The sequence below is a fragment of the Crinia signifera genome, chromosome 3 (assembly GCF_055691185.1).
Source record: "Crinia signifera chromosome 3, ASM5569118v1, whole genome shotgun sequence".
Classification (NCBI taxonomy): Eukaryota; Metazoa; Chordata; class Amphibia; order Anura; family Myobatrachidae; genus Crinia; species Crinia signifera.
The window spans coordinates 255,768,518-256,043,517 of record NC_139219.1 but is presented as its reverse complement, the minus strand read 5'-3'; the positions used below and the strand labels follow the sequence as shown (position 1 = coordinate 256,043,517).

At 47.0% G+C, this 275,000-nt stretch overlaps 1 protein-coding gene and 3 long non-coding RNA genes across 5 annotated transcripts in view; 3 read left to right on the top strand and 1 right to left on the bottom strand.

Annotated features, from left to right (window-relative positions):
- Positions 1-8,513, top strand: part of LOC146062710 (uncharacterized) — a 55,810-nt gene extending 47,297 nt beyond the window's left edge. Inside the window, exon 3 of the long non-coding RNA XR_014471481.1 lies at positions 8,407-8,513. This is a non-coding gene — a long non-coding RNA (uncharacterized LOC146062710). The remainder of the gene's footprint in view (positions 1-8,406) is intronic.
- A 42,295-nt stretch (positions 8,514-50,808) lies between these two features.
- On the top strand, positions 50,809-107,248 carry LOC146062709 (uncharacterized). The gene is made up of 3 exons (XR_014471480.1): positions 50,809-50,971; positions 78,713-78,841; positions 107,055-107,248. It is a non-coding gene; the product is annotated as an uncharacterized LOC146062709 (long non-coding RNA).
- Positions 107,249-124,944: 17,696 nt separating this feature from the next.
- LOC146062708 (uncharacterized) lies at positions 124,945-204,540 on the top strand. The gene is made up of 4 exons (XR_014471479.1): positions 124,945-125,501; positions 131,241-131,359; positions 203,141-203,402; positions 204,290-204,540. It is a non-coding gene; the product is annotated as an uncharacterized LOC146062708 (long non-coding RNA).
- On the bottom strand, positions 169,933-182,322 carry STRIT1 (small transmembrane regulator of ion transport 1). 2 transcript variants are annotated; one of them, XM_083174760.1, is made up of 3 exons: positions 182,136-182,322; positions 175,580-175,688; positions 169,933-170,140 (listed from the first exon to the last, which is right to left on the bottom strand). In XM_083174760.1, exons 1-2 carry the CDS (start codon positions 182,161-182,163, stop codon positions 175,585-175,587), a joined length of 132 nt encoding a protein of 43 aa, XP_083030886.1. In that variant the 5' UTR covers positions 182,164-182,322; the 3' UTR covers positions 169,933-170,140; positions 175,580-175,584. The 2 variants fall into 2 exon arrangements, with proteins under 2 accessions (XP_083030886.1, XP_083030885.1); XM_083174759.1 differs by having other exon boundaries at positions 175,580-175,691; positions 182,136-182,313.
- Positions 204,541-275,000: the final 70,460 nt, after the last annotated feature.

The window sequence follows — 275,000 nt, the reverse complement described above, 5'->3', positions numbered from 1 at the left end:
CCCGCCTCCTTGAACAGCCTGCGCGCACAGCCAGTGACTGAGGTGTAGGCTGCTTGCACAATCCGACAACTGCTCTGTAGCTAGGGTGCCGACGGCTCGGCGCAGCAGGGAGGGAACGAGCGGGGGAGTGCTGCAGATCGAGAGGGGGGGGGGGGGGAGCCGGGCAGCTCTCTGCCCGGATGTCAATTCGGAGTGCCTGGTTGGTGGCGGCTGGCTGGTCCATGATAGGTGCCTCACGGGGCTAGTGATAAATCTGGCACTGAATGTGATACCCATAGCAATTAAATACTTAGTTTTCATTTTCTAATCTGCACTAGAACAAATTTGAAGAAAAAAAATTATTTTAAGACTAAACTTTTCCCATGTTAATTTGATAGGAAACTTATATCACTGCTTCTACCATGGCATAATGCGTAAGGGGCTTTGCTGTGGTGGTGTGCTGGGCATTCCCATGGAGAATTTCCGGGTGACATAGGCACAGGGGGCGAGCAGCTGACATCACCGGATTTGTCAAAATATCTAATGCCCCCAATCCATCAATATCACCCTTCAACCCAAATACCTCCCAATATGACCCTCTCCAGGAGGAACACCATGCTCTGCTCATGCACTTCCCCTCCCCCCACTCTTTGGTAACGATATTGACATCTTCCGGACATGCAGTCAGTCCACCTTGGCAACGAGAAATTTTAGTCCCCCTTGGCAATGAGAAATTCCAGTCCCCCTTGGCATCGAGCAAGAAGCCCCATTTGTAAAGATGCTAGAGGAGGCAGCGACGGCCTCCTCTAGCATCCTTACAAACGGTCTGCTGTAAGGAGGCGACCATTTTGTAATAGACATTTGACTCAATTAGCCAGGCGCCGGGACGCAGATTAGTAGATATGCGTTCCTGACTCCCGGCCGAATACAGGCGCGGCGGGGGAGGCAGGGTAAGAACGGGAAGGCAGCGTTAAATTTAGGGGGGAGGGGGGGATTATCCAGCGGGGAGGCGCAAAAATTGGCGCTACGCCCCTGTGCCTGGACATCACATTATCAATGGCTATACCACACACAGCCTGGCAGCCATTGATAATGATGATGATTACCATGTGATCAAGCACCTTGAGTCCTGTTGGAGTAAGTGCGCTATATAAATTAAACTTACTTACTTACTTACTATGTATGGCTGTGGGTGGTAAAAATGTAGTACCACCCACAGCAATACATGGTAATCCTCATCAATGGCTGCCAGGCTGTTTACTGTACTAGCATTATATAGCATCAATTTCTGGGGGTACATTGTGTATTGCAATAACATGATTTTCTTCCTTTCAAATCAAGGGGTAATGTTGGCTTATCAAAATATATTTTGGGGTAAAAGGTAAAAAAACTTCCCTGACCCCTGTTCTAGAAGATGCTAAATAAATAAGGAGTAGAATCTGATTGGTTGCTATGGGCAACATTACATCTTCAATAGAACTCCCATCTTAGTTAACTGAGATACATCATTAGGTCTACACAAGTTAGGTTGACCTCTAAAGGTCGGCAGCCACTAGGTCGACACCTCTTTTGGTCATGGTGCATTAGGTCGATATGAGTTTTTCAGTTTTTTTTTTTCAAAAACAGGTGGTTTTTCATTCTTAACTATTGAAGTGGGCATAGAGTGGGAATCTAATAGTGTGCTCGAAGCATGGCAAGCGAACGTGGTACATTGGGAATGGTCTCCATGTCGACTTACTATGACAATGACAACAAAAAACTGTCAACCTTATGCAGGTTGACCTTTACCATGTTGACCAGTGCTTGTGTTAACCTTTTGTCAACCTGAAATAGGTGTCAACCTAGTGCCTGTCACCTTTAGTGGTCGACCTAATGTATGTCAACCTAGCTTGTGTAGACCTAATGACCCATGCCCATTACATTTGCCCCTTCGACTTCGTAGGACTGCATATCTATTATTTACATGGGTAATTAAGAGCCCCATACCCTTGTGCTAGAAAATGGTTATGGGTCAATTTTGAAAATTAGATGAGCTGGGACCAATGCTGTGTGGGTGTGGCCTGTACCATGTAGGTGTGACCAGTGTTGTGTGGGTGTGGCCTGTACCATGCAGGTGTGACTTGTGATGTGTGGGTGTGGCCTGTGCTATGTAGGTGTGACCAGTGCTATGTGGGTGTGGCCTGTACCATGTTGGTGTGACCAGTGCTGTGTAGGTGTGGTCTGTACCATGTAGGTGTGACCAGTGCTGTGTGGGTGTGGCCTGTACCATGTAGGCGTGATCAGTGCCTTTAGAACCTACTGTATACATAAGAAGTAGAACATGTTTTTATTTTATTTGACAAAGTTGCATTGCTCCGGATGTTTGCTCTCAATAGTTGGTGGTAGCAAGTCTCATGGGTATGCGTTTCCCATGTGATTCAATGGTGGAACGCATTTGCTGATGTACAGCAAGAGAAATCTGAAAGTATCTGGTGTATGTACAGTACAGTATTTCACGACTATTTAGTTTTATATGTATACACGGGACACAATGAAAGTATAAAGAAAAGAGGAGAAATTCACATAAAGGCCCTTATTCTAGTTCACTCTTTCTGACAAAATCCTTCTTAGGTGGACAAAACCATGTGCACTGCAGGTGGGGCAGATGTTACTTGTGCAGAGAGAATTAGATTTGGGTGGGGTTTTACTTCAAAATGACCTCTATATTGCAGTGCAAAAATAAAGCAGCCAGTATTTACCCTGCTTAGAAAAAAAATAACTCACCCAAATCTAATTCTCTCTGCACATTTTAAATCTGCCCCCCCCCCCCCCCCCTGCAGTGCACATGGGAGGTTATTCTGGTTGGTGCGTAAATTTCCGAATTCTTTCGGAGCGGACCGCACGCCACGCTGTGCGGACATCGTACGAAGAAACGCCCACAGGTCCTCCGCATTTGGACGGACTCACACTTTAAGAACAGGGCGTGTTTACAGACGACATCCAAACCTTGCGTGTGCGGTGGACACACACATATTCTGCACGGTCTTACAGCGTCTGCACGGTCTTACAGCGTCAGAACGGACGAGAACCTGCCCGTACACACCGATGTTATTGGTGAATGTAAAAGTGACATGGATATTTATATTAGTGATAGCAAGTTCTGTCCATTGCTTGCAGTGTAAATGTGTGTAAAAAATGCAGCCGTGCTTTGAGCATATATGTGTGTGTTTTGTAATGGTCCATTTAAGCTGCAATGGTTCCAATTGAAGCAATGACAAGAGTGTAATTAATGAGTAGAGGAGTGGATTGTATTGTGTTCAGCTGACATTGGTTCAGGTACGGCCGTACTAATTGGGCGTTCCGAATGCCTAGCGCATGACCGAGTGGTGTCCGCAAAGCAATACTTGCTTATGGAGACCGCATATTTTCTGCCTTTTGGTTCGTTTGCAGTCGGTGTTCTGTCCGAATGCACGCCTACCAGAATTAGTGCACTCCCTCGTGTACGCCCATGTTTACGCCCAGTTTAGCCCACTTTGAAACTACGCCCCTGTGTAGTTCCGAATGACGCCCATATTACGCCCATATTTCACGAGTGAATGCGGTGCACTTTTCTGTATGGTATTAGTGAGAACGAGTACGGAGACCTTGCGTGGCACATGCGCATAGCGTTGCCCACGCATGCGCAGACGGCTAAAAAACGCCATCCGAAAGAATTCGGAAATGTACGTATCGACCAGAATAAGGCCCATGGTTTTGTCCATCTAAGAAGGATTTTGTCGGAAAGAGTGAACTAGAATAAGGCCCAAAGAAACCACTACTTGTTTTGAAAGAAATATTCTAGACTGAGTTCGGTACGATTTAAAGTCACTACACACTAAATATACAGTACCTTGATATGTGTTAACCTCCCCCCATCTTGGTGAATGAGGTACGCCTGTCACGAGATAAAGCTAATGCACTTTGGTGATCTTAAGTATTTAATGAAAATTTTAATGAATTTTTTTTTTACACATTAAATTTTTATTAAGAGAAATGTCGTCCAAACAGACAGTTTTTTAAGGGGGGGGGGGGAGTGAGGGGTACAGAAAAAAGAGAAAGGAGGGGCAGGGGGGAGGGAGATAAATGATACAGTATTGCCAACATAGTTTTAAAAGTTTACACATGAAAATACACTCTCAAAGATATGGGCAAATGTCACATCAAAAAACAACCCATGCCAGTATTTGAACCAATAAAGATGCTGTCCAACACAGGAGCAATAAGGTATATTACATGATTACATGAACCACTACCGCTTGGTCCTGGAGATGGATCTAAGAGACAAGGATAGACAAGTCCAGGGCATCGCTAACCAGATTGGAACGGCCCACCTCATCACAGTAAGAGGACCAGCCAAACCACTTCATATGTATTGAGTTTGGGGCACTGGAATAACTAGCCCCTGTGGTTTCGAACATGTAGTGTTTATGTACCTTCTTGAGGATGGAGTCTATATTTGGGGTTGCGTCCGACTTCCATAGCTTAGCTATGACAGCTTTTGTCGCAATCAACACATGTACAACAATGTATTTGTCAGCTGTAGACAGTGAATTAGGGAAAATGTGGAGCAATGCTAGGGCCGGATCTAATGAAATAGGACGTTTTAATATGGAGCTTAACCTCAGAAACAACTCCCCCCAGAGAGGCCGTAGCTCAGGGCATTCCCAGAATATGTGTAAAATATTTCCCACGTGTCCAAACTTCCTCCAACATAAATTTGAAACAGTCGGCGAGATCTTATGGAGCCTATCTGGGGTGAAATAAGCCCTGTGAATAAGTTTAAAAAACATCTCAGAATGGTGTAAACAAAGAGAAATCTTAAAGCAAGACTCAAATATAACATCCCATTCCTCCTCTGAGAGTGACTTGTTCAGATCCCTTTCCCAACTCAACTGGGGAGCGGTTTTAGCGCTATCCTGGAGGGAGAGAAGGTAAGAATACCACCTAGAAATTCCTCCTCTATGGGAGGGAGCACTTACTAAACATTTGAGGCTAGGTGGGAAATAGGGAGGTTTGACTGGGGTGTGTAAGTGTGATTGGAGCCAACTTCTGAGTTGTAAGTAAATGAAGAAGTCTCTCTTTGAAAAGGTGAAGCTCCAGTATTCTGCAGGTCGGAGAAGGATCGCAATTGTCCGTCTGTGTATAAATCTCCCAATGAGGATACGCTCAGATTGATCCACTTGCCCAGTTGGGGGATAGGAATTAGTGCCTTAAGGGCCTTGAGTGATAAAGGGGCGGCTGGGAAGGTAGCCTTTCCTGTAGAGTCAACTAGTTTGTGCCAGACCTCTAGTGAAGATTGGATAGATTTGCACCTACAGATGGAGCCAGGCTCCCTCTTGCTGGCGAATCGACAGACTGTCTCCGCTGGCGATCCGCCAGCAGCCCGGCGTCCATCTGACTGAGATGCATGTGCGTCTCACGCGCGTCTCAGTTTCCGGGCGACGGGAACCCTGTCCGTCTCCGCTTCAGGGAGACGGACAGGGTTAGGGGAGGCGGTGGGGGGGGGGGGTGCGGGGAGGCGGTGGGGACCCCGGGTGACCGCCGGCAAGCCAGCGGGGACCCGGGGAAAGCGCCGTCGGAAGTGGACGCGCGCGCATCTCGTGTGCACGCATCCTCTTTCGCAGAGCATATGGCGGCTGGCGGGGGATGGCGGCTGGCGATTCTGCCGCCATCCCCTGCGAAGAAAACCCCGGCTCCATCTGTAGATGCATATCCACGTGAAATGGAAGGAGGGAGCCATAGAAGGTCAGCTAAAGGGACAGGATGTGAGTAGGAACTCTCCAAGGTCACCCAGGGCTTTTGGGCCACAGATGCAGTCCAGTCTCTAATCTGATTTAGAACACAAGCAGCTAAATAGAGATCTAAATCTGGAAAGGCCACTCCCCCAGACCTCTTAGGCCTGACCAGCGTCTTCTTAGCTATCTTAGGCCTAGCTCCCCTCCAGATATATTTAGCTAGGAGCTGATTGAATTTTTGAAGGGTAGACCTGGGGGGAGCCTTGGGACAGCTCTAAAGAGATACATTAATTTTGGTAATAACACCATTTTGGCCGCAGCGATTCTCCCAAGCCAAGAGACGTCATGTAACATCCAGTCCCCGATTAAATTCGAAAACGCCTTCAACAAGGGATTATAGTTACAGTCAATAACATGCTTTCCAGAAGCTAGATGTAAATATTTTAAGGAGCTAGACTGCCATGAATAATTATATGTTTTTCTCAGCTCAGCGACCGCATCAGGAGGAAGGCCCAGTGGGAGAGCCTCCGTCTTGTTAGTATTAAGTCTATAGAAAGAGACCTCTGAATACTCTTGTAAAACCTTATGCAAAGCAGGCAGAGAATGGATGGGGTCCAGAATGCATAATAGGACATCGTCGGCAAACAGGCTGATTTTATGAGAGAGATCACCAATTGAAGGGCCTAGGATTAAATCATCACATCTTATACACTCTGCCAAGGGCTCAATGGCCAATGCAAAAATTAAGGGGGAAAGGGGGCACCCTTGACGATTGCCATTGGTAATTTGGAAGCTCACAGAAGAACAGCCATTAGAGAAAACCCTGGCGGAGGGACAAGTGTAGAGGGCCAGAATAGAATCTAATATCCAGCCTTGAAAGCCGAATCTCTCTAAGGCCATTTTCATAAAGCCCCAATGGAGTCTATCGAAGGCCTTCTCTGCATCTAAGGAGAGGACTAGGAGAGGGTCTTTCTTTGCTAAGCAGTGTTCCATGACGTCAATCACCCTGCGTGTGTTATCAGGGGCCTGTCTGTTTAACACAAAACCTACATGATCATTTTTAATGAGGGATGGGAGTAATGGGCCTATTCGATTAGCGACCATTTTAGCATACAGTTTTAAGTCAGTATTAAGTAGCACTATGGGTCTGTAATTTTGGACAGAAGAAGGGGACTTGCCAGGTTTGGGGATTGTAACGATGCGAGATTCAAGCATCTCAGGGGGGAGACACTTAGTGTCAGAGGCCTCATTAAAGAGCTTTACAAGCATCGGGGTCAGCTGATTTTTAAATGTCTTAGAAAAGTTTGATGGGAAACCATCAGGACCCGGGGCTTTGTCAGAAGGAAGAGAATCAATGGCACACTGGACCTCCTCAGGAGTACAGGGAGCATTGAGAGATAGGCAAGTCTCCCCAGAGAGCGACGGGAGGGAGATCTTATCAAAGAAGTCCCTCATCCCCCCGACACTGGGCTGAGGCGTAGAGGGATCATCCTTCAAATGATAAAGCTTAGAGTAATATAATGAAAAAACATTAGCGATCTCCTCCGGATCGCCGACCTTCGAGCCATGCTCCGAGTGGATCATGTGGATCCTCTCCCTAGCTCTCTTGCCTCTCAACTTTCTGGCCAACATTCTTCCTGCCCGGTCACTGAGGAGATAAAACGTCTGATTCAATCTAGCGATGTTACGATGTACAATAGAGAGATAATGTCTATTAACTTTGTCTCTAGTATCGTTTAATTGTTTAAAAAGCGATCTATCGGAAGGGTCAGCCTTATGGGAAGCCTCCAAGGAGGCAAGAGATACTTCTGCTCTTTCTAAGGAACATTTCCGGTCCCTTTTGAGTTTGGAGGCTATCTGAATCGCTGATCCACGCACTACTGCTTTAAGAGCACACCAATAGTTGGAGGTGGAAGTGTCCTCAGGTGGGTTCTCTAGAATATAGTGTTCTAGGGATTTCTGTATTGCCTGTCGAGACTCAAGATGAGTGAGGCTTTGGATACCCAGCCTCCACGGACCAGGGCTTATCTTCCTATTAGCGATGTCCCATTTCAAGAAGAGCGGAGCGTGGTCTGACCACGTCCGAGGGAGGATCTTAACTAAATGAAAGGAGTTAATGGACCATCTGACTGAAATGGCAAGGTCAATTCTCGTTTATGTACCATGAGAATAGGAATAGAAGGTGTAATCCCGCATTGTTGGGTTTTTAACCCGTCACAAATCGTAAAGGTCAAATTCTGCAAAAAGCTGGCGAATACCTCTAGTGGGGGGGTATGAGGATGGTGGCGGGATGTAGCATGTGGTCTCGAGCTGTCTATTGAAGGGTCTGGGACTAAATTGAAATCTCCTAATTAAATTAAAGCCCCTTTAGCTAGTTGCTGGGTCTTAGAGAGAAGCCTCCTGCAAAAAGCAACCTGCTTAGAGTTAGGGGCATAGCTAGAAACTATAGTCACCTCCTTACTGTCCAGATGACCTGTCAAGATTAAGTACCTACCCTCAGGGTCTGAATATTGTGTGGAAAGGGAAAATGGACAGTGCTGTGAAATCAGGATTGCAACCCCAGCTTTCTTATTTGGGCCGTTGGCAGTGTAGCAGTGTGGGAAGTATTTATCATGAAACCTTGGGGGGGCAGACGCTAAAACACTTCTTTTTTACACGCACTTAATATCCACAGAGATCACATCTTCACCAGCAACAACAGAGATCTTCACCTGTAGCAACACAGACTTCCACCCAGAGAAGAGAGAATAGAGAAGAGCCTGAAAAAGAAAACGCTACGGGCTTGTACAAATCCATATTTACCGTGAGTCTGGGCACGCCCATTTTTTTCCAGCACTAAGCATATCTTACATCTTGGAGCTGGAGGACAAGGAATAAGATATACTGCAATAACACTATAACCTGGAGGAAATATTATACTACTGCACCCCAAAATTGGAATTTGGAATTGGAACCCCCATTTTTTTGAATTGTCAGTAGATCAGGGTTGCCTACTTCTCTAGTCTCCTCTCCATGAGAAGCCAGCAGAGAAGACTTTCAGCAGCACTTTGGGGGGTGGGGCTTGAGCATTATGTCATCAAGCCCCCACCCTCAAGACATAATCCGTTTCACAGATCTCCATGGAGGGGGAGGAGCTAAAATTACTTGATTATGGCATTTTAGCCCCGTCCCCTCCTCTGAGACCCATGGATTGTGGTATTTAAATGCCATGGTCGAGGGGAGGGAGCCGTGATCGGGGTGGAGCAGGGTTCCCCCAGAATCCAGGAGTGTTGTCCACCATTCCGGGAGGCCAGGAGAGGGACCCGATTTTCGGGAACCTCCCGGCCATTCCGGTATGCTAGGCAACCCTGATGTATATCAGATGATGGGCTTAACAGACGATCATGTGACTAGGCGTACCATGGCAGAGAAACATACCCACCAGTGGCATAGATATCAGAGGAGTTTGGCTGCACTTTGATATTTGTTACAATAGCAACACCCAGGCAGTGGTGGTCAGCACATCTGTGTATTATTATTCTTTAGGACATGAAAGTGGCCTTACTAGGTTATAAGATATAAAATAAAACACACATACACAGGAGGATTCGGTTTCTGATAAAACTAGTAACAGACAGTTTTAATAATTATTATGGATAGGCCTTTGTTAGGCTGAAAAAAATCATTTGTTGTTTTGCTATAGATGATGCCGGATAAGCCTTGATAAAAATCAATCATTATACCAAAACATCTGATTTGGTCATAGAATGTGACACTATTATGGAATATATATCCTGTTTTAAGTTTAACTGCCTGAAGAATTCATGGATGCCCTGTTAAACAACATACAGTATACAGGTATAGCTCCAGGGGCGGATTGGCCCACCGGGAAACCGGGCCGTTTCCCGCTGAGCCGGCACCTTTTATGTCAGAATGGGCCGCCTAACCTACCTAACTGGGCTGCCGCGGCGTCTCCGTGCTGGGCTGTGGCACTGTGCCCTAAATGAAGATGGCTGCATGTGCTTCCCTCCGGCTCCCTCCTCCCTGCTGCTGCGGCTGCAATGAGCTGCAGCCAGGGGGAGCACCTCTCAGACTGATGACGTCAGCCTGAGAGGGGAGAGAGACGAGGAGCAGCAGGCAGCAGCGCTGTGGCCGGGCTTCAGCTTCCAGAATTATGTGAGTCACACTGTGGGCTCTGGGGACACTGGTTGGCAACCTTGTTAGGGAATGGAGTCGGGGGTAAGGGGAGAGAGAGAGACTCACTCCTGTCACTGTGTGAGGGACATGGGGAATAAATCTCCCTGCATGTGCCAGTTTTACAGTGTAGGCTGTGCTGAAGGGGATTCTGTGTATGTGACATTCCTGCACATGAGGGGGAAGGGGGTCTGTGACTGACTGCTGTCTGCATAAGGGCAGACAGACTCACTGTGACAACCCAGATCCCCCTCCAACTCAGCTCCCCCATATCACACCTCGCAACTTTTGTAGTTGGGAGGTTGGGACGTTCGCGCGGCGAAGCCGCGTGCGCTCCCGAAAAGGGGGCGCGGCCTCGAGAAAAGGGGGCGTGGCCTCACGGGGTGACGTGAACTCCGGCCCGCCCCCGTTTTCGCCGCTCGTCGGCGCTGAATAGATGCTGTGCGCATGCGCACAGCGTCTATTCTCGGCAAGCTGGGGGGGCTCCCAACTGTCCCCCCCACCGCGGGACAATGGCGGCCCCTGGCGGGACGCGGGAACGTTCCCGAATATCGGGACGTTCCCGCGGAAATCGTGACAGTTGGGAGGTATGCCCATAGGCAGACATGTGACATTCAGATCCCCCCCCCCCCCATGTCTGTCTATAGGGGCTGTGCTGGAGGGGTATGTGACATGTCTGCCTAGGGGGGGAGGATGTGCTGGAGGGCCTAGGGCATGTGAATATGTGACAAGTCTGCCTATTTGTGGGAGGGACTGGGGGCTGTGCTGGAGGGGGATCTGATTACGTGACATGTCTGCCTATGGGGGTGGGGGATGTACTCAGGCCTGGCAACAGGGAGGGTGAAAGGGTACAGCTGACCCGGGCCCCAGCGTTCTCAGGGGCCCCAAAGCATGGCTGCAGCGATGATGCACTCAGCCACCTACACAGCACCCTACTCAGCCGACCGCCCACTCAACCCTCCTGCCGCGCAAGTTCCTTCACCCACCACCCAACCACACTGTGGGCGTTACATGTATAGGTGTCATTACTACTGCGGGCATTATGTGTATAAGTATTGTTACTACTGTGGGCATTATGGGCATTATGGGCCTTATTCTAGTTCACTCTTTCTTACAAAATCCTTCTTAGATGGACAAAACCATGTGCACTGCAGGTGGGGCAGATGTAACTTGTGCGGTACCTGTGTATTTTGGCGGCGCCCATCGCATCGCATACCATAACGCATGCGATGGTATGCGATGCAACGCAATTTCGTTGGATAGTGTGCGATGGCATACAATTTTCAAATTGTATGCCATTGTACATGGCATACAATGCCATACGATGCGATGCGATGCAATGCGCTTAAACATTGTATAAGCACCCTAATGGGTGCTTACAATGTTAAATGCACCCCCACGCCACCCCCCCACTATAAACGTGAACCCGAAACGTGGCGAGCGGCGGCGGTACGCGTCCTACGACCTTTTCATACCCCCACTATCCACGTTGGCGTGTAGTTGAGAATAGAATAGTGTGGCGAGCGGACGCGGATACCTGTGAAGCCCGCGAAGGGACGCGTTTACCTGTGAAGGTACCCGGTTCATGTTTATAGTGGGGGGGTGGCGTGGGGGTGCATTTAACATTGTAAGCACCCAATAGGGTGCTCAAAAGCACCCTTTAGGGTGCTTATACGATTTTTCATCGCATAGGGGGTCAAACTCGCGTCGCATCGCATGCCATCCGGTACATGGCATGCGATGCGACGCGTTCATCGTGCGATGCTGAAATCGGGCGCCGCCAAAATACACAAGTACCACTTGTGCAGAGAGAATTAGATTTGGGTGGGGTTTTACTTCAAAGTGAGATCTATATTGCAGTGTAAAAATAAAGCAGTCAGTATTTACCCTGCACAGAAACAAAATAACTCACCCAAATCTAATTATCATTGCACATTTTACATCTACCCCCCTGCAGTGCACATGGTTTTGTCCATCTAAGAAGGATTTTGTCAGAATAACCCCCTATGTGTATAAGTGTTGTTACTACTGTGGGCATTACGTGTACAAGCGTTGTTACTACTGCTGCCGTTATGTGTATAAGTGTTGTTACTACTGTGGGCATTACATGTATAGGTGTCATTACTACTGCGGGCATTATGTGTATAAGTATTGTTACTACTGTGGGCATTATGTGTATAAGTGTTGTTACTACTGCAGGCATGACGTTTACAAGCGTTGTTACTACTGCTGCCGTTATGTGTATAAGTATCGTTACTACTGCGGGCATTACGTGTACAAGCGTTGTTACTACTGCTGCCGTTACGTGTATAAGTATCGTTACTACAGCGGGCATTATGTGTATAAGCGTTGTCACTACTGCTGGCGTTATGTGTATAAGTATCGTTACTACTGTGGGCATTACATGTATAAGCCACGTAATATAAGCGTTGGTTGCATTACCATGCAACCAACGCCACTCTGCGTCTCCCCTCCCTGCATCCTCCACCACTCTGCAACTCCCCTCCCTGCATCCTCTGTCACACTGCGTTCCCCCTTCTACACTGCATCCTGTGCCCCCCCCATTAGGGCTGCTTCAAGATATTTCCCGGGCTGGTTTTAATTCCCTATCCGCCCCTGATGGGGGCCTTAAAGTTAATGATGAGGGTACCATTATAGAGAGTGTGACTCGCTGCACCTTGCATATTCTATATCTTTACATATCAGAATCAGAACCACTTTATTGGCCATGTATACTCTTGTATACTAGGTTTTTTTTTGTGGATACAGTGCAGCTTCTAGCATGGTACAAGAGGGATAACAGGACATACATACATTGCATCAGTTGCGCATACAAATGACAAGTCAAATGTTATGATTTGTAACCACAGGAGAGTCCGCAGCTAATAGCCAAACACCTTCTTTTGTGGCCTCCACACGGGGAGAGTAACGTTCTGAGCGATGCTAGATTGCTAAAAATGCTCAGATTGCTCAGCGCATATCGGTGCACAGGGATGTGCCACTGAGCAATCTGTCAGGGCCAGTGTTCTCCGTGTTCCTGTCCCTGGTGATAGCAACGCGCAGGGCCACACATCGCTATTGCTATACCCCTACACATGGAGCGATTTAGGGGCATTTTCTAAGCAATCTATTGACATTGCTTAGAAAATGCCCTGGGATCTCTTTGTGTGTAGGCCGTATTACAAGATATGTACAGTGTTATAATTACCACTCAGGTTGACACTGCTGTAGTGTTGTGTAAGGTTTGATGTAATATATAATAAGCTGTGTATTACAGATTGAATATCACTTATCCAAATATCCGTTATCCAAATTATTCCGAAAACCAAAGTCTCCAAAATGTACTTATTTTTTGTTGCTAAAAACCTACTGGGGACATCTATAACTGGCACTACTGGGGACATGATATGTAACTAGCACTACTGGGGACATGATATGTAACTGGCACTACTGGGGACATCTATAACTGGCACTACTGGGGACATGATATGTAACTGGCACTACTGGGGACATGATATGTAACTGGCACTACTGGGGACATCTATAACTGGCACTACTGGGGACATGATATGTAACTGGCACTACTGGGGACATGATATGTAACTAGCACTACTGGGGACATGATATGTAACTGGCACTAATGGGGACATGATATGTAACTGGCACTACAGGGGACATGATATGTAACTGACACTACTGGGGACATGATATGTAACTGGCACTACCGGGGACATGATATGTAACTGGCACTACTGGGGACATCTATAACTGGCACTACTGGGGACATGATATGTAACTAGCACTACTGGGGACATGATATGTATCTGGCACTAATGGGGACATGATATTTAACTGGCACTACTGGGGACATGATATGTAACTGACACTACTGGGGACATGATATGTAACTGGCACTACTGGGGACATGATATGTAACTGGCACTACTGGGGACATGATATGTAACTGGCACTAATGGGGACATGATATGTAACTGGCACTACTGGGGACATGATATGTAACTGGCACTACCGGGGACATGATATGTAACTGGCACTACTGGGGACATCTATAACTGGCACTACTGGGCACATGATATGTAACTGGCACTAATGGGGACATGATATGTAACTGGCACTACTGGGGACATGATATGTAACTGACACTACTGGGGACATGATATGTAACTGGCACTACCGGGGACATGATATGTAACTGGCACTAAATACTGTATGTGCAAGAAAATGATTTGCTTGGTCTTCAAATTTAGGGCCTTATTCTAGTTCACTCTTTATGACAAAATCCTTCTTAGATGGACAAAACCATGTGAACTGCAGGTGGGGCAGATGTAACAGGTGCAGGGAGAATTAGATTTGGGTGAGTTATTTAGTTTCTGTGCAGAGTAAATACTGGCTGCTTTATTTTTACACTGCAATATAGATCTCACTTTGAAGTAAAACCCCACCTAAATCTAATTCTCTCTGCACAAGTAACATCTACCCCACCTGCAGTGCACATGGTTTTGTCCATCTAAGAAGGAATTTGTCAGAAAGAGTGAACTAGAATAAGGCCCTTAGTGTCTAATGCCGGCCACACATCAGACCAACTTTTCTCCAACCATCCAACTAGTTGGTTGGATGGAATAAAAACCTGGTACTGGATAGGAGCAAATGTAATTTGTAATGAAGTCCTTTGTTTCTGTAGTTGGACCTATTTGATTTAAACGATTTCACTGAATGATATTGTCCATTCTCATGAGTTTGTAAGATAATTGCTTATTGTCATTTGCCCCCATACAGTACCGGATTTTCAATCCAACCAACTAGTTGGATGGTTGGAGGAAAGTTGGTCTGATGTGTGGCCAGCATAAGATTGCACACAAACTTTGTTTGATGTTTTAAGCCTTGTTTCATGCACAAATAAAATATTTGTTTGTATTTCATGTTTGATGTGTTTATACAAAATAAATGCAAGATAACGCAAGATACCTTATTCAAATATAAAAAAATGTCCAAAATATTGAATAATCCGTTATCCAAAATCCTTCTGGTCCTGAGCATTTCGGATAAGGAATACTGAACCAGTATCGGCTGATGCATAAATGCCTCTACTATGCTGTCACTATTAAGCCAAATCAAAAAAATTCTGCTTAGTGAATGCATTGGGAAGAAAATTTTGTAACCATGAACCAAAAAAGCTTTTCTGCCAGAGTTTGTTATTATAGGTATATACTGTAAGTATAGATCGGCATTATAATACACCCACCCAGCATTTTGATCACTGTGAAGTTGCCCCTACAGAGAGACATCTCAGCGTAGGCACAACTTTCCAATTAAGCAATTGGTAGTTTCCAATCAACTTATTTAAGATGGAATGTACGACCTACCAACCAGCTCCTATCTGGTATTTTTTAAACACAGCCTGTAACATGGCAGTTAGGAGCTGATGGGCTGGTGGTTTATTGCTCTACATTTTATCACTTTTCAAGCATAGTACATCTGGCCCTTAGTCTGTAATTATTCATCGTCCAAAGCTCAACCTTCTACAGCATTGGGATTAGGGTGGCCTCTCCTGGGATCGAGATCGGCAAAATCCTGGGATTTGGCCCAAAAATGTCTGGGATTTCAATCTGCGCGTGTGCAATATAATGCAGTGTAGTGTCTGAGCAACACTGTTTCCAACTGGTGTGTGGCCTGCGTCCCGCTCCCAACCACCTGCCCATGTAAGTAAATTGGCGGGGCTGGCAGTGTGAGGGGGGGGCAGGGCATGCTTTTTTAGAGATGCCAATCCCAGGAATCCTGGGATCTGGAGAATCCCGGGATAGAATATTTTTCAATCCCGGAATTGAAAATATGCCCAGGGATTGGCATCACTAATTCCAGTGCATTCCTCGATGCCAATAAAACGCTTTTTTCAGCAATAAAAGACGCCTGGCATTAGTAGAGTTGAATAGGATCTGCCGGCTCACTCGCTCCACACATTACAGTATCTACACAGTACAGTACATCGCGTATTGAGGCTAAATGTACGAGTTACATTTTGAAAATCATTTTCAGTTATTGTACAAAAAAAAACTTCAATGGTCAAAAAAAAGTTTGCAAAGATGCTCAATAAGTCAGCTTTTTAACTTATCAACTAAAACCAAGTTTTGGTAAAAACAAGTTTTGCTTTCTGTAACTTGCACCTGATTGGCAACACAATCGATCGATGGCACTGCCTAACAGAAGTCTATGGGTTTCTCTTTGCAATGTTTCCCTTGGAAGGATCCAATAGGATCTCTCCCAGTGTCCCCTGTTGCTCAGGCATGTACTGGCCTACAGTTGCACATGCTCAAAAGCACTTCTGGGCAGGGCCAGATTAAGGGGGGACTCAGGGGGTGGTTGGCATGTATTTTTTTTTTTACTTTTTTTTAGCTAAAGATTTTGTGCATAGGAGTGGGGTAGTGCTGCAGCTTCACCTACTGTTTCTGCCAATGTGACAATGATTAATGGTGCTGAGCAGCGGGAGCCAAGGCACACTGATTGCACAAATGTGAGTCCCATGAGACTTTGCCCAAAAGGTCAGAGGCTAAGAGGCTTGTGCTGAGCACTGCTTGGTGGAGCTCATCATATGTTTCTCAGGCCCATGGAGGACAGTAGCAGCAGCAGTGGCGGTCTCATCGTAGGAGGGTTTATTCAGAGGCAGCGCTGAGACTGTCAGGGCACCTACAGAGTAAGGTACAGAAGGAGAGCTGTCCTTTGCTTAAACCTTCATGCATACAGAGTTACTAAATGCTGTGATCAGTGACAGGATGCATTACCAGTTCCATCGTAACATAAAAGCACACAGTTTGGTAACCACTGCTGTAATGCAACACAAATGGGCAGTAATACAGTACACATCTCCAGCTACAGTGGGCATCATCCTGTTGCAAATATACTCATGACCTAGCCATTGCCAATTTCCCAGACACTATATTTCCCCCATCCAACAGGGGATCTTGTGAGCTAGGCTGCCCCCACACAAGTACCTCAATTTCCTGTAGCGCGATGCAAGGGCCTGAGCAGACCCCTGCGCTGCCGGCTCCGACACCCGGGTCCGGCGCAGCATCACCACCCGTGGGTGGGGACCTGCAGCGGCCCCCAGGCACTGGGGAGCCTTCAGCCGCCACCGGACGCCGGAGACCACAGCGCACTGTGAGTATTACGCTCCCCGCCGGGAGCATGTGCGATAGCGCAGCGAGGTGCACAGAACGGCTGTTACAGCCAGCGAGATGTGACCGCCGGCTGTGCTGACAAGCGGTTGGCCGGCTTGCCGCCCATCCTGCTGTACCACCAGGGATCCTAGTCTGTGGACAGCAGTGCCGATATGCGGGGCCGCCCGGCGAGCACCGGATCCCCGCCATTTTACCGGCGGTGCAGGTGGATATTTTCCCTGGGGGTCATTTGTTAGCAGGGGGAGGTGGCTCCCCCACATCAGCACCTCCCCAGGGGACAGTAGGCAGGGAACTGTGCTTGGCACACAGCCCATCCCGTCCTCATCGGCAGTGGGTGTAGCCCCCCCAGCATTGGATGCTCAGGGGGATGGTTCATTGCCCGCAGATAGACACAGGTCTTTAGTTAAAAAACCTGCGCCACTCCAGCCCCTCCTCATGCATGATTCGGATGATGAGGAGGAAGAGGATCAGGATGACGATTATTTGGAGGAGGCCGTCGATGACGCCATTGACGTCGCCATTGACGTCGCCATTGACGTAGGGGATGCCTGCGTTAGAGAGGACCCCCCGTCTCGTCTCGATGTGTCCGGCCTGATTACAGTGGTTAAGACGGACCTTCTAATAGACGACCACGCTGATCCGCATGTAGAGTCGGGCCCTATATTTAAGTGCCCTAAACGCTCCTTGGATTTGTTTCCCAAGTCGGATAACCTTGACAAGGTCATTAGAGAGGATTGGGAGGTTACCAATAGGCGGTTTGTTATTCACAAATGTTTCTCCTCCCTCTATCCTCTCCCCCAGGAGGATAGGACCCCCAGGGAGACGTCCTCCAGGGTAGACGCTCATGTGGCAAAACTGGTAAAAGCCTTTCTGTTGCCAATTCCTACAGCATCTCTTAAGAACCAAGCGGACCGGAAGTTGGAAAACTTCCTGAAGCTTATTTACATCACGGCTGGGGCAGCAGGCAGGCCTAACTAAATGACGGCTGGGGCAGCATATGGGCCTAACTAAATGATCTGCTGTCTTGGCGGCAGGGGTGTCTGAGGGGGCCCCAGCAGAAACTCTAATGCCTACTATAGAGTAGATAAATCAGGCTGCCCTCTACTTTGCCGAGGCAGCTCTTGATTCTGCTTCTCTCTCCTCTAGGGTGTCAGCTTCAGCAGTGGCCACCCACAGATCCATATGGTTGCGTTCCTGGAAGGCTGACACTGACTCTAAGAAGGCTTTGGAGGCTCTTCCCTTCGACGGTTCCCTCTTATTCGGTCCTGAACTGGATAAAATGGTTGCTACGGTGGCAGCTTCAAAAACTGCCTTCCTACCATCCACCCCGGCTACACAGCCCCGGCCTGCTTTTCAATCCTTTCATTTCCAGGGCCGTAGTAGGGGACAGGCCTTCTCCTCCAGATCTTCCCAGGGGGGCAGATCCTCCCGTCCTAGAGGCAAGCGTTCCTGGGCCACCAGACACCCCGACCCCAAGCCTGCGGACAAGCCCTCCGCATGACGGAGAACGGCTGTTACAGCCGGCGAGATGTGACCGCCGGTTGTGCTGACAATCGGTTGGCCGGCTCGCCGCCCGTCCTGCTGTACCACCAGGGATCCTAGTCTGTGGGCAGCAGTGCCGGTATGCGGGGCCGCCCGGCGAGCACCGGATCCCCGCCATTTTACCGGCGGTGCAGGTGGATATTTTCCCTGGGGGTCATTTGTTAGCAGGGGGAGGTGGCTCCCCCACATTAGCCCCTCTCCAGGGGACAGTAGGCAGGGAACTGTGCTTGGCACACAGAGAGTTCCCGCCACTGAAATACCTTCCTGTCTGCCTGGCTGCATGTGAGGAGGGACACGGAGAAGCTCCATTGCCATCCGGGGTTCCACTCCTTCACTGCCAGAAGGCTTGGGCAAGTCCCCCCTGTACCTCTCCTGCATGACACAGGTCACAGTTACTGAGTGCTCCAGCCAGCCATAGCTGTTGCAAGAGCCTAGTGCCATTTACCTTCATTGCATTGTATGCCTATTTATGCTTGCTGTATTCTGTGTACTTATTAACCCAATAACTGCTGCAGTGTATTTGGTGTCATATTGTACTTAGCCCTCCTGTATTTCCAGTAATTGTGCCCAACAAGGGCGGGTCAAAAGAGGGGGGAGGCCCCAGCATTGCTGTCATGCACGGCCTGTAATGCGGGCCTATCTCCCCTGGACTATGTACAGGATGGTTTATGTGCAAGCTGCTACAATGCGTAGGTGCTGCCCACGCCTACGGCCTCCTCTCAGGAACCTGCTTGGGCCTCATCCCTTGTGCAAATGATGGCGCAGCTAGTGGATAAGGTCTCAGCTGCACTGTCCCAGCAGCCCATCCCGTCCTCATCGGCAGTGGGTGTAGCCCCCCCAGCATTGGATGCTCAGGGGGATGGTTCATTGCCCGCAGATAGACACAGGTCTTTAGTTAAAAAACCTGCGCCACTCCGGCCCCTCCTCATGCATGATTCGGATGATGAGGAGGAAGAGGATCAGGATGACGATTATTTGGAGGAGGCCGTCGATGACGCCATTGACGTCGCCATTGACGTCGCCATTGACGTAGGGGATGCCTGCGTTAGAGAGGACCCCCCGTCTCATCTCGATGTGCCAGGCCTGATTACAGCGGTTAAGACGGTCCTTCTAATAGACGACCACGCTGATCTGCATGTAGAGTCGGGCCCTATATTTAAGCGCCCGTTTCTCCTCCCTCTATCCTCTCCCCCAGGAGGATAGGACCCCCAGGGAGACGGCGTCCAGGGTAGACGCTCATGTGGCAAAACTGGTAAAAGCCTTTCTGTTGCCAATTCCTACAGCATCTCTTAAGGACCAAGCGGACCGGAAGTTGGAAAACTTCCTGAAGCTTATTTACACCACGGCTGGGGCAGCAGGCAGGCCTGCCCTGGCGTCAGCCTGGGTGGCTATGGGCCTAACTAAATGATCTGCTGTCTTGGTGGCAGGGGTGTCTGAGGGGGCCCCAGCAGAAACTCTACTGCCTACTATAGAGTAGATACATCAGGCTGCCCTCTACTTAGGCGAGGCAGCTCTTGATTCCGGTTCTCTCTCCTCTAGGGTGTCAGCTTCAGCAGTGGCCACCCACAGATCCATATGGCTGCGTTCCTGGAAGGCTGACACTGACTCTAAGAAGGCTTTGGAGGCTCTTCCCTTCGACTGTTCCCTCTTATTCGGTCCTGAACTGGATAAAATGGTTGCTACGGTGACAGCTTCAAAAACTGCCTTTCTACCATCCACCCCGGCTACACGGCCCCGGCCTGCTTTTTAATCCTTTCGTTTCCAGGGCCGTGGCCTTCTCCTCCAGATCTTCCCAGGGGGGCAGATCCTCCCGTCCTAGAGGCAAGCGTCCCTGGGCCACCAGACGCCCCGACCCCAAGCCTGCGGACAAGCCCTCCGCATTACGGGGTCGGCTCCTCTCTCCTCGACAAGTGTCCATGCATACTTGCATGAAGATACTAGGTTCCATGGTGTCGGCCTTCGACATGGCGGAATATGCCCAGTTCCACTCCCGCCCCCTTCAGAAGGAGATCCTCTCCAAGTGGTCGGGATCATACCTTTCTCAGGTGATAACCGTCTCTCTCTCTCTCATGGTGGCTCCTGGACCAGAACCTCACGATGGGACGGCCATTCTGGATCCACCAATGGACCCTCCTCACTACGGATCCCAGTCTCCACAGTTGGGGTGCGGTCACTTGCCAGAGGTCGTTCCAAGGCCTTTGGTCTACCTCGGATGCCAAGCTTCAAATCAATGTCGTCGAACTGAGGGCGGTCTTCCAAGCTCTTTGCCTGGCGGAACCCTGGCTGAGGGGTCGTCCGATGCAGGTCCAGTTGGACAATGCGACCACGGTGGCTTATATCAACCACCAGGGTGGCACTCACAGCTGGGCTGCAATGGTGGAAGCATCCCGCATCTTTCAGTGGGCGGAAAAGAAGATTCTGGCTCTTTCAGCGGTCTTTATCCCAGGAGTCCAGAATTGGTAAGCGGACTTCCTAAGCCGTCAAACATTGAATGCCGGCGAATGGTGCCTCCATCAGGAGGTGTTTCAGATGCTGGTACGACGATGGGGTTTACCCGAGGTGGACTTGATGGCCTCTCAACACAACCACAAGGTCCCTCTTTACGGATCCAGGGCTCGCGACCCAGCCGCCATCTTGATGGACGCCCTGTCCGCCCCGTGGCCATTCAGGCTGATGTACGCCTTCCCGCCATTCTCCCTCCTCCTGCGAGTGGTTTGCAAACTGAAGGCAGAGGGGGGCACATTGATCCTTGTGGCTCCGCATTGGATCAGACGAGTCTGGTTCTCAGATCTTCAGGCTCTGTCATTGTTCCCCCCCCCCCCGATTCACCTTCCATTGCACCCGGACCTTCTCTCTCAGGGTCCAGATCTGAGGCACCTGGCTTTGATGGGGTGGCTATTGAGACCTCTCTGTTGAGAGCCAGGGGGTTTAATGCAAGAGTAATCTCCACCATGCTTAGAGCAAGGAAGGCTTCCTCGGCGAGGGCTTACCATCGTGTTTGGCGGGCCTACTTTGTTTGGTGTAGAACTCGCCACTTCAATCCTAGGACTTACCGCCTGACTCGGATTCTATCTTTCTTACAGAAGGGCCTGGAGGCTGGATTGCGCTTATCTACCTTGAAGTTTCAAGTCTCGGCTTTGTCCATCTTGTTTCACCGCAGATTAGCACTTTTGCCGGATGTCCACACATTCCTGCAGGGTGTTTTGCATATACAGCCTACCTTTGTCACCCACTTGCTCCTTGGGACCTTTCCCTTGTGTTATCTGCGCCTCCGAAACCACCATTTGAGCCTTTGCGGTCCGTGGACCTGTGTTGACTCAACTGGAAAACGGTTTTCTTATTGGCAATAGCATCGGCCCAGAGGGTGTCGGATCTGTCTGCTCTGTCATGCAAGTCCCCTTTCCTGGTTTTGCACGCTGACCGGGTGGTTCTTCGCACCGTATTAAAGAGGTGTCAGAGGCCCCGCTCCCTAACTCTGTTGCCTTGGCCTAGCGTCCACGGATATGTGCAGAACTAGGCTTCGCCGGTACCCGTCCCGGCTGTAGGGGCGAATTAAGTCCGCCCAGACTCCGTTACAGGCAGAACTTTTAATGGGACAACGTATCCGTGGAGACGGACCAAGAGCAAGAGGACAGAACACGGACAGTAGCGGGCCACTGATCCCCCTATGGGCTGAAGAGCCAATCGTGGCCCCAGGAGGTGACAGTACCTTGGGTAGTACAGATGTAACAATACACCAGGATGTCGAGAGGTAAACAGGTGTAACAATACACAAGGATATAATTAATAATAGCAGCGAGACAATATACAGAGGTATAGGTGTAACAATACACAGGGATGTAATAAGCGACAATGGTGTAACAATATGCAGTGAAGTAATAAGCAACAATGAAAACTCCAATAATGAACTGGTGGATTAATTCCCCAATTTATCTGAGAGATGTTATACGGTAGGGAAGTTGGGACACCGCAGCACTGACAGGCAGGGAACCTCTGAACAAGGACATTGGAATGCAGGGGTGAAACCTTTGGGCCAGCAGCACCAAACAGGCTTAGACAGGCAAGGGTAACCACCGGGGACCGGGAACACTCTGAACACGCTGGTCAGAACTATAACCGGCAACTATCCAGCTTCCCCGGAAGGTTTAAAAAGGAGTCCCGGCTAATGAGTGACCGGCTGGCTCATCTAATCATCCAGGACAGCTGGGCGCTGCACACCCTTCTGCTCGCAGCTGCCTGGCGTCCTCCGTCGCCTAGGCAACCGCTGCGGCAGAGAAAGCAGCGAGGGAGCGCCGCGTCCCGGGCGCTTAGTAACGCCGGGCGGAAGTTCAGGGCTGACGTCACTGTGTCGTCCCGGCTGCTTAACAACCGCCGGGAGGCACAGTCTAGAGGCCGCCGGGCGGGGACGGGAGACGCTCGCGCGGCCTCTGACAGTACCCCCCCCCCTTGAGGAGGGGTCACCGAACCCTTGGCACCGGGTTTCCATGGAAACTGTTTAAAGAAAGCAGCCTTTAACCTGGGAGCATGTAAAGACTTCTCAGAAACCCAGGATCTTTCCTCATCCCCAAACCCTTTCCAATGAACTAAAACTATAACTCGCTCGACCAGGAATTCCTTACGTCCCTGGAAAAGGATTGGTTTAGTGGTCTGAGCAAGCGGATACTTGGAAAGAAGTGACACCGGCTTTAAAAGAGAACAATGAAAGACATTATTGATTCTCAACGATCTGGGTAAACGTAACCTAAAAGCTACGGGGTTGATCTGTTCAATGATCAGGAAGGGCCCAATGAATTTAGGTCCCAGCTTGGCACATCTTTGGCGAAGTTTGATACATTGAGTGGATAACCACACCTTCTGGCCAACCCTGAAGTGACATGGGCTTCTGTGTTTATCAAAGAAGGTCTTAGACCATAATGAGGACTGCCTGAGTGCTTGATGAACCTTCCTCCAGGAACTTCTAAGCTGAGAGACCACAGTGGAAGAGGACAAGGAGGAGTCAACGGGCACTTCAAAAGAAATGCACTTAGGGTGGAATCCAAAATTGCAAAGAAATGGAGATTTTCTAGAAGCTGAATGATAGGGGTTGTTATAGCAGAATTCCGCCAGTGGTAGTAGTTCAGCCCAATTACTTTGACATTTTTAAACAAAGCACCATAAATATTGGGTACTTGTGTAGTTTCACGGCGCCACGCTGCGCGCTCGCCACGCTTTTTAAAATCAACTCCATGCCAACATGCTGAATCGATCAACCGTAACGCAGACTATGATATAATGAGAAGAAAGAGGCAATTCTACGATAAAATCCATAGAGATATGGGACCATGGTCTATCAGGAATAGATTAGGGTAGGAGTTGGCCCATCGCGACCTTCAGGAGGATTTATGTCGGGCACAGATGACACAAGAGGAAACGAACCGAGAGATATCTTGCCTCATAGTAGGCCACCAAACCGCTCTGGACAACTGCTTCAGTGTCTTGGTAACTCCAGGGTACCCAGAGATCCTACTGGACTGATTCCTGCAGCCTTTCAGGGACGAAAAGACGGTCTTGTGGCGTTTCCTTGGGTGCCAACGACTGCGAGGCAAGCAGGCGAGTGGCCAGATCCTGAGTCCATCCTGCTATGATGACCTATGCAGGGATGATAGGCACATCCTTAACATTGGTACTTTGCACCGGCTGGAAGCTACGGGAGAGTGCATCGGCCTTGGTGTTCTTGGGGCCCGATCTGAAAGTAATGACAAAATTGAATCGAGTGAAGAATAAGGCCCAACGAGCCTGTCTGGGATTGAGGCATCTGGCAGACTCGATGTATACAAAATTCTTGTGTAACCACAGTGACAACATGCTTTGCCCCCTCCAGCCAATGACGCCACTCTTCAAAGGCCCACGTTATGGCCAGCAGTTCCCTATTGCCCACATCATAATTCCTTTCGGCAGGGGAAAATTTGCGAGAGAAATATGCACATGGGTGAAGTCTCATATCCTGTACGTCCTTTTCAGAGAGGACCGCTCCAGCCCCGACATCAGAAGCATCGACCTCGACTAAGAAAGGAACCCTAGGATCCGGATGGTGCAGAACAGAAGGCTTCTTTCAACTTGTCAAAGGCTTTGATGGCCTGCAGAGACCAATCTTGAGGATCAGCACCCTTTCGAGTCAATTCTACAATAGGAGCGACTAAATCAGAGAAGGAACGAATAAACTTGCGATAATAATTGGAAAATCCCAAAATTCTCTGGACTGCTTTCAGACTGGTGGGATGAGCCCAAGAAAGGATGGCCTGAACCTTACTAGAGATCCCTTTGGGAGAGATGACATAGCCGAGGAATGAGATCTGCTTCACCTCAAACTCACATTTCTCCATTTTAGCGTCCAAATTATTTTCACGAAGTTTCTGGAGGACCATCCTAACATGCTTTCGGTGTTCAGAAAGAGACTTTGAAAAAATCAAAATATTATCCAGGTATACCACTGCGAATACCCTGAGGAATGGTCGGAGGACTTCGTTAATAAAGTCCTGAAAGACGGTAGGGGCATTAGCTAGCCCAAACGGCATCACCAAATATTCGTAGTGACCAGTATGTGTATTGAATGCCTTCTTCCACTCGTCACCCTGGTGAATTCTAATTAAATTACACGCCCCTCTTAAGTCGATCTTGGAGAACACTGCAGCTTTTTGGATTTGATCGAACAGGACCGAAATGAGGGGTAAGGGATAAGAATTTTTCACAGTGATTTTGTTCAAAGCTCTGTAATCAATCCACAAAGAAAAATCCCGCCCCTACCGGCGACTTAGAGGGACGACTAAAGCCTTTTTTAAGGTTTTCTTGAATATATTGATCCATGGCCTGGGTCTCGGGTACGGAAAGAGCATAAAGACGTCCTTTAGGTAAGGTAGCATTGGAAACCATGTCTATGGTGCAATCAAAAGGGCGATGAGGCGGCAGGGTAAAGAAGACTAGACGGGGTGAGAAATGCGAAGAGGTAATGATAAAGAATTTTTTGACCAAAAAGACCCCCAGTGAATAATCTCTCCTGAGGCCCAGTTGATACCGGGATTGTGTTTCTTCAACCAGGGCAAGCCCAGGACCACCGGAGCCATGGGACAATGAAAAAGAAAGAAAGAAACCTCCTCCGAATGAAGTGCTCCAACAGATAATCTGAGGAGAGGGGTGTACGTGTTGATACTACCATTGGAGAGTGGAAGACCATCCAAACCACAAACAGAAATGGAGTTATCCAAGGGTATAGGAATAATCTTTAATGTGCTGGCCAGGCCAATGTCCATGAAATTGAAGGCTGCCCCGCTATCCAAAAAGGCAGTAACCCCAATATCTCTATCCCCAAAAGAGACAAGAGCTTGGATTAGGATAGAGTCTAAGGGAGAGAAGCTGGATAGGCCTAAGTGAATCTCCCTACCATCACTTAGACCCGGTATTTTACTAGCTTCATCGGGCAAGCCATGACGCCATGACCCTGACCTCCACAGTAGAGGCACAAGCCCTTGGCTCTTTTCCGGTTCTTTTCTGATGCTGAAAGGCGCGTAGCACCAATTTGCATGGGTTCTTCACCCATATCCTTACAGTTTTCCCCGGAAGCATTAGTGGATGGTACTGTACTCCAGAATCTCTCTCTCTCTGGCGTTCCCAACACCGTCTATCCACTCTAATTGCAAGCTGTATGAGATCATTAAGGGAGTCCGGGGTTGGATACTGGACCAGAGCATCCTTTATACAATCTGATAAGCCCAGCCGGAACTGACTGCGAAGCGCCGGGTCATTCCAGCCAGAGTCAATGGCCCACCTCCTGAATTGCGTGCAGTAGGCCTCCGCGGTGCCTCGGCCTTGCCGCAGTGAACGCAAGTTAGCCTCGGCAGACGTAGCTCGGTCCGGGTCATCATACAACAACCCCATGGCCGCAAAAAAAGAATTGACTGAGGAGAGAGCCTCGGCACCAGCTGGGAGACCGAACGCCCAGGTCTGGGTATCGCCTTGGAGAAGGGAGATAATAATCCCCACACGTTGGGACTCGGCGCCAGAAGAAGAAGGCCGAAGTCTGAAATAAAGCTTACAGGCCTCCCGAAAATTAAAGAATTGGGCAAGGTCTCTAGAAAAATGGTCCGGAAGGTTTACTTTAGGCTCAGGTATCCTGGACGAGGATAAGGCACCATGAACCCGTTCCTCTTCAGAAATGACCCGGAGAGTACGCTCCTGGTTCTTTTGGTCAGACTGTGCATCTGCCCGGCGAGAGGATCCATAGTAGTCTACCAGTCAAATAGTCTCTTTTTGGCCAGTTATAATGTTAAGGAGTTGTCAGTGGCCCCACTCCCTAACTCTGTTGCCTTGGCCTAGCGTCCATGGATATGTGCAGAACTAGGCTTCACCTGTACATGTCCCGGCTGTAAGGGTGAATTAAGTCCGCCCAGACTACGTTACAGGCAGGACTTATAATGGGACAACGTATCCGTGGAGACGGACCAAGAGCAAGAGGACAGACTACCTAAACACGGACAGTAGTGGGCCACTGATCCCCCTATGGGCTGAAGAGCCAATCGTGGCCCCAGGAGGTGACAGTACCTTGGGTAGTACAGATGTAACAATACACCAGGATGTCGAGAGGTAAACAGGTGTAACAATACACAAGGATATAATTAATAATAGCAGCAAGACAATATACAGAGGTATAGGTGTAACAATACACAGGGATGTAATAAGCAACTATGGTGTAACAATACACAGGAATGGAATAAGCGACAATGGTGTAACAATACACAGTGAAGTAATAAGCAACAATGAAAATGCCAATAATGAACTGGTGGATTAATCCCAAATTTATCTGAGAGATATCATGGGGGAAATTTACCAAAATGGATTCGGAGAAAAAAGGTGTATTCGTAGGGAGAAATACACCTTTTTTTTACGAATTTGTATTTTCGGGATTTACAATCCCAAAACTACAAAAATTCGTAGTCCTAAAGATGGAACATTCGTATTTGTATTTACAAATACGAATGTCTACACCATCGATAGAATACGACAGAAATCACCATTCAAAAGAATGGTGGTTTCTGATTTACTAAGCAGCCGTACTGATAATACGGCTGCTTAGTGGTGTAAAACACCCACGCAAATACGACAGGAAAATAGAACACCATTTTCATGTCGTATTTGCCGACTTTCTCGGCTCCTGATTGGCCCGCTAGGCGGCCAATAGAATTCAGTCTGAGGAGAGGCGCCGAATATGAAACTTCAGCATCTCTCCTCAGCGCGATGCAGAGACAGCGCAGACAGCGGGGACCGGCGACAGCATGAAGATTACCTGGACTACGTCGGATCAAGAGAAGACTTCTTCAGCGCAGGAACAGGTGAGTAGGATTTCCTTCCACAGCTCCAACATGGATTTCTTCGGACCCGGACACCGCCATGGACCTGGAGGACGACACGGACCGTCGACATGGACCTGGAGGACGACGCAGACAGCCGACATGGACGACACAGGACATCAGGACCAGGGCTACCTACGGGATCAAGAAAGGTAAGTATCAGTATGTATGTGTTATGTATGTATTAAACTTTTATTTTTCACGTGTGTCAGTGTGTTTATTTAACTCTTTCTTTTACTGTGGCACTACAAGACCCAGCGGGCCCTTTAATGCCCCGCAGGCTGGGACTTGTGGTTCTCCAAGTCCCAGCTTGCGGGGGAGGCTTGCTGGGACTCATAGTTCACCAGTAAAAGACAATGGTTTTTATTCTATTTTTTACACCAAGATCAGCCCGGTGACCACAGCCCAGGGTCACCGGGGACAGCACCAGGCTTCAGCCTGGTCAGGTAAGTCCTGGAGGGGGGGGACCCCTTTATTGGGGGGGTCCCCACTCCCCCAGGGCCCCTGGCCAGGCTGACTGGTCGGTAGGGTTAATGCTTTGGCCGGGGGGGACTTGCATAAAAAGTCTCCCCCCGGCTGTGGCATTAGCCTGCCGGCTGGTTTTGCCTGGGGCTGGTTCTTAAAATACGGGGGACCCCTAGTCATTTTGTCCCCCGTATTTTGGGAACCAGCCCCAGAGCAGGAGCCTGGGGCTGGTTGTTAAAAATCAGGGAGCCCCTATTTGTCGGGTTCCCTGATTTTTAATTACCGGCTCCAGGCTCTGTCAGCCTGGTGCTGGTTATGGCTGTGGGGGGGACCCCACGCCGGTTTTTTTTTTTATTTATTTATTTTTCTATTTTTTTTTACACCTTGCAGCCTGCACGGATCTGACTGATCCGTGCAGACTGCTAGAAATAATTCGTATTAGCGGCCGTATATACGGCCGCTAATACGAATTCCTACGACATTGGTGGGTTACAAAGCAGTCGTATATGACTGCTTTGTAAATCCCCCTCCGGAACACGACTTTGCATACGACTTAAACAGTCGTATGCAGTCGTAGGGAAAATACCAATACGAAAAACTAGGTTTTTCATATTGGTAAATTTCCCCCTATACGGCAGGAAAGTTGGGACACCGCAGCACTGACAGGCAGGTTTTCTATGCAGTGGTGCAAGTAGAGATTTTTTCTTAGTGATACTGATAGCAGGTGCTTAATGCCCGCTATAGTGCTGCTGCTTAATGCCCCCTGTAGTGCTGCTGCTTAATGCCCCCTGTAGTGCTGCTGCTTAATGCCCCCTGTAGTGCTGCTGCTTAATGCCCCTGTAGTGCTGCTGCTTAATGCCCCCTATAGTGCTGCTGCTTAATGCCCCCAGGAGTGCTGTTGCTGTGTAATGCCCCCTGTATTGCTGCTGTTCTTAATGCCCCCTATAGTGCTGCTGCTGCTGCTTAATACCCCCTGTAGTGGTGGTGCTGCTGCTGCTTAATGCCCCCTGTCATTGTGGTGCTGATGCTGCTTAATACCCCTGGTCGTGGTGGTGCTGCTGCTGCTTAATGCCCCCTGTCATGGTGGTGGTATAACTGTTTATTGCCCCATGTAGTGCAGAGACTCACCCCTGTAGTACAGGTCCAGCCTCCGCTCCCACCACTATAAGTATGAGAGTGTATTGCAGCGCCGCAAGGCTTCCCTCACCTGTCGGCGGCTCTCAGTCATTTCAAATGTGGAGCGGTAACTGGTGAGCCAATCAGAGCTTGCGGGCCGTAGCCAATCACCACGGCTGCCATGTGGCATTTGAAATGGCCGACAGCTACCTGAGGGGGTGGGGGAAGCCTGCAGCACTGCGAGCGATCCTCTCTCACTCACAGATGCAGTGGCAGAGGCGCCGGGGGGATGGGGACGCCGGAGGGTTGAGAGGGGCAAACCTCTCAGCACGATGAGCAGTGGAAGGGAACACAATACTGCACAAATAAGGGCAGGGCGCATTTAGAAGTTAGAAAAATGGCCAGTGTGTTCAAAATGAGAAGCGCTACCCGCTGGCAGCTCGGATATTTCCAAGACACTGCAGAGACCTGGCGCCAACTCACTACACAGCGCCGCAGGAAACCCTCTCACCGTGGCTTCTAGACAGCGCCGCAGGTACACCCGCGCCGCATGGACCCCCCTGCCCGCACCCTGCTGCACCCATAAGGAGGTGGGAGCTGGGGGCGTAACAATAGCGCCCGCAGTCCCCCCGACACCCACACTTAGTCAGCGCCTCCCCGCCGTCGCCGGGGCTGCGGTGCTATAGATACACCACTGCGTAAGGAGCAGTATGTTAACCATTTATGTGTACTGTAAGTGGTAGTATGTGTGTGGTGTGTGTTAGGGGCAGTATGTTTGGCATTTGTGTGTGTAAGGGGCAGTATGTCTGTGTAAGGAGCAGTATGTTCTGCATTTGTGTGTGTAAGGGGTACACACACATGCTGCAAGCAGTGTCCCTTACACACATGCACACTTTCATTTTTATCTCAGAATTTGTTCAAATCTCTTTTTCCAGACACACCTAGCCACCAAGAGGACACAGTGGTCCAGGCGCTCAGCAGTCCACGCCTCCAGGAGAGCAATATGGTCCAGGCACTAAGCAGTCCAAGCTTCCAGGAGTACAGTGTGGTCCAGGTGCTCAGCAGTCTATGTATAAAGGAGGACACTGTGGTCCAGGTGCTCAGCAGTCCATGCCTCCAGGACAGAGGCGTAACTAGTCACTTGTGGGCCCCATAGCAAAATTTTAAAAGGGGCCCCCCAGCGTCTAGAAATCCATCCCAGTCTCTGTATTCTGTGACTGTATTCTCTGTGTCCTGTGACTTCCCCTTCTCTCGGGACTATGTAAAAACCGGACCGGACTACACTCCGGACCGCCGGACAGGACATCACAATCTGCAGTCCGGAGCTTGTAGGGTCCGGTCCGGGGGGGGTCTTGTCCGGAGGGGTCCCTGTGATAGATATCACCAGGGACATGGGGGAGGGGAGATTACAGCCTCCCTGTGTGGTCCGGACCGTCCGGTTTTTGCTACATGCCCGGACCATACAGGGAGGCTTTATTCTCCCCCTGCTCCTCTCCCTGGTAACAGGTGTGACAGGCAGCCCCCCCGGACAGGACACCCCCCGGACCGGAGGCTTCAAGCTCCAAAATGCAGAGTTTGAGGTCTGGTCCGGCGGTCCGGGGGTTTTGTCCTGGTCCGGTTTTCACCCATACCCCCTTCTCTCTGACTGTCTCTCTCTGAAGTGAATCCACTGGATCTCTCTGTGTCTGTACAATCCACACCTGCAGTCACTGTGTGTTGTGAATCCCTCAGCTCTCTAACTGTCTCTATCTAATCCCCAGGAGCAGTCTTTGTGTGGTTTGACTCCCAGGCTCTCTGGCTGTCTCTCTGTCCCATCCTCAGTCTCTGTTTCCCAACTTGCCTCTGTCATCTCTCTCTCTCTGACAGTCTCTCTGTCCCATCACTCCCCCAGCTCTCTGTTTCTTCCAGCAACAGTCTCTGTGTCCAGTCTCCCCTATCACTCTCTGACTGTCTCTCCATTCCTTCCCTCCCCAAGCTCTCTCTAATGTCTGTTAGCAACAGTCTCTGTCTTAACTCCCCAATCTATATCTCTGTCCTACACTCCCCAGTTTTCTGACTGCTCTGTCCTATCCCCATTCTCTCTATTAAGGCTGCCCTGGCTCTCTCTTTCCTATCCTATAACCAGTCTCTAGTCACTATAGTGTTTCTGTACTGTCTATCAGTGTGCCTCTAGTCTCTCCAAGCTCCTGTATCTGCTGCTCACCTCCGTTCCGTTGCCAGCACACGCACGCAGAGATGACACTTCCTGATTTATGCTGCGTGCATGCTGCTGTCTCCGTCCTGGCTCTGTTAATCCGCTGGGTCCTAGTGCCAGCAGATAGTTTACTTTTTATGTAGAAAGACCCAGCTAGGCAGTGCAGCGTGACTGGGTGCAGGGAGAGCAGCGGGCCCTGGAAACAGCTCGGGCCCCATAGCAGCTGCACCCCCTGCACCCACGGTAGTTACGCCACTGCTCCAGGAGAACACTGTAGTCCAAGCAATCAGCACTTCAAGCCTACAGGAGGACAATGTGGTCCAGGTGCCCAGCAGTCCACGCCTCCAGTAGAACACTGTGGTCCAAGCAATCAGTACTTCAAGCCTACAGGAGGACATTGTGGTCTAGGCACTCAGCAGTCCATGCATTCAGTAGGACACTGTAGTGCAGGTGCCTAGCAGTCCATGCCTCCAGGAGGACACCGTGGTCCAGGCGCTCAGCAGTCCATGCCTCCAGGAGGACACTGTGGTCCAGATGCCCAGCAGTCCACACCTCCAGGAGGACACCATGCCTAAGACAGAAGACGATGCCTCGGCTACCAAAAATCATTCTGACATTGAGGTGAGGATCTGCGCTGTGTATGTCAACCCCTTTAATTTAAATTGAGTCACTTAAGGTTGCCCCCATCACCACTGTCATTACTTCCTCTGCCCATAAGCTACTGAATGGATAGCCCTTTTCCACAATAACCATGGCGGCTGAGGCGTGAGGTAATGGGCGTGAGGTGGAGAGGAGGCAGGTCTTACCAGCTTCAGTATGCTCCCCTGCTGCCGAACTCTGGCCTCCCCTGCTCTGCTGCTCCCAGGCTCAGCTGCTGCCCGGCCTCCCCTGCTCTGCTGCTCCCAGGCTCAGCTGCTGCCCGGCCTCCCCTGCTGCTCCCCGGCCTTCCGTGCTCTGCTGCTCCCAGGCCTCCCCTGCTCTGCTGACCCTAGGCCTCCCCTGCTTTGCTGCTCCCCGGCCTCCCCTGCTCTGCTGCTCCCCGGCCTCCCCTGCTCTGCTGCTCCCAGGCCTCCCCTGCTCTGCTACTCCTTGGCCTCCCCTGCTCTGCTGCTCCCCGCCCTCCCCTGCTCTGCTGCTCCCCGCCCTCCCCTGCTCTGCTGCTCCCCGCCCTCCCCTGCTGTGCTGCTCCCCTTCTTCTGGGCTTTGCTGCTCTCTGGCCTCCCCTGCTCTGCTGCTCCCATGGTCTCCTGCTCCCAGGCTCATCTGCTCGCCGGCCTCCCGTGCTCTGTTGCTCCCCGGTCTCCCCTGCTATGCTGCTCCTCGGCCTCCCTGCTGTGCTGCTCCCACAGCCAGCAGTGAGTGCGCAGAGGAATTGACCCCCCCTATAATTTCACAGTGAGAGGCGGTCACATTAGAGTGTATCACAGAAGTGATTGGCTGAGAGAACCTGGGGATTGGTCATTGTTACCTCTGTTGCCAGAGGCCATTGTGTTGGCAGAAAGCCGCTGACTGTCACCTACACACAGCGAGTTGTCTTCTACATGTCTCAGTTATTGTGCTGCTTCCTATTGGTTGATGGGCTGTACCTGTTTGTGAGTTGGGTCCTCTATAAGGGAGGGTAATATATACGGAATGCTCCGCTCCCCTATCCCTAGTGGTAATCTGTGCCATAGTGAGTACTTGCCCCTAAATCGTGGCTGCATGGCATTGTTACAGAAAAGCAGCAGATGATGTAAAGACATGGTATCGCGCACCCTGCAGAGAGGGTTATCCTATGGGGTCCTCACCATCCAGCCCCATACCCTTATTAAAGATGGCAGTAAGCACGCCAGTTCCAAATTGCCCATAAACCTGAGGCTTGTGTGGACGTGATCATAGGCGTGCGCACAGGGGGTGCCAGGGGTGCACAGGCACCTCCTAATTATGGGCACCCCCCTCACAGATGCAGCCAGAGCCGACATCGGGGAGCAAGCGCAGGCCGGCTGCAGTGTGTGACAGACGTGGCCGAGGCTGCTGCAGGAGGATACTACAGTACTACATACAGTACTGTATTATCTAGTGACGCCCCTGGCTGCCTCTAGGGGGAGCTGACGTGCACAGCTTCGCTGCCTGGGTGAGGACTAGGGACGGAGGAGTGAGGAGGGACGGAGGAGTGAGGATTTCCTGCCTGCTGATAGAAATTTGCTGCAGGTGTGCTCAACTTATCGGTGCTGTAACAGGGGGATTTGTATATTATCTGGGCAGTCTATGGCTTTGTTTTATGGGGGGGGGGGTGTATAAAAAGTTATTTTTATATTTGTCTTTAATCATGCTGCCTGCTTTTTATTATGTCAAAAAGGTGTGTGTGTATGTATCAGCTTTTTGTATGTATACTGCATGTGTGTCTGCATAGAGGGGCTGTGTATACTGTATGTATGCTGTGTGGGTGTGTGGGAGGGGGCTCTGTGTATACTACAATACATCTGTGTGTGTGTGTGTGTGTGTGTGTGTGTGTGTATGTATGTGTGTGCATGCTGTGCCTGTATGTATAATGTGTGTGTGCATGTGCATGCATAGAGGGGGTGTATGTGTGTATATGTGTGAGCATACTGTAGGGGGCTGTGTATATGTATACAATGTGTGTGGGGGCTCTGTATGTATATACCTGTGTGTGCATAGGGGGCATGTGTGATGGGCATTATTGTGTGTGGCATTATGTCTAATGGGCATTACAGTGTGTGGAATTATGTTTAATAATAAGCAATGATGAACATGCCCAGTAGGCGGTGATGGACACGCCCAGTAGGCGGTGATGGACACGCCCCTCCTATGGTGCACCCCCTAAGAAAATGGGCTGCGCACGCCTATGGACGTGATATCATGTTGGTGCCTGATCTGCAACATTGGCCCTGATCTGACATTGGGTGTGGTTACTGTACATCAGTTCTGGCTGAGCTTTCTCCTGTCCAATGGGATCGCTCGCTTGCGCCAGAATCCCCGCATGGAATTGTAGCCATCATTGGTCAGGTTGTTATGAGGCGGCAGTAAGTTCCATCATTTTATGGGCAGGATCTCGGCAAGAAATTAATTACACCATAAAGTAGCACAATTTAATTTATTTCACACATGGTGCCTCTGATTCACAATACACCACATAGTAGTGTCCCTTATACACAATGCCCACATAAGTAGTGTCCCTTAAACGTAATGCCAACAGTGCTGCCACTTAAAACACCCACAGTAGTATTGCCCATTATACATAACTACCACTAGTGTTAGTTAGTGCAGATGGGCATATAATGGGCAAAAAGAGGGGGACAGATCGGGAGAGAGGGGTAGATGCTAGGGAGAGAGAGAGAGAGAGGGGGTATAGATGTGGGGACATAGGTGTGCGCACATTGAGTGTTAGGGGTGCACAGGCACCCCCTAATGCTGTGCACACATTAATGAACACCTCCCTGCCATTAGCGATACCTTTTACCAACGACTTTTTCTGTTTAGAACTGTATTCCATTAAAAGACGCGCCCATCAATCAATTATGTGTTTTGCATTGTTAATTGTACTAGACCATTGTCATATCACTACATACCTGCATCATCCATATATGTTTGTGACTTTATTTGCATGTACTGTTACACAGAGCTGAACTAGGCAGGAGATTATGGTGTGGCAGAGAGACGTTTTACATTGTAGCGAGTGCCAATAGATGATGGTAGACATGCCAGTTTGGCAGTGTTCGATACACCCAATGAGCAGTGTTAGCTATGCCCAATAGGTGATGCTACGCACACCCCTTTGATGGTGCACCCCCTAATAAAATGTTCTACGCACGCCTATGTGTGGGGAGATGGGGTACAGATGCTGGGCAGGGAGAGGGGGGCAGATACTGCACAGGAGGGGGGACAGATGCTGGGCAGGGAAAGGGGCAGATACTGGGCAGGGAGAGGGATGACAGATGATGGGCAGGGAGAGGGGGCAGATACTGGGCAAGGAGAGGGATGACATGTTGGGCAGGGAGAGGGTGGCAGATACTGAGCGGGAGGGGGGGACAGATGTTGGGCAGGAAAAGGAGAGCAGATACTGGGAAGGGAGATATGTGACAGATGCTGGGCAGGGAGAGGGTGCAGTTTCTGGGCAGGGAGAGGGGGCAGATACTGGGCAGGGAGAGGTGGGACAGATGCTGGGCAGGGAGAGGGGGACAGATGCTGAGCAGGGAGAGGGGGCAGATACTGGGCAGGGAGGGGGACAGATACTGGGCAGGGATAGGGGGGCAGATACTGGGCAGGGATAGGTGGGCAGATACTGGGCAGGAGGGGGGACAGGTGCTGAGCAGGGAGAGGAAGGCAGATACTGGGCAGGGATAGGGGGGCAGATACTGGGCAGGAGGGGGACAGGTGCTGAGCAGGGAGAGGAAGGCAGATACTGGGCAGGGATAGGGGGCAGATACTGGGCAGGAGGGGGGACAGGTGCTGATCAGGGAGAGGGGGAGATACTGGTCAGGGAGGGTGGAGAGATGCTGGGCAGGGAGATGGGGGCAGTGGCGTAACTACTGTAAGGCAGCCCCAGCAGCCGCTTGGGGGAGCAAGAAGCAGTGGGGTCTGTTTGGGCGCTGGCACCCGCTCGACGCACTGACATGCTGCTGCCTGCCGCTGCCCACTGCCTGAGCACTGGAGGCGAGTCAGCCACAGTGCGGGTGCGGCAATGGCAGAGATGACAAATCCCCCCACTGATTAAATTTACTGTACACAGCCGGCTATTGGCTACTGTGTAGAGGATGGGCAGGCGGATGGGCATGCTAGGGTGGCCTGGGATGTGTCAGAGTCAAGGGAAGTATCAGTGTATGCTGGTCTCTCTTCCTCTCTCCTGCTTTAGCTTCTACGTTATGTGATGACATCACACGCTGGGGAAACACGCCGGAGAGGAGCCGTGGGGGGGGGGGGGGGGGGCGCCAAAAACTTTTTGGCAGGGGGGAGCAGAATTTATAGTTACGCCACTGGATGGGGGGGACAGATACTGGGCAGGGATGGGGAGACAATGCTGGGCATTGAGAGGGGGACAAATGCTGGGCAGGGAGAGGGCGGGGGTACTGGCTAGGGAGAGGGGGACAGATGCTGGGTAAGGAGGGGGTAGAACAGATGAGGAGAGAGAGAGGCTGCAGAGAGGCAGGAGCTACAGGGGCAGAGGAGGCAAGGTGCTGGGTGCAGTAACTTACAGAGGAAGCCATGTGCTCAGCTGTGGAATCCTCGGTGTTCCAGGGGTCAGTGGTGAATGGTAGGCTCCACTAGGGATGGCCATCGATGATTCAAAATCATTGATGGTTCATGGCCGATATTGAATACTTTTGTCATCGATGGGAGAGAACTAGATGGTTTCCCTCCATCGATGGAACAGCAAAACGATGTTTTGATTTTTTTCAAAGTGCTGGGACACGGAACATAGCTCTGCTCCCGACACCCGCAAAGCTCTGCTTCCCGTGATTTGATTGGCCCACAGGCCAATCAATCAAACACAATGGATGACCATCGATATGTAAAAATATCGATGTTCATCCATTGCATAGTTTAGCACTATCGATGAGTAGTTGATGGCAATGGCAACGATGGCCATCCCTAGGCTCCACCAATCAGGGGCTCTCTTCTAATCAGTATGTGTCGAGATCCTCCAATCCCTGCTCTGCACATGCAGTTCTTGACCCTGATGCAGAGATCAGGGGGAGGGGCTCAGCACCACAGTGAGGAAGGAAGGTGCAGACCAGGACTAATGTGTGAAATTGGTGATGCAGTCTGTGAGAAGCAAGACTGGGGTATTTAGAAACACTGCAAACAAAAGTACAGTATACAACTGATAAATATGGAATTGCAAATTATGTTCCTACGTTTTCCCTGTAGCAAATACTAAACTCACTGCAGCAACACCACCTTTGGAGGAACGCCACCTCCTAACAGACCCAGTTTCATATTGGCAAAGGAGAGGAAGAGACCCCCCACTTCCCATTTACTGGATATTACAATTCTATAAACAAAAGGACTTCCCCAGTACTGGTGGACCACAAAGGAAGGGTGATTATCCATACACTCATGTCCAATGCACTGATTGATTAACGATTTGCAGTAATTTTAATCATTTTATATCATTATCGCTTCATTGTTTATATTGGTTTTTGATTTTTTTATGCATTTCATATATTAAATTGTAAATTTTTATGTCATACACTGTTTCTTTATATTTAGCGCAGTTTATACTTCCTGTACCTTTCTGCAGACCAGGACTTCCCCTGGTGGTGCTGCTGTCCTCCGGAGTGTCCCGACCCACTGCTGCACTTATCCCTCTCTCCCCTCTGCTGCCAGCGCTGCTGCCTGGCTGTCACACACTGTGACAGGCGCAGCAGCAGCAGCGCACATCCCATTCTGTGCAGTGGCAGACTCAGTAGAGTCGCAGAGCAGGGAAGCGCCTATGGAACACAGCGCCTCCTTGCTTTGCAGGCTCTGGTGAGCGGGTAGCGCCGGCCCTGCGGGTATCTCCGACTCTACAGGGGTGAATATTACCCCATTTATCGGGTGTGGCCGCATTACACCCCACAGCAGGTCATATATGATGGGCCCATCCAGCACAGATTACACAGCCCAAATCTGCTTCAAAGCTGAAATACCTTTTACTCACTAAGCATAATGGGCGCGACCGCACGGGGGGGAACGATTTTTTGCGACTGTGCATGTGCATAGTAATTTATGCACATGTGCAGCGGCTGTGTGCGAGTGGCCACGGTGAATAGATTTTTCACCTGGTGCTCGCACAAAACAGTGCGGGCAGGGGGCGGCGGGCCGGGGGATTCGCCCATGGGAACGCCCAGCGTTTCATGGGCATTTCCATGAAAATGCTGTGTGTTCCCATGGTAATTCCCCGATGGTGTGGGGGTCGGGCAGCGGATGTCAGGGCGCCCGTAGATCTAAAACACCACAGAGGTGCTTCAGATCTGCGCGCTGGCAAATTCATACGATGGTCATCAACCATGAAATTATTTTGTCCCTGCACGCAAGGCTGCGAATGGATGTTTATGCAAAACATCCATTCACATGCCTGCAGGGGATCGTGGCGTGCAATGGGGCGGTGTGCCAAAGACAGCGAGATTTGCAGCCTTTGCGAGTCAACCAGAATAACCTCCAATATGTGAGCTGCAAGTAGCAATAGTAAGTGACCAGACCGTGTAATGATGACATCACTGTTTATTGGTGGTAATAAAAAGGCAATTCCAGCCAGATGTAAATCACAAATTTGTTTTTCCGTTCCAAAGACCGCAGTACCGGTGAGCAGCCGCGCCAGGAGCAGTGTAGCAATCAGCAGGAGGCCGTGATGGTGGCGGCAGGTTCAGGATGATTTGGTGAGTCCTATATCTGAATGACCCCCACGGGGTGTGTGTGAGACTGTATGTATGTATATATACATATGCATACATATGCATACATATATATACATATGCATACATATATATACATATGCATACATATGCATACATATATATATACATATACATACATATGCATACATATACATACATATACATACATATACATATATATGCATACATATACATACATATATATACATATACATACATATGCATACATATACATACATATATATACATATACATACATATGCATACATATACATACATATGCATACATATATATACATATACATACATATGCATACATATATATATACATATACATACATATGCATACATATATATACATATGCATACATATATATACATATGCATACATATGCATACATATATATACATACATACAGACGCACATATCTGCTGGCTGTATCTCCTGGCTGTATCTGCAATTCTAAAGAATGAAGATTTACTGTATTTAACATCACATGCCAAGATACAGTCACTATAATGCATTTACACAATGGGGGGGGGGGGTAACAGGATGAGGGTAGCAGAGTAACAGGATGAGAGGGTTGCCACGTCTCCAGGATTTCATGGATTCTCCCTAAATCGGTGGCAACCCTCCTGGATGTTTTTGCAGTCTCCCGGATTCTAGGATTCTGGGATTCTCCCGGAATCCGGGTGACTTTGAAAGCCTCCACAGTGCCAGAAAAGTCACAGGGCATGTGACTTGTGAGTTGCTGTCCGCTGCACAACTACCTCTACCTCCAGAAATATTTAAACTGGGTCGCAGGAGAGGAGATGATGGAGGAGCACTGTGCAGCCAACAGCTTAGGATGCTGCAGCAGTGCTTCCTCCCAAACTGAGCCCCGGAGGAGAGATAAGCCGGCTGCTACTGTGTATCAGACACAGGGCAGTGCCGTCTGTGCTGTCAGCTGAGGAAATGGTGAGGCCAGTGTGAAGGGGGGGATTTGTGTGTGTGGACGGTCAGTGTTTGGGGCAGATTTGCATGTTAGAGAAGTGAGGGGGTGGGGGAGGTTGCTGTGAAGTTGTTGTCACTGGTGTCAGGGTGAGGGGAGGATGTATGAGGTATCTGTATAGGAGTTGTCAGTAGGGGAAATGTGTTATTAAATGTAACAATAGAGACTTTAATACATGTCTGTATTAGAGGCCACACCCACTTTTCTGAAGAGGTCATGCCCGTTTTACAAAGCCACGCCCTCTTTCCTGGGAGCGCACGCGCACATGAAGGTGTGTGTGTGTGTGTGTGCATGTGGGGGGGGGGGGGATCTCCAGGAATTGAAGATGCCTGAAGTGGCAACCCTGAGGATGAGGGTTGCGGAGGCAGCCATTTTCCAAGTGTCACTTCTCAGTACTAGCAGCAGCAGCCGGGAGAACCGGGACCAGGCGCACACGGTCGGATGCGGCAGGAGGTAACCCCCCTGCCGCTGCACAGCACCCCCCGCACCCCGGCTCCCCTACACACTGACTGGCAGCATAGGTAACGGCTGAGGTAACGGCCGCACGGGGGTGGCGGGGGGGCGCCCCCCTTCATTTTCAGCGGGGGGGATCGGCGCGCAGAATTATTAGTTACGCCACTGCATATACACCATCGTTGTTACCGTCTTTTTGATACCAACCTGTGCACTGGTCGACACCCCACTCCCCCTTTCCCTACAACAGTAACATTGGAAGGATCTGGTGTAGTACTGGGAAGTAATCTGACGCTACAGACCGCGGCTCTCGCTGTGTAATTATCATTCTGACTACATGACATTAATGTAAAGTTCCCAACAGGCCAGACCACCGTAACTATCCTAGAGACAATGTGGGGACGTCCCTGACATTACTGTGGTGCTGTGGTTATGAGAGCCAGGAACCCGCTTGCCTGTACTGCAGCCAGTACCCCTGTGACGCTCCTGTGTACTTACCTTATAAGGTACGCGTTCTGCACCAGAAACAGGTGAAGAATCTGCAATGGGATAAAATGAGCGTTTCTATACATCACCTGCCAACATACAATCACTACGAGGCAGTATCAGGGATCACTGACCCCCATTTATACCACCTGGTATAGGTTACATTAATATCTGGTAATGTCCCCGTCTCCACCGCCCCCATGTAATATAGCCCTTACTATAGGGTAATGCTGGAATGAGAAGGGATTACCGTCCCGATTCAGACCTGGGCCACCCTGCCAACTGCAAACACCCCCTTCCCGCACCAATGTACACATGATCGCTGCCAGTCACGGGAGGAGAAGACCCTTCACAATCACTCACCATGGAATGGTTTTCCCAACTGTTCGCAGCGCTGAGTAAGCTAGGCGTTACTTGGCGCTGCAATGGTGATGGGGACAATGAGGCCGCTGCTGACATCAGGGGCTCTCTTCTAATCAGTATGTGTCGAGATCCTCCAATCCCTGCTCTGCACATGCAGTTCTTGACCCTGATGCAGAGATCAGGGGGAGGGGCTCAGCACCACAGTGAGGAAGGAAGGTGCAGACCAGGACTAATGTGTGAAATTGGTGATGCAGTCTGTGAGAAGCAAGACTGGGGTATTTAGAAACACTGCAAACAAAAGTACAGTATACAACTGATAAATATGGAATTGCAAATTATGTTCCTATGTTTTCCCTGTAGCAAATACTAAACTCACTGCAGCAACACCACCTTTGGAGGAACGCCACCTCCTAACAGACCCAGTTTCATATTGGCAAAGGAGAGGAAGAGACCCCCCACTTCCCATTTACTGGATATTACAATTCTATAAACAAAAGGACTTCCCCAGTACTGGTGGACCACAAAGGAAGGGTGATTATCCATACACTCATGTCCAATGCACTGATTGATTAACGATTTGCAGTAATTTTAATCATTTTATATCATTATCGCTTCATTGTTTATATTGGTTTTTGATTTTTTTATGCATTTCATATATTAAATTGTAAATTTTTATGTCATACACTGTTTCTTTATATTTAGCGCAGTTTATACTTCCTGTACCTTTCTGCAGACCAGGACTTCCCCTGGTGGTGCTGCTGTCCTCCGGAGTGTCCCGACCCACTGCTGCACTTATCCCTCTCTCCCCTCTGCTGCCAGCGCTGCTGCCTGGCTGTCACACACTGTGACAGGCGCAGCAGCAGCAGCGCACATCCCATTCTGTGCAGTGGCAGACTCAGTAGAGTCGCAGAGCAGGGAAGCGCCTATGGAACACAGCGCCTCCTTGCTTTGCAGGCTCTGGTGAGCGGGTAGCGCCGGCCCTGCGGGTATCTCCGACTCTACAGGGGTGAATATTACCCCATTTATCGGGTGTGGCCGCATTACACCCCACAGCAGGTCATATATGATGGGCCCATCCAGCACAGATTACACAGCCCAAATCTGCTTCAAAGCTGAAATACCTTTTACTCACTAAGCATAATGGGCGCGACCGCACGGGGGGGAACGATTTTTTGCGACTGTGCATGTGCATAGTAATTTATGCACATGTGCAGCGGCTGTGTGCGAGTGGCCACGGTGAATAGATTATTCACCTGGTGCTCGCACAAAACAGTGCGGGCAGGGGGCGGCGGGCCGGGGGATTCGCCCATGGGAACGCCCAGCGTTTCATGGGCATTTCCATGAAAATGCTGTGTGTTCCCATGGTAATTCCCCGATGGTGTGGGGGTCGGGCAGCGGATGTCAGGGCGCCCGTAGATCTAAAACACCACAGAGGTGCTTCAGATCTGCGCGCTGGCAAATTCATACGATGGTCATCAACCATGAAATAATTTTGTCCCTGCACGCAAGGCTGCGAATGGATGTTTATGCAAAACATCCATTCACATGCCTGCAGGGGATCGTGGCGTGCGATGGGGCGGTGTGCCAAAGACAGCGAGATTTGCAGCCTTTGCGAGTCAACCAGAATAACCTCCAATATGTGAGCTGCAAGTAGCAATAGTAAGTGACCAGACCGTGTAATGATGACATCACTGTTTATTGGTGGTAATAAAAAGGCAATTCCAGCCAGATGTAAATCACAAATTTGTTTTTCCGTTCCAAAGACCGCAGTACCGGTGAGCAGCCGCGCCAGGAGCAGTGTAGCAATCAGCAGGAGGCCGTGATGGTGGCGGCAGGTTCAGGATGATTTGGTGAGTCCTATATCTGAATGACCCCCACGGGGTGTGTGTGAGACTGTATGTATGTATATATACATATGCATACATATGCATACATATATATACATATGCATACATATATATACATATGCATACATATGCATACATATATATATACATATACATACATATGCATACATATACATACATATACATACATATGCATACATATACATATATATGCATACATATACATACATATATATACATATACATACATATGCATACATATACATACATATATATACATATACATACATATGCATACATATACATACATATGCATACATATATATACATATACATACATATGCATACATATATATATACATATACATACATATGCATACATATATATACATATGCATACATATATATACATATGCATACATATGCATACATATATATACATACATACAGACGCACATATCTGCTGGCTGTATCTCCTGGCTGTATCTGCAATTCTAAAGAATGAAGATTTACTGTATTTAACATCACATGCCAAGATACAGTCACTATAATGCATTTACACAATGGGGGGGGGGGGGGGTAACAGGATGAGGGTAGCAGAGTAACAGGATGAGAGGGTTGCCACGTCTCCAGGATTTAATGGATTCTCCCTAAATCGGTGGCAACCCTCCAGGATGTTTTTGCAGTCTCCCGGATTCTAGGATTCTGGGATTCTCCCGGAATCCGGGTGACTTTGAAAGCCTCCACAGTGCCAGAAAAGTCACAGGGCATGTGACTTGTGAGTTGCTGTCCGCTGCACAACTCCCTCTACCTCCAGAAATATTTAAACTGGGTCGCAGGAGAGGAGATGATGGAGGAGCACTGTGCAGCCAACAGCTTAGGATGCTGCAGCAGTGCTTCCTCCCAAACTGAGCCCCGGAGGAGAGATAAGCCGGCTGCTACTGTGTATCAGACACAGGGCAGTGCCGTCTGTGCTGTCAGCTGAGGAAATGGTGAGGCCAGTGTGAAGGGGGGATTTGTGTGTGTGGACGGTCAGTGTTTGGGGCAGATTTGCATGTTAGAGAAGTGAGGGGGTGGGGGAGGTTGCTGTGAAGTTGTTGTCACTGGTGTCAGGGTGAGGGGAGGATGTATGAGGTATCTGTATAGGAGTTGTCAGTAGGGGAAATGTGTTATTAAATGTAACAATAGAGACTTTAATACATGTCTGTATTAGAGGCCACACCCACTTTTCTGAAGAGGTCATGCCCGTTTTACAAAGCCACGCCCTCTTTCCTGGGAGCGCACGCGCACATGAAGGTGTGTGTGTGTGTGCATGTGGGGGGGGGGGGGGATCTCCAGGAATTGAAGATGCCTGAAGTGGCAACCCTGAGGATGAGGGTTGCGGAGGCAGCCATTTTCCAAGTGTCACTTCTCAGTACTAGCAGCAGCAGCCGGGAGAACCGGGACCAGGCGCACACGGTCGGATGCGGCAGGAGGTAACCCCCCTGCCGCTGCACAGCACCCCCCGCACCCCGGCTCCCCTACACACTGACTGGCAGCATAGGTAACGGCTGAGGTAACGGCCGCACGGGGGTGGCGGGGGGGCGCCCCCCTTCATTTTCAGCGGGGGGGAGGGGCGCGCAGAATTATTAGTTACGCCACTGCATATACACCATCGTTGTTACCGTCTTTTTGATACCAACCTGTGCACTGGTCGACACCCCACTCCCCCTTTCCCTACAACAGTAACATTGGAAGGATCTGGTGTAGTACTGGGAAGTAATCTGACGCTACAGACCGCGGCTCTCGCTGTGTAATTATCATTCTGACTACATGACATTAATGTAAAGTTCCCAACAGGCCAGACCACCGTAACTATCCTAGAGACAATGTGGGGACGTCCCTGACATTACTGTGGTGCTGTGGTTATGAGAGCCAGGAACCCGCTTGCCTGTACTGCAGCCAGTACCCCTGTGACGCTCCTGTGTACTTACCTTATAAGGTACGCGTTCTGCACCAGAAACAGGTGAAGAATCTGCAATGGGATAAAATGAGCGTTTCTATACATCACCTGCCAACATACAATCACTACGAGGCAGTATCAGGGATCACTGACCCCCATTTATACCACCTGGTATAGGTTACATTAATATCTGGTAATGTCCCCGTCTCCACCGCCCCCATGTAATATAGCCCTTACTATAGGGTAATGCTGGAATGAGAAGGGATTACCGTCCCGATTCAGACCTGGGCCACCCTGCCAACCGCAAACACCCCCTTCCCGCACCAATGTACACATGATCGCTGCCAGTCACGGGAGGAGAAGACCCTTCACAATCACTCACCATGGAATGGTTTTCCCAACTGTTCGCAGCGCTGAGTAAGCTAGGCGTTACTTGGCGCTGCAATGGTGATGGGGACAATGAGGCCGCTGCTGACATCAGCGGGCCCTCACTACCGCCAGAAACACGCCAGCGTTAGTCCCCTCGCCTGTCAATCAACTTTCGTATAAATAACAATAGCTAGCCAATCACTCACTGGCTGTAATCAAAAGGACCGCTGTTTGCATGCGCAGTCATATGATAATTGCCCGATCAGGTCTTACTCACGGCCAATATCCGGTTACTACTCACTTGGTGACTTGCTTCCTCCACCATTTCTGGGTGAACCTCGCTGGTTTACTAACAAAGAACAGAGATTATATTATAGGACTGTGCAATGGAAAAGACTGTATATGCCATGGGCTGTATATACAGGGTACACGTGACTAATACCTGGTGCGGGTGTTACTGGGTGAAAGCCGGGCACATACTGATGTGTATGACGGTCCCCCCTCTATGTCATTATACTACCATGGGCTGTATATACAGGGTACACGTGACTAATGCCTGGTGCGGGTGTTACTGGGTGTAGGCCGGGCACATACTGATGTGAATGACGGCCCCCTCTATGTCATTATACTACCATGGGCTGTATATACAGGGGTACACGTGACTAATACCTGGTGTGGGTGTTACTGGGTGTAAGCCGGGCACATACTGATGTGTATGATGGTCCCCCCTCTATGTCCTTATACTACCATGGGCTGTATATACAGGGTACACGTGACTAATGCCTGGTGCGGGTGTTACTGGGTGTAAGCCGTGCACATACTGATGTGTATGACGGTCCCCCCTTCAACTCCTTGCTCTCCCCCCCTCCTCCAGCTCTTCCGTCCTCCATCGTAGCCGCTGATTTTGCTACCTACTTTTCAACCAAAATCTCCTCTCTCAGGACTGCCATCACTGCTGCCATGACCTCACCCTCTCCCTCCTCCCCTCCTACATCTCCACTCCCCTCCTTCCAACCCCTGTCCTCATTTTACCCCACCACTGCTGCTGAAGTCCACTCTATCCTTCAATCCGCTTCTCCCTCCACCTGCCCGCTTGATCCTATCCCCTCCAATATTATCCGTCGTCTCAGTCCATCAGTCTGCTCTCACCTGGCTCACCTCTTTAATCTTTCCCTATCCTCTGGGATCTTCCCTTCCTCCTTCAAACACGCTCTTGTCTCCCCAATTCTCAAAAAAACAAATCTGGACCCCAACTCTCCATCCAACTACAGGCCCATCTCCCTCCTCCCTTTTGCCTCCAAACTCCTAGAACGTCTGACCTATAATCGTCTCCTAAGCCACCTTACTGCTAACTCCATTCTAGACCCCCTCCAATCCGGGTTCCGCCCTTTACATTCCACTGAAACTGCCCTGACCAAAGTCACTAACGATCTACTATCGGCTAAATCCAAAGGCCTCTTCTCTATCCTCATCCAGCTTGATCTGTCGGCTGCCTTTGACACTGTTGACCACCCTCTTCTGCTCAACACCCTCCGCTCCTTTGGCATCACTGGCACGGTCTTCTCCTGGTTCACCTCATACCTCTCCGATCGCTCCTTCTCCGTCTCCACTCCGAGCTCCTCCTCTCCTACTACCCCCCAGCCAGTCGGTGTTCCCCAAGGGTCAGTCCTTGGCCCTCTCCTCTTCTCCCTCTACACCACCTCTCTGGGCACTCTCATCAGCTCCTATGGTTTTCATTACCACCTTTATGCTGATGATACCCTAATCTATCTCTCCTCCCCCGACTTATCCCCATCACTTCTGTCCAAGGTCTCCGAATGCCTCACGGCCATCTCAGCCTGGATGACCCAACGCTTCCTGAAACTAAACATGGCTAAAACTGAACTTCTAATCTTCCATCCCCCGAACATCCCCTCTTCTCCCACTATCTCCATCAGCATTGGTGAAACCGAGATCACGTCCACCGACCAAACGCGCTGCCTCGGTGTCATCATTGACTCCTCCCTCTCTTTCACCCCCCACATTCGTGCTCTCTCACAGTCTTGCCGCTTTCACCTACGCAACATCTCACGCATCAGACCATTCCTCTCCACTGACGCGGCCAAAATTCTCATTCACTCTCTTGTCATCTCCCGCCTTGACTACTGCAACATCCTTCTCTCTGGGCTACCTCTCACCCGCCTCGCACCTCTCCAATCCATTCTTAACGCTGCTGCTAGGCTCATCTTCCTCTCCCGCCGCTCTACCTCTGCCTCCCCCCTCTGTTTATCTCTTCACTGGCTCCCCATTCCTTTCCGAGTTCTCTTTAAACTCCTCACCACCACCTACAAGGCTCTCTCCTCCTCCACAGCTCCCTACCTCTCTTCACTGATCTCTATCCACACTCCCTCCCGTCCTCTTCGCTCCATCGCTGACCGCCGACTGACCTCTCACCTAATCACCTCCTCCCACTCCCGTGTCCAAGATTTCTCTCGCGCTGCCCCCCTGCACTGGAACAACCTCCCGCCACCCATCAGGCTATCTGATTCCCTTACCTCCTTCAAGCGCTCCCTCAAAACCCACTTTTTTCGACTAGCCTATCCCTCCTCCTAACCTCTTTTGATCCTCCTATCCTGCCTCCGTTCCCCTCCGTTCCTACTTATCCTATTGTACTTCGTTCGTCCACCCACCTATTTTTAGTATGTTAACTCTTATGAGCAGGGCCCTCCTTCCTCACGTACTCACCCTACCTCATTACCTCACCTGTGCTCCTGTCCTGTTCTTCCCTTCCTCTACTTCATCTTCGGTCTCCTTGACTATTTTGACACCTACTTCTGAACTGATGCTGATTTTAGTTCTACCAGCTATACCCCTATTTATACTGTATCTTTCTACACACCCTGTACGTTACCTTGTAATTTTTTTTTTTTTTGCTATGTACGGCGCTGCGGACACTTTGTGGCGCCTTATAAATAAACGTACTACTACTACTACTACTATGTCATTATACTACCATGGGCTGTATATACAGGGTACACGTGACTAATACCTGGTGCGGGTGTTACTGGGTGTAAGCCGGGCACATACTGATGTGTATGACGTCCCCCTTCTATGTCCTTATACTACCATGGGCTGTATATACAGGGTACACGTGACTAATACCTGGTGCGGGTGTTACTGGGTGTAAGCTGGGCACATACTGATGTGTATGATGGTCCCCCCTCTATGTCATTATACTACCATGGGCTGTCTATACAGGGGTACACGTGACTTATACCTGGTGCGGGTGTTACTGGGTATAAGCTGGGCACATGCTGATGTGTATGACGGCCCCCTCTATGTCATTATACTACCATGGGCTGTATATACAGGGGTACACGTGACTAATACCTGGTGCGGGTGTTACTGGGTGTAAGCCGGGCACATACTGATGTGTATGACGGTCCCCCTCTATGTCCTTATACTACCATGGGCTGTATATACAGGGGTACACGTGACTAATACCTGGTGCGGGTGTTACTGGGTGTAAGCCGGGCACATACTGATGTGTATGACGTCCCCCTTCTATGTCCTTATACTACCATGGGCTGTATATACAGGGTACACGTGACTAATACCTGGTGTGGGTGTTACTGGGTGTAAGCCGGGCACATACTGATGTGTATGACGGTCCCCCCTCTATGTCATTATACTACCATGGGCTGTATATACAGGGGTACACGTGACTAATACCTGGTGCGGGTGTTACTGGGTGTAAGCTGGGCACATACTGATGTGTATGATGGTCCCCCCCTTTATGTCATTATACTACCATGAGCTGTCTATACAGGGGTACACGTGACTAATACCTGGTGTGGGTGTTACTGGGTGTAAGCCGGGCACATACTGATGTGTATGATGGTCCCCCCTCTATGTCCTTATACTACCATGGGCTGTATATACAGGGGTACACGTGACTAATACCTGGTGCGGGTGTTACTGGGTGTAAGCTGGGCACATACTGATGTGTATGACGGCCCCCTCTATGTCCTTATACTACCATGGGCTGTATATACAGGGGTACACGTGACTTATACCTGGTGCGGGTGTTACTGGGTATAAGCTGGGCACATACTGATGTGTATGACGGTCTCTATGTCCCTATACTACCATGGGCTGTATATACAGGGTACACATGACTAATACCTGGTGCAGGTGTTACTGGGTGTAAGCTGGGCACATACTGATGTGTATGACGGCCCCCTCTATGTCCTTATACTACCATGGGCTGTATATACAGGGTACACGTGACTAATGCCTGGTGCGGGTGTTACTGGGTGTAAGCCGGGCACATACTGATGTGTATGACGGCCCCCTCTATGTCATTATACTACCATGGGCTGTATATACAGGGTACACGTGACTAATGCCTGGTGCGGGTGTTACTGGGTGTAAGCCGGGCACATACTGATGTGTATGACGGCCCCCTCTATGTCCTTATACTACCATGGGCTGTATATACAGGGTACACGTGACTAATGCCTGGTGCGGGTGTTACTGGGTGTAAGCCGGGCACATACTGTTTTGTATGACGGTCCCCCCTCTATGTCCTTATACTACCATGGGCTGTATATACAGGGTACACATGACTAATACCTGGTGTGGGTGTTACTGGGTGTAAGCTGGGCACATACTGATGTGTATGACGGCCCCCTCTATGTCCTTATACTACCATGGGCTGTATATACAGGGGTACACATGACTAATACCTGGTGCGGGTGTTACTGGGCACATGTTAGAGAAAGATAACAGCTACTTACGCAGATGACATGTTGGGACTGCTGTTGGGGTAGAATAATAATAATAATTAGAGGTGATACACAAAGCTCAGCAGCACATTAGTGTGATCCACACAACGTGACACTACCGCACTATACACAATATACACATGAGAGTTTCTCTACAGGTCTGACCCTGAAATGTACAGTAAAACCAGTTGTGTTTCTGTTACATGATCAGAACCAAGATCAGCAGAGAATCAGCAGCTGGTAAATGCTGCTGCTTAGTAATTCTATTCCATGGTCTGACCTCTGCCTGTGTGCTAGATCTAGGCACCGATTCAGAAGGTCCGAATTCGCACCCTTGGCCAATGTTTGAGTCTGCGCATTGTCATGCAGGCCCTGGCTGCGAGCAGCTTTAGATAACTTTTTCTTTCTTGACAGGCAGGGGGCGTCCCTGGGTGGACCCACAAAAACCCACGTCGATGGGTGGACCTACAAAAACGGTGGGCGCACCCATAGAAATGCTGGGCGGAGCCCATGCCGCTGCCTACTCGGGGCAGGTGGATGACATCACCGCCTTCAAATCAGCCATCACCGTTCTACTAAAAAGTAAGTCCTGGCTACTTCTTATAGTGAACAGAGGGGAAATCATTTGATGGTGAGAAACCATCGAATAGTTTTACCTCTGTGCGAGCAGATGTGTAAGCGTAGATCAGTATTGCAGTAAAAATAAAGCAGGCTGTATTTACCCTGCACAGAAACAAAATAACTCTGTATACTGCCATGGAATGTCAGTATATACTGCTGTACACCCGGGATTGTAGTGACACGTCCAATGGCCCCATTCTGTTCTCTCTGTACACCTCCTCTCTGGGTGCACTCATTAACTCCTTTGGCTTCCAATATCACCTCTATGCAGATGACACCCAAATCTACCTCTCCTCTCCTGATCTGTCCCCCACTGTTTTCTCTCAAGTTTCCAACTGCCTCGCTGCCATCTCTACCTGGATGTCTGAGCGATTTCTGAAGCTGAATATGGACAAAACCGAACTTATTATCTTTCCCCCACCCAGAGCTATGGCCCCTACTAATATCTCTATCACTGTTAACAACACCATCATCTCCCCTGTTCCCCAACTCCGCTGCCTGGGTGTCACTCTTGACTCCTCCCTCTCCTTTGCACCCCACATCCAAGCCCTGGCCCATTCTTGCCGGTTCCAGTTACGCAACATTGCTCGCATCAGGCCCTTTCTCTCACAGAGTGCAACTAAGCTGATCATCCACTCATTAGTCATCTCACGGCTTGACTACTGTAATGCTCTTCTCATTGGCCTCGCTCAATCCCAACTAGCTCCTCTCCAATCTGTCCTCAATGCTGCAGCCAGGCTTATCTTCCTCTCCCGCCGCTCTAACTCTGCTACTCCCCTTCAACAAAATCTGCACTGGCTTCCATTCCCCTACAGAATCCTCTTCAAACACCTCACACTCACATACAGGGCCATCTCTAATTCCATTGCTCCATATATCTCTAACCTCATCTCCATTCATACACCCTCCCGCCCTCTACGGTCAGCTGACGACTGTCGTCTCTCCTCCACCCTGATCACTGCTTCCCATGCTAGAGTACAGGACTTTGCCCGTGCTGCACCCCTTCAGTGGAACGCACTCCCTCGCTCCATTAGACTCTCCCCGACCTTGCAAAGCTTCAAACGTGCACTGAAAACTCACCTATTCATCAAAGCGTACCCTTCCACTGCATAAACCAGCTGGTTCTCCGACCCCTTGCCTGTTTACATCCTGCTATCTAACCACCACCCCCTCGCTTGCACCTCTTGTAATCTGTCTGTCTCCCCTTCCTACTAGATTGTAAGCTCCTCCGAGTAGGGCCCTCTTCCCTCCTGTTGTCAAAGCCCACTTCTCTTCACATTTCACTCACAGCTCTCCTTTACTCCAACACTCAGTGACCATCTTCATACTCATCTCCATCATTGGCCTCAAGCCTCTAGTTGTATGTTGATTGGGTCCTCACTACTTACATTTAAGCTGTAATGTGTATTGAACTATGGCGCTCTTTATTTGTACTGTATTTTTGTTATTTATTCAATGTTATGCCAAGTTTTGTCTCCCTGTATTGTTCCTTTGTACGGCGCTGCGAAACACTTGTGGCGCCTTATAAATAAAATTATAATAATAATAATAATAAATGGGATGCATGTATCTTATCTGCGCTCCATAATACAGTCAATCAGATACCTACTCATCATAGGTCCAGTTATTGATCATCACCGTCCTATAACAGATCCAGAACAGAAAAGAAGTGACAGTTAGCAGCTGATCCCTGCAATACTTATAATTATTATTGTATATTATGTAAGTACGTTTCTGTATATTATGTAAGTACGGCTAGGAATGGATTATGTGATGATTGGATTATCGGAGAACCGCGCATGCACAAGCCCTCCATGCGGCCACAGCTGGTGATGGCCCGCAATCGCAGGCTGTACGCTGGTTGATTAAAAGCCATTCTGCGTGTGTGTGCGTTACCCTAGCGTTATTTGGGAGTGACACACATAAAAGCAGACGGGCCCGGCCGCCGGGTTACTATTGGCTTACACCGCACTGCACACGGAGGGGGAAATACATTTGATGGTGTGGGGCTGACTCTTCCCACAGGTATGAATCAGCCCCACACGATGACAAGTGATGCAAAGCCCCCAACGACGTCATGTGGAGGCCCTGTTCTACCAGACTAATATTGTGCAAGTAATAAAATGATATAATTACCTCACTTCTGCCTCCTTCCCTGGTGACACCTCTGAGGAGTAAAATGAGGATATTACATGGTTTATTGTCTAAAACTACAACAATTTGTATATAATAAAAGGTAATTAGTAACATCTGAGGACGTACCTGGTATGGGCACCAGCATCTGCTGCAGAGGGGAAAAAGAAGATTATTAGACAATATAACCCATTAAATGTGTGTCATACATGTCACCATTCCTGGTTGTGTATATAGGGAAGCATTTGGGGGAGTGACAGGACAGCAGAGAACGCAGAAGGGATCGGAGATTCCTGCTGGGGTCCCTCCTACATACATTTAGGGGATACGTAATATATTGCATAATAAATGGCCACATAGAGAGAGACATAGATATAAGAAATGTAAATAACTTACAAAAGGCTTCGGGCATCTATAGCCAATCACCCAGTTTAATTTGGGGACTTTTTGAGGAAATTCCCTAGAAACAGAATATACAGAGTATTATAGGGACTGGAATTGATGGGCCATCTGACAGCACTCAGTTATACAGATGAGGAGTAATAACAACACTCACACTTTGTGCTTCATAACACTCCACATGAAATATCGGTACTCCATCTCCTGCAGAGGGAATGAGAAATAGTTTACCATTGATTTTAACCTTAAACCTGCCCAGAGATCTACCGTAACCCAAGGGGGTCATTCTAATAGACTGGGTAACCTGCGAAGCTCACAGGTTACCGAGTCCCTGTGACACCGTCCCACGTATCCCTGTGACACCGTCGCCACCATATCCCCTCGCATATGCCTGCAGCAGTACAAATCATTAGACGGTCAGGTGTTACCTGCCTTTGCAAATATAAGTCAGTTGATACTGACTTATATTTGCGAGCACCTGGACGAAGAGAGGGCAGGCGGCTGATTTAGCATTTAGGCCTAAATAAGAATGACAATGTTTGGAGACAATAGAAAAAAGTTTGGGGCAGGAAAAGATCCACAAATACAAGAAATTAGGGAGCTCAAGGAAAACATACCTCCATTTTGCAACTCGTACTGAGAAGTGAGGGTTCCAAGGCAATCTCTCAGAACTCTGCGTGTGTGATGTCATGATGTGTCTGTGACATCATCCCCAGCTGTGATCACCTGCTGCAGGAGCTTTCTTACAGTGTGATCCTTATATGCAGTGGAGGGGGAGGGGGGGTAATATAAAAGATCAGTTGGTAGAAAAAGTAATAAAATAGTTCTCATGGTTTTTTCAGGTTTGTTGTCATATCTTTGTATTTGTTTGGGATCTAGGGAGAAAAATCCCAGTTTCCCAGACATCTCTATGTGGTCTCCCCACGTGTGTGGTGATCCCTGGTGACTCGCCGCAGATTATATCACATGTATTTTATATGTAAGTTCCCGTGTGACACACATAAGCTGGCCAAACAGCTACAGATTTATTGTCTGATCTGGCTGGCTGGAACAAAAGCCTGGTAGTGGATAACAGCAGATGACAGTTGACCATTTGCTGTGAGATGCTGGAAAACTGACAAACTGTCACTCAGATATTACCAGGTGTTTGTTCCAACCAGCCAGATATGACAATCAATCTGTAGGTGTATGGCCATCTTAAGCCAGTCAGCTCCTAACTGTCATGTTACAGGCTGGGTTGGAAAATTGACAGCAGCTGAATGGCTGCTGCATTATCACTTCTCCAGACTTATGTCCTATTGGCTTGTCCCACTGCTTACACTCCTACCAGCGCTCCCTCGCTTTTGTTATTAGCATTACACCACCTTCCTATAAGCTCTTTTCACATGTGTCCCTTGTGCATTGTTTATATAGGCATGCAGGCATACCTCCAACTGTTTCGCTTTTTGTGGGACCGTCCTGTTTTTTTTAGATGTTCCCGCCTCCTGCCCGTGGCAAGTATAGGCCACACCCCCAAAATGCTGGCTGCACACAACGTCCCACTTGCCTTAGGTCTAATGTTGGGAGGTATGATGTATGTATGTATGTATGTATGCATGTATGTCTGTATGTATGTAATAGTGGACAAACAGCTTTATACAATGGGAGAGAGATTGTTTGACATTCCCATAGAACAGGGGTGGCCAATTAATTTCTGTCGGGGGCCGTATGAAAAATCTGAAGTGTGTCGGAGGGCCGAACCAATGATAACTTGAACTTCTCGCTGCAGTTGTCAGGTCTGCATTTATTTTCTACAAATCCGGATGAGTGCTGCCTCACTATCTTTGGATACTCCCCAGGTGCCGGACCACGCACTTTTATTATATATATATATATATATATATATATATATATATATATACACACACATGTAACACTGTGTGTGGGTATCTATATATTTATATATATATATATATATATTCATACATACACACATCTATACATTATAGATGTGTGTGTGTGTGTGTATATATATATATATATATATATATATATATATATACACACACACACACACATCTATAATGTATAGATGTGTATATGTATGAATATATATATATATATATATATATTTAAAACTAATGCAGAGAAAATAGCCTGCTCCTTACTTTGCTTTAATAAAATGTATCAGTGGCATCTGAGATAGGGGGGAAGCCAGGAAAGAGGCAAGTAGCTGAGAGGGGAAGCCAGGAAAGAGGCAAGTAACTGAGAGGGGAAGCCAGGAAAGAGGCAAGTAGCTGAGAGGGGAAGGCAGGAGAGAGGCGAGTTAACATTTACCGCCTCAGAGATGTGGAATCCGGACTGCGCCTGCCCTGCACAGTGCACAACATTATTGTGGTGTGGGAGGGGACGCGGTCACACGGTGGGCATAGCAACCAATGGCAGCAAAGCGTCTGTCGCGTCACCGCATCCCCTCCCACGCTCCCAGTAATGCTGTGCGCGACAAGCACAGGCCGCCATTGACAGCAGTGGCGCCGGAACAGATCTCTCCCGGTCCCCTCTGCAATTTAAATGACAAGCGGCTATTCATAGTTGGGCCGCTTGTCATGGTACTGAATGTCAGTGCGGCGGGCCGGACATAAGCGTCTCGCGGGCCGCATCTGGCCCGCGGGCCGCCCGTTGCCCACCTCTGCCATAGAATAAGTTTTGCACATAGCTTGTATCACACATAGGGAGGAACATGAAAGAATCTGGGGTACAATGTGGGGGTGCATTGATTCCCATCCCACGGATCCTCAGAAGCTGGTTGGTGGGCAAATATTTCTTGGCCAATTGATATACCAAGAACCTCTGTTATTAATTGATTGATTAATAATATGGAGTGTGCATCTGCACCACATGTTTTTCTTTGCAGAACTACAAGTCCCAGCATGATAGCACCTCATGTATATTGGGTGTGCATTCTAAGATCCCCCCCATAATGTAATAAATCCTACCTACTTGTTTCCTGACGTCTACGACCATCTATTGATAAAGAAACCTCTTATATGAACGCGAGAGCGAATTCTCATGTAAGTTGAATTCATGTTGGCATTTCCTGCACTGTGAAGTTTACCTTAAAGAAACCGTTACGGGCATACCTGAATTGAAGTGCACTGTAAGTTCACTTCTAATCTATACCCAGAAGAGTCACAGGCAGAGAATAGAGATGCTACATTACAGATAATTTTTTATGTATTATCTCCAAAGCGCTGGTTAATTGCAAATCTTTTTTGCTAAGTTGTAAGTGTGTTGTAAGTTTATATACTATATGTTGTTAGGAGCTGTGAAAACCTTGCAGGCCATATAAATAAACGTTCCCTGAAAACTCTTCAGGCAAGCTTATCAAATTCCAGAACCAGTCACGGAACCTTGCATTCTGGTGGAATCGATGCAATAAAGAATACAGTATCTATCCTTATGTATCAATGCCTATTTCCCTATAGATTGTAAGCTTGCGAGCAGGGCCCTCCTACATTTTGACTGTCTGTAAATACCCTATTTGTTGTATCACTGTCTCTTTTGTAAAGCGCAACATAATATGCTGCACTATATAAAGATGCACTAGAAACACAAAAACACACTAGAAAGTTAATGGCAACTGCTGAGCAAATAATTGGCGTTCTCTATCTTCAGTTCTTCTCTCAGCTCATCAACAGAATCACTTTCAGCTATCACTTTAGGTCACTTTCAGCTATCACTTCATCTGGCAGACTTTATAGTCTGATGGATTCAACTCCTCATAATCAATGTCTACTCCTCTATTTCCTTGGGCCAAGTGATCTGCAGTTGCCCGAATTGGGGCTCCACTGCCCCCAGCAATCAATACAAATAGCAATAGAAATGTCTGTAAACAGAGCATCTTCAATACCCATCTTCTTCCTCTTCTTACCGTATAGCATAATGTGATCAGGGGCGAATTTAGGGCTCAGGTCGCCCCTAGGTACAAAATTTTTGGCCGCCCCCTAGATACAACGTGCTAGCTAGAACCCCTTAGACACACTGTCCATTACACATTGTGACATACACCCAGGGGCATAACTAACTATTTAGTGCACCTCCGCCGCACGTTTATTCGGCGCCCCCACCCCCGCACACACCTACCCTGCCCCCCCTTCTTACCCGCGGTCTGCGTCTCGCCCGGCTCTCTGTCGGGACCTGCCTGACCGTCACGGTCCCGGACGGCTCCTGCTGCTACAATGAAAACTCACTCTTAGAAAATGGCTGCCCCCATACTGCAGACAGAAAACTGTCTGCAGTATGGGGGCAGGCATTTTCTAATTGTCAGTTTTCATTGCAGCAGGAGCCGGCCGGGACCGTGACGGTCAGGCAGGTCCCGACAGAGAGCCGGGCGAGACGCAGACCACGGGTAACTATAGCCCCGCAGCCCCCCGGCGGCGCCCCCAATTTCTCTGCGCCCCCCCTCCCGCCACCGCGGGGGCTGCGGAGCTATAGTTACTCCACTGCATACACCATAATGCCCATTACGCATTGTGCCATAAACCATAATGCCTATTAAACATTGTGCCATACACCGTGATGCCCATTACACATTGTGACATACATCGAAATGCCAATTATACATTGTCCACACACCGTAATGCCCATTACACATTGTGCACTACACCTTAATGCCCATTACATATTGGGCCACACATAACTGCCGCTGGATCAAAGCTCTGGGGGTGGGTACTGAAAATAAGGGGGGGTTAAACTGGGAGTAGGTGTTAGCACCTAGAAAGCCAGTTTAGATTTAGAATGTGGGGCCGGGGGCTAGCTTTAGGCGGTGGCACATTGGTGGGGACAGTTAGGCTGCAGATAAGGCAGAGTTGGGAGGGGGGGTGCATCCATCGGGATTCTGGCATTAGTATTCTAATTGCCTACATCCTGACTGCTGGTGGACCGTATTTATTGGATATACATACATACATACACACCAAAAAAATAAATAAATACATACATAAAATACATACATATATATATATATATATATATATACATACACACACAGTATATATATATATATATATATATATATATATACACACACACACAGTATATATATATATATATATATATGTGTGTATATACACACAGTATATATATATATATATATATATATATATATATACATACATATGACCCAGAGCCTGCCAAAAATGATAATCGATTGAAGAGCCGTCTGCCTACTTATTTTGAAGTACAGTAGAAGGTCAGCCCAGCAGCTACTTTATGTGTTCAGTCTCCGTCGTTGAGTCTGCCTCTCCAGACAGCAGCACACGCTGCCCGGATCCCGCCTCCTTGAACAGCCTGCGCGCACAGCCAGTGACTGAGGTGTAGGCTGCTTGCACAATCCGACAACTGCTCTGTAGCTAGGGTGCCGACGGCTTGGCGCAGCCGGGAGGGAACGAGCGGGGGAGTGCTGCAGATCGAGGGGGGGGGGTGCCTGGTTGGTGGGGGCTGGCTGGTCCATGATAGGTGCCTCACGGGGCTAGTGATAAATCCGGCACTGAATGTGATACCCATAGCAATTAAATACTTAGTTTTCATTTTCTAATCTGCACTAGAACAAATTTGAAGAAAAAAAATTATTTTGAGACTAAACTTTTCCCATGTTAATTTGATAGGAAACTTATATCACTGCTTCTACCATGGCATAATGCGTAAGGGGCTTTGCTGTGGTGGTGTGCTGGGCATTCCCATGGAGAATTTCCGGGTGACATAGGCACAGGGGGCGAGCAGCTGACATCACCGGATTTGTCAAAATATCTAATTCCCCCAATCCATCAATATCACCCTTCAACCCAAATACCTCCCAATATGACCCTCTCCAGGAGGAACACCATGCTCTGCTCATGCACTTCCCCTCCCCCCACTCTTTGGTAACGATATTGACATCTTCCGGACATGCAGTCAGTCCACCTTGGCAACGAGAAATTTTAGTCCCCCTTGGCAATGAGAAATTCCAGTCCCCCTTGGCATCGAGCAAGAAGCCCCATTTGTAAAGATGCTAGAGGAGGCAGCGACGGCCTCCTCTAGCATCCTTACAAACGGTCTGCTGTAAGGAGGCGACCATTTTGTAATAGACATTTGACTCAATTAGCCAGGCGCCGGGACGCAGATTAGTAGATATGCGTTCCTGACTCCCGGCCGAATACAGGCGCGGCGGGGGAGGCAGGGTAAGAACGGGAAGGCAGCGTTAAATTTAGGGGGGAGGGGGGGATTATCCAGCGGAGAGGCGCAAAAATTGGCGCTACGCCCCTGTGCCTGGACATCACATTATCAATGGCTATACCACACACAGCCTGGCAGCCATTGATAATGATGATGATTACCATGTGATCAAGCACCTTGAGTCCTGTTGGAGAAAGTGCGCTATATAAATTAAACTTACTTACTTACTTACTATGTATGGCTGTGGGTGGTAAAAATTTAGTACCACCCACAGCAATACATGGTAATCCTCATCAATGGCTGCCAGGCTGTGTACTGTACTAGCATTATATAGCATCAATTTCTGGGGGTACATTGTGTATTGCAATAACATGATTTTCTTCCTTTCAAATCAAGGGGTAATGTTGGCTTATCAAAATATATTTTGGGGTAAAAGGTAAAAAAACTTCCCTGACCCCTGTTCTAGAAGATGCTAAATAAATAAGGAGTAGAATCTGATTGGTTGCTATGGGCAACATTACATCTTCAATAGAACTCCCATCTTAGTTAACTGAGATACATCATTAGGTCTACACAAGTTAGGTTGACCTCTAAAGGTCGGCAGCCACTAGGTCGACACCTCTTTTGGTCATGGTGCATTAGGTCGATATGAGTTTTTCAGTTTTTTTTTTCAAAAACAGGTGGTTTTTCATTCTTAACTATTGAAGTGGGCATAGAGTGGGAATCTAATAGTGTGCCCGAAGCATGGCAAGCGAACGTGGTACATTGGGAATGGTCTCCATGTCGACTTACTATGACAATGACAACAAAAAACTGTCAACCTTATGCAGGTTGACCTTTACCATGTTGACCCAGTGCTTGTGTTAACCTTTTGTCAACCTGAAATAGGTGTCAACCTAGTGCCTGTCACCTTTAGTGGTCGACCTAATGTATGTCAACCTAGCTTGTGTAGACCTAAAGACCCATGCCCATTACATTTGCCACTTCGACTTCGTAGGACTGCATATCTATTATTTACATGGGTAATTAAGAGCCCCATACCCTTGTGCTAGAAAATGGTTATGGGTCAATTTTGAAAATTAGATGAGCTGGGACCAATGCTGTGTGGGTGTGGCCTGTACCATGTAGGTGTGTATCACAAAGGAAGAAAAAAAGGGTGACTCTTTTTGTTGGGGCACTACTTAATATAATTCTTTCAAAATTTACTGACTTCACCTTTTTGTCATATACAATGGGGAGAGACTATTACAAGGAAAAGATTTATAGTTTTTTTCTTTTTTGGATGCAGTGATAGTGTACGTGAATATATAACAATTTTCAATTGTATTCTTTATCACAAATTCACAAATTAATGTGAATGTATCAGCCTTGATCACTTCATGGTCTCAATAAAGGGATATCATCCCGTGAGGCATCAGATGGCCTGGCTGATTTTTTGATGAAGTGACAATACTGAAATTTAATATAAGTGCAAATATAATAATGTGTAATCAATTATTGATTATCGTGAATTAAAAAATATAATAAAAACGGCGAAATATCTGTTTGTCAGGTGCTTTGTCACAGAGGGATTACCACAGCATATAGTTCTGTGATGTATAAAGGTAAATACCTAAAATTTAATGGTGCTTTAATTTATGAGGGTTTAGCCAGGGAAGGATATCAATAGATAGAAATTTTAGCTGATTTCCCTTAGTCTCCAATCTTGCCTACTTTCTGGCCGTGTGTCTCAGGGACAGTGAACGGACCAGATGAGGAATGGATTATGTGGAGACCTGTGGTTGGATCAGTGAAGGAAGAAGATAAGGGATATAGGGATCTGCTGTTGGAAACCGGATCCAGTTTCACCCCTGATAGTTCAACCAGTGCAGAGGATCACCCTGTCACCGGGACCAATGAGAGTCCCTTAGGTAAAGGAGATATCGTACACCTAGTTATTACCAATATTATACACCATATAATGTGCCCTTCACTTATGCACGAAAATTAATTATATGTATTTATTTCTTAGTAGGCATATTGCATCCTAGCCACAGGTATGTTGGAGTCAATCGCTACAATGTATATGCTCTGGCATCAAAGATCAGCCTATCTATGCATTGTATCCATCACACAATAAATTGGGTAGTTCTGCGACTTGTCTCTATTAATAATGCATCCTCCATTTAAACAATGAATTTTTCCTCTCAATAGATATATTATATCACAGCCACATATATAATGGAGTCAGTTGCTACAAAATATCTGCTCTGGCATAGGAGTCAGTTGCTACAATTCATCTGCTCTGGCATATGAGACCAATCCATTAATACATTGTATCCAGCATATCATGAGCTGGATTAATTTCAGCAACTTAGCTCCAGCGATAGTAAGAAAAAATCAAAGCTATAATGCATCTGCTCTGGCATAAAAGACCAATCCACCAATACATTGTATCCAACACATCACAAGCTGGATTTGATTTCAGCAACTTAACTCAAACGATAATAGGAGAAATCAAAGCAAAAGAAAATCAAAGTAAAAAAGAATTTTTGATACTTAGACATATTCGCTGGATCATCCTTCTTGCACCAGATTTCCCATCTGTGACATAAAGCCCCGATACTGGACGCGCGTTTCGCCTGGAGGCTTGTTCACCAGTACATCATAATGGCTGAATAGCGTGTACTTATACTACCACTCTTTCGCGGGTATTTACACCTCCCGTTTAATTGGCTCTTTGCCTCTATCCCAGCGGCTATTCTATTTGCCGCTTTAAATGTCACTCAATATAGAAATAGATTCTATTGGGCTGCGGTCTCGTCTGCAGCTGAGACGCACAGCCACTCCCCCTCTGTGTATATTGCGTCTCCGTCGGTACTATGACAACGGATGGCGTCCCCGCGTAATCAGCTATCATTCAGACACGTGAGTGCGTCATCAGCTGATACGCATAGCCTTTCCTCATCCATGTGTATCCCGTCTCCGTCAGTATCCTGGCAACGGACGGCGTCCCTGCATAGTGGGCTGTCGTTCAGACACGTAAGTGCTCTGACGTGTTTGTTCCTCCCCTATCAAGCAGGTTTCATTCATGGCTAATGTTTTACTATCGGGCATTGTACATAGTTCTTTCATTGTGACAAGTGTTTACATATTCGCGCTACTTAAAGTTATGTAGAGGGCAACCTAATAATAGATATAGTTGCCTGGAAAACGATCTAACTCAGTTGGTTCAAAAATAGAAGGGGACTTACTACAGTGTGTTCTCCCAGCCTCTACCTTTTGCGGATATAATTATGTCATTCAAATAGTCTATAATACCCTGTTCGGACTGATTTCTAAGTCAGAACTGTTTATATCCAGTGCTAATTTATATCATATTAACAAGAGCACATTACATGATTATCTCATTATATAATTGCACTCTATAGTAATGATAATTATAATGGATTTAATTTAATTAAATATTTGACCAGTATCGAAACAATATATCCAGAAAAATTATTTCATACAGAAATATATTGAAATTAAGAAAGTAAAAAAATTTTTTATATGAGGGTAAAGAAATGTGAATCAACGTGAATTCAATATGAAAAATAGTATAAAAAAAGGGGGTGAAGTGTAAAATAAATAAAGATAAAAATAGAGAGATAGTCTATCCATATTCAATCCGACCTATAACGGATTTATTACAAAAAAAGTGTTTTTGATATACAACCATTAACCCCTTCCCGACATTTGACGTACATTTACGTCATGGTCGGGAAGTACTTCCCGACACATGGCGTAAATGTACGTCATGGCATTTAACTGTCACCGCGTCTATAGACGCGGTGACAGTTTCAACATGTCTGCTGTCCCTGACAGCAGACATGTCCGTGCATGCCCAGGGGGGGCTGCGATGCCGCCCCCCCGTCGGCGATCGCTGTGATTGGCTGTTCAGTGTGAACAGCCAATTACAGCGTTTTCCTGCGTCACCGGCGAATAACGTTCGCCGGTGACACGGGATCAGAGGTGATTGGTGCTGTAAAGTACAGCACCAATCACCGCGGGGTGTGAGGGTGACACTGGTGTCACCCCACCGCACCCCGCCCGCCCCCAAAGGCCGTGATTGGTTCGTCGGACCGACGGACCAATCACAGCCAAGGAGGGGGATTTAAACTAACGGTGACTGCACTGCAGACGCCATTCCGGTCTGGAATAGCGTGCAGTGCGGTCACCGTACCTCCCTGCCGCCATACTGACCAGAACCTTGCTCCATAGCTTGCTCCATACTTACCTGATCGCTGCTTCATCACTGCTTCCTGGATCCTGTTACTACTTGTGCCTTCCTGTGAAATTGTGCTGCTGCAGTGTACTAGCTAGATAGATAGAGAGATAGAGAGATAGATAGAGAGATAGAGAGATAGAGAGATAGAGAGAGATAGAGAGAGATAGAGAGAGATAGAGAGAGAGATAGTGTCAGAGAGTGCTGATCGCTGCTTCATCACTGCTTCCTGGATCCTGTTGCTACTTGTGCCTTCCTGTGAAATTGTGCTGCTGCAGTGTACTAGCTAGATAGAGAGATAGATAGAGAGATAGAGAGAGATAGAGAGAGAGAGATAGATAGAGAGGCCTAGTGACAGAGTGCTATATTTTGTGCTGCTGCAGTGTGATAGTTATAGAGAGATAGAGAGAGATAGAGAGAGATAGTGTCAGAGAGTGCTATATTTTGTGCTGCTGCAGTGTGATATAGTTATAGATAGAGAGAGATAGAGAGAGAGAGATAGATAGAGAGGCCTAGTGACAGAGTGCTATATTTTGTGCTGCTGCAGTGTGATAGTTATAGAGAGATAGAGAGAGAGAGATAGAGAGAGATAGTGACAGATTGTGCTATATATTTTTGATATAACTGACTGCTGCCCCCTCCTTTTGTGCTGATCAGTATAAATTAACTGATCAGCAACTTTTTGGGGGCGCAGGTTTTTTTTTATATATAGATATACCTGTCAGTGCTGCTGCTGCAGTGTCATAGAGTGATAGATAGTGAGAGATAGAGAGATAGAGAGAGATAGTGACAGAGAGTGATAGAGAGTGCTAAATTTTTTGTCTGCTGCCCCCGCCTTTTGTGCTGATCACTATATCTGAGGTGATCAGCAACTTTTTTGGGGGTACAGAGGTTTTTTTTTTTTTATATATACCTGTCAGTTGCACCAAAGGTTGTGCACCTGCTGCACCTCACTGGTAATCAGTGTCGCATCACTGATCACCTTTTTTTTTTTTTGTGTGTGTGCTGTGGGGTCTTTTTTTAATTTTTTTTTTACACACACTGTGATTTTGTGGGTGTCCTGTGGCCGCTGTGCGCTGATCAGTGACGTACATCACTGATCATCTTTTTCGGTACAGGGTTGATCTATATTTTTTTTTTTTTGATCAAATTCCTGTTGCCTTTGAGCGCTGTTCAGTGACAGACGTTACTGACCAACATCTGTGCTCAATTTTTGGCGCAGGACCTTTTTTTTTTTTAACCCCTTACATTTTTTATTTTTAACCCCTTCATTTTTTTTTTTTTTTATTGGTATAAAGTATTTTTTTTTTTTCTGCACCACATACACACTACACACTACATACCCCCCGGATTGAAATAAAGTTTGTACCCCCCCCTACACTATACACGTGTTGAAACATTTCACTACCAGTAACACAAAAATAAAAATGGCATCCCAAATGTCCTCCCAAATGTCCTCCCAAATGTCCTCCCAGTCATCCAGGAGAATGTATTCAGCGGAGGAGGCATATGCCCTGCTTGCTTCTGACTCTGACACAGCCAGTGATGCAAGCGGGGAATTTGAAGGATTCGCCTTAAGCTCCTCTTCCTCCTCTGGTGATGAGGGACCCCCTCAAAGACGCCCCCGTAGAGCAGCTGAGACCCCCCCCCCAATAATTGATCTCGTATGGACCCCACCACCAGACAATTTTGAGCCCCAGGTTCCTGAGTTTTTGGCCATGCCAGGAATCCAATTTGATTCCACAGGTCTCAGAGAAATTGACTTTTTCAAATTATTTTTCTCTGATGATTTTATAAATTTAATGGTGGACCAAACTAATTTATATGCCCAGCAGTTTATTGCTCAAAACCCCACGTCATCATTTGCTAGGTGGACCCCTGTAGATGCAGTAGAGATGATGACGTTTTGGGGTCTGGTGTTTCATATGGGCATAGTAAAAAAGCCAGAAATTAGGCAATATTGGAGTACAGATGTTCTGTACAGTACTCCATTTTACCGTATGGCCATGCCCCGGACTCGATTTGAGACAATTCTTAAATTTATACATTACACCGATAATGCACAGTGCCCACCCAGAGATGATCCCACCTTTGACCGGCTATTCAAAGTCAGGCCGGTCATTGATCATTTCAGTGCCAAATTTGAAGAGGTGTACATCCCTGAAAAATTTATTTGTATCGACGAGTCCCTTATACATTTTAAAGGAAGGGTTAAATTCCGCCAGTACCTTCCCAGTAAGAGGGCAAGGTATGGCATAAAAATGTACAAACTGTGTGAAAGCACCTCAGGGTACACCCACAGGTTTAGGGTTTATGAAGGGAAGGATTCAAGAATTGAACCGCCAGAATGCCCCCCCTCCCTCATAGGTGTTAGTGGGAAAATTGTCTGGGATTTAGTGCACCCCTTCCTGGATAAAGGTTATCACCTCTATGTGGATAACTTTTACACCAGCATCCCCCTGTTTAAGGCCCTTGGTTCAAGAGGTACAGCAGCTTGCGGTACTGTGCGCAAGAACCAAAGAGGCCTCCCAAAAACGCACATTGCCCAAGTAATGAGAAGGGGTGAAAGCAGGGGAATATGCACCGAAAATATGTTGTTGGTCAAATATAAGGACAAGAGGGATGTCCTTATACTGACAACAATTCACGGAGACAGTACCACCTCCGTCCCTGTACGAGGTACCAGTACCCACACCTCCAAACCTAATTGTATCCTGGATTACAATAGGTACATGGGCGGAGTGGATCTTTCAGATCAGGTACTGAAGCCGTACAGTGCCCTGCGGAAAACAAAAATCTGGTACAAGAAGGTGGCCGTGTATATCATCCAGATGGCACTGTATAACGCTTACGTGCTATTCCGTTCTACCGGCCAGAGGGGGACATTTATGCACTTTCAAGAGGAAGTCATAAAGGGCCTAATATTTGGGAACCAGCAGGCAGAGGGCCCCAGTACTTCTAGTACTGGCCCCCGTATTGTACCAGGGCAGCATTTTCCTGATGAAATCCCCTCCACTGGAAAAAAGGGCAGGACACAAAAAAGGTGCAAAGTTTGCTATAAAAAGGGAATAAGAAAGCAAACTATTTTCCAGTGTGACACTTGCCCCGACAAACCCGGCCTATGTATAAAGGAGTGTTTTAAAATATACCACACATCTATGGAATATTAGGTTCATAATTTCACCGTGCTTCGGGGGTCTTGCTAATGCCACATAGCACCCACCATTCATTCCACCAGAATCTGAGCCGCAAAATCCAAAAATCACTCCTTCCCTTCTGAGTCCTGCCATGCACCCAACTGGTATTTTTTGGTCACATGTGAGGCATTGCCGTACTCGGGAGAAATTGGGGCACATATTTTGGGGTGCTTTGTCTCCTTCATTCCTTGTGAAAATGAAAAATTTTGAGCCAGAACTGCATTTTTGTGTAAAAAAATGTAATTTTTCATGTTCACTGCCCACTTGTATCAAAATTGGTGAAACCCCTGGGGGTTTGAAATGTACACTATACCCCTAGATGAATTCCCTGAGGGGTGTAGTTTGCAAAATGGGGTCACTTGTGGGGGGGTTCCACTGTATTGGTGCTTTGGGGGTCTTGCTAATGCGACATAGCACCCACCATCATTCCACCAGAATTTGTGCTGCAAAATCCAAATATCACTCCTTCCCTTCTGAGTCCTGCCACTTTTTGGTCACACATGAGGCATTGCCGTACTCGGGAGAAATTGGGGCACAGATTTTGGGGTGCTTTGTCTCCTTCATTCCTTCTGAAAATGAAAAATTTTGAGCCAGAACTGCATTTTTGTGTAAAAAAATGTAATTTTTCATTTTCACTGCCCACTTGTATCAAAATTGGTGAAACCCCTGGGGGTTTTAAATGTACACTATACCCCTAGATGAATTCCCTGAGGGGTGTAGTTTGCAAAATGGGGTGACTTGTGGGGGGGTTCCACTGTATTGGTGCAACATAGCACCCACCATTCATTCCACCAGAATATGTGCTGCAAAATCCAAAAATCACTCCTTCCCTTCTGAGTCCTGCCATGCACCCAACTGGTATTTTTTGGTCACATGTGAGGCATTGCCGTACTCGGGAGAAATTGGGGCACAGATTTTGGGGTGCTTTTTCTCCTTCATACCTTCTGAAAATGAAAAATTTTGAGCCAGAACTGCATTTTTGTGTAAAAAAATGTAATTTTTCATTTTCACTGCCCACTTGTATCAAAATTGGTGAAACCCCTGGGGGTTTGAAATGTACACTATACCCCTAGATGAATTCCCTGAGGGGTGTAGTTTGCAAAATGGGGTCACTTGTGGGGGGGTTCCACTGTATTGGTGCTTGGGGGGTCTTGCTAATGCGACATAGCACCCACCAAAATTCCACCAGAATCTGAGCTGCAAAATCCAAAAATCACTCCTTCCCTTTTGAGTCCTGCCATGCACCCAACTGGTATTTTTTGGTCACATGTGAGGCATTGCCGTACTCGGGAGAAATTGGGGCACATATTTTGGGGTGCTTTTTCTCCTTCATACCTTCTGAAAATGAAAAATTTTGAGCCAGAACTGCATTTTTGTGTAAAAAAATGTAATTTTTCATGTTCACTGCCCACTTGTATCAAAATTGGTGAAACCCCTGGGGGTTTGAAATGTACACTATACCCCTAGATGAATTCCCTGAGGGGTGTAGTTTTCAAAATGGGGTGACTTGTGGGGGGGTTCCACTGTATTGGTGCTTGGGGGGTCTTGCTAATGCGACATAGCACCCACCAAAATTCCACCAGAATCTGAGCCGCAAAATCCAAAAATCACTCCTTCCGTTCTGAGTCCTGCCATGCACCCAACTGGTATTTTTTGGTCACATGTGAGGCATTGCCGTACTCGGGAGAAATTGGGGCACATATTTTGGGGTGCTTTTTCTCCTTCATACCTTCTGAAAATGAAAAATTTTGAGCCAGAACTGCATTTTTGTGTAAAAAAATGTAATTTTTCATTTTCACTGCCCACTTGTATCAAAATTGGTGAAACCCCTGGGGGTTTGAAATGTACACTATACCCCTAGATGAATTCCCTGAGGGGTGTAGTTTTCAAAATGGGGTGACTTGTGGGGGGGTTCCACTGTATTGGTGCTTGGGGGGTCTTGCTAATGCGACATAGCACCCACCAAAATTCCACCAGAATCTGAGCTGCAAAATCCAAAAATCACTCCTTCCCTTTTGAGTCCTGCCATGCACCCAACTGGTATTTTTTGGTCACATGTGAGGCATTGCCGTACTCGGGAGAAATTGGGGCACAGATTTTGGGGTGCTTTTTCTCCTTCATACCTTCTGAAAATGAAAAATTTTGAGCCAGAACTGCATTTTTGTGTAAAAAATGTAATTTTTCATGTTCACTGCCCACTTGTATCAAAATTGGTGAAACCCCTGGGGGTTTGAAATGTACACTATACCCCTAGATGAATTCCCTGAGGGGTGTAGTTTTCAAAATGGGGTGACTTGTGGGGGGGTTCCACTGTATTGGTGCTTGGGGGGTCTTGCTAATGCGACATAGCACCCACCAAAATTCCACCAGAATCTGAGCCGCAAAATCCAAAAATCACTCCTTCCGTTCTGAGTCCTGCCATGCACCCAACTGGTATTTTTTGGTCACATGTGAGGCATTGCCGTACTCGGGAGAAATTGGGGCACATATTTTGGGGTGCTTTTTCTCCTTCATACCTTCTGAAAATGAAAAATTTTGAGCCAGAACTGCATTTTTGTGTAAAAAAATGTAATTTTTCATTTTCACTGCCCACTTGTATCAAAATTGGTGAAACCCCTGGGGGTTTGAAATGTACACTATACCCCTAGATGAATTCCCTGAGGGGTGTACTTTGCAAAATGGGGTGACTTGTGGGGGGGTTCCACTGTATTGGTGCAACATAGCACCCACCATTCATTCCACCAGAATCTGTGCTGCAAAATCCAAAAATCACTCCTTCCCTTCTGAGTCCTGCCATGCACCCAACTGGTATTTTTTGGTCACATGTGAGGCATTGCCGTACTCGGGAGAAATTGGGGCACAGATTTTGGGGTGCTTTTTCTCCTTCATACCTTCTGAAAATGAAAAATTTTGAGCCAGAACTGCATTTTTGTGTAAAAAAATGTAATTTTTCATTTTCACTGCCCACTTGTATCAAAATTGGTGAAACCCCTGGGGGTTTGAAATGTACACTATACCCCTAGATGAATTCCCTGAGGGGTGTAGTTTTCAAAATGGGGTGACTTGTGGGGGGGTTCCACTGTATTGGTGCTTGGGGGGTCTTGCTAATGCGACATAGCACCCACCAAAATTCCACCAGAATCTGAGCTGCAAAATCCAAAAATCACTCCTTCCCTTCTGAGTCCTGCCATGCACCCAACTGGTATTTTTTGGTCACATGTGAGGCATTGCCGTACTCGGGAGAAATTGGGGCACAGATTTTGGGGTGCTTTGTCTCCTTCATACCTTCTGAAAATGACAAATTTGGAGCCAGAACTGCATTTTTGTGTAAAAAAAATAATTTTTCATTTTCACTGCCCAGTTGTACCACAATTGGTGAAACCCCTGGGGGTTTGAAATGTACACTATACCCCTAGATGAATTCCCTGAGGGGTGTAGTTTGCAAAATGGGGTCACTTGTGGGGGGGTTCCTAACTTTTAGCATCTTATGGTGCCTTGAAACCTACATGGTGCCTAAAAAATAATCTCATAAAAAGGAGGCTCCAAAATCAAGTAGGTGCTCCTTCTATTATGAAGCCTGTGGTTTGGTCACCGTGCACACTAGGGCCACATATAGGATATTTATGAAAACAAAAGAATTGGGGGAATCAATTTTTAGTCACATTTCTCTAGTAAAATGTACTGTGTTCCTTATAAAAATGTATTAAAATTGCAAATCTGCAAAAAAAAAGAAATTTTGAAATTTCACCTGCACTTTGTTTTAATTCCTGTGAAACACCTAAAGGGTTAACAAACTTCCAAAATGCTGTTTTGAATACTGTGAGGGGTGCAGTTTTTGAAATGGCATCATTTATGGGGGTGTCTCACATACAAGTCCCTCAAAGTCACATCAGAACTGAACTGGTCCCTAAAAAAATCAGTGTTTGAAATTTTCTTGAAAATTTGAGAATTTGCTATTCATATTGTAAGCCTCCTAGTGTCCCAAAAAATTAAAAGGAAGTTGAAATAATGATGTCAACATAAAGTAGACATATGGCCTATGTTAGTTATTCACTATTTTGAGTGGTAAGATTATTTGTCTCACAAGCAGAAAATTTAACATTTTGCAAATCGCTAAATTTTCCATTTTTTCACGATATTTTGGTATTTTTCACAAAAAAACACAGACTGTATCGACCCAAATTTACCACTAATTTGAAGTACAATGTGTCACGAGAAAACAATCTCAAAATCACTGGGATAAGTAAAAGCAAAAAAAAGTTATACCCACTTAAGTGAGACATGTCAGATTTGAAAAAAAGGGCTCTGTCAGGAACGCAAAAACTGGCTCTGTCAGGAAGGGGTTAAGAATGTGTTGAGAATTGGAGTGTGAAGCGTAGATGTGTGGAATTTTAATGTTCCACTAATCTGAGCCTCCTAGTGATAGTGCATATCTCTATAACAAGATAGGTGATATAAATATTTTTAAAGAAATTATTCGGTGAAAAGAGGGTGCTTGGAGGTATAAAAAGTACCCCTCTAGTGATTTGTTATAAGTTTGCCTACTGATCAGATTTTTTATGTTTGATAATTATCCATCCATTATTATATTTTTAACAGCTTATACAATGTGAACTTTGATATATTGTCAGTTGTTAACAGAGGTATTTACAGGAATACTTGATAGTTTATGTATTCATTTAGTCCTGACGGTGAGAGGGCATCTAGTTTAAATGTCCACTCACTTTCTCGCTGTAAGAGGTTCTTCTGGAGATCTCCCCCTCTAATTCCCAGTTTTATTCGCTCCAGGCCTATAACCTGAGTTCCTTTGAATGAGTTTTTGTGATGGCGGTGATAATGGCGTGCCACTGATGTCAATTTCTTAAATTTAGCTATGTCAGATATGGAATTCCGTACTGTCCCCACGTGTTCTAATATTCTTTGTTTCAGAGCTCTGGTTGTCATACCTACATATTTCATTTTGCAGGGGCATATAATACAATATATAACCCCTGTTGAGTTGCAATTAATGAATTGTTGGATTTGAATCTTGTTGCCATATTTGTCTTCCACTTCTCCACATTTATGCATATATTCACATGCTTTACAGCTCCCACAAGCAAAGGATCCCTGTGCAATATCTGGTTTTTGAGTTTTTTTGTAGTGGCTATGGACTAATTCGTCCCGTAGATTTTTAGAACGGCGCCAACTCATGGCTACTCTGGGGTCAAGTACTTTGGAAAGGTCCTCATCTAGTAGTAGGACTGGCCAGTGTTGTTGGATGATTTGTTGTATATTCCTCCATTCTCTGCAGTAATTTCCTACAAATCTGATTTTATTGGTGTCTTCCTTAGTCTTCTTTTTCGATACCATGTAGGTGTGACCAGTGTTGTGTGGGTGTGGCCTGTACCATGCAGGTGTGACTTGTGATGTGTGGGTGTGGCCTGTGCTATGTAGGTGTGACCAGTGCTGTGTGGGTGTGGCCTGTACCATGTTGGTGTGACCAGTGCTGTGTAGGTGTGGTCTGTACCATGTAGGTGTGACCAGTGCTGTGTGGGTGTGGCCTGTACCATGTAGGCGTGATCAGTGCCTTTAGAACCTACTGTATACATAAGAAGTAGAACATGTTTTTATTTTATTTGACAAAGTTGCATTGCTCCGGATGTTTGCTCTCAATAGTTGGTGGTAGCAAGTCTCATGGGTATGCGTTTCCCATGTGATTCAATGGTGGAACGCATTTGCTGATGTACAGCAAGAGAAATCTGAAAGTATCTGGTGTATGTACAGTACAGTATTTCACGACTATTTAGTTTTATATGTATACACGGGACACAATGAAAGTATAAAGAAAAGAGGAGAAATTCACTTAAAGGCCCTTATTCTAGTTCACTCTTTCTGACAAAATCCTTCCTAGGTGGACAAAACCATGTGCACTGCAGGTGGGGCAGATGTTACTTGTGCAGAGAGAATTAGATTTGGGTGGGGTTTTACTTCAAAATGACCTCTATATTGCAGTGCAAAAATAAAGCAGCCAGTATTTACCCTGCACAGAAAAAAAAATAACTCACCCAAATCTAATTCTCTCTGCACATTTTAAATCTGCCCCCCCCCCCCCCTGCAGTGCACATGGGAGGTTATTCTGGTTGGTGCGTAAATTTCCGAATTCTTTCGGAGCGGACCGCACGCCACGCTGTGCGGACATCGTACGAAGAAACGCCCACAGGTCCTCCGCATTTGGACGGACTCACACTTTAAGAACAGGGCGTGTTTATGGACGACATCCAAACCTTGCGTGTGCGGTGGACACACACTTATTCTGCACGGTCTTACAGCGTCTGCACGGTCTTACAGCGTCAGAACGGACGAGAACCTGCCCGTACACACCGATGTTATTGGTGAATGTAAAAGTGACATGGATATTTATATTAGTGATAGCAAGTTCTGTCCATTGCTTGCAGTGTAAATGTGTGTAAAAAATGCAGCCGTGCTTTGAGCATATATGTGTGTGTTTTGTAATAGTCCATTTAAGCTGCAATGGTTCCAATTGAAGCAATAACAAGAGTGTAATTAATGAGTAATGAGTAGAGGAGTGGATTGTATTGTGTTCAGCTGACATTGGTTCAGGTGCGGCCGTACTAATTGGGCGTTCCGAATGCCTAGCGCATGACCGAGTGGTGTCCGCAAAGCAATACTTGCTTATGGAGACCGGATATTTTCTGCCTTTTGGTTCGTTTGCAGTCGGTGTTCTGTCCGAATGCACGCCTACCAGAATTAGTGCACTCCCTCGTGTACGCCCATGTTTACGCCCAGTTTAGCCCACTTTGAAACTACGCCCCTGTGTAGTTCCGAATGACGCCCATATTACGCCCATATTTCACGAGTGAATGCGGTGCACTTTTCTGTATGGTATTAGTGAGAACGAGTACGGAGACCTTGCGTGGCACATGCGCATAGCGTTGCCCACGCATGCGCAGACGGCTAAAAAACGCCATCCGAAAGAATTTGGAAATTTACGTATCGACCAGAATAAGGCCCATGGTTTTGTCCATCTAAGAAGGATTTTGTCAGAAAGAGTGAACTAGAATAAGGCCCAAAGAAACCACTACTTGTTTTGAAAGAAATATTCTAGACTGAGTTCGGTACGATTTAAAGTCACTACACACTAAATATACAGTACCTTGATATGTGTTAACCTCCCCCCATCTTGGTGAATGAGGTACCCCTGTCACGAGATAAAGCTAATGCACTTTGGTGATCTTAAGTATTTAATGAAAATTAATCATCATGCTAAAACACTTATTTTTTTTTTTTTTACACATTAAATTTTTACCAATAAAGATGCTGTCCAACACAGGAGCAATAAGGTATATTACATGATTACATGAACCACTACCGCTTGGTCCTGGAGATGGATCTAAGAGACAAGGATAGACAAGTCCAGGGCATCGCTAACCAGATTGGAACGGCCCACCTCATCACAGTAAGAGGACCAGCCAAACCACTTCATATGTATTGAGTTTGGGGCACTGGAATAACTAGCCCCTGTGGTTTCGAACATGTAGTGTTTATGTACCTTCTTGAGGATGGAGTCTATATTTGGGGTTGCGTCCGACTTCCATAGCTTAGCTATGACAGCTTTTGTCGCAATCAACACATGTACAACAATGTATTTGTCAGCTGTAGACAGTGAATTAGGGAAAATGTGGAGCAATGCTAGGGCCGGATCTAATGAAATAGGACGTTTTAATATTGAGCTTAACCTCAGAAACAACTCCCCCCAGAGAGGCCGTAGCTCAGGGCATTCCCAGAATATGTGTAAAATATTTCCCACGTGTCCACACTTCCTCCAACATAAATTTGAAACAGTCGGCGAGATCTTATGGAGCCTATCTGGGGTGAAATAAGCCCTGTGAATAAGTTTGAAAAACATCTCAGAATGGTGTAAACAACGAGAAATCTTAAAGCAAGACTCAAATATAACATCCCATTCCTCCTCTGAGAGTGACTTGTTCAGATCCCTTTCCCAACTCAACTGGGGAGCAGTTTTAGCGCTATACTGGAGGGAGAGAAGGTAAGAATACCACCTAGAAATTCCTCCTCTATGGGAGGGAGCACTTACTAAACATTTGAGGCTAGGTGGGAAATAGGGAGGTTTGACTGGGGTGTGTAAGTGTGATTGGAGCCAACTTCTGAGTTGTAAGTAAATGAAGAAGTCTCTCTTTGAAAAGGTGAAGCTCCAGTATTCTGCAGGTCGGAGAAGGATCGCCATTGTCCGTCTGTGTATAAATCTCCCAATGAGGATACGCTCAGATTGATCCACTTGCCCAGTTGGGGGATAGGAATTAGTGCCTTAAGGGCCTTGAGTGATAAAGGGGCGGCTGGGAAGGTAGCCTTTCCTGTAGAGTCAACTAGTTTGTGCCAGACTTCTAGTGAAGATTGGATAGATTTGCACCTACAGATGGAGCCTTGCTCCCTCTTGCTGGCGAATCGACAGACTGTCTCCACTGGCGATCCGCCAGCAGCCCGGCGTCCATCTGACTGAGATGCATGTGCGTCTCACGCGCGTCTCAGTTTCCGGGCGGCGGGGCGACGGGAACCCTGTCTGTCTCCGCTTCAGGGAGACGGACAGGGTTAGGGGAGGCGTGGGCGGGGGGGGGTGCGGGGAGGCGGTGGGGACCCCGGGTGACCGCCGGTAAGCCAGCGGGGACCCGGGGAAAGCGCCGTCGGAAGTGGACGCGCGCGCATCTCGTGTGCACGCATCCTCTTTCGCAGAGCATATGGCGGCTGGCGGGGGATGGCGGCTGGCGATTCTGCCGCCATCCCCTGCGAAGATAACCCCGGCTCCATCTGTAGATGCATATCCACGTGAAATGGAAGGAGGGAGCCATAGAAGGTCAGCTAAAGGGACAGGATGTGAGTAGGAACTCTCCAATGTCACCCAGGGCTTTTGGGCCACAGATGCAGTCCAGTCTCTAATCTGATTTAGAACACAAGCAGCTAAATAGAGATCTAAATCTGGAAAGGCCACTCCCCCAGACCTCTTAGGCCTGACCAGCGTCTTCTTAGCTATCTTAGGCCTAGCTCCCCTCCAGATATATTTAGCTAGGAGCTGATTGAATTTTTGAAGGGTAGACCTGGGGGGAGCCTTGGGACAGCTCTAAAGAGATACATTAATTTTGGTAATAACACCATTTTGGCCGCAGCGATTCTCCCAAGCCAAGAGACGTCATGTAACATCCAGTCCCCGATTAAATTCGAAAACGCCTTCAACAAGGGATTATAGTTACAGTCAATAACATGCTTTCCAGAAGCTAGATGTAAATATTTTAAGGAGCTAGACTGCCATGAATAATTATATGTTTTTCTCAGCTCAGCGACCGCATCAGGAGGAAGGCCCAGTGGGAGAGCCTCCGTCTTGTTAGTATTAAGTCTATAGAAAGAGACCTCTGAATACTCTTGTAAAACCTTATGCAAAGCAGGCAGAGAATGGATGGGGTCCAGAATGCATAATAGGACATCGTCGGCAAACAGGCTGATTTTATGAGAGAGATCACCAATTGAAGGGCCTAGGATTAAATCATCACATTTTATACACTCTGCCAAGGGCTCAATGGCCAATGCAAAAATTAAGGGGGAAAGGGGGCACCCTTGACGATTGCCATTGGTAATTTGGAAGCTCACAGAAGAACAGCCATTAGAGAAAACCCTGGCGGAGGGACAAGTGTAGAGGGCCAGAATAGAATCTAATATCCAGCCTTGAAAGCCGAATCTCTCTAAGGCCATTTTCATAAAGCCCCAATGGAGTCTATCGAAGGCCTTCTCTGCATCTAAGGAGAGGACTAGGAGAGGGTCTTTCTTTGCTAAGCAGTGTTCCATGACGTCAATCACCCTGTGTGTGTTATCAGGGGCCTGTCTGTTTAACACAAAACCTACTTGATCATTTTTAATGAGGGATGGGAGTAATGGGCCTATTCAATTAGCGACCATTTTAGCATACAGTTTTAAGTCAATATTAAGTAGCACTATGGGTCTGTAATTTTGGACAGAAGAAGGGGACTTGCCAGGTTTGGGGATTGTAACGATGCAAGATTCAAGCATCTCAGGGGGGAGACACTTAGTGTCAGAGGCCTCATTAAAGAGCTTTACAAGCATCGGGGTCAGCTGATTTTTAAATGTCTTATAAAAGTTTGATGGGAAACCATCAGGACCCGGGGCTTTGTCAGAAGGAAGAGAATCAATGGCACACTGGACCTCCTCAGGAGTACAGGGAGCATTGAGAGATAGGCAAGTCTCCCCAGAGAGCGACGGGAGGGAGATCTTATGAAAGAAGTCCCTCATCCCCCCGACACTGGGCTGAGGCGTAGAGGGATCATCCTTCAAATGATAAAGCTTAGAGTAATATAATGAAAAAACATTAACTATCTCCTCCGGATCGCCGACCTTCGAGCCATGCTCCGAGTGGATCATGTGGATCCTCTCCCTAGCTCTCTTGCCTCTCAACTTTCTGGCCAACATTCTTCCTGCCCGGTCACTGAGGAGATAAAACGTCTGATTCAATCTAGCGATGTTACGATGTACAATAGAGAGATAATGTCTATTAACTTTGTCTCTAGTATCGTTTAATTGTTTAAAAAGCGATCTATCGGAAGGGTCAGCCTTATGGGAAGCCTCCAAGGAGGCAAGAGATACTTCTGCTCTTTCTAAGGAACATTTCCGGTCCCTTTTGAGTTTGGAGGCTATCTGAATCGCTGATCCACGCACTACTGCTTTAAGAGCACACCAATAGTTGGAGGTGGAAGTGTCCTCAGGTGGGTTCTCTAGAATATAGTGTTCTAGGGATTTCTGTATTGCCTGTCGAGACTCAAGATGAGTGAGACTTTGGATACCCAGCCTCCACGGACCAGGGCTTATCTTCCTATTAGCGATGTCCCATTTCAAGTAGAGCGGAGCGTGGTCTGACCACGTCCGAGGGAGGATCTTAACTAAATGAAAGGAGTTAATGGACCATCTGACTGAAATGGCAAGGTCAATTCTCGTTTATGTACCATGAGAATGGGAATAGAAGGTGTAATCCCGCATTGTTGGGTTTTTAACCCGTCACAAATCGTAAAAGTCAAATTCTGCAAAAAACTGGCTAATACCTCTAAGGGGGGGTATGAGGATGGTGGCGGGATGTAGCATGTGGTCTCGAGCTGTCTATTGAAGGGTCTGGGACTAAATTGAAATCTCCTAATTAAATTAAAGCCCCTTTAGCTAGTTGCTGGGTCTTAGAGAGAAGCCTCCTGCAAAAAGCAACCTGCTTAGAGTTAGGGGCATAGCTAGAAACTATAGTCACCTCCTTACTGTCCAGATGACCTGTCAAGATTAAGTACCTACCCTCAGGGTCTGAATATTGTGTGGAAAGGGAAAATGGACAGTGCTGCGAAATCAGGATTGCAACCCCAGCTTTCTTATTTGGGCCGTTGGCAGTGTAGCAGTGTGGGAAGTATTTATCATGAAACCTTGGGGGGGCAGACGCTAAAACACTTCTTTTTTACACGCACTTAATATCCACAGAGATCACATCTTCACCAGCAACAACAGAGATCTTCACCTGTAGCAACACAGACTTCCACCCAGAGAAGAGAGAATAGAGAAGAGCCTGAAAAAGAAAACGCTACGGGCTTGTACAAATCCATATTTACCGTGAGTCTGGGCATGCCCATTTTTTTCCAGCACTAAGCATATCTTACATCTTGGAGCTGGAGGACCAGGAATAAGATATACTGCAATAACACTATAACCTGGAGGAAATATTATACTACTGCACCCCAAAATTGGAATTTGGAATTGGAACCCCCATTTTTTTGAATTGTCAGTAGATCAGGGTTGCCTACTTCTCTAGTCTCCTCTCCATGAGAAGCCAGCAGAGAAGACTTTCAGCAGCACTTTGGGGGGTGGGGCTTGAGCATTATGTCATCAAGCCCCCACCCTCAAGACATAATCCGTTTCACAGATCTCCATGGAGGGGGAGGAGCTAAAATTACTTGATTATGGCATTTTAGCCCCGTCCCCTCCTCTGAGACCCATGGATTGTGGTATTTAAATGCCATGGTCGAGGGGAGGGAGCCGTGATCGGGGTGGAACCTCCCGGCCATTCCGGTATGCTAGGCAACCCTGATGTATATCAGATGATGGGCTTAACAGACGATCATGTGACTAGGCGTACCATGGCAGAGAAACATACCCACCAGTGGCATAGATATCAGAGGAGTTTGGCTGCACTTTGATATTTGTTACAATAGCAACACCCAGGCAGTGGTGGTCAGCACATCTGTGTATTATTATTCTTTAGGACATGAAAGTGGCCTTACTAGGTTATAAAATAAAACACACATACACAGGAGGATTCGGTTTCTGATAAAACTAGTAAAAGACAGTTTTAATAATTATTATGGATAGGCCTTTGTTAGGCTGAAAAAAATCATTTGTTGTTTTGCTATAGATGATGCCGGATAAGCCTTGATAAAGATCAATCATTATACCAAAACATCTGATTTGGTCATAGAATGTGACACTATTATGGAATATATATCCTGTTTTAAGTTTAACTGCCTGAAGAATTCATGGATGCCCTGTTAAACAACATATATAGCTCCAGGGGCGGATTGGCCCACCGGGAAACCGTGCCGTTTCCCGCTGAGCCGGCACCTTTTATGTCAGAATGGGCCGCCTATCCTACCTAACTGGGCTGCCGCGGCGTCTCCGTGCTGGGCTGCGGCACTGTGCCCTAAATGAAGATGGCTGCATGTGCTTCCCTCCGGCTCCCTCCTCCCTGCTGCTGCGGCTGCAATGAGCTGCAGCCAGGGGGAGCACCTCTCAGACTGATGACGTCAGCCTGAGAGGGGAGAGAGACGAGGAGCAGCAGGCAGCAGCGCTGTGGCCGGGCTTCAGCTTCCAGAATTATGTGAGTCACACTGTGGGCTCTGGGGACACTGGTTGGCAACCTTGTTAGGGAATGGAGTCGGGGGTAAGGGGGGAGAGAGAGAGACTCACTCCTGTCACTGTGTGAGGGACATGGGGAATAAATCTCCCTGCATGTGCCAGTTTTACAGTGTAGGCTGTGCTGAAGGGGATTCTGTGTATGTGACATTCCTGCACATGAGGGGGAAGGGGGTCTGTGACTGACTGCTGTCTGCATTAGGGCAGACAGACTCACTGTGACAACCCAGATCCCCCTCCAACTCAGCTCCCCCATATCACACCTCGCAACTTTTGTAGTTGGGAGGTCGGGATGTTCGCGCGGCGAAGCCGCGTGCGCTCCCGAAAAGGGGGCGCGGCCTCGAGAAAAGGGGGCGTGGCCTCACGGGGTGATGCGAACTCCGGCCCGCCCCCGTTTTCGCCGCTCGTCGGCACTGAATAGATGCTGTGCGCATGCGCACAGCGTCTATTCTCTGCAAGCTGGGGGGGCTCCCAACTGTCCCCCCCACCGCGGGACAATGGCGGCCCCGGGCGGGACCCGGGAACGTTCCCGAATATCGGGACGTTCCCGCGGAAATCGTGACAGTTGGGAGGTATGCCCATAGGCAGACATGTGACATTCAGATCCCCCCCCCCCCCCATGTCTGTCTATAGGGGCTGTGCTGGAGGGGTATGTGACATGTCTGCCTAGGGGGGGAGGATGTGCTGGAGGGCCTAGGGCATGTGAATATGTGACAAGTCTGCCTATTTGTGGGAGGGACTGGGGGCTGTGCTGGAGGGGGATCTGATTATGTGACATGTCTGCCTATGGGGGTGGGGGATGTACTCAGGCCTGGCAACATGGAGGGTGAAAGGGTACAGCTGACCCGGGCCCCAGCGTTCTCAGGGGCCCCAAAGCATGGCTGCAGCGATGATGCACTCAGCCACCTACACAGCACCCTACTCAGCCGACCGCCCACTCAACCCTCCTGCCGTGCAAGTTCCTTCACCCACCACCCAGCCACACTGTGGGCGTTACATGTATAGGTGTCATTACTACTGCGGGCATTATGTATATAAGTATTGTTACTACTGCGGGCATTATGTGTATAAGTATTGTTACTACTGTGGGCATTATGGGCATTATGGGCCTTATTCTAGTTCACTCTTTCTGACAAAATCCTTCTTAGATTGACAAAACCATGTGCACTGCAGGTGGGGCAGATGTAACTTGTGCGGTACTTGTGTATTTTGGCGGCGCTCATCGCATCGCATACCATAACGCATGCGATGGTATGCGATGCGATTTCGTTGGATAGTGTGCGATGGCATACAATTTTCAAATTGTATGCCATTGTACATGGCATACAATGCCATACGATGCGATGCGATGATGCAATGCGCTTAAACATTGTATAAGCACCCTAATGGGTGCTTATACAATGTTAAGCACACCCCCACGCCACCCCCCCCACTATAAACGTGAACCCGAAACGTGGCGAACGGCGGCGGTACGCGTCCAACGACCTTTTCATACCCCCACTATCCACGTTGGCGTGGAGTTGAGAATAGAATAGTGTGGCGAGCGCAGCGAGCCCCGCGAGGGGACGCGGATACCTGTGAAGCCCGCGAAGGGACGCGTTTACCTGTGAAGGTACCCGGTTCATGTTTATAGTGGGGGGGTGGCGTGGGGGTGCATTTAACATTGTAAGCACCCATTAGGGTGCTCAAAAGCACCCTTTAGGGTGCTTATACGATTTTTCATCGCATAGGGGGTCAAATTCGCATCGCATCGCATGCCATCCGGTACATGGCATGCGATGCGACGCGTTCATCGTGCAATGCTGAAATCGGGCGCCGCCAAAAGTACCACTTGTGCAGAGAGAATTAGATTTGGGTGGGGTTTTACTTCAAAGTGAGATCTATATTGCAGTGTAAAAATAAAGCAGTCAGTATTTACCCTGCACAGAAACAAAATAACTCACCCAAATCTAATTATCATTGCACATTTTACATCTACCCCCCTGCAGTGCACATGGTTTTGTCCATCTAAGAAGGATTTTGTCAGAATAACCCCCTATGTGTATAAGTGTTGTTACTACTGTGGGCATTACGTGTACAAGCGTTGTTACTACTGCTGTCGTTATGTGTATAAGTGTTGTTACTACTGTGGGCGTTACATGTATAAACGTCGATACTACTGTGGGCATTACATGTATAGGTGTCATTACTACTGCGGGCATTATGTGTATAAGTGTTGTTACTACCAGGGGCGTAACTATAGCACCGCAGCGGTGCTATAGTTACCCCCCCCCCCCCCCCAATCCCCCGCAGACTTACGTATCTTGCTGGTCCCGGCGGCTCCGTTCTTCTGATGAGGACCACAACAAAATGGCCGCCCCCATATAGCAAACAGTTCTCTGAAACTGTCTGCTGTATGGGGCGGCCATTTTGTGGTGGTCCTCAGCAGATGAACGGACGGAGCCACCGGGACCAGCGCGATAGGTAAGACTGCGGGGGAGGGGAGGGGGTTAGCATAGGCGACGGGGCGACGGGGGGGGGGTTGCTCGACGGGGCGGCGGCGGGGGGTGGGTATGGGCGCCCCCCCCCCCTAACGGCGTGGGGGCGCCCAAAATGTAGCTACGCCACTGGTTACTACTGTGGGGATTACGTGTACAAGCGTTGTTACTACTGCTGCTGTTATGTGTATAAGTGTTGTTACTACTGTGGGCATTACATGTATAGGTGTCATTACTACTGCGGGCATTATGTGTATAAGTATTGTTACTACTGTGGGCATTATGTGTATAAGTGTTGTTACTACTGCAGGCATGACGTTTACAAGCGTTGTTACTACTGCTGCCGTTATGTGTATAAGTATCGTTACTACTGCAGGCATTACGTGTACAAGCGTTGTTACCATAGGCGAATCTAGGGGGTGGTCCGGGGGTGCACAGGACCACCCATTAGCCCATTTTGTAGCTGAGGGATGGGGCTTTCCAACGAGCCCAGCCCCGTGTCTCTAGCCCCCTGGGAACCAGAGATACGGCCAAGCAAACCTGGAACGTTTTCCCTATAGGATAACATGGGACCCGCTAATTCCAACCCACACCCAGTTCAACGGCTGCCAGTTCCCCCTTCGGTATCACTGAAGCTCGACGTTGATCTCAGTCTAACCCAAATCGCTGGTCCTTCAATCTGATACCAGGCTGGATCCATACGGGTTAATTGGTTCCAGGGATATTGAGGTTAAACCGTTTTTTTTTTCATTTCTTAAATGTAATTTCATGACTGTTTATGTTTTTTGAGGGCAGATTTCTCTGGAACCAAACAGCCCAGTTTCACGGGACCAAAATCATTCGAAGCCAACTCAAAAGTTCTTCAATATGATACTGGTCTCATGTAAATGGGTCAGTTGGTTCCGAAGATATAGCTGGTTGGTTAAAGGGGGGTAGGGAGAGGGGAGTGGTTGTCTCTCCCCCTCACACCAGAAAATGCAGGGACTAGGCTGGTGTATAAGGGGTCAGCCTGGGAATGTCCCTGCATGATCCTGGGACCATATTCCCGGGTAAATCCCTGCATTTTCTGTTGTGAAAGGGGTATTATTTCAAACAGCCGTGACCTGCAGTGCTCTGAATACAGCCGGGCAGCCCCCTGCTCTCTGCCCAGCTGTCAATGGCTGACACCCCTGCAGCTTCCGCACCAATTCTTCTCCCCGTTTTCACCTCAGCCCGCCCCCCCCCCTTTAATCACGTGGTGCCGGCGCCCGGCGTGCTCCCCCCGATGTCATGCACAACAACAGCGTGCACAATATTTCAAAGGGGACACCAGGAGGCGTGCTCTGCGCTGCGCTCTGCTCCTCTCCCCATAGAAGGAGCTGCACCGCTCTCCATCTCTCCCTGCAGCAGCAGCAAAGGCTCATATAAAAATTTGCAGTAAGTGGCACTTTTGGGGGCATTGCTTAAGGGATGCTACAAGTGGCGGTATGTGGGGGCATTACGCATAATCTGTGGCTTAATGTGTAAGGGGCATTACGGTGTGCAGCATCATGTGTAAGCGGCATTATGTGTGCAGCATCATGTGTAAGGGACATTATGTGTGCAGCATCATGTGTAATGGGTACTATGGTGCGCGGCATCATGTGTAATGGGTACTATGGTGTGCAGCATCATGTGTAATGGGTACTATGGTGCGCGGCCTCATGTGTAATGGGTACTATGGTGTGCAGCATCATGTGTAATGGGTACTATGGTGTGCGGCATCATGTGTAATGGGTACTATGGTGCGCGGCCTCATGTGTAATGGGTACTATGGTGTGCAGCATCATGTGTAATGGGTACTATGGTGTGCGGCCTCATGTGTAATGGGTACTATGGTGTGCGGCATCATGTGTAATGAGTACTATGGTGCGCAGCATCATGTGTAATGGGTACTATGGTGTGCGGCATCATGTGTAATGGGTACTATGGTGTGCTGCATCATGTGTAAGGGGCATTATGGTGTGCAGCATCATGTGGAAGGGACATTATGTGTGCAGCATCATGTGTAAGGGACATTATGTGTGCAGCATCATGTGTAAGGGGTACTATGGTGTGCGGCATCATGTGTAATGGTTACAATGGTGTGCGGCATCATGTGTAATGGGTACTATGGTGTGCAGCATCATGTGTAATGGGTACTATGGTGTGCGGCATCATGTGTAATGGGTACTATGATGTGCGGCATCATGTGTAATGGGTACTATGGTGCCATCAAGCAAGAACCCCCTAGCAATGAGCACGTAGGTAAGCAGCACTTACGTGGCAAATATGTAATGGGCATTCTGGTTTGTTATATAGTATGTAATGGGCATCATGATGTGTGGCACAATGTGTAATGGGCATCATAATGTGTGGCACAATGTGTAATTGGCATTACGGCGTGTGGCTTTATGTGTAATGGGTATTACGGAGTTTGCTAAAATGTGTAATGGGCATTACTGTGTATGGTCTAAAGTGTAATACCACACCCCTTTTTGTGATGCCACGCCTCCTTCCCATGAGGCCACGCCCCCTTTTTGCCGCGCGGCTACGCCGCGCAAAGGTCCCCCTGCTATTATGTCTGGATCTGGGACCACCCATTACCATAATTCTAGATTCGCCTATGGTTGTTACTACTGCTGCCGTTATGTGTATAAGTATCGTTACTACAGCGGGCATTATGTGTATAAGCGTTGTCACTACTGCTGGCGTTATGTGTATAAGTATCGTTACTACTGCGGGCATTACATGTATAAGCCACGTAATATAAGCGTTGGTTGCAACCAACGCCACTCTGCGTCTCCCCTCCCTGCATCCTCCACCACTCTGCAACTCCCCTCTCTGCATCCTCTGTCACACTGCGTTCCCCCTTCTACACTGCATCCTGTGCCCCCCCCCCATTAGGGCTGCTTCAAGATATTTCCCGGGCTGGTTTTAATTCCCAATCCGCCCCTGATGGGGGCCTTAAAGTTAATGATGAGGGTACCATTATAGAGAGTGTGACTCGCTGCACCTTGCACCTTGCATATTCTATATCTTTACATATCAGAATCAGAACCACTTTATTGGCCATGTATACTCTTGTATACTAGGATTTTTTTTGTGGATACAGTGCAGCTTCTAGCATGGTACAAGAGGGATAACAGGACATACATACATTGCATCAGTTGCGCATACAAATGACAAGTCAAATGTTATGATTTGTAACCACAGGAGAGTCCGCAGCTAATAGCCAAACACCTTCTTTTGTGGCCTCCACATGGGGAGAGTAACGTTCTGAGCGATGCTAGATTGCTAAAAATGCTCAGATTGCTCAGCGCATATCGGTGCACAGGGATGTGCCACTGAGCAATCTGTCAGGGCCAGTGTTCTCCGTGTTCCTGTCCCTGGTGATAGCAACGCGCAGGGCCACACATCGCTATTGCTATACCCCTACACATGGAGTGATTTAGGGGCATTTTCTAAGCGATCTATTGACATTGCTTAGAAAATGCCCTGGGATCTCTTTGTGTGTAGGCTGTATTACAAGATATGTACAGTGTTATAATTACCACTCAGGTTGACACTGCTGTAGTGTTGTGTAAGGTTTGATGTAATATATAATAAGCTGTGTATTACAGGTTGAGTATCCCTTATCCAAATATCCGTTATCCAAATTATTCCGAAAACCAAAGTCTCCAAAATGTACTTATTTTTTGTTGCTAAAAACCTACTGGGGACATCTATAACTGGCACTACTGGGGACATGATATGTAACTAGCACTACTGGGGACATGATATGTAACTGGCACTACTGGAGACATCTATAACTGGCACTACTGGGGACATGATATGTAACTGGCACTACTGGGGACATGATATGTAACTGGCACTACTGGGGACATCTATAACTGGCACTACTGGGGACATGATATGTAACTGGCACTACTGGAGACATCTATAACTGGCACTACTGGGGACATGATATGTAACTGGCACTACTGGGGACATGATATGTAACTGGCACTACTGGGGACATCTATAACTGGCACTACTGGGGACATGATATGTAACTAGCACTACTGGGGACATGATATGTAACTGGCACTACTGGAGACATCTATAACTGGCACTACTGGGGACATGATATGTAACTGGCACTACTGGGGACATGATATGTAACTAGCACTACTGGGGACATGATATGTAACTGGCACTAATGGGGACATGATATGTAACTGGCACTACTGGGGACATGATATGTAACTGACACTACTGGGGACATGATATGTAACTGGCACTACCGGGGACATGATATGTAACTGGCACTACTGGGGACATCTATAACTGGCACTACTGGGGACATGATATGTAACTAGCACTACTGGGGACATGATATGTATCTGGCACTAATGGGGACATGATATTTAACTGGCACTACTGGGGACATGATATGTAACTGACACTACTGGGGACATGATATGTAACTGGCACTACTGGGGACATGATATGTAACTGGCACTAATGGGGACATGATATGTAACTGGCACTACTGGGGACATGATATGTAACTGGCACTACCGGGGACATGATATGTAACTGGCACTACTGGGGACATCTATAACTGGCACTACTGGGGACATGATATGTAACTAGCACTACTGGGGACATGATATGTAACTGGCACTAATGGGGACATGATATGTAACTGGCACTACTGGGGACATGATATGTAACTGACACTACTGGGGACATGATATGTAACTGGCACTACCGGGGACATGATATGTAACTGGCACTAAATACTGTATGTGCAAGAAAATGATTTGCTTGGTCTTCAAATTTAGGGCCTTATTCTAGTTCACTCTTTATGACAAAATCCTTCTTAGATGGACAAAACCATGTGAACTGCAGGTGGGGCAGATGTAACAGGTGCAGGGAGAATTAGATTTGGGTGAGTTATTTTGTTTCTGTGCAGAGTAAATACTGGCTGCTTTATTTTTACACTGCAATATAGATCTCACTTTGAAGTAAAACCCCACCTAAATCTAATTCTCTCTGCACAAGTAACATCTACCCCACCTGCAGTGCACATGGTTTTGTCCATCTAAGAAGGAATTTGTCAGAAAGAGTGAACTAGAATAAGGCCCTTAGTGTCTAATGCTGGCCACACATCAGACCAACTTTTCTCCAACCATCCAACTAGTTGGTTGGATGGAATAAAAACCTGGTACTGGATAGGAGCAAATGTAATTTGTAATGAAGTCATTTGTTTCTGTAGTTGGACCTATTTGATTTAAACGATTTCACTGAATGATATTGTCCATTCTCATGAGTTTGTAAGATAATTGCTTATTGTCATTTGCCCCCATACAGTACCGGATTTTCAATCCAACCAACTAGTTGGATGGTTGGAGGAAAGTTGGTCTGATGTGTGGCCAGCATAAGATTGCACACAAACTTTGTTTGATGTTTTAAGCCTTGTTTCATGCACAAATAAAATATTTGTGTGTATTTCATGTTTGATGTGTTTATACAAAATAATTGCAAGATAACGCAAGATACCTTATTCAAATATAAAAAAAATGTCCAAAATATTGAATAATCCGTTATCCAAAATCCTTCTGGTCCTGAGCATTTCGGATAAGGAATACTACTGAACCAGTATCGGCTGATGCATAAATGCCTCTACTATGCTGTCACTATTAAGCCAAATCAAAAAAATTCTGCTTAGTGAATGCATTGGGAAGAAAATTTTGTAACCATGAACCAAAAAAGCTTTTCTGCCAGAGTTTGTTATTATAGGTATATACTGTAAGTATAGATCGGCATTATAATACACCCACCCAGCATTTTGATCACTGTGAAGTTGCCCCTACAGAGAGACATCTCAGCGTAGGCACAACTTTCCAATTAAGCAATTGGTAGTTTCCAATCAACTTATTTAAGATGGAATGTACGACCTACCAACCAGCTCCTATCTGGTATTTTTTAAACACAGCCTGTAACATGGCAGTTAGGAGCTGATGGGCTGGTGGTTTATTGCTCTACATTTTATCACTTTTCAAGCATAGTACATCTGGCCCTTAGTCTGTAATTATTCATCGTCCAAAGCTCAACCTTCTACAGCATTGGGATTAGGGTGGCCTCTCCTGGGATCGAGATCGGCAAGATCCTGGGATTTGGCCCAAAAATGTCTGGGATTTCAATCTGCGCGTGTGCAATATAATGCAGTGTAGTGTCTGAGCAACACTGTTTCCAACTGGTGTGTGGCCTGCGCCCCGCTCCCAACCACCTGCCCATGTAAGTAAATTGGCGGGGCTGGCAGTGTGAGGGGGGGAAGGGCATGCTTTTTTAGAGATGCCAATCCCAGGAATCCTGGGATCTGGAGAATCCCGGGATAGAATATTTTTCAATCCCGGAATTGAAAAAATGGCCAGGGATTGGCATCACTAATTCCAGTGCATTCCTCGATGCCAATAAAACGCTTTTTTCAGCAATAAAAGACGCCTGGCATTAGTAGAGTTGAATAGGATCTGCCGGCTCACTCGCTCCACACATTACAGTATCTACACAGTACAGTACATTGCGTATTGAGGCTAAATGTATGAGTTACATTTTGAAAATCATTTTCAGTTATTGTACAAAAAAAACCTTCAATGGTCAAAAAAAAGTTTGCAAAGATGCTCAATAAGTCAGCTTTTTAACTTATCAACTAAAACCAAGTTTTGGTAAAAACAAGTTTTGCTTTCTGTAACTTGCACCTGATTGGCAACACAATCGATCGATGGCACTGCCTAACAGAAGTCTATGGGTTTCTCTTTGCAATGTTTCCCTTGGAAGGATCCAATAGGATCTCTCCCAGTGTCCCCTGTTGCTCAGGCATGTACTGGCCTACAGTTGCACATGCTCAAAAGCACTTCTGGGCAGGGCCAGATTAAGGGGGGACTCAGGGGGTGGTTGGCATGTATTTTTTTTTTTACTTTTTTTTAGCTAAAGATTTTGTGCATAGGAGTGGGGTAGTGCTGCAGCTTCACCTGCTGTATCTGCCAATGTGACAATGATTAATGGTGCTGAGCAGCGGGAGCCAAGGCACACTGATTGCACAAATGTGAGTCCCATGAGACTTTGCCCAAAAGGTCAGAGGCTAAGAGGCTTGTGCTGAGCACTGCTTGGTGGAGCTCATCATATGTTTCTCAGGCCCATGGAGGACAGTAGCAGCAGCAGTGGAGGCCTCATCGTAGGAGGGTTTATTCAGAGGCAGCGCTGAGACTGTCAGGGCACCTACAGAGTAAGGTACAGAAGGAGAGCTGTCCTTTGCTTAAACCTTCTAAATGCTGTGATCAGTGACAGGATGCATTACCAGTTCCATCGTAACATAAAAGCACACAGTTTGGTAACCACTGCTGTAATGCAACACAAATGGGCAGTAATACAGTGCACATCTCCAGCTACAGTGGGCATCATCCTGTTGCAAATATACTCATGACCTAGCCATTGCCAATTTCCCAGACACTATATTTCCCCCATCCAACAGGGGATCTTGTGAGCTAGGCTGCCCCCACACAAGTACCTCAATTTCCTGTGGCGCGATGCAAGGGCCTGAGCAGACCCCTGCGCTGCCGGCTCCGACACCCGGGTCCGGCGCAGCATCACCACCCGTGGGTGGGGACCTGCAGAGGCCCCCAGGCACTGGGGAGCCTTCAGCCGCCACCGGACGCCGGAGACCACAGCGCACTGTGAGTATTACGCTCCCCGCCGGGACCATGTGCGATAGCGCAGCGAGGTGCACAGAACGGCTGTTACAGCCGGCGAGATGTGACCGCCGGCTGTGCTGACAAGCGGTTGGCCGGCTCGCCGCCCATCCTGCTGTACCACTAGGGATCCTAGTCTGTGGACAACAGTGCCGATATGCGGGGCCGCCCGGCGAGCACCGGATCCCCGCCATTTTACCGGCGGTGCAGGTGGATATTTTCCCTGGGGGTCATTTGTTAGCAGGGGGAGGTGGCTCCCCCACATCAGCACCTCCCCAGGGGACAGTAGGCAGGGAACTGTGCTTGGCACACAGCCCATCCCGTCCTCATCGGCAGTGGGTGTAGCCCCCCCAGCATTGGATGCTCAGGGGGATGGTTCATTGCCCGCAGATAGACACAGGTCTTTAGTTAAAAAACCTGCGCCACTCCAGCCCCTCCTCATGCATGATTCGGATGATGAGGAGGAAGAGGATCAGGATGACGATTATTTGGAGGAGGCCGTCGATGACGCCATTGACGTCGCCATTGACGTCGCCATTGACGTAGGGGATGCCTGCGTTAGAGAGGACCCCCCGTCTCGTCTCAATGTGCCAGGCCTGATTACAGTGGTTAAGACGGACCTTCTAATAGACGACCACGCTGATCCGCATGTAGAGTCGGGCCCTATATTTAAGCGCCCTAAACGCTCCTTGGATTTGTTTCCCAAGTCGGATAACCTTGACAAGGTCATTAGAGAGGATTGGGAGGTTACCAATAGGCGGTTTGTTATTCACAAATGTTTCTCCTCCCTCTATCCTCTCCCCCAGGAGGATAGGACCCCCAGGGAGATGGCCTCCAGGGTAGACGCTCATGTGGCAAAACTGGTAAAAGCCTTTCTGTTGCCAATTCCTACAGCATCTCTTAAGAACCAAGCGGACCGGAAGTTGGAAAACTTCCTGAAGCTTATTTACACCACGGCTGGGGCAGCAGGCAGGCCTGCCCTGGCATCAGCCTGGGTGGCTATGGGCCTAACTAAATGATCTGCTGTCTTGGCGGCAGGGGTGTCTGAGGGGGCCCCAGCAGAAACTCTAATGCCTACTATAGAGTAGATACATCATGCTGCCCTCTACTTAGCCTAGGCAGATCTTGATTCTGCTTCTCTCTCCTCTAGGGTGTCAGCTTCAGCAGTGGCCACCCACAGATCCATATGGTTGCGTTCCTGGAAGGCTGACACTGACTCTAAGAAGGCTTTGGAGGCTCTTCCCTTCGACGGTTCCCTCTTATTCGGTCCTGAACTGGATAAAATGGTTGCTACGGTGGCAGCTTCAAAAACTGCCTTCCTACCATCCACCCCGGCTACACGGCCCCGGCCTGCTTTTCAATCCTTTCATTTCCAGGGCCGTAGTAGGGGACAGGCCTTCTCCTCCAGATCTTCCCAGGGGGGCAGATCCTCCCGTCCTAGAGGCAAGCGTCCCCGGGCCACCAGACACCCCGACCCCAAGCCTGCGGACAAGCCCTCCGCATGACGGAGAACGGCTGTTACAGCCGGCGAGATGTGACCGCCGGCTGTGCTGACAAGCGGTTGGCCGGCTCGCCGCCCGTCCTGCTGTACCACCAGGGATCCTAGTCTGTGGGCATGCGGGGCCGCACGGCGAGCACCGGATCCCCGACATTTTACCGGCGGTGCAGGTGGATATTTTCCCTGGGGGTCATTTGTTAGCAGGGGGAGGTGGCTCCCCCACATTAGCCCCTCTCCAGGGGACAGTAGGCAGGGAACTGTGCTTGGCACACAGAGAGTTCCCGCCACTGAAATACCTTCCCTTTCTGCCTGGCTGCACGTGAGGAGGGACACGGAGAAGCTCCATTGCCATCCGGGGTTCCACTCCTTCACTGCCAGAAGGCTTGGGCAAGTCCCCCCTGTACCTCTCCTGCAGGACACAGGTCACAGTTACTGAGTGCTCCAGCCAGCCATAGCTGTTGCAAGAGCCTGGTGCCATTTACCTTCATTGCATTGTATGCCTATTTATGCTTGCTGTATTCTGTGTACTTATTAACCCAATAACTGCTGCAGTGTATTGGTGTCATATTGTACTTAGCCCTCCTGTATTTCCAGTAATTGTGCCCAACAAGGGCGGGTCAAAAGAGGGGGGAGGCCCCAGCATTGCTGTCATGCACAGCCTGTAATGCGGGCCTATCTCCCCTGGACTATGTACAGGATGGCTTATGTGCAAGCTGCTACAATGCGTAGGTGCTGCCCACGCCTACGGCCTCCTCTCAGGAACCTGCTTGGGCCTCATCCCTTGTGCAAATGATGGCGCAGCTAGTGGATAAGGTCTCAGCTGCACTGTCCCAGCAGCCCATCCCGTCCTCATCGGCAGTGGGTGTAGCCCCCCCAGCATTGGATGCTCAGGGGGATGGTTCATTGCCCGCAGATAGACACAGGTCTTTAGTTAAAAAACCTGTGCCACTCCGGCCCCTCCTCATGCATGATTCGGATGATGAGGAGGAAGAGGATCAGGATGACGATTATTTGGAGGAGGCCGTCGATGACGCCATTGACGTCGCCATTGATGTCGCCATTGACGTAGGGGATGCCTGCGTTAGAGAGGAGCCCCCGTCTCATCTCGATGTGCCAGGCCTGATTACAGCGGTTAAGACGGTCCTTCTAATAGACGACCACGCTGATCTGCATGTAGAGTCGGGCCCTATATTTAAGCGCCCTAAACGCTCCTTGGATTTGTTTCCCAAGTCGGATAACCTTGACAAGGTCATTAGAGAGGATTGGGAGGTTCCCAATAGGAGGTTTGTTCACAAACGTTTCTCCTCCCTCTATCCTCTCCCCCAGGACGGCCTCCAGGGTAGACGCTCATGTGGCAAAACTGGTAAAAGCCTTTCTGTTGCCAATTCCTACAGCATCTCTTAAGGACCAAGCGGACCGGAAGTTGGAAAACTTCCTGAAGCTTATTTACACCACGGCTGGGGCAGCAGGCAGGCCTGCCCTGGCGTCAGCCTGGGTGGCTATGGGCCTAACTAAATGATCTGCTGTCTTGGTGGCAGGGGTGTCTGAGGGGGCCCCAGCAGAAACTCTACTGCCTACTATAGAGTAGATACATCAGGCTGCCCTCTACTTAGGCGAGGTAGCTCTTGATTCCGCTTCTCTCTCCTCTAGGGTGTCAGCTTCAGCAGTGGCCACCCACAGATCCATATGGCTGCGTTCCTGGAAGGCTGACACTGACTCTAAGAAGGCTTTGGAGGCTCTTCCCTTCGACGGTTCCCTCTTATTCGGTCCTGAACTGGATAAAATGGTTGCTACGGTGGCAGCTTCAAAAACTGCCTTTCTACCATCCACCCCGGCTACACGGCCCCGGCCTGCTTTTCAATCCTTTCGTTTCCAGGGCTGTGGCCTTCTCCTCCAGATCTTCCCAGGGGGGCAGATCCTCCCGTCCTAGAGGCAAGCGTCCCTGGGCCACCAGACGCCCCGACCCCAAGTGTCCATGCATACTTGCATGAAGATACTAGGTTCCATGGTGTCGGCCTTCGACATGGCGGAATATGCCCAGTTCCACTCCCGCCCCCTTCAGAAGGAGATCCTCTCCAAGTGGTCGGGATCATACCTTTCTCAGGTGATAACCGTCTCTCTCTCTCTCATGGTGGCTCCTGGACCAGAACCTCACGATGGGACGGCCATTCTGGATCCACCAATGGACCCTCCTCACCACGGTCTCCACAGTTGGGGTGCGGTCACTTGCCAGAGGTCGTTCCAAGGCCTTTGGTCTACCTCGGATGCCAAGCTTCAAATCAATGTCGTCGAACTGAGGGCGGTCTTCCAAGCTCTTTGCCTGGCGGAACCCTGGCTGAGGGGTCGTCCGGTGCAGGTCCAGTTGGACAATGCGACCATGGTGGCTTATATCAACCACCAGGGTGGCACTCACAGCTGGGCTGCAATGGTGGAAGCATCCCGCATCTTTCAGTGGGCAGAAAAGAAGATTCCGGCTCTTTCAGCGGTCTTTATCCCAGGAGTCCAGAATTGGTAAGCGGACTTCCTAAGCCGTCAAACATTCAATGCCGGCGAAGGGTGCCTCCATCAGGAGGTGTTTCAGATGCTGGTACGACGATGGGGTTTACCCGAGGTGGACTTGATGGCCTCTCAACACAACCACAAGGTCCCTCTTTACGGATCCAGGGCTCGCGACCCAGCCGCCATCTTGGTGGACGCCCTGTCCGCCCCGTGGCCATTCAGGCTGATGTACGCCTTCCCGCCATTCTCCCTCCTCCTGCGAGTGGTTTGCAAACTGAAGGCAGAGGGGGGCACATTGATCCTGGTGGCTTCGCATTGGCCCAGACGAGTCTGGTTCTCAGATCTTCAGGCTCTGTCATTGTTCCCCCCCCCCCCGATTCACCTTCCATTGCGCCCGGACCTTCTCTCTCAGGGTCCAGATCTGAGGCGCCTGGCTTTGATGGGGTGGCTATTGAGACCTCTCTGTTGAGAGCCAGGGGGTTTAATGCACGAGTAATCTCCACCATGCTTAGAGCAAGGAAGGCTTCCTCGGCGAGGGCTTACCATCGTGTTTGGCGGGCCTACTTTGTTTGGTGTAGAACTCGCCACTTCAATCCTAGGACTTACCGCCTGACTCGGATTCTATCTTTCTTACAGAAGGGCCTGGAGGCTGGATTGCGCTTATCTACCTTGAAGTTTCAAGTCTCGGCTTTGTCCATCTTGTTTCACCGCAGATTAGCACTTTTGCCGGATGTCCACACATTCCTGCAGGGTGTTTTGCATATACAGCCTACCTTTGTCACCCACTTGCTCCTTGGGACCTTTCCCTTGTGATATCTGCACCTCCGAAACCACCATTTGAGCCTTTGCGGTCCGTGGACCTGTGTTGACTTAACTGGGAAACGGTTTTCTTATTGGCAATAGCATCGGCCCAGAGGGTGTCGGATCTGTCTGCTCTGTCATGCAAGTCCCCTTTCCTGGTTTTGCACGCTGACCGGGTGGTTCTTCGCACCGTATTAAAGAGGTGTCAGAGGCCCCGCTCCCTAACTCTGTTGCCTTGGCCTAGCGTCCACGGATATGTGCAGAACTAGGCTTCGCCGGTACCCGTCCCGGCTGTAGGGGTGAATTAAGTCCGCCCAGACTCCGTTACAGGCAGAACTTTTAATGGGACAACGTATCCGTGGAGACGGACCAAGAGCAAGAGGACAGAACACGGACAGTAGCGGGCCACTGATCCTCCTATGGGCTGAAGAGCCAATCGTGGCCCCAGGAGGTGACAGTACCAGGATTTCGAGAGGTAAACAGGTGTAACAATACACAAGGATATAATTAATAATAGCAGCGAGACAATATACAGAGGTATAGGTGTAACAATACACAGGGATGTAATAAGCGACAATGGTGTAACAATATGCAGTGAAGTAATAAGCAACAATGAAAACTCCAATAATGAACTGGTGGATTAATTCCCCAATTTATCTGAGAGATGTTATACGGCAGGGAAGTTGGGACACCGCAGCACTGACAGGCAGGGAACCTCTGAACAAGGACATTGGAATGCAGGGGTGAAACCTTTGGGCCAGCAGCACCAAACAGGCTTAGACAGGCAAGGGTAACCACCGGGGACCGGGAACACTCTGAACACGCTGGTCAGAACTATAACCGGCAACTATCCAGCTTCCCCGGAAGGTTTAAAAAGTGGTCCCGGCTAATGAGTGACCGGCTGGCTCATCTAATCATCCAGGACAGCTGGGCGCTGCACACCTTTCTGCTCGCAGCTGCCTGGCGTCCTCCGTCGCCTAGGCAACCGCTGCGGCAGAGAAGGCAGCGAGGGAGCGCCGCGTCCCGGGCGCTTAGTAACGCCGGGCGGAAGTTCAGGGCTGACGTCACTGTGTCGTCCCGGCTGCTTAACAACCGCCGGGAGGCACAGTCTAGAGGCCGCCGGACGGGGACGGGAGACGCTCGCGCGGCCTCTGACAGTACCCCCCCCCCCCTTGAGGAGGGGTCACCGAACCCTTGGCACCGGGTTTCCATGGAAACTGTTTAAAGAAAGCAGCCTTTAACCTGGGAGCATGTAAAGACTTCTCAGAAACCCAGGATCTTTCCTCATCCCCAAACCCTTTCCAATGAACTAAAACTATAACTCGCTCGACCAGGAATTCCTTACGTCTCTGGAAAAGGATTGGTTTAGTGGTCTGAGCAAGCGGATACTTGGAAAGAAGTGACACCGGCTTTAAAAGAGAACAATGAAAGACATTATTGATTCTCAACGATCTGGGTAAACGTTACCTAAAAGCTACGGGGTTGATCTGTTCAATGATCAGGAAGGGCCCAATGAATTTAGGTCCCAGCTTGGCACATCTTTGGCGAAGTTTGATACATTGAGTGGATAACCACACCTTCTGGCCAACCCTGAAGTGACATGGGCTTCTGTGTTTATCAAAGAAGGTCTTAGACCATAATGAGGACTGCCTGAGTGCTTGATGAACCTTCCTCCAGGAACTTCTAAGCTGAGAGACCACAGTGGAAGAGGACAAGGAGTCAACGGGTACTTCAAAAGAAATGCACTTAGGGTGGAATCCAAAATTGCAAAGAAATGGAGATTTTCTAGAAGCTGAATGATAGGGGTTGTTATAGCAGAATTCTGCCAGTGGTAGTAGTTCAACCCAATTACTTTGACATTTTTAAACAAAGCACCATAAATATTGGGTACTTGTGTAGTTTCACGGCGCCACGCTGCGCGCTCGCCACGCTTTTTAAAATCAACTCCATGCCAACATGCTGAATCGATCAACCGTAACGCAGACTATGATATAATGAGAAGAAAGAGGCAATTCTACGATAAAATCCATAGAGATATGGGACCATGGTCTATCAGGAATAGATTAGGGTAGGAGTTGGCCCATCGGCGACCTTCAGGAGGATTTATGTCGGGCACAGATGACACAAGAGGAAACGAACCGAGAGATATCTTGCCTCATAGTAGGCCACCAAACCGCTCTGGACAACTGCTTCAGTGTCTTGGTAACTCCAGGGTACCCAGAGATCCTACTGGAGTTGAAGTCTTTAAGGACTGATTCCTGTAGCCTTTCAGGGACGAAAAGACGGTCTTGTGGCGTTTCCTTGGGTGCCAACGACTGCGAGGCAAGCAGGCGAGTGGCCAGATCCTGAGTCCATCCTGCTATGATGACCTATGCAGGGATGATAGGCACATCCTTAACATTGGTACTTTGCACCGGCTGGAAGCTACGGGAGAGTGCATCGGCCTTGGTGTTCTTGGGGCCCGGTCTGAAAGTAATGACAAAATTGAATGGAGTGAAGAATAAGGCCCAACGAGCCTGTCTGGGATTGAGGCATCTGGCAGACTTGATGTATGCAAAATTCTTGTGTAACCACAGTGACAACATGCTTTGCCCCCTCCAGCCAATGACGCCACTCTTCAAAGGCCCACTTTATGGCCAGCAGTTCCCTATTGCCCACATCATAATTCCTTTCAGCAGGGGAAAATTTGCGAGAGAAATATGCACATTGGTGAAGTCTCATATCCTGTACGTCCTTTTCAGAGAGGACTGCTCCAGCCCCGACATCAGAAGCATCGACCTCGACTAAGAAAGGAACCCTAGGATCCAGATGGTGCAGAACAGAAGGCTTCTTTCAACTTGTCAAAGGCTTTGATGGCCTGCAGAGACCAATCTTGAGGATCAGCACCCTTTCGAGTCAATTCTACAATAGGAGCGACTAAATCAGAGAAGGAACGAATAAACTTGCGATAATAATTGGAAAATCCAAAAATTCTCTGGACTGCTTTCAGACTGGTGGGATGAGCCCAAGAAAGGATGGCCTGAACCTTACTAGAGATCCCTTTGGGAGAGATGACATAGCCGAGGAATGAGATCTGCTTCACCTCAAACTCACATTTCTCCATTTTAGCGTCCAAATTATTTTCACGAAGTTTCTGGAAAAAATAATCAAAAAATATTAAAAACAATACACAGGAATGGAATAAGCGACAATGGTGTAATAATACACAGTGAAGTAATAAGCAACAATGAAAATGCCAATAATGAACTGGTGGATTAATCCCAAATTTATCTGAGAGATGTTATACGGCAGGAAAGTTGGGACACCGCAGCACTGACAGGCAGGTTTTCTATGCAGTGGTGCAAGTAGATATTTTTTCTTAGTGATACTGATAGCAGGTGCTTAATGCCCGCTGTAGTGCTGCTGCTTAATGCCCCCTGTAGTGCTGCTGCTTAATGCCCCCTGTAGTGCTGCTGCTTAACCCCTTCCCGACATTTGACGTATATATACGTCATGGCCGGGATGTACTTCCCGACACATGACGTATATATACGTCATGACTTTAAACTGTCCCCGCGTCTATAGACGCGGTGACAGTTTAAACATGTCTGCTGTCCCTGACAGCAGACATGTCCCTGCATGCCCAGGGGGGGCGGCGATGCCTCCCCCCCGTCGGCGATCACTGTGATTGGCTGTTCAACGTTGCTTTTGTGGGTGTCCTGTGGCCGCTGATCAGTGACGTACATCACTGAACAGAATTTTTGGCACAGGGTTGATATAATTTTTTTTCTGCAGTTTTTTTAAATTGTTTTTTTTTTGGAGAGTGCTGTGGTTTATTTTTTTTAAATTGTTTTTACACCCACGTTGCTTTTGTGGGTGTCCTGTTGCCTTTGAGCGCTGTTCAGTGACGGACGTTACTGACCAACATCTGTGCTCAATTTTTGGCGCAGGACCTTTTTTTTTTTTTTTAACCCCTTCAATTTTTTTTTTTTATTGGGATCAAATTCCTGTATAAAGTATTTTTTTTTCTGCACTACATACACACTACACACTACATACCCCCCGTGTTGAAATAAAGTTTGTACCCCCTACACTATACACGTGTTGAAACATTACACTTACAGAAACACAAAAATAAAAATGTCATCCCAAATGTCATCCCAAATGTCATCCCAGTCATCCAGAAGAATGTATTCAGCGGAGGAGGCATATGCCATGCTTGCCTCTGACTCTGACACAGCCAGTGATGCAAGCGGGGAATTTGAAGGATTCGTCTTAAGCTCCTCTTCCTCCTCTGGTGATGAGGGACCCCCTCAAAGATGCCCCGGTAGAGCAGCTGAGACCCCCCCCAAATGATTGATCCCGTATGGACCCCACCACCAGACAATTTTGAGCCCCAGGTTCCTGAGTTTTTGGCCATCCCAGGAATCCAATTTGATTCAACAGGTCTCAGAGAAATTGACTTTTTCAAATTATTTTTCTCTGATGATTTTATAAATTTAATGGTGGACCAAAGTAATTTATATGCCCAGCAGTTTATTGCTCAAAACCCCACGTCATCATTTGCTAGGTGGACCCCTGTAGATGCAGTAGAGATGATGACATTTTGGGGTCTGGTGTTACATATGGGCATAGTAAAAAAGCCAGAAATTAGGCAATATTGGAGTACAGATGTTCTGTACAGCACCCCATTTTACCGTATGGCCATGACTCGGACTCGTTTTGAGACAATCCTTAAATTTTTACATTACACCGATAATGCACAGTGCCCACCCAGAAATGATCCCACCTTTGACCGGCTATTCAAAGTCAGGCCGGTCATTGATCATTTCAGTGCCAAATTTGCAGAGATGTACATCCCTGAAAAATTTATTTGTATCGACGAGTCCCTTATACATTTTAAAGGAAGGGTTAAATTCCGCCAGTACCTTCCCAATAAGAGGGCAAGGTATGGCATAAAAATGTATAAGCTGTGTGAAAGCACCTCAGGGTACACCCACAGGTTTAGGGTATATGAAGGGAAGGATTCAACAATTGAACCGCCAGAATGCCCCCCCTCCCTCGTAGGTGTTAGTGGGAAAATTGTCTGGGATTTAGTGCACCCCTTCCTGGATAAAGGTTATCACCTCTATGTGGATAACTTTTACACCAGCATCCCCCTGTTTAAGGCCCTTGGTTCAAGAGGTACAGCAGCTTGCGGTACTGTGCGCAAGAACCAAAGAGGCCTCCCAAAAACGCACATTGCCCAAGTACTGAGAAGGGGTGAAAGCAGGGCACAATCCACCGAAAATATGTTGTTGGTCAAATATAAGGACAAGAGGGATGTCCTTATACTGACAACAATTCATGGAGACAGTACCACCTCCGTCCCTGTACGAGGTACCAGTACCCACACCTCAAAACCTAATTGTATCCTAGATTACAATAAGTACATGGGCGGAGTGGATCTTTCAGATCAGGTACTGAAGCCGTACAGTCCCCTGCGGAAAACAAACATCTGGTACAAGAAGCTGGCCGTGTATATCATCCAGATGGCACTGTATAACGCTTACGTGCTATTCCGTTCTACCAGCCAGAGGGGGACATTTATGCACTTTCAAGAGGAAGTCATAAAGGGCCTAATATTTGGGAACCAGCAGGCAGAGGGCCCCAGTACTTCTAGTACTGGCCCCCGTATTGTACCAGGGCAGCATTGTCCTAATGAAATCCCCTCCACTGCAAAAAAGGGCAGGGCACAAAAAAGGTCCAAAGTTTGCTATAAACAGGGAATAAGAAAGGATACTATTTTCCACTGTGAAACTTGCCCCGACAAACCCGGCCTATGTATAAAGGAGTGTTTTAAAATATACCACACATCTATGGATTATTAGGTTCATCATTTCACCGTGCTTCGGGGGTCTTGCTAATGCCACATAGCACCCACCATTCATTCCACCAGAATCTGAGCTGCAAAATCCAAAAATCACTCCTTCCCTTCTGAGTCCTGCCATGCACCCAACTGGTATTTTTTGGTCACATATGAGGCATTGCCATACTCGGGAGTAATTGGGGCACAGATTTTGGGGTGCTTTTTCTCCTTCATACCTTATGAAAATGAAAAATTTTGAGCCAGAACTGCATTTTTGTGTAAAAAAATGTAATTTTTCATTTGCACAGCCCAGTTGTATCAAAATTGGTGAAACCCCTGGGGGTTTGAAATGTACACTATACCCCTAGATGAATTCCTTGAGGGGTGTAGTTTGCAAAATGGGGTCACTTGTGGGGGAGTTCCACTGTATTGGTGCTTTGGGGGTCTTGCTAATGCGACATAGCACCCACCAACATTCCACCAGAATCTGTGCTGCAAAATCCAAATATCACTCCTTCCCTTCTGAGTCCTGCCATTTTTTGGTCACACATGAGGCATTGCCGTACTCGGGAGAAATTGGGGCACAGATTTTGGGGTGCTTTGTCTCCTTCATTCCTTGTGAAAATGAAAAATTTTGAGCCAGAACTGCATTTTTGTGTAAAAAAATGTAATTTTTCATTTGCACAGCCCAGTTGTATCAAAATTGGTGAAACCCCTGGGGGATTGAAATGTACACTATACCCCTAGATGAATTCCCTGAGGGGTGTAGTTTGCAAAATGGGGTCACTTGTGGGGGGTTCCACTGTATTGGTGCTTTGGGGGTCTTGCTAATGCCACATAGCACCCACCAACATTCCACCAGAATCCGTGCTGCAAAATCCAAATATCACTCCTTCCTTTCTGAGTCCTGCCATTTTTTGGTCACACATGAGGCATTGCCGTACTCGGGAGAAATTGGGGCACAGATTTTGGGGTGCTTTGTCTCCTTCATTCCTTGTGAAAATGAAAAATTTTGAGCCAGAACTGCATTTTTGTGTAAAAAAATGTAATTTTTCATTTGCACAGCCCAGTTGTATCAAAATTGGTGAAACCCCTGGGGGATTGAAATGTACACTATACCCCTAGATGAATTCCCTGAGGGGTGTAGTTTGCAAAATGGGGTCACTTGTGGGGGGTTCCACTGTATTGGTGCTTTGGGGGTCTTGCTAATGCGACATAGCACCCACCAACATTCCACCAGAATCTGAGCTGCAAAATCCAAAAATCACTCCTTCCCTTCTGAGTCCTGCCATGCACCCAAATGGTATTTTTTGGTCACATGTGAGGCATTGCCGTACTCGGGAGAAATTGGGGCACAGATTTTGGGGTGCTTTGTCTCCTTCATTCCTTGTGAAAATGAAAAATTTTGAGCCAGAACTGCATTTTTGTGTAAAAAAAATAATTTTTCATTTTCACTGCCCAGTTGTACCACAATTGGTGAAACCCCTGGGGGTTTGAAATGTACACTATACCCCTAGATGAATTCCCTGAGGGGTGTAGTTTGCAAAATGGGGTCACTTGTGGGGGGTTCCACTGTATTGGTGCTTCGGGGGTCTTGCTAATGCGACATAGCACCCACCAACATTCCACCAGAATCTGAGCTGCAAAATCCAAAAATCACTCCTTCCCTTCTGAGTCCTGCCATGCACCCAAATGGTATTTTTTGGTCACATGTGAGGCATTGCCGTACTCGGGAGAAATTGGGGCACAGATTTTGGGGTGCTTTGTCTCCTTCATTCCTTGTGAAAATGAAAAATTTTGAGCCAGAACTGCATTTTTGTGTAAAAAAATTAATTTTTCATTTTCACTGCCCAGTTGTACCACAATTGCTGAAACCCCTGGGGGTTTGAAATGTACACTATACCCCTAGATGAATTCCCTGAGGGGTGTAGTTTGCAAAATGGGGTCACTTGTGGGGGGGTTCCACTGTATTGGTGCTTCGGGGGTCTTGCTAATGCGACATAGCACCCACCAACATTCCACCAGAATATGAGCTGCAAAATCCAAAAATCACTCCTTCCCTTCTGAGTCCTGCCATGCACCCAAATGGTATTTTTTGGTCACATGTGAGGCATTGCCGTACTCGGGAGAAATTGGGGCACAGATTTTGGGGTGCTTTGTCTCCTTCATTCCTTGTGAAAATGAAAAATTTTGAGCCAGAACTGCATTTTTGTGTAAAAAAAAAAATTTTTCATTTTCACTGCCCAGTTGTACCACAATTGGTGAAACCCCTGGGGGTTTGAAATGTACACTATACCCCTAGTTGAATTCCCTGAGGGGTGTAGTTTGCAAAATGGGGTCACTTGTGGGGGGGTTCCACTGTATTGGTGCTTCGGGGGTCTTTCTAATGCGACATAGCACCCACCAACATTCCACCAGAATATGAGCTGCAAAATCCAAAAATCACTCCTTCCCTTCTGAGTCCTGCCATGCACCCAAATGGTATTTTTTGGTCACATGTGAGGCATTGCCGTACTCGGGAGAAATTGGGGCACAGATTTTGGGGTGCTTTGTCTCCTTCATTCCTTGTGAAAATGAAAAATTTTGAGCCAGAACTGCATTTTTGTGTAAAAAAATTAATTTTTCATTTTCACTGCCCAGTTGTACCACAATTGGTGAAACCCCTGGGGGTTTGAAATGTACACTATACCCCTAGTTGAATTCCCTGAGGGGTGTAGTTTGCAAAATGGGGTCACTTGTGGGGGGGTTCCACTGTATTGGTGCTTCGGGGGTCTTTCTAATGCGACATAGCACCCACCAACATTCCACCAGAATCTGAGCTGCAAAATCCAAAAATCACTCCTTCCCTTCTGAGTCCTGCCATGCACCCAAATGGTAATTTTTGGTCACATGTGAGGCATTGCCGTACTCGGGAGAAATTGGGGCACAGATTTTGGGGTGCTTTGTCTCCTTCATTCCTTGTGAAAATGAAAAATTTTGAGCCAGAACTGCATTTTTGTGTAAAAAAAATAATTTTTCATTTTCACTGCCCAGTTGTACCACAATTGGTGAAACCCCTGGGGGTTTGAAATGTACACTATACCCCTAGTTGAATTCCCTGAGGGGTGTAGTTTGCAAAATGGGGTCACTTGTGGGGGGGTTCCACTGTATTGGTGCTTCGGGGGTCTTTCTAATGCGACATAGCACCCACCAACATTCCACCAGAATATGAGCTGCAAAATCCAAAAATCACTCCTTCCCTTCTGAGTCCTGCCATGCACCCAAATGGTATTTTTTGGTCACATGTGAGGCATTGCCGTACTCGGGAGAAATTGGGGCACAGATTTTGGGGTGCTTTGTCTCCTTCATTCCTTGTGAAAATGAAAAATTTTGAGCCAGAACTGCATTTTTGTGTAAAAAAATAAATTTTTCATTTTCACTGCCCAGTTGTACCACAATTGGTGAAACCCCTGGGGGTTTGAAATGTACACTATACCCCTAGTTGAATTCCCTGAGGGGTGTAGTTTGCAAAATGGGGTCACTTGTGGGGGGGTTCCACTGTATTGGTGCTTCGGGGGTCTTTCTAATGCGACATAGCACCCACCAACATTCCACCAGAATCTGAGCTGCAAAATCCAAAAATCACTCCTTCCCTTCTGAGTCCTGCCATGCACCCAAATGGTAATTTTTGGTCACATGTGAGGCATTGCCGTACTCGGGAGAAATTGGGGCACAGATTTTGGGGTGCTTTGTCTCCTTCATTCCTTGTGAAAATGAAAAATTTTGAGCCAGAACTGCATTTTTGTGAAAAAAAAATAATTTTTCATTTTCACTGCCCAGTTGTACCACAATTTGTGAAACCCCTGGGGGTTTGAAATGTACACTATACCCCTAGATGAATTCCCTGAGGGGTGTAGTTTGCAAAATGGGGTTACTTGTGGGGGGGTTCCTAACTTTTAGCATCTTATGGTGCCTAGAAACCTACATGGTGCCTAAAAAATAATCTCATAAAAAGGAGGCTCCAAAATCAAGTAGGTGCTTCTTCTATTATGAAGCCTGTGGTTTGGTCAACGTGCACACTAGGGCCACATATAGGATATTTATGAAAACAAAAGAATTGGGGGAATCAATTTTTAGTCACATTTCTCTAGTAAAATCTACTGTGTTCCTTAGAAAAATGTATTAAAATTGAAAATCTGCAAAAAAAATGAAATTTTGAAATTTCACCTACACTTTGTTTTAATTCCTGTGAAACACCTAAAGGGTTAACAAACTTCCAAAATGCTGTTTTGAATACTGTGAAGGGTGCAGTTTTTGAAATGGCATCATTTATGGGGGTGTCTCACATACAAGTCCCTCAAAGTCACATCAGAACTGAACTGGTCCCTAAAAAAATCAGTGTTTGAAATTTTCTTGAAAATTTGAGAATTTGCTATTCATATTTTAAGCCTCCTAGTGTCCAAAAAGATTAAAAGGAGGTTGAAATAATGATGGAAACATAAAGTAGACATATGGTCTATGTTAGTTATTAACTATTTTGAGTGGTATGATTATTTGTCTCACAAGCAGAAAATTTAACATTTTGAAAATTGCTAAATTTTCCATTTTTTTACGACATTTTGGTATTTTTCACAAAACAACACAGACTGTATCGACCCAAATTTACCACTAATTTGAAGTACAATGTGTCACGAGAAAACAATCTCAAAATCACTGGGATAAGTAAAAGCAAAAAAAAGTTATCCCCACTTAAGTGATACATGTCAGATTTGAAAAAAAGGGCTCTGTCAGGAAGGCAAAAACAGGCTGCGGCGGGAAGGGGTTAATGCCCCCTGTAGTGCTGCTGCTTAATGCCCCCTGTAGTGCTGCTGCTTAATGCCCCCTATAGTGCTGCTGCTTAATGCCCCCAGGAGTGCTGTTGCTGTGTAATGCCCCCTGTATTGCTGCTGTTCTTAATGCCCCCTATAGTGCTGCTGCTGCTTAATACCCCCTGTAGTGGTGGTGCTGCTGCTGCTGCTTAATGCCCCCTGTCATTGTGGTGCTGATGCTGCTTAATACCCCTGGTCGTGGTGGTGCTGCTGCTGCTTAATGCCCCCTGTCATGGTGGTGCTGCTGCTGCTTAATGCCCCTGTAGTGGTGGTACCACTGTTTATTGCCCCATGTAGTGCAGAAACTCACCCCTGTAGTACAGGTCCAGCCTCCGCTCCCACCACTATAAGTATGAGAGTGTATTGCAGCGCCGCAAGGCTTCCCTCACCTGTCGGCGGCTCTCAGTCATTTCAAATGTGGAGCGGTAACTGGTGAGCCAATCAGAGCTTGCGGGCCGTAGCCAATCACCGCAGCTGCCATGTGGCATTTGAAATGGCCGACAGCTACCTGAGGTGGTGGGGGAAGCCTGCAGCACTGCGAGCGATCCTCTCTCACTCACAGATGCAGTGGCAGAGGCGCCGGGGGGATGGGGACGCCGGAGGGTTGAGAGGGGCAAACCTCTCAGCACGATGAGCAGTGGAAGGGAACACAATACTGCACAAATAAGGGCAGGGCGCATTTAGAAGTTAGAAAAATGGCCAGTGTGTTCAAAATGAGAAGCGCTACCCGCTGGCAGCTCGGATATTTCCAAGACACTGCAGAGACCTGGCGCCAACTCACTACACAGCGCCGCAGGAAACCCTCTCACCGTGGCTTCTAGACAGCGGCGCAGGTACACCCACGCCGCATTGACCCCCCTGCCCGCACCCTGCTGCACCCATTAGGAGGTGGGAGCTGGGGGCGTAACAATAGTGCCCGCAGTCCCCCCGACACCCACACTTTGTCAGCGCCTCCCCGCCGTCGCCGGGGCTGCGGTGCTATAGATACACCACTGCGTAAGGAGCAGTATGTTAACCATTTATGTGTACTGTAAGTGGTAGTATGTGTGTGGTGTGTGTTAGGGGCAGTATGTTTGGCATTTGTGTGTGTTTAAGGGGCAGTATGTCTGTGTAAGGAGCAGTATGTTCTGCATTTGTGTGTGTAAGGGGTACACACACATGCTGCAAGCCGTGTCCCTTACACACATGCACACTTTCATTTTTATCTCAGAATTTGTTCAAATCTCTTTTTCCAGACACACCTAGCCACCAAGAGGACACAGTGGTCCAGGCGCTCAGCAGTCCACACCTCCAGGAGAGCAATATGGTCCAGGCACTAAGCAGTCCAAGCTTCCAGGAGTACAGTGTGGTCCAGGTGCTCAGCAGTCTATGTATAAAGGAGGACACTGTGGTCCAGGTGCTCAGCAGTCCATGCCTCCAGGAGAACACTGTAGTCCAAGCAATCAGCACTTCAAGCCTACAGGAGGACAATGTTGTCCAGGTGCCCAGCAGTCCACGCCTCCAGTAGAACACTGTGGTCCAAGCAATCAGTACTTCAAGCCTACAGGAGGTCACTGTGGTCTAGGCACTCAGCAGTCCATGCATTCAGGAGGACACTGTAGTGCAGGTGCCTAGCAGTCCATGCCTCCAGGAGGACACCGTGGTCCAGGCGCTCAGCAGTCCATGCCTCCAGGAGGACACTGTGGTCCAGATGCCCAGCAGTCCACACCTCCAGGAGGACACCATGCCTAAGACAGAAGACGATGCCTCGGCTACCAAAAATCATTCTGACATTGAGGTGAGGATCTGCGCTGTGTATGTCAACCCCTTTAATTTAAATTGAGTCACTTAAGGTTGCCCCCATCACCACTGTCATTACTTCGTCTGCCCATAAGCTAGTGAATGGATAGCCTTTTTCCACAATAACCATGGCGGCTGAGGCGTGAGGTAATGGGGGTGAGGTGGAGAGGAGGCAGGTCTTACCAGCTTCAGTATGCTCCCCTGCTGCTGAACTCTGGCCTCCCCTGCTCTGCTGCTCCCAGGCTCAGCTGCTGCCCGGCCTCCCCTGTTCTGCTGATCCCCGGCCTTCCGTGCTCTGCTGCTCCCAGGCCTCCCCTGCTCTGCTGACCCTAGGCCTCCCCTGCTTTGCTGCTCCCCGGCCTCCCCTGCTCTGCTGCTCCCCGGCCTCCCCTGCTCTGCTGCTCCCAGGCCTCCCCTTCTCTGCTACTCCTTGGCCTCCCCTGCTCTGCTGCTCCCCGCCCTCCCCTGCTCTGCTGCTCCCCGCCCTCCCCTGCTCTGCTGCTCCCCGCCCTCCCCTGCTGTGCTGCTCCCCTTCTTCTGGGCTTTGCTGCTCTCTGGCCTCCACTGCTCTGCTGCTCCCATGCTCTCCTGCTCCCAGGCTCATCTGCTCGCCGGCCTCCCGTGCTCTGTTGCTCCCCGGTCTCCCCTGCTATGCTGCTCCTCGGCCTCCCTGCTGTGCTGCTCCCACAGCCAGCAGTGAGTGCGCAGAGGAATTGACCCCCCCTATAATTTCACAGTGAGAGGCGGTCACATTAGAGTGTATCACAGAAGTGATTGGCTGAGAGAACCTGGGGATTGGTCATTGTTACCTCTGTTGCCAGAGGCCATTGTGTTGGCAGAAAGCCGCTGACTGTCACCTACACACAGCCAGTTGTCTTCTACATGTCTCAGTTATTGTGCTGCTTCCTATTGGTTGATGGGCTGTACCTGTTTGTGAGTTGGGTCCTCTATAAGGGAGGGTAATATATACGGAATGCTCCGTTCCCCTATCCCTAGTGGTAATCTGTGCCATAGTGGGTACTTGCCCCTAAATCGTGGCTGCGTGGCATTGTTACAGAAAAGCAGCAGATGATGTAAAGACATGGTATCGCGCACCCTGCAGAGAGGGTTATCCTATGGGGTCCTCACCATCCAGCCCCATACCCTTATTAAAGATGGCAGTAAGCACGCCAGTTCCAAATTGCCCATAAACCTGAGGCTTGTGTGGACGTGATATCATGTTGGTGCCTGATTTGCAACATTGGCCCTGATCTGACATTGGGTGTGGTTACTGTACATCAGTTCTGGCTGAGCTTTCTCCTGTCCAATGGGATCGCTCGCTTGCGCCAGAATCCCCGCATGGAATTGTAGCCATCATTGGTCAGGTTGTTATGAGGCGGCAGTAAGTTCCATCATTTTATGGGCAAGATCTCGGCAAGAAATTAATTACACCATAAAGTAGCACAATTTAATTTATTTCACACATGGTGCCTCTGATTCACAATACACCACATAGTAGTGTCCCTTATACACAATGCCCACATAAGTAGTGTCCCTTAAACGTAATGCCAACAGTGCTGCCACTTAAAACACCCACAGTAGTATTGCCCATTATACATAACTCCCAGTAGTGTTAGTTAGTGCAGATGGGCATATAATGGGCAAAAAGAGGGGGACAGATCTGGAGAGAGGGGCAGATGCTAGGGAGAGAGAGGGGGGTATAGATGTGGGGACATAGGTGTGCGCACATTGAGTGTTAGGGGTGCAGAGGCACCCCCTAATGCTGTGCCCACATTAATGAACACCTCCCTGCCATTAGCGATACCTTTTACCAACGACTTTTTCTGTTTAGAACTGTATTCCATTAAAAGACGCTCCCATCAATCAATTATGTGTTTTGCATTGTTAATTGTACTAGAGTACAACTTTCTCGGCTCCTGATTGGCCCGCTAGGCGGCCAATAGAATTCAGTCTGAGGAGAGGCGCCGAATATGAAACTTCAGCATCTCTCCTCAGCGCGATGCAGAGACAGCGCAGACAGCGGGGACCGGCGACAGCATGAAGATTACCTGGACTACGTCGGATCAAGAGAAGACTTCTTCAGCGCAGGAACAGGTGAGTAGGATTTCCTTCCACAGCTCCAACATGGATTTCTTCGGACCCGGACACCGCCATGGACCTGGAGGACGACACGGACCGTCGACATGGACCTGGAGGACGACGCAGACAGCCGACATGGACGACACAGGACATCAGGACCAGGGCTACCTACGGGATCAAGAAAGGTAAGTATCAGTATGTATGTGTTATGTATGTATTAAACTTTTATTTTTCACGTGTGTCAGTGTGTTTATTTAACTCTTTCTTTTACTGTGGCACTACAAGACCCAGCGGGCCCTTTAATGCCCCGCAGGCTGGGACTTGTGGTTCTCCAAGTCCCAGCTTGCGGGGGAGGCTTGCTGGGACTCATAGTTCACCAGTAAAAGACAATGGTTTTTATTCTATTTTTTACAACATAATCAGCCCGATGCCCACCGCCCAGGGGCATCGGGGACAGCACCAGGCTTCAGCCTGGTCAGGTAAGTCCTGGAGGGGGGGGACCCCTTTATTGGGGGGGTCCCCACTCCCCCAGGGCCCCTGGCCAGGCTGACTGGTCGGTAGTGTTAATGCTTTGGCCGGGGGGACTTGCATAAAAAGTCTCCCCCCGGCTGTGGCATTAGCCTGCTGGCTGGTTTTGCCTGGGGCTGGTTCTTAAAATACGGGGGACCCCTAGTCATTTTGTCCCCCGTATTTTGGGAACCAGCCCCAGAGCAGGAGCCTGGGGCTGGTTGTTAAAAATCGGGGAACCCCTATTTGTCGGGTTCCCTGATTTTTAATTACCGGCTCCAGGCCCTGTCAACCTGGTGCTGGTTTCGGCTGTGGGGGGGACCCCACGCCGGTTTTTTTTTTATTTAATTTTTCTATTTTTTTACACTGTAGCCTGCACGGATCTGACTGATCCGTGCAGGCTAAAACGCAAATACGACATGAAAATGGTGTTCTATTTTCCTGTCGTATTTGCGTGGGTGTTTTACACCACTAAGCAGCCGTATTATCAGTACGGCTGCTTAGTAAATCAGAAACCACCATTCTTTTGAATGGTGATTTCTGTCGTATTCTATCGATGGTGTAGACATTCGTATTTGTAAATACAAATACGAATGTTCCATCTTTAGGACTACGAATTTTTGTATTTTTGGGATTGTAAATCCCGAAAATACAAATTCGTAAAAAAAAGGTGTATTTCTCCCTACGAATACACCTTTTTTCTACGAATCCATTTTGGTAAATGTCCCCCTTTATATTGTAGCGAGTGCCAATAGATGATGGTAGACACGCCAGTTTGGCAGTGTTCGATACACCCAATGAGCAGTGTTAGCTATGCCCAATAGGTGATGCTACGCACACCCCTTTGATGGTGCACCCCCTAATAAAATGTTCTGCGCACGCCTATGTGTGGGGAGATGGGGTACAGATGCTGCGCAGGGAGAGGGGGGCAGATACTGCACAGGAGGGGGGACAGATGCTGGGCAGGGAGAGGGGCAGATACTGGACAGGGAGAGGGATGACAGATGCTGGGCAGGGAGAGGGGGCAGATACTGGGCAAGGAGAGGGATGACATGTTGGGCAGGGAGAGGGTGGCAGATACTGAGCGGGAGGGGGGGACAGATGTTGGGCAGGAAAAGGAGAGCAGATACTGGGAAGGGAGATATGTGACAGATGCTGGGCAGGGAGAGGGGGCAGATTCTGGGCAGGGAGAGGGGGCAGATACTGGGCAGGGAGAGGTGGGACAGATGCTGGGCAGGGAGAGGGGGACAGATGCTGAGCAGGGAGAGGGGGCAGATACTGGGCAGGGAGGGGGACAGATACTGGGCAGGGATAGGGGGGCAGATACTGGGCAGGGATAGGGGGGCAGATACTGGGCAGGAGGGGGGACAGGTGCTGAGCAGGGAGAGGAAGGCAGATACTGGGCAGGGATAGGGGGGGCAGATACTGGGCAGGAGGGGGACAGGTACTGAGCAGGGAGAGGAAGGCAGATACTGGGCAGGGATAGGGGGCAGATACTGGGCAGGAGGGGGGACAGGTGCTGATCAGGGAGAGGGGGAGATACTGGTCAGGGAGGGTGGAGAGATGCTGGGCAGGGAGATGGGGGCAGTGGCGTAACTACTGTAAGGCAGCCCCAGCAGCCGCTTGGGGGAGCAAGAAGCAGTGGGGTCTGTTTGGGCGCTGGCACCCGCTCGACGCACTGACATGCTGCTGCCTGCCGCTGCCCACTGGCTGAGCACTGGAGGCAAGTCAGCCACAGTGCGGGTGCGGCAATGGCAGAGATGACAAATCCCCCCACTGATTAAATTTACTGTACACAGCCGGCTATTGGCTACTGTGTAGAGGATGGGCAGGCGGATGGGCATGCTAGGGTGGCCTGGGATGTGTCAGAGTCAAGGGAAGCATCAGTGTATGCTGGTCTCTCTTCCTCTCTCCTGCTTTAGCTTCTCCGTTATGTGATGACATCACACGCTGGGGAAACACGCCGGAGAGGAGCCGGGGGGGGGGGGGGGGGCGCCAAAAACTTTTTGGCAGGGGGGAGCAGAATTTATAGTTACGCCACTGGATGGGGGGGACAGATACTGGGCAGGGATGGGGAGACAATGCTGGGCATTGAGAGGGGGACAAATGCTGGGCAGGGAGAGGGCGGGGGTACTAGCTAGGGAGAGGGGGACAGATGCTGGGTAAGGAGGGGGTAGAACAGATGAGGAGAGAGAGAGAGAGAGGCTGCAGAGAGGCAGGAGCTACAGGGGCAGAGGAGGCAAGGTGCTGGGTGCAGTAACTTACAGAGGAAGCCATGTGCTCAGCTGTGGGATCCTCGGTGTTCCAGGCTTCAGTGGTGAATGGTAGGCTCCACTAGGGATGGCCATCGATGATTCAAAATCATTGATGGTTCATGGCCGATATTGAATACTTTTGTCATCGATGGGAGAGAACTAGATGGTTTCCCTCGATCGATGGAGCAGCAAAACGATGTTTTGATTTTTTTCAAAGTGCTGGGACATGGAACATAGCTCCCGACACCCGCAAAGCTCTGCTTCCCTTGATTTGATTGGCCCACAGGCCAATCAATCAAACACAATGGATGACCATCGATATGTAAAAATATCGATGGTCATCCAGTGCATAGTTTAGCACTATCGATGACCAGTTGCAGAATTGCCATCGATGGCAACCATTGATGGCAATGGCAACGATGGCCATCCCTAGGCTCCACCAATCAGGGGCTCTCTTCTAATCAGTATGTGTCGAGATCCTCCAATCCCTGCTCTGCACATGCAGTTCTTGACCCTGATGCAGAGATCAGGGGGAGGGGCTCAGCACCACAGTGAGGAAGGAAGGTGCAGACCAGGACTAATGTGTGAAATTGGTGATGCAGTCTGTGAGAAGCAAGACTGGGGTACTCAGAAACACTGCAAACAAAAGTATACAACTGATAAATAAGGAATTGCAAATTATGTTCCTACGTTTTCCCTGTAGCAAATACTAAACTCACTGCAGCAACACCACCTTTGGAGGAACGCCACCTCCTAACAGACCCAGTTTCATATTGGCAAAGGAGGGGAAGAGACCCCCCACTTTCCATTTACTGGATATTACAATTCTATAAACAAAAGGACTTCCCCAGTACTGGTGGACCACAAAGGAAGGGTGATTATCCATACACTCATGTCCAATGCACTGATTGATTAACGATTTGCAGTAATTTTAATCATTTTATATCATTATCGCTTCATTGTTTATATTGGTTTTTGATTTTTTTATGCATTTCATATATTAAATTGTACATTTTTATGTCATACACTCAGGGCCGGCGCCACCACTAGGCAAGTCTAGGCATTTGCCTAGGGCGCCGGCCACTGGAGGGCGGCATTTTGTGCCGCCCGGTTACCTGTCCTACGGCGCTGTGTATTTAAATCTGGCGGCGGAGGCAGCGGGGGTCCCTGCAGTCCATTAGAAATCACGAGCGCTATCCGCCGGGCTATGCGGAAGCGCTTCTAGTGTGAAAACTCTGGCAGCACGGCGCAGGCTGATCTCAGCCAATCAGCGTGCTGCCAGTGTTTTCACACTAGAAGCGCTTCCGCATAGCCCGGCGGATAGCGCTCGTGATTTCTAATGGACTGCAGGGACCCCCGCTGCCTCCGCCGCCAGATTTAAATACACAGCGCCGCAGGACAGGTGCTCCCCCCCCCCCCCCCCGGCACCGGGGCGCCCCCACCCCGACTCGCCTGGGGCGCTCCGGTGCCTTGCACCGGCCCTGCATACACTGTTTCTTTATATTTAGCGCAGTTTATACTTCCTGTACCTTTCTGCAGACCAGGACTTCCCCTGGTGGTGCTGCTGTCCTCCGGAGTGTCCCGACCCACTGCTGCACTTATCCCTCTCTCCCCTCGGCTGCCAGCACTGCTGCCTGGCTGTCACACACTGTGACAGGCGCAGCAGCAGCAGCGCACATCCCATTCTGTGCAGTGGCAGACTCAGTAGAGTCGCAGAGCAGGGAAGCGCCTATGGAACACAGCGCCTCCTTGCTTTGCAGGCTCTGGTGAGCGGGTAGCGACGGCCCTGCGGGTATCTCCGACTCTACAGGGGTGAATATTACCCCATTTATCGGGTGTGGCCGCATTACACCCCACAGCAGGTCATATATGATGGGCCCATCCAGCACAGATTACACAGCCCAAATCTGCTTCAAAGCTGAAATACCTTTTACTCACTAAGCATAATAGGCGCGACCGCACGGGGGGGAACGATTTTTTGCGACTGTGCATGTGCATAGTAATTTATGCACATGTGCAGCGGCTGTGTGCGAGTGGCCACGGTGAACAGATTATTCACCTGGTGCTCGCACAAAACAGTGCGGGCAGGGGGCGGCGGGCCGGGGGATTCGCCCATGGGAACGCCCAGCGTTTCATGGGCATTTCCATGAAAATGCTGTGTGTTCCCATGGTAATTCCCCAATGGTGTGGGGGTCGGGCAGCGGATGTCAGGGCGCCCGTAGATCTAAAACACCACAGAGGTGCTTCAGATCTGCGCGCTGGCAAATTCATACGATGGTCATCAACCATGAAATTATTTTGTCCCTGCACGCAAGGCTGCGAATGGATGTTTATGCAAAACATCCATTCACATGCCTGCAGGGGATCGTGGCGTGCGATGGGGCGGTGTGCCAAAGACAGCGAGATTTGCAGCCTTTGCGAGTCAACCAGAATAACCTCCAATATGTGAGCTGCAAGTAGCAATAGTAAGTGACCAGACCGTGTAATGATGACATCACTGTTTATTGGTGGTAATAAAAAGACAATTCCAGCCAGATGTAAATCACAAATTTGTTTTTCCATTCCAGAGACCGCAGTACCGGTGAGCAGCCGCGCCAGGAGCAGTGTAGCAATCAGCAGGAGGCCGTGATGGTGGCGGCAGGTTCAGGAGGATTTGGTGAGTCCTATATCTGAATGACCCCCACGGGGTGTGTGTGAGACTGTATGTATGTATATATACATATGCATACATATGCATACATATATATACATATGCATACATATATATACATATGCATACATATGCATACATATATATATACATATACATACATATGCATACATATACATACATATACATACATATATATACATATACATACATATGCATACATATACATACATATATATACATATACATACATATGCATACATATACATACATATGCATACATATATATACATATACATACATATGCATACATATATATATACATATACATACATATGCATACATATATATACATATGCATACATATATATACATATGCATACATATGCATACATATATATACATACATACAGACGCACATATCTGCTGACTGTATCTCCTGGCTGTATCTGCGATTCTAAAGAATGAAGATTTACTGTATTTAACATCACATGCCAAGATACAGTCACTATAATGCATTTACACAATGGGGCGGGTAACAGGATGAGGGTAGCAGAGTAACAGGATGAGACGGTTGCCACGTCTCCAGGATTTCATGGATTCTCCCTAAATCGGTGGCAACCCTCCTGGATGTTTTTGCAGTCTCCCGGATTCTAGGATTCTGGGATTCTCCCGGGATCCGGGTGACTTTGAAAGCCTCCACAGTCCCAGAAAAGTCACAGGGCATGTGACTTGTGAGTTGCTGTCCGCTGCACAACTCCCTCTACCTCCAGAAATATTTAAACTGGGTCGCAGGAGAGGAGATGATGGAGGAGCACTGTGCAGCCAACAGCTTAGGATGTTGCAGCAGTGCTTCCTCCCAAACTGAGCCCCGGAGGAGAGATAAGCCGGCTGCTACTGTGTATCAGACACAGGGCAGTGCCGTCTGTGCTGTCAGCTGAGGAAATGGTGAGGCCAGTGTGAAGGGGGGATTTGTGTGTGTGGACGGTCAGTGTTTGGGGCAGATTTGCATGTTAGAGAAGTGAGGGGGTGGGGGAGGTTGCTGTGAAGTTGTTGTCACTGGTGTCAGGGTGAGGGGAGGATGTATGAGGTATCTGTATAGGAGTTGTCAGTAGGGGAAATGTGTTATTAAATGTAACAATAGAGACTTTAATACATGTCTGTATTAGAGGCCACACCCACTTTTCTGAAGAGGTCATGCCCGTTTTACAAAGCCACGCCCACTTTCCCGGGAGCGCACGCGCACATGAAGGTGTGTGTGTGTGTGCATGTGGGGGGGGGGGGGGGGGGGGGGGATCTCCAGGAATTGAAGATGCCTGAAGTGGCAACCCTGAGGATGAGGGTTGCGGAGTAGCAGGATGAGGGCAGGGGGATTTCAAAGAGGAAGGGGGAGTAGAAAAGTCTGCACAGGTTGGTGCTACGGCCCACTTTACAAAGCCACGCCCACTTTCCCAGGAGCGCACGCGCACATGACTGTGTGTGTGGGGGGGGGAATCTCCAGGAATTGAAGATGAGGGTAGTGGATGAGGGCAGGGGGGTAACAGGATGAGGGCAGGGGGGTAACAGGATGTGGGCAGGAGGTAACAGGATGTTGCCAGGGGGGGGTAACAGGATGAGGGTAGCGGAGTAACAGGAAGAGGGCAGAGGGTAATAGGATTAGTGCAGGCGGTAACAGGATGAGGGCAGGGGGGCAACAGAATGAGGACAGGGGGAGTAACAGGATGAGGGCAGAGGAGGGCTGAGGGGGTGTGGGCGCCGGGGGCTGCGGGACTATTATTAGTTACTCACTGCCAAGTTCTGCTGCCAGCACCTGTGCCGGGTCCCAGCTCTCCCGGCTACTGCTGCAGCCGCAGCGCTGCTAATACAAAAAGAGACACTCGGAAAATGGCTGCCCCCATACTGCAGACAGTTTTTATGGGGGCAGCCATTTTCCAAGTGTCACTTCTCAGTACTAGCAGCAGCAGCCGGGAGAACCGGGACCAGGCGCACACGGTCGGATGCGGCAGGAGGTAACCCCCCCTGCCGCCGCACAACACCCCCGCACCCCGGCTCCCCTCCGCGCTCCCCGGCTCCCCTACACACTGACTAGCAGCACAGGTAACGGCTGAGGTAACGGCCGCACGGTGGTGGCGGGGGGGGGGGATTTGTTTACCCTGCATTTTCGGCGGGGAGGGCGCAGAATTATTAGTTACGCCACTGCATATACACCATCGTTGTTACCGTCTTTTTGATACCAACCTGTGCACTGGTTGACACCCCACTCCCCCTTTCCCTACAACAGTAACATTGGAAGAATCTGGTGTAGTTCTGGTTATTATCCATAAGGGGACTGGGAAGTAATCTGACGCTACAGACCGCGGCTCTCGCTGTGTAATTATCATTCTGACTACATGACATTAATGTAAAGTTCCCAACAGGCCAGACCACCGTAACTATCCTAGAGACAATGTGGGGATGTCCCTGACATTACTGTGGTGCTGTGGTGATGAGAGCCAGGAACCCGCTTGCCTGTACTGCAGCCAGTACCCCTGTGACGCTCCTGTGTACTTACCTTATAAGGTACGCGTTCTGCAGCAGAAACAGGTGAAGAATCTGCAATGGGATAAAATGAGCGTTTCTATACATCACCTGCCAACATACAATCACTACGAGGCAGTATCAGGGATCACTGACCCCTATTTATACCACCTGGTATAGGTTACATTAATCATGGTGCCATATCTGGTAATGTCCCCGTCTCCACCGCCCCCATGTAATATAGCCCTTACTATAGGGTAATGCTGGAATGAGAAGGGATAACCGTCCCGATTCAGACCTGGGCCACCCTGCCAACTGCAAACACCCCCTTCCCGCACCAATGTACACATGATCGCTGCCAGTCACGGGAGAAGAAGACCCTTCACAATCACTCACCATGGAATGGTTTTCCCAACTGTTCGCAGCGCTGAGTAAGCTAGGCGTTACTTGGCGCTGCAATGGTGATGGGGACAATGAGGCCGCTGCTGACATCAGCGGGCCCTCACTACCGCCAGAAACACGCCAGCGTTACTCCCCTCGCCTGTCAATCAACTTTCGTATGGATAACAATAGCTAGCCAATCACTCACTGGCTGTAATCAAAAGGACCGCGTCATACGATAATTGCCCGATCAGGTCTTACTCACGGCCAATATCCGGTTACTACTCACTTGGTGACTTGCTTCCTCCACCATTTCTGGGTGAACCTTGCTGGTTTACTAACAAAGAACAGAGATTATATTATAGGACTGTGCAATGGAAGAAACTGTATATGCCATGGGCTGTATATACAGGGTACACGTGACTAATACCTGGTGCGGGTGTTACTGGGTGTAAGCCGGGCACATACTGATGTGTATGACGGTCCCCCCTCTATGTCATTATACTACCATGGGTTGTATATACAGGGTACACGTGACTAATACCTGGTGTGGGTGTTACTGGGTGTAAGCCGGGCACATACTGATGTGTATGACGGTCCCCCCTCTATGTCATTATACTACCATGGGTTGTATATACAGGGTACACGTGACTAATACCTGGTGTGGGTGTTACTGGGTGTAAGCCGGGCACATACTGATGTGTATGACGGTCCCCCCTCTATGTCATTATACTACCATGGGCTGTATATACAGGGGTACACATGACTAATACCTGGTGTGGGTGTTACTGGGTGTAAGTCGGGCACATACTGATGTGTATGACGGTCCCCCCTCTATGTCATTATACTACCATGGGCTGTATATACAGGGGTACACGTTACTAATACCTGGTGCGGGTGTTACTGGGTGTAAGCCGGGCACATACTGATGTGTATGATGGTCCCCCCTCTATGTCATTATACTACCATGGGCTGTATATTCAGGGGTACACATGACTAATACCTGGTGCGGGTGTTACTGGGTGTAAGCCGGGCACATACTGATGTGTATGACGGTCCCCCTCTATGTCCTTATACTACCATGGGCTGTATATACAGGGTACACGTGACTAATGCCTGGTGCGGGTGTTACTGGGTGTAAGCCGGGCACATACTGATGTGTATGACGGTCCCCCCTCTATGTCCTTATACTACCATGGGTTGTATATACAGGGGTACACATGACTAATACCTGGTGCGGGTGTTACTGGGTGTAAGCCGGGCACATACTGATGTGTATGACGGCCCCCTCTATGTCCTTATATTACCATGGGCTGTATATACAGGGTACACGTGACTAATACCTGGTGCGGGTGTTACTGGGTGTAAGCCGGGCACATACTGATGTGTATGACGGTCCCCCTCTATGTCCTTATACTACCATGGGCTGTATATACAGGGGTACACGTTACTAATACCTGGTGCGGGTGTTACTGGGTGTAACCCGGGCACATACTGATGTGTATGATGGTCCCCCCTCTATGTCCTTATACTACCATGGGCTGTATATACAGGGGTACACGTGACTAATGCCTGGTGCGGGTGTTACTGGGTATAAGCCGGGCACATACTGATGTGTATGACGGTACCCCCTCTATGTCCTTATACTACCATGGGCTGTATATACAGGGTACACGTGACTAATACCTGGTGCGGGTGTTACTGGGTATAAGCCGGGCACATACTGATGTGTATGACGGCCCCCTCTATGTCCTTATACTACCATGGGCTGTATATACAGGGGTACACATGACTAATACCTGGTGCGGGTGTTACTGGGTATAAGCCGGGCACATACTGATGTGTATGACGGCCCCCTCTATGTCCTTATACTACCATGGGTTGTATATACAGGGTACACGTGACTAATACCTGGTGTGGGTGTTACTGGGTGTAAGCTGGGCACATACTGATGTGTATGACGGCCCCCTCTATGTCCTTATACTACCATGGGCTGTATATACAGGGGTACACATGACTAATACCTGGTGCGGGTGTTACTGGGCATATGTTAGAGAAAGATAACAGCTACTTACGCAGATGACATGTTGGGACTGCTGTTGGGGTAGAATAATAATAATTAGAGGTGATACACAAAGCTCAGCAGCACATTAGTGTGATCCACACAATGTGACACTACCGCACTATACACAATATACACATGAGAGTTTCTCTACAGGTCTGACCCTGAAATGTACAGTAAAACCAGTTGTGTTTCTGTTACATGATCAGAACCAAGATCAGCAGAGAATCAGCAGCTGGTAAATGCTGCTGCTTAGTAATTCTATTCCATGGTCTGACCTCTGCCTGTGTGCTAGATCTAGGCACCGATTCAGAAGGTCCGAATTCGCACCCTTGGCCAATGTTTGAGTCTGCGCATTGTCATGCAGGCCCTGGCTGCGAGCAGCTTCAGATAACTTTTTCTTTCTTGACAGACAGGGGGCGTCCCTGGGTGGACCCACAAAAACCCACGTCGATGGGTGGACCTACAAAAACGGTGGGCGCACCCATAGAAATGCTGGGCGGAGCCCATGCCACTGCCTACTCGGGGCAGGTGGATGACATCACCGCCTTCAAATCAGCCATCACCGTTCTACTAAAAAGTAAGTCCTGGCTACTTCTTATAGTGAACAGAGGGGAAATCATTTGATGGTGAGAAACCATCGAATAGTTTTACCTCTGTGCGAGCAGATGTGTAAGCGTAGATCAGTATTGCAGTAAAAATAAAGCAGGCAGTATTTACCCTGCACAGAAACAAAATAACTCTGTTTACTGCCATGGAATGTCAGTATATACTGCTGTACACCCGGGATTGTAGTGACACGTCCAATGGGATGCATGTATCTTATCTGCGCTCCATAATACAGTCAATCAGATACCTACTCATCATAGGTCCAGTTATTGATCATCACCGTCCTATAACAGATCCAGAACAGAAAAGAAGTGACAGTTAGCAGCTGATCCCTGCAATACTTATAATTATTATTGTATATTATGTAAGTACGGCTAGGAATGGATTATGTGATGATTGGATTATCGGAGAACCGCGCATGCACAAGCCCTCCATGCGGCCACAGCTGGTGATGGCCCGCAATCGCAGGCTGTACGCTGGTTGATTAAAAGCCATTCTGCGTGTGTGTGCGTTACCCTAGCGTCATTTGGGAGTGACATACATAAAAGCAGACGGGCCCGGCCGCTGGGAGGAATGGCTGCTGGCGCCATCAGCCCCCCGATATTCCTACGGCCATCGCAGCGCCGGGTTACTATTGGCTTACACCGCACTGCACACGGAGGGGGGAAATACATTTGATGGTGTGGGGCTGACTCTTCCCACAGGTATGAATCAGCCCCACACGATGACAAGTGATGCAAAGTCACCTAACGACGTCATGTGGAGGCCCTGTTCTACCAGACTAATATTGTGCAAGTAATAAAATGATATAATTACCTCACTTCTGTTTCCTTCCCTGGTGACACCTCTGAGGAATAAAATGAGGATATTACATGGTTTATTGTCTAAAACTACAACAATTTGTATATAATAAAAGGTAATTAGTAACATCTCAGGACGTACCTGGTATGGGCACCAGCATCTGCTGCAGAGGGGAAAAAGAAGATTATTAGACAATATAACCCATTAAATGTGTGTCATACATGTCACCATTCCTGCGTGTGTATATAGGGGAGCATTTGGGGGAGTGACAGGACAGCAGAGAACGCAGAAGGGATTGGAGATTCCTGCAGGGGTCCCTCCTACATACATTTAGGGGATACGTAATATTGCATAATAAATGGCCACATAGAGAGAGACATAGATATAAGAAATGTAAATAACTTACAAAAGGCTTCGGGCATCTATAGCCAATCACCCAGTTTAATTTGGGGACTTTTTGAGGAAATTCCCTAGAAACAGAATATACAGAGTATTATAGGGACTGGAATTGATGGGCCATCTGACAGCACTCAGTTATACAGATGAGGAGTAATAACAACACTCACACTTTGTGCTTCATAACACTCCACATGAAATATCGGTACTCCATCTCCTGCAGAGGGAATGAGAAATAGTTTACCATTGATTTTAACCTTAAACCTGCCCAGAGATCTACCGTAACCCAAGGGGGTCATTCTAATAGACTGGGTAACCTGCAAAGCTCACAGGTTACCGAGTCCCTGTGACACCGACCCACGTATCCCTGTGACACCGTCGCCACCATATCCCCTCGCATGTGCCCGCAGCAGTACAAATCATTAGATGGTCAGGTGTTACCTGCCTTTGCAAATATAAGTCAGTTGATACTGACTTATATTTGCGAGCGCCTGGACGAAGAGAGGGCAGGCGGCGGATTTAGCATTTAGGCCTAAATAAGAATGACAATGTTTGGAGACAATAGAAAAAAGTTTGGGGCAGGAAAAGAGCCACAAATACAAGAAATTAGGGAGCTCAAGGAAAACATACCTCCATTTTGCAACTCGTACTGAGAAGTGAGGGTTCCAAGGCAATCTCTCAGAACTCTGCGTGTGTGATGTCATGATGTGTCTGTGACATCATCCCCAGCTGTGATCAACTGCTGCAGGAGCTTTCTTACAGTGTGATCCTTATATGCAGTGGAGGGGGAGGGGGGGTAATATAAAAGATCAGTTGGTAGAAAAAGTAATAAAATAGTTCTCATGGTTTTTTCAGGTTTGTTGTCATATCTTTGTATTTGTTTGGGATCTAGGGAGAAAAATCCCAGTTTCCCAGACATCTCTATGTGGTCTCCCCACGTGTGTGGTGATCCCTGGTGACTCGCCGCAGATTATATCACATGTATGTTATATGTAAGTTCCCGTGTGACACACATAAGCTGGCCAAACAGCTACAGATTTATTGTCTGATCTGGCTGGCTGGAACAAAAGCCTGGTAGTGGATGACAGCAGATGACAGTTGACCATTTGCTGTGAGATGCTGGAAAACTGACAAACTGTCACTCAGATATTACCAGGTGTTTGATCCAACCAGCCAGATATGACAATCAATCTGTAGGTGTATGGCCATCTTAAGCCAGTCTGCTCCTAACTGTCATGTTACAGACTGGGTTGGAAAATTGACAGCAGCTGAATGGCTGCTGCATTATCACTTCTCCAGACTTATGTCCTATTGGCTTGTCCCACTGCTTACACTCCTACCAGCGCTCCCAAGCTTTTGTTATTAGCATTATACCACCTTCCTATAAGCTCTTTTCACATGTGTCCCTTGTGCATTGTTTATATAGGCATGCAGGCATACCTCCAACTGTTTCGCTTTTTGTGGGACCGTCCTGTTTTTTTTAGATGTTCCCGCCTCCTGCCCGTGGCATGTATAGGCCACACCCCCAAAATGCTGGCTGCACACAACGCCCCACTTGCCTTAGGTCTAATGTTGGGAGGTATGATGTATGTATGTATGTATGTATGTATGTATTCATGTATGTATGTATGCATGCATGTATGTATGCATGTATGCATGCATGTATGTCTGTATGTATGTAATAGCACCACCCAGTGGACAAACAGCTTTATACAATGGGAGAGAGATTGTTTGACATTCCCATAGAAGGTGGAACGAGGGCTGTATAAGCACAAGTGTATTTAAGAGACTGTGAATTGGGCTGTTACAATAAAGTTTAGTGAAAATGACTAGGCATAGAAGGAGGGGTTAATGCAGGGCGGGAAGCCCCCACCAATGGGTGGCCTGGGGGGCAGCACCCCAGGTCATGGGTATATAGGCTGAGGTAGCAAGGGTTACACTCCTCTTTGAGTTTTGATCTGCAGGAGATCTGTGACCCAAAGGATAAGTACCCCTCTAGCTGTAACTGTTGTTAACATGACTGGCAGGCCTAAGAGAAGTGCCCCGCCGCCACGCTGGCTGGCGGACGCCGCGCGCCCGCTCAGCCATGTCCCTGGTCGTGGGGAGAAGGGTGCTGGAAGGCCCGCGGTGACAGTGGTGGGGGGCGGGGGGTCGCGGCCTGTATCTCCCAATGCTGATGGCAGCGGTGAGACAGGCGAGCTTTCCCCCCTCCCTGCTCGCGCTGCGAGCGCTGACAGCTTACCTGAAGGTAGCGGGGCGGGCGAGTTAAGCCTCGGTGCGGGCGGTGGTGCTGGGCTTGCAGCCGCGTCATCGGGAGGCGGAGGGGCGGGGGACACGCGCTCCCCCCTCGCGCGCGTTCACGGCGGTGAAGCGCCAATGAGGGTTTTAGATGAGGGAACCCTGGTGGGATCCACGGGGCAGCCCGCGGCGTCTCAGCCAGGGAGGGCAGTGCTGGCGGTGGGAGACGGTGAAAGCGCCGCTCCCAACGCTGTCCTTGGTGCGCAGTTGGGAGACAATGGGCTTATAGCGCCCTCTGCTGACTCCCAGCTGCAAGCGCCGGTTAGTGATGTTGAAGCTCCCTCTGCTGGTGAGCACAGGCAAGCAAGGGCACAGACACAGGGATTTGTGCCCAATGAGGCAGGGGGGGCAGGTTTAAGCACCCCTGGGGAAAGGGGCAGTCAGGAAGGAATGGGGGGAGGAGAGAGCCACTCTGGTGGCAGGTCAACCCCCTATATAGTTATCACTGGGGGACCTGTATCTGGGAGAGCCATGGACGAGGGATCTCGGACATGGCATAGACAGGGTTATGAGGCCGGGCGGCCCTATGGACCAGGGGCGGCTCGCCCCCCGGCCGGGGAGCGAGTTTATGAGCAGGACATGGTGGGTTTAAGAGGTCAGCCGCCTCACGGCTTCTTGACACCATGGGTGCCGGTGTATGGGGCCCAACCGCAGCACAGTTTTACACCGAGCCCTCATTTTAATACGGCAGCAGGGGGCTCGTCCCATCACCCACCCCAACAATTTCTTTTAGGTCAGCAGGGGCAGGGTCAGTGGCCCAATCAGGCTCAGGCATTCGGGAGTCACGGCGGGCCCCAGTATCCTTATTGGAGCTCGGGGCCCGGCCACGCCTTTAATTACGGCATCCCATCGTACAACCCCTTCATCCCGCAGGGAGCCTATGGGTTCCCGGGCTACCAAATGCAACCATACGGGGGGTGGGTGCCACCGCCGCGGGATTACTTTACAGCGGGCCCCGGTCTCCCCCTTAGGCAAAGCGAATTAGGGGTAGATAGGCCTAGACATAGCGTTTCCGCTGCTGCATCACGCGCATCGGAAGGCGCCGCTGGGGTTGTTGATATTGCAGTGCCAGCGTCCATGCGTGTAATTGATGACCCTCCCTCTATTGCAGCCACTGTATCACGGCCAATTACATCAGCGATTTTGTCGGAAGAGGTGCCACGGGAAAGTACTGCGTCAACACCAACACCGCAGTCGACTTCGGGGGAGGCTACGCCAGCTGTCCAAGCAACCACGAAAGAGAGTGAGGCATCTGGCGCAAAGAAAAGTTCCGTGCAGGAAGTGGAGGCCGAGGGAAAGGGAGATTCGTCACAGAAGGAAGATGATGAAGAGGAGGCATCTTCTTCTGGTGAGTCCGGGTCCTCAGCCTCTTCAGGCGATAGCGATGGGTCAGGCGCTGCGAAGCGGCCGCGTAAGTTAGCGAAGCTAGTCGCAAAGCAGGTAGCAAAAGAGGTACGCGGGAAGAAGCGCAGGAGGAAATCTAGCCCCTTAGCAGCGCAAACAATTGTGGGGGAAGCATCGCACTGCTCTAACACGGCTGTAGCTCGAGGGCTCAGGAAGGGAGTTAGGGAAAAAATTCGCAAAGGTAAATTTGTCGACTTTTTTACCATTACAACAGAAATGAAGAAAGAGTTCGACAAGGTTAAAAAGGCTACGCCCAACGGCGAAGCAGCCTTTAAGGGTTTCCATAATTGGTTGAGAGGTTTTCTGGCATTTTCATCATGTTACCTCACGCTTAGACCCACAGAATATTTGAATGTGATTAGGTATTTACACCTCATAAACGAGACGTTCATGAGTTATAAAGGTCCGGCGTGGAGGGAATATGATGAGAAATTCCGGCTTTGTCACGAAGGTACCCCCATCATGCCCATGGGATCAAAGCATGTTGAGATTTGGTGGGAGGTGATAGGGAAAAGTCAGCCAATGACAGAGGCCTCCGGGAAGAAGTCCTTTCAAGGGGGAAAAGCGTCGGGAAAATCAGGGGGGAGAGGGCGTTGTTTTGCATACAACGACGGAAAATGTGACAGGGGGGCCAAGTGCCGTTTCAAGCACGAGTGTAAAATATGTGGGGCAGGTCACCCCGCCAAATCCTGCAAAGGGGGCAACAAGTCGGGAGACACCGGGGAGGGAATGTCTAGCTCTAAATAAGGCCGAATCCCCCATAGTTGTACATCAGTTGGCTCGTTATTTGAAAGAGTACCCCAATAAGTTAGATGCTGAATTTTTGTTGGAGGGTTTCGTTTATGGTTTCCCATTACCCATTCCAAAAAGTTTTTTCACTTCCACAAATAGGAATCTGAAGTCGTCCAGGGAATTGCCGGATGTGGTTAGGGCAAAGGTGTTAAACGAAGTCAAGCTGGGCAGGATGGAGGGACCTTTCGAGGTACCCCCTATACCGGGTCTGTGCATATCACCCCTAGGCGTGGTGCCCAAAAAGACTCCAGGCAAGTTTCGCCTGATACAGCACCTGTCCTACCCACCTGGCAATTCCGTCAACGATGCCATTCCCGAGGAGTTGGCAAGCGTTCGATACCAGTTATTTGACGAAGTTCTAAGTTTGGTTAAAAGTTTTGGTCCAGGGGCGCTTATGGCCAAATTAGACATAGAATCTGCGTTTCGGTTGCTCCCACTGCACCCCGATTCGTTCAGATTCATGGGCTTTAAGCTTGAAGGGGCCTATTACATTGACAAATGCCTCCCCATGGGTTGTTCTATTTCTTGTTCATTTTTTGAAAGATTTAGTACATTCCTTCAGTGGTGCATTCAAAGTGAGGCTGACTCCAGAGGGGTAGCTCACTATCTGGATGATTTCATTATAGTAGGACCAGCGGGTAGAGCAACATGTGGGGAGACATTGCGAGTCGCGTTACGGGTTTTCAGTTCGTTGGGAGTTCCCATAGCCCACGACAAAACAGAGGGACCCGTAACGGTCCTGTCATACTTGGGTATCGAAATCGATACCGGGGAGGGTTGCTGCAGGCTGCCAGCGGACAAGGTGCACAAGCTCCAGGAGCTTATCGTGGATTGCGGGAAAAGAAAAAGGGTTCAGCTGAGGACCGTTCAGTCCCTGCTGGGTTCTTTTAATTTTGCTTGTAGGGTAATACCTATGGGCAGGGTGTTCTGCAGGAAATTGGAGAGGGCCACAGCTGGGGTTAAGGACCCGCACCATACAATCCGTTTAGGAAAAGAAATTAAAGATGACTTGAGGACATGGTATGAATTCTTGATGAGTTTTAATCATTGCCTAATATGGCAGTCCGAAGCAGCTTCAAACTGGGATTTGCAGCTGTTTACAGACGCTGCAGGGTCATCAGGCTTTGGTGCCTTCTTTCAAGGGGAATGGTGTTGTGGGAAGTGGCCGCAATCTTGGTTTGATCGGGGGTTTACAGTAAACATGTTATTACTGGAACTTTTCCCCATTATAGTCGCAGTGGAGCTATGGTCAGGCCAGCTCGCAAACAGAAACATAATCTTCTGGTGCGATAATTTAGGGGTGGTCCATTCTGTAAACAATCAAAGGGCAACATCACCGGAAGCGTTGAGATTGTTGAGGCACCTTGTCCTTATTTGCTTGAAAAACAATATCAATTTCAGGGCTAAGCATGTGCCAGGTGTGGAGAATGAAGTGGCAGATGCTTTATCTAGATTCCAGTTCGCCAGGTTCCGCGAATTAGCACCAACAGCAGCCGAGACCGGCCTAAGTTGTCCAAATTCTGTCTGGCAGGTGGTAGAGCCGGCATGACAGAATTGGCATTTCGGTCTTTGGCGCCAGCTACTCGTAGGGCATACGGAAAAGCCTGGGAAGATTGGCGTAGATATCAGCAGCAACCGGAGGCTAGGGGTAAGTCTGTTGACGACTGCCTCCTGGCTTTTGTATGGGAAAATTATAATAGAGGCCGGTCCAAGTCGGCTATGGCGGCGACATTGGCTGGAATAGCTTTTCATTGCCGTCTATTTAACATGACGGATCCAACAAAGTCATTCATTCTCGGTAAAGCGATGAAGGGTTGGTCACGAGTTCAGCCGGGTCAACCCGATAATAGGCGCCCCTTGGACGAGGTTAAGTTAGGAGAACTATTGCAAGTGTTGGCATCAGTGGCAGACAATGGATCGGAGATAGCACTTTTTAAGGTGGCTTTCGCCTGGGCCTTCCACGGCGCATTTAGGGTTAGCGAGCTAACAGCGCGTAACAAGAGAGTACACTCGGGCATACTTTGGGACGACGTGGTGGTTAGCAAGGAGCAGGTGCTATGCAGGCTGAGGAGGTCTAAAACAGACCAACAAGGCAGGGGCACCTGGATCACGCTGAGACCGCACCCAAACAAGAGCATTTGTCCAGTTACTCTAGCGGGCGCATATGTAGAAGTGAGACAATGTATGGCCGCGCAATTTTTAGCGCATGCAGACGGGTCTCCGCTAACGAAATTTCAATTCGCTGCGGTCATGAAGAAGGGAGTAGCTGCGATAGGGCTAAGGCCTGAGGAGTTCGGAACGCATTCGTTCAGAATTGGCGCAGCTACGTCAGCAGCGGTGGCGGGCTTGCCACAGAGCGCAATCAAAGCCGTGGGCAGGTGGAAATCCGATAGTTTTAAGAAATACGTTAGAATTGATATGCTTTAAGTGTATAGTATAAGTATAAGTTAGCTATAGTTAAGTATAGTATGCGCCTGTTGCGCGGGTCCAAAAACGTTACGTTTACAAACGGTTGGGGAACGATTAGCGTTCCGCAATCGTCGGTGTGGAGTGAATTTTTTATTTTTCCTCTAAGAGGTGCTTAATTCAATCTGGCCCCACAATAAGAAGCCCTCTAGAGGTTTTTGAGTTTTTCACCTCCACTTGGACCCCAGTCAAACTCCAGTTAATTATTACCATAGAGCATAAGTAGAGATACTAACCAATAGGTTTTGCTTCCTTTACAGCCCCTCCCCCTCCCTTTGGCCCCACAGGGGTAGTTTGGTTTGTAGGGCACTCATATGTTTTCTGGGCGGAAAGAAATACCCTAGCCAGAACCTCGCCAGTGCTAGCGTATGCGAAATCTGTGCGGTGGTTAGGCGTCAGAGGCATGTTGTGGAAGGACTTACTTGGGTTTCTAGAGAAGAAAGCTAGTGGAGTTTGCAAGCCGGATATATTGGTCATACACCTGGGTGGCAATGACTTAGCTAAAACTACAGGCATAGCCTTAAGGATTAAGATGGAGAAAGATCTGTTGGCTTTGTTGCATAGATGGAGCGGCTTGAGGCTGGTGTGGTCGGACATTGTCCCTCGTTTTTGTTGGAGAGGCGCTAAAAACCCAGAGGCAATTGAAAGGGCTAGGAAGAAGTTAAACCACGCCTTAACCAGATTTGTTGTAAGGCAAGGGGGAGTGGGAGTGAGACACCCAGAGATTGTAAAGGAGAACCCAGGCATGTACAGGCCAGATGGGGTGCACCTTTCTGAAGAGGGTATGGCGGTGTTTCTGAGTGATATTTTTAAACAGTTAATTTAGTTTGGGCTTGTTAGTTTTTATAGGGGATGGCGGGGCATTGGCACCCGGTGGTCCTTGACAGTAGAGGGTGCCACTGCTGTGGCGGGACAGCACCCTCGACCAGGATTCTAGAAGGGTGTCAGGTGGTCCCTGCGTGGTATTACCCCTCTCCTTGCCAGGAGGGCGGACGGGCCTCGACTCAGCGCGGTGGGGCGACGAACATTTAGGCGGATATGTTCGCGTCAGGCCTTAGAGGCGGGGGGATGTCCACGCAGGGCGGGCTGTGCCTTTGGTAAGGGGTGTTTAGGAGATTGGGAGCGACCTGGTCGTTGCCCGGGGTTACACCCCTGAACGGTCTCTGGTCTCAGGTGCCTGGTCTTTGCCATCCCCTTTTATCAGGGGTCATACCAGTTACTTAAATAAATAAGTATGACCGTTTAAACTAAGCTATCGGTGTCGCGTCTTTATTTTTAGATAAGTGTGTCCGTGTGAAGTTATTTCTAGGCCGTTTATGTAGATATAGTAGTACAAGCAACATATTCACTAGGCTACTTAGGTGGAACGAGGGCTGTATAAGCACAAGTGTATTTAAGAGACTGTGAATTGGGCTGTTACAATAAAGTTTAGTGAAAATGACTAGGCATAGAAGGAGGGGTTAATGCAGGGCGGGAAGCCCCCACCAATGGGTGGCCTGGGGGGCAGCACCCCAGGTCATGGGTATATAGGCTGAGGTAGCAAGGGTTACACTCCTCTTTGAGTTTTGATCCCCACCCTCCCTATCCCTTATTCATAAAGGCTCTTGCCTTATCAAATTTGATTCAATTGGCTATATTCTTAATAGGCGGGACAGCACCCTCGACCAGGATTCTAGAAGGGTGTCAGGTGGTCCCTGCGTGGTATTACCCCTCTCCTTGCCAGGAGGGCGGACGGGCCTCGACTCAGCGCGGTGGGGCGACGAACATTTAGGCGGATATGTTCGCGTCAGGCCTTAGAGGCGGGGGGATGTCCACGCAGGGCGGGCTGTGCCTTTGGTAAGGGGTGTTTAGGAGATTGGGAGCGACCTGGTCGTTGCCCGGGGTTACACCCCTGAACGGTCTCTGGTCTCAGGTGCCTGGTCTTTGCCATCCCCTTTTATCAGGGGTCATACCAGTTACTTAAATAAATAAGTATGACCGTTTAAACTAAGCTATCGGTGTCGCGTCTTTATTTTTAGATAAGTGTGTCCGTGTGAAGTTATTTCTAGGCCGTTTATGTAGATATAGTAGTACAAGCAACATATTCACTAGGCTACTTATAAGTTTTGCACATAGCTTGTATCACACATAGGGAGGAACATGAAATAATCTGGGGTACAATGTGGGGGTGCATTGATTCCCATCCCACAGATCCTCAGATACTAATAACACTAACAAGTTACTTTATTACTACAGTTCTGAATATTTCATAGGTAACAGATGTGGTGTTGATGATCCAGTAAAAGCATTGTGCGTTATATGAATGATGCTGGAACATAGGGGCCCCCAGGACTATTGGGGAGCAGGATAATGATAGAGAAATCTGGGGGATTCTGTGTATTATATTCTGCTGGAAAGTCACATTATTCTGTGCTCTGTATTTTAGGTTTCCCGGATGCGTCTGGATGGAGAAGATCCCTCGCAGAGCCTGGGAGGAGTATACAGCTTCTGGCTGCTTGGTCCCGGCCTCACTCTGCCGTATACAGGATCCTAATGGGAGAAAGGGTTAGTGCGTTACTGAGCCAGGTCACATGTGATCATTCTATACTGATTTATGTATCCTTACAGTCAGGGCTATTTTTCAGCAGGCTCCAGCAGGAACTGTGGCCCTTATTCTAGTTCACTCTTTCTGTCAAAATATTTCTTAGATGGACAAAACCATGTGCACTGCAGGTGAGGCAGCTGTTACTTGTGCAGAGATAATTAGATTTGGGTGGGGTTTTACACCTGCCTCACCTGCAGTGCACATGGTTTTGTCCATCTAAGAAATATTTTGTCAGAAAGAGTGAACTAGAATAAGGGCCTCAGTTCCTGCTGGAGCCTGCACAAAAAATAGCCCTGCTTACAGGTAACTGTCCGTGGTGTATCCGAGCCTTTATATACATACACAGCGCTGTGTACACTGATATACATACACAGCGCTGTGTACACTGATATACATACACAGCACTGTGTACACTGATATACATACACAGCGCTGTGTACACCTATTATATACACTGACATACATACACAGCGCTGTGTACACCTATTATATACACTGACATACATACATAGCGCTGTGTACACCTATTGTATACTGACATACATACACAGCGCTTTGTACACCTATTATATACTGATACACAGCGCTGTGTACACCTATTATATACACTGACATACATACAGTACACAGCGCTGTGTACACCTATTTTATACACTAACATACATACAGCGCTTACAGTACACCTATTATATATACTGACATACATACACAGCGCTGTGTACACCTATTATACACTGACTTACATACACAGCACTGTGTACACCTATTATATACACTTACAAAAATACACAGCTCTGTGTACATGTATTATATACTGACATACATAGCTGTGTAAACCTATTATATATACTGACATACATACACAGCACTGTGTGCACCTATTATATACTGACTTACATATACAGCGCTGTGTACTCCAATTATATACACTTACAAAAATAGACAGCACTGTGTACACCTATTATATACTGACATACATACACAACACTGTGTACTCCTATTATATACTGACATACACACAGTGCTGTGTACACCTATTATATACTGACATACATACACAGCGCTGTGTACAACTATTATATACTGACATACATACACAGTGCTGTGTACACTGACATATGCACACAAAGCTGTGTACACCGAATATACACTGACCTACATACACAGCGCTGTGTACATCTACTATATACACTGACATACATACACAGCGCTGTGTACATCTACTATATACACTGACATACATACACAGCGCTGTGTACACCTATTATATACTGACATACACACACAGCGCTGTGTACACCTATTATATACTGACCTACATACACAGCACTGTGTACACTTATTATATACACGGACTACACACAGCGCTGTGTACACCTATTATATACTGACATACATACACAGCGCTGTGTACTCCTTTTATATACTGACATACATACACATCACTGTGTACACCTATTATATAGGCCCTTATTCAGATCTGTGCGGCCGGAGCCGCATACGTTGCTCCGGCCGCACAAACCAATCCCCGCCTACAAGACGGATCGCCACGGCCGTCCGTACGCGGACGGCTGGCGATCCGCCTGAAAATGGTGGGGCGTACGCCTCCACCATGGTGGGAGCTGCCCCCTGCATTCGATGGTCGGCGACCATCGAAGGCAGGGCCGCACGCTCCAGCAGCTTCCGCGAGCTTAGACCACACGGACAATCGTCCGTGTGAAAGCTTGTATGGGGGCGGAGAGCTGACATCCGGCGATGTCAGCTTTCCGCCCCCATCACTGGCGTCATAGCCTCATTACCATGCATACGCCCCGCGTTTGCATGGGAACGCCCATGAAATGCGGGGCGTATGCATAGGGAAATGAGGTTATTAAGCCCCTCACGCCCCTATACGCCCCCTTTGCGGCGTATAAAATTTTTGTGCGGCGATTTCCCCTGCACATGCGCAGAGTGACCTCTGCGCATGTGCAGAGTGAAAACATCGGCGGTACGGCCGCACGCGGGCCGTACCGCCGAGATCTGAATAAGGGCCATACTGACATACATATACAGTGCTGTGTACTCCTTTTATATACTGACATACATACTGTACACAGCACTGTCTACACCTATTAAATACTGACATACATACACAGAGCTGTGTACACCTATTATATACTGACATACATACAGAGTGCTGTGAACACCTATTATATACTGACATACATACAAAGAGCTGTGTACACCTATTATATACTGACATACATACACAGCGCTGTGTACACCTATTATATACTGACATACATACAAAGAGCTGTGTACACCTATTATATACTGACATACATACACAGAGTTGTGTACTCCTATTATATGCACTGACATACACACACACAGCGCTTTGTACACCTATTATATATACTGACATATATACACAAAGCTGTGTACACCAATTATACACTAGGCCCTTATTCAGATCTGATTGCAGTACAAATTTGTTCTCAAAATGGGCAAAACAATGTGCACTGCAGGTGGGAAAGATGTAACATGTATAGAGAGAGTTAGATTTGGGTGAGTTATTTTTTTTTCTGTGCAGGGTAAATACTGACTGCTTTATTTTTACACTACCATATAGATTTCAGTTTCAACAAACCCCACCTAAATTTAATTCTCTCTGCACATATTAGATCTGCCCCACCTGCAGTGCACCTGGTTTTGCCCATTTTGAGAACAAACTTGTACTGCGATCAGATCTGAATAAGGGCCTATAGCTCACACATATTCCACAGCGCTTTACAGAGAATATTTGAACATTCACATCAGTCCCTGCCCCAGTGGAGCTTACAATCTATATTCCCTACCACATTAGCCTATGCGTATATTTTTGGATTGGATTTTGTGACCAGCTATGTGGCTCTTATGGATACACACTAGGGATATGCATCGGCCACTTTTTGTCACAATAGTGAGTACTTCACTGACCACACATGTGGCGGCCATTCTGTGGTAACTTGCTGGGGTCCTGTAATAATTTTTTTTTGTCTGACGGGGTCCTAGAATAAAATTTTTGAGAACCCCTGGTGTTTTGGATCTGTATTTAAAATCAAACAACAGAAAAAGCACTAAAATCGCATAATGTTTTTTGGCTTTTGTTTTGTTCCTACGCTATTATTAACCTCAATAACATTAATTTTCACTCATTTCCAGCCTATCCTGAATACCTCACACCTCCCAATTGTTTTTAGGCCAGTAGGTTGCACCGAGGTGGCACTGCAGCGCAGACAGGATGGCAGTTTGAAAAACGAGGCCCCAAAAAGCACATAATGCCAAATAAAAGAGGTGACAAATAGGTGTTATACCAGGACTAGCGCAGATAATCAGACAGTTTTGCAGCTTATGGTGCACACCAAGGCCCTTATTCTGGTTGGTGCGGTAATATCAGCATGCGTTCGTGCCGCCGATGTTTTGTGTCTGCGCATGTGCGAGCGGGGCGTACGGCCAAATTCCGCATGAAATGTGAACACTCCGAACAGTGGGTGGAGAGGGGCGTGAAGGGCTATTTGGGCTCATTACCATATGCATACGCCCCGCGTTTCATGGGCGTTCCCATGCAAACGCTGGGCGTACGTATGGTAATGCAGTCGTGACGTACGTGTAGGGGGCGGACATATGACATCGCCGGATGTCAGCTGCCCGCCCAGATCCCAGCTTTTGCGACCATCGAATAATGGGGGAGGTTCCCTGAGATGGAGGAGGCGTATTCCATGAGAAATACACATGTGGTCCGTTCGGACAGCTTCTTACCGCATACAGACGGAGTTGGTGATCCGTATGGAAGGCGGGGTTTCGGACGCACGGTCCTGGCCGCATATTCGGATCCGGCCGCACCGATCAGAATAAGGGCCCAAGTGTCCTGTCAATGAGAACACTAAAAACAATACGTGACAAGTGAGAAAAAGATCGGTGACACCACTTAGCGCTAACTGAATATTCATATGAAATTGTACATAACTTTCATGATACAGGAGTCCAGATGTTTCCCGGTTCACCCAGTACCTAGAACAACACAAATGATATACCCTTTTTCCCACATTAATGGTAGGATTGAATTTAAGGGTATATAAAAAAAAAAGGATCATAGTGTAGTATCCAAGTATAACAAAGAATTGTATTATTTTATCAACATCTCTCGTTCTTGTTTTGGGAAGAATTTGAGTAATGGCAAGAAAACTTTTTATGTGGCATTCATTCTTGTTATGAATCAATTTAAAATGAGATGATACAGAATGTGTGTCCAGCCCTTTTCTAATATTATATATGTGTTCAGACATCCTGACACGTAAATTTCTGGAGGTCTTCCCCAAATAAAAAAAGTTGCACGTGCACTCCAGTAGGTATATCACATTCCTGGAGTTGCAGGTAATGAAATTATTTCTTTTGTGGGTATGGCCATTCACAGTAAAAGTTAAAAATTTAGAGGTGTCACTCCTTACAGTCCTGCACATCAAACAAGACCCACACCTATGAAATCCTCTAGTGCGTATACTCTGTCGAGGTTCTTCTTCTATACTGCTTTTAACCAATTTGTCTTTTAAGCAGGGTGCCCTTCTGTAAATGAAGCTAGGGTGTATTAGAAAGTCCATTTTATAATAAGTTCTTAATTTTTTTCATAAAACAAACAATCTTGTTTGAAAAATTATTTGCTAACTGCTACCACTGTGTGGAATAAGAGACTTTTTAATAAATATCTGAAATGATATGGACTTTTTACTGTATGCTCGGGTGAATTAACCTAAGGCTTGATTGATCTAATTGTTAAGATCAATACTAGGGTCCCCAACAATTGTACTCTACAGTTGTGCATGCAGGGGGGTTTCTGAGTACCCAGAACCCCCCCAGGAGTCTACGGACCTTAGGCTGAAAGCTGAGGGTCCCATCTTTCCATGGGTACAAGAAGTTTAAAAATCGTCCCTTGGGAACCGGAGATATCTGACTTCAAAGTCGTGGTCACCATCCAAGCCTGTTAATTGCTCTTCCCAGTCAGATATTTCAGGTTCTGTCTGACTTAGAGTTTTTCTGAGGCTATATTCTAAAAGCTGGGACTCTCTCCCTTTGATGGACACTAGTAGCTTGTCTCTACTATTCACAAAACCAGAGATATCAGCCTTCCAGCAGCTGGTTACTGCTCCAGCTCCACACACCTGGTATGTAGTTTTATATTCTCATTGGTGGATTGCTCTGCCTCCTGAACTCTAATCCCCTAGTCCATAATACCATTTGGTAGGTGGAATTAACTAGTTTTTTATTCCAATTAAAATCTAAGAAATCTTTTTCTGGGAACTGGAGATATCTGCAGTCAAGTAAGCTGTCCTCCCACCAGAAAATTATGAATAATAAGCCCTCTCCACTATACACCCCTCCTCTGCATATTAAACATCCTCTACCACCCTGGAAGTTATGTATCAGGGCCCCTTCATTCAGCGCAATGCCCCCTTCTCCCACCCCATCTCCCACCATCTGTGCAGTAAAGGGGTAATTAGTGGAAATTCCAGGCCCTACATGCTGAGCGATTGATATAATACCCCCTACCACCCGTGGGACATCAAAGCTTCCCCCACCCCTACCGCTGGAGGATCGGTAGGGGCCCCAATACATTGCTATCCCCAGGGGTCTACACTGCTGTTGCTGCCCCTGTATGTGTGTGTGTGTGTATACATATATATATATATATATATATATATATTATTATTATTTATATACATTTGGTCTATCTATAATACTTTAACTGACCCGGCACAGGGGCAAACGCAGGATTTTCAGAAGGGGGTTTCCAGAGGGGCGGAGCAAAGCCGGGTCAGTTAAAGTATTATAGATAGACCAAATGTATATAAATAATAATAATAATAATAAATATATATAGTGGAGTGGGCTTATTATTCATAATTTTCTGGTGGTAGGACAGCTTGCTTGACTGCAGATATCTCCAGTTCCCGAAAATAGATTTCTTAGATTTTAATAGAATTACAAACTAGAGAATCACACCTCCCAAATGCTATTGGGGACAAGGGGATCAGAGTTCAGGAGGCAGAGCAATCTGCCAACGAGAATATAAAACTACATACCAGGTGTATATTTTATTCATATAGGAAAATTTTATTATATAGCATTAATGTTTTTTTTCTTGTCACACGTACACGCTTGGCGCATAAATGATATGTGCCCTTCTAAGGTTTTCTTTTGCACTAATTGTGTTCACAGAGTTAATGTTATTTATCAAATGTACACTAGCGATTCACGCTGTCACATTTTGTAACAATGTATATTTTGTTTCTTATCAGAAAAATGTGTGTACCCGCCCCTAATCCTCCGTTCATCCACTGACCGGGGCCGGCAGTGGTGATGTCATCAGGTGGCGCCCCACCTGCTCGGCGTACGGCGTGGACGGCGTGGGAAGAAGGTAAGGGTATTTAAATCCTTTTACACTGTTTGACAATTGTCTTCTGCACCTTGATAAAGAAGCCGTAACGGCTTGGAAACGTCGGTGATTTATCCAGTCTCCTGGTGTCATTATTTTGCTTCCGAGTGCCGCCGTTCCCCACCACATATCTACAGCCTGTGAGAGCAGGTGATTACACGGCGGGCACCGCATTATCGACATTGAGAAACGACCTGGGAGTGCCACTCCACCCAGCACACAGATATCGGGTTGGGAGTTCTGCCCAGCCGAATTGAAGGCACCCGCGGTCATACCGTCTGAATCAGACCCCTTACCTGGGGTGATCAGAAGTCCGTGCACACACAAGTGTGAGTGCACAGGTGAAGGGTTTTTGTCTCACCTGTCCGGTAACAATTACCCATCCATCACGCCAACGATATGGACATTACAGTCAGTACATCTTTTTCCACCGGCCTCGCTGCGGCTGCACAGTCTCGGGTAGAACTTACCCCTGGAGCAGTGTTTAGCTATTCCGACACTGACTATGATAAACTGCTATTCAAGGAAGATACTGGAGCCAGCAATGCGGAGGTGGATAGCATACACCTTTACCATGAACTGCTTAATTTGAAGCGGAAAGAAACGGATTATTTTTATCATGGACTGACCCTATCCGATTACATTAGGGATAAAAAAATACCCCGTGGGTTCCGCATAAAAAATGTGCCTACCTTGGGTAGGTACAGCATACCCTTTTGTAAAACGTGGAGATCCATCCTCAACAAATGTTCCTTTGACCTTATGTTGGCGGTGGTGGAGGAGGTTACAAAGGAACTCACCACCATTAGGGCAAAGATTACAACATTGGAAGCAACTCATGTCCCGACATTAAGGGCAGATACCAGTGTTGAATGGATGGAAAAACTTACCACGCAAGTCGAAAAATATAAGAAGGAACTGGTCGCATACAAAAAGAATAAAAAAGACAGGGTGAATGCGGACTATGAGAAACATCTAGTCTACCCATGGCTTACCGGGGGAGACAGTTCATTTCGACCATTTAGGCAAAGAACCTTCCGTAGATTCAACCGCAACATCCGCGAGACTGAATCATCAAAGGAAGATGGATCCTCTGCCAGTGACTTTGAAAGTGCCTCCCAAGCCCGCGGTCGTGCCCCTTTAGGAGTACGTACCCGGCGGCAAATAGCTCAGGGAGACGTACCTACACCCGCCGTGGGGGGCAAAACAAGAGGAGGAAACAAAAGGTCCAAGACGACAATAAAGAAAAAATGAAAGAATCTATATTCAACTTGTCATCACGGGTATTAACACCTATTGAGATCGAGGTGTTAGCCAAAGGACTCAATTTTATTCCCACCAATTCAGCTGACCCTTTTCAAATAAAAATTGAGCAATATAAACTTAATAGGCAGCTGAAACTAACAGAATTCTTTCAAAACACCGAGCAAGTCAAGGACCCCTCCCACAGCATACCATCTAAGAATCGTAAGAAATCTAAATTTGATCCCCTAACAAACAATGCCTCCATCAAGATATTTACCCGGCGCATCCAACAAGAGACTTCCAAAGTTCTAGCGGCAAAGTCAAAGCACCATTCAAATTTCTCAAGTGCTGAATGGAAGGCTCTGAAGTCACTCAGCGAGGATTCCTCCATTACTTTCCGCCCGGCGGATAAAGGGGGTGGGTTAGTGGTACAAGATGCCAAGACCTATCTCCTGGAAATTGCTCGCCAGCTGTCGGACATTACAACATATTGTCCTCTTGCCAAAGACCCATCGAAAGACTACAAGCAAGAATTGGACTTAATCCTTACCCAAGCAGTTCAGGAGGGTGTGATTGACATCCAGACCCAGGAAGCGCTTACCACCGCATTTCCCATCACTCCGCTCCTATATACTATCCCTAAGGTCCATAAGGACAGCAGGAACCCTCCGGGCAGACCCATCATCTCGGCCCGGGGGTCCTTATATCAGGGTATATACATTTACTTGGACCATTTCCTGCAGCCCTGTGTGCAGGGGCAAGGCTCTTATCTTAAGGACACCAACACCTTATTAACGAAATTGTTGGCATTGGGCCAGTTGCCCCCTGGGTGTCTACTGTGCACCGTGGACGTCGCGAGTCTCTACACGTGTATACCACACGAGGGGGGACTCGCGGCGGTACGGGCACTAATAGTCGACAACCCACTGTACAACGGCCCTAAGGTGGAATTTTTTCTACAATTGCTAGAGTTAACCTTGAAACGTAACTTTTTCATGTTAGATAACAAATATTATCTACAGCAATGCGGCTGTGCGATGGGGTCCTCAGTGGCCCCATCGCTCGCCAACAGCTATATGTTCCAGGTGGAGCATAAACTTTTTTTGGACAATCCAGTGGTCAGCGGGCATCTGGTACTATATACCAGGTACATAGATGACCTGCTGATCATCTGGAATGGTCCTCAGGAGGAACTGGAAGAGCTAATTAAAATGCATAATCTATCAGAATCACCTGTTAAATTAACGTACAATATCAGTAACACTAAAGTTAATTTCTTAGATGTAAACATCAAGTTAAAAGATGGATCAATTGTTACATCTTTATATTGCAAGGCAACAGATAGAAATAACCTTCTCTTAGCCTCAAGCCACCACCCTACCCCACTGAAAAGAGGCCTGCCGTTCTCACAGATGTTACGAGTACGTAGAATCGTCAGTGAGCCGGCAGACCTTGAATCCTCATTGGCAGCCATGGTGGATAAATTTGCTGCCAGAGGATATAATAGAGATGAGTTGGAAGAATCTAAAACCAAAGTCCTAAAAATGTCTAGGGACCAGGCTATAAACCGCCCCCCAAAACCCCAGGGAGATGACAAATATATATGGGTCAATTCCTATCACCCACAGAGCCATGCCATTAACAGCATTGCCAAAACCCATTGGCCAATAGTCAAAACTGACCCTCAACTTCGGGCCTTACACAATAAAAAGTTAATGTGCGCTTACACTAGGGGCAAAAATTTAAAAAACTACCTAGTCAAAAATGATGTGGTTTCCGCCAGCCCTAGGGTACCCACCTTTTTGGGGGTGCCTAAACCAGGGTGTTTTAAGTGCAGTGGGTGTACAACATGTAATTTTATGACCCCTGGGGACACATTCTACCATCCCTATTCAGGAAAGCCTATTAAAATCATACAGAGGGTATCCTGTTCTTCAAATTTCGTGGTCTATTTGATCAGTTGCCCGTGCGGTCGACATTATGTCGGCAAGACCGTACGGGCTTTCAAAGAACGTGCGGCTGCACACCGTTCCTCCATTAAGGGGGCCATTAGTTCCGGGACCAGCGATCAGCCAGTGGCCCGCCACTTTGCGGAGGCTAGGCACCCGTTGGCCTCCCTTAGGCACAGAATCATTGAACAAATCGATGATTCGAAAAGGGGAGGAGACAGGAATCTACGGCTGTGTAGAGCCGAGAGTCGGTGGATTCACAGGCTTGAGACGTTGTCCCCTAAGGGGTTAAATGAACATGCGGGCTATTCATATTTTTTATAATAACATAGAGAATTTTTTACAACAACTATAACTTTTAATGTTATTTATACAGTATGTTCTTAACCAGTGAGGGTCCCGACCCCTAGATACTTATTAATAAATGTATTATTTGCAGTTAGATAATATGTCATTATACATCTATCATTAAGTTGTGCACCGTAGCTATCCTGCGTGGCTCATGATGTACTTGAGCATATTTGCGAGAAATAGCCTAATTGGCCAGGATATAGGACCCCTATGGATTAGGGAATGAACCTTACATTGGTCGACACACGATTAGTGTCGACACGCATAGTACTATGTAGTCCAACTATTTGCTGCGTGATGTAAGAGGGTAATTGTAGTTTATGTTTCACGCTCACATGTATATGTCATTTGTATATTTTATTCATATAGGAAAATTTTATTATATAGCATTAATGTTTTTTTTCTTGTCACACGTACACGCTTGGCGCATAAATGATATGTGCCCTTCTAAGGTTTTCTTTTGCACTAATTGTGTTCACAGAGTTAATGTTATTTATCAAATGTACACTAGCGATTCACGCTGTCACATTTTGTAACAATGTATATTTTGTTTCTTATCAGAAAAATGTGTGTACCCGCCCCTAATCCTCCGTTCATCCACTGACCGGGGCCGGCAGTGGTGATGTCATCAGGTGGCGCCCCACCTGCTCGGCGTACGGCGTGGACGGCGTGGGAAGAAGGTAAGGGTATTTAAATCCTTTTACACTGTTTGACAATTGTCTTCTGCACCTTGATAAAGAAGCCGTAACGGCTTGGAAACGTCGGTGATTTATCCAGTCTCCTGGTGTCATTATTTTGCTTCCGAGTGCCGCCGTTCCCCACCACATATCTACAGCCTGTGAGAGCAGGTGATTACACGGCGGGCACCGCATTATCGACATTGAGAAACGACCTGGGAGTGCCACTCCACCCAGCACACAGATATCGGGTTGGGAGTTCTGCCCAGCCGAATTGAAGGCACCCGCGGTCATACCGTCTGAATCAGACCCCTTACCTGGGGTGATCAGAAGTCCGTGCACACACAAGTGTGAGTGCACAGGTGAAGGGTTTTTGTCTCACCTGTCCGGTAACAATTACCCATCCATCACGCCAACGATATGGACATTACAGCCAGTACATCTTTTTCCACCGGCCTCGCTGCGGCTGCACAGTCTCGGGTAGAACTTACCCCTGGAGCAGTGTTTAGCTATTCCGACACTGACTATGATAAACTGCTATTCAAGGAAGATACTGGAGCCAGCAATGCGGAGGTGGATAGCATACACCTTTACCATGAACTGCTTAATTTGAAGCGGAAAGAAACTGATTATTTTTATCATGGACTGACCCTATCCGATTACATTAGGGATAAAAAAATACCCCGTGGGTTCCGCATAAAAAATGTGCCTACCTTGGGTAGGTACAGCATACCCTTTTGTAAAACGTGGAGATCCATCCTCAACAAATGTTCCTTTGACCTTATGTTGGCGGTGGTGGAGGAGGTTACAAAGGAACTCACCACCATTAGGGCAAAGATTACAACATTGGAAGCAACTCATGTCCCGACATTAAGGGCAGATACCAGTGTTTTAATAGAATTAAAAACTAGAGAATCACACCTCCCAAATGCTATTGGGGACAAGGGGATCAGAGTTCAGGAGGCAGAGCAATCTGCCAACGAGAATATAAAACTACATACCAGGTGTGTGGAGCTGGAGCAGTAACCAGCTGCTGGAAGGCTGATATCTCTGGTTCTAGGAACAGTAGAGACAAGTTTCTAGTGTCCATCAAAGGGGGAGAGTCCCAGCTTTTGAAATATACCCTCACAAAAACTCTCTGTCAGACAGAACCTGAAATATCTGACTGGAACAGGCTTGGATGGGGACCACTGCTTTGAAGTCAGATATCTCTGGTTCCCAAGGGCCAATTTTTAAAATTCTTGTACCCATGGAAAGAGGGGACTCTTAGCTTTCAGCCTAGGCCTCATAGACTCCTGGGGGGGTTTCTGGGTACTCAGAAACCCCCCCTGCGTGCGCTATTGCGGCATATACTGGGTCACCTAAGTGTCCATCTCTGGAAACCCCCTTCTGAAAATCCTGCATTTGCCCCTGACACAGTCTGATTTCCTACCTCTTTCTGGGGGTTGGTTATAATGGATTGCTGACCATCGTCTCTGCTGCGCACCCCAGGCCTCCAGGTACATTGCCAGGATTGTTATTGGCCTTTCCTGGTGATTACAAGCAGGGCAAATGCTGCACCAATAAGATGAGGGCTGCCTAGGGGGTATGTGGACACATGCACACAGGCACACACACGCTACCTAGATAGAATGTACAATCTGTTATCCTAGCTATATATTTATCTATGGAGTATACTTTCAGCAGAACACAAATATGCTACTATGGCATGGAATGGTCATATTGCAGAATGCCAAAGCAAATGCGTAACTCATTGTATTGCTAGAACTTCACACGTCACTAATACAGAGAAAACATTTACAGTGCTTGTTTAAAATACTTGCATTTAGCAAACCAAAAGAATAGACAGCACAAGCATGTCCAGGTATTCCGAGTATTCATGTAAAATAACAAATTTTTAAGGTAAAAATAAGATAAATTATTTTATACTAATGCAGTAAGCATTTTCTGAGATATGCTGCCATCTAGTGTTTGTATAGTTACATAGAAACATAGAAACATAGGGTGACATTCTATGGGATGAGATTTGTGTTTTTTGGCGATTATTAGTAAACAAAATGGCGACATCGCATTTTTCCGTCAAATCGCCTATTTGCGCTAAGGGACGGATATCGCATATTATGTGCGATAACGCATGCGGACCAAAAGTGCGTGAAAAAATCGCATTAATATCGCATCCAGATGTTTTCGTACAGAAAAGTATACAAATCGCTTATTTAATGCAATGCGTTTTCGCAAATCGCACTTTTTAGGTGTCTAATAATCGCACTTATTTCAGACCAGGTTCTGTTTGGCGATTTGAACCAGAACTCACTTTGGTCAAGTGCACACATGGTTAATTTCAGCACAGGTGCCCTCAATTTCACTCAGAAACACCCCTACATAAACCCCAACATCATTAAGGACACCTGTGAGGGTTTGAGACATGGAGATTTTGCAGAGTGGTTTGGAGTTGCTTATTTGGGATGTGGCCCATTTGGAGGAGCTGCGCAGGAGGGAGGAAGCTGCGCACCAGATCCAGGTAGCCCCCCGACTACTGCGGACTCCCTCTCGGATCAACAGGTTGTGGGGATGTTTAGGCTGAACCGCATTAACCTGTTGGACTTATATGAGCAGGTGAGAGATGATTTGGACCCTTTTGGGGGAGGCAACTATGTCTGGGCTGCAGAAATTAATGTGTGCCCTATTTGGCCACAGGCTCCACTCAGTCTGTGACCTCATGGTCCTTGGGGGTATCACAGGCCACTTTCTCTAAGCATTTTACTCAAGTGTTACTTGCTTTAAAGAAGTTGTGGCGGACATACATCAGATTCCCCAGTTCTGAGTTGGAGTGGCAGGACCACAAGTTGGCTTTCTATAGACTCTCAGCATTCCCTCACGTGCTGGGAGCTATAGACTGCACACACATTGGGATTAGGGCACCGCACGTGCGGGGCCACGTCTACGTCAATAGGCGTGGGCGGCACTCCCTGAACGTGCAGGTTGTTTCCAATGCTCACCTCAAAATCCTAAGTGTTGTCGCAGGCTTTCCTGGGAACTGCCATGACGCCTATATTCTGAGTCACTCCGGCCTCTGGAACCGATTTACCGAACACCAAATGCCAGAGGGCTGGCTACTAGGTAAGTACATTTTTACATAGTACCCTGTCTGTCCTTATTTGTACCTGCTCTAATGTGTGTGTTTCCAGTTTCACAAGCAAATTGAGGTTCTCCCAGTGTCTGCTGTTTGCACAAAGCACATACCTAACCATATAAGGCAATCACTTCCTATATGTGTTCTAGGTGACTCAGGATATGGGTGTGTTTCCTGGCTCATGACACCTTTGCACTCCCCAGAGGGCACTGCACAGCACCGGTATAATGAAGCCCATATTGCAACCCGCAATGTGGTGGAGCGCACATTTGGCGTATTGAAAAGTCGTTTCCGGTGTTTGGACCAGTCATCGGGTACGCTGCTTTACCACCCTGCAAAAGTAGTGATGATCGTCCAGGCTTGCTGCATGTTGCACAACATAGCCCTGTCCCAACCTGCCTATGTGGAGGAGGAACATGCAGCAGTAGTGCAGGAAGCCCAACCTACTACACCTCGGGTAGTGAGGGGTACGCAGAGGGGGAATCAGGGGCGCACACACATCATCAGCCGTTACTTTTCTGGTAAGCACATGTGCCCTGTATTCCAACATGTACCTTTGCTGTAAGTGTACTCATAAACAAATTATTTACCAATACCATCTGTTTCCACCCACATTTAGCCTAATGCACAGAGCCCAACGGATGCAGCTGGTGGAGCTGACCTATCCCTTGCTGGTATCAAGCTTGTAAGTACATTTGATACATGTATGAATTAAGTTTGCTGTAAAACATGGCTCACTGGTGTTGTGGAACTACACGTGCCAGCATGCCCTGACACACTATAACCATTATAGTCCAAACCATGAGTGTCAGAGCTTGCTGGAATATGTAGTTCCACAACCTTTAACGGGCCAGGAGTTACCCAACACTACTTTACAGCAATCCCATTGTCATATACCATTACACTATGTCATAATTCACACAACAATTGGTTCATAAATACTGTAATACACTGACAAAATGGTATGCGGTTAGACATTTTTACTGCAGTATACTATGTCATAAGCAATCTGCATTTTTGTCACTAAAACATTACAACTGTCGGGGGATGTAACAAGATGTATTGCATATTAGATGCAAATTACAAAAGTATAAAAAATATGACCTATCTTCTCCCACCATCAGGCCACCCTATACCACTTCTTGAACCTGCACCCAGGCCACCACGGGTCCTAATACTCCGACTGGGTGCGTAAGTGGGGGAGCCACTTATTGGGGTGCTAGATACACTACTCAGAGTTGATGCTGCTGCACCTACGACATTGCCTTCCATCTGCTGTAGTTGGGCCTACATACCTATTAAGGCATTGGTCTGCACTGTGCATGATTGGCTTATGGCAGCTATACTTTGCGCAAGGCTGCCAATATGGCTTAGATCTGCAAAACGGGGGTCAATGCTATTAGCAATGCGCACATGAGTACCTACACCTACCCGTACACTACGTGCAATTTTTCTTAATTGAAGAAACGTGTCACGCATGTACCCCTGGATGTTACCTATTTGCAGGCTTTGGGAGGCCATAAATTCTATTTGTTTCTCCTTGAAATTGACCAAGGAGTTAGCTACTTGGGAAGCAGAAGCTGCTGTATGGGGTGTGTTTGTGGGTGGGGGTGGGTTGGGAGACACCCCACTTGGGGGAAGATCACTCTGTGATGAGGTCTGTATTTCCTCCTCTGCCGCAAAGGTCTCCACGGGTTCGAGAATGATGTCCATTTCGTCCAACACCATCATAGAGGAATCTGTTGGTTGTGTTTCTAGTTGTACAGTACCTGTGGATACAGATGAGGAGGTAAGTACTGATGCATATATAGGCCAGACTCTCTTCAGTACTGTTTTACAAAGGGCTTGAGATGCTGAACGCACATACCGAGCGGTATTATGTACTTACACATGTACCCCGATACTGCATGTAACATTGACATTAATAATAAGTGAGATGGCTTGGTCAGATTACATTCATTTCCGCTGCAATGTAGCAATGAGATATTGTTGATGTGACATGGGTCTGTGTACTGTATGTGTAATGGCCTGTTTTTTGTTCATTTACCTGCTTCCCCAGATTCTGCAGCAACGGGCCTTCTTGTCTTGGATGCGTGAGCACTTCGGGACGGACAATCTGTGAAAGGAAAGATGGGCAGCCATTATGTACCTTGCAATGGATAAGCATTTACGGCAAACATGCATTGAAATGACATTAATGGACAATACTTCCTTTGGTTAAGGACTACATTATTTAGTCCCCACATTATTTGACATCTGTTTTTCACCTGATTATTTTGTTAGATTATTATTAAACTATTGGACACATTACAACTGGTGGATAATCTGTGGTATGTAGGCATGGCAGCTAAACCACCAGTACACCTATGTGTTTTTGGCCACATACATGTTAGGCTGCTAGAAAGAATGTTACAGTGTTGATCAATATCAGCAGTTGTGGAACTACAAGGCCCAGCATTATGAGCAATTTGAAAGTAGGAGCAGGCAATTTATTGTGCATGACCTTGCTGGGCTATGTAGTTCCACAGCAGCACTTTACTTAGCATAACAATACAAGTGAACATTACATTTTGAAAACATTGGCATGTATGTTTAAGATTGCATGTGGTCACACTTACCAGCTCTGGATGGCGTTTGCGGCCTATCGGTATCTGCGACGTGCATGCCAGGCAGGACCTCAGGGGGTATGATTCGCTTTAACTTGACCTCATAGGACGTGTAGCAGACAGTGGTGGGGCTTCCTCCGCCAGTCTTGGTGGCCTCCTCCAACTCCATGGCCATTTTACTTTTGAGCTGTCTCTTGATGTCATTGAACCTCTTCTTGCATTTCTGACCAGGCGCTTGTGCTGACTTACAGCGTTCACCGCCTGGGTGATGTCCTTCCACATAGCCCTTTTCCACTGTGCAGTGGTCTTGTGGTGAGTTTTCCCAAGTAACCGGTCAAACACAGGTATGATAGCCCGGACAAGCGCAGCATTTTCCTCGTAGGAGAATCTGACCTTTGGCCACTTTTTATGCGGCCAGCTTCTACCTCCTCCTCCTCCTCCTCCTCCTCCTCCTCCTCCTCATTTTCTACTCCAGCCATGTACCCCTCCTCCTCACCTCCATCTTCCTCCACCTCTGACATGTGGCCCTCCTGCAGCTGCTGTGGGGTATGGTCAAGGTCCTGGCTATAGGATGGGGATGCCAGCGGATCCTCCACCTCCTCCTGCTGGAGCTGGTCGGCCAGGGCCTGGTCTGGGGCTGGCCTTGCTGTGGCCATGCTGCCTGCCACACTGCTGCCTCTCCCACTTGGCTGGCTGCTGCCACTGCTCCCTCTGCCACTGCTCCCTCTGCCACTGCTCCCTCTGCCACTGCTCCCTCTGCCACTCCTCACTCTGCCACTGCTCTCTCTGCCACTCCTCACTCTGCCACCAACACCTCTTCCTCTGCTCACACTGCCACTGCTCCTCTCCATGCTCCTTACTTCCTATCAAAGAGTGAAATGGCGCCAGTGCCCCTTTATATAGGGGGTGTGATGCATAATGGAGGGGACAGAGGTGGGCCAATAGATTGGGGGGTTCTTAGTCATGCGGAGACAGTTTTGTAAATCGCACTCCGGTTGGTCCAAAACTCGCACATGACCGGCGGAATAAATAGCACTTTTTTGTGACTTAAATTCGCACCACTTCGCACTTTTCAACCTCCAAATCGCATCCCATTAAATATGCGATTTATTACCCAAAAATGCGATTTTAAAAAGGGCGAATAGCGGCGATGTGGTGCGAGATAAAAACATGCGCATTTATCTCACTCCATAGAATGTCACCCATAGAATTTGACGGCAGATAAGAACCACTTGGCCCATCTAGTCTGCCCCTTTTTTAAACATGTTACCTCAAACCATATTTGATCCTTATTTTTTTGTAAGGATTTCAATATGCCTATCCCAAGCATGTTTAAATTGTACTACTGTATTTTCGTCTACCACCTCTGTTGGGAGGCTATCCCACTTATCTACTACTCTTTCTGTGAAAAAATTCTTCCTCACATTTCCCCTGAATCTTCCTCCCTCTAGTTTCAGTGCATGTCCTCGTGTTCTGCTGCTCCTCTTCCTGTGAAGAATGTCTCCCACCTGTACCTTGTTAAAGCCCTTGATATATTTGAAAGTTTCTATCATGTCCCCCCTTTCCCTTCTCTGCTCTAAAGTATACATATTAAGATCATTTAGTCTTTCCTGGTACGTTTTGTGATGTAGGCCATGCACCATTTTAGTTGCTCTTCTTTGTACAGTCTCTAATGTATTTATATCCTTCTGGAGATATGGCCTCCAGAACTGAACACAATACGCTAGGTGAGGTCGTACCAATGACCTATACAGTGGCATTATTAATGTTACACTACAACTTAGTCAAAACTGCTATTCTTTATCAAACGTGTAAAATGTCCTTTAGTACATTTAATCTGGCATATTACATTCAGGGCCGTGTTAACATTAGTAAGGGCCCCTGGGCAAGCGTCCAGCCAGTCTTTTCAAATTCAACAGCGCTTCCCGCCCCACCGGCAAATAGTGCTTCGCCGCTTCAGGCTCTTAGCCACCGCTGCCACCCTGATCCCCCTGCCCGGATCCCCCAGCTAGGATGACAGGATACCCGCCACCCAGCCCCCAACTTTCCCATTGGGCTGGGCCCCTAGGTCCTAGAGCCCCTGTGCAACTGCCCATTGTGCCCAATGGGAAAGACAGCACTGATTACATTTTACATCTTACAAATTACTGATGTACCCTCATTAAAGGCATACATTATTAGTGTATATATAAACATTAAATGATAAGATAATCAATCATTTCTGAAAATAATAAGGGTTAAATTCCTATATTTTCTGGGTGGCTGGAACACAATTTCTGTCAGCTGTTTCTGGCTACTGTTATGATAAAATGGGTGTGGCTCATTAGATCGACAGTGTCTAGGTCAACAGGCAAAATGTTGATCAATATTGGTCAACGGTCAAAAGGTTGACACTTGAAAAGGTCGACATGTCCCAATACCTTGTTAAAATGTCGACACAAGCAAAATGTCTAAATGGAAAAGGTTGACATGAGGTTTTAACTTTTTGGGTGTCTATAGATCGACAGGGACACCGTTAAGGTGTATATCATGCGCTCGCCATGCTTTGGGCATGCTACCTAGCTGCGCTCGGAACACTATTACAGTATATTCTCCCTCCATGCCTACTGGGATGGTAAAGTATGAACAAGTTGGTTTAAATAAAAAAAATCATGAAAAACTCATGTCAACCCTTTTTTCGTGTGGTCGACCTTTTGACTGTCGACCTACTAGAGATGTGCAGGTTCTGATTTACTCTGATTTCAAAGCAGGATCTTATTGGCTATCCCAAATCACATGACAGTTGTTGACAGTTGATAGCCAATAAGATCCTGCTTTGAAATCAGAGTAAATCAGAGCCTGCACATCTCTAGTATAGTTTAATGTATAACGGTGATAGTCCAAGTCATGGCTCGAAATAAAGATAACATTTCAAATTCGTTTTTGCATTAGAACATTTCATATTCAGTAGACATTGTTTTTAAATTTGGGAACTGTGTGCAGTAATTGGCCGACCATATGTGTTATAGTTATTCATTGCTGATAACTGGGTGAGTGCAACAAAATTATTATAAATAACATATCCTACCAATTTGTAAAAACTAAAGGCCTGATTCAACATTGATCAGTTCCCATGGTATTTGCACTGGGTACCGATGTTGCGGCTCTGAGAATGTGCATATTTGCGGATGTGCAGGGCTGCTGTATGAACGCCTTTGTCGTCTATCACAGTCACCGAGGCATTCCTACGGGTAGGGAGGGGGTGGGGCAAACATCGGTCCCCAGCATTATATGGGATTCCCCATGAAAACGCTGGTCGTTTTCCTGGGAACGCAGGTGGGCCGAGACCTGCCAGGGGTGGGCGGCTGAAGTTCATTGGTGGAATCCGAAGGAAATAAGAGCCAGTTTAGACTGACTTTTATTTCCAAAGGGGAAAGAATCATTCGATGGTCGGCTAACATGGAGGGATCTTTTTACCCATCCATGCGAGGGGATGTGTTTACCGGTAACATCCCCTTGCATGTTACCGGTAGGGGAGGGTGACTTTAAGCTGCTCATTAAGCAGCAAACGACCACTGCCTAATAAGTAATGTTAATTCACCCCCCAACTGAGTAAAACTGAAACCAGCATATTATAGACCTGTACTGTAAGTCTGACTCTGTTTTATTCTGAGAACTATGTACAGTACATGGGTAATAAACTGGTTGAATTGCAAGGAGTTCTGTACAGGAGTATACAGCGTTTGCTCCCCTGATCCCACAGTACTGGTGAGAAGGGTGGCACAGCATGGCATACTGTGCTGGGCACATGCAACAATGTAAGGGAACACATCTGCATGCTGTAACTATTTTGTTATTTTACATGAGGGAACTCAGAGGCATATAATGGGGCAAAAGAGGGCTCCGATAACATCCGAAGGGGATCTTAGTCATATATTGGAGACTACTGTATTCATAAACACAGGCATGACAACATTATTTGCGGTAAACAGCCGCCTATGTTTTGTCCGCAATAATGCATAGGTCTCGGAACTTATCATGGATCCCATGTGTTATCGACTGAAAACGGGTCATTTACCAAACAAAAAAAAGAGCTTTCAATGATTAAAAAATTAATAAAACCCTGTAGTGTACCTTATACACATTTTCCATAGTAGTAGTGCACCTTACACATAATGCACACAGAAGTATTGACACTTATACACATAATACCCACAAAGGTGCCGTTTATACACATAATGCCCACAATAGTGCTCCTTATATATATCCCTTCATTAGTTCCATGCCCTGTGTCCCTCCAGCAGCTCTGGTGCCTCTTTGTGTCCCTCCACCCTCTTCTCATCTTGTCTTCAGCATGCATAGAACTTGTTCCTGTTCGTGGCTTTTCTTGACTTCAGCTGCAGTAAAGTCATGACATCACATACACTGAGTGGGAAAAGGAAAGCCCCTGGAGAGTGGATAAATGACATCTGATAGACACAGAGTGGAGAACCACGTAGCCTCCATGACCTAAGGAAGGGGGAGGTGGCTGCAGCTCGTCAGTGGCACTAGTACCACCTGCAGCATCTATTGACCTTGGGTGTTGGAGATGGCTTTTCAGTTGGAGTTACTGTTCAAGATCATTCCATCTTATTCCCACCCACTTTAATCATCCCTGTGCATGCAAATGTCTCATGAGCATTGTGGGAGGCTAATGAAGTGTAACAGTTATGTACATGATTCGACCAATTGCATTTTTAAAGAACTGAACCCTTGCTAAAATTTTAGCTAGTTAGAGATATCTTCCACCATTGGCATAACTAGCAGCTCTGCACCAGGGCCCGACGCTATGAAGGGGCCCACTATCAGCAACTTTATGAGGAGTCAAACAGACTCATTAGAGCCAAGCCCTGGATGTGTGTGCCCAGGCCCTGTATCTGGCCCCAGAAGTAAGCAAACAGTAATGCAACTGCAGCAACTTCACAGCTTTTCTCCACTGCCTCCCCAGGCTCCCACTAGCTCCATTTCACTCACTAGCTCCCTGTCACCCCCTATCTTAGTCTCCACTTCCTCCTCAATCACCCACTATCTCCATCACCCTTGTTTATCCAATCACACACTATCTCCCAGTCAACCCCTGTCTCTTTGTCACCCCATCCATCACTCCGTCACTATCTCCCTATCACCCACTGTCTCCATCACCCACTGCCTTCCATTGTCACCCTCTGTCTCTCCCTATTTACCTCTCCCTATCACCCACTGCCTCACCCTATCACCCTCTGCTGCCTTATGCTGTCTCCAACTGCCTCTCCCTGTCACCCACTGTGTCTCCACCGCCCTCTGCTTTCCACTTTCACACTTTTCCATCACCTGTTATCCAGTGCTGCTTCAAGGCACCTCTACGTGTCACCTGCCTATCCATCACCCATAGCCACTACCTCTGTCACCCACAGCCTCCTCAATTGTTACCCACTTAGTCACCAAATAAGGTATATAGAGAATTGTTGTTTTTTTTTATCCATTTTTCACACATTTATAACTTACCTCTCAACACTCCTGACTCATAGGGAGAAATTTACTAAGATGGGAGTTCTAAATCACATGGTATGTTGCTATGGGCAACCAATCAGAATCTACGTCCTATTTATTTAGAACCTTCTAGAATATAATGATACAGTGCTTGTGAAAAGTATTCATAGGGCGGTATTCAATGAGGCAGAATCGCCAAGTTTTATGGCGATTCTGTGTTTTTTTTCGTGTGTGCCGGCGATTTTTGGAGCTGAAAAAGCGAATCACCCTATTCAACGACCTCTATTCGCCGATGACGACCGGTGAATGAAGCACCAATCGCCAAATGTTATTCTCTACAAATCGCCGGTTTTTGTCTATAGGAATTTTCATGGGGATTCGCCGGTAGTCGACGGGAATCACAATGAATCATCAAAAGTGTATTCAATGAGAAGTTGGCGATTCTTATTTCTTGTTTCATATCGCCGTTCCTCACCGAGTGTCCCTCGTCATCTTTTTGTGGTGAACTTTTATCGGAACCTGGGAAATAATTGGTTTTAAGTGTTCAATTTAACTCTGCAAGTGTAATGTATTATTATTTGCTGCCCTTGTGTGATGTGATGGTCGTAGAAGTGCTATACAAATATATATTTAATTTTTTCTGGTATTTTTTTTTTCTCCCACAAAGCAATGTTCTTACCCATGGTGCACCTCACTTACCCATGATTCTCCTCCCCACCTCACTCCTTCGTTTGGCGTTTGCGGAGATTACACAGCTTTTGCAGTCTGCTGTATTGGAATCGTTTTTTCAGGGTAATTTGCATTTTTCTTGCATTTCACTGCAATTTCTTACAGTACTGAAGCTGTTTAGGGAAACGCCGGATTGGCTGAGAATCGCCGTTGGGGGCGGTGATTCTCAGCCACGTTGAATAGGGTGACACAGCTAGTCCCGGCGACTCCCGACGCTTGGCGAATCGACGTAAAAAAACGGTGAATGGCTGGCGAATGTAAAATCTGAATCGCTGTGACCAACGATTCAGGTCATTGAATACCGCCCATAGTGTTTCACATTTTCCACATTTTGTTATTGTTGCGATCTGCATCCAGCGGATCGATGTACAGTATATCTGCTGTAATATACTCAGTTTGTGGTTTGTATGTTTCCCCGGATCAGTACTCCGGGTTTTGCTGATCCAGCTTCCCTGGGTTTCATGCATACCCTGCTGCTTGGGTGTGGCTGCATGCAAGGTTATTTAGTTAGGCTCCCAGCAAGATGACCCTGCCAGTTATAGTTCTGCTTTAGTCTTGTCAGAGTCAAGTTTAAGTCTTGTCAGAGTCCTGTCATAGTCCTGAGTATTCCAGCAAGCACTCCTGCCGTATGTCCTGTGAAGGCCTGTGACCCAGAGGCGTAGGGAGGGCGGAGCCACCGGAGCTCATGCTCCGGGCGGCGATTGGTCGAATAGCGCCGCCGGCCCGCCCCCCCCTCCGCAAATGATCCTTGCATAAGGAGGATCATAGTAAAATGGTAACGACAGGGCAGCGTGCGCGGTGGCTGCCCTGCCTGGCGCATGTGTTTTACCCCAGAAACTGGGGGTGCCCCGTTTTGACCCCCGCCAGGGGTTTGCTTTGTTTAACATTGGTGGGCAGTGGTGCCCTTAACTAAAATGGCGGACGGCCATTCTAACATAGGGTTGCCAAGCAACCAAACCGCCGGGAGCCGCAGATGCTCAGGGATCAGGAGGGACTGACCTTGGAACCCTGCTGGGATTGGCAGCGGGAAGAGCGGGAACGGAGAGGGGAGGAGAGTGCTTGTGGCGCAAAAAAGAAGAAGAACGCCCCGTGCGAGGAGAGGAGAGAGCGGGACGGCAGCACGAGGGAAGGAGAGGAGAGGCCTGAGGCAGGACGCCCGCAGCATCAAGCAGGAGAGACCGGAGCGAGGGCGGCGGCGCCTGTGTGATCCCCACTGACCCTGCAACTCACGTCAGCAGCAGGGACGCGGCGCACTGGAGTGCGCGACCCCCGCTGACCTCCTGAACCACGCCGGGAGCCAGGACAGCGCATAGCAGCGCGTGACCCCCGCCGACCCCTGCCAGCCGGGAAAGAGGAGAGCAGGACGGCGCCTGGCAGCGAGCGGCCCCTCCGACTACCGCTGACTGGGGAAGAGGAGAATACACGGCGTGCAGCAACGCAAGAACCCCCCTGCAGACTCCAGGCAACAGAGAGACCGTGACTGGCAGGAGCTGGCAACTGCAGCAGACATAAGGTACTCTGGTCCTACCCTCTCCCCACGGCCCTTCCAGGCCCTCCTGGACATAGCCACCCAGCCGAAAGACTCACACTGCCCAGCACCCTCTTCCACAGCCTCACAGACCAACACAGGTGGCCTAATCTCTCCCTATCGGAGAACCATTGAGGAATACCCTGCCCTTTTGCATTACTGCCTACTCTCTCCCTATTGGGGACAATTGAGGGACGTTCTGCCTTTCACCTTATTGCCTACTTCCTCCCTCTTGGGAACCATTGAGGAACATTCTGCCTTTGCCTTGTTACCTAACCCCCAGTGATAGGGTGGTATTCACCAGTTCGCCGCAACGTTGGGTCAGTGACTACAGGCGTGACAATTGTACTTGTTGGCTCAGTGCCAGAATTCAGGGACGCTTTTACCTTGGAGGACCAGTTACTTTTCTCTAGTGTCCCTCCCAAAATACGGTGCACCTAGGCCGAACAAGGTACCTGATAGTTATAGAACTGCGCAGTTCAGGGACTTACAGGACTTATTGTGTACCCGGACAATTATTGTTATTTATACCAAGTGTAGATTGATGCATATTCCTGTTGTTCACTCAGAGAACCATTTGCAAGCCCTTTGATGTTTTGAACCTTTTGTTTCCTCGAACTGTGAACCGATTGTGTAGTGGTGCCGTAGCTCGGATATATCGTGCGAATTGCGGCCTACTGGCGTTACCGGCGGCCCCATCGCGCACGATATCTTTTGCTGCGAGATGCCCTTTCATATTCTTGCGGCCTCATGTTAATTTAATGTCAATACTGTGTTTGGCGCTCTCCTCAGGGTATTGTGCGAGGTGCGGCCTACCGGTCCCACGGTGACCTCATAGCGCACAGTATTTCTATTATAGGACATTTTCTCTTATTCTTGTAGTCTCTGCTAAATTTATCGTACAGATTGGGTATCTATTATTGATTACCGGTTCTATTGTTATTACACTGATTGATCGATTTGGTTATAGCGGTGGTCTTCGACCTTTGACGCAGCTTAATAAAATATTCTGATCACCGCCCTAACGTGTGCTGACCGGTTTGTGGGATTGTTTTGAGGTATTGTCTTCCCCGGGGAGTCTTGTCCCTCCACCCTCCGAACTGCAGGCGAGTGAAGCAGACAAGGCACCGAGGAGCAGCGCCAGAAGAGGAGTCCGGAGCTTCAGGTACCGGCCACCTACACCGACACCTACACGTGATTTGGGGTACATCACACTTGGCGTCCGCGAACAGGATTCAAGGATGTCGGACTCGGACCAGGCAGAGGCGCCCACATCAACCAGAAGGAGGAGACGACTCCCTGCATCACCTGGGGAAGGGAACCCAGCAGCGGCACCAATCACCATGCCGTACTACTTTGGCGCACCCTGGGTACCGACATACTCGGGAAACAACACCCCAGGAACGCACACGCTGAAGGAATTCAAAAACCGGATACTTTCCATGACGCAGCTGTACCGACTCGGCAACAAACAAGCGGTAGAAATATTGGTGGGGCAACTGAGAGGCCCAGCGCTACGGGAAGTAAGGACGTGGGAGGCCGACGAAAAAGAAACGGCAGAGCAAATCTTTGAAAAACTGCGGGAGATCTTTGAATCGAAGACGATAGCCGATCTGAAGAGCCGCCTGTATTCAAGAAAGCAGCGGCCGAACGAGCCTCTGCGGGAATACGCGCTAAGCTTGCAGGAAGCCATGAAGGCCATACAACTGAGAGAAAAGACACCGAAAGAACTAGCAGATGAAACATTGACCAACCTTTTCATCGAAGGAGCGAGGGAGGAGGCAGTCAAGTCACAATTACGTATGTGGAGGCGGCAACAACCTGACAGCTCCTTCGCCAAATTCAAAGAGACCGCCCTACAGATCCTCGGCATGAACCAGAGTGGCCGGGATGAAGATGAAGAGTCGGCAGAAGGAGAAGTCTACCAACAGGCCCCAAAAGGGCAAATCACGGACACTCTATACCCAAGTAGGCCCGTTACACAACAGGCACAAGCCCCCGCGGAACCAAGCCCGCTCGACGTGCTGACTCGCCAGATGTCCGAGCTAACTAATACTATGACGCGTATGTCACAGAAATTAGAAGACTTAGACAGAAACCAAGGCAGAAGTCGACAAGGAGAATGGCGGCAAGACCGTGGCCCAAGGAATCGCCCAAGATGGGAAGTCACACGCGAGTCCGGCCGAAGACCATCTGATCAATTCGACCAGCAAGGGTGACCGATCTGCCGGAGGTGCCGGCTGAGCGGACACGTCGAGAGAAATTGCCCAGAAACGGCTTTAAACGAGGGGACCCCGAGGCAAGGGACCGACCCTCGGGAGGAGATGCACTAACCGGTCCGACACCACCAGCAGAATGGTGGCCCCGATATGTCGGGGAATGCCCCCACTTGAGCATCAGAGTGAATGGGGTACAGATGACAGCCCTGTTGGACACAGGGTCACAGGTGTCCACCATCAGGATCACCGACTTCCTACAGCATTGGGCACAGAAGGACATCGTGTCTCCCCCCGCAACCTGGTTACACCTACTAGCCAGTAACGGCCAGCCTATCACCTTCCAAGGATATTGGGAAACCGATGTCCAAGTGGGAAAAGCCACCCTGGGCCAACAGGGGTTCCTGGTCACCACCAACTCCAACGAATACTTGCCGCCGATAATACTGGGCATGAATGTGCTAAGGAATTGCCCGGGCGAAGTAGTGGAAGCACTACAGTGGGAAATGAGAACAGCCCCCCCCCCAAGAGAAGAAGGCTTTGCAGCAAACAGTGCGACTGATCACGGGTCAGCAGAGGTTCGTCAACGAGCAAGGAGAAGTGGGGAAGGCCCGAATCGCAGACCGCCGCCCGATCCTCCTGCGCCCAAACTCAGAGCAAGTCGTCTGGTGCAAGGCCAGGACAGGCCCAGGAGGCAGGGACTACGAAGCACTGATAGAACCCTGCGATACTGACGGCCGACAGCCCTTCGCAGTTGCCAGGACCCTGGCGAAGGTAGTCCAAGGGAGAGTACCAGTGAGGCTGCTGAATCCACACCCATACGCAGTCAGACTATACAAGTATTGTCAAGTGGCCAGGATCAGCTGGGTGGACTTCCAGGACATCTTGGGGCAAAGCGCCGTGGCGGTTCAACAAGGGGTGATGGAGGGAGAGAGAGACGACAGCGAACCTCCCTGGCATGCAGCCATACAGATCGGAGATGGGGACACTCCGGCCGAGAAGCGAGAGGGGGTCCTCCGCGTTGTGGAACGGAATGCTGCCGCGTTCAGTCAACATCCGAGCGACTTCGGTAAAGCAGAGAAGGTATACCACCACATCCCTACAGGATCGGCTCCCCCGGTTAAAGAAAGGCACCGACCCCTCCCACCAGCCATGTACCAGCCCGTCCGGAACATGATCACCGAAATGAAAGAGGCTGGTGTCATCAAAGAAAGCCATAGCCCCTGGGCGGCCCCCCTCGTGATCGTCAAAAAGAAGGACGGTAGTCTACGCTTCTGCGTGGACTACCGCAAACTGAACGCCGTAACCCATAAGGACGCCTATCCGCTCCCTAGGATCGAGGAGTCGCTCACGGCCCTGAAAACGGCGGAATACTTCTCGACCCTTGACCTGACCAGCGGGTACTGGCAGGTCCAGATGGCCCCAGAAGACAGAGAGAAGACGGCCTTCACGACGCCAATGGGCCTGTTCGAGTTCGACAGAATGCCCTTCGGACTCTGTAACGCCCCCGCCACGTTCCAGCGTGTGATGGAGCACTGCCTTGGGCAGCACAACTTCGAAATGGTGCTCCTCTATCTAGACGACGTGATCATTTTCTCAAGGAACTATGATGACCACCTGCAGCACCTGGACGAGGTCTTCAAACGACTGATACAGAGCGGTTTGAAGCTGAAACCCAGCAAATGTCACCTGCTGAAGCCCAGAGTACAGTACCTCGGGCATGTCGTTAGCGCGGAAGGCGTGATGCCCGATCCAGAGAAAATCACTGTCGTCAGAGACTGGCCAGCGCCCAAGACCGTCAGAGAGGTCCGCAGTTATCTGGGGTTCATGGGCTACTACCGAAGATTCATTGAGAATTTTGCGAAGGTAGCGTCCCCCCTACACGAGCTGTTGAGAGGCCAGTCGGGCCAGGAACGAAGGGGGTCGGCCTCCGTCGCCTGGGGAGAAGACCAACAGCAGGCTTTCGACCAACTGAAAAGATCCCTGATAGACGCCCCATTATTGGCCTACCCCGATTACGACAAACCGTTCCAGCTTTACACGGATGCCAGCAACCGCGGGCTCGGTGCTGTGCTCTCCCAGACCCAGAATGGGCACGAACGTGTAATAGCATATGCCAGCAGAGGCCTTCGCAAGACCGAAAGGAACTGTGAAAACTATAGTGCTTTCAAGCTAGAGATGCTTGCCCTGGTGTGGGCCGTGACGGAAAAATTCAAGCACTACCTTGCTGCCACCCCGTTTGTGGTCATGACTGACAACAATCCGCTAGTCCACTTGCAAAATGCCAAACTGGGAGCCCTGGAGCAGCGGTGGATGTCGCGCCTCGCTAACTACAAATATACGACAAACTACCGCAGCGGCAAGGCCAACGCTAATGCCGATGCTCTCTCCAGATTGCCTGTAACCGACGCCCCCGAAGAAGAAGGGGACCCGAGCGAAGAAGTGGAAATGCCCTCATTCAGGGTATACAAGGCAAGGAATGTGGTCACCTCAGACCCCCTGTCCGCCACAGAGCCACGCCTTCAGCGAGGTGGACTACTAGACACCCCGACAATCGACTGGAGGAAGGTCCAGCGCCAAGACCCGGTATTGAAAGAGCTCCTGGTGCTACTACGCCAACGCCGTCAGCTAGACAGACACCAACGCAAAGACGCTGACCCTGAGCTCGTGAAACTGCTGAGACACCGCGACAGATTTCGTGAAGAAGAGGGTATCCTGATTCGGGACAGTGTAGACCCCGGCACGCACCACCCCGCGGTTCAAGTGGTTGTCCCCAGAAGACAGGCCCCAGTGCTCCTGACCGCATACCACGACAAGTCCGGCCATTTCGGGGTGCAGAAGACTGAGGCCATACTGCGCACCCGATACTTCTGGGTGGGTATGCGAGAGGACGTCGAAAGGTGGTGCCGAGACTGTGTCCCCTGCAGTTTAAAGAGGGCCCCTGATGCTTCCCAGAGGGACCCCTTGCATTCCATCACAACCCAGCACCCGTTGCAGATCGTGGCTCTCGACCACGTCAAGCTCGAACCCAGCTCCAGCGGCCATCAATATGCCTTGACCATCACCGACCACTACAGCAAATTCTTGGTGGTCGTGGCAGTTCGTGACCTCACTGCCAAGACCACCGCGGAACAATTCCTCAAGCATTTCGCCCGACCCTATGGCTACCCCGACTGCATTCTCACGGACCAGGGGCCCGCCTTCGAGTCCCAGCTCTTCCACGAACTATGCTCCTACTACGGCTGCCGAAAAATTCGGACCACGGCTTACCACCCCCAGGGGAACGGGCTCTGCGAACGGGCTAACCAGACCATCATCGGCATGCTCCGCAGTCTGTCAGCCGAAGATCGAAATAAGTGGCCGGTCTTACTCCCCGAACTGGCGTATCTCTACAATAACGCCGAACACTGTTCCACCGGTTTCACTCCATACTACTTAATGTTCGGCCGCAAGGGCAAGCTGCCGCAAGACCTGGAACTGGCCCCGATAGAAAGCCCACCAATCCGACCCCAGACCGACTGGGTCCGTGAGCATCAGCAGAGGATTGACGCTGCTCGAGGAGTCGTTACTCAGCGGATGGAAGGTGCCCAGCGCCGGCAGGGAAAAGACTACAACGCTAACAACCGGCCCGAACCCCTGAAAGTAGGAGATTCCGTGTGGAAGAAACGGAATCACCGCTCGAGCAAACTCGACGCCATGTGGGAGAATGAACCGTACACAGTCGTCAGAACGCCCGCGGGTGACCGATACACCTACGAGATCCGAAAGACCCCTGAAGGGCCCATCAACGTGGTGGCAAGGGACCAGCTCAAGCTTTGCACTGCCGAAGTCCCAGCGGAATCGAGAGTCTCGCCTGAGGTGGAGGGGCAGGGGACCTGGGGGGGCATGCCTTAGGACAGCCCCACCGATATGTTAGTCTTCATGAGTGCCCCAACACCCTTCCTTCCAGGGGTATCCCCCACTCCTGTGGCGGAGGAACCCCCGTCAGTGTCCGGTCACGATTCCCCTGAGGTCCGTCCACCAGTGGTGCCGCCACGCAGGTCGGAACGTACAACCAAGGGTGTCCTACCCTTGAGGTATAGAATGTAAAGTATTTTTCTTTGATGATATTGTAAATTGTTCCTTAAACCTTTCTCACCTGAATATACAGTTATTATTTATGCAGAAAAGCCCAGGCCTTAAATGTTTTGTCCTGTACCAAGAGACTGAAACTGGACTACTGTCACTCCCGATATAATGCCTGCGGACTGGCATTTTTTTAGCAGGGAGGCATGTGGCACCCCAGAAACTGGGGGTGCCCCGTTTTGACCCCCGCCAGGGGTTTGCTTTGTTTAACATTGGTGGGCAGTGGTGCCCTTAACTAAAATGGCGGACGGCCATTCTAACATAGGGTTGCCAAGCAACCAAACCGCCGGGAGCCGCAGATGCTCAGGGATCAGGAGGGACTGACCTTGGAACCCTGCTGGGATTGGCAGCGGGAAGAGCGGGAACGGAGAGGGGAGGAGAGTGCTTGTGGCGCAAAAAAGAAGAAGAACGCCCCGTGCGAGGAGAGGAGAGAGCGGGACGGCAGCACGAGGGAAGGAGAGGAGAGGCCTGAGGCAGGACGCCCGCAGCATCAAGCAGGAGAGACCGGAGCGAGGGCGGCGGCGCCTGTGTGATCCCCACTGACCCTGCAACTCACGTCAGCAGCAGGGACGCGGCGCACTGGAGTGTGCGACCCCCGCTGACCTCCTGAACCACGCCGGGAGCCAGGACAGCGCATAGCAGCGCGTGACCCCCGCCGACCCCTGCCAGCCGGGAAAGAGGAGAGCAGGACGGCGCCTGGCAGCGAGCGGCCCCTCCGACTACCGCTGACTGGGGAAGAGGAGAATACACGGCGTGCAGCAACGCAAGAACCCCCCTGCAGACTCCAGGCAACAGAGAGACCGTGACTGGCAGGAGCTGGCAACTGCAGCAGACATAAGGTACTCTGGTCCTATCCTCTCCCCACGGCCCTTCCAGGCCCTCCTGGACATAGCCACCCAGCCGAAAGACTCACACTGCCCAGCACCCTCTTCCACAGCCTCACAGACCAACACAGGTGGCCTAATCTCTCCCTATCGGAGAACCATTGAGGAATACCCTGCCCTTTTGCATTACTGCCTACTCTCTCCCTATTGGGGACAATTGAGGGACGTTCTGCCTTTCACCTTATTGCCTACTTCCTCCCTCTTGGGAACCATTGAGGAACATTCTGCCTTTGCCTTGTTACCTAACCCCCAGTGATAGGGTGGTATTCACCAGTTCGCCGCAACGTTGGGTCAGTGACTACAGGCGTGACAATTGTACTTGTTGGCTCAGTGCCAGAATTCAGGGACGCTTTTACCTTGGAGGACCAGTTACTTTTCTCTAGTGTCCCTCCCAAAATACGGTGCACCTAGGCCGAACAAGGTACCTGATAGTTATAGAACTGCGCAGTTCAGGGACTTACAGGACTTATTGTGTACCCGGACAATTATTGTTATTTATACCAAGTGTAGATTGATGCATATTCCTGTTGTTCACTCAGAGAACCATTTGCAAGCCCTTTGATGTTTTGAACCTTTTGTTTCCTCGAACTGTGAACCGATTGTGTAGTGGTGCCGTAGCTCGGATATATCGTGCGAATTGCGGCCTACTGGCGTTACCGGCGGCCCCATCGCGCACGATATCTTTTGCTGCGAGATGCCCTTTCATATTCTTGCGGCCTCATGTTAATTTAATGTCAATACTGTGTTTGGCGCTCTCCTCAGGGTATTGTGCGAGGTGCGGCCTACCGGTCCCACGGTGACCTCATAGCGCACAGTATTTCTATTATAGGACATTTTCTCTTATTCTTGTAGTCTCTGCTAAATTTATCGTACAGATTGGGTATCTATTATTGATTACCGGTTCTATTGTTATTACACTGATTGATCGATTTGGTTATAGCGGTGGTCTTCGACCTTTGACGCAGCTTAATAAAATATTCTGATCACCGCCCTAACGTGTGCTGACCGGTTTGTGGGATTGTTTTGAGGTATTGTCTTCCCCGGGGAGTCTTGTCCCTCCACCCTCCGAACTGCAGGCGAGTGAAGCAGACAAGGCACCGAGGAGCAGCGCCAGAAGAGGAGTCCGGAGCTTCAGGTACCGGCCACCTACACCGACACCTACACGTGATTTGGGGTACATCACACATGTCTCCTGCTCTGCTCGCCCGGCGGTTCCTGAGCCGGGAGTCGTGTAAGGAGACGCGATATATGGCAGGGGACTCTGCAGCTAGCGCTACTCAGGGAGGGGGGGGGCGCACAGGTCCAGCGGCCAGGTGTCAGCCCCAGGAGTGCGGGGTGTCAGTGGCCAGGTGTCAGCCCACGGTGGCTGCCCTGCCCGGCGCCTGAGTGTCTCCTGCTCTGCTCGCCCGGCGGTCCCTGAGCTGGGAGTCGGGCAAGGAGACGCGATATACGGCAGGGGACTCTGCAGCTAGCGCTACTCAGGGAGGGAGGGGGGGGGTGCACAGGTCCAGCGGCCAGGTGTCAGCCCCGGCCCCCGCCTACCATTACCAGCAGCCATTGAGGGCCCCTGGGGAGAAACATTCCACCTACGCTCTCTACCCACCACCTGCGGAAAACATCCAGGCTGCAGCCCAGATCAAGCAGTGAGCAGGACTGATTGAGGCCCTGGGGACTATATGCACCACCGTCAGGAGAATCTCCAACCCAAGGACATGGAAGGTACCTTTACCTCCCTCTCTCTCTCCCCTCCCACCCAATCCCTCTCTGCCAGCCCCACTGTCGTCCATCTCTCTTTGCCTGACCCCCCCCCCCTCTCCCTCTGCCTGACCCCACTGTCACCCATCTCTTTGCCTGACCCTCCTCTCTCTCTGCCTGACCCCACTGTCACCCAATCCCTCTCTGCCAGGCCCCACTGTCACCCATATCTCTTTACATGTCCCCTCTCCTTCTGCCAGACCCCACTGTCACCCTTCACTCTTTGCCTGACCCCCACTCTCTCTCTACTAACCCCCCCTCCCACCCAATCCCTCTCTGCCTGACCCCACTGTCACCCATCTCTCTTTTCCTGACCCCTCTCTGCCTAACCCCCCCTCTCTCTCTCTGCCTAACCCCCCTCACCCCATCCCTCGCTCCTGCCTGACCCCCCTCTCTCACTCTCTCGCGTAACCCCCCTCTCTCCGCATGACCTACCCTCTCTCTTTGTACCTGACCCTTCTCTCTCTTGTCTTTTAAATCATCTCACCCCCTACTCTCTATCCCTGACAGATTCTGTTACAGCGTCTTCTATAGCACAGCAGATTCCGTTACAGCGTGTTATATAGCGCAGCAGATTCCGTTACAGCGTGTTATATAGCGCAGCAGATTCCGTTACAGCGTCTTATATAGCGCAGCAGATTCCGTTACAGTGTCTTATATAGCGCTGCAGATTCCATTACAGTGTCTTATAAAGTGTCTTATTTTTTTACATTTTTTCTTTTCAAATGTAACATGCCAACACATGTTAGCCACGCCCCCAATTCATTCCGGGGGTGGGGGGGGGTGGGGTGTGTGCGAAATATGTCCTTGATCCGGGCGCCATGGCACCTAGCTACACCGCTGCTGTGACCCATTGCTGCAGTCTGAGTAACCCTGTATGAAAACAGACCCTGTCATGCACTGTAGCATTTATGCTATTATCCAGGACATACTGTACTGTGTGAGTTGTATTATTTCCAGGTTCCAGCTGTGCATTGTTGCACCCGTGGATTCATTTCCCCACATATTGGTAGACTGGGTGTGAACGCCATCTCACCGCAACTTGGCGTATTTTCTACTTCCTGCGGGCCACCTTGTCCCACTCAAGACCAGGCGGCACCGGCCTGGGACCGGACTTAATTCGGTCCCACAAACATGGCTGTTATTGGTATAGTCTTAGCCTGCAGGAGGCCAGCAGGACCATAGAATCACGGCAACCAGGTCCACACACCCAGTTCTCCCTAAGTTATGTTACAGCCTTAATCCAAAATAGAATAAATACATTTTTTTCCTCACAATTCTACACACAATACCCTATAATAACAACATGAACATGTTTTTGGGAGAGTTTTGCAATTTTATTAAAATAAAAACTAAGAAATCACATGTACAGTGCATAAGTATTCATACCCTTTGCTCAATACTTTATTGATGCACCTTTGGCAACACTTAGGGTGAGATTTAATATGATGAGAGTTTCAGAAAGTGAGAGATTTGGTAAGAAATCTCCAGTTTTTTTAAAGTGGCAATCATTTACACTGCAAAACCAGTTTGATTTTGCAGTGTAAATGATTGCCGCTTTAAAAAAACTGGAGATTTCTCACCAAATCTCTCACTTTCTGAAACTCTTATCCTATTAAATCTCACCCCTACAGTCTTTTTGAATATGATGACACAAGCTTGGCACACCTATTCTGTAGCAACGAAAGAGTGACCATCGGGTTCTTGGTCACCTCCCTGACTAGAGTATTTCTCCCCGATCGCTTAGTTATCTGGCTGGCCAGCTCTATGAAGAGTCCTGGTGGTTCTGAACTTCTTCCATATATACAGATGATGGAGACACTATGCTCATTGGGACCTTCAAAGCAGCAGATATTTTTCTGTATACTTCCCCATTTTTGTGCCTCAAGACAATCTTGTGTCGGAGGTCTACAGACAATTTCTTCATGCTTGGTTTGTGCTCTGAGATGCATTATCAAGTGTGGGACCTTACAGAGACAGGTGTGTCCCTTCCCAAATCATGTCCAATCAACTGAATTTACCACAGGTAGAATCCAATTAAGCTGTGGGAACATCTCAAGGATGATCAGTGGAAATAGGATGCACCTGAGCTCAATTTTGAGCATCATGGCAAAGGCTGTGAATACTTATGGGATTTCTTAGTTTTTTTTATTTTTAATAAATTAGCAAAAATCTCACAAACTTTTTTCACATTGCCATTATGGGGTATTGTGTGTAGCATTTTGTAATACTGCTGTAACATAACAAAATGTGGAAAAAGTGAAGCGCTGTGAAAACTTTCCAGATACACTATAGCATCTGATTGGTTGCCTATAGCAGGGGTCCGGGAACTTTTTTACCTTTTACCCCAAAATATATTTAGATACGCCTATGTTACCCCCATGACTTGAAAGGAGGGGAATCATATAATTGCAATACACCCTGCACCCCCACAAATTGATGATATATCCTGCTAGTACGGTACACAGCCTGGCAGCCACTGATGATGATGATGATTACCATGTACAGGTGTGTGGTACAAACTGTACCACAGACAGCCATACATGGTTATCATCATCATTTTCATCAATGGCTGCCAGGCTGTGTATGGTATAGCCCTTGATAATGTGACGTCCAGGCAACTATTAGTGTCAGTATTACCAGTAGATATAGTGACAGTCTGTGCACATGTTTTCCCTAGACTAGAGATGGGTATACCGACAGGTGCCTAAAACCAGGCAAAGTAACTCGGCACCGCAGCAACAGTACAGACTGCGTGCTGCGAGATGGTGCAGCAAAAAATTGACTCTACTGAAGAAGCGGGCGGACTTGGAGGTGGGGACCGGGGCATCACGCAGGGAAGCGTGTTATACACAAGGGCCTGATGCACTGCACTGCATCAGGTCCTTCTACACTGCAGTACTGTAACACACACAACCAGGCATACAGATATATATATATATATATATATATATATATATTATATAGATTCAATGAAATGAAATTACTGGGGGTAATGGACGATTGCACTGCTGACACACAGCTGGGCATGCATATAGATTCATATGTATGCCCGGTTGTGTCTCGGCAGAGCGATCATCCATTAACCCCAGGAATTTCATTTTTACCCCATTTGGGGTAATTTACCCCGTTCCCTGACCCCTGGCCTATAGCAACATCCTGTGTGAAACAGAACTCCCATCTTAGTAATTTTCCGGTACTCTTTACCTAGATGGGCGCCAGCGATTGAAATCGCGGGCGTCGGGGGTAAAAATCGCGGGCATCGCGGGTACATAAAAATCTGCTACCCGCGATGACCGCGATTTTCCCATAGGGAACAATGTTAAAAAGGCTGATTGAGCGCGATTTTCATGTAAAATGCCTCAATGCCCGCGATTTGGCCATAGGAATCAATGTTAAATGGGCTACAGAGCCCAAATAGGCACAATTAACCCTTAAATGTCCCCCCAAATTTTTAACGCCACCCCACGATCCACGCCAACCCGAAGCGTGGTGAGCGGCGGCGGTACGCGTCCTCCGACCTTTTCATGCCCTACTATCCACGTCGGTGTGGAGTTGAGAATAGAATAGTGTGGCGAGCCACCGAGCCCGAAGCGTGGCGAGCGCAGCGAGCCCCGCGAGGGGACGCGGATACCTTCACAGTTATACGCGTCCCCTCGCGGGCTTCACAGGTGTCCGTGGCGACGCGGACACCTGTGAAGCCCGCGAGGGGACGCGTTTACCTGTGAAGGTATCCGCGTCCCCTCGCGGGGCTCGCTGCGCTCGCCACGCTTCGGGCTCGGTGGCTCGCTGCGCTCGCCACACTATTCTATTCTCAACTCCACGCCGACGTGGATAGTAGGGCATGAAAAGGTCGGAGGACGCGTACCGCTGCGCTCGCCACGCTTCGGGTTGGCGTGGATCGTGGGGTGGCGTTAAAAATTGGGGGGACATTTAAGGGTTAATTGTGCCTATTTGGGCTCTGTGGCCCATTTAACATTGATTCCTATGGCCAAATCGGGTCCATTGAGGCATTTAACAGTAAAATCGCGTCGGTCGGGCCATTTAACATTGATTCCTATGGGAAATCGGGTGCATCGCGTCGCGGGCATCGCGGGTACATTTATGGACGGCCGCGACGCGACCGACGCGATTTCCATGTTTAACATGGGTTTCAATGGGAAATCGCGGGCATCGCGTCGGTCGCGTCGCGGCCAGACATAAATGTACCCGCGATCACCACGACGGGCGCCCTTCTAGGTAAAGAGTACCAATTTTCCTATATAGTTGCTACTTTCACTTACAGTATCTAACACTATAACAATTCACTTGCTGTCTTTCACTAGTCTGCTTTCTGGGGATCGTTTGGTTGGGCTGGCTTAGAAGTGTCCTACGCCCTAGACTTGAATTCCTAAAATGTAAGGGACTTACCTGATGATGAGGTTACCTGATGGAGGTGACTTTTAAGCCATGATTATACAAAAACAAAACCTCTATTGCATTGCAAAATGTATCACAATTCTAATGAGTAATGTTTCAATAGTGCATCTACATTCTTCTCTCTGTGTGTCTTTCTTCTGCATCTCCCATAGCGTGGGGGGGGGGGGGGGGGCAGAACATAGTTTTTCACCTTGCCCAACCACTTGCAAGTTCCTCTACTGTCTTCCACCAAGTGATTCTTTACTATGGGCAAATTCCACCTCTGACCCCATTGCTATTGTAATGTAGCCCCATGTACCACCAAACTGTGGGAAATTAGGGGTGAATTTATGAAGCTTGGAGAAGTGTTATCTATCCCCATAAAGAACTTTATGAGCAAGGTGATAATGGTTCAGCCAATCAGCTACAATATGTAAATTGACAGGTAAGAGCTGATTGGCTGAACCATTATCACCTTGCTCATAACGTTCTTTATGGGGATAGATAACACTTCTCCAAGCTTCATAAATTCACCCCTGTGAGAGCTGTGAGATTAGCAGGACCCAAACTAACCTTCATTATAAGGCAGATAGCAAGAAAGAATCTAGTACAGGTTTATATATTAGTAATACAAACTTCCATGACTTTCATGTAGTATGTGCACATTTTTTATGTCATTTACCTTCAATAACTCTTGCATAATTAAGTTTGAGGAATTATTAAATGGCTGTGTTTTCAGTTTCATATCATCAGGAGACTAAATTCTTAGGACCAAATGCACTAAGCTTCAAAAGTGATAAACTGGAGAGTGATAAACAGCCAGCCAATCAGCTCCTACCTGCCATGTCACAGACTGTTTTCGAAAAATGTCAGAAAGGAGCTGATTGGCTGGTGGTTAAACACTCTCCATTTTATCACTTTATCATTTTATCACTTTTGAAGCTTAGTGCATCTGACCCTTAATATGTTCAAGAAAATAGTCCATTTATAGTACAAAATTTGTATTAAATTGTGGAGTTAACAATGCATTTGTAAATGGCATCATAGAAAGAACATTTTGTTAATCATTTTATTATTGATTCATATAATTTAATACTTCAAACATTGAGCCTTTGTTTTTTCTGGAGTGCTGGACCAACAAACTTGTCCCGGCTTCAGGAAGGAGCAACCACCAAACGCACTGTTTCAGCCATTGTGCACTGTATCCCTAAAGAGAAGGTACACAAGACATACAGTACTCGTATACATTATAGAGGATTTATGTAGTAAGCAAAGGGTGAGAGCAGAGGTTAGACAGGTTTACATCACGCACAATGGATTCTGTAACAATAATTCTAGCAGCAAGTGGGTAGATGACTAAATGGAAAATGTATGGCTGGTCTGCTCCAGGGTAGCACACCCTAACACTTTATTAACACTTATGTTTTTCCCTATCACATTGTATGTATTATTTTAATTACACCTTCACTATCTTACATAGCACTCATGTGCTTCTTATTAACCCCTACTAACCTTCATTTGTGTGCTGCCCTGGAGTAGTCAGCCTGTGCCGGCATGTTGGGGTCCCAATATTAGGGACCCCCAGTGACTCAGAGACCCCTTGACGTACGGCCTGGGGGCTTAGCCCTATATCTGCTGATATATGCAACCAAGATCTCTGTATTATCTGATTATTATGTGTATATTTCTCACTCAGTGTGCAATTGGGATAGAAAATGTTTTTTCCTATCACCTCTGATTGAGCAGCTTGCCAACAAATGTGTTGTGTAAATGGAAAATGTGTAAGTGTTACCCCTAGCAACCATTCAGATTTTAGCAATGATGTATTTAAATGTATTATATTGGTTGCTATCGGCAACATCTCTATTTTTCCTTTAAAGGAAAATTGTACATTGCTGACCTTGATTACAAATGAAGGTCAATGGAGTCAGAAGTGGCAAGTAGTACAGAGGTGGAATGCAGTGCACTACTGTACATTCTGGGGCATCTTAACTTAGAGGCACACTGGGCAGCCCTCAATTCTAGGGACATTTGAGCAGTAGCTGGCTGGGTGGTGGTGGTGTTTGGTTGGGTTGGGGGGATGGGCATCTACACCTGGGCTGGTGGCTCCAGAGCTTTGCCTTGAAATTCTGTTTGTGAATTACGCACAATCAACCCAGCCTGCAGCCAGGCAGCGAATGGCTGTCACGGCATGCTGATTGGTGATTGGCTGGATACATGCACCAATCAAATTGTTGACATTTACTGTATTGAAGCATGAGGAGAGATGGTGCAGGACTGCCTTTGAAGTTATGGTTTCTTATTTATTTATTTCTGTGGATGGGATGATTGGGTCACCAGTGCATTGCTTTTACTTACTTCTACTATGCTTTTGCCCTGCCTAAAGTGTTCCCTGCTTTATGAAGGGCAGATGATATTTGATTAGGCATACCTCCCAACTTTGGCTGAGCTGGAGGCGGGACATAGTTGCTGCGCAAGGCCTCGCCCCCCATTTTGACACTATGGGGGCATGACCTAGAGGCTCTGTGAGCCTCTAGCCATGCCCCCAGACCCCTGGCTGCGGGAATAGACGCTGTGCGCATGCGCACAGCGTTTATTCCCCGCTGCTTAGCAGCCGACAGGGTGGACTCCCAACAGCCCCCCCTCACCGCGGGACACTGCTGGCCACGGGAGGGACAGCGGGACAGGCCCTGATAATCGGGACTGTCCTACTGAAATCGTGACTGTTGGGAGGTATGGATTAGGTCATGCTGCACCACAGGTGTTTTACTGTTCAGTGTACAGTATTTCCTGCCCTGTGATCAGAGACAGTTAAACAGGAAGGAAAGTAGAGACAGTGACCATGGATTTGTGAGCAGTGTTGACATCTTAGGGAGAAAGCTAGTAGATTTAATGCTTCAATATGTTTTAAAGGAAAATATATATCTCTAAAATCTCATGATGACACATCTTGCTTGTTATTATCTAGTGTACCAATGAGAGCTTGTTGGGAGATTGGTTCTAATCACTGAGACAATAGGAACCGGGATCATGCAGGCAATGCTGTTATTGAAAGAAATAATTTGAGAGACGTTTTTAGTCTGAAGTTAACTGAAAAAAGAAGGCTGCAACACTAAACCAGTGTTCTCATAGCTACTATGCTCTGTGGAAAATCCCTGCGAAATCTATGTATCCCTTAGAAGTATCAAAGAAAGACCACAGCAGATATTTGCCACAGTCCCTCCATTTCCATCTGTAAAAGTAGCCCCATAGGTTTCCTGAGGGTTGTTATGCAAGTCCTATTTACCAAGCTCTGGAATAGAAATCTCTGCGTCAATGCCAAACCCGGACACTACCACATATCATTTTGCTTCTAGGTATTCACCCGGACAGAGCTTTTATCAATTGGCCCAACTTTGATAAATGATCAATTTCAAGTCAAGTGAATTTGACTGCTGGTGCAAAATAGAATATGTGGATAGAAAGTATACGGTAACTGAGGGAAATAGGGACAGGTTAATACTTTTACAGAGAAAATAGTAGTGAGTACAGTAGATCAAATTAAAATAATTGAACATAAATCAGGAGAGGATAAAAGAAACAGCCTGACTCAAAGGAAGGATGAAAGATAATTAGAAGTATTAAGCAGTGTGAAGTCATTATTTAAAAAAAAAACTGTATTATTGAACAGAAATGCTAGAAGACTGCGATCTAATTACATGAAATGAAGCATCAAGAGGACTGAAAGAGAATCTAAGGAGCGGTAAAGTGCATTCAAGTATTGTTAATGGAGACTAAGTAACGCTAGTCAACAGAGCACATTCCTGGAATGGGTCATATATTAAAGACTGCATTCAGAATATAAAAGAGGAAAGCCTGTAGTATCGTAAAAGTATCATGAAGGGTGAGAGTCAGTAGATGTGAGGGTCCATCAGAACAGCCCAGGCTTTGGGTGCCTATAGCTATAACATACAGTAGTCCAGGAAGCATTGCTGACTACCATTGGCAGTAGCGCATGTAGTAGGGAGAACCTGGAAAGCCCCACCATTTTTGTTCTTGTACTAAAACAGAGCCCCGACCCCTTGCAGTGTATGATCACAGTTTGTAGGTCTGTGCAGAGAGGGTGGGACCAATAATATGCTATTCTGTGAGAATGGTGCCTTGTTGGCCTCGCCAGTCCCCATAGGCTGATGAATTGCATTGCAAATTACTTCACGAAGGGGATGGGGCCTAATGCTGTAAGTGATGGAACATTCAGTTACCTGCTGATTCATTTCCTCCAAGGGAAAATTAATATTGGTGTTGGGGTATGTGTGGCGTGTGTGATTCACCGGATACTGGAGTAGGATTAGGAGTGTGTGCAATTTTATGCTGATTCCTGGGTGCCGCACTATATTATGTATGTAATATATGTATGTATGTATAATATATATATTACATACATGATAGCATGTATGTTTTATGTGCTAAAGTGGTTTGCCCTCTGCACTATATGGTCGGCACTGCAGTCAACGCTGGACCTTTATATATATATATATATATATATATTTGTTTGGCTTCAGCACCCTGCAGCATGTATGCCATGAACAAGGGGCCCACCGGCAGGCATGTGCAAATCGTACGCACCTATGACCCCTTAGGATTGCATGCTGCGAATAGTGCCGCAGCATAGCGTCCTGTGTTGGGCACATGCATTCAAATTCACATGCTGCGCCGTGCTGCAATCCAAAATATAAAAGGACACACGTACTTACCCCTTTGGACTCTTTCCCAGTGATTTGAACAAGCACAATAGATATGTCCTTGGCAGGGCCGGCTCTACCACTAGGCAGCTGCCTAGGGCGCTGGGATCTAGGGGGCGCCACCAAGTCTGCCTATGAAAAAATCAAGGATGTCTGTGACGATCCTTGTTGTACTTAATGCAGGTGGCTGCTGTGGAACCTCTACGACCTCATCTCCATACTTTCTCTTGAGGCATACTGTACTTCCCTATCTTGCTGCCCTCTCTTCCTGTACTCTGTTGTGGGTGGCAAAGTGGAGAGTGCTGGGGGCCTCCAGAGAAAGCAGGGGTCTTGTCCACCTACCTGAGGGACTGGGAGGACCACTCAATTTTGGCAGGCTCCCTGCCATTCCAGAATTTTAGGCATTCCAGAATTTTAAGGGGTTGGAAAATGGTTATTGGTGGCAGTATGGGGGCGGGCAGTATGGGGGGGCAGTAGGTTGAAGTTTTGCCTAGGGTGCTGAGAGGCCTTACACCGGCCATGGTCCTTGGGAACAAAGCACAGATGCTAAGTTCCCGGATGCCTGTACATACTCAAATCTACTACTGCACTGCTGCAGATAAAAAGGTTCTACACAGAGCCTGCACATGGGCCGTCTCCTCTCTCAAAATGACGATAGATAGATAGATAGATAGATAGATAGATAGATAGATAGATAGATATGCTACAGCCTCTGAGATTTGTATTGAAATACACCACAGTCTGGGCGGGATGTACCAAGCAACTGCGATACATCCTGCCACACATCACAATTCTACTAATCGCATAAGTACTAACATACTGTATGCCATTAGTATCGCAAAGGGCAGCTCTTTCGATAAAAGCTGCCCTTTACGAAGCAGCCGGCGGGGGGTGAGCGGGTTTCCATGGCTCTCCCCCTCCTGCTGTGCCCGGCAGCTTTCTGCTCAGATAGCTGCAGGGGCTACTGGGCTCCTCCTCCTTGCACCAGGAAGGGGGATATTCCGGTGCTAGGGAGGTGGAGGTCACTGGTCCGGTCAGCACAGCAGGAGGCTGCCCGGACACAGGCGAGGGGGTGCGGTTCAGCGCAGGGTGTCATGGGTCAGAGCGGGGTGGTGGGGTATGCGAAAAGAAGCCCATAGGCTTCTATGGGGATACACCAGCTAGAGCTGGCATAACCCCTCCCCATGGTGAAGCCCCGGCAGTGGGGCTTTAATCATAGTTACCTACCCTCCTGCATTCTGCAGGATACTCCCTGAAATAGAAGGACGCTCCATCTCTCCCTCATTAGTCTAGCAATCTCCCTCATCTCATGTCACCTAGCCCACATTACACTGTTACATTTTTTGGGAAAAAAGGAACGAGAGAGAGATATATTTACATTGAATCATCAGCACCATTTCCCAAGACTTTTGCAAGTATAGTAGCTCTTACTAACGGCTTTGGGGCTCATCTACATTTGGATCTAAGTAATTTTAAAAGATTCCTCTGATATGTAGCAGTACACACCCACGCTTCTAGGTGCCACATTCACAATCTTTTTTCACAATCTCTCCATATATGGAGCTAGACATGTCCTCAGATGCACAGTGTCCAACTGTAGTCAGTTTCCGGAGCAATTATAACTGCACTCAGTCACAGACACCCCTAAAATGGGACACCAAATCTCTGCATTCACTTGTGCATTACTGTGTATTAACTGACTTTTCATTACATTAATTCATACATTTGTATACTTTTGGTACCTAATGGAATATAATCCTGGAATAATAACAATAGGTGGGTGGACGTTAGATACAGATAGCACGTTTACTGTCTTATTGGTAGCAATCGATAATATACGTTAGGGATTAGTAAGTGCTTTGGGGTAAGTATATGTACAGAACAGGTTCTCTCATTTCTTGCCATGCTGTGATGGTAATACTTACTGTCCTCATGAGAAAACAACATATATCATCACTCCACAGCCAATGAACCATGCAGCCATGAGTAAAGCAGGCACCAAATAGCGTCGATATTCAGCAATACCTGCTGCACCTGCTGGAATGGAGATAGTCCATTTACAATCCCATGCAACAGATTTTAGACTCTTCGTAACCAATAAGATTCTGTCTATCATTTTCTAGAATGCAATAGAGAAATGATAGACAGGATCTGATTGGTTCTTATGGACAACATTATCGTTTTTCATTTTTAGAAACTTTAGGAAAAATACCGCTTTCTTGTCATGTAAAGTTTTGTGACCGGAATATGGTTTTGTTATATGTCAATTAAATAACATTTCTGATTCTATTTTAACTTTTTATTGGTGGGGGGGGGGGGGGGGGGGAGGGGTCGGTTTCATAATAAAAAGGTCTTCACATGCATTTACCATTATAGAAAAAAAATCAACATACAAATAATTTTCCACAATTCTTCCTATTTTTCCCAATATGTGATTACCCATAAATATAAAATCTAGAACTCTCAAATAATGAAAGGAGAGGAAATATGTTTAAGTTACGTACTGTAAGGTATGACAGTTAAATGGCCCAGAAATAGGGTGAAATGTTTTATTTATTTAACTGGTTTTGGTCTGTTTGTTTTTAACTGAGGTGGTTGTAAATGGATTAATGCTGGGAATATATGTAGAAAAAGAACATGGTTAATAAAAACAGATATTAAAAATAAAAGAAAAAGCAAACCAGAAGCCACATCAAGCTATTATGCACTGGTCCCAGTATCATGACAATTTATCCTGTAATTGGAATAATGGCCCATAGTGAGGTGACGGGGGGGGGGGACCAAGACATAGAGCAGGCTGCTGTCTCTGTTTTTGCGGCTGGGTCTATGCTGCATCTGGAATAACAAGTTGACAAGGGATCAGGTGAGTCTTCAGGTAGGTGGAACACACAAATCAGTACTTCGACCACCGGCACATTAGAGGCTGTCCAATCTGACACAGAAAGTCTTCCCCATTGTAACTAATACACAGGTGTAAAAAAGATTGGTCTTCCTGCAGGCAACGTGGTCCATAACTCCTGTACATTGCTTACAGTTGATACCACTTTGGTCTCATACACACTAGGTGATATGAAGAATGTATGATATCGTCAGTGTTTTTCCTCTGAACTGCCAGGCAAACGATATTGAGCGAACACACTTAACAATATCAATATACAATATCGTCAGTGACCGGGACCCTCACGTTGGCTACATAGGCAACAATTGACCTGTATGTTCAGACTAAGAGGTGGGAGTTTTTTCTTTAACAATGAGCGGGAGCCTGCATTGTGAGGGTCCCTGGTGGCAGGAAATAATACTGCAGAGAAACGATAAAAGTAACAATACCTGTTGCCATACCCAGTTTGGTACAAGACCCAGTGGAATTAGTGATGGTGCGGTCGCTGCTTTTCATTGCCTTCTACAACGAAATGGCCAGAAGCACCATAAGCCATAACAAAGAGGAGGATGCAGTCATGCTGGAGGAGATGAGAGGAGGAGCAAGCAAAGGAATGGATGACTCCCATGATACTCCCACATGTCAAATCAGTAATGTGCAATTGCAGGCCTGATTCAGAACTTATCGCTGCCTGGTAAATTTGAAGAGCCCAGCAGCCTCCCAGACAGAGCAAAAACCTGCGCTGTGCAAGTTTACAAAAGATGTCGCAGATCGGTGGCAAATTCATACGCAACTCACTCATCTTTGAATGATTTTCCAAGTCTGCGTAAGTGTGCGTAACTCTGACCCTTCCACAACTCAAAAACAGGCTGATCAAGGCCGGCACTGACATTACAATGCCTGGGGATGCCTGCATTTTTCTGGATACTCCCAGAACACGTCCGGTTACCACCCACAAATGGCAGCTTCCTGTCACTCAGGTTACGAGGGGATTGCGAATAGAGAAATTGCTGATGTTTTACGCTGTTTGGCCTCCCGCTTGTGCGCTACAATCCATAGAGATGCACAGTTGTTCCATAGTCAGTCCCCTTGTGAATTCACTCAACAGAATTTAGCTCTGAATATCCCCCTACATTGTCACCGCCTTATTTTCACCCCCCATAAAATACCCATAAATGCTTTAACTGGCATCTGTACACATTCTGTATACAAGAAAAGGCTAACGGCCAAAAATAAACTTATGATCTTTGTTTAATTTTAATGAACTATTTAAAAATTTCAATCATCCTAAAAGGTTATTGACCACATTTATTTGGAAAGGAAAAAATATCTAGGTTTGGGCATATAAAACATAAACAAGCTGTAGAAGTAACTTAGTGTTCTAGCTGTACCTATACATTTCTGCCTCGCAGCATGACCATATTTGTCCCTGGATCTGAGATCTGCTATTACGCTGCAGCCGGTCTAGTAGCTGAAGCAACAGCATCTCATCAAAATCTTCTAGTGGTTTATTATCTTATATTGTTAGTGTACAAAACAAAGCAATGATTTTGAAAACTGCATGTACTGTAGGCTGTGAAATATTCCATTCACCAGCATGTGGCCTGCACCATTACTCTCCCGCCAGCCCTATGTGGTGCTACAGTAATCTTCCTGATTTCACCTCTGCATCTAAATAGCACTTACAGAAACAACATCAGGTAAAAGCTCCTGGGCATGTGTCATGTTGGGAGTAGTGTCGGACTGGGACATAAAGGGCCCACCAGGTAGAATGCAGTGGCAGGGAGCCATGTCAAGGTGTTTGGCCAGTTTTCATAGCAGGTGTGGTCAGCCACTGCAGTGGTTTGCTTAAACATTAGAGAGTGCATAGGCTGGGCCCTTTGATAAATATAATATAGTAAATACTGCTAGTAAATACATGATAATGCAGACTAATAACAGCAATGTAAAAACAGAAAGGGTGGAAGAATGGTGATCTGGTGGCGCAAGTAATGATGCTGTAAATCAATATACAAATATGTACAAAAAAATTACAATGAGAAGATATATTACGTCCCTATTGATGATGGTGGTGGGTCCTTTGGTGGAATAAAATTTGTTTAGTAGGAAAGTTCTGTGGTAGGTGTGTTGATTTTGTAGTCGATATTCCAATGTGAAGGGTTTTTTCTTGTGCTCCAATGTGATGGTGTTCACTCGATGTGCGTGAAAAAGTATATATAAAACAAATGTGAGGGGAGTGTATAATTAACATATATCCATTTGGTTTAAATGAATCAAGAGAAGAAAAAAATGTTCTCTGTGGGTGTATCTTGCTCCCCTCTAATTGAGGGGTGCAGAAACACGTAGAGATAACTTTTTAAATGGTGGCTTCTTAGGAGGCGTACCCCACTCACAGTAGATGTGGTTTTTGACTCCGCACATAGAGGTTTCTTTTCCAGGTGTACCTCTCTTACCTCCACATGAAGGGTAGGCAAGTATAAAGAGGTTACTTTCATATATCAGATGTATAGGTTTAGATGCTGCGTACCATTACTCTCACAGTGTATAATGGTTCACCACACATAAAGGTATCTTTTGAAGTTTCTCTCAAAACCTTCTATATTAATGGACAGCTTTAAATATTAGATATAGCATACCATTACTCACACAATATGCAATTAAATAACCCACATCAAGGTTTCTTTTCACTTCCAGTAGTGGTACAGTTTCCAAATACCTCCTTGTATAGCGATACAGCAATGCACTGTAGCATTTGTCTGGAGCCCGGAGAGGAGACCAGATACTGTATGCCAGGGGGGTGGGGTGGGGGGCGGAATGATGCTGACATCTCGAAGCCCTGCCCCATGCCAGTCAAATGTGGCAATATGCAGGTCCACAGATTGGGGGAGGGGATAAAATGCCAAAAATGACGCTATTCTCATCATTTTATCCCCTTGCAGCGCACTGGCAAGATCCTTGCAGTCAAACATAGTGGTTCTTGTATGCAACCTACCAGACTTAACAGATGATTTTAAGTTAAATAAATAATAAAGGAAGAAAGAAAGACTCTCTTTTTGTTGGTGCACTCTTAATCTGAAACAATCTGAAAAAATAGTTAATAATAGATAGTTTTTATGAGTAGTATAAACTGTAGGGCTATACACAAATGAGGGCAGACGTGGATAAAGCAGAAGTATCGTTTGTTGTATATGGTACAGGTATAAGGGTAATTGTGGTCGGTCCTTGTATTTTCATTGATTTTAAGACTTTTAATAAATTAAGAATAAAATAAGCACATACACACACACATACAAAAGACACATAAAACAGAATATATACAAATATACAGTATGTACAAAGTGATGGAGATAAAATACAATCCCTATATCCTTACCAAATGATGTGAGGCAGATATCACAGGCTGCCAGTAGGATTCTTAGGGAAGTGTAACACTGTATCAAAACAATGTAAAACACCTGTAGTAGATATTTAGTTTGCTGCTACTTTGTATCCAAATTTTGTTTCAATGGTCTGCTGGTGTTTTGATACAGTGTTACACTTCCCTGAGAATCCTACTGGCATTTAAGCCTCCTGATTGTGCACAGTTTTCCTTTTACCAGAACATATGTGTGTGTGTGTGTGTGTGTGTGTGTGTGTGTGTGTGTGTGTGTGTGTGTGTGTGTGCAAGTAGCGGTTGACCCTGATAGCGCTTCCAATAGCAGATAGCAGCTACCTCTACAAAATCTCCCCTGTTAGCGGGAGACAAAACAGAAACCAGGAAACAGAATGTAGAGGGCGCTAATGAGATTACCACCAACTTATTGTGTGATCAGGTACCCCTGAGGAAGTCTCTTCGGAGACGAAACGCATCAGGTTTTTTCCATGTGGTTATCTATTCGAAGAATCTAAACCTACAGATGTCTTTTTCATGTTTTTTAAATAAATGTTACTAAAAATGTTAAATTGTGTATTTGCCTGATCACACAATAAGGTGGTGGTAATCTCATTAGCGCCCTCTACATTATTTTTCTTGATATATATATATATATATATATATCGATACAACTTTGGTACACTCCACACCTTTTAAATAGAGCTCCAATGATAGAGGCACACAGATGCTTTCAGAATTTGAATAAGTGTATTGATAGTGCTATGCCCAATACAATACACTTATTCAAATATTGAAAGTGTCTGTGTGCCTCTGTCATTGGAGCTATATATATATATATATATATATATATATATGTGTGTATATATGTATATATATATATATATATATATATATAGATAGATACATACTGTATATGCCCTTGACCTAGTATCAACCCCCACATTTGGTGTTCATCTAGCTCTGCCGCACACCCGCACAATGGGTGATGTATTGTACAATGGCTCACAATTAAAAAAAACAGTGAGGGTCACAATCCTACTACCGTCTAAATCTACTACTTTGTCTAGATCACTAAAGTCAATAGGATGTGTAAATGTACAGTATTACCGCTGGCTTGTTAATAGGCAAAATTATGTTTTTGCATTTCAGTGCCAACCCTCTTTGCATTTCCTATGTGCTGTAAATATGTTGCCAGTTTTGTGTACACACCTAGGGGTATATTTACTAATGTGCTGGTTTATAGAAGCAGAGGCATTGACCATGGAAACCAATCAGATTTTCTTATCATTTCTCTAGCACCGCCTAGAAGATAATATCTAGAATCTGATTGGGCAACATCTCCATTTCAATGTGTGTTGAGTGATCATGCTGAAGCGCGCCACTCCGCTAAAAAGCCAGGTCACCCGTCTCTAAGCAGCTTTAGGGCGGGATGCACTAACATCTGCTGCCCCTTACTGCTCCCTGGCTACCACATCAATACTAATCACATATGCTGTAACATATACGATTAGTATCGCAAAGGGCAGCTCTTGCGATAATAGCTGCCTTTGGCAAAGCAGCTGGCAGGGAGTGAGCGGGTCCACGGCGGCTTTCCCCTCCTGCTGTCCTCGACGGCTGCTGCACCCAGAAGGGGAAGTACAGGGCTAGGGAGGAGGAGGTTGGTCATCCGGGCAGCACAGCAGGATGTTGTCTAGACACACAGGTAAGGTAGGAGCGGCGGAGGTCGGTGCAGAGCAGCAGGGTCAGTGTGAGGCAGCGGGTGTCACGATAAGAAGCCCATAGGCGGGAGCCTTGTGGGTTTTAGTTCATACCAAAGTACAGTAAAAACCCAGATAACAGGGGTTTTACCACATTTTTGCTTTAGTGCATCACATCTGCTTCATGTAACCTTACTTCATCTTCATTACCTCCATCACTAATTACACTGCAGAGATTACACCCAGGGTTGGTTGAAGTAAGTATATTAATCACCCTTGCCTCTGCCCTAGCCCCATGCAGAATGACAGACACGCAGCATTGTAACTGGCTGACAATCTTTTTATTCTCTTGTGTATATTTTCCCGAAAGCATAAAAATGATATTGTTTTACTTCTATAGAGAATCCTGATTTTTGCACTACTCACACAATCAAATAGTAGATACACAATATAACATATTATTTAAATGTTTATGTAGTAACCATTAATAATTAAACCTAATCTATCAAAGCACAGAACATTATGTAGCTTACCTGTCGCGGACATTGTCTTCTCCCCCATGTATACGGCTAAGCACCAGAACCTTCTCTAGCTGTTTTTCTCTGTGTAGCTCAAAGGCTTTAAATACTGTAGTGCTCACAGTGGAATGTACGGCAGCTGTTGGATGGAACAATGCAGATACATTTGCACTATTATTCTAGGGAGCCAAGAGGTGGGGTGAGGTTAACGTTTGACACAGGATTAGCAACTACTAAATAAAGAAAACAACATTAAGATTTTGTATACAATAACATAGCACTATATTAATTTAAAATGTACTATGAAAGGACATATGCAGCCACATTATGCCTGCCACAGCTACATTATACCCTCCAAAGCCACATAATGCAAACCCTCCATGAGCATTGTGCCCTCCTCAGCCACACACCTCACAGCCTCATTATGCCCTCTGAATCCACATAATACAACCTCCCAGTGTTGTGCCCCCAACCAGCCACATCATGCCACCTACATCCACATTATCTCCTCCAAAGACACATAATGCAAATCAGCAATAGCATTGTGTCCTGCGCAGCCACATTACGCCCTCCAAACCCACATAATCAGGGCCACCTTAACAGCATTATGGGCCCCTGGACAAAGCAGTCATGTGCCCAAATGAATAGGAGACTACGATTGTATGTAAAGAATATTTAAATTAAAGAATATTTGGTACTTGTTTCCTAGCACGGCCACAACCGCGGGCATCGCGGGTCATTTATAATGGTATACGATGCGACCGACGCGATGCCCGCGATTTGCCATTGAAATGCATTGAAAAGGTGAAAATCGCGTCGGTCGCATCGCAAGTGGCCAAAAAAAGCATGCGATGGTACCGAAGCGATGCCCGCGATTTCCCATAGGGAACAATGTAAAATGCCTCAATTGACCCAAAATTGTTAACGATCAACGTGAACCCGAAGCGTGGCGAGAGCAGCGAGCCCGCGAGGGGCGGCGGTACGCGTCCTCCGACCTTTTCATACCCCCACTATCCACGTCGGCGTGGAGTTGAGAATAAAAAGTGTGGCGAGCGCAGCGAGCCACCGAGCCCGAAGCGTGGCGAGCGCAGCGAGCCCGCGAGGGGACTCGGATACCTGTGAAGCCCTGCACTTCCTTGTCACAGGAGAATCGTTGATCTTTTATGAAGTCGTTCACTACACATGTACAACTGGGAATTACACCACACCATCTATTGTCAAACGCATTACCCCACTGCGATTAGACTCAATGGGCGGTATTCAATGAGCCTGATTCGCCATGTTTTTATGGCGAATTTGTGCTGTTTGGCGAATTTTTGACTAAAACGGTGAATCACCCTATTCAATGACCACATGGCGAATACATTTGAAGGTTTTTTTCGCCATGATTCACCGAGTAGCAATCGCTATCTTTTTATGGTGAAGTGGAATGTGAACTTTTAAAATAAAGTGTTTTGTTTTTTATATTTGGTGTAAAAAAATCAGGAATTTTATTCTGAGGAGGGGCATGCTATTTTTATTCATGTGCTGTAAGCACATGAATATATATTTAATTTAAAAAAAATATATATATATTTTTTTTTACACAGCAGCCAGCAGGGGGCGCCGGAGCCGAGCCGCTCATTACATATTCATATATTCACTGCACCCGATCGTTACGATCGGGTGTAGTGAATATACGGTCCCCTGCTGGCACCCCCGGGGGGCAGCCTGTGCTGCCTGGCACCCGGGGAGACCACCTCCCCCCCACAAACGTTTTGGGGCAGGCAGAGAGACTTCCATCTCTCTGCCTGCCACCGTCCTCAGGCTCCCTGCGGCGTTCGCCGCAGGAGCTCATATTCGCCGGTCAGGGGCAGCGAGCCCCTGACTCGTTGAATACCGGAGCCGGCGAGGCTCCGGAACGTGGCGAATGTGCAGCGAATCCTAAACGATTCGCTGCACCTCGCTGGTATTCACATTGAATACCGCCCAATGCCTCTACAGCCAGTGGCGTAACTACAGTTTGAGGGAGTGAGTGGCAGCTGGTCGCTTGGGGGAGTGAGTCAGTCGCGTGGAACATGAGGAAAGTCCACTTGTGGGGCTGAAGATGTAGTACATGGTCCACTGGTGAAGAAGGCGGGTTGAATCCCAAAAGTAAAGTGCAAGTGTGTGAATTGGCAGTTGGGGGCAGGAGAGTATAGCAGCTTCTGATGCGTTTCGCTGTCACTCAAGGACAGCTTTTTCACAAGTTGGTACCTTTGAAAAAGCTGTCCTTGAGTGACAGCAAAACGCGTCAGTAGCTGCTATACTCTCGTGCCCCCAACTGCCACTTCACGCACTTGCACTTTACTTTTGGGATCCAACCAGCCACTTTCACCAGTGGACCGTGTACTACATCTTCAGCCCCACAAGTGGACTTTCCTCAAGTTCCATCAACATGGGATGACACAGCTACCATGCTATCCTAAAAGGATGTAAAGATCTCCCAGAGGAACCCACCAAACAGGACTGCACCGGTAATTATACCTCATCATCTAACACTCACTGGATCAGGGAAGTTTGCAATCCCCTGTTTTACCAACCGGTCCCTTGTTTCACTAACTGACAGCATCAATAGGAGTGGATCCCCCCCAACCAACGTCGATATAAGTGGCCCTACGGGCAGCGAGCATTGTTTTTAATTCTTATCTTTCATGAAATTGAATATGTATGTGTACCAATAAATGACATTTTATTTTCAAAATCCTCATTGGTTATAGCGCTACCTTTTTTCCTGTATTTTTTTTTCTGTTGTTTTGGGACCCACCCATATAGCTACCCAGTAGCTTCAGTCCTTTTTCCTATCCAAGAGTAGTTACCAACCTGATATCTCTATCACTGTTGAGAACACAACAATCAATCCTACTCCACAAGTCTCACTGTCTAGCGTTCCTCGACTCTGAACTGTACTTTATTCCTCAAATTCAATCTGTCTCTAAATTGAAGTTACATGCATCTAAAGAACATATACAAAATTTGTTTGTACCTTACACAAGACACTGCAAAAGCTCTAATCCATGCACTCATTATATCTCGCATTGATTATTACAATGGCCTCCTTACGATCTTCCCAAAAAAAGACTCTTACCACTACAATCCATTTTGAATGCAGCTGCAAGGCTGAGGTTCAACGTCAGTCCCTCCATTGGTTGCCTGTATTTTACCATATTCAGTATGATATACAGTACTTCTACTCACATACAAGCCCATAAACCTGACTACACCAATATATATATCTCTTCGCTTATCTCAAAATGTATCCCCACCCGACCTCTCCGCTCTGCACAAGATCTGCGTCTCTCATCCACACTCATTACTAGATCCCATTCACAATTGCAGGACTTTCTTCGGGCAGCAAACACCTTATGGAATGCCCTTCAATGCACATTAAAGGCCCCCATACACTAGCCGATTTTGGTCAGATTTAGGCCAGATCAGTCGGATCTGGCCGAAATCGGACCAAAATCGGCTAGTTTTGATGTCCCCTCAGATCCGATGCGCGGACCCGTGCGCATCGGATCTGCGTCGGGTGGTCGGACCTGCTGCACGTCCGACCACCCGACTTGGGACCTAGTGGGGCGGTGCGGCGGTGGAGGGAGCAGGGGGGGCTGGGGACGCTGCGGGGGACACAGGCGGCATAGACCCGGGCGGGGGGAGCCGGGAGCTGTCAGCACTGAATAAAAAAAAAAAAGCCCATACAATGAATGGGCGGCCTGTGATTGGCTGAGCGCTCTCTCAGCCAGTCAGCAATTGGCTGAGAGAGCGCTCAGCCAATCACAGGCTGCCCATTCATTGTATAGGCTTTTTTTTCTAGCACTGACAGCTCCCTCTGCCCGGCTCTATGCCGCCTGTGTCCCCCGCAGCGTCTGTGTCCCCGCAGCGTCCCCAGCCCCCCTGCTCCCACCAGCAGCCCCCCCCCCCCCCCCTGCTCCCCGGGTTTTTTACATGTGATAAATCGAGACGATTTATCACATGTAAAAAATGGCACATCAAGTGCCAATCTAATCAAGCTCCCCTGGGGAGCAGCCGGGGAAGCTCAGGGGGAAGTCGGGGGCGACTTGTCCTAGGGACAAGTTGCCCTAGTGTATGGGGGCCTTAAGACTCTCCTCTAGCCTCCAAACTTTCAAGCGTTCCCTAAAAACTCAACTCTTCAGGCAAGCTTATCATATTCAAGAACCCCCACATAACTTCCATTAGCAATTAAATCTAATTGCATCCCATCAGGACTGTCTGGCAATCTGGTGGGCCTGCCATGCTATGGAATCCTATCCTTATGTATCCCTCCTATTATCCCTATAGATTGTAAGCTTGTGAGCAGGGCCCGCCTACATCTATGTCGGTTTGTTACTATCCAGTTTGTTTTATCACTGTTTCCTATTGTAAATCGCAACTGAATTTGCTGTAAATAAATAAATGAGAAAAAAGGCCCAATGTATCTGGACAAAACAATGGACAAGCTGAATTATCAAAGTAGGGACCCACCTTTAACACATGCACTTACAGACATTCCACATTAGCTACAGAAGAGGGAGTTGCTGAAGATTCCCTTCTCTGAGTTCACATTCATTTAATGTAAACTAATTGAATCTCCTGTTTATGTGGGAACAAAACTATCTTCAATGCTGTGGAGCTCCATTCATACCCATTGCCCATTCATTTCAAGGAGTTTCATTACATAGAGTAGCACACAACTACCGTTAATTTAAATGACCAGTGAAATGAATGGATCTTTGAAACTAATTGAAAAAGCTCTGACATTTACAAAGTAAATTACCCTTTTTTGTAACTGCCTGAAAATCATTCAAAGAGGTTTTGAGGCAAAAAATACTTTTTTGACAGGTTAGAGATTTAAAAAAAAATGGATTCATATTTTTCAATTTATATTCTCAAAGTTTAAACCTGGAAATGTCCATTTTTTTAGAATTAACCAAGTTCACAAAAAAAATTATCTTTTCTATCTGTCATTTTCTAGGTCATATAATTTCAAACTTAAAATTTCAAAAACCATATTATAATCATGTTTAGTAAACTTGACATGATGGGGATTGTAGTTCTCCAATAATCATTTGAATGTAATAGTGATTTGCAGACTGCGCAATAAATCTGAGATAATGCTGCCTCCCAAAGTACCATATAGAGCACCACCAGGTCTCTAGAAGAACATAAGTAAAGGCAGGGTACACAGGGATGGAGCTTTACACTTGGAAAGAAGTTTCAAATAAATCTACTTTATTAAGCAAAAATACATACGTAATTTAAATAAGCACTTGAATGGGATAAAAGTGGGTCTCACCAATGGTGGGTTCTGCCATGGGCTTAGCAAATGAAAGGTCCCGGGCTGTGAAGCTCGGCACCACTGAAGAGAGCCTATAGTCCCAGGTGCTTCCCAATAAATTGCTTGTTAGGTGCCATCCTTGATGAAAGTGCAGTAGTCAGATTTGAATGGTTATCAATCAACGCGTTTCGGAGAGGGGTCTCTCCTTCCTCAGGATTGAATTCTGACTGATAGACTTCCTTTCATTAGCTAAGCCCACTGCAGCACCTATTCTTGGTAACACCCACTTTTATCCCATTCAAGTGCTTATTTGAATAAATAAAGGGGGAATACATATATATGGCACTATGGGAGGCATTAACTAAATGGCACTACTGGAAGCATTATGTATATGGTACTACTTGGGACATTATGTATATGGCACTACTGGGGACATTATGTATATGGCACTACTGCAGGGCCGGTGCAAGGCATCTAGACGCCCTAGGCAAACCTACAGGATACCGCCCCCCCCCCCCCAAAAAAAAAAAAAAAAACTTGCACCACAACACTTCCCCTGCCACTGAGCAAACTGTTGTGTGTACCCTGCTTTGTGTGTACTTTTCTGTTGTTTAGTAGGTTTTACACATTTATAGACTATGTATATATATATATATATATATACTGTATAGCTATAGACACACTATCTGTATAGATATAGACACACACAGCACAGCCTGGCTAAATAGTGACTCACTGTACTGTTGTAACCCAGGCCAGGCTGCTGCTGCTCACTCTCCACCCGCCACCGCCCATCAGATGGATCCCCAGCCGCCAGTGGCGTAACTAGAAATTTTGTGCCCCCCCTGCCAAAAAATTTCTGGCGCCCACCCCCATACTTGAATTTATTTATATATTTTTAAATACATGCTTGTTGCTGGGGGTTTCTATGCTTGTTGCCAGGGGTTGCAGGCACTTTACGACCTGAGCTCCCCTAACAGACACTAGAGGCCATTTTTGCAGGGACACTTTAGACGATAGGCAGACCACTTGGAATCTACCATGACCAGAGGCTGGCCAGCAGCTTCTATCCAGGGGGACAAGTGCAATCAAGTGGCCCTGGAATTTCCCTTTCTACCGCAAATCATCCCTCTGGCCTCTTCACTGTCCACCTCAAAGCAATCTTCCCTTGCATATACTGTATATACTGTGCTTGTGTTATATATATATATATATATATATATATATATATATATATATATATATATATATATGCAATGTATACTGTATACACTGAATATATTTTTTCACCATTTTCATGCTTGTTGCTGGGGCCGGGTTGGGGGGAAGAATAGGAGGAGACAGAAGGAATAGGAGGAAGAATAGGGGGAGACAGAAGGAATATGAGGAAGAATAGGGGGAGACAGAAATAATAGGAGACAGAAATAATAGGAGGAAGAATAAGACGGAAGTAATGGGGGGGGGCGGGATTGGAAATATGGAAAATTGAAAATAAAATGATCTCATCTGTTTTCTCTTACAGTGGTACAAATTCCCCCACTGGAAACCCTTCTACAGTACCACATTTATAGTTCAATCTAGGTAGCAGCAGATGTGTCACTTCTGCACTCCCCAGTGACCAGTCACCAGTCAGCTCTGGAGGAGCCCGGGCAGCTGCCCACAGCGGCATGGTGCCACCCCCCCCCCCCCCCCCCGCACACCTCCCCGATCCGGTGGTCCCCCAGCTCAGTGATAATGCCGAGTATACTGTGGGGCATGACGACGTGCAGTAGTTGCAATGTGTGCTGAGTGTAACAGGCCCGGGTGTCGGGATAGCAGTGGTTGTGTGCAGCTGTACACGCACCTGACTCACCTGCTGCTGCTGTTGTTGATGGCGCGAATTGGACTCCTCACTGACAGCTGCTACAAGGCAGGCACTCAGACGCTGCCCAGCTGTTCCTGACCCAGCGTGTGGCCGGGAGAGGTCAGGTGGCGAGTGGGCAGTGTCCTGTCACTCACTGTCGGCATCACTGGGCGCCGTGACAGTGAGCAGATTCCGGCCTCTGACTGTTTTGACACTGGAGAGGTCAGGCGGTGAGTGGGTTCCAGCGCTGGAGATGCAGCTCTGCGGCCTGCGCAGCGTGACGTATGGGTCACGCTGCGCAGGCCTCAGCACTGCACCTCCGGCGCCGGAACCCGTTTGTGGCACCTGACACAGCAATCACCTCCATCCATTCCAGGGTCACAGCAGCTGCCTGCCACGCTCCACCGCAGTATGTCTCCACCAAAGTAAGGAGGGCAAGGGCGGTTTTCTTTTGGGGATGCCAATCCCGGGATTGAGCATTTTTCAATCCTGATTCCCGGGATTGAAAAAATGCCCCGGGATTGGCATCCCTACTTGGCAGCTCCTCATTACTATGTCTATCCCTGGGCCAATGATACTGAAGGAATCAGGTGGCCCCGCCCCCTCCTAGTAGGACACTGCTGCCATCTTCCCTCTCTGTAGTTATGCAGGACGGTCCCATGAAATGATCAGCTCCTGGGAGCATGGCCGAGAGGTATGCCAGACCCAAGTAACTTTTGGGGGCGTGGTCTAATCACGGGGGCGTGGCTACGTCCCGCAATTAGGCCACGCCCCAAAATGTTACAAGGGGGGTCAAATGTTAGGGGGGGCACCCTATAAATAAGTTGAGGCCGGGGGGAGTGTTATATATTGCAATAGCCCACCCAGCAATAGCAGCACACATATACAGCATGTGTGCACTGTGCTGTCAGCATGAGCTCTCACGCTGTCAGTGTGAGATGGTCATGCTGAGCCCAATGTCAGCAGCACAATGCACAATATAGGTGTGTGTGTGTGTGTGTGTGATCCTGCGGGGGGAGGGGGGTGTCGGATCAGGGTCCCTGCTCGGCACCACTAGCAAGAAGCCCAGGGGAAGTACGACAGGCAGGAATATCATGTTCATGCAGAGTCAGCAGATCTCTGTGCCTGCCTGCCTGCCTGCTGGATGGGGACTGCGACTGCAAGTTTATGGGCGGGCTCCAGCGGAGGGGGAGAAGGGGGATTTTGGAAATCACTCACCACTTGTTGATCGCTGCAGGCAGCTTCCAGTTCCTTCCTCCGGCTCTCCTCTGCGGTAGCTTCCTTCCTGCTGCTGCTGCTGCTGGCCGGCTACAGCTCACTACCGCCCTCCAGTGGCCGGCGCCCTAGGCAAATGCCTAACCTTGCCTAGTGGTGGCGCCGGCCCTGCACTACTGGGGGCATTATGTATATGGCACTACTGGGGGCATTATGTCCCTTGCAGCGAGGCCACACCACATTTTGGAGTGTACATGCACAAATGTTTTGCTCTTAAAACACATATAGGGTCGAAATGTTTTTTAATCTGTTACATTTACTTCCAACACTTTATTAGTCGTTGTCAGAGGTTTATCATAAGAAATTGAATAATGATTAAGATAATGCTAGAATCGCACCCTAACTGGTACTAGACACCCCCACGCAGGGCTAGAAAAAAAAATTTGTCCAGTGGTGCACACACTAATGTAATGTGCCTATGCTGGCCAGTGATCATCTCCTAAGAGAACAATCGTAGTAACTCTGTTGTACAGTAACAGAAATGATGCCCCTTTGCAAAATGTAGAGACTGAGATTACCAGAAAACACCACTCAGACACATAAAGACAAAGGCAAATACACATGTAATGAAGGCATCAGTTTATATGTGTAGTAGTAGTAATGCCCACTTCACATCTCTGTTCTGTTGTAATCTTGGACTGACCTGATGTGGTTGCAGCTTGTCCTTCAGACACACAGAGCAAGTGGAAATTATTTTCATCACGAGGTATCTACTGCAAACAATGTCTGCTGACCTTAAGAGCTGGGAGCTTTCCAGCCCTTGGTGCTGTGATGTCAGCCAATGTCACTCACAACATATTATCTATAAGACTAGAAATGATTGCATACTGTATGTCCTGTTCCAGTGAAATATAAACATCCAACACAGAAGAAAAATATGTTTCTCATTCTCAAAACAATTTCTCCTCATTGTTGACAAAACAAAAACAGCTCATACATGTGGATGACACCTAATCCTATTAGGAATGGCCTGCTACACCTCCTTATCAAGAGACCAAAAGACTTGGGGCCAGATGCACTGAGCTTCAAAAGTGATAAAATGGAGAGCGATAAACAGCCAGCCAATCAGCTCCTACCTGCCATGTCACAGACTGTGTTTGAAAAATGTCAATGATTGGCTGGCTGTTTATCACTCTCCATTTTATCACTTTTGAAGCTTAGTGCATCTGGCCCTTGTTCTGAATAAACTATACAGTGTTTTTTATGAAGAGAGATGAGTTCAGTACTGTTACAGAGTGCAGTGATACCCCAGGCTGACCTAAAATTGACATTTATTGCTAGTCTTGGTGATGGATTTGGGGCGTGGATCCCCTTGGGTTGGTGTGGCTGAGTTGCTTTCGGGGTGGCACACCCTAACATTTATTTAGCACTATTTATTTCCCACTAACATATTATACTTTCTAGCACTTCACTTTTTAACCTCTAGCTCAGTGATTTTCAACCTTTTTACCTTGCGGCACACTAAATAAGACTTTAAAATTGCCAAGGCACACCCTGAGATCCCCACAGGGCAAAACACATTGGCCACCACAGGAGAAAAACAAACCTATTGGCCCCCACATTAAAAACAATCACACTGGTCCCCACAGGTAACAAAAATAAAATACATTGTCCCTTTACATGAAAAGAAGAGACCAGTAAATAACATTTAAACTGGTGGTGGCTGTAAATGGGTTTGGGCATCTCTAGATGTGGGGGCACACTTGAGAACAGCTCAAGGCACACTGGTTGAAAAACACTGCTCTAGCTTCTGCTACTTTCTTATTAATACACCTTTAGCTTAGTTTTTCACTTGTGTGCTGCCCTGGGGTGACTGGCCTATGCCAACCTTTTCGGGGTTCCGCGCCCCAGATTCAAACTTAGTATTAGGGACCCACCAGAAATGAGGCCACCGTGAAGCTGGTTGGTGGGCAAATATTTCTTGGCCAATTAATATACCAAGAGCCTCTATTATTGATTAATAATATGGAGTGTGCTCTGCACCATGTATTTTTCTTTGCAGAACTACAAGTCCCAGCATGATATAACCTCATGTATCTTGGGTGTGCATTCTAAGATCCCCCCCCCCCCCCCAATAAGCTAATATTGTGTACACCTGTACACCTGAAGGTTGGGACTCCTTCAACTTAGAGTAGCACCCCACCCACCTGATTTGAATATTATTTTACCAGCTTGGTCCCTGGTAGCCAGACTGCAAACTGGAGGCACAATATAAGTAAGACCTAAAATTGACATTTATTGCTAGTCTTGGTGATGGATTTGGGGCGTGGATCCCCTTGGGTTGGTGTGGCTGAGTTGCTTTCCGGGTGGCACACCCTAACATTTATTTAGCACTATTTATTTCCCACTAATATATTATACTTTCTAGCACTTCACTTTTTAACCTCTAGCTTCTGCTACTTTCTTATTAATACACCTTTAGCTTAGTTTTTCACTTGTGTGCTGCCCTGGGGTGACTGGCCTATGCCAACCTTTTCAGGGTTCTGCGCCCCAGATTCAAACTTAGTATTAGGGACCCACCAGAAATGAGGCCACCGTGAAGCTGGTTGGTGGGCAAATATTTCTTGGCCAATTAATATGCCAAGAGCCTCTATTATTGATTAATAATATGAAGTGTGCATCTGCACCATGTATTTTTCATTGCAGAACTACAAGTCCCAGCATGATAGCACCTCATGTATCTTGGGTGTGCATTCTAAGATCCCCCCCCCCCCCCCCAATAAACATCCCAACCTTGACATATTTGAAATACTGAGGTTCACAGTTCAAGGGCCAAGAGCAGGAAGGTTGGTGCCCTTTCCAAGCAGCAAGCTGGAGAAGGCTGCCATTGGAACAGTGAATGTGCTGGCCCACAGAACATGTGCTCTGGGCAGTAGTTCCAGTAGCCACCCCTTGTTATAGCCCAGAAGGACAGGTCTTACCTTTAAGCTAACAATAGGACAATAAGCACTGAGACAATATGCAGAAGGCAGCATACACAATCAGGGCTGCCGAGAGGGGGGGGAGCGGGTACTAATTACCCGGGCCCAGGCTTGCTGGAGGGGCCCTGGTCCAACCCCCCCTTCCTCCTCCGTCTCTCCCGAGCAGCAACAGCACACACATACAGCATGTGCTGTGCTGACATCAGGCTCAGCATGAGCGTCTCACTGACAGCATGAGAGCTCATGCTGAGCCTGCTGTCAGCTGCTGCAGCTGCTGAGGGGGGAAGTGACACTCCCCCCCCCCCCCCCTGACTTAAAAGTGTGCTTTCACCCCCTAAACATTTTGGCCTAATCGCGGGAGGTGGTCACCCCCCTGACATTTTAACGGGGCCCGGCATTCCTCTTGGCTGCCCTGTCCACAATAGCTAGAGCAAGAGATCTTTTGGGCCCCAGTGCTAAAGAGGGACACAGAGCTGGCCCTAACCAAATGTCCTAGCCGAGATTTTAGCTGGTGCTCCCCACTCCCTCATATAGGGCACAGGCTTAGCATCCAAACTTTCATGGAAGGCTCTGGCCTAGCATCCGACCTATCATGTGGGCCTAGTGTCTGCACTACATGTGCCCTCCTGGTCTTAGAGCCAGCTTCACTGTTGCTAATAACCTAGGTCTAGGATACTGTGACAACTTATCTTTTCAAGGGTCAGTGTTGCTCCTCAGATTTCCAAGAACCAGATCTCTGCATTTGTGTAACTCCACCAGCTACAGTACTTGTTTCTCAACAAACTTCACCTGAACAGCAAAGGGGCCAGTATAAGCCCTTTTTGCAACAACACCCATGCTGGCAGGGATTAGGCATCCTGGAGTCCTCTGGCTTAAACCAGCATCTTTTGTCTTCCTTTCAGCCATCCAGCTCAATGTCTTCTATACCACTATGGGAGCGCTTCTTTGCTAATATCTGCCATTGTACTGAATTGTGTCAATTGCGCTGGTAAATAAAAGTTGAAGCCAGTTGGTAGAGCGATGAGGAATCAAGCTATGATTAGCTGCTGGTATGTGAGCCATACAGTAATTGACTCATGGAGAGTGCCATATTTGGAAATCCACAGTGCCATGTATACCCCTTACACATCGCACAAATAACCCTGGTCCAACCCCAAGTTGATAGTCCTTGCAAGAGAGGCTGGGGGCAGGGAGGCAGATGCCCCCAAATTGGTCCCACTTTCATAGAATTGGGATAGTTTATTTATTTAGTTATTTATTAACAGTATCTTATATAGCGCACACATATTCTGCAGTGCTTTACAGAGAATATTTGAACATTTACATCAGTCCCTACACCAGTGGAGCATACAATCTATGTTCTCTACCACATGTACATGCACACAGACATTATATGGTTAATTTGTTGGGAGCCAATTAACCTACCAGTAAGTAAAGGGAGAATATACAAACTCTGCACAGTTAGGGCCATAGTGGGAATCGAACCCATGACCTCAGTACTGTGAGGCAATACTGCTAGTCATTACACTATCCGTACTGCTGGTTATCAGCATTTGAAAGGTTACAGGATGGGCTGCTGTGCAGAAGAGCATGTTGTTTACAAGTAGTCTATGTAGTTGACAGTGACAGCATTTTGTTGTGTACAGCTTCATCTAGTAGCTGATTTTTCACAGCTTTCTATATTAACCCTCCTGCACTGGCTTCCTCTCCCACAGCACTGCATGGATGTACTCTCCTGTCAGTGCGCAGAGCAAAGAAATCAATAAGCAGGCAAAACAAACAGCTAAATCAACACATTTTAAGGAAAGTCTCAGATGCTCATGAGCCAGTTCTGTGTGCTTCTCCCCAAGATGAGCATGAATAGTATCCAGGCCAGCATTGCCAGGGAAGCTAAGTGATTTGGTACTCTTTACCTAGAACGGCGCCCGCGATTGAAATCGCGGGCGTCGGGGGTAAAAATCGCGGTCATCGCGGGCATCGCGGGTAAATCGGGATGGCCGCGATGACCGCGATCACCGCGATTTTCCCATAGGGAACAATGTTAAAACGGCAGATTGACCGCGATTTTACTATTAAATGCCTCAATGGACCCGATTTGGGCCCAAATAATCCCTTAAATGGCCCCCCAAATTTTTAACGCCACCCCACGATCCACGCCAACCCGAAGCGTGGCGAGCGCAGCGAGCTCGCGAGGGGCGGCGGTACGCGTCCTCCGACCTTTTCATGCCCTACTATCCACTAGGGCGTGGTGTGAGAATATAATAGTGTGGCGAGCGCAGCGAGCCACCGAGCCCGAAGCGTGGCGAGCGCAGCGAGCCCCGCGAGGGGACGCGGATACCTTCACAGGTAGACGCGTCCCCTCGCGGGCTTCACAGGTGTCCGCGTCGCCACGGACACCTGTGAAGCCCGCGAGGGGACGCGCATAACTGTGAAGGTATCCGCGTCCCCTCGCGGGGCTCGCTGCGCTCGCCACGCTTCGGGCTCGGTGGCTCGCTGCGCTCGCCACACTATTATATTCTCACACCACGCCCTAGTGGATAGTAGGGCATGAAAAGGTCGGAGGACGCGTACCGCCGCCCCTCGCGGGCTCGCTGCGCTCGCCACGCTTCGGGTTGGCGTGGATCGTGGGGTGGCGTTAAAAATTTGGGGGGGCATTTAAGGGTTAATGGGCTCTGTGGCCCATTTAACATTGATTCCTATGGCCAAATCGGGTGGATTGAGCCATTTAACAGTAAAATCGGGTCCATCGCGCCTTTTAACATTGATTCCTATGGGAAATCGGGAGCATCGCGTCGCGGGCATCGCGGGTACATTTATGTGCGGCCGCGACGCGACCGACACGATTTCCATGTTTAACATGGGTTTCAATGGGAAATCGCGGGCATCGCGTCGGTCGCGTCGCAGACGCACATAAATGTACCCGCGATGCCCGCGACGGGCGCCGTTCTAGGTAGAGTACCAGTGATTTTTATGCTAAACTGTGTTAATTATTATAATTGATTTTTTTACATGAATGTTGTGATCAATTAGGTCAATTGGGTTAATAAGTTATTAAAAGTCATGAAGGAACAATGGGACCCATTTATCATAGATTGCATATTCAAGGCAATTTTTTTTATTTAGAAGCTATGGCTGTTGTTATGACTTTAATATGAAGATTATTGCCCTTCATATTATACATGGGTTGTCACTGCATGCTGTTTTCATGTCTTATATAAACTCTTTAATCTCTTGATTTAAAGACATGAACAGTGAGGACTGCTCGTTAAAACATCTGTGCTGATTATTGAGGTGATGCAAGGTGTATAATAGCCACCAGATGGCAATCTAAAACTACAACAAAACTATCAATAGTATTCTTTTACAGTAAAGCCATGTACATTAAAATGGGAGTCATTTGCAAAAGCAAAAATGCATCTTTGACTCAGGCATCTATAATCCCAAGAAAACCACCTTACCAGGGAATCCCACCTAATATACCATTTCTCTGGGTTCCTTTAAATATCGTTTTGCTGCTAAATTAAATCTTGCTTAGTTTTGCATGTGGGTGTGTTGACAGTGTGTGAATTTCACCTAGTGATTAGTCACAGGAGACACTGCACTTATTACCACCTTGTCCACCTGGCCATGCACTATGTACACTAGCTACTGTCCCCAGTGCTGTCTGGGTTTCCCCCACCCCCTGTTTGTCCTCCCATCTTTCTCACTCACGCACCCCTTTACCTGGCTATTTCTTTCTTCATATGACCCCCTTTTTCTCATATTATAAACCCCTCTTCTTTTCTCTCTTTATTAGCAGTTTATTATACATAGATAAAATATTGCTAATTATTCATATGTTCACTGTCTCTTGATCTCCACCTATTTTGTAAAAGTCATTAATTCTACACATGAGACAACCAGTGGAGTTGTAGGTTTCCATGAAGTGTTTAGGAAGTTCTTAGAAACAACCATGTACTGTTTTTTTTTGCTGTCCCCTACCTGTAAACTTTATCTCAGGGGTATCTCAAATATATATATATAAAATAACTGCTTTGAAAGTTTATACTGTATATTATTTGATTTGGTTGCTAACTTTTGAAATACATATTTTGGATCTTTAACACTAAGGCCAGTAGTTGTATAGCCAGGGGGCTATTCAGTTAGCCCTGATAAGCTGGCACAACCCGCAGCTTATTGGGGATTTTGTTTTACATGTCTCAAGAAGGCGGAACCAAATTCTTGAAAACATCCAAAACCATGGCTGTTTCTAGCAAAAACATACAGGTACAGTATGTGCCTATTTTCATCCTTGCTGGCGGGTCGCCAGAACGTACGCGCTGGCGACCCGCCAGCAGCCTCGCCAGCGAGGAGACTGAGACGCGCGTGCCTCTCACGCGCACGCGCGTCTCAGTCTCCGTCGCTAGCGTGGCGGAAACCCTGTCCGTCTCCGCCTCAGGGAGACGGACGGGGGTTAGGGGGGGGGTTAGGGGGGATGCGGGCAGGCGGCGGGGACCCAGTGTTACCGCCGGCAAGCCGGCGGGGACCCGGGGAAACGTTTGGAAGCGCCGTCGGAAGGGGGCGCGCGCGCCTCTCGTGCGCGCGCGTCCCCTTCTCACGATCGCCATGGCGCTGGCGGGGGATGGCGGCTGGCGACGCCAGCGCCATCCCCTGCAAAGATGGACAGTGACCCATCTGTATGACTGAACCTGTGCATTTTCGGGCGACAATGTATTTTTTTTTCTTATGCAACCAAATTGGGGTACTTGTGATTTTTCATGCGATGCGATTTTGCCCCATATACGATGTTAAATTGTATAAGCACCCTAATTAGTGCTTACAATGTGAAATGCACCCCCACGCTACCCCCCAAGTATAAACATGAACCCGAAGCGTGGCGAGCGCAGCGACCCCGCGAGGGGTGGCGGTACACGTCCTACGACCTTTTCATACCCCCACTATCCACATCGGCGTGGAGTTGATTTTATAAAGTGTGGCGAGCGCAGCTTGCCACCGCACCCGAAGCATGTCGAGCGCAGCGAGCCCCGCGAGGGGACGTGTATACCTGTGAAGTTCTGCGCGTCCCCTCGCGGTCTCGCTGCACTCGCCACGCTTCGGGTTCACATTTATAGTGGGGGGTGGTGTGGGGGTGTATTTAACATTGTAAGCACACATTAGGGTGCATTTAACATTGTAAGCACGCATTAGGGTGCTTATACAACTTATAATCGCATCCCATCGCATTGTATGGCATTGTATGCCATATACAATGCCATACAATTTTAAAATTGTATGACATTGTAGAACATCGCGCGATATCGCATCACTTACCATCGCATGCCTTATGGTATGCGATGCGATGGGCGCTGTGATAATACACAAGTACCCACATTGGATAGCCCCCACAAAATTAGAGAAACATCAGAAAATGTGAAAAGCAACAGTTTTTTGCACCCAATGTTTCTTCGAGGGTGATTGAATACCAGCCAAACTGTGTGCAGTTTGTATGTTCTCACTGAGCTTGTGTGGGATTTCTCTGGTTACTCCTGTTTCCTCCCACGATCCATAAAGATGCTTGCAGACTAGATGGTGAGGTAGTTCTTATCTGCCAACACATTATTTGTTTCTACCTGACAACATGATACATATGTTGGGGATTCTTGGATTCTTTTAGCATGGTAGCTTCTGCTAGTATCAGAATAAGCATTACAGTCGATTAACGCACAGTCTCAGATACTCACGTTCTAGTGTGATACTTTCCTTAGGTTCCAGGAGCTGTATACAAACTTTGTTACTCTGGCTTTAAAATTATAACTTTTGTTTTTTAATCATTCATGTCTGTAACATAAGTGTCTAATTTGTACTCATCATCCCATATTATAAAAATGTAATCTATGTATTATATTTCATAAGGGTTTATTATTCCATATGTCCTTCTTTTTCCATAAAATAAACTGCAGGCTTTGGGGAAAATTAAGTAGTTCCTTTAGTGCAGGGGTGGGGAACCTCTGAGTGGCCCGCCCACCCGCCTGGCGGCTTTACCGGGAGTCAAGTACAGGGGAATTCTCATGAGAGGTCGGTAATTCTTGCAAGATTCCTCTTAATCAACAGCAGCCAGGGACTGTCAGTCCTATTCAGCTGCAGCCGCCGGAGCGTGGGACGGCTGCAGCAGGACAATTTGTGAGATACATTTTTACATATGGCCCCCGAAGGATTTTTTCCCCATACAAATGGCCCTTGGCACAAAAAAGGTTCCCCACCCCTGCTTTAGTGTTTAGCTTAAATGCAGTCTTGAATATAAAATTATTTTTGTTAATATAAAACCTATATAAAATTGATTCTGTTTTTAGTGTATGAAATTGTGGCAATTAAAAAAAATATTGGGCGAAATGTAATAGGGTGTGATTTTTGGAAGAGTTCCAAACTGGCCAGAAATCGCACCTTTAAAAATCGCGTTTTTTGCCGCGAATTCGCATATGTAATGAGATGCGAATTAGCGGCAAAAAATGCGATTTGCCGCGATTTCGGGCGATTTTTAGTCATGAAAATGTGCGCATTTTCAGTCATGAAAATGTGCGCATTTTCATAAATGCGATTTTGTGCAAAAAAAAAAAAGTTTAAAAAAAAACGGCGTGGGGTCCCCCCTCCTAAGCATAACCAGCCCCGGGCTCATTGAGCCGGTCCTGGTTCCAAAAATACGGGGGACAAAAAATCTGGGGGTCCCCCGTATTTTGAAACCAGCACCGGGCTCCAACAGCCCGCGGTGTCATGCCACAGACGGGGGACACTTTTTATACAAGGTCCCCCGGCCAAAACATGAGCACCGTGGCTGGTCAGCCTTGGACGGGGTACCTGGAGGAGTGGGGACCCCCCAATAAAGGGGTCCCCCCCCCCTAGGCTTCACCCGTCCAGGGCTGAAGCCCGGGGCTGTCACCGGCGTCCGTGGCCAGTGGACGCCGGCCTGATAGGGTTAAATCGATCATACGTTACATTGCTTTATACCGGAGAACTACAAGTGCCAGCAGACCTCCCCCGCATGCTGGGACTTGGAGAACCACAAGTCCCAGCATGCGGGGCATTAATGGGCCCGCTGGGACTTGTAGTCCACCTGTAAAAAGAATGTTTATAAAAAACACACACACAGAGAAGTAAAAGTTTATTACACACACACACACCTCACTTTTACACCAGCGTTACTTACCATTCCTGGATCCAGCGCTGGTCTGGCTGCTTCACAGCCGGCTCCCCCCGCACTGACAGGCAGCGGGGAGAACCGGCTTTCTCCGTTGCCTCTAACAGCTTCTGTAGCGATGTTCCAGCGCTACAGAGGCTGAGAGCGCGATTGGCCGATACGTCTCCATGGGGACGCATAGCTCAGCCAATCAGGATTGAGCTATGCGTCTCCATGGAGACGTATCGGCCAATCGCACTCTCAGCCTCTGTAGGGCTGGAACAGCGCTACAGAAGCTGTTAGAGGCAACGGAGAAAGCCGGTTCTCCCCGCTGCCTGTCAGTTCGGGGGGAGCCGGCTGTGAAGCAGCCAGACCAGCGCTGGATCCAGGAATGGTAAGTAACGCTGGTGTAAAAGTGAGGTGTGTGTGTGTAATAAACTTTTACTTCTCTGTGTGTGTGTTTTTTATAAACATTCTTTTTACAGGTGGACTACAAGTCCCAGCGGGCCCATTAATGCCCCGCATGCTGGGACTTGTGGTTCTCCAAGTCCCAGCATGCGGGGGAGGTCTGCTGGCACTTGTAGTTCTCCGGTATAAAGCAATGTAACGTATGATCGATTTAACCCTATCAGGCCGGCCTCCACTGGCCACGGACGCCGGTGACAGCCCTGGGCTTCAGCCCTGGACGGGTGAAGCCTAGGGGGGGGGGGGACACCCCTTTATTGGGGGGGTCCCCACTCCTCCAGGTACCCCGTCCAAGGCTGACCAGCCACGGTGCTCATGTTTTGGCCGGGGGACCTTGTATAAAAAGTGTCCCCCGGCTGTGGCATGACACCGCGGGCTGTTGGAGCCCGGTGCTGGTTTCAAAATACGGGGGACCCCCAGATTTTTTGTCCCCCGTATTTTTGGAACCAGGACCGGTCCAAGAGTCCGGGGCTGGTTTCAGAAATACGGGGGACCCCTATGCTTTTTGTCCCCCGTATTTTTGGAACCAGGTCCGGCTCAATGAGCCCGGGGCTGGTTATGCTTAGGAGGGGGGACCCCACGCTGTTTTTTTTTTTATAAAAACACTTTTACACATTTTTATTAACAGGACCATGCACAGATCTCAATGATCTGTGCATGGTTCTGTCAAATTCGCCTGTCAGAACCTGGTCTATTTTTTTTGCGATTTTTGGTAACATTTACCAAAAATCTCACCCTATTACATTTGCGAGCTGTATACTTTATAATGGGAAAACATCTGGATGCGATTTGAAATGTGACTAAAAATCGCACTTCTAAAAGTGCGATTTCACGGTAAAAAAGTGCGATTTTTTACCGCGATTTTCAACCTATTAAATGTGCGATTTTCGGAAAATGTGCGATTTCGGCCGTTTTTGACCAAAAATCGCACATGTCTAAAAATCGCACCCTATTACATTTCGCCCATTGTGTAGCAATAATGCCAACAATAGGAATGATTAAAATAAATAGTAATTTTTCAAATATGGACAGTCGCTCTAATACAAGATTTTGGAAGTATGAAAATGGATTGAAGAATCATTTATACATACTGTACTCAATTGAAAATGTCCCTCCCAAAATGGACGCCACCTCAGAGCATTTATTAAGGATGCTAGAGCAGGAGGTGGCCATTTTGGGTGGAGCATTTTTAAAAGGGACATGCACAAAATCTCCTGACAATGAGCAGAACCTCTGACAATGAGCAGAACACAACATGAGTCAGTCAGGGCAGGAGACCCATGGCGACAGGCAGGGGGGAAGGGTGTGTGTGTGTGGAGGAATCACTTGACAATGAGCAAGTACTATGGTGGGGGCACCTAAAACTTTTTGGCGGAGATGCGGGCATGTTTCATAGTTATGTCACTGCTTAAGAAGATGATAAAATTTAAGTACATTTGGATTTTTTATATCTAAGAAATTAATTTGTTATCAGATTTATAGGCCAATTTTAATCCTGCAATTCAATATAGTAATTGCATACTCTCATTTCGGTGGACAAATAGTTAATAAGTCTTGATGGTGTCCCTTCCAGCTTTGCCTCAGTAATGAGGTGAAACAGGAAGTGTTATAGTGGCATGATAAGCACAGCTATAAAACACATGCCCCAAATACCATAGTATGCACTGACCTTTAGAAAAATAGTTTTACCATATTCTATTCTGTGCTAAAATCTAAATTCTTCACAAATCAATGGTAATACTCACTACAGCATTGCTGCATATAGGAGTGAACTGTTGCGGGATCACAATGCATACCATGAGGATTAGCATCGCAGCTGGGTCCCATTGCAGTAATAGGAAGGCAGGTGAATGTGCACACCAACTCCCATTAAAGTCTATGATATAGCAGGAGCATGCAAACACACGCACCTCACTATACCGCAGTGTCCTTGCTGTGATGCATACGCATTGCTGCAATGATGTAGAGGGACACCTCTAACTCCCATATTATGCCTACCAAAATTCTTATTGGTGCATAGTTTGTGTTCAAACTTATTAAGATATATTAACAGTTTTCATTTATTATACCTAGGTACCATCCCAAAGGCAGAGGCGTCGGTATCCCCCACCACAAATATGTCCATATCATCTCAGAGTCCAGTACCATCACTTGCTGCAGTGCAGGCTGAGCCATCCTGTCCCCTATTGCTGATGTTATCAGGGCTCCTGGTTTAAAGCCAATTAATTACATGTGCGCCAAACATGTGCTGCTTTACATGCAGGTGCCCCTCCAGGTCTTGGAGCCCAGAGGCTGGAGCCTCCATTGCTTCTGGGAGTTACGCCCCTGCCCAAAGGTGAGATCCCTTGTTAGTAACTAATACATTTTAGTTTTTAATTTGACTATAGATATGTTGAAAATTTTTATTGGCTACTTTCCAAGCATCTTGTATTATTCATAAAGTCACAAAGCACTTGTAGGAGGGCTGACTACCTACAAATACTAGGGATTTTTTATGTACATATGGTCAACTGAAGTAGAGAAATCTCATTTATCTATTTTCTTTTGCAAAAGTAGACTCCGAGAGTCTCGGTGCTGCTAAATGCTGACTTTACCAATTTTGGCCCCGGAAGTTAATGCCAGATGGCATTAGATATTATAGACTACATGCTACACAATACAAAACGTTCTGGACTCTGGCAATGGCCACTTGCACATACCCACTCAGACTTTGCGTGCACAATAGTACAGACAGGTCAAGAAATCCTAAATAAAGTGATTACATTAACAATCATCTTACTTACATTGCATGGATGAGCTCTTATCGCAGCCTCTGTCCCTGCATGTGATTTGCAGGTTTTCTAGTAATCCTTAATTTCTTGAGAGCTGATAAAAAAATATAATTAATGGGACAACTTCACAATAAAAATAAGCATTCCCTGCACCTTGCAGTTTACAATATGGATTACCAAGTGCACATTGTACTGTATATAACCCCATTGATCGTGTGTGATATTTTCAACTAGTCAAATACTAAAAAAAAATGAAACTGTTACATTTTTTAATAATATTATTTACCCTCCAAAAAGATGTTTTATGCAACCAAAAACATTCTAATATTCAAGAAATCACAAATAGATTTGTTTTTCGAGAGAGAGTGAAGCATTACTGAGCAGCAATGTCTGCTGTATATAATATTGAGGCGTATTATGTATTTTTTTTTATTTCATTTGAATTATCTAGGTGCTTCAGGGCTGGCAGAACTGTCACACTGGCGCTTCCACACTGTGGGAAATCTCACTTAAACAACAGAGAGGACAAACACAATTGTTCAGTTATGAAAATACAGCTCCGGGGTGATGCAGCAAGACAAGTATTTAGACCGGCATTCTGCAATATTGTTGATTTCCTTCAAGTTTTCCAAAGCACGATAAATTATAAAAATGTAAGAGAATGTAGTTACAATCTGTAGTTCTGAATATTCATAAAGTGTTCCTGCCATTATCACTGTGGAAACAGCGCCAAAATTCATCTGATCATTGGGGGGGGGGACAAATAATGAAATCATTTCCATCACTTTAGACAGGAATTGTGGCCGCAATGAAATAATTAAATTCCCCATGATAGCTGCTGACTTCCCTTTGTGCGCCATGCCTCAGTGTATGACACTAGTCACTGTGGGCACCCAGCTAAGTTACATTATTGAGTGGGCGAATCATTTTTGTCATACTGATCATTCTATGTTTCTATGTGATAACAGCAGTAAATACTGTGAGGAGATCAGTGTAGGGGTGCCCTCTCTTGGAGTAGATGGGCATCACCAAACACACAACAGCCAGGTAAACAGCACACTATCCAGGGTCTTCATGCAGTCTAGCCACATCTAGTTGTATTATGTCGTACAAACAAAACATAAAAATAATGGGCACTAAATAAACACATTCGATTTTCTCTCTCAGGGTGGTAGGACATAATGCCCAGGCACAGGTAAATAGAAAATACTTACAGTCAGTAAATCACAGTGCACATAAAAGGCCAGCTGCCTGTTCCCCAGGTAGTGAGACCCTGAGCCATGCTCAGATACAGCGTATATTGGCCTTCTACAGGTACAGGCACTAATAAGCCTGCTCTTAGGCTACAGACCTGAAATGGACCTTGTGGGTAGAACCAAAATGGGCTTCATCGGTGGAGCCCTCCCTTCTCTCTGACAGCCATTATTTGTATTTTAGAAAGGAGACTCTCTGCCGGGGAAACAGATAATCGCAGGAACATGCTCCTCTGACCAGTGACCACCCCAGGGCTGGCCGTGGGAGCACGCTCCCAGCGACAGTCACCCTGTACACACGGGGATATAGGCTAGAATCGCCCCGCGTGTACGGGGCTTAACAGTGCTTCTGTCACAATACTATCAATATTGTTTTGTTGCTAAAAAAAGCAGGGATTTTTTTTCTGCTTTGTGCTGTTTCCTCTTTTGTCCTCTCATTCTTTCTATTCTGTGACTTTTACCCCTTGTTCTCTCCTTTCTCCCTGCATGTTACCTCCCATACCCTTTGATACATGCCTCCTCTTGCTGTCACGTCCTATCCCTGTAGAACCACAGGCCTGCCCACACGTTAGCTCGAGGGTATGATGTGGTACATGCCTGGTGCAGATGCGGCTGCTAATGGCCGATCTGAACTCTCCTCTTTTCCCAACATTCAGTCTAAATCATGTTACATAAAAATCACACTCATTCATACACTGATTATCTCCTACACAGATTATTACAATCAGAGGTTTAGGTAGGTGACATGGTGCATGGATCAAGGATATTTTTCACCCCCTTCCGCCCTTAGTGATTTGTAATACTTTTTAAGTAATGTATACTGTATACATTTTTCGATATGTTCATTGGTTACTTATATGTAATATTACTTATATACTGTGTTATAGAGATAACGCAGAGTCGCATGTAAATCTGTTTTGCGAATTGATCTTATGGTTTCACGTGTAGCTGCTTGTGGATTGGAATCATCTGGCTGATTGCTCTCTTGCACATAAGGTGTGGCTGGCACACCTGTGCACCGATTGTGATGCTGTCACAAGTGTATGCATGGTGGCAGGCAGACGCCTAGATGTGCGCAACCCTGTATACAGAGATCCCCATTTATTTCAGAGCATGTGCGCATATCTGCAGCTGACTTGTGTGCAGCTATGAGCCAGCCGCACATGTATAGCTTATGTAGCAGAGGTCATCCTTTACACACATTATAATGATTTCTTCCCTTGGTTGTACAGCATCTCTCCTGCAATAAAGCCATATAGTTATAGTATTGCGGAATGGAAACACATTTGCTGTCTCCAGGGTGTGTGGGGGACACATTAGACACATCACCAAGTAATTGGAAGAATGGCTGAATTGGTCATTTGGGTATATGGAAATTGATCCATCATTTATTCACTAGTGGTTGTGGCTGCTTTAATGAAGTCATCTATTTATTCCATCGCTTGCGCGGCTATGTGCCACACTGCATGTATCAGTTTGATTGCGAACATGCTAATTGCTTGAAAACAAAATCAAATCAGTTCATTTCCATGATCATGGGGTTTCTCTGTATTCTGGGGTGAGAAATAATTGCAATGCAATTATTAGCTGTTTTGCATGAGCTGATTGAGCTGGATTGATGCATTTCTTTATAATTATGGTATTAATTATACATTGTGAAACTGCATGTTCTCCCGAGTATAGGTCACATAATATCTTACTGTACCTTATTGAGGCACAATTATGAATATGTTGTGTCTGCAAATAGTGAGTGATTGGATATGTCTGGTATTCCTCAGATCGTTCACGATCCTTAAATACTGGCGTTCTTAATATAATTACAGTCATTGTTCCTGCAGAAAATAATAGATATATAAATAAAATACCCTGTTTATTGCCATGGGCGTATGATCCATCTTGGTTTAGAGTCATACAGTAAAACACTGGCATACAGATGTATGTAGAATTCGGTCCTCAGTGGCTAATTACAGCTGCAGCCATGGTAGTATTCCCTGACACAATAATAACTGATGCATAATAGCATAATATAAATGAATGCATCAAACTATCTAATAAATTAGATTGTTTGTTTGTTTGTTTGTTTGTTTGGTTTGATTGATTGCGATAACCCCACTGAGCCGATTGTGATGCAGTTTTAACCATTTTTTAGTGCTTTTCCACAAAGTGGATATTAACATTCAGTGAAGACTGGATCATATGGAACCAAAAGTATAAAAACATCTAGGTTTTCTAAAGGCCAAACTGCCATCGATATGTCCCTATTGGTGAATATAAGCAGCCACTTTTATCAAGTAGCAGTTTTGGAAACGATTGAAAATCTTTTGAGTAAAATGGCCAACAAAAGAGGTACAGTAATGGTTATAGGCGATGTGGTCCAGCCTGCAGCCAGTTTGAGGTAACCTAAGTTACAAAAATACTACATACTGTTCTATAATCAATGCGATGTATTCAGAAGAAAAAAGTAAATTACATAATATAATGTCCCATTTAAGAAATAAATAAATGATATAGTGCCCCCATTATTTATTATTGCTCTCTAGATACAGATATAAAGTAAACTATTGCCTCTAACATAATAATGTGCCCTCTTTAATCTAAAATACTATTATTGTCACCCCTATATTTACTGTTACTCCGACTGCCTCCAACATTTTCTGTAGTGTTGTAGTACCCCTTTATTACTCACGTTATAGATTTTTGTTTCTTGATCTGACTTAAAAGGCCCCACAGCGGCTGTTCTTCCTGAGGCAACTGAAAAAATTCAACATTCCGCAGGAGCTGCTGCGGCTCTTTTACACTGCTATCGTGGAGTCCGTTCTATGCTCCTCTATTACAATCTGGTATGGAGGGGCCAATGAATCTGACAAACGTAGCCTGCAAAGAGTGGTGAGGACAGCAGAGAGGATTATTGGGACGGACCTTCACCCTGTAAGGCAATAATACTTAAGTAGGGTCAAGAAGTGAGCTGGGAAGATCGTGGTGGACAAACTCCACCCTGGCCATAACTTGTTTGATATTCTCCCATCAGGTAGACGCTTCAGGTCCATCCGTGCTAAGTCGTCAAGAACCACAAAAAGCTTCTTCCCGATAGCTATTCAGCTATTGAACAATGTACTCTAAGATACTGCTAATCTAAACACCTAACTGCTCTGTCTGACCTTGCAAATCCTAACATGTGAATTGTCATTTGTATGCGCAACTGATGCAATGTATGTATGTCCTGTCATCCCTCTTGTACCATGCTTGTAGCTGCACTGTATCGACAAAAAAATCCTAGTATACGAGAGTATACATGGCCAATAAAGTGATTCTGATTCTGAAAAGACAAAAAAAAACACATTCACAGTCATGAACTAACCCTCACATCTTCACAACACAGAATTAATTTATAGCCCGGCACCCACATGTCATAGACTGCCACTGCCAGCTTATCGGGAATAATTTCTCATGTCTGACAGCTACCTACCAACACATGGGGCGGTATTCAATGCCACTACGGCGAGGCTGTCTTTTTCTCTGTGAGGAAGAGCTACAGTATCCTTGCCGTCAAACACCTGTATTCAATGTTAGGCAGAAATCATCCCCTTTAGAGGACGGCGAGTATCCCCTTAAACGGCGAGGTTCAACGCAAATGCAGCGAGCCTTCTGCATTTTGTGGCGAGCCCCGCCATTTTAATGGCCACACTCACTGTTTCCACCTCGCTGAAAACGGCGAGTGAAGGGGAATACTCTGACGGCAAGCTATCGGCATTGCTCACCGTCATAGCTCGCAATCAGAGCACTGAATACCCCTCATAGGAAAGCACAAACCTCAATGGGCGGTATTCAATGTTAGGCAGAAATCCTCCCCTTTAGAGGACGGCGAGTATCCCCTTAAACGGCGAGGTTCAACGCAAATGCAGCGAGCCTTCTGCATTTTGTGGCGAGCCCCGCCATTTTAATGGCCACACTCACTGTTTCCACCTCGCTGAAAACGGCGAGTGAAGGGGAATACTCTGACGGCAAGCTATCGGCATTGCTCACCGTCATAGCTCGCCATCAGAGCACTGAATACCCCTCATAGGAAAGCACAAACCTCAATATGTTGTAACATCTCTGGAATTATATGGAAAAACTTATCAAAGCAGAGTATCCATCAACAACAATGGTTCACATAACATTTTCCATAAAACAACCTCCTTGAAATACTTTCAAAGCCTTAATATCTTAATCTATCTTAATGACCATATACATAATTGAAACTGTTCTAAGGACAGATGATTGCAATATTTCTGCACATTTACATATTCATGACACAAGGACAATATTTTCATTATTGATTCACATAAAGTAGAGGAAAATTGAGATTTAGTTGTTTTTGTGATACACAGTACAGTATGCAATTCCATTTATGCTAAAGAAAGAAGTAATTTGTATTCAAGTAGTATTTCTGGATTCAGTAACAAGGAACACAATCCATTACCCGCAATGGTAACTTCAGATTTTTAGCCTTGCAGAACAGTGACTGCTGGGAACATGCCAATCCTCTATATAATTGCCACTAAATGAGGGACAACAGCTGTCACAAACAAAAAGGCATATAACTGAACAGCAAATAGGGTATAAAATGAGGGCAGGAAAGGGTGTAGTCGAGATGCATGTTACTCTATGTCATTATCAGGCATTCACAATCAATAATTAAAAGGTGTGTTCCTCTAGGAAGTTTTTTTTTTTTAAATGAACAACAAACTTCAAGGTATTGGTATTTTATTAGTAACCTTTTGTTACCAATAAATGACTGATAACAGAGCATCATAATGGTTATCTAGAGCAGTGGGTGACATTTATTAGAGATCGATGTTGGGTTTTTGGCGATTTTTTTCTCAAAAACGTCAGTTTTCGCATTTTTTTCCCAAATCGACTACTTAATGGGAGGCGATTTGCTGCATAAATCGCACTTTTTGCCACTAATTCGCACTTTCTGAAGTGGCGATTTCCAACATCGCATCCAGATGTTTTCCCATTGAAAAAGATACAAATCGCTGATTTAATGGGTGGCGAATTTGGAAATCAGCCGCAAAATGCGATTTTTTCCCCAATAGAAAGTAGAGGGTGTCGATTTAATCAAAATCGCCAGCGTTTGAACTTGTAAATGGTTAAATCTGTCACAGGTGACCCACATAGCAATTATTAACTCCCCTACATATACCCCCACATGATTATGGCCACATGTGAGGCTGTTTGAGATGGACATTTTGCAGAGTGGACTGGAGGTGCTAGTGTGTGAGCTGGGGCGTTTGGAGGATCTACGCAGGAGGGATGATGCTGCCCACCAGATTCAGGTACCCAGACCACTCCGTGCTTCTCGTCGGTACCGTGCTAGGGTGTACCTGGACTCCCTCTCTGATCAACAGGTGGTGAACTTTGGACCTATGGGGCTTCCATGGCCCTGAAGAATACAAAGTCAGTAGTAGCAAGTTTGCCAATAGTTGGATCACCGCCATGTATACAGCTGGACCCCCAGGGCTTTGACTGCAGATAATGTAGCCCAAGACACAAGTTGGCAGTGCCCCCCTGGCCCAGTCCGCCACTGTGTATGTATGTAACAATCAGATGCTCAAGTGTATTCAATGTAGGATCATGTTATGCTTGAAACTAACATCGAGATCAGTTGTGGATATTATAATGTATATATGCAGAATACAGAGTGTAAGACATAGGAAGGTTGTAATTAAGAGAGCAGTAGCTCAAATGATTAGTTACATAAGTACATAAGAGTATATAGTAATGGTGGTCGGCAGTGGTTCTCAGGGAAACTTGGGCCACAGAAGCTTATATTTCACAGATGGCATATTGTGAATCCAGCCACCTAGACCAGACAACTTGGAACTTATGGCCGGCTTTCCTGGCTAGATATGTAAATTTATCGTGGGAAATGGTTTCCTTAACCAGCCTAAGCCAAGATTGTGTAGAACCAAAATTCTTAGCAAGCCAAGTTCTGGCAATGCACACCTTGACCAGGGTACATAGATTTATCATGTATCGCCTTGTCGGAGAGTCCAGGGACTCCTCTTCTAGAGTAGGCAATATACATACTGCCGGTGAAAGGACATCTCTCGGGATGCCTGTGTTTAGGATAGCCTCAATCACTCCCAACCGAAAAGCAGCTATATGGGGGCATGACCAGAGCAGATGCCAAAAGGAGCCATCCAGTGCACTGTACTTCGGGCACACCGGAGCAGGGATGCTACCAAGGAGATACAGTCTGTCTGGGGTATAGTATATCTTGTGCAAAATAAAAAACTAGGTCTGTTGGAACCTAACAGTTTAAGTTGAGATGCAAGGACTAGTGAGTGCCAGTTCCCAAGTCTCATTGTCTAGGGGACCCAAGTCAGTTTCCCAGACAGCCCGGAGCCATGGTATATTATCTGAGTGTGCATGTAATTGAAGTCTTGCGTAGAAGTGAGAAACTAAGTGAGCATTGGGGGTGTCCAGAACCATGGCCTTTACCAGGAAATCTAACAGGGTCAGAGGGGAGCTCTGAAAATGGGGCGGAGAGGGCATGGCGTATCTGAAGATACCTGAAGAAGTAAGAGTTTGGTACAGAGAAGTCAGAGTGGAGGGTTTGGAAGGTCTTAAGCACATTGTCCACGTAAAGATAACCTAGTGTAGAGATATCCCATTTGTCCCAGACAGGATGGACTTGTAGATGTGCTAATTAAGGGAGGCTTAGGGTATTGTATAATGAAGTTTAGGGGTCCTTGCCCTGCCCACGCAGCAAGAGATGAACCTGCTTCCAGACTAAGATTGCCTGTCTAATTAGAGGGACAGTAGTAAAACTGGCGTTGGAGCTAAGGAGAAGCTGTACAGGGGAAAGAGGAGGGTGAATCTGCGAGAGGAGTGCAGGGCAGAGGGATTACAATCATTCAGCCACTGCCAAATAAACAACAGTTGGGCAGTATAGTAATATGTCCTAAAATCCGGAAGTCCCAAACCCCCCTGATTCCTAGGCCATGTCAGGACAGTGAGTTTTATACACGGACGTTTATGGGCCCAGGCAAGAGAGGAAAGTAGGCCATTAATTACATGAAAGAATTTCTGAGGGTTGTATACAGGGGATTGTTGGAGGACATATAGTAGTTTTGGCTGGTAAACCATTTTAATTAAGTTTACTCTACCTGTCAGGGTTAGAGGTAATTTAGTACATGAGCGTACCCTAGAGCAGAGGAGCGCAACCAGTGGGTCTAGATTCAATGGTATAAATTGGCGATGATCATTAGAGATTAAGATACCTAGGTATCTGAAGGATTCAGACCACTGCAAAGGCAGTGAAACCTCCGGAGTGTACGGACACCTCCCAGTCAATGGCATTATGCAGGATTTATCCCAGTTGATCAACAATCCAGAATATTTCCCAAACTGGTTAATAAGTTCAATAAGCGGAAGCATAGAATCTGCATAATTCTGTAGAAACAGCAGAACATCATCCAAATATAGAGCAATTCTATCCTCTCTATTTCCTATAGACAGGCCACATATATGAGGGGATTGTCTAATTAAACAAGCGAGGGGCTCGATTGCAATAGGGAATAGGGTAGGGGAGAGGGGATATCCCTGTCTAGTACCACGAGACAAGGGTTAAGAGGAGGAGACAAAACCATTGACAGAGATCCTTGCCACAGGCCCCGAGTACATAAGTTTAGCATATCTTATAAACACTGGACCAATACCCATGGATCCCTTTACCTCCCAGAGGAGATCACACTCCATGGAATCAAACGCCTTGGCAGCATCAAGGAAGACTATAACCGAGGAGTGGGAATCCCCACGAGGGGACTGGAGGTGTGTGTAGAGCCGTCGCAGGTTAATAGAAGTGGATTTATGGGGCATGAACCCAGTATGGTCCGGATGTATAATATCTTCAACAACCCGTTTCAGTCTTATGGCAAGGATCTTAACATCCGTAGAGAGCAAGGAGATAGGATGGTAGGATTCAGGGAGAGCAGGATCCTTACCCGGTTTAGGGATGAGGACAATCAGGCCCTCGGACATAGAGGGCGGGAGAGCATCCTTTTCTAGCAGCTTTCGAAAAAGGGTTAGTAACCGTGGAGCAAAGAAATCCAAATGTTTTTCATAGAAATCTACCTGGATTCCATCAGTACCCGAAGCTTTTTTAGAGGGGAAGGATTTAACTGCGGTGACTACTTCATCAAGGGTAAGAGGGGAGTCTGTACTTGTGTATTATCTGGGCGCCCGATTTTTTCATTGCATGCCACTACTTAAGGCATGCGATGCAATGCGATTTTTCATTGTAAAGACCTGATTTTTAATTGTATAGTCACCCATGGGTGATCTCATACCCCCACTATCCAACTACTCATGGAGTTGATTTTATATAGTGTGGCGAGTGCAGCGATCCACCGAGCCCGAAGCGTGGCGAGCGCAGTGAGCCCCGTGAGGGGACGCGGATTACTTTACATGTATTCTACGTCCCCTCGCGGGGCTCGCTGCGCATGAATTGTATGCCACTATATTGCATGCGATGCGATGCAATGAAAAGATCGGGCTTCCCAGATATTACACAAGTACCGGGGAGTCTAAGAGTCTAGAGGCCTCAGTAGAAATAGAAGGAAGGGGGACACTACGTACATATGATTTCAGTTCGTCAGAACTACAAACCAGCCTTGATTCATGCGACAGACACATTTTAAAAGATCCACAGGTGTAGCTAATTATTTCACTTGATTCTGTGAGGAGACCTGCAAAACATGCACTGTGTGGGGTCCTGAGGACCGATTTTGAAAACCTCTGGCTTAATTAATTTATTATATGGATGGTGCTAAATCTGGCAACACATCAATTTCTCGGTATTAACTCTCAAAGTAAATCCTTAGAAAAATCCTGTGCTTGCCCCTGTGGTGTGTGGGATGATCTGTAATGGGAATTATGTTGCGTGGCATAATGTGTAATGGGCCTTACATTGTGTGGCATAATATGTATGGCACAATAAGTAAGGGGCATTAAATGGTGTGCCATAATGTGTTATGGGCATTATGGTATGTGACATAATAGAGTAAGGGGCATTACAAGGTGTGTGATATAATGTGTAATTGGCATTAAGATGTGTGTGGCATTATGTGTAATGGGCATTACGGTGCATGGCATGCTATGGGGAAGGGAGGGCTCTGCAAGGAACTTTTTTGGCAGAAATTTGTAGTTACACGACTGGTATGTATGTATGTATATATATATGTGTGTGTGTGTGTGTGTGTGTGTGTAAGAGTGCATGTATGAGAGTAGCGGTGTATGTACAGTAGGTGAATGTACAGTATACGTGTAAGGCAGTTCATGAATGTATATATGAGAGAGATGCAGTGTATGTGGTAGACAGAATTAAGTAGAAAGAGAAAGTGTGGTGTGTGTCTGAAATAAAATGAGATAGTATGTGTGTAAAAGAGAGAGAATGAGAGAGAGATAAAAAAAGGAGATATATGTGAAGGAATATGAGAGAGACCAGACAGTGTATTAGGGAAAAAGAGAGAAGGAAATTTAAATAACACAAAACCAGCAAGAGGCGGCACTCGGTAATCAAACGGCAGTAGCGACTGGTCCGCTGAGTACTGTTGCTTGATTATCGAGTGCCGCCTCTTGATTTTATATATATATAAACTAGGTGTTTCATCGCGCCCTACGGGCGCTCTTCACACCGTCGTAAGGAGCTAGGCCCCATTAAAATTATAAATATATTTTAATGTGAATTATGTTTGTTATTTGTGGATGAATGTGTTTAATTTTGGGTGGGGCGGATGGTGTTGGCGGGAAGGGGTGTGTTGGGTTATTGATTTTGGTGGTGTGCCTGCGTGTTGACCTGGGAAGTGTGTCAGTGAGTAATGAGTACACCCGTGTGTCTGCGTGTTGACCTGGGAAGTGACAGTGAGCAATGAGTACACCTGTGTGTCTGCGCGGTGACGTGGGAAGTGTGTCAGTGAGTAATGAGTACACCTGTGTGTCTGCGTGTTGACCTGGGAAGTGAATCTGAGCAATGAGTACACCTGTGTGTCTGCGCGGTGAGAAATGTGTCAGTGAGTAATGAGTACACCTGTGTGGTGACCTGGGAAGTGTCAGTGAGTAATGAGTACACTTGTGTTTCTGCGTGGTGACGTGGGAAGTGTGTCAGTGAGTAATGAGTACACCTGTGTGTCTGCGTGGTGACCTGGGAAGTGTCAGTGAGTAATGAGTACACCTGTGTGTCTGCGCAGTGATGAGGGAAGTGTGTCAGTGGGTAATGAGTACACCTGTGTGTCTGCGCAGTGATGAGGGAAGTGTGTCAGTGAGTAATGAGTACACCTGTGTGTCTGCGAGGTGATCTGGGAAGTGTGTCAGTGAGTAATGAGTACACCTGTGTGTCTGCGCTGTGACCTGGGAAGTATGTTAGTGAGTAATGAGTACACCTGTGTCTGCGCTGTAACCTGAGAAGTGTCCGTGAGTAATTACACCTGTGTGTCTGTGCTGTGACCTGGGAAGTGTGTCAGTGAGTAATGAGTACACCTGTGTGTCTGCGCTGTGACTCGGGAAGTGTGTCAGTGAGTAAAGAGTACACCTGTGTGTCTGCGCTGTGACCTGGGAAGTGTGTCAGTGAGTAATGAGTACACCTGTGTGTCTGCGCGGTGACCTGGGAAGTATGTTAGTGAGTAATGAGTACACCTGTGTGTCTGTGCGGTGACCTGGGAAGTATGTTAGTGAGTAATGAGTACACCTGTGTGTCTGCGCGGTGCCCTGGGAAGTATGTTAGTGAGCAATGAGTACACCTGTGTGTCTGCGCTGTGACCTGGGAAGTGTGTCAGTGAGTAATGAGTACACCTGTGTGTCTGCGCTGTGACCTGGGAAGTGTGTCAATGAGTAATGAGTACACCTGTGTGTCTGCGCGGTGACCTGGGAAGTATGTAAGTGAGTAATGAGTACACCTGTGTGTCTGCGCGGTGACCTGGGAAGTATGTTGGTGAGTAATGAGGACACCTGTGTGTCTGCGCGGTGACCTGGGAAGTATGTTAGTGAGTAATGAGTACACCTGTGTATCTGCACTGTGACCTGGGAAGTGTGTCAGTGAGTAATGAGTACACTTGTGTGTCTGCGCTGTGACCTGGGTAGTATATAAGTGATTAATGAGTACACCTGTGTGTCTGCACAGTGACCTGGGAAGTGTGTCAGTGTGTAATGAGTACACCTGTGTGTTTGCCCGGTGACCTGGGAAGTGTATCAGTGAGTAATGAGTACACCTGTGTGTCTGCGCGGTGACCTGGGAAGTATGTTAGTGAGTAATGAGTACACCTGTGTATCTGCACTGTGACCTGGGAAGTGTGTCAGTGAGTAATGAGTACACTTGTGTGTCTGCGCTGTGACCTGGGTAGTATATAAGTGATTAATGAGTACACCTGTGTGTCTGCACAGTGACCTGGGAAGTGTGTCAGTGAGTAATGAGTACACCTGTGTGTGTCTGCCCGGTGACCTTGCTGCTGTGTGCAGGCGGGTGTGTGTGTGTGCCAGGGGTGGGTGTGCAGGACGGTGGGGTGTGCAGGCAGGGGGGGGGGGGGTAGCGGGTTGCTGCTGCCTTGTGCACCCCCCCCCTAAGTTATTATAGATAACCTCCTCCTCTCCCCCTCCTTCCCCAGACTTGCTGGCATCCCCCTCCCACATGTGACATACCTGTGGCGCCAGACACTCACAGGGCAGTCTTGCTTCACCCGGCCAGCGACAGATTGGAAATGCCTGAGAGGAGCTACAGCCAGGCCAGAGCTTTACTATAAAGGAGGAGGCAGCTCTGCCGAGTCACAGCTGCATCATGCTTTTCTCCTCTCAGGCTGTGACCATGTGACTCTGTCTGCGACTCGAGGTCAGCCTGAGAGGAGGCAGAGCTGCTCCCCCTGGCTGCCAGAGGCTGCTATGTCAGCACCACAGATCTGCAGCTGCGCAGACTTAATTTATTCACTGCACTCCCTTCCGCCCCCATCGACGCTGGCTGAGCTACATGTGTCTGTGAGTATTATAGGTGTGTGGTATTGCGGGGGGTGTAGTGCAGGCAGGCAGGGGCCAATATGTGTGTATTATCTCTTATATATTAGGCTACATGTGTGTGTGTATTATGTGTGGTGTGTGTGTGTATAAGGCTGGGTGAGGGGTGGAGTTTCATGTGTGACCCTGTCCAGCGTTATACACACACTCTCAGGATGATTGACACATGTAGCCAAATATATAAGAGATTTTTTTTTTTTTTGTCAAGATCACATTAGAACATTTTCAATAGAATATATAGCTATGATTAGAATTGGATTAATGAATAAGATAATGCTAGACTTGCACCTTGACTTGTTCTTTTCACCGCTAATTTATTGTGCTGCGCAGGCCTGAAGCTATTGTACAATGGTTGTAGCATCTACAACCTGCTATTCCATCTTTCCTTCTCAGGATTCATACCTAACATTAACAGAGCCATTACATCATTGAGATTCTAAATCTTCAGTTCCACCTAATGGGGCAATATCATAATCACAGTATTATATATACAGTAGCTGTGGAGAACATTCTTCCAATACGGACTCCGCTGAGCACAGTATCCCTGCTGGATGTTATGATGATTTATGTTTAAACCCCATAAGATTATTTTTTTATGTCACATATGATTGATTATCTTTGGTAATCTGTGTATGACTTAGTTTTAAACTTGACTACGTGGTTATGTTTTAATGTTTCATATGTGGCAGCTGTCATTTATCTGTGATGTATTTATTATTACATTTTTCAGAAAAACTTATTTGGCTTATATATTCTATTGATCATTAAGATGGAAAAGCCGTCTGTATTGTCTTGTATTTATATTAACCCCTTCAGTGTCAGTCCCGGAAATTTTCCGGGCCAAGCTGCGGTCCCGCAGCGGGCAGTCCCGGAAAATTTCTGGGCATGCCACAAAGCTACAGGTGTGCGACAGTGGTGCCTGCAGGTGTGCACCACTAGCGCATCACCTCAGCAGCGACCCCCACTAGACCGCTCCATCCCCACCTCCACTGTTGTGCCCCCCCCCCCACCTTCGCTCCGGCGATCGTTCGCCGGAGCTCCCCTGCCACCGCCATTACTTTGGGAGATATGGCGGCAGGCTCGGGAATGTTCGGCACAGCTAGGGGGACTCGGGATAGCTCGAGTGTCCAGGCATCCGAGTCATCCCGAGCCTCCCCGAGCCTGCTGCCTGTTGCCGGCTAGTGTGCTGCTATGATTGGCAGCAGGGGAACTCCGCTGAAGACCGCTGGAGCGGAGGGGCTAGGGGGGGGGGGGGGTCACAGGAGGGGAGGGGAGCGCTGGGACTCATCTAACCCATCAGTGGATGGTTTTTCCTGTCCTATTTAGGTACTCCTGCCCCCAGAAAAACCCACCACTGAAGGGGTTAAACTAGTAATATCAGAGTAACATAAGAGTTTTGTGACACATACTGGGGGAAATTTACTAAGAATACAAATACTAAAATTACGAAAAATACGAAAATCGTATTCTTAATACGAATGAATACGACTGGTGTAGTCGTATTTTCATTCGTATTCCAGAGGATAATTTATATTTACTAAGTCGTATTTGACTGATTTGTATTATCCAATGAAATAGGGCTCTGCTCCAGGGCCGGGGCTGGTTCCCAAAATACGGGGGACAAAATGAATAAGTCCCCCATAGTTTAAGAACCAGCCCCAGGCCCAACCAGCCAGCAGGGTAATGCCACAGCCGGGGCGAGACTTTTTATACAAGTCCCCCCGGCCGAAGCATTCATCCCTACCAACCAGTCAGCCTGGGCAGGGGTCCTGGGGGAGTGGGGACCCCCCCAACGAAAGGGTCCCCTCCTCTCCAGAACTTACCTGCCCAGGCATTGGGTACCGGGCTGATTAAAGTGGTAAAAAATAGAATGAAAAACTATTGTCTAATACTGTGGAACTATGAGTCCCAGCAAGCCTCCCCTGCATGCTGGGACTTGGAGAACCACAAGTCCCAGCATGTGGGGGCATTAAAGGGCCCACTGGAACTTGTAGTTCCACAGTAATAGAAATAGTTAAATAAAACTTTAATACAGCCAAAGCCCACACATACTCATACTTACCTTTCTTGAGCCCATAGGTAGTCCTGGGTCCGGTGTCCTGGTGTCCTGGGACCGGGGTCCGGCGATCCTGGGTCCAGGGTCCGTAGAAATCCTTTGGGGGACCTGTGGAAGTAAATTCTACTCACCAAGATCCTCCAGCGAAGATCGGTCCTCTTGTTTCTGCCATAGTCCCAGTTCTTCTGAAAATTAACAAAGCGCAAGTCCCGTAACCATCACACTGGAGAACCGCTGTTTCATCTTCAGCGCCTCTCCCCCGAATAATTCTATTGGCCACCTAGCGGCATCGGCAACAGGGCATGGGGAGTCAAAGGGGACACCTATACCAGGCCCCGACCTTGTGAGTGGCTCCAAAGTTTTTAGGGATTAAGGGGTTGTAAGCATGCCCTCACAGAGCCTCTGGGTCATGCGTGGCCTCACGGGAGAGCCGCGAGTATAGGCCATGCCCCCTTTAGTTAGGCCATGCCCCCAATATTTCCAGCGCGCATCCATCTGGCCCTCCACCGTCTCTTTTAAAGTTGGGAGGTATGTACCTGCCATCTCACAGACTGTTTTTGAAAAATGTCAGGCAGGAGCTGATTGGTTGATGTGGAGGAAGGTGTTTGAACAGTGAAGTAAAAAAACATGGGGGGGGGAGGCATAAAAAAGGGGAGAGAGTGAGACAAAGAGAAAAAGGGAAGGAGAGATATAAGACAAGAGGAACATGTGTCATTATGGTTCTATAATACTAGTATATTTCATATTTCTCTTACGGTACCAAACACCCATCAGCACTCACAGGTAACACAGAGTGCACATGCCCACTAGTAATAACCAGTCATCCAAGAGTGTGGCTGCTGATGTGAGTGATTGTGGTGTGGCTGTACGGTTTGTGTTATGGGAGAATTATATACTATTTACTATATATATATAGAGAGAGAGAGTGAGACTATTGAGCCAGGAATCCCCTGATTATTGACGTTTCAGAATCATTACTCTGATTCGTCAGAAAGAATTATGATTCTGAAACATTGATAAGCTACAGCGGAGCATCCTGTCATTATTTACAAGTCATTTTGAGCTTGAAAATAATTTACAAGTCGCCTCACAGGCATTTTTTCTCTCCTTCTGAGAGGTAACTGGAGGGCACCAAGTGCAGTATTCAGTTCATAATAGGGGAGTGTCGGCGCAGCAGGGCCGGTGCAAGGCACCGGAGCGCCCCAGGCGAGTCGGGCTGGGGGCGCCCCGGGGGGGGGGGGGGGGCGAGTCGGGCTGGGGGCGCCCCGGTGCCGGGGGGGGGGGTGTGGGGTGGTACCTGTCCTACCGGCGCTGTCTATTTCAATCTGGTGGCGGAGGCAGCGGGGGTCCCTGCAGTCTATTAAAAATCACGAGCGCTATCCGCCGGGCTATGCGGAAGCGCTTCTAGTGTGAAAACTCTGGCAGCACGCTGATTGGCTGAGATCAGCGTGAGCCGTGCTGCCAGAGTTTTCACACTAGAAGCGCTTCCGCATAGCCCGGCGGATAGCGCTCGTGATTTTTAATAGACTGCAGGGACCCCCGCTGCCTCCGCCGCCAGATTGAAATAGACAGCGCCGGTAGGACAGGTACCCGGGCGGCATTTTCCACCCTCCAGTGGCCGGCGCCCTAGGCAAATGCTTAGGTTTGCCTAGTGGTGGCGCCGGCCCTGCGGCGCAGTAATCTATCTCCCCCTCTATATGTGTGTATATATATATATATATATATATATATATATATATATATATATATATATATATAGCAAACACTTGTGTCCGGCACTCCAACAATGTACAAATAAACCTTCAGCGGGTGCCCGTATCCAATACTGAAACAGCGTATATAGGGAACAATGATGCAGCACTCCAGCTTCGTACAAAAACGTGGTTTAATGATTAGCACTTCAGCTACGTTTCAACCATTACATGTTGTCTTCAGGCTAACACAAAAGCAAGTGATTCAAGTTTAAATAACAATGTGTGCTGCGTGAGGCGGGAGTCAAGCCCACGCCCAGCCCCACGATCTCCACAGAGTGATGTCATCACCCCTCATCGCCACATCACGGGCCGTTGTTAGGGGATACCAGTAAACAGAAAAGCAAAGATGGCGCGCTCCATAGCGATAAGCACGATCGGTGATATCAAAAATAGGAAACATAATGTGCAAAGTACATCTAAATAAAACACAGCAACTCTAAAATATAAAAATACACAAACAGCACATACAACAAGGACGAGACACTATAACGCTGTAGGCTTAGCGAACTGACCATAACAACAGTCTAAAGAGATGAATAGTTAAAATATTATTCAAAATGCGTTTACTAACAATAAGAAAGCGCTGCCGGCATAATGCGGCCGCAATTAGCTAAACCAACAATCGAAGTCTGATGTCTACAGCAATGCATTAAGACCTATGGATTAATTTAAGCCCCTAGGGCTAACAGTATTTAATTTCATAATCCAAAACGCCTCGCGCTGCAACAGACATTTACCCTGGTCCCCACCCCTCAAGGACGCCGGGACATGGTCTATCATCCTATATCGCAAGGATGACACCCCATGGCGGGCGTCCAAGAAGTGGCGGGCCACGGGCTGATCACTCTTCTTGGAGGCCAATGCATTCTTGATTGCCGACCTGTGGGCTGCCATACGCTCCTTGAACGCACGTTCTGTCTTACCTATGTATGACAGCCCACAGGGACAAATGATCTGGTACACAGTGAATTTTGTGTTACAATTTAATGCATGCCTGATAGACAATGGGCGGCCCGTTTGGGGATGATAAAAGGTTGATCCGGGGATGAGAAATCTACAAGTGGTACAGGTACATCGCGAGCATCCCATTTTACCCACTGGGACAATCTCTGGCTCACTGTATGTTTGTATCAACTTGTCACGAAGGTTCCGTCCCCGTTTAAAACAGGGCATTAATCTAGTGGACTGTAATTTAAGGTCCTGGTCAGAAGACACAATAGACCAAAGCTTCTTAGTTGTATTGACAATGGATGGGCTAGACCGATTAAATGTTTGTATGAAGGGCATCATTAATCCCCTAGGACTAGATTTTTTAGATGCTACCAAAAGGGATTCTCTGGGGGTCCTATCAACCCTTGCCTTGGCCTCCAACAGGAGTTCTTTACCATATCCCCTTGCATGAAAATTATCCATCATAGTATGCATTTGTTGGTCGGCAGTTGTGGGGTCTGAGTTAATTCTTTTACATCTAATTAATTGAGAGTATGGTAACCCATGAAGGGTGGACCGTGGGTGACAGCTCTCAAAGTGTAACAGATTGTTTCTATCTGTAGGTTTAGAGTATAGGCAAGTTGAAATCAGGCCGTCCTTAATGGAAATTGAAACATCCAAAAAGTGTATAATTGATTTGCTTGAATTGTAAGTGAATTTAATGGTGCCAGGACCTTGATTGTATCTATCTATGTGGGCAGCAAGATCGCCTCCATCGCCCTGCCAAAAAATTAGCAAGTCATCGATGTAACGGGTATAAAAAATAATTCTACCCGCCACATCTGGACTTGAGAAAAAAACATCTTCCTCAATTGAAAACATATAGACGTTGGCGTAGGATGGAGCGACCGCCGCCCCCATCGCTACGCCAACGTCTTGCAGATAAAACTGCGAACCATAAAGAAAAAAATTCCTTTTGAGAACCATACTTAAGAGATCAGTGATTAAGCCCACATCGGGTCCAGAGTATTTTGGACTATTTTTCAAAAAACTGGCCATACACGGTAAACCCAAATGATGTGGGATCACCGTGTATAGACTTCCCACGTCAACCGTAAACATCACCACATCATCGTTTAATAGGGGCAGATCTTTTAGTTTGCAGAGCAAGCTGGTGGTATCCTGAAGGAATCTGGGGTTTGCGGACAAACAAGGCTGGATGAGGCTATCAATATAAATAGACGTGGGTTGAAACAATGATCCCCTGGCAGACACAATGGGTCTGCCAGGAGGATCACTGAGTCACTTATGTATCTTAGGGATACAGTAAATGATAGGCACAATTGGGGCTTTCGGGAGCAATGCTTCTTTTAATTTGGGGGAAATGATGTTACTGTCCACTCCACGTTGCAAAAGTTCAGAAAGTTCTTGTTTAAATGTAGATGATGGGTCTCCAAGCAATTTACTGTAAGTGGTGGTGTCTTCAAGATGTTGCATCACTTGTTGATGGTACTTGGCACTATCCTGGATCACCAGGGCACCCCCCTTGTCCGCACTGCGGAAAACAATAGACTTGTTCTTTGCCAGGGATTCAAGACACTCACGTTCTTTTTTAGAAAAATTGCACTGTAATTTAGGGGCTGTCGGCACTGTCACTGTGTCGACTTTCTCATTCAACAGTCTCATGAAGGTTTTTACCGAGGGGTTAAAACCCTGGGGGTCGAAACTGGATCGGGGTAAGACTTTTGTCAACTGTGGTGGAAGTATTTCACTTTGTACATTCAGTACAGGATTTTTTGCAAAATATTCTTTAATTTTCAATTGTCTGTGGAGACGGTGTTGGTCTACTGTCCACTGTTCTTTATTAAATTTTACTGAGGGAATAAAGGATAACCCCTTGTTCAAGAGTTTTTCCTCCTCGTTAGACAATTGATAGGAAGAGATATTAACCACCAAATTTAACGGCCCCTGGGGGGCTGTGCTCCACGTCCTCTGCCTTTTATTTTGGCCGGCACGTCGGGTAAATCTTCGCCTCCGCCCTTGATCCGGGCGCGGGTTGCCACCCCTAAAGGGTGTCCCTGTGACTTAGATTGCATATGTGCCTTGATTGTATCGCTTTCACTGTTAGAGGATCCCACGTCAGTGGATGATCCATCATTCCTGCCGATACCACCTCTCCGTCTACGGAAGAAAGGCTTTCTTTTGGAGTTGTCGAAGGCAGGCTCCGCCCATCTGTAGACAGTGTTATTTTCGTAATCTTGGTCTACTTTATTATGTTTTTCTTTCTTAAATTTGGCCAATTCTTGTTTGTATGATTGTATTTGGGCTTGGAGTTTGGCATACCAATCAATGGAAACATCGCTCTTCAACTCCTCTTTATGTAGAATTTCAAAAGACTCAATTTTAGTGGTGGTAGCTGCCATCTCTTTGCTGCACTGCTCAATGATCAGCAGCATTAGGTCCAGGGAGCACTTGTTGGCAATTGCTGCCCATTTTTTACAAAAATTAGGGTCATTTCTCCCAATAGTGGGACCATTTCTAACTCTGAGTCCACGAGGGATTTTCCTAGATCTATGATAATCGCTCAGTGTGAGCCCATGCATGTAGTAATCAGTGTAACGTTTATGCAGCTTTAATAGATCTCTATAGGTGTCATCCAAGGGAACTGGAATGCCCACCTGTGTAACATCATCTTTGAAGCGTATTCCCTCGGCTTCCGACTCAGAATAACTAAAAATGTCACAGGCTGGTAACACGATTTGCCTGAGCCCGCCTGCAGCGTCATCAGTGCCCTCAGCCATGATGCAGCAGCTCTAATAAAACACCAATGAAAACCACCAATAAAGTGCGTGAGTGTTTAGGACTGCCAAGGCAGTATTTTTAAAGTGACAGTGCTTGTTTACTGAACAAAATATGAAAAAATATTGAAAAAACAGTGCTACAGTAACACTTTGAACATAGAGGACGACAAGTGGTGTTCATGAAAACATGAGCACCACATCACCTGAGCGACTTGACAGCACTTGATAGTGGGGGGGGGGTGCCTTGGCCGAAGATATCCAATGAGAGAAAGTCCCAGTTGATAGCTCCAATATAGCAAACACTTGTGTCTGGCACTCCAACAATGTACAAATAAACCTTCAGCGGGTGCCCGTATCCAATACTGAAACAGCGTATATAGGGAACAATGATGCAGCACTCCAGCTTCGTACAAAAACGTGGTTTAATGATTAGCACTTCAGCTACGTTTCAACAATTACATGTTGTCTTCAGGCTAACACAAAAGCAAGTGATTCAAGTTTAAATAACAATGTGTGCTGCGTGAGGCGGGAGTCAAGCCCACGCCCAGCCCCACGATCTCCACAGAGTGATGTCATCACCCCTCATCGCCACATCACGGGCCGTTGTTAGGGGATACCAGTAAACAGAAAAGCAAAGATGGCGCGCTCCATAGCGATAAGCACGATCGGTGATATCAAAAATAGGAAACATAATGTGCAAAGTACATCTAAATAAAACACAGCAACTCTAAAATATAAAAATACACGAACAGCACATACAACAAGGACGAGACACTATAACGCTGTAGGCTTAGCGAACTGACCATAACAACAGTCTAAAGAGATGAATAGTTAAAATATTATTCAAAATGCGTTTACTAACAATAAGAAAGCGCTGCCGGCATAATGCGGCCGCAATTAGCTAAACCAACAATCGAAGTCTGATGTCTACAGCAATGCATTAAGACCTATGGATTAATTTAAGCCCCTAGGGCTAACAGTATTTAATTTCATAATCCAAAACGCCTCGCGCTGCAACAGACATTTACCCCGGTCCCCACCCCTCAAGGACGCCGGGACATGGTCTATCATCCTATATCGCAAGGATGACACCCCATGGCGGGCGTCCAAGAAGTGGCGGGCCACGGGCTGATCACTCTTCTTGGAGGCCAATGCATTCTTGATTGCCGACCTGTGGGCTGCCATACGCTCCTTGAACGCACGTTCTGTCTTACCTATGTATGACAGCCCACAGGGACAAATGATCTGGTACACAGTGAATTTTGTGTTACAATTTAATGCATGCCTGATAGACAATGGGCGGACGTAGCTGAAGTGCTAATCATTAAACCACGTTTTTGTACGAAGCTGGAGTGCTGCATCATTGTTCCCTATATACGCTGTTTCAGTATTGGATACGGGCACCCGCTGAAGGTTTATTTGTACATTGTTGGAGTGCCGGACACAAGTGTTTGCTATATTGGAGCTATCAACTGGGACTTTCTCTCATTGGATATCTTCGGCCAAGGCACCCCCCCCCCACTATCAAGTGCTGTCAAGTCGCTCAGGTGATGTGGTGCTCATGTTTTCATGAACACCACTTGTCGTCTTCTATGTTCAAAGTGTTACTGTAGCACTGTTTTTTCAATATTTTTTCATATTTTGTTCAGTAAACAAGCACTGTCACTTTAAAAATACTGCCTTGGCAGTCCTAAACACTCACGCACTTTATTGGTGGTTTTCATTGGTGTTTTATTAGAGCTGCTGCATCATGGCTGAGGGCACTGATGACGCTGCAGGCGGGCTCAGGCAAATCGTGTTACCAGCCTGTGACATTTTTAGTTATTCTGAGTCGGAAGCCGAGGGAATACGCTTCAAAGATGATGTTACACAGGTGGGCATTCCAGTTCCCTTGGATGACACCTATAGAGATCTATTAAAGCTGCATAAACGTTACACTGATTACTACATGCATGGGCTCACACTGAGCGATTATCATAGATCTAGGAAAATCCCTCGTGGACTCAGAGTTAGAAATGGTCCCACTATTGGGAGAAATGACCCTAATTTTTGTAAAAAATGGGCAGCAATTGCCAACAAGTGCTCCCTGGACCTAATGCTGCTGATCATTGAGCAGTGCAGCAAACAGATGGCAGCTACCACCACTAAAATTGAGTCTTTTGAAATTCTACATAATGAGGAGTTGAAGAGCGATGTCTCCATTGATTGGTATGCCAAACTCCAAGCCCAAATACAATCATACAAACAAGAATTGGCCAAATTTAAGAAAGAAAAACGTAATAAAGTAGACCAAGATTACGAAAATAACACTGTCTACAGATGGGCGGAGCCTGCCTTCGACAACTCCAAAAGAAAGCCTTTCTTCCGCAGACGGAGAGGTGGTACCGACAGGAATTATGGATCATCCACTGACGTGGGATCCTCTAACAGTGAAAGCGATACAATCAAGGCACATATGCAATCTAAGTCACAGGGACACCCTTTAGGGGTGGCAACCCGCGCCCGGATCAAGGGCGGAGGCGAAGATTTACCCGACGTGCCGGCCAAAATAAAAGGCAGAGGACGTGGAGCAAAGCCCCCCAGGGGCCGTTAAATTTGGTGGTTAATATCTCTTCCTATCAATTGTCTAACGAGGAGGAAAAACTCTTGAACAAGGGGTTATCCTTTATTCCCTCAGTAAAATTTAATAAAGAACAGTGGACAGTAGACCAACACCGTCTCCACAGACAATTGAAAATTAAAGAATATTTTGCAAAAAATCCTGTACTGAATGTACAAAGTGAAATACTTCCACCACAGTTGACAAAAGTCTTACCCCGATCCAGTTTTGACCCCCAGGGTTTTAACCCCTCGGTAAAAACCTTCATGACTCTGTTGAATGAGGAAGTCGACACAGTGACAGTGCCGACAGCCCCTAAATTACAGTGCAATTTTTCTAAAAAAGAACGTGAGTGTCTTGAATCCCTGGCAAAGAACAAGTCTATTGTTTTCCGCAGTGCGGACAAGGGGGGTGCCCTGGTGATCCAGGATAGTGCCAAGTACCATCAACAAGTGATGCAACATCTTGAAGACACCACCACTTACAGTAAATTGCTTGGAGACCCATCATCTACATTTAAACAAGAACTTTCTGAACTTTTGCAACGTGGAGTGGACAGTAACATCATTTCCCCCAAATTAAAAGAAGCATTGCTCCCGAAAGCCCCAATTGTGCCTATCATTTACTGTATCCCTAAGATACATAAGTCACTCAGTGATCCTCCTGGCAGACCCATTGTGTCTGCCAGGGGATCATTGTTTCAACCCACGTCTATTTATATTGATAGCCTCATCCAGCCTTGTTTGTCCGCAAACCCCAGATTCCTTCAGGATACCACCAGCTTGCTCTGCAAACTAAAAGATCTGCCCCTATTAAACGATGATGTGGTGATGTTTACGGTTGACGTGGGAAGTCTATACACGGTGATCCCACATCATTTGGGTTTACCGTGTATGGCCAGTTTTTTGAAAAATAGTCCAAAATACTCTGGACCCGATGTGGGCTTAATCACTGATCTCTTAAGTATGGTTCTCAAAAGGAATTTTTTTCTTTATGGTTCGCAGTTTTATCTGCAAGACGTTGGCGTAGCGATGGGAGCGGCGGTCGCTCCATCCTACGCCAACGTCTATATGTTTTCAATTGAGGAAGATGTTTTTTTCTCAAGTCCAGATGTGGCGGGTAGAATTATTTTTTATACCCGTTACATCGATGACTTGCTAATTTTTTGGCACGGCGATGGAGGCGATCTTGCTGCCCACATAGATAGATACAATCAAGGTCCTGGCACCATTAAATTCACTTACAATTCAAGCAAATCAATTATACACTTTTTGGATGTTTCAATTTCCATTAAGGACGGCCTGATTTCAACTTGCCTATACTCTAAACCTACAGATAGAAACAATCTGTTACACTTTGAGAGCTGTCACCCACGGTCCACCCTTCATGGGTTACCATACTCTCAATTAATTAGATGTAAAAGAATTAACTCAGACCCCACAACTGCCGACCAACAAATGCATACTATGATGGATATTTTTCATGCGAGGGGATATGGTAAAGAACTCCTGTTGGAGGCCAAGGCAAGGGTTGATAGGACCCCCAGAGAATCCCTTTTGGTAGCATCTAAAAAATCTAGTCCTAGGGGATTAATGATGCCCTTCATACAAACATTTAATCGGTCTAGCCCATCCATTGTCAATACAACTAAGAAGCTTTGGTCTATTGTGTCTTCTGACCAGGACCTTAAATTACAGTCCACTAGATTAATGCCCTGTTTTAAATGGGGACGGAACCTTCGTGACAAGTTGATACAAACATACAGTGAGCCAGAGATTGTCCCAGTGGGTAAAATGGGATGCTCGCGATGTACCTGTACCACCTGTAGATTTCTCATCCCCGGATCAACCTTTTATCATCCCCAAACGGGCCGCCCATTGTCTATCAGGCATGCATTAAATTGTAACACAAAATTCACTGTGTACCAGATCATTTGTCCCTGTGGGCTGTCATACATAGGTAAGACAGAACGTGCGTTCAAGGAGCGTATGGCAGCCCACAGGTCGGCAATCAAGAATGCATTGGCCTCCAAGAAGAGTGATCAGTCCGTGGCCCGCCACTTCTTGGACGCCCGCCATGGGGTGTCATCCTTGCGATATAGGATGATAGACCATGTCCCGGCGTCCTTGAGGGGTGGGGACCGGGGTAAATGTCTGTTGCAGCGCGAGGCGTTTTGGATTATGAAATTAAATACTGTTAGCCCTAGGGGCTTAAATGAATCCATAGGTCTTAATGCATTGCTGTAGACATCAGACTTCGATTGTTGGTCTAGCTAATTGCGGCCGCATTATGCCGGCAGCGCTTTCTTATTGTTAGTAAACGCATTTTGAATAATATTTTAACTATTCATCTCTTTAGACTGTTGTTATGGTCAGTTCGCTAAGCCTACAGCGTTATAGTGTCTCGTCCTTGTTGTATGTGCTGTTCGTGTATTTTTATATTTTAGAGTTGCTGTGTTTTATTTAGATGTACTTTGCACATTATGTTTCCTATTTTTGATATCACCGATCGTGCTTATCGCTATGGAGCGCGCCATCTTTGCTTTTCTGTTTACTGGTATCCCCTAACAACGGCCCGTGATGTGGCGATGAGGGGTGATGACATCACTCTGTGGAGATCGTGGGGCTGGGCGTGGGCTTGACTCCCGCCTCACGCAGCACACATTGTTATTTAAACTTGAAGCACTTGCTTTTGTGTTAGCCTGAAGACAACATGTAATTGTTGAAACGTAGCTGAAGTGCTAATCATTAAACCACGTTTTTGTACGAAGCTGGAGTGCTGCATCATTGTTCCCTATATATATATATATATATATATATAGGGGTCGGGAGGACCGGCACTTGGTGAAACAAATAGAGCAGCAGTTAGGGTGCCTTCCACATCGAGGACATATAGAAGCGATTTTCAAACAAATGAAAACAGGAGGCGGCACTCAAAGAAAACGTGGTCAACTTATATTAAAGTATACATGTGCAAAAAATGGTCAGCATACATGGTCGACAGTTTCGGAGCTGACGCCCCTTCCTCAAGACCACTGACACATCAACTAAAACAACCAAAGCATAAAGGTAAAGTGCAGAAAACGATATATTTACTGTATAAATCTTTATATATTTATAGATAGATAGATGGATGGATGTACTAAATTGCAGGATTAGACACCCCCATTTTTTACAAGCTACAAGCAATTTGCTTTCAAGCTGTTGTTTTCTAAAGCTGGGTACACATATGTACAATCGTCAGGCCGTTCTTCCGATCTGCGGACGAACGGCCGTTCGATTGTATATATGTGTACGCTGTCCCGATCCCTTCGTTGCGATCGATAAACGGCCAAAAACGCTCTTGGCCGTCCACGGTCGGTCGGTCGCAGGTTCTTTGCTGCTTAATATTCTTCCGACAGGACGGCTCCATATCGAAAGAAAAGTGACATGTGTACGCACGTTCGATCGATATGCAGCCCGTTCCTGCGATCATTCCTCCCAAAAGCAGCACGCCCATGTGGGTGTTGACTAGCTGCGTCATCCCTCCATCAGCGCAGCATGTAAACAACAGGAAGTCTTCTCCCCCGTACTTTCCGCGCCATGCTGTTAAAGAATATTCGTTGTGTGTGCATTCCTTTTGAAATAAATAATCGTTGTGTGTGCATTCCTGACAGATATAGTTATAGAAGATAGATAGATAGATAGATAGATAGATAGATAGATAGATAGATAGATAGATAGATATGTGATGTTCATTGTTCTGCATAAACACTTAACATTTATTAAGAAATACTGACAAAAAATACTGTGAACACTTTGTTTATTTGGGTGGTCGGACCTGAACAGAGTATCACATACAGGTGCTTGCGTGAAGGTGTAGCAGGAACGCCCACCCACCCAAAAAACATAAAAACACATTTGAACATGGTGGTGTATGTAGTGGAAAGCGGTCCCACGGCAGCAACGCATCACATGGGAACATCCCGGCCTGCTCACATGTGATGCATTGCTGCCGTGGGACTGCTTGCCATGACATAAGTGCCACGTGTGAAGGTGTAGCAGGAACGCCCACCCACCCAAAAAACATAAAAACACATTTGAACATGGTGGTGTATGTAGTGGAAAGCGGTCCCACGGCAGCAACGCATCACATGGGAACATCCCGGCCTGCTCACATGTGATGCATTGCTGCCGTGGGACTGCTTGCCATGACATAAGTGCCACGTGTGAAGGTGTAGCAGGAACGCCCACCCACCCAAAAAACATAAAAACACATTTGAACATGGTGGTGTATGTAGTGGAAAGTGGTCCCACGGCAGCAACGCATCACATGGGAACATCCCGGCCTGCTCACATGTGATGCATTGCTGCCGTGGGACTGCTTGCCATGACATAAGTGCCACGTGTGAAGGTGTAGCAGGAACGCCCACCCACCCAAAAAACATAAAAACACATTTGAACATGGTGGTGTATGTAGTGGAAAGCGGTCCCACGGCAGCAACGCATCACATGGGAACATCCCGGCCTGCTCACATGTGATGCATTGCTGCCGTGGGACTGCTTGCCATGACATGCACCATTTTAAGGTGCATGCTGCTGGCCTCCAAATAAACAAGAAGGAGAAAAAAGTAAAATAAAGTAGACAAACTTTATAATGCAAACCGTTATAAATTTTTTCATATAAAGAGTGTACTACTGCTACGCCTTTTTGGATTTTCGTAATTTTTTGGGCTACTGTATGGACTTTTCCGCTTAGTTCTTGTAGACATTTATGGACTTGTGTCATGTTTTCTTGCATTGTGCTTTCGTCGCTGGACGTGTCAGGTGATGGTGTGTTCTTCTCCCCCTCTGCACTGACATCTGAAATCTCGATGATATCTATAATAAGTACAGATAAAGAAATGTTTACCTTTCCACAAATGATACGTCACTATCCCATAAAGATGATTTGCAGTATACACTCACCATCTACACTGCTGGTGATCGCAATCACTTGGTGGCCCTCTGTGGTCCCTTCCATCGGCTGCGCAGCCTGGATATCATCTATAGTGACAAGGTAAAGTGACATATTACTACCCCTTGTTTTGTGTATAAAACATGTGTTGTTCTGTTGGTGTGCTGGTACAAAACCTTACCTGTTGTACTCTCCTTCTTTATTTTCAGGTTGGAGGCCCTGTCTCTGCCTTCCTCATGTCTTCTCCTGGATTGGATTTCCTCTGAGTAAAAACAAGCAACATGTCAGCAAAACACACAAAATGTAATGGATCAAGACAGTATATTAATAAAGCCACCTAGGGCATTGTACTCACTTCTTTTAATAATTCCACGAATTTTCTTGAGCTTGGCCTGCTCCTTGTGCTTCAGGTCCGACCACCGTTTTTGTAGCTGGTATTTGGACCTTCTTTTCCCAAACTTCTCCTTTATCTCCTTGCATACACACTGCATAATAATTTCTTTTCTATAATTTGTCTTGGGGTATGTTTTTCGCGAACAATCGTAGTCCCTTCTATCCAGCATTTTGACCATCAGTTCCACCTCTGCAGATGACATGGCGGAGGCGCGCGTCACTTTTTTCTCCTTGTTGTCCTGTCTCTCAGCGATTTCTTTATCTGTTGTTATCAGTGCTGAATTGGAAAACAAAGGTGCTGTACTGGCCTCCCCCATATGCGGTGGCGCCAGACCCTCCGACATGGCTCCTCGATGTCCCGTGTCTGTGTGACGCGAAGCACGTGAGTGGGGCGGAGATTCCTGCGCTCATCCAATCACTGTGTTTCAAGCCACGTTCAGCACGAAAGAATATTCCGTCGTTGCTGTTCGAGTGATCGGAGCTGCGCTGCAAATTTTCCGGACTATTTATCGACATTTCTTTCGGTGAGTATTAAAACAAAATGTGTAGTTTTCTATGACAGGGACTTCAATCTGTGGGCCATGGGTATGCTGGGGCTTGTAGTGACCGTGTATCCCACAGAGTTTCAACTCCTGTACTATAGCTACAGTATATCTAGTGGCCCACAGACTGAACACCTGTACATTAAATGGTTTATGGTGTGCTTTGTGTATCAAGAAAATAATATGCCTTTTTATTTTATTTTTTGGAACAGAAATTCAACCATGGCAGAAAAAAATGTCGAATTTATGAAGGACTTCATTGAGGCCTACAGGGATCAGAATTGTCTCTGGAATACCAAATCCAAAGACCATTCGAATCGGCAGAAGAGGCTATCTGCTCTGGAGGAGCTGGTGAGGGTGAGCCAGACCTACTACCCCACAGCAAATGTAGAGTGGGTCCGGACTCGGATCGCTAATATGAGGACCGTATTTAAAAAGGAACTAAATAAGGTGGAGTCCTCAAAGCGGTCTGGGGCAGGGGCAGACCAAGTCTATGTGCCCAGGCTGTGGTACTACGACCTGCTGGCCTTCACGGTGGACCAGGAGCTGCCCAGGGATTCGGACAGCAACACTGCAAGGAACCAGCCGGCCCCCTCCACCTCCGCGTGCAACCAAGAGGTTTCTGATGACACCATTTGCGGCACAGTAAGTAGACGGATTTTATTTTAAATTTTTTTTTTTAAACCAGATAAATATAACAGCAAGTACAGTATAAAAATTGTGAACATGTAAAATGAAAAGGGGGGTATCGCCCCCTGCAACTGACCTCTCTGTTGGGCACAACAGAGAGGTCAGTTGCAGGGGGCGATACCCCCCCTTTTGGTTATACATCGTCAATTTGACCTTCTCTGTGGCCCTAATTCTGGTTCTTCTCAGTGGTGGAGGTATACTGTTATCCGCCTGAGAACACAGTGATCAATATTCAGACATCGCAAGTGCATTTACCACATTTTTTGTATTTGGAACTTTTGGTTGGCATTGGTAATCCCTGGTATCTACACTGTTGTAGTCTTTCTGGCGCGGATTATTGTAATATTTTTTTGTTGTCTAAAATTAACAAAATAATATCATTCTGCCAATTCACAGCGCCAACACCAATAAAATACTGCATGTATTCATCCCTGGTTAATTTAGCACGCATAGATGCATTTCTGGTATTTAAATTAGTATTTGGTATGTCTGGTATCTAAATAATTAGTTTCCAGAGATGCCAGTCATAACGCCTCTTCAACTACCTCACTTTCATCCATGGCAGCAACATGGTGGTGTGTGGGCTGCGTTCTTCTGCGTAGATATAAAAATATATGGAAGTCTTAAAAATCGATAGTGATACATCATCTTGTTTTGTTACAGCCATCGCTATTTGCCGAGGAGGAATCTTCGGCATCGCTGGAGGTGGCATCACAGCTGCCTTCACCGGCCCTCTGCTCCACCCCCACACCAACCGCCACGACCAGCGCTGAACCTCTAGCAAGCGCTCAAACTACAGCAGAAGCACCATCAAGAAGAGGGCGCAAAAGGCCGAGGCAGACTCCAGATGCTGCGGACGTGGCAACCACCAAGATCCTGGAGTCTGCCAACAGATTGATGACCATGGAGGAGGATGATGCGGACCGGGTGGGGAGTGTATTGGCTGACAATTTGCGAAAGTTGGACCCGGCTACAAGGGTGGAGGTAGAGCGCATATTTTATGAGACGCTGTACCGGGCCCGTGTGGGGACTCTGTCCCGGCACACACGGCTCACCGATGAGACCCCTCTGCCTAGGGTTGAATTTCAACCCATCAGCCCAGCTCCTATACCCCAACAAGCGGTATTTCACCCGGTGCAATATGCCCAGTACCAACATTTCCAGCCACCAACTGGGCAAAGGCAGCACCAACCGGCAACGTCGGCTAATACGCTCCCACCAGGTCCACCTGGTGGCCCCTTCCAGAGTTTAGTGGAAAGTCCATCTCCCTCCCAACCACCGATGGATACAGGGGATTATGGGGTGGGACAAGTTTACCACCATATGTAAATATTTTATATAGTTTATTTAAGTGCATTATTGTTTTAATAATATAGTTTAAATATTTTTATGTTTAAGTATTTCTTTATTATTTATTTACTTGTTATTTATGTTATATTTGTTATAAGTTTATAAGTTAATAATTTATATAAAAATTAAAAATTCTCTAATCTAGTTGGTGTCCGTGTGAAAATATAATTTACCATGCAGGGTGACTATAGGGCACAGATATACATATGGGGTACATGCATATTGTTTCAATATTTACCTTCATGTATTGCTCCTGGAGACTGTACAAAAGTACCAGGAGAAATTGGCATAGAAATAGGTGTGGTGGAGCAACTACTTGCTAGTACATAAACACCAGTACTGGGTATAGTCTGCACTCCCGGTGTCGTGGCATTGTGCCCTCCAGGAATGCCTGGCACCTGAGTACTACCACTCACTTGCCGTGATTCGGCCTCCACCTCCCCCTCCTTGCTGCAAGAAGACGCAGAGGACAACTTGTGCGGAACTGTGAGTATACAAATTTTATTGGCAAAATATTGATTAGTACACACCAAAAAACAATATATTTACAATGACAAAAACGTATATTTTCAAGCAATCATGTCATTCTGCCACTCCACAGCCCCAACACCATTGAAATAATTCAAGTACTCGTCTCTTGACAACTTTGCTTGCGTTGATGCATTTCTGGTGTTTAAATTATTTGCCAAAGCTGTCAGACCAATAGGCTCGTCAACAACTTGGCTGTCGTCCACTGTAGCCCCCAGTTGTTGTGTGTGCACCGCTTTTCTGCGCATGTAGTTGTGCAGCACACAACAGGCCAGCACCACTTTGTCAATCTTATCTAGGCGCAGATTGATGGCACTGTGAAAAATTCTGAATTTATTACTTAGAATCCCAAACGCATTTTCAACCACTCGCCTGGCACGTGACAGGCGATAGTTAAAAATGCGCCGTTCCCTGTTCAGTGCCCTTTGTGGGTAGGGTTTAAGGACATTAGGGTGCAATGCAAAGGCCTCATCCGCCACAAAAACAAAGTTCAAACCGTGCTCATTTTCAGTCCGCTCTGGCAGATTCAGTTCATTTTTTTTCAGTTTGTCATGGAAAAATGTATTCTCCAGGGCTCCTCCATCTGAAACTCTACCATTTTTTCCAATGTCCACAAATACAAACTCGTATCGAGCATTAGCGATGGCCATTAGAACAATGCTGAAGAACCCCTTATAGTTATAATAAAAAGAGCCACTCTTTGCAGGGGGCATGATTCTGACGTGTTTGCCATCGATAGCTCCACCACAATTAGGGAAATTCCAAAGATCACGGAAATCACGTGCAATATTTTGCCACTCCTCCTTGGTCGATGGAAACTGCAATATAAAAGTATATGCGTATTAATAATCTGTTGGGTTGATTTTAGACCCATCAGCCCTCCCCCATTGCAGCCTCAAAGCTATTACCCGCCTTATCAAAATGACCCCCCACCCACTGGTGTAAAAGATTAAATTAACAGGCATTGTAAAGATATACATATAGGGTACAGGTATGTGCACAGCTATACATATGGGGGACATGTATGTAATTTCCATATTTACCTTCATGTATTTGTCCTGTAGAACTTGGACGATGGCATCACAGGTGTCTGGTATTATCAACCCCAGCGCTTGAGATGATATTGCGGTGGTGAATCTCAGGTCGGCAAGGGTCCTGCCTGTTGCCAGGTAACGCAGCGTTGCCACCAGTCTCTGCTCTGCAGAAATAGGCCTCCTGAAATAGGTGTCCTCTCTCTCTATTAAAGGGGTAACCAGTGTCAGCAGCTCCATGAAGGTAGCGTCATCCATACGGAGATAATTCCTGAAATCATCAGGATTGTTCTCCCGTATCTCCTGTAGCAATGGCATGTGGGAGAAGGTGTCTCTTCTCAGAAGCCAGTCTCTGGTCCAGCAGCTCCGATTCTTGGTCCTTTTTCTTTTTTTAATAGCCTGCAATCTAATGGCCATAGCAGCCAAAATGCACGCACGAGCCTTCCTTCTCCTCAAGCTCATAATTAAAAAGGCCCAAATGCACCGATAGACGAACGAACGTACGTATATCCTGTACAGCTAGCAATGGATCTGAATAGTCACGGCTCTATTCACTGTACTACACGAACGATTCTTTGTTCCGTGATCACGCCTCGTTTTGGTATGCTCTTTTAAATCCAGCCCATTATGATAATGTTGTGTACATTTTTATCGTGCGAATAGCCAGAACGGGAGAGTGTGTACGGTGGTACAATCTTTTTCTTGCGATTGTTTGGACGGGTGTACATCGGACGTCGCAAGTAAAATTGTACATATGTGTACGCGCAGATCGGTCGTATGTTTCGGACGGCCGAACGTGTATTCGGTCGATCGAACGGTCGCAAGAAAAATGAAATTGTACATATGTGTACCCAGCTTTACTCAGTTTTTTCATATTGCCAGATTTGACATTTCAAGGTTAAAGTGTAGAAATTATTGTGAAGCAAATCACTGTTTCATTGTGAATAATAATATGGTTTTAATTGTAATCACTCCTTACATCAAAATAACTGGTATTCCTTCTTCTCCCTGCAGATTAGAATTTCATGCCTACTGAATTGTTTCTTGAATGAATGGACACATACAAGAAATCACTGGGGCATTCCAATATTTAAACGACATTATACACAGTACATGAAATAAAAGCATTGGTATGGAAAATATGTCCAGCATACAGATGGTAAAACATTTCCTTTAAAAGCATTGTCCTGTAAGGTCATTATGCCAAGAAGAATTGCAGTGTCTCGCTAGTATTGTCGCTTGTGGCGATCTCATATTTTGTACTTCTTTCAGTTTGAAGTTCAGAGATTACTATTTAACCCTGGGGTAAAGCAATAATGGAGCTGGGATTAGTCTTAAAAATCATAAAGCATTGTGACCTGTAACTCCAATAGGCTCATTGCTTAACATGTGCCATGTGGAGAGGAGTGTGCTTTATAAGCAACAATTGATACCAAACAATCATTTTTTCACTTGAAAGGTCATTGTACATCAAATAGACATGTTTGCCCTGTAGGACAGGTTGTACTTAACCCCTTCCCGACATTGCCTTTTATGCTAATTTTTTTTTTTTTTTTCCTCCTTGCGTTCAAATAAGCGTAACTTTTTTAATTTTCCGGCTATATAGACACATGAGGGCTTTTTTTTTGCGGGACAAGTTGTACTTTGTAATGGTACCATTTACTATACCGTATAATATTCTGGGGAATCAGGAAATAATTCAATGTGGGGTAAAAAAAAAAAAAAACGCCATTCCACAATTTTGCGCTGGTTACGGTTTTTTTGGAGTTCATAGTTCGTTTAAAATGATGGGTTATCTTTATTCTATGGGTCGTTACGATTCTGGTGATACCAAACTTATATAGTTTTCGTTATGTTTTACCACTAAAAAAAAAAATCGCAACTTTTACGGTTTTTCTAATTTGCGTTGCGTCGCCATGTTCTGCGGCTTATAACTTTTTTATTTTTCCACCTACGGACCTGGGTGAGGGCTCATTTTTTGCGGGCTGAAGTGTACTTTTTAATTAATTTAATTATGGGATATGGGCGACTTTCTGATCTCTTTTAGTTATTTTTTTTTGGGTACGCGATGCGACCAAAAAACGTAGTTTTGGCGTTTGGAATTATTTTCCGTTTACGCCTTTAACCGTGCGGGATAACTAATGTTATATTTTAATAGATCGGACTTTTAGGAACGCGGCGATACCAAATATGTTTATTTTTTTTATTTTTTATTTATTTTTATTTGTGAAATGGGGAAAGGGGGGTGATTTGAACTTTTAATATTTTTTTATTTTTTTTTAATTTTTAAACTTTTTTTTTTTTTTTTTTTTACTTTTACTACAAGGCCCCCTAGTGTACTTGACCACTAGGGGGCGCGATCGCCTGTACTAGGTTCAGCCATAGAGCTCTATGGCTGAACGTAGTGATTTTATGCACTTCCTATTACATCCTGCCTGAGGCAGGATGTAATAGGTATGCATACACGGCCAGCACAGGGGTCTACATTAGACCCCTGGCTACCATGGCAACCGATCGGCACCCTCCGATCTCGCTGCGGGGGGCCCCGATCGGCGCCGGAGGGGGGCGCCCCCCCTCCGATCAGCTATTTAAGCACTGCGGTCGCTTTGCCCGCGGTGCTTAAAGGGTTAAACGGCCACGATCGGCGAACTCGCCGCTCGTGGCCGTGAGAGCAGGGACCTGGCTGTAATATACAGCCATTACCTGCTCTCTTTCAAGCCAGCTCACTCCGTGAGCTGGCTTGATTCCCCCTCAACCGACATATGACGTAAATGTACGTCATATGTCGGGAAGGGGTTAAAGTAAAAATGTAGCTAATGTGTACAATTATTTGTAGCTATGGCGTATAGAATAACTGGTTTTCATACATTGAGGCCTTTAGAATTACTAGAAAGATTATCTAGGAGATTTAATTTTATATTAGAGTGAAAGTTGTTTTGCTGCAGTTGTTATCGCCTTACTGCATTTTTGAACGCATTTTATCATACATATACATAAATGTATCAATAAACATACTGTAAAACCACGGGTTAAAGTGAGGGGGAACGGGGTGGAACTGAGTTCCACCACCTCTAATGGTGAGGTGGAACATTTTAACCTCCACATTGGCCCTGCACAGTAATTCTCACAGAGAAGCATTCTAGTTTGCAGCGGGCTGCCAAAAACCCTTTCACTGGCCCGGTCTCTGCCTAATGGGGGGAGGGGGGTAATTAGGTGGCATAAAGAATTGAGTTCCCCCACCTCTGCACGACCACTTTAAGTCCTGTGTATAACTCATTTAGGTCCAATTCAAAGTTTCTCAGAGCCCTAGGCAAAGCTTATTGGGGTCTACACAAGTAACTACGGGAGCTTTGTGCTGAGCGATCTAGCATGGCTGAGATTGCTCAGCACAGATCGCACAGCACACAGCGCTGCACCAGCAATGTGTGCTAAGCGATCTGTCACATCCCGTGTTCTCAATAGAGAGATCATAGGCGATGACTAGGGGAAACGGTCATCTGTCAGAAGAGACTTAGGTCGACTGTCATTAGGTAGACCCCGGAAGGTCGACTGGCCCCAAGGTCGACAGGGTTAAAGGTCGACATGGGTCAAGGTCGACAGTCATTAGGTCGACATGAGTTTTTCACTGTTTTTTGAGCCGATATGTGCCGACAAGCAGTATTTCATGCCCTACCATCCACTAGGGCGTGGTGGGAGAATAAAATAGTGTGCCGAGCGTAGCGAGGCACCGTGCCCGAAGCATCGCGAGCGAAGCGAGCAATGCGAGGGGCTGCGGTTCAACTCCAACTGTGTCCATGTCGACTGTGTCGACATTCGGGTAAAAAAAACAGTGCAAAACTCATGTGGACTTAATGACTGTCGACCTAAAACCATGTCGACCTTGGGCCATGTCGACCTTAAGTCAGGTCGACATTGACCCATGTCGACCTTTAACCCTGTCGACCTTGGGGCCAGTCGACCTTCCGGGGTCATCCTAATGACTGTACACCTAAGTCTGTTCTGACAGATGTACCGATTCCATGACTAGATATTTCAGGCATGCTTGAAGCCCGTCGATAGCGTCGTGAGGGGAGGTGCATCGCTATCGCTATGGGGCATACACACACAGCAATCTGTGCTTAATTTCTAAGTGATCGAGTCAGATCGTTTAGTACATATGCCAAATTCGCTATGTGTGTAGACCCCATAAGACTACCGCCCCCTCCTACAACCAATGCCCACCACTCAGCATCTCACACACTTTACATATTAACTCTTACCCGCTCCTAGCTGGCGAGAATACATTTCATGGCAGTCTGATGTAATGCTGTTCAGGCTCCACTGCTGCCCAGGGACACACTGTATGCACAATCTGTGAGGAAAGGGTATGCCGAGATTTATGGCATTGCCGTAGTAATTCTAAAATGAAATAATAGAATATAACAGCTCAAGTGAATAAAATACATTTCTGTCTTTATTACACAAAAACAGCTGAAAGAAATATTAGCATTAAAAAGACTAAATTTGATGTATGTAACCATTAATACCAGATAGTTGATTATCTGGTCTATTTTATCTCTCTTGAAGGCCTAATAAATAGACTCCTTAATTTTTGGACCTGTTTCCGACAATCTCAATCAGACTTACTGTATAAATAAAGTCGGTTTGAGGCAGGGAGGATGTTGCCGTGTGAACAGCAGCAACTCACCCGGAACTGTCCTTCCATCCGCAGTCCTCCCGCCCACCTCCTCCCATCGCTTACCCAGGTACAAAACAAGTATGAGGGAAGTATGACAAAATAGGTATCTGTACTTTCTTTTTGTGAAGAAACTGAACCATCAAAGAACTTGTGGGGTCCTGCTTGAGTGGTCCATAGTAGAAGTCTGCTAGCCTCTAGTGTGTTTCCTGTTCATGATCCTGACCACCCCATCCCCCCCCCCATGACCACCCCATCCCCCCCATGACCACCCCATCTCCCCCCCCCCCCCATGATCCCACCACTCGCACCCCCAAACTTATTTTGTAGTGGGTTTAAAAAAACACCTAATATACACTGTAGGCTATTGTGTAGAAATGCATCCTTGGTAATCTGTCTTGCCACGTGTACTGGAAAACAAGCTTATTGTATTGAAAAGAGACTGTGCTAAGGGGCATTAGCCAATATCAGTTCTGGAAGGTGGAAATCAAATCATATAATACAGAGATTTTAATATAGAGACATCACTTGTATCCCAACACAAGTCAGTGTTCAGTTCAGAGGCTGACAAAGTGAATCCGTAACCTCACAATAAAGTGGGAAGAATGTAGGTAATTTGCCATACCAAGGTAACAGCATTTGAGCTTGTCCAAGGGGATGGGTATTTGTTGTACACCCATTGTTTTGACATGCCCTGTTAATGCCCTATTAAGAGACAATTCTTTGTAGCACTTTTAGGGGGCATTGAACCCTAAAACAGGGTGCCATCCATAATAATTTCACAAGGATAGCATTCAAAAAGATGTGATGTAAGTACTTATGGTGGATATCTGCCTGCCAATATCTTGAACATGGTTAAGATGGATGATTCTTGGAGGCATGGCTTGGACGAGCTAGAGGAAGACAGCAGCTTCCCAGAGCTCCTGATTATATCCGGCTTTATATCCTTTTCTCAACCCCGCTGACAGATTGGACACCCATAAAGTTTGAGTGACAGCATACCGGGACACTCGGAGCCACATTTGGTGAGCAGTGACAGACTCTTTGTGCTACCCCGGGGGCTGGGGATCTGCAGGCCGAGTTCCCTAGCGTGGGACACAATACCCTTCTGTATAGAGCCCTGCTCAAGGTGGCCTGGTGAGCTGGGGGGTACTAGCTGGCAATTTCTCCAGCAAGCTTAGCGGAGGAAGCGGGAAGAGGTCTCATACTTGAATCATACTTGGCATCCAAAGTTATGAAGAGTTGAGGATTGGCATGTCAGCAATGACTTGCTCCACACTTTTGAGGGGGTGATGTGATCTCATGAGAGTACTGGATGCATGAAGTGTAGTGGATCAATGTAGACAAGCACAGATCTTTACGTGGCCAATGAGCTCTGAGTAGCCTCCTTCACAGGGGCAATTACTTGGATTGATGTAATTCAGTTAACCACAGCAATATCCCTCATGGAAAGTGGTATATGCCTAGGAGCACATACAGTGGTTGTGATAGCTTTATTTAGGAACGTAATGTCAATCAGTTTTCCAAACTATTGACAGAGAGGTTGCAAACTACTATGAGCACTGTGTAAGGGGCACTACTGGGGCATTATGTGTAGTGGGAACTACTGGGGGCATTATATGTAATGGGCACTACTGGGGGCACTAACTGTATGAGAAGGCATAGGAGGCATTATGTGTAGCATAACATAAAGGGGCATTACGGTGTGCAGCATAATGTGTAATGAGCACTACATTGTGCAACAAAATGTGTAATGGGCATTACGGTGTGCAAAATCCAGGAGTAGTGAGTGTAGGGGTCTCTACCTGGCGCAATGTGTCTAAAGGGCTCTATCTGGTACAACGTGTACAAGTGGCACTACTGTGTGGTGTAATGTGAATAATGGACACTACTGTGTGGTATAATGTGAAGTAGTTCGATTGTGTGGCCACCCCCCCTTCCCCACAAAGCCAAGTTGTTTTTTTTACATGCACCTCCGGTGCGCACTATTCCGGTTTCCAGAGGGGCACCAATTCCCTTTCTGGCACAGGGCGCCAAAATGTCTAATTACAGCACTGGTGTTCAGTCTGCATAGCCATAGAACAAGCCTTAGCCCCAATGTTCTTCATTTTTGCTTGTAGTCTGTGACTGTGTACAAAATTGCTATTGAGTTAATGATGCCTCTGCTGGACGTCTCTTTCCATTTCTGGGCAGCAGCAGCATTGGTACTGCTATCCAGTTTCTCTTGCTTATTCTTGATCATTCTTTCCAAAAACCTTTACTTCTGACTCTTTGTTAGTGTGTTAAGATTTTTATTGAAAATATCTATTCTTTTCGTGTTGAATAGTGATTTACAGTATGTCTATCATCAGTATCATCAGTAATAAGGGCCTTATTCAGGACAGATTGCAATTGCAAATGAATGCTCACTGATTGTGATCGCAATCTCAAATCTGCAAAGACCTCTAGCCAAACCCACAATCGCATCTACGTAAACTCCAAATCCTTTGCAAATCTAGCGCACTCCCAGTGCATAAATAGCTACAAACTCAATATTGCGTACATTCACTCAAAATGGCAATAATAATTGCATCTCTTATACATCATTGTCAGCACAAAACTATTGCAGTTTGTCCTGAGCAAATAATTGCATGTGCTACTCTTCGCGCCTCTCAATTAGGCTTAAGGGGAAAATGGCCACCCACATGAAGCATGGTTAAGATGGATGATTCGTTGAGTACAACCCATTATTACAAATGGCACTGGAGTATACATAAAAAGAGGAGATGGTAGGAGAATCTAATATAGACACACACATACCAATGAACCCCAAAATGATGGCCACGGTACATTTTTTATTATTTTCCCAAAAAAATGTGTCAAGACAACTTTGATGTTGACGTTTGTTTATTATAGTGTTGATTATAGTGCAGATGTGGAAGAAGCAGCTCCACAGGTTTTCTTTCATAGAGGGAGTAACAGTGGCTCATCCTGGGGAGGGAGCTCCACTATCACAAGTAGCCCCAGAAGCACATTCTGAGGCACCCATCCTAAGCAATGATGTCATTCTCTGAGAGATTCATTCTGTAAGCCAGCAAAAATCTTCTTGGAGATACCACACACACACCCTTATTTCCAAAAATCGAAAATAAGGGGACAGATTTAATATTCCCTTCAGGGGCAAAATTGAAGGTGATGATGAAAGAGTGACACACAGCTGGCTAGTGCTAACGATATCATTTTCTCACTAGTCTGTAGGAATAGATGTAAGGACTAATAACATTTGGACCACAAAAGTCATGGATGAAGGTGGTAAATCGTAGGTAGAGTCCTGTGTGGTCTTTCGGCAGCGTACAGGTAACAGCCAAGAGTTACTTTTTAGGAGAAACATTAGTTTTTGGCTGTAATCACAATGGTGGAAGAACTGGGAACATATGACATACTGTAGATCCCTAAGCTGCGTTCAGTTTCATTTCCATGTGCACACCATTCAGAATGCATGAGAACAGCATCATACGTGTCTACTTTTGAATACTAGTTTTAGGGAGATTATAGTTGGTTGTAGATTTGTGCACAGCACCCCATTGAGGGGGCATGTCATGCTCCATCCAAAGGGTGTGACTAGTTCCATATATGGAGAGATTGTGAAAAGAGAATGTGAATGTGGCACCTAGAAGCGTGGCTGTGTACCGCTACATCTGAGAGGAATCTTTTAAAATGACTTATATCCAAATGTAGATGAGCCCCGAAGCAGTTAGTAAGAGCTAATATACTTGGTAAACTGCTGGGAAATGATGCTGATGATTCAATGTAAATGTATCTATCTCATTCCTTTCTTCCCCAAAAATGTAACAGTGCAATGTGGACTAGGTGAAATGAGGGAGATTGATAGACTAATGAGGGAGAGATGGAGATTGCTGTTATTTAGGGAGTCTCCTGCAGAATGCAGGAGGTTAGGCAACTATGATAGCATACACATACAGTGCACAGAGATCCATGTAAATAAATAGAATGTTGTATACTGTAGATGCTCTCCTGACATGTAGAGCCACCAGAACAAATAATAGTACAGTACTTTATTCTATTTCACAATGCATACGTGTGCATCCCATCTAACATCGCACATATAAAGGATGGAATAAAATCAAATGATGTGAACACCTGAGCATCAGTCCTACTTACACAGATGCAAATAATAATCATGCCTCAATCTTTAGGGGATTGTTTTGTTTAACTGCCAGGAAATACAATTTTTTACAGTAAGCTGAAGTGACTGTTGATTAAAGTCCTCGGTGTATTCATGTGAAAAGAGTAGCTGTCAGAACACATTGCTGCTGGGGTTTCCTGCAGAGCTGCCTATCAGAAGGGGCACCATGGGCAGTGAGAACATTGGGAAATTGTACTGCTGCAGAACTAGTGCAACACAGTCTTTGCTGCCCTGTAAGTGGGAAATCTCTAATTACTATGAATTTACATTATGAAATCTGCTTTTGTTAATATTGTCTATTTTTGTCCTATTTATGCATTTCTGGATGTTTATGAAACACCTTAACTGGAAGTCGTTTTCTATAAGCAGCAGTCTGCTCAAGAGAATAAAGTCTATCACTGGATGTCTAGATTAAAATATTTCGGATATTTCTTGTTCAATCTAATTATTATAATTTATCTGTTTGATTACTCATTTATTTATTTGCACACTGATCTTTTTGTAGAGAAAAAAAACCATAAAGCTGGGCACACACTAGATGACAGGCAAATTGTCACGGGCGCCGAACGGCGGCGGCGATTAGCGGTCCGGGTCCGGCAGCAGTGTCTCCTCTCCCTCCACACAGGTACCCGCCGGGGGTCGGGGAGCGCTGCTGCTCCATCTGTCCAGCCGCATCTGTCCCCTCCTGCACGGCCGCCTCTGGCGTGTGTTCCCAGCCGCCATACAGGAGTAGTTCCTGTCCCCTGCTGGGTGCCGCCATCTTGTTGTAGCCATCCAATGGCTAAACGGGATTTGATTGCTCCTCAGGAGCAAGACCAGGGGATAAAGCCTCTCACCTGGGACAGGCTGGCGACAGTGCTTCCCTACCTGCTCCCTAGGGAGTATCCTGCGAACCTGTGCTCCAGAAGTTCCAGAGCCTTCTCAGCCACTTTCAGTGACCTCTGTGCTTTAGAGACTTCTGATACCAGTGACAACCTGCACCTGTGTGCTTCAGCTACCTCAGGGTTGCCGACTTTGAAAAAATCCTCTCCGGGAGAAGCCCGGAGAGGAATCTTGCATTACTCGTTTTGGGGGCGGGGCTTAACTGTGACGTCATTAAGCCCTGCCCCCATTACAAGAGATAGCCGAAATAACAGTTATCCATGGAGGGGGCGTGGCTAAAACGTCACGATTGTGCCGTTTTAGCTCCGCCCCCTCCCCTGAGACCCGCGGATTGCGGCATATAAATGCCGCGATCGGGGGGCTCAGTGGGGGTCCCCCTGATTCCGGGAGGGTTGCCCACCCTTCCGGGGGCCGGGAGGAAGGACCCAATTTTCGGGAGACTCCCGCAAATTCCGGGAGGGTCGGCAACCCTGAGCTACCTGCACCTGACCACCTGCACCTGTGTGCTTCAGCTACCTGCACCTGAGACCACCTGCACCTGTGTACTCCAGACACCTGCACCTGCGACCACCTGCACCTGCGACCACCTGCACCTGTGTGCTTCAGCCACTCGCACCTGTGACCACCTGCACTGCTGTGCTCCAGTCACCTGCACCAGTATGCTTCAGCTACCTGCACCTGTGACCATCCGCACTTGCACCGCTGTGCTCCAGTCACCTGCAACGGTTGTGCTTCAACTATCTGCACCTGTGACCACCTGCACCACTCCGTGCTTCCGGCACCTGTGTTCTTGCTGCATCCAATCCGTGCTTCCAGCACCTGTGGTCCTGCTGCATCCACTCCGTGCTTCTGGCACCTGTGCTCCTGCTGCATCCACTCCGTGCTTCCGGCACCTATGCTCCTGCTGCATTCACTAGGTGCTTCCTGCACCTGTGCTCCTGCTGCATCCACTCCGTGCTTCCGGCACCTGTGCTCCTGCTGAATCCACTCCGTGCTTCTGGCACCTATGCTCCTGCTGTATTCACTAGGTGATTCCGGCTCCTATGCTCCTGCTGCATTCACTAGGTGCTTCCGGCACCTGTGCTTGTGCTGCATTCACTCCGGCGCCTGGCCTTCTGCTGTTCCAGCTGAACTATCTTTGCTCTTTTCAAGTGCTCCATCACTGGGCCTTCAGTCTTCTTGAACTACCCTTGGCTAGCCTCGTCACCCCAGATCCTCTGCCTCAGCCATCTATGCGAACGACTTACATACGGCCTGCCTCCTTCCGTCCTCCTGCTAGCCCGCTGTCTCCGGATCGGCAGACGGACTCACAAATCCTACAAGGTCTAACACAAATGATGCAATATTGGTAAAGATTTCACTTGAACTTCCAGACAAACGATATAGTGCATACAGATAGAGCCAGCCTCAGCCGGCCCACCAGCTCAAAATGTAGCATTTTCTGGCAGAGCGTGGGGGCGGGGACATGCAAGTTTCTCACTCTCTTGCACATCCCACTGTATCTGCACCTCATCTGGGCGGGAGGGAGCTAACATTGGTGCTTCAGAGCTGGAAACGTGGAGGAGGCTTCAGGGAGATGGACAGGGAGCTTCTGTGCAGGGCTTCCGGGAGCGATAGAGAATGTGGCACACATGCATGTGCCCCCTTCCTGGCACACAGAGCTGGCGATAGTCTCACTGGTAGCCGCTCTAACAAGAGCTCCAGCTGTATACACTGTGCAAACTTACAAATGACAGAACTGTATATCGTGCATCGTTTGGTCATTAATAATATGTCATGTATAAACTAGGGATGAGCAGGTTCAGATCTCCGAAATCCGAACCCCCCCAAACTCGGAAGTAGTCCTGCATGCCATGTCACTGGCATGACTGACTCCTTTCCTATCCTATTCCTCCAGAGGATCATTGAGTGCTACACCTACTGCTGCCGCTGCCACTACTGCTGTGAGTAGACCGTCATCCCAGAGAGGAAGTCAGACGACCAATTCTACTACTTTAACTAAGCAATTGACTGTCCAACAGTCTTTAACGAGGAAGGTGAAGTATGACAGCAAAAACCCTGTAGCAAAGCTGATTACTGAGGCTATAACAACTATGCTGGTGTTAGACGTGAGCCCAGTATCCACAATCAGTGCAGTGGGATTTAGACAGTTAGTGGGCCTACTGTTTCCCTGGTACCAAATCCTGTCTAGATTACACTTCGCTAGGCAAGCGATTCCCAGACTTTACGTGGACACTAAGAAAAGCGTCCTTAAAAATGCTGTTGTACATGCTGTTTTGGGCTCACCTCCACATAACCACGGACATGTGGACAGGTGGAATAGTGCAAACTAAGGACTACATGGCTGTGACAGCCCTCTGGGTAGATATACTGTATTGCCTTACGCAGCATTAACAGCAGAGGGGACCAGTAGCAGCAGCTCACAAACGCCAACTCATTGCTAGGCAGGCTACGCTGTGTATCACTGGTTTGTGTAAGAGGAACACCGCTGAGAACCTCTTACAGAAACTGTGGGACATCTTCGCACAATGGCTTACCCCACTTACACTCCACTGGGGATTTGTGATCTGACAACACAAGCAATATTGTGGGAGCATTACATATGGGCAGATTCCAGCATGTCCCATGTTTTGCTCACACAATAATTTGGTGATGCATAATTTCCAGAAAAATGACAGGGCTGCGCCACTTTCAACATTCAGCGACTGTGCCTCGAAGACTGGAGCGCCAGCAAACCTGGCCTTCAATCACCTGAAGCAAGAGGTAGTAGCAAGGTGGAATTATACCCTCTATGTGCTTCAGAGGATGGAGGAGCAGTAAAAGGCCATTCAAGCCTATACATCCACCTATGATATAGGTAAAGGAGGGGGAATGCACCTGACTCAAGTGCAGTGGAGTATGATTTCTGTGTTGTGCAAGGTTTTCCAAAACCTTTGAACTTGTCGCACACAAAGTCAGTTCAGACACTGCCAGCTTGAGTCAGGTAATTCCACTCATCAGGCTTTTGCAGAAGCAGCTGGAGAAAGTGAAGAAGGAGCTAAAACAGAGCACTTCCACAAAGTATGTGGGACTTGCGATGGAGCCCTTCATTATCTTTACCAGGATTCAAAGGTGGTCAATCTGTTGAAATAAGAACACTATATGCTGCCCATCGTGCTTGATCCTGGGTTTAAAGCTTACATCATATCCTTCTTTCTGGCACAAGTCTACAGAGGTGCAAAGACCTGCTGGTGAGAAAATTGTGAGCTCAAGCAGAACTTGACACAGCAACCGCTCCTCCTTCATTTTCTTCCGCAACTGGTGCTGCGAGGCTTTCTGTGTCCAGGCAAATTTGCCAAGGTTCTGCTTGTCAACTCAACATTGTTTTGATGGTGTTGAGTGTGGGGGTGACACTCCCCAGGCCACCCTCATGTTATTGTGAAGGGAAGCCCAGGATGTACAATATCCCATCATTTTACCATTATCTATCTGTTGGACCTGATCACTCAGCTGTGATTTTGCAGTCCAAGCGATAATCGATAGACTGTGCAAGCGTATAGATTGTAGGTAGTATGCATTGCCGAGGCCATCCTAAGATAAAATCTTGCTATTTTTAACTCTAGTCGTACGCAAGTTGACAGAAAGCTGGTGAGTGGTAACTGTCCATTTCCTGGAGTGTCAGGGAAAGCGCAGGTGAGCCCCCCAAAAAAATCAATCGATGGTGAGCGTCTCGGATATGGAATTTCTGGTAGTCGCTAATCTGCATAATTTCCTCAAGCCTTGCACATCAATTCACAGGCTTGCACAAGGCAGGATTTCACTCTGGCTGGCCGGTGATTAGCTGATAGCAGGCATCTGCAAATTAGCACCGCACCGGTTAGGTCTGAATGACCCCCATAGTCTGCATTTCCATGGGCACCCACTTATTGTCTTTTCCCTATGTGAGAATGTCATGTTACTCACCCACTAAGTCACAAGTGGAGATGTGACTGGGTAGCGCATGGTCCGGTATCTCTTGTGCTGGTGTACACTTGGCACGGAGCGTGTGCAATGCAAATACAAGGCCAGATGCGCATTGGAAACAAGCATATGTTTATATGTTCAACTCTGCATCAGCTCAATAATTACTAAATATCTTTATTTGGTCTGGGGTATTTAAATGAAGGGCTGAGGAAAGCACAGTTGAAGGCAATGTTGCAGGGTGTGCAAGAGCTCTTCGATTCCAGTAACTTTACTACCTTCTTTTTTGTCAACACCTGTAATACAAATCAGTGCATTATTCTGTCATGTAAACCATTCATATAAAAGCTTAAAGGACCGGTGAGCATGTACTTAATGATTTTGCCTTACCATTGTTCTTCTAGCTGTGCAAAAGTCATGCCAGAGAACACAGTTCCTCCATTAATAACCTGCCCATCTTCACCTAATCAGCTATGCGAGCTTTTGCACAGCTGTCAGTCTTCCCTGCCTGACTGTCATACGCTCAAATGACCACAGGGAGGATCCTGGAGCGGAGCAGTGACAGAGTAGGATTCCTCTGATGGAGTCCTGCAGTGATATAGCAGCTGAATGGTTGGTAAAACAACGAGATACAGAGGTATTCCCAATTATAAGAGGCAGTACCTGATCTGAGGTTTTTACTGTTTAATATTAAAAATAAGTTACAGTTTTTTTTTTTCCCTTCTCTTTTGGGCAGGAGGATATAAGATTTAAAAGATATAAAATATGAGTGTAACAGAGGAGAGACTAAAAGATAGAATTACGTTCCTTTCGTGGAACGTGGAAGGTCTGAATTCCCCTATAAAAAAGAAAAAAGTTCTGCAACACTTAAAAAAGTTAAAACCGGATATAGCGGTCTTGCAAGAGACCCATTGGCGGAATAGCGATTTAAATACACTTAGGGATAACTGGTTCGCCGAGGTGGTTGCAGCATCCTATACCAAGAAAAAAAGAGGGGTAATGATACTTGTGAATAAAACTTTACAACATAACATTGTAGACCAAAAAAAAGACTCAGAAGGGAGATATTTATTTTTAAAAATAACACTAGAAGGAGAATTATACACAATTGTAACAATATATGGCCCAACCGGCCCTAACTCAGCCTTTTATACTGAGTTATATGTGAAACTACAGGACTGGGCAGAAGGTCATATTATAATAGGTGGGGATTTCAACACTACGGTCAATCAGAAGTTAGACAAAACAGGAGGTAGCAAAAATGATAAAACACCGCCGGCACTAGCGTTATTAATGGAAGCACTGAATTTAAGGGACCCCTGGCGACATGAACATCCAGTGGGTAGAGAGTTCACCTTCTACTCGCACCCACACGGTTCATCATCCAGGATTGACTTTTGGTTGATTCCGGTACCTCTGCTATCTAGAATAAAGAACACCGGTATTGAGAACATTGCTATATCAGATCATGCCCCTACCTGGTTTTCCCTAGCAATGGCCAACCCTAGAGCAGCTTCGTATAACTGGCGATTTCCTAGTTTTCTGTTCGACTCCACTGATTTTAAGTCCTTCCTAATACAACACTATAACAACTTTGCGGAGGACAACAAACAACATATAGAGGACATAAACCTTTTTTGGGCAGCCTCCAAACCGGTTGTACGTGGACAGATTATGGCCTACGTAGCGAGCAAACGGAAAAAGCTAAATAGAAGATTCGAAGTACTTAGCAGGGAGGTCTCGTGTGCATATTCTGAAATGCTGAGAAACAACACAACAGAAACACGTAAAACTTATACAGAGACTAAATCACTGTACGACGCTTTATGCACGGAGAAAGCAAAATATAATGTGGAGTGTCAAAAGAACAAATATTTTAGAGGGGGAAATAAGGCGGGGAAACTGCTGGCATCTCTAATAAGGTGTAAAACCCCAATAACTCAGATAACAAAACTAGTAAGAGACACACAGCAGATCAAATCCACAGAAGAGATAGCTAACACCTTTTTAGATCATTTCTTCAACCTATATAAAAATCCTGGGGATGATCCAGTAAAAGGAATGGAGTTTATTAGGAATGCAGGGATCCCTAAGCTATCAGATGCTGAAAATGCAGATCTGTCCAGACCCATCTCAGTACTGGAAATTAAAGATTGTATTGGAAAACTAGCAAGAAATAAAACCCCTGGGCCAGATGGTTTAAGCTCTGAATATTATAAAATTTTGGCAGTACAGGTGACGCCTCACCTACAATTATTGTATAATGCTTTGCTGGGTGGTTCATCAGCCTTTGAAGAATTTAATAAAGCAAGAATTATTTTAATCCCCAAAGCAAATAGAGACATGACCCAGATAACCTCATATCGTCCTATCTCCCTGTTAAATCAGGATTTTAAAATATTAACATCTATTATGGCCAACAGATTACAACAAAAACTTCCCAAATTATTACATAAAGCTCAATCTGGCTTTTTGAGAGGAAGATCATCGGTGCAAAATATGCGCCAAGCTATTGCAGTTTTGGTAAAGGCTGAGAGTGAACCAGCCGGGAAGGCAATAATGGTGGGGTGTGATGCAGATAATGCGTTTGATAGGGTAACGTGGTCGCATCTTTTCAGAATGCTACACGCCCAAAATCTGGGTGTCGGCTTCATTACCCTTTTCCGCAAACTTTACGCCTCCCCCACAGCTTTTATTACGGTGAATGGGAAGAACACACAGGAATTCCCCTTGGCCTGGGGCACAAGGCAAGGATGTCCTTTGTCGCCGTTATTATTCAATATAGCGATAGATCCTCTAATCAGACACTGTTACATAGCCAAGGAATGGCAGGGCTTCCAGTTCGGCACAGAAGTGCTGAAAGTGTCGGCATACGCCGATGACCTATTATTATATATAAAAAACCCTCATGTAACAATCCCAAAGTTGCTGCGGGTCCTAAGTGATTTTGAAATAGTGTCTGGTTTCAGGATAAACAAAGCCAAAACTAAAGCACTGGCCCTGAATGCGGGGGCTAAAGAGGGCTGGCAAGATAGTTTCCCTTTCAAGTGGGTACCCTGAACCATGTCCTATTTGGGTATTAATGTACCTAGACATACGGCTGAGCTCTACATCAATAATATTCAACCAATGATTGCACGTACCCTGAATGATTTTAAAGCCTGGCGATGCTTGCCTTTATCATATCTTGGGAGGATACACTTGATTAAAATGGTGGCTTTTCCACGAATACTGTACTATATACAAATGCTACCTTTTATGGTTAAGGATATGGACCTGAAGGTGCTCAATGCAGCAATGAGTAAATTCATCTGGGCCGGGAAAAAACCCCGAATAGCCAGGCATAAACTTGTTCAAAACCCGAAATTGGGTGGTATAAATTTGCCTTGCATTCAGAGCTACGTGTTAGCGGCCAACCTTAGATACGCTATAGATTGGATCAACAAAACAGATAATTATTCGAATATTGAAATAGAACAATCATTTTGTCCAGAAATCCCTCTAACAGGCCTTCTTCATACGCAACCCTCAAAAACTCCGCACAATGTTAAAAGAAATCCATTGCTGAATACCACCTGCGGGGCGTGGAGGAAAGTGATGATTAGAAAGGGGCTATCTCCGTATAGAACGATATTCATCCCTCTATTATATAACATAAAGAAACATTCCTTTTTGCTTCAAAATAATAAATTGATGCAGAAAGGGATAATAAGGGGTAGGGGGTGCATTGCAGATGTATTGGAAGAGAGAAGTATACAGATACTTACGATGGAGAAGATGTTAGAGAAAATTGATACTAACATGCTGTCCTGGCTGGATTGCCTTCAAATAAGAGGTTATGTAACCGAGATAGCATCAGAAATAATAAACAAAGACACCTCTGATGAATTGATTAGATTAATTAATATGGCCCATAACAAGAAGTGCACCACTGCATTGCTCTATACACAGATTAAGAATATAATTCAATACGATAGAGTCCACTCTGGTTTGGTGAAATGGACAGATGACCTTCCAGGGTTAAACCTACAGATGATCTTTTCCGCCTTTAATCGTATCAACAAATACTTGGTGGGCGCCTCATACCTAGAAATGCAATATAAACTACTTCACAGGGCGTACTACACCCCGAGGAAAAGATTTGTGACAGGTAGCTCCACTAATTCAAATTGTTTTAAATGTTCACAGAATGATGCAGACCTACTTCATTGCATGTGGTCATGTCCAGAAGTTTTGGGATACTGGGAAACGGTGGGTAGATTTATACAGGACGAATTTAAGATCATAGTGAAACCTACTCCTGAGTGGGCTCTATGGGACATACATACAAATACTAGCTTAAAAGGTCTCTCCAAAGGACACCGAATACTCTTGGCAAAAATCGCCGCGGCGACTCGGAAAACAATTCTGTCGCAATGGACTGAAGCGAATACACTAACCATAGCACTCCTAGTCCCTAGAATTGCATACCTGTTTCAAATGGATTGGTGTGAAATGGTTAAGAACAAAGAACAAAATATTGAAAAAATTTTCAATACTTGGCTACCTTACGTTAGGTCACTTTCAGAAGCGAATAAATCTATGCTGAGAAAGGTAGTGTCAATGACGACATGGTATGAGAGAGAATCACTAACTAATGGGGATCGCCCTTTCTAATTTGGTAAAATATGGGCATGGTACACTTTGTACTTAAGGGAAATGGGTCAGCTAATGGGTCTTTAATTATGTAGCCTCTGACCTTTTAATTAGTCAGCCGACACACCGAACGATGATATAATATCTATTGAAAGGTTTGGGCAGGCGTTATGAACAGGATCCGCAAGCAGAAATACTATCAGTAGATTTTTGCTTAGTGGGAAATAGGACGACTAGAATGAAGTGCCACATATATAGGACTGTAGGGAGAAAAGAACACTTGTTTGGTGGGTATTTTTGCGCCTTGTGCCTTCTTCTTTGTGTCCTTTTCTCTATTTATGAATGAACGGGGGGGTGGGGAGGGTGGTTGGGGGGTTGGGGTTTTGTATTTATATAAATTGTTATATAATTGTTACATATATAAATTTATAGTATTGGAAGGAAGTGGATCACAGTTAGAGAATGGTACTAAACATGATGCTAGGAAGACTGGCTGCCTGCCCACAGTGGGGCTATTGAGAAGAGTGTGAGGGGAACTTCCCACAGTAAGACAAGTGGTAAGATTGTGCGGGGACCTTCCCTCAGGTATGACTCTTTCCATGTTCTCTTTGATAATTATATTCACGCTTCTTGAAATTGTGATCCAACTTTCTCTATAGCTTTTATATTGTATGGTGATATAAGAAAATAATAAAGATTATAAAATAAAAAGAAAAAAAATAAGTTACAGATGGACTCAGAGATTGCACTATGTCAATGCATTGTGGTCAGAAAGGGTATCAAAATGTAAATATTTTATGTGTGTTATGATTTTGTCAAAAATATATTATGAAATTATATATTATAATAATATTATAAATTAGTCTGAAGGATGGTCAAAAGTTTATGCTTATGCAATTCTCAAAAGTTTTGTAAAGTGAAAATGTTTTGCATTTAATGGACCCTTATAGGCCTTGAACCCCTTTGGTGGTATGGCCGGAAATTTCTCGGGCTGAGCTGTGCTGCTGGCAAGGGCTCACAAGGGAAATTTCCGAGCATACCACTGTAAAGAAAGGGTGCGCCAGTGGTGCCTCCAGTGGGGAACCACTGGTGCACCACCATCCCACCTGTTGCTGCCCCCATTGCTGATCCTCCCTGTCGACACTCAGGGGTAGATTTATGAAGCTTGGTGAAGTGATGAACTGTCTGTTTTTTTATCACCGGCCAATCAACTCCTACCTGTCATTTTTCAAACCAAGCCTGTAACTTCACAGGTAGGAGCTGATTGGCCGGTGATAAAAACCAGACAGTTTATCACTTCACCGAGCTTAATAAATCTGCCCCTCAGGGAGGATCAGGGCTTTTCATGTGTCCGGGCATCCAAACACAGGAATGCCCAATGAATGATTGGCTTAATGTCTGAACACCCGAAGCCCCCCAAGCAGCCTCGAACTTCTCCAAGCAGCCGCAAACAGCCGAACCCGGCAGCAGAATCCCCAGGCTGCCCCTTCTATGGTGAGTATTTTTGGGGTTAGGACAAACCTGCACTGGTAGGTTTTTTGTGCCCCAGGAAAACCCACCAGTCAAGGGTTTGTGAGTCCACTTAAGGGAGTCTGTTTTTTGCGTTGTATTCAGCGCTGTCGAAAAGGAGGGGGGAGCGGGTACTTCCCCTGCTTCAGAGACCAGAGCACAGCCTATCTCCCTGCTCGGCAAACGCTGCTCAGTGCAGGCGAGAGAGAGAGGCAACTGCAGCTGTAGAATATGCGCGGGCACACAACCAGCACCCCTACAATTTTTTTAATAGGGACGTGACCATGCCCCCTCCCATTGGCCATGCCCCTCCTGTTGGCCATGCCCCTCCTGTTGACCACACCCATTTTTTACTGGGGCCCGGTTGCGCTTTCAGCGGCCCTGGTTGTATTCAGAAAGTCATAGGTTTAAGGCGTCATCCGATTAAACCATCTTCAAACTTAGATTGTCCCTTAAGATGATAAGGTAATGTGCAAAGTTTGAAGACTATTAGTTAAAGCGTTCGAGAGTTATCGTGGAACATCCATACACACACACACACACAAACATCATTGAATTATACTTATGAGGATATTTTAATTTTTAAATTATATGCTCTCCTTTGTGGAAATATGATGGGGTATTTACAAAGATACAAAAGTAAAAAAAAAAAAAAAAAAGTAACGTGTACAAATGTACAAGTGACATATCTATAATGGGTGCAGGGTGTGCAGTGCACCTGGGCACCTGTGTCCAGGGGGCCCACACCACACATTTGGCCCCATTTCTTAAAATACTTATTTTCAGCAGACTCTCTCACTAACCGATCCTCACTTTTTCACTATATATTTTTTCACTTTTGTGTTGCCCTGGGGTCAGCTGCTTCACTTTGGGGTGCCCCGTGCCCTAGATTTGCACCCCCCAAAATGTTAGGGACTTGCCCGACTAATGAGGTCATCTTGACACGGTGGGCAAGCCGTTACTTATGGCCATAACTATGCGAAGAACTTTGTTATAAATGCTACATTTTATTGCAATGTTTATTATTAATAAATTGGGAGTTTGAATTGTGCTCATGCACTCTTGTCTTTGTATGCAGTACTACTGAAAGTGCTCTGCAGGGTCTCACCTGTTGTTACTGGTGTGCACCCCAGGATCCCACCCCTTACCCACATCATAAGGCACAATCACTGGGACCATGGCAGCTGTGCCATATCTCAGCATTCTGCACATGCACAGTACGAAAATCATCAGATAAAATAGTATGTGCAGGCAGGTATTTTTGTACTACATTGCATCATATCTTGTTCAATTTGCACCCTGTGTAGGGAATCGCATGTGATATTTACATATTACATATTGTAGTTTAGTCCAAATCTTAAGTAATTCAAATAGCACAATGTATAAAGTTCAAATCTCATAGCACTGAAGTCACTGAAGAACACCAAATTGCATAACACACATTGTATAGCGCAAATCGCACCTACTGTACTGTAGCACACATCTCAACCTGTGTGGGCACCATGAGACTTGGATCCTAGGGCCTAATTCAGACTTGATTGCAGGGCAAATGTTTTCTCAAAATGGGCAAAACCATGTGCACTGCAGGTGGGGCAAATGTAACATGTGTACATTTAGTTACATTTGGGTGGGGTCTCTCTCTCTCTCCCCCACCCACCCCACCCCACCTGAAGTGCACAATTTGTCCAGCAATCAGGTCTGAATTAGTAACTTTGTATATTGTGGATGGAGCTCTGCTTTATAAAGATAGGGTGTGATTCAGTTCCGAATGGATCTCTTTGCACAAGTGTAAATTACCTAGTGGTAAATTTACCAGAACTTCTAAAAATTAAGAGGTGATGTTGCCCATAGCAACCATTTAGATGGTTGATATGGCTGCAAGCAGCATGCACTCACTAGCTGGTGAGGAGTATAGAACCCCACTATGCTAAAGCTTTGATCAATCCAGCGACGGAACTTGTGATTGGTTGACCCCGATGCAAAAATAAAATTGTGCCCCCCTCCTCCACTCCAACCCAAGTTTACAACATGCCACTCAGCAGTGGGTGGCAGCAGTGTGCGCCTTAGTCATTAGCTACCAATGGTAGTTCTGCCTCTGGATCAATCACCAGTGTATCACAGTCAGTACGGCTGTACATATATGTATATATATATATATATATATATATATATATATATATTTTTTTTTTTTTTTTAATTGAGTTTTTCAAATAGAAAATAAAATGATTTCTAAACAAACAGTAAAGCCCTGACAGAGACATAATGAACACATAGAATGTAGAGACAAACAGTAATTTGAGTATACATGAGATAATTAATATATGGATAAATGAAAAAGTAGCGACTCACTTTGTTTATATACGGTAAGTGAAACACAATTGCCCAAAGGCTCCATCCAGGCTATTTAAAACAACAGGAGAAGAAGGAGGGCAGTTATAGAATAATATCACTTGGTAATATATTATGATCCCATAGTGAGAGGCAAACAGTAAACTGTCATCTGTCAAGAGCTCTATACAAACCTAAATGCACTATCCCACTATATCCCACCCTAAGCCTATCCAAATCCCAACAACCCACCCTGTATAACTGCACCCCAACCTAGGCATACCTGGATCCCCATAACTCCACTAAACTGTAGCAACTGAAAAAAACCTTCCTCCCCAGCCACCCATGAACAAAAGGAGGTAGCAAACTAGTGGATTGTAGCTAGGACAGTGGTTCCCAAGCTGTGTGCCTAGGCACCCTGGGATGCATCAGGACACTTGCAGGGGTGCCTTGGGTTGTGGACAAAGATCAATTCATATTATTTATGGTCAATGTAACAGGCAGAACCAGTGCTTGTGCCTGCCAATCATAATATATGTGGACAAACAGAAGCAAATCCTGTCCCTCACCACATAACTGTGACATATAAACACAATGCACTTAATTACATTTTTTTTCCTGAATTTCTCGATAAGAAGCATTTGGCCTAGGGGTGCCTTGAAAATATTTTGATGCTCTAGGGTGCCGTGATTCAAAAAAGTTTGGGAACCACTGAGCTAGGACCTTCAGGACTCTCCCACCAATAACAGAATATACAGTAGTGACTCCATCCTAACTAACCTATACCAACCTAATTAACCCCTCACATCCGCCCATTCTACATTAACCCCTCCCATCCCACCCACCCAAAGAAAGGATATCATCAATATGGACTGATTAGGGCAATAATCAAAATAGTAAAAAACAAGCAAATAAACTGAGCTCTTATATCAAAGAATAACATAAAATCGAGTATGCTCACTTTCGTCAACTGTATAAAAGGGTAATTACAATAGCAAATGTACAATTTGATTAAACAATATCAAGTAATGAGCACAGGATCAAAAAATCTTAGTCCGGTCAGGCCCCTATCAACCGCACAGCCATATAAAGAGCAATCTCTCCACCATAAATCCAAGAGAACATACATGAAAAACAAGGATACTGTGACAAGGAGTCCAGGATCGTACCATTAAACCAAGGAGATGTAGATAGGTTCCAGAGAAAGGTAAAAAAGCAGTCCTGGAGAGAAAAAGTTTCCCCCAGAGCCACATAACTTAGCATCCTCTAAGCAAGGGAAATGGAGAGTTATCAGATGACAGAATATAACAATGCAGTTTGCCCAAATCACAAGTACTGGCTACCAATGCTTAATATTAAATAGCAGTGTTCCACGTAGTAACCACCAAGGACGGGTGACGCCCCAGATGATAATGCGCCACAGACAGATTTAAAATGGCATCTGACCTGGCCTAAAGCAATCCTAACTATATAAAGTCACACGTCATGGCCACCCCTGTGCCTCTCATGAAAGTTAGACATAGCTGTCCCATTACCTACCCTTCCCCATATCTTTCCCTTGTATTGTCTGCTTCTTTATATACATGTATGTTTACAAATATTGTGTTTCTGGAAAAATTGAAAAATTGGCCACCCTGCGAGGTGCTTTGATGTCAAACAAGGAATGTATTATTGCCTTGATATAACCATGCATATTTGTGACCTCTACAATAAAGCGTGTTAAAAAAAAAAATGGCATCTGACCTCAGGAGCATGAGGACCAAATATCTCTCTGGCTGCGTTGTACATCCCCTATTTCAAGGGAGAGAGGCAGATTTGGAGAGCTGCTTGCTGGGCACAGAAAAATAAGGAGCTGTGACGAAGACAGCCCAGTGTCAGCATCGCCAAGTCCCTCCAAGATTGCACCGCCTGAAGCAGGGGCCTGGACAGAGAGGAGAAGCAGACCATACTCACCACCACTGCGGCCACACCTAATGATCATGGAGTCCCGCGAGTCAGGGAGCTGTAAGTGGCTCGCTCACAATGGAAGCTGGGATAGTCGGCGCCAGGAAGCAGGAGATTTGGTAGAATATGAAACAGAACTCAGTCCACTGTCTGCTGCTCACTTGCTCAGTCAAGCCATGCCCCCGGTACCTATTATACTTTAGTAAGCCAATGTGGCACCCCACTGCAGAGGTGCCCCTTGTTTCGATTTTTATGCCCCTTAATTGCAGCCAATGCTGCCTGTGAAACCCCTTCCCTGTGATCAGGGCTGCAAGCGGTTAAATATGAGCAGCAGGAAGCTAGGACCCAGCTCACCTTGGAGTAAGGAAAACCTGGTCCCACAGGGATTGGCTGGAGCAGGGCACGCAAAGAGGAGAGGGTAGAGGTCAGTGATTGACAGCCGGCTCCGGCGCACAGTGACGGCGGGGGCGCAGCAGAGAGCTCTGGCGGTGATTGACAGCTGGCGTCCCGGCCAGCAGGAGAGACGGGACCCGCTTGTGGTGCATGTGATCTCCTAACCCACCGAAGGAGAGACGGAGTGCCACTGCCTTCCCCACCTGCCTGTCAGTCAACCCAGTGGACGGTTACTAGCAGGAGCTGGCACCAGAACTAAGGTACCGGGGCACCCTGTACCCCAAGGGCCAGCCCGCACCCTAGCAGGGATACCCCTGAGGTCCTACCTCCTCCTGACAGCCCACATCATTGGGTGGCCATTTCAATGAATGGCCCCCCATTGATGCAAATGTACCACTGCCTATTACCCATTTCTCCCTTTTTCTCTTCTGTCTACCCTCCCTCCCTCCCATTGTGTTGTATTATTGTAAAAATCTTTCAATAAACAGTTTGAAAAAAAAAATGGATATCACTAGTGACGCATTGTGGTATAATAGGAGGGACATGTATAAGAAATGGAAGAAGAGATTAGGACAAATGGAATCTTATTGCTGTGGCCTAAACCATGTGACCAATGGCACAATTGCGGTATGGCGTAGCAGCGTGAAGACCGCAATGAAACAATTCATAGCGCAACAACCACCACATCCCCAAACGGGAGATGATTAAGTATAATCTTATCCCTCAACATGAAATTTTGTTTCTGAACATGGCCCATAGAAAGGTGCTTACATAAATACTTCAGTCCGTACACACTACACGTGCACAATGCAAACATATAGTACAAATCAGCACAATAGAGTACAAATAAGTGCATAATGTACCATAAATGTAATTTATTAACAAAATTGTAAGACCAAAAGCACCTACTTCCAACAGTGTGATATTGCTAACATTATGATATATTATATACATAGTATTCAAAAAATCTTCAAAACATTGAGGAAAAAGAAAAATAGCTGTATCATTATATTTCTGCATATTGAGCTATTTTACACCGTTCAAACAAATAGCCTTCTTCCTTTATATGTAAGATGCAATTTACGGAACACTTAGCACACCTACAATGTTAGGCTTAACTTCTTGGCTAATTCTAGATATGCCCATAGGAAATGTGCTTAAGCTCATTAGTGGTTCTCGGAGGGGATGGAAATATTCCCGAATGAAAATTTCTGTCTATAAAAAGTCCGTATTCTACATAAAGCTGCCTTTCCCTTCTGATCTGCTGCAAGGATGATGGACGCATCTTGTCAGAATGAATTTCAAGCAGACATTGCTAGGTCTGAGGTTTCTGTTTTTAATAAGGATTCTAGCTGAAAAGGAAATTCCTCCACCCTGCACAGTGGATGGGCATTTTGACCTGACAGGTGTAATTAGCAAGAGAGATGTGAATATAGGAGGAATATTTTCTGTAAATTATGTGGACCCGCACCCAGATTTATCCTTCAGAATTTACCCGGAAAGGCTGCAATGCAGGGGGTGAGTGTTACGCTCGCATATCTCAGGCTAGTACCAGTACTTTTATAAATATATATATATATATATATATATATATATATATAGATAGCAAGGTGTGTGTTGACCTGGCACCCCCCAGCTGGTCAGGGACCCAGGTGCCTTTCCGAATAGTTGTGCAGGAGTAGGCAAAGAAGCAGACAGCGGCACTCTGGAAATTTTCAAAAACGTATATTAGTGCAAAAATAGCATACCAACGTTTCGGGGCATAAGGTACCCCTTTGTCAAGGTTACTGCACTGTTCACCTTGACAAAGGGGTACCTTATGCCCCGAAACGTTGGTATGCTATTTTTGCACTAATATACGTTTTTGAAAATTCCCAGAGTGCCGCTGTCTGCTTCTTTGCCTACTCCTATGTATATATATATATATATATATATATATATATATATAAAAGCAGGTAGGTGCGGCACTCGGCTCTTTAAGTAGAATAAATGACAGTACTGTGTCTTAAAGGTGATCAACATTTCAGTGCTCGTTTAATGGCACTGTCGTCAGGATTCAATCATAGTAAACACAAACATACCTTTAATAACAACACCCATGAGAAGCAACGTCAGATCCCATCAACCCGCTCTACTTAAAGAGCGGAGTGCCGCACCTACCAGCTTATTTATTTGCTTCGCTATGAAGCTGTGAAGGTACCGGTGGACGTTCTTTATTAGCTGGAAGTGCCGGTTCCCCACCGCGCTATATATATACTTGTATGACTTGTGCCAACAGGCGGAATTTCAAATCCTGCCATCCACTAGGGTTTGAAGGGAGAATATATTAGTGTGCCGAGCGCAGCTAGGCATCGTGCCCGAAGCATGGCAAGCGCAGCGTGCCATGCCAGGGGACGTGGTACACTGATACAGTATTTATGTCAACTTATTTCGAAATTCTGGACAAAAAAAGTGAAAACCTCATGTTGACCCTTTGACTGTTGATCTTCCCATTGTCAGCCTAATGCTTGTGTTGACCTTGTCAACCTTAGCCATGTCAGCCTATTTCATGTGTTGACATAAGGCCTGTCGACCTTTAGTGGTCGACCTAATGTATGTCACCCTTCATAGTGTTGAGCCTATGACTCACGACTGTATGAATGGCGAGTCCCTGAGCACCCATGGATGTGTGTTAGCAGCATTACAAGGGGAGCTACATGTGTATTAGCCTAGGGCACCCAGAACCTTTAATCAGGCTCTGTAGCCAACACACCATATATCGCTGGTCAATGCAATCCCCTCCTAAATATAGAAGGCAAAATCTATACAAGAGCTGGTCAGTGACCACATTCAGCAAGGCCTTTTATAGCCTTTACCGGAAGTAGCCATGATAGCACTAGGCATCGTTTTGAAATAAAACAGAAATGAATGATACATGCACTGGGGCTCAGGGGGTTATTTCTGTTGATTCGGAAGGCTGCAAATTCGCAGCCTTACAAGTCCACCAAATCCCGCCTTGGGAATGGTGGCCTGGCCACCACCCATTTGCAGCGTGTGTTCGCACACACTGGCTGTGATTGGATGTTTTACATAAACAGCCATTCGCACACTGCGGGGGAACACCCACATCATTCAATGGTTGCTGACCAAGTGGAACGTGCACACATATCTAAGGTTGCTCAGAGCAATCTAGTGTACTATTATAGTCAAAATCTTAACATACTGTAGCCAAAACCTTTCATAGCCAAAATTACACAGTGTATAGTTCATATAGGTGGTTTATGGGCTCTGGGGCGTTCAAGGGAAATTGCATAGCCAAAATCTCACCAGGTGTATGCACCTTTAGATGTACAGTAGCTAAATTACATTTTCCAACCCCCACTTTCCAAGTATGGTGATCTACAGTACACAGCAGGCCAGGGATACACATAAAAAGTAAATACTGTATATATAAAATTCACATTTGTCATCAACAATTTAATGTGAACTGTGTAGGCATTAGTGCAATGCAAATCTTCCCTTGTCACCTGTAGCCCTTTGCTGCTGGCCTAGAACCGATGTCCTTATTCTGCTCTGAAAATAAATTGATGGCTAAAAACATTATGCAGACAAATCATTCATCGTTACACACTAACCAAACTCCAAACTGCTTACCATTTCCACTGAACTGTCCACTTTACTGCAGACTAAAGGGATTTGGGGAAACAACTATGGGCAGTTGTAGCTGTATCTTTAGATATTGTCTATTGCAGCGGTTCTCAAACTGTGGGTCCTGACCTTTGAATCATGGGGTCGCGACTCCATGTTACTATGAGGCTTTTCTAATCTCAGTCAGTAATTCAAGGAGTCTGAAAAATCTGTTGAATTGTCTGTTATTTTAGACTCCTCCCATCACTGTGTGCCTCCACAATGCTGCCATGTATGTGCTGACTGCTGACTACACATGTGATGTGATGACCTTCTGCAGTAACTTGCCGGGGTCCTGTCATTATTTTTATTGTCTGATGATGTCCCAGACCAAAATAGTTTGAGGACCCCTGGTCTATTGCCTACTGTCATTTTTCTTGATTTGTAAGTATCGTACAGATATTTGTAAAACATTTGTAAAAATTTAATAATCTGACACATTTTTGTCTTTTTTTCAGATTTAGTGTAAGAGACTTCCAAAGTGTACAAACAATGATATTTGCTATTGAAGAAATAAACAAAAATTATAAATTGCTACCAAACATCAGCTTGGGTTACAGAATCTATGATACTTGTTATACACACTTCCAGGCAACCCGGGCAGCTTTGTCTCTGACCACTGGTGCTGGTGACAGGCATTATACATGTGTCCAGTCTCCACTGGTGCCAGTAATAATTGGAGCTTCTTCGTCTACCCAATCTATTGCTGTGTCCAGAGTGGTGGGACTGTTCAACATTCCACTGGTATGCTTAACCCATGCTTATATCGTCAATGTTTATTATAAAGCAGATTTTTCTTTACATTTTGTATTACTCACATTGTAGATCCAACAAAACAGCATTCACAGTGTAGTAGAGACATGGACCTACAACTGACAGTACTGGAACTACTTTAAATGCATACAAAGCTGTAGATGAAGCTCCTCAGAGCTTGACATGAAAAAAAGTTGGCGTCACATTGAAGCACTTCGACAGAGAGTTATGGGGCCTACAAACTCGAGGCTGCACATCGCTATCGCCATGACCCCTGCACACGGAGTGATGTAGGGGCATTTTCTAAGCAATCTAGTGAGATCACTTAGAAAATGCCCCTAAATCGCTACCTGTGTAGGCCCCATTGGATTCATTTGCACATATGTACATACTAAATGTCACACATGAAACTAATCAGTGCAGTAGGTTTGTCACCCCAAGTTGTTTTACTTATGCACATAACATGCATATTTTGAGCAAGAAAGAGTAGGAGCCATTTGGGGCAACAGTATATGAAAACACATACATTTCAGCAGGACGGTCCCACTAGTTGGGCATTGTCCTGCTGTCCCACCTGTGGGCCACAGTGTCCTGAAGTAATCCCTGAATAGCTGCGGTGTGCATGTGCACAGTATCTATACAGTGCAGGGTGGTGAGCCTAAATCAAGAAAACGTCTTCTAAAAACTGGACCCTCCTGGAAAGGACCTGCACCCAAGGCCCTGCCCTTTCCCAAGAGGCACGCCAGGGTCCTGTTTTGAGGAAGAGAGCATTTGGAAGGTATGATTATTTCACTACATGAAGGTACGTGAAAAAGTTGTTGCTATTCAACGAAACACGTTAAGTATACAGGAACCTGGGGGGCGTGGCTACGGCGGCGAGCGGGTAAGACGTGTCCGGACGGAGCTCCCTGGCTGCCCATCCGTTAAACCATCCTGCGCCTAATAATACACCCAATACCACCGCCAGCGGCTGTCAGGTGACATCACCCTACCCCACACGAACCGCCCGCCCGACAGACCTGGTCCCGGCGCCGTTACCAGCCCGCCGGACCAAAGAGAGGACTGCGGCCTACCTCTCCCCGCCGCACAGCGCACATCTGCCCGTACGCCCGCTGCTGAGGCTGCGTCGCGGAGGAGATCTCTCTGGAACACCCACCCGCCGGCGACATCCACCGGAGAGCGGAGCCCACAGTGAGGAGAACATCCTGGGTCTACCCGCCCGGAGCCTGGTGAGTCTCGTGCTGCGGGCGCCATTTTGGACACAGCAGCGCTTGCACAAACATACAGCCTGCAGTGACCCCCCCAGCGTGACTCCACATCCCCAGCTCGCTGCACCTGCCCAGGGACCACCACCATAGCCTGCCATTGCCCTGAACTGTATACAGGGCCGGTGCAAGGCACCGGAGCGCCCCAGGCGAGTCGGGGTGGGGGCGCCCCGGTGCCGGGGGGGTACCTGTCCTGCGGCGCTGTGTATTTAAATCTGGCGGCAGAGGCAGCGGGGTCCCTGCAGTCCATTAGAAATCACGAGCGCTATCCGCCACCGCCGGGCTATGCGGAAGCGCTTCTAGTGTGAAAACACTGGCAGCACGCTGATTGGCTGAGATCAGCGTGCGCCGTGCTGCCAGAGTTTTCACACTAGAAGCGCTTCCGCATAGCCCGGCGGATAGCGCTCGTGATTTCTAATGGACTGCAGGGACCCCCGCTGCCTCTGCCGCCAGATTTAAATACACAGTGCCGTAGGACAGGTACCCGGGCGGCACAAAATGCCGCCCTCCAGTGGCCGGCGCCCTAGGCAAATGCCTAGATTTGCCTAGTGGTGGCACCGGCCCTGACTGTATACCCTGGTGAGGGTAACACATACCAGCAGACGCCCCCCACCTCAAACGGCGCCTCCTGTGGGAGAAACAGCCTGCTTCTTTCATCCTAGAGTTGGGTGAGCCCTGTGCTACGGGCGCCATTTTGAGATCAGCAGCGCACATACAAGTGCACAAGGACGCAAGCCTGCAGTAACCCCTTAGTGGGGCTTCATATCCTATACCTGCTGAAACTGCCCAGGGTACACCAACACAGGCCTCCCATTGCCTTGCACTGCATTCCCTGGTGAGAGAAGCATACAACATCCTACACCCCACTCACTGAGCAAGTACTGTAATCTGCACCAACAAAGTCTGCCTCAGCTGGGGAGCGAGCTTATCAGCCCGGCATCATTCAATAATGGTGAAACAGAATCATAGTACTTCTGCAGCAAAGCTGGCCAAATTTGCAAGAGGACAAGAGGCGCAGGGCCCGCAGGCACCCCCGGGGGACTCTGGGCAGAACTCAGGCAACCCAGCCGACTCTGAAGCCCCCCCTGATGATGCTTCACCTGCACCCCCCTCTCTCCAACAAATCCTGGAGGCCATTGCTGGCACTGAGAAACGTTTATCTGATAAAATGGAGAAGGTACAGTGCGACCTATCCCTCCTTAGACAGGATGTGCAGCGCATCAGGGAGCGGGTGGGGGAGGTGGAGACCCGGGTCTCAACGGTTGAAGACGCAATTGATCCTATGAAAACCACAGTATCTACATTGACACAACAGGTCACAAGCATCCAAAATAAATTAATGGATATGGAGGGCCGTTTGAGGAGAAACAATGTCCGCTTCGTAGGCCTGCCGGAAAAGGAGGAGGGCACGGCGCCAGAGGCTTTCTTGGAGGCCTGGCTTATCGAGACATTTGGCAGAGAATCCTTCACCTCCCAATTTGCTGTCGAGAGGGCCCACAGAATCCCCACCCGTCCACTCCCTCCGGGTGCTCCACCCAGAACCCTTATAGCCAAACTCCTACACTATAAGGACCGTGACACGATCCTGCGCCTGAACCGCACCAAAGGCCCTATGATTAGAAATGGCGCCACCGTTTCTACATTTCCCGACTTCGCCATCGAGGTGCAGAAGGAGAGGGCCTCCTTTGTCCCCGTGAAGCGCAGATTGCGCGAATTGGACCTTTCATACTCCATGCTGTTTCCGGCCCGGCTGCGGGTGGTGGCGGAGGGAGAGACTAAATTCTTCAACAGCCCTCGTGAGGTGGCAGCCTGGCTTGATAGATTTGCGCCTGGTGCCCGCCAGCTGGCTCCAGCCTGATACTCTGCAGCAACCAGAAGCAGGACTTGATCCTCACTTACTTAGTCGCTTCCTTTCACTTCATATGAGCCCTCCAGGAGATCCCAAGTCATCTGAGTGGAGCCGATGTTGCTGATTACCGTGAATATGATTAGAGCTGTGTTACAATTGATTTGACGTATTATGCCATATGCGGGGAAGGGGGGGGGGAGGGGGGGCGGTGGGGGGGTATATTAATAAATAATGTGTACTTTTTTTTGTTTTTTCTGCATAAATGTTATTTTAGGCAAGTGAAGGCATTATACGGCCAGGGGGCCCCGGAGCTTGCATTGGTAGCTATTAACTGACTGCTCCCATAGTTTGGTAGTTTTTTTTTTTAGGTACTAGGTTTAGGGATACAAGTATGCCTAGGTTGGGGGAGGTATACAGGGAGGGGTGTATTTTGTTGGGATTGTTTTCTCTATGTTCTCTCGCTCTTTTTCTTCCTTTCTTTCTATTAGTCATGCTAGATATTTTGACTTATTATGCATACAATTGGGGGGTGCGAGGTTTATTCAGGTATTGGCTGTGGTTTACTCAGGTCCACATGGTGACGGCGCTGCCACAACAGCTCCTTGCGGCCCACACCCTATATTCCAATATGACGCAACTTAATATTTTAGCCTGGAATGTCCGGGGGTTGAATGATAGAGTTAAGCGCTCCCTAGTACTCAAAATGGTTAAGCAGTATGGATCGGACATCACATGCCTGATTGAGACCCATCTTGAGGGAAACAAACTAATGTCACTACGCAGGCCCTGGGTAGGATGGGCATACCATAGCTCTCACTCTACCCACTCTAGAGGGGTCTCAGTACTAATAAACAAATCCGTACAATTTATGTTGTTAGATGTGAAGACTGACCCATTGGGCAGATACGTCTTTCTCCAATGTAAACTGTACTCCCAGCCCTTCTTTATCCTCGCGGTCTACGTCCCCCCCCCCTTTTAACTATGATGTCTTAAAACAAGCGGCTGCATATGTGGCCCAATCCCCTGATACACCAGTCATATGTCTCGGGGATTTTAACAAACTAATGAATCAACGGCTAGACAGATGGTGGCCCCCTGACTCCGTCCCTATTGAAGACCGCCCCACAGGCTTTGCTAAATATGTAGAGTCAATTGGCTACAGGGATGCCTGGCGACTAAAACACCCTGCGGTAACTCAATACTCCTGCTTTTCTAAGACTCACCACTCCTTTTCGCGTATTGACCTGGCCCTCGTCACTCCCTCAGTACTGCCCAGACTCCAAAACATCTGCTATAAAGCGAGGGGCGTCTCAGACCACTCTCCTCTGATGCTGACGGTGGGGATGGAATGCCAGAGGGGACAGTCCTTCTGGAAGTTACATCCCTCCTGGTTGTTGCAACTTGGAGAATCCTCGGACCTCCAATTGTTGTGGGACGGGTACTTTGACATAAACACAGGCACAGCCCCCGCCCCGATAGTGTGGGAAGCATTCAAGGCTTACCTGCGGGGCACCCTCATATCTAAAATTGCCTCTATTAAACGAACACACAAAGCAAAGGGTATAGAATTGGAGGATGAATGTCGGAGCACAGAGATTACTCACTTGGAGGAGGGATCGGAGGAGTCCAGGGTAAAATGGGAGCTAGCACAAAACACCTGGGTCTCCTATCTGGAGGAGCGCAATGCTCGTAGTCTGTTATTCAAATCCCACAAACTGTATATGAATGCTGACAAAACAGGCAGCCTCCTGGCTCATCTGGTACACCTGGACCGCCCTGCTAACTCTGTGGCCCAAATATTTGACTCTGACGGGGTACTGAGGACATCCCCCAGGGAAATAGCAGATGTATTTTTAGACTTCTATAGGGAGCTGTACCGTTCACGCCTAAGATGCTCGCAGGGGGAACTCACCGACTATTTAGACCGTATTGACCTACCCACACTGTCTGAGGAGGCTAGATCTTCCCTCGAGGCACCTATCACAATTACTGAGATAGAGACCGCGATCCGGTCATTCCCCGGGGGTAAGGCCCCGGGGGTGGATGGGGTCCCAGTGGAGCTATACAGGACGCACCTGGACTTGTTTGCCCCTAAGCTTTTGAAGCTATTTAACGATCTTCTTGACCTTAATGTCCTACCGGACTCTATGTCCGAGGCCGTTATAGTAGTTATACCCAAGCCCGGGAAAGACCCCGAACACCCCGACTCATACAGACCCATCTCCCTGATTACCACAGATGTTAAGATTCTGGCGAAGGTCCTGGCTATTCGGCTAAATAGTGTAATATTGTCCATTATTCACCCGGATCAAACCGGCTTCATGCCAGGTATGTCCACCAGTATAAGTCTAAGACGGCTGTTCACACATATTCAGGCCACCCATACTGAAGAAACGTACTCAGCCATTGTTTCATTCGACGCAAATAAGGCCTTCGACTCAGTTGAATGGCCTTATCTATGGCAGGTAATGAAATGCATGGGCTTCGGTCCACAATACTTAAATTGGGTCTAGTTGTTATACATTCGCCCGATGGCCAGGGTCTCTGTCAATAGCCATGTCTCACCTCCCTTTGCGCTAGGAAGGGGTACTAGACAGGGATGCCCCCTTTCTCCTGGTCTTTTCGCTATAGCTATTGAACCGCTTGCCTGCATCCTTAGGACACACAGAGATATAGTTGGGCTCCAGCTGGGTCAGAGGACGGACACAGTGGCACTTTATGCTGATGACCTACTTCTCTTTTTAAAAGATTATAGACTGTCTGTACCGACTGCCCTGCAACTGATGGAGGACTTTGGAAGCTTCTCCGGACTTACGGTGAACTGGTCTAAGTCCTCCATGATGCCCCTGCGAGGCCCACCACCATTGGCCCTGGGCCCTCCTCTTCCACTTAGCTGGGTCTCCCACTTTAAATATCTGGGGATTATTATCACTAATACTAGTCAGGACTTTATACCTAGGAACCTAAACCCACTGCTGTCCGTTGTCAAAGACAAACTGTCGGTATGGACCAAGTTGCCTCTAAATGTCATCGGCAGAGTCAATTTGGTAAAAATGATCCTACAGCCTAAAATAACATATATCCTTAATCAGGCCCTGGTGTACGTACCTGCTTCCTTTTTCAGACACTTAAACAGCTTACTGTCTTCATTGATTTGGGCCAATAAACGCCCCAGAATTAGTATCAGCACCCTTACTAGGCCACGCACAGACGGGGGTCTGGCTCTGCCACAATTCAGACTATACTACTACGCTGGCCAGTTCTCACATCTTAGGCACTGTGCGCAGGACACTGGCCAGAGTTCGCTCCCGACCATATTCCTACACCAAATATGTCCCGACATCACACCCACACAGCTACTATTGGGTGGGAGGATACCCCGGGCTGCCCCTCCTCTGGTGGTCCAGGCCGTCAAGATATGGCAGGAGGCCCAATCCTTGATGGGATACACGGCTATAGATCCTGGAGCTCCCCTCTGGCATTCTACCAAATTACCTGAGCTTGCCTGCTTGTCGGGTAGGAGTCTGTGGTCGTCTGGGGGGGTGGTGACGATTGGACAAATATATGAGGCAGCCGTGTTGCAGTCCTTCCAGCAGCTAAGGGAGGAGTATGGGTTGCCCCAGGTACACTTTTTTAGGTACCTGCAGTTGCGCCACGCCCTAAATACCCAGTTTAACAACGGCCCCCCTGTGCTACTAGCCTCCCCGGCAAAAATATTCCTGGCTAATCTCGGACAGGTCAAAACCACCTCTCTGGCCTATTCATTTCTATTATCCTTTTTACATAAAGACTCGCTTCCCGCCCTAAAGGCCAAGTGGGAGATCGATGTGGGTGCCTTTGAGGAGGAGGAGTGGGAGGAGGCACTGGCATCACCACGATATGCCACGGTCTCCGCAAGATTTCAACAAGTCCAGCTATTTATTACACACAGAACGTATCTAACTCCATCTACTCTGGTTAAATTCGGTGGACGGGCCTCTTCGGCCTGCGCAAAGTGTGGCTCCACGCAGGGGAACCTGTGGCACCTCCTCTGGGAATGTCCCCTGGTTAACTCATTCTGGGTGACGGTTAGGTCGGTCATTACATCCACTGGAATATCTGAGCAAGCCCTGACTCCCAAGATGTGTATTTTGGGTAGTAAAGCAAATACTTCACTAAACAACAATGAGGGACAGTACGTGACCAATTTGTGTTCCCTAGCCAAAGTCGTCATAGCTAGGCATTGGATGGCTAGCCTGGGACCCTCGGTAATGGAATGGAGAGCTCTGGTAAACACCACAGTACAGCACGAAAAATATGTATACATGTCTCGGGGCACCCTTCCTAAATTTGACAAGATATGGGGCAGGTGGGTGGAGTCCCCGCACTCCGCACATATTTGATGGTACAGGGCCAGTGTACAGTGTTGGATGTGGACGCTGATAACCATAACGCTAATATCCATCTAAGAACTAGTTAACCTATGATATATACCGATTTGCCACCCTGAGTGGGACTGAACCCCTAATATGCGCACTCATTAGTGACTAAAGATTCTCTCTTCTTCTTCTACTTCCTCCCCTTTATCTCTTTCTTCTTCTCTTCTATCGTTTGTTCTCTTAATGTATAATTCAAAATCACCAAAAAAAAAAAAAATCAATATTGCTACTCAGTCAGAATAGGATGGCGATATCATCTCCCCTTTTAATCAATTGATTCTTTATTGCATTTTGACATTTATGTTAAATGATGATACTGTATGTGAATACAATGTACATTCTGATACTATATGCTTGACCTGGATCGGCCGATTCACATGCACAAAGTCTGATTTGCTGTTCTGTCTGTATTTATGACCTGCAAAATAAAAAAACTTTATTCAAGTATACAGGAACCTATTCTTAGAAGCATTGGAGGACCTCCTAACCTTGCTTACCAGATTAAAACCAGACCAATAAACCACCTGCTCTCCCATCTGCATCATCAGGAGGCTACCATCTGCTCCCCTGGAGCTAAATCCTCCAGCTATAAATACCAAACCAGACGAACAGAACCCAATAAGTGGTGATGTATACACAATGAAGTGAATGTTCTAATACAATTGGACAAAATTGTGTGGTTATATTTACTGATTCTTAAGGACTGAATAACACTGGCTGATCGCGATTTGAGATTATTATACCCTCCATGTGCTCCTGTTTTATGTATTTTATGCCTCCCCTTTTTTACTGTCTATGAAATTCATATTATTAAACTAGAAATGTTATTATAAATTGATCCAACTGGTTTAAAATAGTTTTTTAGTGCTACTCTCCTTTTATTCATTAGTTTGTAACTATTGTTGTGGGAACTAACCTTCCTTGAGTAGCTGCTTGACAACACTAACCCCCTCTTAGTCACCTGATTTTACCCTTGGTAATTTTTATAACTCACCATGGATATCCTATCTATTCACCATGGAGATGATAAGGCCCATTGTAACATTGGTTGATCTTTTAATTATTACGCTAACCACAACAATTAAAAACCAGGCCCTTACCCTTTATTCTACAATCCATGTTTTCCAAAGAAAATTGTTAATTTCGAGTGTGCCTAAAAGAACCAGGTACCCCTGATGAAATCTTGTTGAAGACAAAACGCGTTGGGTATATAAATGATCTATGTTTACACTAAAAGATAAAGGGCACCAACCCAGAAGGGTGATATTAAGTAGTCCTATGTGTTCTAAATCCTGCTACTATGTATTTGTGAAAAACTAAATGCATTTTAGAATTGTAAAGACTGTATTGTTTTAATAAATTGTAATTTTATTGTGAACAAGAAGGTTAACGACTGTATTTTACATTGAAATTTTAACAAATATAGACGAACACTTTAACAATACTAAATAAACAGCAAGTCACTACAAAGCGTTAATAATTTTGCCTTCCCGACACCCTTGTGATTCTCAGCCTGGGTTTCACACAAAGAGTGAACCTTCACCAAATGGGTTCAAAAAGACAGATACAGAAAAACAGTTTTTGTGCAAACCCTGGCAAAAATACACATATGTAGTATACACACTTACACAATTAAACTTGTGGGTCACTTTTGGATGACCCTAGGTGTAAAAGAAAAAGCAGACCATAGTGCAAATATTTAGCCAATTTAGTGGTATATAGATGCACTCACATGTGCAATGATTTCAAATCGCATGTAAGGGGGCTTTTGCTTGAATCCACAGTAATCCTGGAGAAACTTTAAAAACAA

Excerpts from the sequence above, each read along its gene's own strand:
- STRIT1 (XM_083174759.1), bottom strand. The coding sequence starts at position 182,163 with ATGGGGGAGAAGACAATGTCCGCGACAG. Across the intron at positions 175,692-182,135 it reads GAAGACAATGTCCGCGACAG|CAGGTGCAGCAGGTATTGCT; the intron begins GTAAGCTACATA and ends TCTCCATTCCAG.